Source organism: Heloderma suspectum, chromosome 3, assembly GCF_057233095.1.
Source record: "Heloderma suspectum isolate Gila_16-S chromosome 3, 16-S_ref, whole genome shotgun sequence".
Lineage (NCBI taxonomy): Eukaryota > Metazoa > Chordata > Lepidosauria > Squamata > Helodermatidae > Heloderma > Heloderma suspectum.
The window spans coordinates 65,144,149-65,432,506 of NC_139460.1; the positions used below are offsets into that span (position 1 = coordinate 65,144,149).

Below are 288,358 nucleotides of genomic sequence, written 5' to 3' on the forward strand. Positions count from 1 at the left end.
TTAAATCTATTCTTCACCTCCACGGCATATTCATGAGGAATATTAGTGAGCTCATATCTAACTGATCTGTGGGGCTTCCCTATTCTCTTTAGTCTGATTCTAAATTGTGCAATAAGAAGTTCGTGATCTGAACTACAATCAGCTCCAGGTCTTGTTTCTACCAACTGCATAGATGTCCACCACCTTTGGCTACAAAGGATGTAGTCAATCTGATTTCGGTGTCGACCGTCTGGTGAAGTCCATGTATAAAGTCGTTTCTTAGGTTGTTGTAAGGGAGTGTTTGTTATGCACAGTGAGTTGTCTCAGCAAAATTCTATCAGCCTATGTCCTGCTTCATTTTGTTCTCCCAGAACATGCCTGCCTGTAATTCCAGGTGTCGTTTGACTACCCACCTTAGCATTCCAGTCTCCTATAATGAAAATAACATCTTTTTTTGGCGTACTATCCAGTAGGTGCTGCAGATCCTCATAGAATTGATCTACTTCTGCTTTTTCAGCATCTGTGGTTGGGGTGTATATTTGGATAACTGTGATGTTAAATGGCTTACCCTGAATTCAAAATTGAGATCATTCTGTCATTTTTTGGATTGTATCCAAGCATTGCTTTAGCCACTTTATTATTAATTATGAAGGCTACTCCATTTCTTCTGTGGTCCTCTTGTCCACAGTAGTAGCTCTAGTAGATCTAGAGCTGTTAATTAGGTCTACACCCTAAGTGACCCTTGCTGTTGCACCTAATGACTGCTTTAAAATGACAAAAGCTAATTAATCCTTAGCTTGCACTTTGCAGGGGTGGGGGGATGCCTCCTGCCATCGCTATTCCAACACTTACTTCTGAGTAAATACCTAGGGCAGTTTACATAATTTATGTAGCACTAGCATAAGCGACTTCTGTTCTAGCACAGAGCCAATAGTATAAGCTGGCACTATGGGTTTTCTGGGGAAACCCATTGCACTACCTTACGCTATTGGCATAGTACTAGAGGTCACATGCTAGTGCTACCTACAATGTGTAAGTGTAGCAGCAGTTCTGGATACTGCTCTTCTGAATAAACATGCTTAGAACTGCACTGTCACTTCCTTTTTTTTGTTTTATAGCTGTTGCACACCTGCTTTATCAGGTGCCCTCACCAGATTATCATTCTTCAGGGTCTCAGCCTACATCCATTCACCATCCCTAAATGCAAATCAAATCAAAGGAGTTACACCAGGGTCAGTTCAGGGAAGTAAATCCAAATTATTATTGCAGACAGTCTTTCTGACTCCTTGTAGCTATGAACTTATATATTACACTTTTACAGCAGCAATCAATACTATAGTTTGGAATATCATTTTCATTATGCAGCTCTCTTTTTAGCTGCTAATAAACTTTCTCTGCAATTTACCTTCGGCGCTAAAACATCTCAAAGGTAGTGAACCATAGTGTCTGTTTTACTTGAATCACGACTTGAAAAAAATAAGTTATTCTAAAATTTTCCATGCCAAAGAATTTTCTCCTTCTGCAGTTTCCTCACCATAGTTGTATCACCTGATAGATAGATTAAAATGTTGTACACATCACTGAATTACTAATGTACATGCATCTCACAATGATCTTGGCTTCAGCAGTGATAACACTGAGTTCAGTTTCAAGGATTATGCACACTATGCTATTTTCTTCAAGCAAAAACAACATGGATTGCCAGTTATCCCTTATTTGTTGGCAGAGAAATTGTGGAAATCATTTCACTGAATTTCTCCAGTGGGAGGAGAAATTCTCCAACAGTTTCAACAAGGTAGGACTCACCAATAGCAATGGCTGCAGCAGCTCCCCCCGCCCCAATCTTTTTATGTTGTTGTTTTGCACTGTCATTGCAAGTGGCAATAGCAGCAAATGTGTTGGCAGCCCAGCCACCATTTTGCATCCTCCGCAATGCTTCTTGCCCGGCATTGTTCTGGGGTATTGTGTGTCTGTGTGTGGGGGTGGGGGGAGGTGGCCACCACAAAAAAATGGTCAAGAATGTTCTGCAAAGTGGCCTTCTATTTCTAGTGGGGTAAGAAAATGAAAGAAACCTTGGAACTTTTCTCAGAAGAAATGACCTCTGAGAAATTTTGGCTCGGCTCTAGCTGTTGTTCTTCAGGATTCAACTCCTTCCCAGGGTCTCCCAAGCATTACATTTATGAGGGATGATTGTGGATACAGCTTTTCTCTAGGGCAGATTTTTGAATTTTCTTCTCAGAAAAGAGGACACAGAAACAAGACTGGAATGTAACAGAACTTCATTTTATTTCTAAACTCTCAGAAATAAAAACCATGTTTTCCCTTCCACTCCCTTCCCCCTTGCTTCTCCCTCTCACTGTCCCTGTCCTGTCCACCCACGCTACATGGGCCCTCTAGGGACAAACCTTTTCACGACTCAAAACAAGGAAGTGCCTAGAACTGATAGGATGTAACACACAGGCGCTTATAATACCTCTACTTCCCTGCAAGCCCTGTAGCAGATATGTGTGTGTGTGGGGTGGGTGGGTGGCAGCAATGTTGTGTCCAGCTCCAGGGAAAAGGTGGAACTAGTGCTGTGCTAAAATCTGTCCTCCAATTTCACCAACATTTTCTTTCTCCCATGAAAGCAACATCCATTTTTCTGCCTCATTCTCCAGGCACTTTACAATTTCTTTTGGTTGTGTTCTTGAGCTTACCTTATTTCAAAGTGCCAAAGAGTTCTGTGTCAATTCCCCCCCCCCTTCTATTATGCATCTCTTCATCATTTTGCAGCCTCCCTGGTCACCTACGCTTCCTGAACTAGAAAGCCCCATGGGGGAGAAGTTATCTCATGGTGTCTTCTCTGGGCTTTAATCGAAGTGTGGGAAGTCAGAGAGGCTGCCGGCTGCCAGGGGATGATTGTGCAATGACCCTCACTCCCACTCCTCAGCCACCTCATAACTAAGGTAAGCACAACTCCACCCCATGAAAATTTCACCAAATTTGCCTTCTCTTCTGAATATTTTTTCAAAAGCAACTTATTTTCTATCAAATTGAACAAGAACTGTAGAAGACATTTTCAGCACAACACACCCACACACACACCCACACCTATTTCATACAGCTTTGGATCCTTAATCAACAAGCAATAAAATCAGTCACTCACAGTAAGTTTAAAAAGTAATTGAAGTGGGCCACAAAAAATGATGAAAAATGTACAATTTAATATTCCTGTTCTGCATTCTGAACTCAACATAACTAGCATTTTTACTTAATACAATAATGATTGTGTTATTTTTTTTTAAACTTTATGGTCTAGACCAGGGGTGGGCAGAAGATAGATCACCAGAGATTTTGGACTCGATGGCCTTGTAGGCCCCTTCCAACCCTACTATTCTATGATTCTATGATTTTGTACTTTAACTCCCATAAACTCCTGCCAGCATGGCTAAAGGTCAGGAATATTTATTTATTTACAATATTTATATACTGCTCCACATCAAAGATTTTGGAGCAGTGAACAACAAGATAAAATAATAAAATCCCATGATTAAAACACTTAAAACGTTTTAAAAGTACAGATTCTGAACTTAATAAACTGCAGCTGGTCACTCAGGGAAGGCCTCTTGAAATAACAATGTCTTCAGGAGGTGCTAAAAGCAACACAACGTTGGCACCTGCCTGACCTCCAAAGGCAGGGAATTCCACAGGAAGGGGGCCACCACGCTTAAGGCTCTTTTCCTAGTGGACTCCAACTGCGCCATAGGTCCATGTGGAACCACCAGGAGCAAGCCCTCTGATGATCTCAGTGACTGGGTAGGTTGATAAAGAAGAAGGTGCTCCCTCAGGTATCCTGGTTCCAAGGTGTTTAGCGCTTTGTACACTAGCACTAATACCTAAAATCTGGCCTGGTAGCAAATAGGCAGCCAGTGCAGTTCCCCCTGCAAAGGAATTACATGCTGAAAAGGGGCAGCTCCTGACAACAGCTGAACTGCTGCATTCTGTTATGTCCAGCTTTCAGACCAGCCTCAAGGGCAGCCCCACATACAGTGCATTGCAGTAATCCAGTCTTGAGCTATCCTTGTCCAGGAGAGGCCGTAGCTGGCGAACTAGCCGAAGCTGGTAAAAGGCATTCTGAGCCTCAGTGGCCACTTGGGCTTCCAGTGACAGTGATGGATCTAGGAGTATCCCCAAACTATGGACCTGATCTTTCAGAGGGAGTGCAACCCCAGCCAGAACAGGCAATGAGCCAATCTCCCAGACTCAGGAACCCCTCACCCACAGGGCTTCCGTCTTGCCAGGTTTCATTTTCAGTTTATTGGCCCTCATTCAACCCATTACTGAGTTCAGACACTGGTCCAGGACTTGCACAGCCTCTCCTGATTTGGATGACACAGGGAGATACAGCTGTGTGTCATCAGCATACTGATGGCACTTGGCTCCAAATCCCCTAATGATCGCTCCTAGTGGCTTCATATAGATGTTAAACAACATTGGGGACAAGATGGCTCAATTGCCAAGGGGTTGAGGAATAGTCACCCAATGTTAGTCTCTGAAATCGGCCCCGTAGGTAAGACTGGAACCACTGTAACACAGTGCCTCCGATACCCATCTCATGGAGTCGATCCAGGAGGATACCATGGTCGATGGTATCAAAAGCTGATGAGAGGTCAAGCAGAATTAACAGAGTTACACTCCCCCTGTCTCTCTCTCAATAAAGGTCATCCATCAGGGCGAACAAGGCTGATTCAGTCCCATAACCAGATGGAAACCCAGACTGGAATGGGTCTAGATAGTATCCTCCAAGAGTGCCTGCCGTTGCTCTGCCACGACCCTCTCAAGTACCTTCCCTAAGAAAGGGGCATTTGTGACTGGGTGGTAGTTGTCTAATACCATTGGGTCCAGAGTGGTCTCTGGAGCGGTTGCACTACTACCTCCTTAAGGACAGCAGGGACCACTCTTTCCCACAGGGAAGCATTTATCATTCCCTGAACCCACTCAGTCATACCTCCTTGCCTAGCTTTTATTAGCCAGGAGGGGCAGGGATTGAGAGGGCGCATGCTTGGCCGCATTGCTGCAAGCACTGTGAGCACATCATCAGGCCACAGGAACTGCAACTGATCCCACAACATCAGGCAGATGGCATCAGACACCTCAACTGGAACTGTAATAACAACAGTGTCAAATTTGCTGTGAAGACAAGTGATTTTGTCCTCAAAGTGCGATGCAAAAAGGTCACAGCAGGTCCTTGACAGGGACAGGGCCCCATTTGCTGGGGAGGGTGTTAACAACCCCCAGACCACCTAGAAGAGTTCTGCTGGACAGCTACTTGAGGACGCAGCGGAGGCTGCAAAATAAGCCTTCTTTGCTGCCCACACAGCCATACAATAGGCACAATTATGTGCTCTAGAGCGTTCTTGGTCATCTTCGCTTTGATTCTTATGCCATTTGTGCTCTAGGTGACATCCAGACTGTTTCATTTGACCGCAGCTCCCCAGTATACCAAGGAGCAGAGCGGGCTCTACAGTGCTGGTGAGGGCACTCAGGTACAATCAAGTCGATGTTCCACAGTGAGGCTAGGGCCTTGGCTGGATCATCAGCAATCCATTGGATTCCATCAGTCTCCTGGGGCGGACCAACCAAATGGGTTCCTCACCCCTGTAGGGGGGAAGTGACATTGTGAGTACAAATATCACCAGGAAATGGTCTGACCATGACAGTGGGGTGACATGGACCCCTGCCCCAATCTTCAGAATGTTGGGAGTTGAAGTCCAAAACATCTGTAAATCTACCTTCTGCCCACCCCTGCTTTAGACATGTAATTTACACATTTCTCCAAGGAACTACTATGAAACATTTGGTCACGTTTCATACATGGATTTATGACATGCGCAAGCCCAAATTAAAAACAAAACAGCAACATAAATAGGAAGACCATTCTTAAATATTCATAATCTCTGTATACTAATTCCATTCCACTGGTAACAGTTGCACAAACATTTACAAGACTAACAGCATGATCCTAAAAATGTTTTCTCACAAGTAAGTTGTACAATGTTCAGGGAATCTTACTCCCAAGTACATAAGTGTGCATAGGATTGTAGCTGCAACACAATGGGACTTATGTCTGAGGAAACACACATAGATCGCATTGTAAATAGTACTGAGAGTATTCAGTTCACTTACAAAGTGCTACTTAGTTGTGTACATGTGACTACAAACTTGCTTCTTACATGACAAAACCCTAAAAAACCCCTTTCAATGCCGAGGGTAGAAGAGTAGGCAAAAAAGAGCAAGTTAGTGTGGCAAGAGTCAGGTGAGTGATGGCCCAGACTGATAAGGATGTCAGTCCTGCAGTACTCTCTGAATGCCAAACTAGACATGCTGTTAAATCTTTTTCTTTACTAAATAGCAGCCACGGGGCAAGGATGATCTAGATCAGGATAACGGTGAGGGGAGAAGAAGGTGTTAACTCTAGCCATACACCCAATCCAGATCAGGCACTCCTGTGGCTGCTGTTTGCCTCAGGAGAGAACCTGCCAGTTTCCTTCCCAAAGCAAGCATTATTATTATTAAAGTTTATTTATATACTGCTCTTTCATCTGAAGGCCCCCAAAGCAGTTCCTGGGGAGGGGAATCAAGAGTGGGAACATGTTGGGGTGAAAGTGATGCTCATCCCCATGCTTCAGTCCTGATCCAGGATCACCCTTACTGCCATTCCCACCTGATGGCTGCTATTTAGAGCTTTTTTACATGAGACATTTATTCTGTGGTCATTATTTGCTACTCATGGTTGTTTATGGGTTCTTTAGACAATGTCATGACCCTCCAGTTTTGCTTCTGTTTTTATACAGCACTTTTGGCAGGGTTTTTTAGAGCAGGAAAATGTGGTATTACTTAAAGAAAGCAAAAGAAAACACTATTTCCATGTCTGTATTTGTGCTATTCCACTATACCACAGTGCCACCTAGAGGTTATGTAGCAGAAAACGAGGAAAGAAAACACTCCTTGTGTAGTGCTTGGATCTCAATTCTGTGACAAAACCGAAAGTAGATACACTGGATTAACAGCCTCATGTAGAAAAGCTCATATTAAAGAAAAAACAAGCACGCAAGGGTCAAATGTGATCAATGTCATGTCTAGTTTAGAAGACACAACTTCCTAAGAATCTACAAGTTCTAAACTATATTGGCACATATTTACAGACAGCTCCTATAGCGGTTTAGGAACATCTGGCCTACATATTTGGTCCCATCTCACCTGCCAAGGCCTCCACTGACACCTTTCCTCTTCCCAAAGGCCTCCCCCTCCAAGAAATGTATGTGGCTGAACTGGGTTTGCCAGGGATGTGGGGTGGGGAAGATAAGAGTGGGAGTGACCCCCTGCTCATTGCTGCCACCTGGCCCTCGACATCCTTTCCCAGGGTGAATGTGTCCCCTGGGACCAAAGAGGTTCACTACGCTAGTGATATAGTGTCGTTGCTAAGAGCACAAGGCACTGTGAGCTGCCACGTTGTTGGTTCCAATCTCATCTCAGCCATGAATTTGCTAGCTCGGCCAGTCACGATGTCAGTTCAACCCATTTCTTCCATCTGCATTGTGGGTATGATTACTATGCTGCCTTATCTTACAGTGTTGATGTATCTAAGATCATGTAAGCACTGCAAACACCTGAAAATGATACAGAAATGCAAGGATCATTATGAGAAGCAGAAGTACTATAGAAAGATGCACGTCTCCTTCACAGAAGATCTGTGTCAGGGGTGTTAAACCTCAGCCCTGGCCTGCCTGGGGTCCCAAACTGACCTTCCAAGGTTTCCCAGATGACCACGCTCCCTTCCCCCCATCAAAGAGATGGTTCCCACTTCCCCCAACTGCCTATCAATGAGAAGTTTTAAGTAAACAAAACCTCTTTATCAACTTCTTGTTCTAAGCCCTTTCAACATGTCTGCATGGAGATGGCTTTCACGCATACAGAGTCTTCACTATGGGGGTTCCAGGTTGTGTGGAAGCCTTCATGCATATAGCTGCATGTGTGAAACTCCTCTCTCTATAGATAAGTGATGGGCAACTTTGGGAGGTCTGGGGGCCATTTTTTGCCTTCCCCAGACCTCCCCATGGGGCTCACCCCTCATAAGTGCTAAAAACAGGTGAAGAAGAAAAAAATCTGAAACCAAATGGTGTCCAGAGCTGCTATGGAGACACCAGAGGGAGGGAATACTCAGCCCATGCAATGTTGGGCCACGAGCTACTTGGTATGGTCCCACTTATGAGTTGGGGGCCATCTACATGAGCCTTTTATTCTGGGGCAAGTGCAAATCGAGGTCCTTTTGATTAGACAACACAGTTGCCACTTTGCAGCCATCCATGGTTTTCTCCTGGAAAATGCAGATCTCCAAGGAGGCATTTTGCTGTGATGTTTTTGGTTTGCTGCGGGTTTCTGGCGGTTGCAAGCCATCTGTCCCTCCCCCAAACTGACTTCACATTTTGTGGTGGGCGTGTTATAGGCGTGTGTAGTGATTGTGTCACTCTGTGATGCCCCTTTACTCCCCCCATCCCTTCGCAGCTGCACAGTTACAGAGGCACAGAGAGGCTCTTTCATCTATTTAATCACACTTTCGCACAGTTTTGTAGCTTTGTATCTTCGCAGTGGTTGCCTTTGGACTCAGTGCTCAAGGGCCGGGCGGGGGGTCTTGGGGGAGGATCAACATCACTCCAGCCACCATTTTGGAGCAATGGGTAGGCACTTACTGCTCACGCTTGTGAGTGCAAATCATCGTGAGAGTCTCAGGCTGGGGAACTGACAAACGGAGTGGAAATGAAGGAGTACAGAACACCCACTTTTGACCTAACAAGGGACGGAGAGACACAACAGAACCCCTAAAATACAAAACAGCCACTCAAGTGTCGGACCCCCATGCTCATGGGACTGCACAGCTGTGCATTAAAATATAATGGCAAAAAAAGGGCATGGCAAAGTCTGTTAGGGAAGCCCGCAGCAAATCGCGAGTGTATCCCAGCAGAAGCTAATTCGAAGCTGAAATGCTGCGCAGTTGCGATGGGGTGGGGAGGTGAAAGCAGTGCCATGTAGACAGGGCCTTGGACTTCCTCTTAAATATAATGCCTGAATGGGGCTGTTGTACAAATGCTGTCCCCACCCTTCCCCCTCAGGGCCCATGGTGGTTTTGACTGGAATCACCATTGCTTTTCTAGAATATGTGTGGAAGTGCCCCCAATTTTTATTTTCCAAATGGACACAAAATCAAGCCACTAAAAACAAACACATTTTACACATACTAATTTCTCTCCCTGTCCCCCGCCTCGGGACAATATTATACATAAGGTCTTTTCTAATCCCGCCAGATTGACAACCCACATAGCAAATGTATTAGACGAAAATCCAAGTAGGGTGGAAGCAGCATCTGAAAATTGGGCTGTTCCTTTTGAGTGCTTGTGGCTGAAGACAGATAACAATTCTCGGTTTTAGTCATCCCCACGGTGAAATATACGTTATTAAACACAGCTGTGTTACATTGGCTTTATTGAGCTCTTGGCCACTCACTTTGCTTTCACAATGGAAGAGTACCCCCTTTCAGGATGTAACAAATGTACACTGCTTTAAAAATATCTCCGGAACAATGAGTCAGAACAGTTAAAATAAGATCCCCCAGTAGAAGGTTAAAGCACATCAGTTGTAGAGATCATTCCCTCAGCTCTATAAAGAAAGCAGTGTTTAGTTAACAGAGACACAGAAGACTTCTTGACATTACTTGTTGCTCTTCTGTTATATCGCACACGCACATAAAGCTGCCGTATACTGAGTCAAGCCACTGGTCCACCTACTCTGAGTAGCAATATTTCTCCAGGGTTTCAGGTTTGTTCAGTTACTTTCATTTGCTTAAAGTGACAGATCGTCTCCAAGGTCGAATACCTTTCAGATATCACAAGAAGTAAGTCCAAACAAGACAAGTTTAACAAGCAAAGGAAGAAGTACTTTATGAGTTTGTCAGACCATAATAGCAAGTTACTGCAGTTGACTGTACAGAATTGCTTCTAATTTTTGCAGCTGCAAACAATTCTAGGTGATGCCAGATGGGGCATTTATCCTGCAATCTCCCTGCCTCAAACCCAGAATTTTATGGGGTGTCCAGGCATTGTTGTTTTCCCACTGCTTCTTCTGTCTGTTTTTCTTACCAGAAAAAAAAATCTGTTGAGGAAAATATGGAATAGATGCACACTGCATCTGAAATATGGAATAGATGCCCACTGTTTGATTTGTAGTGCTAGGAGATAGAGGTGTCACATATTGGTGACACTACAGCCCAAACCTCCAGATGACTTCCTCCAGAGGTTTCATGTAGATGTTAAATAACATGGGGTCAAGATAGAGCCTTGCAGGCCAAAGACCATGGGGCAGAGAGGATTTCTCCCAGCACCCACTTCTGAAATTGAACGGCCAGGTAGGATTGGAACCACTGTAACACTTTATCCCCCAAACCCAACCCAGCCAGCCAGTCCAGAAGGTTACCATGACCGATGGTATCAAAAGCAACTGAGATCCAGAAGAATTAGCAGGGTTGTACTTCCCTTGTCCGTTCCCCATCATAAGTCATTCACCAGGACAACTAAGGCTGTTTCTGTCCCCAAACCATGCCTGAACCTGGATTGAGAGCCAGTGTGGTGTAGTGGCTAGAGTGTTGGACTGGTTCTAGGAGGAGGAGACCCTGGTTCTATCCCCACTCAGCCATGAAGTTCACTGGGTGACTTTGGGCCAGTCACTGACTCAGGCAAACCTACCGGATGCTCAGCTATTCCATTCCATGTCCACTCCCCACAGTTTTGTGTTTCCTCCCCTGCATCACACTGAGTCCCCATTGGGTTGTTGGGGGGTGGGGTTATTCCCAAAAAAGTTTTTTTTTAAGCCCCCCCCCGATCTTTTGCATTTCTGAAAACCTAAAGGTTTCTCCACGCCTGCTAATGCCTTGTGTGTGTGTGTGTGTGTGTGTGTTGCCGTTTTGACTACATAAGCAGTGGGCATTCATCACAGATGGAATGAATAGGCATGGGAGGTTGCGGTGGCTTTGGATTTTTCTTTCTTTCAACCTTCCCCCTTTTTTATGCACCCCTCACTGCTTTTCGCTCCTAACTATTCTCGTTTTTGTGTGCACACATGTATGTTTTCCTTGTTTTTACAATGTGTGTATTTATTACTTCAACTGGGTATAAGGGTGTGCAGCTGCAATAGATGAATTCCAAATCTTGAGGCAAAGCGGCCTGCTTCAGAGAGATTCGGTCTTTTTCCACAGTGAGGAGACTCTTTTCCAAAGTGGTCTGAACCAAAGGGGGCTTGCCCCAAAGCTTCAGACCCACTTTGGAAGATGGGTTGTTTATTTTTTAGTTTCATTGTGTAAGCCCAATTGTATACATTTTTTGAACCTCCCGTAGGCAAGCTCTCCATAAAAGGAAAATGCTAGGCAGAAGGGAGGGGGAAGGCAGAGAAGGGTAGATTTGTGACTGACAGCTCTAGCTTCCAACCGGGGCATGACTTTACCAGGGTTCTCATTTTTATTTCCAATCACAGCATTTTTGGGAGGCATGAGAACAAAGCTGATAAGGCAGGATTTGCAATTGTGGGAACTCTGGAAGCGTGTTGAGCTCAACACGCTTACAAAGCCCACTTCACACCTTTGTGCTCAACATGCGAAGGTTTAACTGAGTACTGGGCACTGGGGACACTGAGGGTGGGACTTAATCCCTCTCCACACTTTGGCCCTATATGCGAGCAAGAGAACTCCTGCATAGGGCTAGCGTGTTAGTGATAGGGTTCAATTTTTTTTAGGACAGATCTCTGTTTCCCCACCCATCAGTGATTGCAGTATAGCATTTTTTATGTGCTGCATGAGCATTTTTCTTTCATTTGCAATCACAATGTGCTTGCTTTTGAAATATTGGTGTTTTGATAGTCTTTGGACTTACATGGCAGGTGCCAGGGGAAGAAAAGCTGACATGTTTGCCTGTTTGACTTGCAGGGTCAGCAGTGAAGAGAATTTGCACGCAGAAAGCCCACAAGCAAGACATGAGGGCAATAGCTATGCTCCTGCTGTTGTTCTCCAGCAATTGGTATTCAGAGGCATGCTGCCTCTGATCTAGGAGATATTATAGTACCCATTGGTTCTAGACATGGTAGTTTGTTCTCCATTAATTTGTCTAATCCCCTTTTAAAACCATCTAAGGGAGCAATCCTATCCAATGCAGGGTGGACGGAGCGTGGAGGGGGTCTTCTCCTCTGCACTCCGGCCGCCCTGCACTCATGGCTAGACAGCCGATTACAGCTGTCTAGCTGCAAGACTTCAGAGTGGGGTGAGTGGGGAGGCTGGAAGACTCACAGGAAGTGTTGTACTGGCACATCTGCACTCCTTGGCCCTGGGAACACCCCTTTTGTCCCGCTCTGCACTGGTGTTCTGAGTGCGGAGCCTGGGGAGGATCTGCGCCGCCTACGAGGGGGAGGGGAGGCGGTTTTGCAGGAACTGACCTCGGAGCACAGGCTCCGAGGTCACTTCCTGGAAAAGGAACAATCCTATGGCCATCAGTCGCTCTCTAGCAGCCATAGGATTGTGCCCTAAGTCATGTTACTGTTTTTGAGGAGGAAGGAGTTGTCCCCTTTTGTTTTTTAAATGAGGGAACTGCAAAAAAAAATGTTGCCATGGATTCCTTAGAGAAGCTCTTTTGAGCTGCAAAGTCAGTAATGCTATGCATACTTAACTAGGAGTAAGTCTAAATGAACTCAGTGGGTCTTAAGGAAACATACTCGGACTTGCGTTGTACCACCTTTTCTAACAATGCCCAGACAGATTTCTCTCCCGCTACAGAAGAGAGCAAGCTCTGCCAGCACACCTGTTTAGTCCCAGGATCAGTAGTGCAGTTAGATAATTTTTTATTCTTACGTTTCCTTAATGGTTTTATGGGAGGGGCCCTCTTTCACTTACCTCAAAATGTGATGAGCCAGCCTTTTGTGTTTGGGGGCTCTCTTGCTCTCTCTGCTGAGTGGAGCACCGGATTTCCGCCCCAAAGAGCTTTTGTGTGGATTAAACAACACTGCTGGTCGATTGAAAAGGGGATGGAATGGGTTTATGTATGAACATCTGCAAAATTGACATGGACTAGCAACATACTGATCTGTCCATGCCTAATATATTCCTGCACACACACACACACACACACACACACTTAAGAAGTTACTGACAAATCCCTATGACAAACATCCACAGACTAGAGTCACCTAGTATCACGTAAGACACTGAAAAGTGCATTTGAGCCTCCCTTCCAGTAAATCTGTGATTATAGTTAATATGGGACAGAATGCAATTGTACATGGTTGCCAAAGTAGGTGTCACTGACAGTCATGTTATATAAACTGGCAACACAAAAAAGTATTTTAGCCAGCTGAGTGTAACTACCTGTAGATTTCTGTCGTCTTCCTTCATGTTTTGAAAGTACAGCACAGCTGATCAGCCACTAGGGGGAACTGCTAGCCCAGGAACGAAACCAGACCGCTACCGCTTTCTTTCAGCAAACTTAAGAACTGTAGAGATGGGCCAACATTTGAAATGTGTTTAGCATGACTCTGTGTTAACACTGCCAAAGGTGATTACTTTTACTTCAGCTGGCAGTTATCCATGAATAACTGGCCAGAGTCTTTGTTTTGTTAGCAGTGATCCCAGGAACAATGGATGTGTGGAACGTACACAGTGACACAAGCCTGCTATAATTAAATCCGAAATATGCCTTGGAAGCTGCCGTATGAATACCATGCATAATCTTAATATTTGGGGGAGCATTATTTAGTGTACTTGAACACATGTACATAAACATATGATTGCCATTTGTTCAAACCTGTGGTTTAAGGTACTGTAGAAATGCTTATGTTCCTGCGTCTACAGAATAATACAGTGAGGGCGCAATCCCATGCATGCTGGCTGGGGAATGCTGGGACGTGTAGGCCTTTTTTCTGTCTAAACATGCATAGGACTGTGCCGTAAAAGTCTTTGAGACTGAAGTTTAAAATGCAAAACAAAAACAGTGTCCGCTTGCTTGAGGCATTTTTTTCATACCCAGAGCAAACTTTGGCCATATGATAGCTCATGACTGGATTACTGTAAAGTGCTCTACGAGGAGCTACCTTTGGGCTTGGTCTGGAAGCTGTGGCTGGTGCAGAATGCAGCAGCAAGGCTGCTCACCAGGGCCTCCTCCTGAAAGCGAGCTACATCCTTGCGAAAAGAACTGCACTGGCTGCCAATAAGGCACCGGGCCAAGTTCAAGGTGTTGTTGTTAACACATAAAGTCCTAAACAGCTTGGAACCAATTACCTTAGGGACCGTCTCACTCCTCATGACCCTGCCCGATCTCTGTGATCATTAGAGGGAGCCCTTTTGAGGTTTGCTTCTTGAGCACTTGTAGCAGAGCATTTAGTATTGCAGCAGCACCCACCCCCTGGAACGCTTTGCCAACTGACATTAGACAGGCCCCCACAGTTCTGATGTTCAGATGTCTTCTAAAAACTCTTCTCTTTACGGAGGCTTTCCCTGAAGTGTGACCCAGCCAGCTATGATTTGTAGCACACAGTAGCATTTGTTGTTTCATTGCTGATTAATTGTATTGTGTTGCTTTCGGTTTTATATTTATGGTTGCTTTATGTCATTGCATTTTATGTTCACCGCTTTGAGACTTGTGGAAAGCAGTATATAAATCTGAATAATAAATAAATCATAATGAATGTGTTGTGAATCTTCCTGGCCTTTGTGGAAATCTTTATTTCCCTCTGCGTTGGAGAAGGGAAACTGGATGGACATTCCAAAGCAGTTGGGGAAGGGATGGAAAGGGCCACTGAATCACACAGAAATACATCCTAGCAGCTGGGATGACCCCTAGGTTCCTGGCATTGGAGGGCGAAAGTCTGAAGCCGGAGTCTGCTCTACTCATGTGGGCTCTGCACGCAAATTAGGACCCTGATGGTGCAGGATTCTAAATCACACAGGGAGCCTACACAAGAAGATCAGACTTGCCACTGCAGATGTTCACCCTCCAATAAATAGAAGGTGAAAGAGCCAAGTGACAAGCACATAACAGAGGGGGCAGGGCCAACCAGCATGGTCCCACACTCCCTTCCAGCCCCGGCACAAGCTCTCCCACCACTGTGTCGTGCCCCCAACCCCTCCCCCTTGCTGTCACCACATTGCATCCCTCTCCACCTCACCACCACTGCATTGTACCCCCTTCCCCTAGCCGCTGCATCATCACCCTTATTGTTGTCGCATTGCATGAGGCAGAGGGCAGCTAATCTCCTGGGACACCCCCCACCCAATGCCTAACTGGGCATAGTCTGAAGGCACATGAGGCAGCCACCTTGCTGAAGCTAAGCAGGTTTGGGTCTGGTCAGTGCTTGGAGGGGAGACCACCTGGGAACCACATGTAGCTGCCTAGAGTTCCATGATGGAAGAAAGGTGGGATAGAAATGTAATAAATAAATAACTCTGTGGAAGGGCCCGTTCAAAGCCAGGTATTTCAGCTCTCTGAAGCATGGCTCTCCAGAGAACCCAGCCACCTGCCCCCTGGCTCACACTGAGAGGATTCTCAGTGTGAGCTGTAGAGGGCCTGCTCTGGAAAGCCTGGTTGACCACACTCTCCTGCAGCAGCAAATGCCACAGTGGCAGAGCAGCTTGTGGGGATCTCTAGAGCACCCATTGGAGGTGCTGGTGGTAGCGAGCCCTCCTGGTGGGGGGCGGGGAAGAGTGGTGCAATTCACCATTCCTCCTCCTCTACCGCCTGAGGTGTGGGCTTCATCTCACCTCATGGAAGGGCCGGCTCTGCTTCCTTCACACAATCCAGAACAGGACTTTTGTGCACTTTTTATCCAGCAATAAGGGAGTTTTCAGCCTTCAGTTCTCCTCATTGTGATAAAAAATGTGAGGAACTGAGACTCAGTATTTGGAAGAAGGGACATCATCTGCTTCCTAGGGCAGTATGGACAGAAGAAGCCACCTGAGGTAGTTGAGATGTCTGTTGGAGTTACTGTAGTCAGAGGCTCTGGGCCTCAGTTGTGTTACATTCCAAAATAAATAGCTTGGGTTCCCTTCATAAGAAGCTAGTGTCTGTCCTTTGGTGGAGGCTACAGAATACCTCCCCCTTCATGGATCACTCCCTTGTTGTGGCAAAGGGGCTTGCGTAACTCAGTGAAGCCATAAGCTATGCCGTGCAGGGCCACCCAAGACGGACAGGTCATGGCAGAGAGTTCTGACAAAATGTGGTCCACTGGAGAAGGAAATGGCAACCCACTCCAGTATTCTTGCCAAGAAAACCCCATGGAACGTATCACAAGGCTAAAAGAGATGACACCGGAAGATGAGCCCCTCAGGTCGGAAGGTGTCCAATATACTAAAGGGGAAGAGCAGAGGGCATTTCCAAGTAGCACCAGAAAGAGTGAAGTGGCTGGGCCAAAGCTGAAAGGACACTCTGCTGTGGATGTGTCTGGTGGTGAAAAGAAACTCTGATGCTGTAAAGAACAATATTGTTTAGGAACCTGGAATGTAAGATCAATGAATCAAGGTAAGCTGGAGGTGGTCAAACATGAGATGGCAAGATTGAACATCGACATCTTGGGAATCAGCGAACTAAAATGGACAAGCATGGGCAAATTTAATTCAGGTGACCATCATATCTACTACTGGGGCAAGAATCCCTTAGAAGAAATGGAGTAGCACTCATAGTCAACAAAAGGGTGGGAAAAGCAGTACTGGGGTACAATCTTAAAAACGATAGAATGATCTCAGTACGAATCCAAGGCAAACCATTCAACATCACAGTAATTCAAGTCTATGCCCCAACCACTGATGCCGAAGAAGCTGAGGCTGATCGGTTCTATGAAGGCCTACAACACCTTCTAGAACTAACACCAAAAAAAGATGTCCATCATAGGGGATTGGAATGCTAAAGTAGGAAGTCAAGAAATCACTGGGATAACAGGCAAGCATGGCCTTGGGGTACAAAATGAAGCAGGACAAAGGCTAATAGAGTTTTGCCAAGAGCACACGCTGATCATAGCAAACACTCTTTTCCAACAGCACAAGAGGCGACTCTACACATGGACATCACCAGATGGTCAATATCGAAATCAGATTGATTATGTCCTTTGCAGCCAAAGATGGAGAAGCTCTATACAGTCAGTAAAAACAAGACCTGGAGCTGACTGTGGCTCCGATCATGAGCTACTTCTTGCAAAATTTCAGCTTAAATTGAAGAACATAGGGAAAACCACTAAACCATTCAGGTATGACCTAAACCATATCCCTTATGAATATACAGTGGAGGTGAGGAATAGATTTCAGGGATTAGACCTGATAGACAGAGTGCCTGAGGAACTATGGATGGAGGTCCGTAACATTGTTCAGGAGGCAGCAACTCAATCCATCCCAAAGAAAAAGAAATGCAAGAAAGCAAAGTGGCTGTCTGATGAGGCTTTACAAGTAGCTGAGGAAAGAAGGGAAGCGAAAAGCAAGGGAGAAAGGGGAAGATATATCCTACTGAATGCAGAGTTCCAGAGAATAGCAAGGAGAGACAAGAAGGCCTTCTTAAATGAACGGTGCAAAGAAATCGAGGAAAACAACAGAATGGGAAAGACTAGAGATCTCTTCAAGGAAATCGGAGATATCAAGGGAATGTTTTGTGTAAAGACGGGCATGATAAAGGACAAAGAAGGTAGGGACCTAACAGAAGCAGATGAGATTAAGAATTATGATTTGCATAAACTAATTTATAAGTACAGGTGCAAATTTAGAAATAATTGTTATAATTTTAATAAAAAATACAGTACAGAGCTTTTAATAGAAGTACAGAGAGCTTCAGCTATGAAGCAGTATAGAAATGTAATACATACATACATACATACATACGTCTCATCTTCCTCAGGGGCAAGCAGCAACTTGCAACCTTGGATCTCTCATTTACTGAATGCATTTTGGCACTTCTGAGAACAGTTTCTCCCCTGCGCAGTTGTTCCATCTTAATTTCCCAGAATGCCCCTGACATGGCATTACTCCCAGGCATTATGGGAAATTAAAGTGATGACTCACATTTTGATGCTGATCAGAGCAATGCTGCTATCTAATGCTGCTGCTAGATAAACCAGCCAGGGGAGCCCACTGACATGAGGGCGGGGGGGGGCAGAGGTCACTTTGCTGAGTGCCCCCTCACAATTTGAGCCAGCCCTGATACTGTACCAGCTATCTTTACAGCAGGGATGAGTAATCTGTGCCTCTTCAAATTAGAGTGGCTACATGCATCACCAGAAAGAGGACAAAAGAGGATTTGCATAAAATGTGCATATACTAATTTATAAGTATAGATGCAAATATTGAGATGTACAAGCTGGGTTTAGAAAAGGCAGAGGAACTAGAGACCAAATTGCCAATATCCGCTGGATAATGGAGAAAGCCAGGGAGTTTCAGAAAAACATCTATTTCTGTTTTATTGACTATGCTAAAGCCTTTGACTGTGTGGATCATCACAAATTGTGGCAAGTTCTTGGTGGGATGGGGGATACCAAATCATCTTTTCTGCCTCCTGAGGAATCTGTATAACGACCAAGTAGCAACGGTAAGAACAGACCACGGAACAACGGACTGGTTTAAGATTGGGAAAGGAGTATGGCAGGGTTGTATACTCTCACCCTACCTATTCAACCCGTACGCAGAACACATCATGCGATGTGCTGGGCTTGATGAAGCCAAGGCTGGAGTTAAAATCACTGGAAGAAACATTAACAGTCTCAGATATGCAGATGATACCACTTTGATGGCTGAAAGGGAGGAGGAGCTGAGGAACCTCATGACGAAGGTGAAAGAAGAACTTGCAAAAGCTGGGTTGCAGTTAAACCTCAAAGAAACCAAGATTATGGCAACCAGCTTGATTGATAACTGGCAAATAGAGGGAGAAAACGTGGAGTCAGTGGCAGACTTTGTCTTTCTAGGTGCAAAGATTACTGCAGATGCTGACTGCAGCCAGGAAATCAGAAGACATTTACTTCTTGGGAGGACAGCAATGACAAATCTGGATAAAATAGTGAAGAGCAGAGACATCACACTGACAACAAAGGTCCGCATAGTGAAAGCAATGGTATTCCCCGTAGTAACCTATGGCTGTGAGAGTTGGACCATAAGGAAGGCTGAGCGAAGGAAGATAGATGCTTTTGAACTGTGGTGCTGAAAATTGAACTGAGGAAAATTCTGAGAGTGCCTTGGACTGCAAGAAGATCAAACCAGTCCATACTCCAGGAAATCAAGCCAGATTGCTCACTTGAGGGAATGATATTAAAGGCAAAACTGAAGTACTTTGGCCACATCATGAGAAGACAGGATACCCTGGAGAAGATGCTGATGCTAGGGAAAGTGGAAGGCAAAAGGAAGAGGGGCCGACCAAGGGCAAGATGGATGGATGATATTCTAGAGGTGACAGACTCGACCTTGGGGGAGCTGGGGGTGGCGACGGCTGACAGGAAGCTCTGGCGTGGGCTGTTCCATGAAGTCACGAAGAGTTGGAAGTGACTGACCGAATAAACAACTAAACAAATTATAATGCTAATAGAAATACAGTACATCTCACCATAGTGTGGAAGACTGTGGCCAAAGGATGTGTGTGCTTCCCTGTTCAGCCTGTTGACCAGGTGCTAACTTGTCATGGGCAATAGTCCTTATGGTTCATTATCTTTAAACTGGAATTGGACAGCACAGCCCTTCAAATAGAAGACTCTCCTTTATAAAAGAGGACACCTGGCCACATGATATTGGACAATTAGATTGGACACAATGGCTGGGTCCTGCACCCTTTTCTTTTCAGCCCTGTGATCACTCCCCCGCCTATCGGTCTTCTTTCGACTGATGATACAGAATAAATCACGCCTGTTTCTATTTTAACCAGTTCTCCTGCTTCATCTATTGTGCTTATCTTGCTGTGGGTGGAAACAGTAAAAGCAGGGAGCTAAGTAAATGGAAGGGATGGCTCAGGGAAGTGTTACTCTATTTATATTCAGTGAAGTGCAAAAAAGGGCTTTGCATTTTATCCCTTTCATATGCATTATGATTTTTGAGTGGATTTCAACACCTTTATCTCCACTCAAGAAAAAGAAAAGCAGAAAAGAAAGTGAATGTGACTTGAAAGCAGTTTTGTCGGAAGGCAAACAGATATAACTTAGGATGAGACAAGGGGAACTCTAACATGTTGTTGTTTTGTATTGTTGCTAGCCAGAGTATCACATAATGTTCTATCTAAGATGTCTGCCTAGAGTACAGGAAACATTTGCATAGATGCATAAGTGTAGTGGGGGAATAACAGCCATGCTAAATGAAGTGGGGCAGTGGATACACATGAAAGCTCGGGAATATTGTAAGAGTTACTTCTGAACCTGGCCTATGGGACTATGGGGCTCAGAGAAATAGTAGCCCAGTCTTTCTTAGGAACACAGCACTCACGGGATAAGAAGACAGGTCCTCTTATGGATGGGTTTTGGGTGAGCAGCAAGGTGGGAAAGTTAGTGTATGATACCAAATGATTCAGGGTGGTAAAAACAAAAAGGGATTGTGAAAAGCTCTAAAAGGATATCTCCAAACTGAATGAATTGGGCAACAATGTGGCAATTGTGTTTCTATGTAAGTAAGTATGTAGTGATACTTACTTTATGCTTACTTACATACTTTATACTTACTTACATAAATGAAGGGGTGGGGAGATCTTATACACAGATGGAATCTGACCTGATGGTGACTGACAATGAAAGAGATCTTGAGACTGTGGTGGATAGGTCAATGGAACGTGACTCTTGGAACGTGACTCTTGGATGAAACTGATTTTTGTGATCCATTTCAACTGGGGGCGCGTTTCCATGCTATCGGCTTCACTTTGTTTGCAACTCTGTTGCGATGTTTCCCCGGTCGCATCTTCTCCTTTTCCTGTTTCCACAGTCCTTAAAGACCCGGCTTATCATTGCGGTAGCATGGGGCTCTGTGCCATTTCCACTGAGCTCTAACTGAATTATTTTCTTGATGGCTGGGTGGTGTCTGGGTGGCGTCTGGGTTGATTACCTCATCAGTGTTCCCGCCTCCTCCTCTTGCCAATTCCCACTCCCTCACGCCCTTGTGCTCCGCTTCAGATAGTGGCTGCCTCTCCCCCCACCCACTGTTGCTGCTCTTCCCCCTTATTCTGGCTTCCCAACGACCCTGCAAGGTGGGCTAGGAGAAGAGATAGTGGCTGGCTTTCTCCCCACCCGGTGCTGTTGTTGTTCTCCCCCCTTATTCTGGCTTCCCAAGGACCCTGCAAGGTGGGCTAGAAGAAGATTGGCTTCCCAATCAAAGGCAGTTTTAATACCCATTGAAATCCTAACTGTCCAGCCTTTCTTCTGTGTGGCTGAGAAGGGAGACCCCAAGTAAATGCATTGAAGAGGATGCACTCTCATGCATGCCTACTCAGAAGCAAGCCACACAGATTTCGATGGCACTTACTCCCAGGAAAGGAAAGCCGTACAGCCAATGAGTTTACTCAGAAGCCACACAGATTTCAATGGCACTTACTCCCAGGAAAGGAAAGCTGTACAGCCAATGAGTTTACTCAGAAGCCACACCCCCTGGCACATGCCCACACAAAGTGTGGGCCACACTTTTGAGCCACACTTGGCTCAAAAATACTACAAGCGAGAAGGATCTTAGAATTGTTGTAGATCACAAGCTGAATATCAGCCAACAATGTGATGTGGCTGCAAGAAAGGCAAATGCTCTTTTGGGCTGCATTAATAGAAGTATAGCTTCCAAATCCCTGGAAGTACTAGTTCCCCTCTACTCGGCACTGGTTAGGCCTCATCTGGAGTACTGTGTCCAGTTCTGGGCACCACACTTTAAGAAGGATGCAAACTGGAGAGGGTTCAGAGGAGGGCAACAAAGATGATCAGGGGACTGGAAACAAAGCCCTCTGAAGAGAGACTGAAAGAACTGGGCATGTTTAGCCTTGAGAAGAGAAGACTGAGGGGAGATATGAGGGTGCTCTTCAAGTACCTGAAAGGTTGTCAGTGAGAGGAAGGCCAGGATCTCTTCTCGATCATGACAGAGTGCAGGACACAGAATACTGGGCTCAAGTTACAGGAAACCAGATTCTGGCTGAACATCAGGAAAAACTTCCTGACTGTTAGAGCAATACGACAATGGAACCAATGAGATGGTGGGCTCTCCCACACTGGAGGCATTCAAGATGAGGCTGAACAGCCATCTGTCAGGGATGCTCTGACTTGGGTTCCTGCATCGAACAGGGGGTTGGACTCGACAATCTTCTAGGCCCCTTCCAACCCTACTATTCTATGATTCTAAGTGGGACAAAGTGCTAAAGGGGAAATAAACAGGGAGGAAATGGCGAACAGAGCCAGTGGATGATATACTAGTTGTGCATCTCTTCATCTCTGCCTCCCTCGCCCCCCTACTTCTGCTCCACTCCATCCCTTTTGTTTTTTTCTCTTTAAAGTGAGTTTTAAAGCACACTTTAACGAAGGAGCGAAAAAGCTGTGTGCAGCATCTCCTCCCCTTTTAAACCTTTTCTTCCCCTAAAGCAGGGATGCGACTTAACAACTCTCCGTGAAGCCGTCTTTGCCGCTGTCCTGATTTCCCTGCCACCACCTTGACTGGGAACTTCATAGGGATACCCAGGGTGGGCGGACGCTACACGTCTATGCCAGGGGTTCTATGAGTGCATCTCTTCATCTCTGACTGCTCCCTACAGTATCATCTCCTCCTCTTCTTCACATGCAGCTGCTTCCGGTGAGGACAGGGGCAGGTGAGTGACACACCCACAAGGGCTGGGCTACACGCCCCAGGGCAGGACTATGACACCGAACCCAGTGTGGTTGTGGAAACAGCTCAGTAATGGAGCCGTAGTAAGCAGGAAAAGTTTAAGTTGGACTACAGCCAGACTCAGAAGAAGCATTTTTTTCTGTGATAAAATGTGGGGCTAAGGCTGAATGGCCACAACATCATGGAAGCACAGAGACCTCACTGCGCAGCCAGGTTGGAGTAAATCGCTGGACGCTGGTGGAAACACAGCCCAGGTTTCAGGGCTGGTTTGGGAATGGAAACTGCCGTAGGATGCAATCTTATGCATATTTAGATAGAAAAAGGCCTACAGTTCCACGCTGGCTGGGGTAGGATGGCAGTTGTAGGCCTTTTTTCTATCTAAACATGTATAGGATTGTGCCCTTAATCACCTTTATTCACTGGCAGCAATGAGCATATTGTACCTCAAGATTGGCATGTATTGGAAACATTGAAGAAAAAAAGAAAATGTTTTGTCTCTTGTAGGCATGAACACATTTCCAGAGAATTTGGAATGACGAGGGAAGCTGGAAAATTTCAGGATGATCCTGAGTTTAAATGGGCAGCACCCTTCCAATGCACATATTCCAACGGTGATAGATTTATCAGTAGTTTTGCTATTGGATGTAGGCTGAGAGGACTACTGATGAAATTACTTAATTTGTACTGTCCAGCACAGTTTAAAAAACACAGAACAGTACTTTGCTTGGAACATGGAATACTGCTTTGAAGACTTTGAGCATCCCTTAAAAGCAAAATTAGATATTGTCATTATTCTGCCACAGTCAGGAATACTCAAGTCAGTTTGCCACTCAATTTAGTGTGACCATTAAACTTTAAAAAATCCACTGGATGGAACCCCAAATGGCTTCATGAAAATGTCCTTGCTTCTTTATATGTTGGTTTCAACCTCTGTGTGCCTCTTTTAATGTTCCAAAACATAACCGTCTTTCTCATCTCTCTAATGTGAGAGTCAACTGTTAAGGGAAGCTCAAGTATGATAGGAAAACAAATACATAAAGTGCAATCATGGCAAGGTAGTCGGTTTTCAGCACGAAGCTAGCTCGTTCTGGAAAAATTCTAATTCTTCTATACTATCTAGTGCATTAAGTTATCAGATTTACTCTTCTAGGCAGAGGCAAATGTTAACAGAATCTTTTTAAAATATCCAACATCTGGTGTGTGTGTGTGTGTTTTGTAGAATTCTCATTATTTTATGTTTCCTTTCAAATTCCTCCCTAGCCATCTTCTGGCTTGCTCTTAGACTTTAATAGTCTTAACATTGCACATTGACTATATTGGAAGGAAACTGCATTTGAGTTTTAAAAAAACGAAAAACAAAAAGTCAACAGTGATAATTGAAGGTCAGATGCTTTTTGCTCTGGCATCTTTGGAGAACATGCAGCCTTTTACTGAACATTTGCACCTTAGAAACAATGTTGTCATCCAACAATAGTTCCAAGTTGAAGCTGTTTTGCTGTTATGTATTTCTAAAACCTTTATAATGCAATGAACAATAATTGTATCTAAAATGGTGACTGCTGTGGAATCCACTTCTAAGTGCAAATTATGTAGAACCCACAAGTTCTGAGATGGTTCCCACTGCAAAGCCAGTCTATCAGCAAGTCTGACTCAAAGTGTTGAAATTTTCATTTTAATTGGCCTGGTTTAAAAGGGGATAAGCCAAGTTGGAAAACAAGCTGTTGTGTTGGCATGGAGGTTGTATGGCCCTGCAACTATATTATACCCAGCAGGACTTACCAGTCTGCTTGTCTGCCATGCGTAGACGATTTGCTAGATCGAGAGTGTTTGACAAATGTTCTGTGTTATTCTTATGAGACTTTCCCATCCCTCTCCCCAGTGCAGGAAGAACTCCAGCAATCCCCAGACACATCCAGTGCTTGTTGTGTTTTGACTTAGTTTGTATAACTTAATGACTATACTTAGTATGTATATAGCATTTTTTTAGTGTTTAAAGAGCTTCATATACATGATTGCAATAGACCTTACAACAACTCTGTAAAGTAGGTCAGTTTTTTCATTCCCATATTCCAGATGGGGGCTGTGTTGAGAGAGAGAGAAGGATGGGCACACACACACACACACAGGTTTGCTTAAGGCAACCTATTGAATTCATTTCAGAAATGAGAATTAGGGCTTCTCCACATGGGACTGTTATCCTGCAATTGAGATTGGTTACTCATGGAAGTTTGCAGGTCCTTTACATGATGTTGTCAACCTCCAGAGCCTCTCCCATAGTTTCTGACCATTTCTGCAGCTTAATTTGAAATGGAAATAATGAGCTAATAAAAAGAATTGGTTTGAATTTGTCTGTGTAAAGAGTAAGTGGTGCTATAACAACAGTACCATCTAGTGGCTGTATACTGAAACATCTGGTTTTCACAGATAAAGGGGGAAAAGGGGGGGGGAAGGGAAGCACATTTAAAGGGTTTATCTTAATCCCGCAAAGAAGCAGAAGCCCAGGTAAAATTGTGGGATAAAAAACTTCTGTGTGGAGAAGTCCTTAAACCAGGGACTTCCTGGTTCACAGCTCAGTCTTTTAACCACTGCCCAACACTAATTAATGAAATAGTGACAGTCCCAGGGTTTTCTATATGCCTTCTGCAACATAAACATTATCTCCATAAGTTTGAGCCTACTCTGGCAGGTTTTTTGGTAACTGAATTTTCCTGGTTTTTGAAAAGGAAATTTGTCCCCAAGGCTTTTTTATTTGCTGCTCTTGGTGCTCTATGGACTGAAAAGTGGGGCACAAAATATTAAGTAATAATAAGTTTGGGGGCAGAATTCTTTCATTGAAAGCCAGAGCATTTGACCGTTTCCTGATCTTTGCGCCCAGAATACCATGCAGATTTTAAAATATCCCTTCTTATTTCCAAAGGGCACCCAAGGCAGCCTTGGGCTTGCATGCTTCTCCCTCCCTTCTTCTCCCCTTTTGCAACTTCAAGTAAGATATTGGAATGTTTCAGTCATAATCAAACTATAGTTCCCCACAAACATTACTTTCAATGTCAGTCTAGCAGAAGAGGTACAGGACTCTGATTCAGATTGCAACACTAATGTGAGAAGCAGGGAGGCTTTTAAGATCTGGACCAGGTCCCCTGTACCTACTCTAGAGTAAAAATGAAATAATAAAGGGCATCTCTACACCAGCCTAAAATCCTGTATTTAAAATGGGGCTTTCTGCTTCAGTTTTAAATGCAGACTCACAATGACCCCCTTTTTCACGTGCTTCTTTTTCCCCAACTCCCTTCCCTCTCCTTCTCCCCGTATGTGAGTCTTCCATTATCTGTCATTGATCTCGGTCCTCTTCTTGCTGCTTTCACTCTTTTCACAAAGGAAACTGAAGTGGAACACAACGGGGTAATTTGATAGTTCATTATCTGTGATCTATTTAAAAATGGAACAAAGGGCATTTAGTGCAGGAGATGCCTTGGAGGATCACGGCATCATGTAAAGAGCCCACAAACTTCCATGAAGAAGCAACCTCAATTGCAGGATAAAAGCTCAGTGTGACAGCTGCTGGACATAGCTCAAAGACATAGCTGCTGGACATAGATTTAAAGTAATGTGTGTTTAGGCCCTCAGCCACATTTCTGTGCTTGGTGCTGAGAAATTTGAGGGACGCTAACATTCTTACCTTTCCCGAAAACATAGAATTCCCATAAAAATAATTTGGAAGTGTGTTTAACATTTGTCCCAGCCCCCACAAAGATCCTATTTTTCACCCCCCCTCTTATTTTTCCTAAATCAACACGTTTCTTGGCTGGGGATTAAGGCTGCAATCCCATTCCCACTAAACTGGGAGTGAAATAGAAATTCTGAAAAGATATGTACAGCAATGTACCATTAATCTACGATTCCCCCCTCCCTAAATTACAGCATGAGACTTTTAAACCTGTGTGGCTGATAATTCAGTAACACATATTTGCTAAAATAGAATTCATTTAAAGATAATTTGGGGGCAAAGGAGAAAGTGAAACAAAAATCAAATCAGAATGAAAATCACAGGGAGGATGATTAGACTCTCTCTCTCTCTCTCTCTCTCTCACACACACACACACACACACACACACACACACACGGAGAGAGGGAGAGATATCTAAGCATTTACTTTAAAATATCTCAGTCTACTTTTCTGTCTTTTGCTTGCTCAGTACATACTCACTAAATTTCACAACAGGGCATTTCCCTGGCAGATAAAATAAAATTAACGTAATGATAATTTGGGGGGAAAGGAGAGAGTGAAACAAAACTCAAACCAGAAATAAAATAACTTGCAATAGATAGAACTATACAGGCAGGAAGACACAAACATATTCAGACACAATAAAAGATCAACACCAGCATTTATTTAATGCATTTACTTCTTTTTAAATGCCTCAGTGTACTTTTTTTAACAGACCTTATGTCCTTCGCTTGCTCAAAACATATCCACCAAATTTCCTTGCAGGGAATTTTCCCAGCAGATACCCCTTACAAATAAGGCAGCCCCCCCCCCTTTTTAATGGCAGTGGTCATTTTGATTCCCCAAACTCCAGAAAACATGGCATGATGGGGAAAACAAAATGACCGCTGTAATGAAAACAAGGCCTACAAAGGCTGCAGTTTTTCACCCTTCCCCTTCAGTGTATTAAATCAACAGCCGATGTAAGCTGGCTTGAGAGAGTCTTTTGCATATGCACAGACTTATGTTGAGTCCCATTGACTCTCATTACTTGTTCAAAAGCTTATTTTAAAATAAAAAATAAAAATAGAAATTTAAAAAAATGTATCCCACCTAGCTCAATATAGAGGAATAGCAAACCATCAGTGTTCTAGAATTTAAAAAATTGGGTTCTTCAGTAATAGTGGGCGAAAAGGACACCAGTATAAATTTTCAAAGTCACTTTTGTCAGAGGGAGGTGTTTTGGTTTTTTTTTTTTTGCTTTTTCTCTTTATACTGCTCTTTCTCCCTCAATATTTCACCAATCATCTGGAAATTGTCCAGGTACGAACAACCAACACTTCTTTCAGGCACCTGTACATTTCAGAATGATTGGTCGAACAGTTCCAATGTTACGATGGTTAGAACAACCTGCTCACCAATCACCATTTAATATGGTGGAACCTTTTTTTTCCTGAAAGGCCTTTACAGATCGCTATAATTTTTTTTCCTGGTAAAAAAACAAACTAGTGGGAAAACACAGAAGGGTCATAAATGGAAAACTTCTTTCATTCCGTGTTTGAGGCAAAGCGATTGCACAATAAAAGCCTTATGTGGAAGTACCCTGAATGCTTAGCATAAAAATGGAAATGTAGGAAGCACTTGTTGGACAAAGTTCTGTCATAAAATATACTTTGTTAAAGAGTGCGCAGGGCTTTGTGAGGCTAAGGATAATTATAAGATACTCTGTGTGGAAGAAAGGGTAAAACAAAGAATAGCAGAAAATTAGCTATTTAAAATGGCTTCTTTTCACTGACAATGATTGATGTGCTCTTTGCAGCTTTTTCATACTGATGTTAAAAGGTGAACAAAAGCCTTTTAGTACTCTGAATATAAGGTGTTCTCTTTAAAAGGTAAAAAGAAGTACAATTGATTGTTAGGCCATGAATAACTAATGAAAGGGATCTTCAAAAAAGACAAGTTGGTAATATCAACATTGTCTAGGTATTCTAGAGTGAAGAAAACTTAAATTGGTATATATATATGAAAAATGAGAAAGTTCAGGACATTTTTCTGTTGTTCACATGTGTATGAATGGACTTTCAGGTCAAAGATCAGAGTTTCTGTAAAGATCAGTTTCAGTATCATACAGTATTTAATCCAGTAATGTTGTAGGAATAAAGGCTACAGCTTTTGGTTATGGAGTAATAAATATCACAGATAACATGTCCAAACTAGAAAGTATAATCATCAGTGATGGAGAACCCACCTGACCATCTCTCCTGCAAAGTTCTGTCATAGAGTATTTTTCCCCACTGAGAAAATGTGTTCCTATTGGTAGCCTAAATTAGCCTTTCACCTGTTTCCAGTCACTGGGTCTTGGGAATAAATCTGACATTTCATTCCATAGGAGTGTTTTTGGCAGGTTTCCCATTTGAGATAAAAGAGTGTTGATGTGATGACCAAATGTAGCTGAAGACTGCAATGGCATTTCCCCAACATGCCTACCCAGACCCAATTAGTCATGTTAGGCCCACAGCACCATTTAGGACTGAATGGCACCTGTGTGGGGAGGTGATGTTTACTTCATCTTCACAATTGGAACTTCCCTATGAATGGAAAAATTGTGAAACGGATGCTTAGAACTGACCTCGCAGCATACTCACTTGGCAGCTATGTAGACTCAGTATGTAGAGGGATATCTTATCTATCATATGGTTGGACCCCCTACCATTTATTTATTTATTTATTTATTAAATTTATTAATCGCCCATCTGACTGGTCACCCAGCCACTCTGGGCGATGTACAACCCACCATAAACAATTTAAAACAATAAAATTTTACCATAATTTTTTTTTTTAAAAAAATACCCTAACCCACCCCAAATGCCTGCCTGAACAACCACGTTTTTAATGCACGACGGAAGCTCATTAAAGAGGGGGCATGACGGAGTTCCCTAGGGAGGGAGTTCCACAGAGTGGGGGCCACCACAGAGAAGGCCCTCTCCCTCGTCCCTACCAGTCTAGCTGTCCTGGCTGATGGGACAGAGAGAAGGCCATCCGAGGCTGATCTTGTTAAGCGGCCTGTCTGGTGTTGCTGGAGGCGCTCCTTAAGATAGGCTGGGCCGGAACCATATAGGGTTTTAAAGGTCAAAACCAACACCTTGAATTTGGCCCGGAAAACAACTGGTAACCAGTGCAACTCCTTCAGCACTGGAGTGATGTGATCTCGCCGGCGGCTGCCTTTAATCAGGCGAGCCGCCGCGTTCTGTACCAGCTGCAGTTTCCGAACCGTCTTCAAGGGTAACCCCACGTAGAGCGCATTACAGTAGTCTAAACGAGAGGAGACCAGGGCATGTACTACCGATGGGAGCAGATGGTCGGGAAGGTAGGGGCGCAGCCGCCGTATCAGATGGAGTTGATACAGCGCTGTCCGGCTCACAGCTGACACCTGAGCCTCCATGGACAGCTGGGAGTCCAAAATGACCCCCAGGCTGCAGACCTGGTCTTTCAAGGGTAGCTGTACCCCATTCAACACCAGGTCAACATCCCCCAGCTTCCTCTTGTCTCCCACCAAAAGTACCTCGGTCTTGTCAGGGTTGAGCTTCAGCTTATTCCTCCCCATCCAGCCACTCACCATCTCCAGACATTTGGACAGGGATTCTACGGCCAACCTTGGTGAAGATTTGAATGAGAGATAGAGCTGCGTGTCATCCGCATATTGATGACACTGCACCCCAAACCTCCTGATGATAGCCCCCAGTGGCTTCACATAGATGTTAAATAGCATCGGGGAGAGGATGGAACCCTGTGGCACCCCACAAGTAAGTGGCCACGGGTCCGAAACCTCCTCTCCCAGTGCTACCCTCTGGTACCTGCCAGAGAGGAAGGACTGGAACCACCGCAATACAGTGTTTCCAATGCCCAACCCCTCCAGGCTGTCCAGGAGGATACCGTGGTCAACGGTATCAAAAGCCGCTGAGAGGTCGAGGAGAACAAGGAAGGAGCATTCACCCCTATCCAGAGCCCTCCTCATATCATCCACCAAGGCGACCAAGGCCGTTTCTGTCCCATGCCCAGGCCTGAAGCCCGACCGAAATGGGTCTAGATAATCAGTTTCTTCCAAGTGTGCCTTCAACTGCACCGCCACCACCCGCTCAATCACCTTGCCCCAAAATGGCAGATTTGAGACTGGGCGAAAGTTGTTCAGAACTTGAGGATCCAAGGAGGGCTTCTTTAAGAGCGGTCTTATCACTGCCTCCTTGAGAGCTGATGGCATCACTCCCTCCTCAAGGGAGGCGTTCACCACCGCCTTGATCCCCTCACCCAGTCTCTCTCTGCAGCTCATAATGAGCCAAGATGGGCAAGGATCAAGTAAGCAGGTGGTTGGCCTTACAGATGAAAGCACCTTGTCCACTTCATCAGGAGGAAGAAGCTGGAACCGATCCCACAAAACCGGTTTGCCACAGGCCGCCTCTTGCTCACTAACTGTATCCACAGTGTGCAGAGTAACACACCTAATCTGATCAATTTTATCTGCAAAGTGCCGATTTCACATGCTTGAGCATGCTCTTTGTTCCCCTGCCTTTGGATCCTATTGGACATAGAGGACTTGCATGCCCCCTTTTGGCTGAAACATGAACCCATTCTCTGTAGTTGAAGTTTTCTAGTCTGATGGGCCTACATTTTGCAGTTACCCACCATTGTGTTCCAGTCCCAGCCAGTCCTTTGGTTTTTTGCAAATGGTCATCCTGGCATTTCATGACAAACTAAACTTCTTGGACCCAGTTAGAGAATCCCATGTGGTATAGGATAATCAGCATAAAAAAAAAGAAGAAAGCCTGATGTACGAGTGATGTTAAATGAAAAAGCTACCTACCAGTTACCACTGTATGTCGGATCAGAATGCACCTTGGTATGTTTAATTCCCAAGAGGGAACCAGCCTAAAGGATGAAAGGATCCCACCTCTGACTCCTAGCTACCTCAGTAACTTAACTAATATTTGCCAAGTATACATGTAAGCAGTGCAAAACGTAATGGGTGCTTTCTTTTCTCTTTTTTTTATTATTATGTACATTTTGATCCATTTTCGGAACCTGAGCCACTCCAGGTAGGCATGATGATAGCTTCAATAACTTATTTCCAAACAGTAATGCTTTTCCCCACCCCCGAGCCCCATCTTTGTTCTGCTCCACGAGGTTCTACAAATAATGGCAATATAATACTTTTGCACTCAGCAACCACTATGAAAATGGACCATATTAATCAATTGTCAGCACTATGACTCACGAGTTAAGAAGCTCCTGGCTCCAAGTCCTACATCAGAACATCCAATTTGGACAAAGTGATTTAAGGGTAGTGCGGAACAGTGTAAGAAGTCCTTCAATTGACACATTACATCGAGGTCCTTTTCTGTGCCTTTTGTCCTTTTAGAAAGGCAGTTCCATAGCACTATCTGGAGTAAGGAATATGTGAAGTGTCAGCCAATTTGTGCCCCTTACTTGCACCTTAATATGTTGGAACACAGTGGCTGTTGAATCTGAAGAAACAGCTACTGTAGTTCTAGCAAAGTGTTCCGAGTTAACTTTGCACAGGATAAATGCTTACATGCAACAATATTGCAGTGCATTCTCCAAAATGTTTGGAACATAGCTTTGCTCTGGGTAGTCAAAATCAAAAATTATACCCAACCAGTAAATAAGCTTCATGAGAAAGGGAGTGGATAGATAGATGGTCATGATAGACCGCCAGTGCACCTGATTATGTTACTCTTCAGCACTATCTTAGTCGAGCCTCAGTGTGCAAGTCACATATTTTTTCAGACGTCAGAATCTAATGATTTATACACAAAGCAGGCCTCAAACTCAGGAGTTGTTTTTGCAGAATCTGATTCTATTATGCTGCCTGTCCCAGTGGCAATTATTTTTCAAAATCCAAATGAAGCTATTTAGGGAGTGTAATTTAACATGTTTTCTTTGGCTGCAGTATTTGATTTCTTTGCATATTCTGGGACAAAGAAGCACCATGCAGTCTGCAGTAATGTCAAACTGACATGGTGTGGCACATCGCACCAGACTTTCCCAATCCACTGTCTTCCAGATGTGTTGGTACACAAATCCCATCATTCCCAGCCAACATGGCCACTGCGTCAGAGCACTGTTTAGCAACTGGTGTGCTAAACAGTGCCTTTTGTAGGCCTTTCTTGAACAGGTCAAAATTCCAGTGGCTCCAGTATCCAGTGATATGAAGCTATAGTATGATGGTACTATAGGATAGGGCAGCCAAAGAAAGGCCATGTTCTTATGAGCGGTGTCTTAACATGTAAAAGCTAGAGCTGCATGCTTAATGACCCAGGTTGTAGTGTGTCATGAAAGGGCAGGGCGAGATACATTTTCCAGCTCTTCCAGTATTTTGTAAGCTAGGGCCACCATCCTAAAGGAAGGCTGTGGCCTGTCTAGGAACTGCTGAAAGGGAGAAGTGAAGTTGCGTGTCCCAGACTGCAGTGGACTCAATGACCAGGGATGAAGTGGCATTGGGACTGGGGAACTAGTCTAGGAACTACCAAAGAAAAATGGTGCAAGGAAGAGAGTCGGAGCTGAGCAGGGCCACCCTGTGTTAGTCCTACTGGTTGCCGTATGCAAAGAAAATGCTGTAAATTTAGGAACGTTTGGGGAAAAAACTGGACTGATTTTCTAAAAGCAACAGTGTAATTCAAAGTGCAGGTCTTCCCCTGAAGTTCCCTCTTTCATTCTTTCATCTTGGCACATGCCCACCCACCCATGCACTCTACTTGCCTTCCCCAACCAGGCTGTATTGGACTATAACTCCCATCTTCCCAATCAGCATGGCCACAGCTAGGAATGATGGGGGTTATAGTCCAACACATCTGGAGACCATTACGTTAGGGGAGGCTACCCTATACAGTGGGGGGTAGTTTAAATAAAGTTGTTGCTCTTCAAAACCGCAAAATTTGTGCCTTATCTCTTTTCTCTGGGGATATGGGTGCACTGGGGCTGAGTGAGTGCCTGCAGAACTGCACTTTCTGTTCATGGCAAATAAATAAATAATTAATAATGATGATGATGATGTCTGACAACACATTAAATTTGTTAAAAAATAATATAAATAAACAAACAAACAAATCACCTTGAGCAGGAAGCTATCATGGGCTGAGGCGGGAAAAAGTGGTCTCCTCAAGCAGGATAGTCAACATGTACTTTGACTCTTTCTAGAGCATTTTCAAATGCCCTTTGCTTCCAGATTACTAAAACTGGCCCCATGAAATCTAACATGTCTCATGGGTAGAAAGCAGATGGTTCTATCATAAAACATTCTTGTAGTTTTTTAAAGTGGTTTTTAGACAGTTAATACTGTGAGCCTGACCATCTCAAGGCACAATCCTCCTCCTCCTTCTTGAGTTGGTGAAGCAAGGCCAAAGAAAGAAAGAAAGAAAGAAAGAAAGAAAGAAAGAAAGAAAGAAAGACACAATCCCATGCATGTTTAGACAGAAAAAGGGCCTACAACTCTGGCTGGGGCATGCCGTGAATTGTAGGCCTTTTCTCTGTCTAATCATGCACAGGATTGTATCCTCATATGCATATATGAGGCAATGCTGTCTCCAGGGTGCTGCAGTGAGCTTTCAGTTAGAATTGCAATAGTTGTACACAATTGGCCGTAGAACCCTTTTTCCAATGAGGCTCTGCCAAAACCTAGTCTTATATATGCTTTTTAGAGGCCGCTCAATACCTTTTGTTTCCAACGGAATTATTAATTATTTTACCAGGTTATACAACAGTATTTACTGTATTTTTGTCTTGTGGACTATGGTTAGTATATTTTGTTAAGTGTTTTGAGATTTACTTGGTGACCTAATCCTACACTTGTTTACTTTGAAGAAAGTCCCATGGTTTCCATTGTGCCATTATTTCATTTCTGCCTTTCTGTTTAATTTTGCCTAACAATTTTGGAGCGTTGACACTGGGCCATTGTTTTATCTGCTGTTTTCTTTGTTTCTGGAATTGCCGATCACCGCAGGATGACAGCCTCAGTTAAGAAGAAAAGAGTGTAAGTGTTTTAAATAATAACTGAGTACTGTGTCATATGTCCAAACTTCAGTCAACTTGACAAGCTGAGTAGTGATTTGACTGCTTCAGTATAGACAGAAAGCACACCAAATCCCCAAGAAACACCATCTCACCATTTGTGCTGAGTCATGATAATTGCTTCGGGGAGAGTAGAGAACACGTGAAGTGGCCATTTCCCTGAAGTTACCACTGACTGAAGCCATTGTGGTAAGAGGAGCAGTTGCTATGGCTCTCAGCAGTACCGTGGCATCCCAGCATGAACAAATTGTGTTACACATTGGGTTCACATAGTTACATCATCTCCATCTGAGCTAGCCCAGGCTGAGAAATAGTCGTTTTAGACAACTTTGCACTCCATTAATGAGAGCAGTTTTACTTTGGTCCAGTGCTGGCATGTATAGAAGTGGTATGGCTGAACCCTTAATTAAAAGGTCTGTTTCCCACTTAAATTGTATGTTTTATAAGCTAAACCCTTAAAAAAATTAAATGAGGAATGACTATGTTCTGTAGAAGATCTTGTTTTAAATCTCTATAGCAGTCCTTAAATTAATGAGTAATTCTATGATGCTGCATTGGGAAGGGCTTTTGCATCCTCTTAGTTTTAAGAGATGTCCTAGAAAATAGATGCCTGCCTGTCCTTGGGGAGTCTCCTGCACTCCTAGTTGTGTGCTCCAGCACCCAGTCATGAATTCACAAATCTACTTTCTGGATCAACCCAGAGTATGCCATAGGCTTATCGAGGTGCTTAAAAATTAAGCACTTTTACTCATCTGAGTAGGCATAGATCCTTTCTGTGCATGTCATTTCTCCTCTTTCCAATAAATATAATGACTAAAGATTACGTCTTAGCATGTGGACAACATTCACTGTGAGATGCTAATGATACAAAACAGAGATAGTCAATATGTAGATGCCATTCTTAAAAACACAGCAAGTGTTTTTTCTTCTTAAAAGTAAATATGTAAATATTCGAGATGTGCTCCAGAAAAATGTTTGGTGGAGCTGGATCTTTGTGTGTGTGTCCAGATTTCCACCCAACGTCTGCCTCCAGAACTTAAAAATTCCAGATTATTCTAGCATTTCCAGGAAAGGTAGAGGCAGTAATATTACAGGCTGTGCTTATACCCCCAGCACTGTTGTGGTGCTATGTTATGACACCAGATCAGTGCTAAAGGTGCACATGAAGCCTACAATATCCCTGAAACTTTCTGGACTGTCACTGGAACCTTCTGGGTTCTGGTGAATTCTCCAGTAGAGTGTAACATGGTTCCACCATGGGCAGAACTATGAATCCATTACCAAATTCTTTCTCAAAGCCATTTTTTAAATCAACCAAACTGTACATCACCCCACGCCTCAAAGAGAGCTCCTGCACTGGACAAGTTTCTGGAATGCTTTCTTGAAATCTTCATTAAAGATTGTGTAAATCAGTGGGTTAACCAGTGAATTAATATATCCCAACCATGTCAGAAAATTAGACATTTCTTCTGAAATCTGACATCTTTCACAGGTATTAACGACCACCTCCTTCACAAAGAAGGGGAGCCAGCAGATCACAAAGGCACCCAAAATCAAACCAAGGGTAGTTGCTGCCTTGCGCTCTCGTGTGGTTGAAATTCTTTGTCTCCTCCATCCCTTTTCATTCTTGGACTCAGAGTCGGGGCTTCGCAGAGAGAGATGGATTCTGTCCAAATCTCCTGAAGGGTTAGATGTTTTATCTTTTGTGCATGATGCTGATGAAGCTAGCCGGCAACTTTTTTCGCCTGCTTCCAAGAGACCCTGGCCATTGACCTCCTCTTTGAGAACCCGGCTCACGCTCCTTCTGTGAAAAGTCTTGGCTGCCTTGTATATTTTGTAGTAAAGGATCAGGATTAATGCCAGGGGGATGTAAAACGCTCCAAATGTGGTGTAAATGGTAAAAACGATGTGGTCGTGCTTAATGATGCATTCGTCATCCCTGCTGGCTGCCTGGTGCCGCCAAAACAATGGCGGCATGGAGATGAAGATGGAAATGATCCACACAATGGCAATCATGATGCCTGCATGTTTAGGTGTTCGCTTCCTGGCATACTCCACAGCATCTGTGATTGCTCGGTAGCGATCCAAAGCGATAGCCGAGAGATGCAAGATGGAACAGGTACAGCAGGTGATGTCAACACTGAGCCAAATGTCACACATCACCTGACCCATGATCCAGGTCTCTTTGACAATGTAGACAATGCTGAAGGGCATGACTAGGATGGCAACCAGGAAATCAGTGACGGCCAAGGAGCAAATTAAATAGTTGGCAGGATGGTGAAGCTTCCGTGTCACAATTATTGCCGTCATGACCAGAGAGTTAATGACAGTGGTCATAACTGCTAGCACAGAAAGGGTAAGAGAAACCAGAATCTTGGATGTTACTTTTTTACGTTGTTCTTCCGATGTATCATTTTGTACCAGTGTATAATTTTGTTCAGTAAAGTTTAGGAAATCCATGATTCCCTTCAAGGCAGTCTTTATCTAACGTAGACACCTGCAGGAAAATAAACACAGTTTAGGGGAAAAAATCCATACATCTCCCAGGAATCTCACAATACACAACAGATTTTTTAAAAAGTTTTTTCATATCATATCTTCTTCCCCATACTGTATCTTTCTGTGCATCTCACAGAAAATATTTTTGTCAGCAAACTGCTGACAGTACTGATCCTCTGTCTCCTGGATTTAAGTCAATTTAGCTCTAGTTCAATGCATTTAGAATTACATTATCCCTTAAGGTGAAACACATGTGATGTTAAGTATGCAATTGCATTTAATGTGTCTGTTCTATTTTCTTCTACATGTAATGTTAAGTATGCAATTGCATTTAAGGCGCCTGTTCTATTTTCTTCTAAATAATAGCCATGGTGGTGGGCATCAGGACTGGGACTGTGGCACATAGGGATTGGGCTTTAACCCTTCCCACCTGCCACTATCCTGATAAATCTCTCTCTCCCCTGCCACACCCAAAGCTGCTGTTAGCCACAGGAGGGAAGTTTCTATTGTCACCAGTGAAAGTTTTCCTCCCACAGCAGCTGGGGGTGAGAGGTGGGATGGTGTGTGCATGGATTTTCTTCTGGACTGCAGCTACCCCACATCATGGTCTTGATGCTCTTTGGGGTCCCCGGCCACTGTTGTTTAAAATGAAATCCACATTAAATCCAATCACAAATTTACCATCATATCTTGTTTGGCTCTCGCTCCTGTCCTCTTACCTTGGGATTCTGATTTCCCATCTATTCCCCTCTTTTGATACCACTAACCGATCTTGTCTGATGACACTGTGGGCCTGTGCTTTACATCTGCTGATTTTGTAGCTACTCTGGTTGTCCTTGGCTCAAGCTGTTCTGGTGGCACAGAAGGTATAGTTAGCCTTGGACAAGGGTACAGTGTACTTAGGGCAGGGGTAGGGAACCTTTTTCAGCCCAAGGGTTGGATTGCCACCTAGGAAACCTCCTGGCAAAGGCACGTGCCAGCAGTGGCCATATCCAGAACGCAAAGTGGGCATAGTCCCCCATTCTCTCACACAACATTCACGCATACACACACACCATTCACTCCCCCATCACATGCATACATGCAACACAACATCTACTCCCCCACACACATGCAACACACGATCCCCCCTACACACACACACACACATCACATGCATCCATGTGCACCATTCATACCATCCACCCCCCTACACACACATCATCACACGCACACATGCAACACACCATCCACCCCCCTACACACACATGCAACACACCATCCACCCCCTACACACACACCATCACACGCACACATGCAACACACCATCCACCCCCTACACACACACCATCACACGCACACATGCAACACACCATCCACCCCCTACACACACACCAACACATGCAACACACCATCCACCCCCTACACACACACCATCACACGCACACATGCAACACACCATCCACCCCCTACACACACACCATCACACGCACACATGCAATACACTATCCACCCGCCACACACCATCACACTTGCACATGTGCACCATTCAATGCCCTATACGCACACACACCATTCAACCCCCTACACACACAAACTTGCACACACACCATTCCCATACATACACATGCACTCTTCCCATGGATCAGCTGAGGAGGAGGGCATTAAACCTCTCCATCCAATGGGGATGAAAATGGATCCCCCTCCCCTCCTCAGCTGATCCTCACCAGTCACCTAAGGAGTGGAGAGGGTCTAATCTTTGCCACACCATGGAGGGGATGGCTATTGTGCTAAGGGAGGGGACATATCCTGCTGGGGTGCTTTGGTCCAGATGAAGGAACCTTGTGTGCTGTGCTAGGCCTGCAGATTGGAGGCTCCTCTCCTGACTAAGAGGGAATGGGAATGCGAAAGGTGAGGTCCAGAAGCACCCATGTGCGATGAAGCCTTCTCTGGTATGTCGGTACACCATGGATTTTCAAATAAAACATTGCAGGTGCTATTCAGCACTCTACAGGTACTTATTGTAGGATGATATATTTTGAGCAGGCCCTCCACCCACCTTCCCACCCTGGTGTTTGTTGGGCTGAAGCATCCTCTTAACTTTATACGACAGTAAAGGATTCAGAAAGAGATATGGAAGGTGCTTTGCAGCAGGCTTGGGGCTTCCTCAAGAATTTAAGAAGTTGTCTGGAATACCCAATGCCAAATCACTGTCGAAGTCCTTATGCAAACTGCTATATTTGCAAGCAGGTAGGGTCCCTATGGTTTCTGCAAATTCACATTTGTGCAATAGTGACCAAAAATATAAACAAGTGAAGACAGGAAGACAATCAGAACCCACTCCCAACCATCTCTAGGTACCTCAAAACAGATCAGCATATGTGGACAGAGGATGCCTTTCTGGTTGTGATAACTGACCTTGAGTTAACCTGCACTCTTTTGCAGGTAAATATTCTAAGAACAGAAGTAATGTCCTGCTGATCATACCAAAAGCTTATCTAGTGCAGCATACCGTTTCATACAGTGGCCAACCAGTTGCTTCCGAGAAGCTCACAAGCAGTGGACAAAGTCAACAGTCCTTCTCTGCTGTTCCTGCCCCAGCCCTCCAGCAATTGATTTTCAGTGGCATAGTGTGTCTGAACATTAGGGTGGCCTGTTACACATTGCCAAAAAAGACGACACAGGGTTGCGGAAAAATTGCATATGACAATTTATGACAATAGATGCCAATTTAGAAATAATGGCTATAATTTAAATAGAAATACAATAGATCCCACCATAGTGGTGAAGAGTGTGACCTGGTGACCTGTGTGCCTGCTCAGTTTGCTGACTAAGTGTTTATGGACAACTACAAGGTCCTTCTTCTGCCTTCTGATGGTTCATTATCTTTAAACCTGATTTGGACTGGATAACCCTTCAAATAGAGGATGGTCCTCTGACAGACCTTCAAATAGAGGACTGTCCTCTATAAAGTAGGACTTCTGGCCACCCTACGGTTAACATGGACATTCTATTTAGCTGCTGGTAGCTATTAAAACTGTCTAATTCCCCTTTAAAACTATCTAAGCCAGTGGCCCTCATCAGAGCAGAGGAAAGTAATGAATATTGGATAGTGTTGGATTATAAAGCCAAGTGGCGAGAACGATATACAGGATGTGATCTCTCTAGCTTGCCCTTCCAAAAGGATAAGGTTGGAAAGTATCATTATCTTCTGATGATGGATGCCTATGTCCATCTCTGCTAGCTGAAGAGGGATCTGTCAGAAATCTCAGTCTCTTGAAGCACAACATGCTAGATTTTCTTCTTACCAGTAATGTGGAGAGCTTGTCTAGTTATTTCTGATCTCAGATAGACTATGTGAAGGTCAATGAGCCAGGCAGAGTTCAAGGCAGTCATTGCTTCTTTCTCTTTCAAGTAGTAATTGGTCACTGAGCCAATAAAGAGAAAACCCAGGTCACTCAATAAACATTTGCTTTCTTGTGTTCTGTACTTCCAGCTTTCCAGAAGCAGGTGGCTTTTCAATTTTTTTGTTTGCACACTACCCTTTGAAAAATGACTCCAAAGTAAAGGTATGGATGCTGGCACTTTTTCTGATTGCATTAGAGTGGATAAAAATAAATAAATAAGTAGAGTCTCTATTTTAGTTAGGGGGAAAAGATAACCAGAAAATAATTAAGTGAATAATAGCAATAGCTGTTGCATTCCTGACTGTTTTCACTAGTTCATTATTGGCTCTTAGAAATACATTTAGGTAGGTGTGTATTCTACCTGTCACAGTAAATGTTAATGCACAGGAGATCGTTCACAAAGAACAGCTATTTGACATGTGAAATGTGCTCATTAATTAGTTCAGCTAAACATTAGGCTGCTGCCACTTAAGCAATGCCTCATTCAGCTTGTTTTACAAAAATGTGACACATTTTTTAATTTAAAAAAGGATCATCTGAACTTGTATCTGCTGCTACTGAAGTACTGAAGAATGAATTAAGATAAATTCGTGGTGGATTGGTTTGTCAATAGCAATTAGCAATGATGGCTAAATTGGACTTCTGCATTCAGTGCCATAACTCTGAAAGCAGATGCTGAAGATAAACACAACGGGAGATGCTAAAGATATATAATGACCTGCTTGTAAACTTCCCAGGAATCTAGTTTGCCACTTGTCAGAAACAAAATGGTGGACTAGATGGACCTTCATTTTGTTCTGATGTGGGAGAAAAATACCTCCATAATTAGAAGAGCACTCTGTAAATTGATCTCCTTTACATCTGTATCTCTGTGAGCTCATTCTTGTTTAAGACCAAACCATATCTGTAGGCATATGGTGAGGGATGCTTGTACTGAGCCAGGAAAATGGATCTGTCTACATCTGAGATTTTATTTATTTATTTATTATATTTCTATACTGCTCAATAGCTGAAGGTCTCTGGGCAGTTCACAAGAGTTCTAGAAAACGTCCCACGCCAGTATCCAACGCCCTTGCTGATTCTTCTGCGCCTCACCAATTCTGTTGCACACATGGCTCCCATAATGGTGATTTAGTGCTTCTAGGGGCAACCCAGAATAAATGGAAATGCTCATTTCTGGAAGGAGACAGGTCAGTGGGGCTTGCATAAGGGAGCTCTGCTGACCAGCCTCTTTCCCAAATAAGTGTTTCTGCTAATTTTGGGGCTTCTTCTAGGACTTGCTAAATCTCCCTAGCGTAAGTGTTGGGTTCTGCTTTCAGAATGGAATCGGCAAGACCCACTGCTTGCGGAATTGGGGAGGTGGAAGGGAATCAGCAGGGTGGAAGGAATTGGTGGAGGCATAAGTGCCTCATTGGATACTGCCCTTAGATTATGTTCTCTCTTTTCTTAGAAGATAAAGGAGTCTGCTCACCAAGTGTAGGGACCAGGATTCTATTGTCTTCAGTGGGAATTCTTAAGAGGGAGCCAAGTCCCTGTGAGAAGGGTATCTGGAGGTGGCTGAAATCCACAGACAAATAACTCCCTTTAGAATTTCTCTTTAGGTTCTCCTGACCTGGTTGCTAGAGATCCCAGAGTCCCTGTTTTGGTCCAGTGATGGAATTCACCTGCAGGTGATGTACTCAGAAAACCATGCCACAAGACAAAGTGTGACACTCCAAGACAAAGGCATGTACAATATAATCTTTCTGAAAGGAACAATCCTTTCACACCAGGTCAAGTTCTAAGAGAATGAGGGTTTTGAATTGCTACTGCAAGGAGCTTCAGCAGCTACTCAGGTTGTTCCACTACAAAGGCAATCAGCTGAAGGTGTGGCCCTGTTGGAACAAGGGGTGCTTCCAGATGGATTGCTCCAAGCACTAGTAATAAAAAGACATCGTGCAGTTCTTTTGCCTTTGGGCTTTTCTACACAAGGCATTTGTCATATGCTCATCATTCCCTACTCAAGGTTATTTATGAGTTCTTTAGATGACATTGTGACTCTCCAGTTTCACTTCTGTATCTAACCAGCACTTTTGGCAAGTTTTTTAGAGCAGGAAAAATGCGGCATTTAATTGTGAAAGCAAAAGAAAGTGCAATTTCCTCTTGTGTATTTGTGCTATTCCACTATACTACAGTCCCACCTAGAGGTTATGTAGCAGAAAAGCAGGAAAGGAAGTGCTCCTCATGTAGTGCTTGAATCTTAATTCTGCAATGAAACTGAAAGTAGACAGAGCTGATTAAAGCTGATTAGCAGCCTCGTCTCTAAAAGCTCTTTCTCTCTTTAGTGGATTTTCTATAGTAAGAATAAAAGCCAGAAGAAGTGAAGGAAAACACAGGAGGGTTATAAATGGAAGTTCCACGGTTCCCCTTATGACCTGGACCCCTTCAGCAACTCCCTAAGGATCTCTGCCTCCTTAAGAGTCCCACCTTCCTTCTTTTAAACTTCCCCTTCCCAGTAATGTGGGGTTTAGGCTGTAGACATGGGGTGACTGATACTCTAGACGCAGGGTTTAACCACAACAGTTTACTAATAAATGTAAAACTAGCAAATCACAACTAAAGGTATTTACACAACCAAGCTGAGTGATACAAAAGGAATTAGAAGAAAATAAAATTTGCAAAACGCAAGTTCCTTTACCCTAGTTGTCCTGAGACTTTTCGAGGCTGCTTCTTTTTGCTCACTCTTCAGACTGCTCTCACTTCTACAGATTCACTTCTACAGACTTCGACAGACTCTGGCTGTCTCTGCTCTTACTGGCTCTCTCACTGTCTCTGTACCCTCCTCCCTCAAAACCAGAAGTACTGCTTCAAACCTGAAGAAATGAAACTTAAGTGGAGAAATGAAACTGACACTTTTAACTGGAGAAATGAAGCTACTTCTTTCAGGGTTACCCCCTCCCAACAGAAAACTCCAGGCCTCTAAGACTGACCTTATTTCCCATTACCTCTGTAGGCCTCAAATAGATATCATCATCTGGGCATCCCTTCCTGCTGCCAAAAATTCCATGAATGAGGCAGGGTGATTGCACAATAAAAGTATTGTCTGGAAGCACCACAGATCTCTGAGATAGTTATTCAAGAGTGACTTTCCTCCTGTGATTGTGTATGGAAACTTGACTTTACCAGTTTAGCCCCTTGGCATTCTTCTGCTGCCCTGAAATGCTGAGTTATGTGGACTTCATTCCTGGTTAACCCTTAGTGTGCCTGCAATGCCCTCTTGCCCTGGTGTGTGAGCCCAGTTTCCCTACGATGATTTCTGTGTTTCTTGGCACCATGGTTTTTGTTGTTGTTGTCAAAATACAATTAGCTTAGCACAGGTGTAAGTAAGAACCATTCTTCCCACATATCCCAAGCAAGGAACATAACATAGAAGTATCTGCATATTAGATACTTGGGTTGGGATAAGTGTGTGTGTGTGTGTGTGTGTGAGGTGGTGGTGGTGGTCCTGCAATGAGAACATAGTAGTACAGGGCCAACCCTACCATTAGGCAGAATGAAGCAGTCACCTCAGGCGTCATATGCTGGGAAACAGCCGCAAGTTGTTGGAGGACAGTCCTGTGTGCCATGTGACCTGTTCTGCATCCCCTAAGTTGGTCTGCTGCCTTCCGGTGCACTGGAGGATCATCAGTGCTGAAGACAGATTAATCTGCTAGTCCATTTGGTTTTTGTAGGTGGAATGGGAGGGAACAATGTCTTGTTCTTTGCCACAAGCAGTAAATTGTATTGGGACGGCCCTGCAATACTAATCTCTATAGCAATATTTTGAAGATTTATGGCACCCTTCCGCAGGCTGGTGAATTCCTGATGTGTTGGACTAAAACTCCCCTTGGCCAGGCTGGTTTATCAATATCCAAGGGGAAACTGGTAATTTTTTCCCGGGGATCCTGCTGGATTGCCTATATAAAGAATGAGTTCTTCTTTTTAAGATGTGGTCACCAAAAACCCTACCAATAATTCATTTAGGAATAACTTGAAAGTAGTGGCACTTCATATGAAAGCCTTCCAATGGCTCTTTCTTCTTCTATAAACTCAGTTCCTGTACAGACTGGAGCTGTGCTGAAGTGTCTTGGTTTTGTGTCAGCTAAAGGGCAACCTCATCTGTAGATAAGCACAAAGAAACTAATTTAGATCACACAACTAAGCTGCAGTGCACTGGAATATTTACCCTTCCAGCTTTGTAGAACTGTGTCAAGAATGGCCTTCTGGGCATAAGCACCAAGAATAACTATAAAGCTGCTTGCATTTATCAACGAAACATAAGTCAATCTACTAAGAATAAGAGGGGAGGGGGGAAAAGAAAAGCTCTGAGCCCACGGCCTGCCTTGGCCGGCCAGGAAAAGTGCTGTGATAATAATAATTGTACTTGGCTTGGTTGAAACTGTGAGTGGAATCCACATCTCATTTCAGTTCATCTCATTTCAGTTAATAGTTCTGGATAACTCCCAAACTGGTAAACAAGTCTAAGGAGTCCAGTGGCAATTCTCTGTCAATGTTCAGAAGCACAGCCACTGTCTAATGTGGCTGCAGTCATGCTGTTCTCATGCAAAGGGGAGGATGTGGGGACTCCTGTTAAGCTGGGTGTGAAGCCATGTGGCATGTCATGGTACAACGATTTGAGCCCCTCTCCTACTCTTCCCATGGGGTGTGCATTGTCCCATACATGGGGTGCTTCCAGATGAGGCTTTTATGTTGCCATTGGCCTGGCTCACCAATGGAATGTTATCAGGGGTTCCAGATGACGTTGCCTCCCTTACGTAATAGTCGTGTTTTCCTGTTGCTTCTCTGTGATTTTGCTTACCGAAAAAATCTGTTAACGAGGAAAGCTGGAATAGCTGCACAGTGCCTTTTGACTGGTGGAGCTAGGAGCTGTCCATCTGGAAGTGTCCTCAGCGTGTATACATATGCTATGACTGTCAGGAGCAGGAATATACTCTGTGAATATACCTCAAGGAGTATGAAGGCCATGAAGCTGGGCTCCCTGCGAGCTGCCTGAGATGAAGGGAATAGGCTGGGTGACCTATTCCTTCTTCCTACCTGTCCCCGTCTGGCATGTGCCACTCAGCACCTGCCCCCACCATCCTGCTCTCCCCACTCCCCTCTGCCTTTGCTTGCCCCCATATGGAGCCTTGTCACTCTAGTTCCTGTATATGAAGAGGACGGTTACATTCTCAGGGCAAAGGACACCAACCATGGCCATAGTTACCATCACAAAGACGGACAAAAACAGCTTATCAAACAAAGGATCCTTCTGATCAAACCTTTTCCTGAAGCTCCATACATCAAGGAACATATCAGGATCCGGTATGGTGTGATCCTGGTTCCAGTCTTAATGCAATGGTCTGCTTTGAGCTTCATATGTATCCCGCTGGGCTCTTTTGCAGAAGGGTTGCAATTGCTTCTTACTGGCCATTCTGTAATAAAATGGAGTAAAAAATCTCAATGTGCATCTTGGAGTATTTTGAATCTTCTCATGTTTTTTTCAGTTCTTACTGGACATATTGATGTATACATATTATTTTCTCTCATATTGCAGGGGTGGGCAAGGTGTGGCCCTCCAGATGTTTTGGTGTACAACTTCCATAAACCACTCACCATTGGCTATGTTGGCTAGGCCTGATGGGAGTTTTAGACCAAGGATGGGCAGAAAGTAGATCTCCAGATGTTCTGGACTACAACTGCTAGACTTCCTGACCATTGACCATGCTGGCAGGAGTTTGGGGAGTTGAAGTCCGAAACATCTGGAGATCTATCTTCTGCCCAACCTTGTTGTAGACCAAAACATCTGGAGGGCTACAAGTTGTTGTTGTTATTTAAATTTATGTGTAGCTTCCCACAGCCTCTTAGTCACACACACACACACACACACACATCCAGAAATAACATAACAGACCCCGCCAAATCAATATAAATCATAATCTGCATAGTAATACAAATAAAAATAAACACCATAGAAGCATAATCTAAAAAACAATACAATATAAAAAGTCTTCATCCACAATACAGAAAATCTCCCCTGACTCCCTCTCACAGCCCAGAACACCTCAAAAGCCCACAACAACTGGGCCCTAGGTAATGTCCTAATGCCTGGAAAAATAAGTAAGTCTTCCCCTTAGATTCCTGCATTGAGCAGGGGATTGGACTTGATAGCCTTATAGGCCCCTTCCAACCCTACTATTCTATGATTCTATGACCTGGTGCCAAAGAGATGATAGTGTTGGTGTCAGGGGAACTTTCTTGGAGAATGTGTTCAATAAATGCAGGGTGACACAGAGAAGGCCCATTCCCTGAGCTTCTTTCACAGGAGTCACACAGAGAAGGGCCTCAGAGCCACAAGTAGCCCATCCTTGGCCTATAGGAATGTTTCTAGTAAGCAATGTTGAATGACGTGTGTGTAAGCAAATACAGTTTTTTATTTTAAAACTAATTTTATTACATTTGTATCCCACCTTTCCTCCAAGGAACTCGAGACGGTATTGATGATTCTTCCCTCCCCCACACTGTATCCTCACAACACCCCTATAAGGTAGATTGGTCTTAGCTGCTTGCAAATTAATGAAGAAGTCTACCAGTGTACAAAAATGCAAGTTAAAATGGATTAACAGGAACACCCTGCCAACCTGTATGGATTCCATTATTGTCTGTACATAGTGAGATTCAGTGTATGCATAGAATAGACAGCAATGGATTTGCTCTTGTGTTCTGTGTGCAGCAGAATCTTATAGGGAGCTGTGGTACATGTACAAGCTGTTCCATAAGGACAACATTCCTTTAGTGCTCAAAAGAAGAGAATTAGCGTTCAAGATTGTGTGTGCACGGTAAATCTAGGTCTAAGATCTCCTCAGCTTTTTTTTTTTTATTTTTTAGTGTTTTACAAATGTGCTAGAAGAAGCGTATTTCTGTCTGAACTTTAAAAAATAAGGCAGTTCAAGACATTCAAGTGGCAGAAAATTGGACTCCTTTGCTTCTTAACAGTAATATAGCAAATGACATTTATAAAATGCAGTCTCTATGAATCCCTGTATTTTTCCACTTCAGAATGAGCCAACTGCATTTTCAAAGCCTCAGATGAAAGACATTTTATTTGAGCTGTTTTCTTTCCAGGATAGTTTTACTGAAATAAAGCTGCTCTCAGTCAGTGTTTCACTGAATCAGAAGTAAATGACAGTGTGCAGGTGTTTGCCTGCAGATTATAATTCTGTATGGTGTAAAACACTGAAGTCTTCATGTTTGTACTTGTAGTTTTGAGACAATGCCAAAAATTAATGTCTCAAGTCAATCCCTTCCACCTTTTCTTGTTTGTGCATTATGAAGCACTCATCACAGCAATCTTCTAAAGTAATAGAACAAAAGTATTGAAAGCAATTACATATAACGATGCATTTTTCATAATAGTTCTGTACCTTTTGCTTATCTCTAATTTTGTTTTGAATATGAACCTGAGCACACTCCGGGAGAGTGCGCAGGACAGGAAGGCCTGGCGTGCTATGGTCCATGGGGTCACGAAGAGTCGGACACGACTGAACGACTGAACAACGAACAACAAATTTTGTTTTAGAATGGCCCAATATATTTCTTTTGGCTTATTCTTTTTATAGGATATATTATGCTTTCTTCTTAACAGCATTTAAAATATAATTTTATCAATACATACAAACCATTGATCAGCAAGAACAGCTTTCCCTATTTAAGTTAAAAGAACATTTCAGCACATATTTGTTCACTCTTCTAAATGTATTTCTTCAGTCTCCAAATTTTCTTATTGCAGTGTATCTATGTCTGAAATTATTCTATCCATTCCAGATAAGTTAGGATTGGGTACTAGGATTTAGGATAAAGAAAAGGATCAAGCAGATTTGTGTACAAAGACAACTTATTTGCCCATGTCAACTGTATGTCTACTAAGTATGTAAATATTGTTGGAATGGGGCTGGAGGGATTTATGTAAGATTTATGTATGAAAGTGCCACATGCCTTCTGGGGGACTGGATAATTCATTCAGTATACTAAGACCCACATATATATGACTTGCAAAAGATATCCTGCAAACGTCATACCAGGCTAGCGGACTTACATAAGCCCTATTCAGGTGTTATGAAGCTGAATAGGGCAAATGCATGAAAAGGTGTGCTCCAGCACTCCTGCTCTCCCTCGTTGCTTTTGTTGCCCTCAACTTGTGGAGGCTGACTGCCTGAAGAGGAGAGCCTCATGTATCCATGGAGGTTCTCCCTATGAGCCACAGCACAGATTTTCCAACGTTATGGCTTGCGTGAAGAGCTTCCACAGATAGAGGAGGCTCTCCTTTTCAGGCAGTCGCCCTCCATGAGGTGAGGGCAACAAATGCTATGAGGGAGTGGGGCAGGGCTGGATTGCTCCTTCTCCTTAGTCCTTTGCCCTACTGAACTTCAGAATGCTTGAATAGGGCTACTGTATCTGTAGAAAGGTAAATGCTGCATATGTATGTGTGGAGGTGTTACCTGTTCTGCTGTTCCACCATCTGTGTATAGAGATTGTTTGACAAAAGCATAATTTTAGCTGGTTCTTCCAAAGCCTGATTCAGTAACCAATGAAGATTTTTCTTTTGAGCCCAATTACTTCCTGAAGGTATACATAATACAATATTATAGGAAAGAGAGAGTATATCACTAAAATTATTTTCTGTTGTTCTGTCTGGGGTAAAACCAATGTATATTGTAGCGGGAGAGTTGCATTGCAGTGGGAGTTCCTAGGTGTGTTCATTAGAAAGGCTGCAAAGAGCACCCCTAAGAATGTTTGTTTTATCTCAGATTGAACAACTGAAAAAGGCTAAAATGAACAAACAACAGGGCATGCTTCTTTGAGCAGGGCTGGCCAAAGACATTTTGCTGCTTGAGGTGAAGGACAATATGGCGCCCCTGCCATATTCCATGTGCAGAAGCTGACTGAGCTGGCATTTTACTCTCACTTCAACTCTGGCAATGGGATAGTGTTCTCCACCAAAGGCTAGTTTAGGGGTCCCAAGACAGGTTGTGCCTCATACACTGCTCTCTCCTCCAATCAGCCAGGAAGCTGCTACTGCTGCCCCTCAACAATTGCCACCTGTAGCGGTCATCTCTTTCTGCCTAATGGCCCTGTCTCTGTGTAAGAGGATTCTGGGATTATTACCTGGATACATGCAGCTGTGAAGAGGTGGGAATTGGGGAGAGAAAGTGCCTATTCCTTTGGGGCCAGTGAGGTACAGTGGAGGGGGGGAACCTGACTGGGTTTAGACATAGGAGAGGAGATGCAAATTCAGACTTACAGGACAGCTTTGGAAAAGGCAATACCACTCAACCTACTCTATTTCACAGGGTTGTTATGAGGGCATAGTAGGACAGGGAAGGAATGGGAGTGATTATCAGGATGCAATCTAAGGGAATACACACCAAGAAGGAGAAGGACAAGAATCCAAAAGCAGCAGCTACCTATGTTTTGAATATGCAAGTGTCAGATGCCAATGTGTTACCAGACAACCCAATATTCTGCTACTTTTGACATGGAAAAGAAGGCTTCATTCCTGCTTGAGACAGGACATGAGAGATCTGCCATCTTAAAAGCCAAGCCTGTCATTCAAAGCGGAACGGTGTACATGATACAAAGCCATCACCCCTCTGGCATGACCATTGTTTCCCAAAGTTAATCCCTTGACCTCTTCCCCTCCTTAGATATCACTTTCAGAATTACAATTAGGTTCGAGATGCTAGCCCAGATGGGTCAGCCTATTATTATTATTATTATCATCATCATCTTATTATTATTATTATTATTATTATTATTATTATTATTCCTTCCTGCTTAAGCTGGGAGGAAGGAAAGATTGTCAGTCTAGTTTATTCCTAAACTAGTACACATCTTAGATGAGTCAGCAGAGACATTATTTTTGCCATTATTTGCCATCACTTTTTTCCATTTGCAAGGAGCCTAAGGCAGCTCACATGGTCCTCCTCCTCTCCATTTTATCCTCAAAACAACCCTGTGAGGTAGTTTAGGCTGAGAGTCAGTGACTGGCTCAAAGTTACCCAGTGAACTTCCTGGCCAAGTGGGGGCTAGAACCCAGATCTCCTGAGTCCTAGCCCAACATTCTAGCCACTATACCACACTGGCTGTCTAGGTTTTTTTCTTTCACAGGCTCTTCAGCATGCAGTGTTCAGGATTGTGGCCCACGTTTTTAAACCAAAATATTCTTCTGAGCCCCCTTCAAAGATCACTGCCTTGTTGTGGCGAAGGGGCTTGCGTAATTCAGTGAAACCATAAGCTATGCTGTGCAGGGCCACCCAAGACGGACAGGTCATGGCGGAGAATTCTGACAAAATGTGGTCCACTGGAGAAGGAAATGGCAACCCTCTCCAGTATTCTTGCCAAGAAAACCCCATGGAACGTATCACAAGGCTAAAAGAGATGACGCCGGAAGATGAGCCCCTCAGGTCAGAAGGTGTCCAATATACTACTGGGGAAGAGCAGAGGGAATGTCCAAGTAGTGCCAGAAAGAGTGAAGTGGCTGGGCCAAAGCCGAAAGGACACTTCATCATAAGGGATTGGAATGCTAAAGTAGGAAGTCAAGAAATCACCGGGATAACAGGCAAGCATGGCCTTGGTGTACAGAATGAAGCAGGCCAAAGGCTAATAGAGTTTTGCCAAGAGAACACGCTGATCATAGCAAACACTCTTTTCCAACAGCACAAGAGGCGACTCTACACACACACATCACCAGATGGTCAATATATCGAAATCAGCTTGATTATGTCCTTTGCAGCCAAAGATGGAGAAGCTCTATACAGTCAGTAAAAACAAGACCTGGCGCTGACTGTGGCTCAGATCATGAGCTACTTCTTGCAAAATTTTGGCTTAAATTGCAGAACGTAGGGAAAACCACTAAACCATTCAGGTATGACCTAAATCATATCCCTTATGAATATACAGTGGAGGTGAGGAATAGATTTCAGGGATCAGACCTGATAGACAGAGTGCCTGAGGAACTATGGATGGAGGTCCGTAACATTGTTCAGGAGGCAGCAACTCAATCCATCCCAAAGAAAAAGAAATGCAAGAAAGCCAAGTGGCTGTCTGAGGAGGCTTTACAAGTAGCTGAGGAAACAAGGGAAGTAAAAAGCAAGGGAGAAAGGGGAAGATATATCCAACTGAATGCAGAGTTCCAGAGAATAGTAAGGCCTTCTTAACTGAACAATGCAAAGAAATCGAGGAAAACAACAGAATGGGAAAGACTAGAGAACTTTTAAGAAAATCGGAGATATCAAGGGAACGTTTTGTGCAAAGACGGGCATGATAAAGGACCAAGAAGGCAGGGACCTAACAGAAGCAAATGAGATTAAGAAGAGGTGGCAAGAATACACAGAAGAACTATACAGGAAAGATCTTAATGTTCCTGATAGCCATGATAGTGCGGTCACTGAACTTGAGCCAGACATCCCAGAGTGTGAAGTCAAGTGGGCCTTAGGAAGCATTAGTAACAACAAAGCTAGCGGAGATGACAGTATTCCAGCTGAGCTATTTAAAATCCTAAAAGATGATGCTGTTAAAGTGCTGCACTCAATATGCCAACAAATTTGGAACACTCAACAGTGGCCACAAGAATGGAAAAGGTCAGTTTATATTCCAATTCCAAAGAAGGGCAATGCCAAAGAGTGTTCAAACTACTGTACAATTGCACTCATTTCACATGCCAGCGAGGTTATGCTCAAAATCCTACAAGCTAGGCTTCAGTACCATGTGAACCGAGAACTACTAGAAATACAAGCTGTGTTTCGAAAAGGCAGAGGAACTAGAGATCAAATCGCCAACATTTGCTGGATCATGGAGAAAGCAAGAGAATTCCAGAAAAACATTTATTTCTGCTTCATTGACTACGCTAAAGCCTTTGATTGTGTGGATCACAACAAACTGTGGCAAATTCTGAAAGAGATGGGAGAACCAGACCACCTTACCTGTCTCCTGAGAAACCTGTACAAGGGACAAGAAGCAACAGTAAGAACCGGACATGGAACAGCTGATTGGTTCAAAATTGGGAAAGGAGTACGACAAGGCTGTATATTGTCGCCCTGCTTATTTAATTTATATGCAGAGTACATCATGAGGAACGCCGGGTTGGATGAATCACAGGTCGGAATTAAGATTGCCAGGAGAATTATCAACAACCTCAGATACGCAGACGATACCACCCTAATGGCAGAAAGCGAAGAGGATCTAAAGAGCCTCTTGTTCAGGGTGGAAGTGGAGAGTGCAAAAGCTGGTTTGAAATTCAACATTAAAAAAACTAAGATCATGGCATCTGGCCCCATCACTTCCTGGCATATAGAAGGGGAAGAAATGGAAGCAGTGACAGATTTTATTTTCTTGGGCTCCAAGATCACCGCAGACGGTGACTGTAGCCATGAAATTAAAAGACACTTGCTCCTTTGGAGGAAAGCTATGGCAAACCTAGACAGCATAGTAAGAAGCAGAGACATCACCTTGCCGAAAAAGATTCGTATAATCAAAGCTATAGTTTTCCCAGTAGCAATGTAGGGCTGTGAGAGCTGGACCATAAGGAAGGCTGAGCGCCGAAGAATTGATGCTTTCGAACTGTGGTGCTGGAGAAGACTCTTACGAGTCCCCTGGACTGCAAGGAGGTCAAATCAGTCAATCCTAAAGGAAATCAACCCTGACTGCTCATTGGAAGGACAGACACTGAAGCTGAAGCTCAAATATTTTGGCCACCAAATGCGAAGAGAAAACTCCCTGGAAAAGACCCTGATGCTGGGAAAGACTGAAGGCAAAAGGAGAAGGGGACGGCAGAGGATGAGATGGCTAGATAGCATCACCGATGCAATGAATATGAATTTGAGCACACTCCGGGAGAGAGCAGAGGACAGGAAGGCCTGGCGTGCTATGGTCCATGGGGTCACGAAGAGTCAGAGACGACTTAACGACCAAACAACAACAACAACAACAACGTTCTTTTGAGCATCATTTTATGCTTTGCGCAGTCAGAACTAAGGCCAGTCTTTTTCTCTTCTTTCTAGAATTGGGGGTGGAGGGGGGCATTATACACCATTTCATAAGGATGTAAGAAGAGCCCAGCTAGATTGGACCAAGGACCTATTCAGGCTAGCATCCTGATTCCCACAGTGGCCAACCAAATGCCTATTGGAAACCCACAAGCAAGACATGAGGCCCAAAGCTCTCTCCTGCCACTGTTCTTCCCCAACAACTGGTCATTCAGACACATTCTGTCAAGCCGTTTTGTTTACATGACATTGTTCCATACAAAGTTTTCTTAAAACATTCAAGGAAGTACAAGAGTGCTAAAAATAATTCTTTAATACAGACTGAAGGGAGAGCCTGCATGTTATCTTTAGAGAAATCTTGACAAAATATCACTCTTGGATATGCTAGTTCTCCAGTTTCAGACACATTGATTGCTAAATACAGCATTTCTTCCTACAGCACTTTGCCACCGAATTATTATTCCTGATATGAAAATAACTGACTGTCACAAAAGCATCTTTCTCTTGCATAATAACTTTTGACACTTTTATGAGACTTGACATAAGGCCTACACAAGGGTGAATGGCTTTAAAATTTAAGCAGATTATTCAGATTTAGTAAAGAAGGACTAGTTTTAATTACTGTTTCAGTTCAAGCCAATCCACTTGCCTAAGACAATTAATTCACTTCTTAATGGGGCCAAGACCTGAAAAACAAAATATAAATTCAGTATATTATTAAACATGATGCATATTTCTTGAATCACAGTAGAACTTTATACAACTATTGACAATCTTATTCACAGCAACTCTAGAGGATTTTCTGAATTGTCAACTGTTGTGCAACAAATTATGCAAATTTCCAAGTGTCTGACCTTCATCTGTAAGAGGTAAGTCAAGGTACAATATTAACAATTGACTGGATGGTGTCTATGCTTTTAAAAAATTCTCTCTGCAGAATGTAATTAAAAAAGAACTCCTGCATGTGGAATTTCCAGTGTAAAAGGATGATAGCATCATAAATTTGATTGCTTTCTTGTAAGAGTTCAAAAAATGAATGTCATTTTCCAATCACAAACTACATTTTGAAAAATCCGAACATTGCTTTTCTACTGCCACTTAAATTTAAGTATTAAATGAATGTATTTGCAAAGGTAAATTCCAGAACCTTGTTCAAAGGTTGTTTGCCCATGCATTTCTGCCCAAAAGGAGAGATGCCCATTATATTCTGTCTCTTTAAGGAGCAAGTCCAGAAGCCTTCAGGGCAAGTAGGCTATGAGCTCCTTCACACCGGGCTTTGACCTTGCTGTTGAGATGGCTCAATCACAGAAGTCTGCAGGCTCTTTACATGATGCTGTGAACCTCCAAGGCGTCTCCTGAACTAAATGCCAGACTTTCCTCGTTAGGAAAAACACAGTAATGGTGGCAAAGCATGGGAGAGGCCCTGGAGGAGGGTGACGTCATGCAAACGACCCACAAACTACTGTGAATGAGCAATCACAAGCGCACAATAAAAGCCTCATATAGAAAGGCTCTGAGAGCTGTACTGTAATACATTATTACTATTTGCCATTATGTATAAGTATGACTCATAAACCCTTCAGTCAGGATTATGGACTCACTATGGACTGAATTTAAAAAATCCCTCCTGCCCTTTGCTATACACTTTCTACCTTCCCCACCATGTTTAATTTGACTTTTGCGGTGTTTTAGAAGGATGGTTTACAGCTTCTGAGCTGTAATGTGTGATCCACACATTCTTTCTCAATGTCACAGTAGTCAGTTTTGTTCAGGGGGAAAGGGAGGAAAGAGAATTCCATCATTCTCTCCTGAACCCAGGTCAGTGGGCATTCTTGAGGAAAGTAACAATGGGGTGATCCAGACCTAGACATACTTGGCATACACCCATTGAAATCAATGGGACTTCAGTTAGTCATGACTAAGTTAGGTTCCATGGATTTCAGCGGGTCTAAGCATGACTAGATCTGGATACAACACATTTATCAATTGTGTTTACCAAAACAACTTGAACAATAGCAGCACTCTTGATACAAATTATTTAAATTCCTTGCCAACTTTAGGGAATCTTGACTGAATCAACTGTTCAGGGACAGCTACCACAGTTTGCCTGGTGTCCTTGGAAACACTGCACATAAAGGCATAATAAATAACCACAGGCAAGGTGATAGGATGACACCACCTCCTCCTCCCTATCTCTGCCTATTAAGAGGAATAATTGAGCCCTCAAGGTCCAGTTAATGATTCACTTCATTATAAGACACAGTTTGAAAAGATAAAATTAATGTGCTTGTTATTCCATGTGAAGATCAGATGTGTTGTCTGTATTACTAAACCACCATCCTTTCCAGAAACGTGTATTTTGCTATCCTTTGGTGTCAAATGTGCTATTACAATTAGCTAACATGCCGAGTCCAGAAATTGCCCATCATCTTCAGAAATATTTACTGCCTGATATTTCAGATGGATTGTGGTCTGAAGTGCTGAAGAGAAACACTGAAACCATCCAACTTGTTTATTCCAGTCATTTTTCTCCTGCTGAATCCGATAATGAATTTCTTTCATCATGAGGCACAGTGAGACAGATAATTTGACTTTATCTCCTGAGTCTGCTAAATCACATGTGTCACTTGACAAAAGATGACAGCTATAAGTTTTACTTTGATAGTCATGGTGAACAATTCATTTCAATAAAAGTTTGAGATGAAATATATGTTGTGCAATACCCTGCACAGTGAATATACTTTATTTTTTTTTTCTTTCCTAGTCCAAGGTTCAAGATAGCTAGTTATAATTTTAAGATATAGACTATGTTAACTGCAATAAACTAGAAAAATCACACCCTGTTGATCCTATTAGATGTTAGAGCAGTTTTTCACATTGCAGATTGCATTGTATTGATAATGTTGACATCCCAACTGCTCTTGAGCAGTCCTGCTTGTTTCTGTAGGTCTCAGAAGGATTGTGATTAATGATTGGTCTCTTTGGGGATGGACAAATTTGTCAATTTTGGTTTCTCTCAGTTTCTCATTTTTCCCCATCTTAAGTTTGTTCCATCCTGTTTCTGCATCAGCTTGCAACTTTAAATAAACTGAAGTGAACACGAAAATTTATGTGCATTTTTTGTGTTATTTCCCCTAAAATACTCAATTTTGTATGCCCATTTGCCTAAGAAATCTATTTTTGTATGCAATTTTGCCTAATATACACATTTTTTGCAAGCGGATTTCCTTAATATAATGCTGTTTTGTGCAGTTTCTCCCCTTAATAGTAGAATGAAATTTTCCCCTGTCCCTATTCTGTACTTACAAATTTCTCTGAGGAGTTTTGCAAGGTTCCATCATGATTTGCAAGGCTCCCCCCCCACACAAGACTGAAAGTAATAATTTTATCTATTTTTTGTGAACTGCCCAGAGAGCTTTGGGTGGTATAGAAATGAAATAAATAAAATTTTAAAAATCTATTTATTTAAAATGTTTCTAGTCAGCCTTTCAGGGTAAGACCAAGTAAGCAAGTAACATCCAACTTGGTTATTTCTTTTTATTGGTTCAAAGCAGGGGCATTGTTAGGAGAGGGCTCACCTGGGCACAGGCCCCAGATCTTTTTTGAGCTGGGCCCAGGATCTTTTGAGCTGTCCTAATTGCTATTTTTTAAAACATTTTCCCATTGACTTGCATTGGAAAACAAAAATGGCCATAATGTTTTGAGTTTGCATGATAAATATATGAAATTTGGAGGCTTGGTAGCCCCCATGCAGCTGAGTGAATATGCCAAATTTCAGGCAGTTAGGTCCAGTGACTTTTGTGCTAATCACAGGTAAAATTTGCTATTTTCAAGAAAATGTGTCAAAGCAAAGAGCTTTTTTTTTTTTTTTGGTGCTTCCACATACGTGCATGGAATTTGGAGACCTAGCAGCCCCTATAGAGATGACTGAGCCTGCCAAAGTTCAGACAGGTCCAGTGGCTTTTGCACTAGCCATGCATAAAGTTTCCTTTTCTCAAAGTCTAAAACAAAAAGTAAAAACTGTCAAGCCACCCAGGGGATTAGAGATCCTAATCAGAAGGTGTTTAACGTGACCATTAGGAGGTCACTATCCCTAATCTCTGGTGTAGGGTTTTTTTTGAGGTGCAAAAAACCTCTCTCCCCCTATTTTTCTGCTCTTACATAAATGTAATGCAATGAAATTTTGAAAAGGGAGAAGGAAGGGGAGAATGAGCTCCATGTGAAATACTGGTATTTCACACAGCATCTGATTTTACTGCCCCAGACTGGAACCTTTGGCTTCTGCAGAAGCTTAGTAGCTTCAGTACAGCAAAGGATCCAATCAGCCTCCACAAGCTTCTTTCTCCCCCTCCACTTTAATTTCTCCTAAATAGCTGTAGGACTCAAATAATCCCAAAGGGAGGTTTAGGACTATGTGGCATCATAAGCGAGAAACTGCTGGGGCTTTTAAATAGGTTCTACAGTTTTAAAAAAGCTAAAAAAAGCCCTCAGCCACCTCACCTCATAAAGTTCATTTAAGTACGTGCAATCCTTTCAAACCCTCCACAGCCTCCTAAATTCCTCTGAAGTACTACCTCTCTGAAAGGCGCAACTTGGCTTAGGGAATTCTCTCTGCTCCCCACCTCTGCGCACATTTCCAATCACCGTTCTTCTTTTCTTCTTCCCTCCCCTATCCTGTTCTTTCTTTCTCTCTGTTCTTTATTCCACTCAGAGCATATCTTGGGGAATTCTTAAAGAGGTTTCTCTTTGGCGGGCAAGAGAAGTTCTGAACTGTATTTGACTTTATCCAAACAGACAAGAGGGTTGGTTTCTGTCCTTCTCCTCTCTCGAGCCTTTGAGAAGAGTGGGTTCACGTGGTCACAGAGAAACAAAGCTGGGGCTCTTTTGTTTGTCAGTTGCCATCATCAGGGCTGCAGCTCAGTGGCAGAGCACATGCTGGCAGGCAGAAGGTCCCAGGTTCAATCCCCGGCATCTCCACGTGGGGCTACGAAAGGATCCTGCCTGAAACTCTGGAGAGCTGCTGCTGCCAGTCAGTGTCAACAATTCTGTGCTAGATGGACCCAGGGTCTGACTCAGTATAAGGCAGCTTCCTCTGTTCCTATGAACAGAAAGCTTTAATTGAAAAAAATAGGAGTTTGGGGTTTGTTTTTTAAGTGGAGGGGAGATAAATATTGCTAATTTATGCAATCCTATGTGTGCCTACTGAGAAGTCCCATTAGGTTTAATGAGGCTTACCCTCAGGAAAGCGTGCATAGGATTCCAGCACAAGTTACTTTTGCAGGGAGGTTTGATGTTCTACATGTTTACTCAGAAATAATTTATTTATTTATTTATTTATTTATTTAAAATAAGTCCTGAGTTGTGAGCATGGCACTGCAGGCTTAATACAGTGCCTCCCCAATTCCGTCTAATGAATTGACTACCCTTTCAGCTCAGTCTTATGCATGTTTTGTCATTTGTGGGTTTGGGTTTTTTTTGCATGAACTCTAGCTTCAGTGGTGAGGGAAAGGCACTTAGTATGTGCTCAGAGTTTCTCCATCACTTAGCTCTAGTTTTGAAAACAGACTCTTTGGCTGAATCCTGGTGAAGTCTTGGGGTCTTGGCACAAAAGAAGCTATGGGGAGGAAGATACAATGAGAGCTTGTGCATAACAAGGAGGAGGTAGAGAGGAGTTGCACAAAACAAGACATCTGTTTTTATGAAGAGTTGCTGGAGGATGGTAGGATGAGAAGGGATGGAGAATGGAGGGGAATAGAATTGGTAGGGGGAGAATGTAAGTGCTCAGTGGTGAAAGAAAAACATGCTGCACACGCTCAGAGGCACTCTGTATTTAAGAACATAAGAAGAACCGTGCTGCATCAGACCAAGGTCCATCTAGTCCAGCATTCTGTTCACACAGTAGCCAACCAGATGCCCATAGGAAACTCACAAGCAGGACATGAGTGCAATAGCACCTTCCCACCCATGTTCCCCTGCTGCGAACACTGGTGAAATGTAAATAAATTCTAGTAATTCTAAATTTGCATGCATGTATATTCTTCAGAAACTTTGCAGGTTACTTGCCTGGGGGACACCTCTAATGACCTGTGCATTTTCATACAAATTTACCCAAAAACTGTTGGGGAAGGGGTGAATAGAAGGGAAAGCAAATCACTCCCTCTCCCAAATTGGAGAACTCCCCTTCCACCTGAACTGCTGCACCTATCCTTCTAAAACTTTGCTGGTTTCTTATTTAGGGACAACTGTAGGCTGTCTGTAATTTTCAGAACAATGGTCCACAAGGAACATAGGGAGATAAGTATGTCCTCTTTTGGAGACCTCAAAATGTCAAGGCAACCCTTGCACAAAACCCCTTGTGGCTAGCATTCTGAAATTTGGCAGACATGATCTCCAGTGATGAGGCAATGAATCCTGAAATTTTTATCCAATTCTTCCAAGGAATTAAAATGTTATTGGCAGTTCCCTTTAAAAGAAAATAAAAATATAAACCCTGCACCTATTTTTCTGACATTGGGCAGGTGTAATCCCCTTCTAGGGGGCTACTATGCCTGAAATTACAATCCAGTTCTGACCAAGAGAAAAAAGTTAGTTTTTTTCTAATTTCCCATGGTAGTCAACAGGAAGCATAAAGACTCATTTTTCCAAACCTTGACTCAGATTTGGTGCTGAGCTGAAGTGGACTGAATACAAACTGTCCTGAGCAGAAGCGGGATGTTTTCCAAAATGCTGAATTGGGATCTGAGTTGAAGTGGGGGGGGGGGGTCAGTGCACACTTCTTATGTATGTATGCATGTAATCTATGCACATACATAAGCACACCACATGCACACCACACATATATATTATAGTTCTGCCTAGAGATTATATATATTATATGCAAATTTGTGTTATGGGCCTGTGCCCTGGATCTTTTAAGAACCTAGCAATGCCCCTGGTTCAAAGCCTTGTTCTCTCAATATTTAATTGGAGTGTTGGATGCAAGCAAGCCCATCAGAATGAAGTCCTGAATACTGACCGTGATGTGGATTTTCCAGGAAATGTTGAATTGGATTTTTTTTCAGAAACAGATGGCCACTTTTATTAGGACCTGGACCTTGCAAGATACCTTCATAGCAACATAGGAACACAGGAAGCTGCCTTATACTGAGTCAGACCATTGGCCCATCTAGCCCAGTATTGTCGACACTGACTGGCAGTGGCTGTCCAGGGTTTCAGGCAGGATTCTTTCCTTGCCTTACCTGGAGAAGCCAGGGATTGAACCTGTGACCTTCTGCATGCCAGGCATGTGCTCCATCACACCGAGCTATGGCCCCTTCCACCTTTAAAAATCTCCTCTGTCCTTAGCTAGCAGCTGACAAAAAACAGAAGGAAGGACTATACTGAACCCCCTCACTTAGGTCAAAAAATTGAGTAAGCTAGAGTGTAGGGTTTATCAGATGAAGCAGATAATTCCTTTATAAATCAATTTTATGTATTTCACAGGCCACTGAAGACTTTAAAAACAATTCCCGCTACGCCATAAACCAAAGCCCTGACCTGCTTGCAGTATGTAATGAGAGCTTAAGGTGGCGGTGGCTTTCCTTGTCAACCATTAGGCACCTTGATCACCGCTATTTAATGTGGAATACATTTAGGACTCAGAATAACATGTGGGGGAGGTGTAGCATAGTGACAGTCTGATGATGACGCATTAATTACTAGGAAGAACACAGTGACCACTGAATGCATCAGGGAAAGTGGGAAACGGTATTGAAAGAAGCACAGTAAATTTCAAGGTTCGAAGACAAAGCCATTAAGATGAAAAATATAACGGTCAGTGGCTACACTCCTGATGCCTTGCTGTTGGGACTACTGCTGCATACCCTACAGTGTTGCCATGACATGCTGCAACAGCATGGGCATGACACACAGTGGTGTTTTGTCCAAAGTGGCAAGCAACATAGCTCCGACCACTCACCGTGATTGCACAGCCTTCTGGAATGGAAGGTTTACAAGGCTGACCCCAGGCATTTTGCCCCCTGTGATGGAACAACAAATGGTGGCTCCCCCCAGGGCTGGCGCTGCACTTCTGGGTGCCCTTGAGCATGGTGCCACCCCCTCACACTACTGCTGCCTGCCCCTTCCCATCTACCCGCTCACCGCCTCCACTTGCCTCTCCCAGCTCACTTTCCCCTGCTCACCTCTCTTGCCTCCCTCCTGCTTGCCCCCATCTTCCCCTTCGCTTGCCTCTCCCCTCTCTGCTCATCAGAGCCAGGCATTTGGATCTGGCTGGCTCTCTGAAGAGCTGTGCCAGCCACTTTCTCCTGCTGACGTGGCTCTCCAGAGGATGGGTGGCAGTGAGAGGAGGCTCTTAGGGAGATGGGCCCTTCTGCACCCAGGGGCCCTTGGCAGCTGCTTGGCCTTGCCAACCCCTGGCACTGGGCCTCCCCCCCCCCCAGTCAAAGTGCATAATATCCAAGAACAATGAATTTATGTTGGCATCTTAGGCAGAAGATCCCACAAATTCTTGCTGCAGTCCTGCTATCTTGCCAAAGAGTAGGCTATTCCCCTTCACAGGCTGGGAAGAGTCAAGCAGTTTGGGACTGTTGCAAAGTTCAATATCAATGTGTATTAAGACCTAGTTATTGCTCATGGTTTAACTTTTTAAGAGAAGGGGTTTAAGCAGGGGATGTTCAGACACTGCAGCCTTGCACTGGCATTGATCACTGCCTTCCTTATTTTTTGTTTGAATCATTTGTTTATTGTCTCTTAATTTTATTTTTTGGTAAGCCATCTTGGAGGCCTGTTATCAGACAGTGAGCTGCAACCCTGATCAGCTCAGGGCTGCATCTCACAGGTTGGGTTCACACAATACAACAACCCACACTCAAGTTTGAGTAGGGGTTGAGTGTGGGTTGTTGTTGAACCATGGGTTCTTGATGAACCCTGGGTTGTTGTGTTGTATGCACCCAGCTGTGATAGCAAACCATGGTTTGTTAACCATGAACAACCCACAAAGAGAATCCATGCTTTGTTGTTGGGTTGTGAACTGTGGGTTGCTTGTGGTTAAGAAACCATGGTTTATTAGTGTGGCTGGGTTCACACAACACAACAACCCATGGTTCAACAACAACCCACACTCAACCCTTACTCAGCCTTGAGTGTGGGTTGTTGTGTTGCGTGAACCCAGACAGCCTACATGCATTCAGCAAGCTTCCACCATTCAGACCTTCCCAAACATGTGGACACAATGAGAGTCAGGCTGGGAAGGGATGTGACAGCTGGGCAGAACTACTATACAGTCCTGCTATCTCTCCATGCAATGTTACTCTTATGGTGAGATAAAATCCTGAGTAGGGCTTATGAGTAACTGAGAATGTTCAGAGGATGTCACATTTTGTCAAGACAGAAGCTGCATTTTACCATCCTAAAATGAGATCCGGTGATCAAAAGGTTAAATATCAACCTTTGCTACTATAAATCTTCAGGGCTAGTGTTTTTTCCATCTGCCATATGGATGTGAAAGCTGGAAGTCAACCAAGATAGAGAAGAGAATGTAATGCTTTGGAAGGCAAACGTCCCAGAAAAGAGCTAAGGATTAAATGAGATGAGTTCAAAGCAGATGCCAAGATTCACCAGAGACTTTCCTGACCCCTTTATTCTCAAAGTCATCCAGAAAAGATGGAAATAACAGGCAACATGTTTTGAGAATGAAGCAAAAGCATCTGTGATAACATGCATGCCATTGGCCAGCTGAAAGAAAAGAATGGATGGATTGGCTGAATGTTGCTTCTGCCTTGGGCAATGTTTGACAATTCAGGAAAAATAAAGGAAGAGGGTAGAGATATAGGTAAATAATACTATAACAGATAATATAGAAATGGAATTTTTCTAGGTGGTACATAAGTTTTCATTTATTTCTACAGTTAGCCTGTACAAAAGTAAGGGGGCTTGGATCCAAAGCTGCTCTTGGTGAGCGGAAGGTACTTTTGCTTCTGCAAGAGGTGGTTCCTGATTTTTTCTAATTCCCATTTCTTGCTGCACTTTCCTACACCACATCCCACACTATTCTGTAGGGCTCCCCAGGAGCAGGTTTTTGAAGGGTGTGTGTGTGTGGGCGGGCGCTGCTGCAGCAGGTAGGTCTGATTCCTTAGTAGTCCATTCACGGTAATTGTGATCTTAGTCAAGGTCATAATCCCATACAGTTAAGCCTGTTTAAGATGATTTCAATGGGATTTCAGTGGGCTTATGACCCATGTTGTGAGACAAAATTATTAGATTTTTTAAAGCAATAGAAACAACTTTAAAAGAGCCATGACAAAGGAAGAGAGAACCATCCCAGCTGCAATACTTTATATATTAGAGATAAGCTCTTTATGAATCTGAGATTTGTCAAAAATAATTTTACATGTGCAGAATAACACGCATTGCTAAGGCAATTTTTTTTAAACAATATGCAGAGCAGCAAAGTTCCTTTTTAGCAGCAATTAGCAAAGCAGCAAATCCTTCCCATGACTAAAATGGATGAAAGACAAGCCTAGAAGGAAGGGGGGGGGGAAGCAACCATGCTTCAGTACAATGCCCCAAATAGCCAGATGATTTAGAGCACAATCAATAGGAAGAACTTAGAATGCTCATGTTTAGTTATGACTTTATTCCCTCGCATTCCAGCCTAAATGGAAAGCAACATTATACCTCTCCAATTCATAAAACCCAACAGACGAAGCTTCAAATCTCATACATTTGATTTTTCTGTGTACATACCAGAGCATTTGGAATGGACCAATAAATTGAAACCCATCAAATTACTTATTTCCATGCAGAACGTTTGTATCACACTGCAAATAAATAAAATAAAGACAGGCTAAACTGGGTTTTCCAGAGGACATGAGATTGGGAACAAAAGAAGACACCCACTACCACCCAGTTTCCTCCATGTTACATTTCCTCCTTTTCATGATGCAATTGTTGCCTTCACATTCATTCAGTGGTTTTATTAGATTCTGTTCTAAGGGCTTCATCACACAGAGCTTTTATCCTGCGATTGAGATTGCTCCTTCACGGAGGTTTGCGGGCTCTTTACATGACACGGTGAGCCTGCCGTGATCCTCCTGCACTAAATGCCCTTTGTTCCATTTTTTTTAATAGATCGCAGATAATGAGCTCTCAAATTACCCTGTTGTGTTCCGCTTCAGTTTCCTTCGTGAAAAGTGTTAAAGCCGGAAGAAGAGGAGCGAGATCAATGACAGATAATGGAAGAGTCAGATATGGGGAGAAGGGGTGTGTGTTAAAGGAAGCATGTGTAAAGGCAGTCAGTTGTGATCCTGCATTTAAAAGGGAAGCGGAAAGCCTGGTTTTAAATGCAGGATTTTAGGCTGGTGCAGAAATGCCCTAAGTTTCCCTCAAACAGTTATTTTGCTCTCCAACAAGGATCAAGGAACAACTTGAATGTATCCTGGAGGAAATACACCTAACATTGTTCAAACTGCTCCCACTCTCAGGGAGCATCACCGGCAGTTTACTCAATGTGCTTCATTCAGAGGCAGCTGCCTGCCCCTTGCCCCTGCCCCCCAGTGCTCACTGCTGTGCTGAGGCCCACCCTGCCCCTGCCCCATCACCCTGCCCCAGGCCAGGCAGCTTGGAATTACCATTTTAGCTTCCCACAATGTCCCAGCATGGTGCTACACTGGGGCTGGGGCATGATCAGAAATTAACATGGCAGCCACCACTGATTCAAAGCACTGCTGCTGCCCATGACCACCACCACCAGAAGGGGACAGTGAAGGTTTGAGGCCTACAGAGGCCTGGTTTTTTGTTTTGTTTTGTTGGGAGGGGGTATCCCTGCGCGGAGTAGTTTCATTTCCCTGGTTAGGTTTCATTTTCCTGAGTTAAGTTTAATTTCTTCAGGTTTGAAATGGTACTTTCAGTTTTGGAGGATAAAAAAGGAGAGAGAAACAGAGGAGAGAGACAGGAAGACCACAGCTGGAAGGGAGAGCAGGAAGAAGCAGCCTGGAGAAGTCTAAATGCAACTAGGGTAGAGGAATTTGCATTTTTGCAACCTTTATTTTCTCTTAATACCTTTTGTATCATTCAGCTTTACTCTGTAAATACCTTTACTTGTAATTTGCTTGCTTTAATTTACCAGTAAACTGTAAACCCCACGTTATTGGGAAGGGGAAAAGTAAAAGAAGGAAGGCGGGACTCTTAAAGAGGCAAGATACCCTTAAGGAGTTGCTCAGGGGGTCCAGGTCATAAGGGAAACGCTGAAAGGGACCCTCCAGAGGATCCACTCAATCATGGAGCTGACTTTGGGGTTCATGTGCATCCATCCTTTGATTTTTAATAAGGTATTTGGTCCCTCTAATTGGGACACCACTTGGACTAGCTATTCACAGCTCTGCCAGGCCAGAGAAAAGCTGTGATGCTTATTTCCTGCTCAGAGTTTGACCCTTTGTTTTTGAGGGCTTCCCAGTTTCATGCCGCTTGGTGGAGATGTCCGTTTTGTCTATGGACTAAATAATATCAGAATACCTCCTGTCAGAACTCTGGCTGCTTTGTCCCAGCACCCCCATTTTTGGAGGAGGCAGTTGTAAGATTAAATGAACATTTTTTCTTCAGCTTCTGGTTACTCTTCATTTCATTCACTCCGCTCGAGGGTACAGGTGACAATGCTTGCAAATACTAGTGTTGCAACCCCCTGGAGTCTTACTATATCCCTCAAGGATTCCACTCTCCCCTGAACTTTGTCTCTTTTTGGAGAATTTGTGGAGTGTTTGCCACTGATGACAATGGTCAGGCCATGCTTCTTACTTGCACATGAACAGAATCACAGAGTTGGAATGAACTCAATGGATTGCCTAGTTCAGTAGTTTTCAAACTTTCTACCTTCAAAGAAAGAACCCTTTGCACCTTGAGTTGTATGCTGAGGAATATCTAGAACACGCTTCAGCATGCTGGCACTTTGCAGAGGATTCTATGCATGTTCTAGTGCACATGCTCAGTTTGTGAGGGTCACTGGCCAAGCCTGCTAGATCTTGCTGTTGCCCAGTTGAACTGAGAGTGTGCCCTAGAACACACCAACGTTCTGCAGCCGTGCAATTCAAAGAAGATCACTAGTGGATAGTAAATTGCTTTTCAGGCAATTTGTCATCAGTTGTGGTTCTTCTCATTGAGGTACTCCTTGAGAAGATCCCAAGGAATTCCAGGATTCCCTAGTAAACAAATTGAAAGTAAACACTGAAAGTAAACACTGATACACTTCAACCCCCTACCCAGAGACAGAATAGCTTATCTGTAAAGCAACTGCAACAGATATGTATGCAATATTTTCTTAAGAACCTCAATGGAAGAAGATTCTAAAACATTAACAGAAGCGGATGTCACTGCTGAACTGCCAATATAGTTAGGAAGTTTTTCCTAATGTTTAACCTAAATTCAGTTTCTTCCAGCTCAAAGCAATGGCTTGTTGCTCTTACCCCACTTGACTGAACAAACATACATTTCCCCATTTCTTTTTGAGAGCCTTCCAAGTATATGAAAACTACCAGCATTTTCCCCTCCTAAATTTCTTTTCTCTGGGCTAAAGATAATGTGATTCTTCATTCTGTCCTTACAAGGATTTGCCATCTTTGTAACTTTCCTCTGATTCCTTTCCAGCTTATCGTCCTACTTGGAACTGAGGTGTCCAGAACTGAGTGTGACACTTCAGATCAAATGTCATTATTTCCTTCCCAGCGCTCTGAGTCATTGTACTGTAGTGAGAACCATTTCTTCTATAGTTTAATGCAGCCCTCCCACCCCTCCACCCAGACACCTATAATATCACTCTCTTTAATGGGGGGGGGGGGAAACTACGGAGGATGGTGAACCACTCTCTCTCTCTCTCTCTCTTTTTTTTTTAAGTGGCATCATAGGATTATTTTCCATCTTGTCCTTAATGCACACTAATGCATAATTTGCGGTTTTATATAGCTGCAAATTGAACAATTGCAAAATATGCTCATTATTAAGTTTTAATGGCAGATTAAGTTTTAATGGATCCAAATAGAAGACAAGGTCTAAATCTTTCCATGGCAGTTCCCCCCCGCCCCTTGGGGATATTTTAAATCATATGCCCTGCGTGCCAGTTAATGGACCACCTTAATTTTTACAATAAGAGACATTTAGTGGAGGTTTGCATAGGTGACTGTGGATCCTGCCATAGGATATCATATAAGGTGGAGGATAGAGCTTTGTGTTGTAACTACCATTCTACAATAGCTGACCTTGAATAGCATAGTTGGAAGAAGCTGAGATTCTCATATGGCCAGTTTTGAACCAATCCTGGTGCTATAAGCAGCTTCCAGTATTGGCATTAACATTCCAAATGTGAAATCAAGCTGTGACTCTCGGTAGTTATTGAGCCTTTCTACATGAGGCTTTTATTGTGTGCTCATGATTGCTCACTCATGGTAGTTTGTGGGTCCTTTACAGGATGTCGTCATCCTCCAGGGCCTTTCCTGCCCTTTGCAACCATTTCCCTGGCTCTTTTTAGAATGGGGAAAGTGTGGTATTATTTAGAAATGGCAGAATGAGACTCTCGCATATTTGCACAATTCCACTATACCACAGTGCCATCTAGTGGTTGTATAATGAAACATATAGAAAGAAAACCCTTGGAAGAAAACGTGTAAAGCAGCCACAAAGAATCCAGATGCTGAAGCCTTGGTAAAGGTAAAAGCCTCATGTAGAAAAGCCCACTATGGGACCCCTGGATCCTACTGGCTTCACTCTAGCTGCTCATACACCATTTCACAGGACAAGCCTTAAACCATTCAGTCTTGCTGTTTTCAGTTCAAATTAGCCTTAGTCATATTCCGTTAAACTAGTGATTATCAGTGGATTGTGGAATTATGTTTTGACCCTGAAAACCCAAGTCCCCATCTCACCTCAGTTGTTGACTTCATGGGCAATCACACACAAGTCACTGCACCCATCTGTTCCTGATTTATAAAACTAAAATAATAATAGATTACCTCATAGGCAAGTGTTAAGGATAAATACTGTAGAGAATTCTGGACACTTAAAAATCCTAACATGTATCTAATGCAGAATGATTTTCCTGAACTGCATGACATAGAGCAATTTAGAAAATAATAATCTGTCACTATATTTTTACATTGCAGAGCAAGTTGGTGATTCATACACAGTGTATAGATTTAGTCCTTGAGTTAGTAGTAACTTTGGTATTAGAAACTGATAATGGATTATAGCCAGTCCTATGTAAAGTTCTTGACTGCCAATGGGTTGTATACAATATTAGTCCTGCTTAGAACAGACCTATTAACAGACGGGAAGGAGCCTGGGGAAGGAGGACCAGCCAGCAGCTGCACCGGGTGATCCTGAGCCTGAGCCTGCTTCTGCCCCCGCCCACAGGTACTTAAGGCGGGGCTGCCAGAGGCAGCGCCTCGGCGTCGCGCCAAGTGCGACGCTAAGTGCGCACTTAGCGTCGCACTTGGAGTCGCAAGATCTACCCACCTGCCTCTCCAGAGACACCAGCAGCCACAACACCAGCAGCAAATAGCAGCAGCAGCAGCAGAGGGCAGCAGCTTTAAAGACCAGGGGAAGGGGCAAACGTGGACTATCTGCTCCTTCTTAGCTGCTGTTCTCTTTTATCTCTTTTATATTCTTTTAAACTGTTGTATATTTTATATCTTAATATTTTAATATGTGCCTGGGAGGACTATTGGACAACTCAGGGGGTGGGGGAGGTGCCACCATAACTGTGGTCACGGGCAGGGGGAGGTATGGCGTTGGGGGATTAACAGGCCAGCTGAGGAGAAGAGGGGCTAGACACCTTACAGCTGTCCCCTCTTCTGGTTCTTCCCCCAACCTGATGGTTCCTGGCAGCCTTACCAGTCTGCCCTCGGGTCTGGTGGTGCTGCTGCTGAATGCCAGGTCGGCCCAAAATAAGACCTCCCTCATCCATGATTTGATTGTGGATGAGGGGGCTGACCTGGCATGTATTACTGAGACCTGGGTGGGGGAACTGGGAGGGGTCACAATCTCCCAGCTGTGCCCTCCTGGGTACTCAGTGCAGCACCAACACCGACTTGAGGGTCGGGGAGGGGGGGTTGCCGTGGTCTATAGGAATTCAATCTCCCTCTCCAGGCTTCCTGCTCATTCGAGTGCAGATCTTGAGTGTTTGTACCTTGTGTTGGGTACCCGGGACAGATTAGGGATTCTGTTGGTGTACCGCCCACCCCGCTGCCCATCGGACTCCCTGCCTGAGCTGACGGAGGTGGTCTCGGACTTGGTGTTGAGGACCCCCAGGATGATGGTCCTGGGGGATCTCAACTTCCATGCCGAGGCCACTGTATCCGGGGCGGCTCAGGACTTCATGGCCGCCATGACAACCATGGGGCTGTCCCAACATGTCATCGGCCCAACGCATATAAAAGGACACACGCTTGATCTGGTTTTCTCGACTGGGCAGGAGGATGGTGATCTGAAAGTAGAGGAATTAACATCTGTCCCTTTGTCATGGTCAGATCACTTCCTGCTGAGGTTTAGACTTCTGGCGGCCTTTCCCCTCTGCAAGGGTGGGGGACCTATTAAAATGGTCCGCCCCCTGAGATTAATGGATTCCGATGGATTCCAGAGGGCTCTGGGGGATTTTCCTGCTGGTATGGCTGGTGCTCCTGTCGAAGCCCAGGTCGCTCTGTGGAATGCAGAGATGACTCGGGCGGTTGACACGATCGCACCCAAGCGCCCTCTCCCTCTGAGCAGAGCCCGGCCAGCTCCTTGGTATACACCTGAGCTGAGGGCAATGAAGCAAGAGGGGAGACGGCTAGAACGCAGGTGGAGGAAAACTTGTGCTGAGTCTGACCGAACACAGGTAAGAGCCCACTATCGAGCCTACTCTGTGGCGGTGAGGGTGGCAAAGAGGCAGTTCTTTTCCACCAGCATTGCATCTTCTCAGTGTCGTCCGGTGGAGCTTTTCCGAGTGGTTCGCGGCCTGTTACATTCTGGGCCAGGGAGAGAGACGGCAGAACCCTCGGTAGCACGCTGTGACGAGTTTGCGCAGCACTTTGAGGATAAAGTCGCTCAGATTTGTCATGAATTGGACACCACGATTAATGCAGTTCCATTGGTAGAGGCGTTCAGAGCACCGTCTGGTCCAGTTTTATTGGATGAGTTTCAGTTACTGAGGCCTGAGGATGCGGACAAGGTGCTTGGCCAAGTCCGATCGACCACTTGTGTGCTTGACCCTTGCCCTTCATGGCTTATTAAATCAAACAAGGAGGGGTTGTCCGGCTGGGTCCAGGAGGTTGTAAATTCCTCCTTGAGAGAGGGAGTGGTGCCTGCTGCTTTAAAAGAGGCAGTAATTAGACCACTCCTGAAAAAGCCTAACCTGGACCCAGAGGATGTTAACAATTATAGGCCAGTGGCCAACATCCCCTTCCTGGGCAAGGTGCTTGAGCGGGTGGTTGTAGGACAGCTCCAGGCACTCTTGAATGAAACGGATTATCTAGATCCATTTCAATCGGGCTTCAGGCCTGGTTTTGGAACGGAAACTGCCTTGGTCGCCCTGTGGGATGACCTCTGCCGGGAGAGGGACAGGGGGAGTGCGACCCTGTTGATTCTCCTGGACCTCTCAGCGGCTTTCGATACCATCGACCATGGTATCCTTCTGGATAGGTTGTCTGGGTTGGGAGTTGGAGGCACTGCACTACAGTGGTTCCGCTCCTACTTGGATGGCCGATTCCAGAAGGTGGTGCTGGGGGATTATTGCTCTGTGCCATGGCAATTGTGCCATGGGGTTCCACAGGGCTCTATTCTATCCCCCATGCTGTTTAACATCTACATGAAACCGCTGGGGGAGGTTATCCGGAAGTGTGGGCTGAGGTGCCATCAATATGCGGATGACACCCAGCTCTACCTCTCTTTCTCATCAAAACCAGGTGAGGCAGTGGCTGTTCTGAACCAGTGCCTGGGCACGGTAATGGACTGGATGAGGGCTAATAAACTGAAACTCAATCCAGACAAGACGGAGGTACTGTTAGTGGGTGGTTCGTCTGCCCGGCTAGGTGATATTCAACCTGTTCTGGAGGGGGTTGCACTCCCCCTAAAGGATCAGGTTCGTAGTTTGGGGGTGCTCTTGGATCCAGAACTGTCACTTGAGGCACAGGTGAACTCAGTGGCACGGAGCACTTTTTATCAGCTTAGGCTGGTATACCAACTACGCCCTTATCTGGACAGCGATAGCCTTGCTACAGTTATCCATGCTCTGATAACTTCTCGTCTGGATTACTGCAATGCGTTATACGTGGGGCTGCCTTTGAAAACGGTCCGGAAACTTCAGCTGGTCCAAATTAGGGCAGCAAGATTGTTAACAGGGACTGGCCTGCGAGCTCATATTACGCCAGTACTTTTCCAGCTGCACTGGCTGCCAGTCCATTTCCGGGCCCGATTCAAAGTGCTGGTGTTAACATTCAAAGCCCTTAACGGCTTGGGGCCAGGTTACCTGAAGGATCGCCTCCTCCCATATGTGCCTGCCCGGACCTTAAGATCATCATCAGCGGCCCTTCTCCGTGAGCCCCTGCCGAAGGAAGTAAGGCGGGTGGCTACTAGGAGGAGGGCTTTTTCTGTTGTGGCACCCCGGCTCTGGAATGAGCTCCCTAGTGAGGTTCGCCTGGCGCCTACATTGTACTCCTTTCGGCGCCAGGTAAAGACCTTTTTATTTTCCCAGGCATTTTAGCTTTCTAAATTTTTATCTTTGCTGTTTTAAATCTGTATTTTAAACTCCTGTACTGCTGCTAGGTTTTATTGTGGTTGTATTGTTATATTGTGGTTTTAATGTTCTATTTATTTTAAATTGTTTTATTGTGTGTTGTTTGGTTTTAGTTTTTGTGAACCGCCCAGAGAGCTTCGGCTATTGGGCGGTATAGAAATGAAATGAATAATAAATAAATAAATAAATAAATAAATATTAAAATGAATGGGACTTAAGTTAGAGGAATATTGGATACAACCCCTTGTTTGTTGAAAAGAATGTACTTTAGTATGGCTTTTATGGGACAAACGTTTGCAGTGTAAATTACTAGGGCTGTGCAGGGGCACCCTTGGAGGCTGCTTCAGGGCTTCTGAGGTGGGCCCAATTCACTTCAGGCTAATTCAGGGCCCCTCCAGAGCCGAAGCAGGATTTGGATGGATGAATCCCACTTCACTGCCCCTCTGATGCCCCCGCCATGCTGTGCGAGCCCCCAGCTCTTTACCCAGGCCCTCAGATGCATGCTTCTTGTTCCAGGGAGTTGGAGTTGTTGCTACCACTGCTGCTGCCAGTTCCTGGGCCCTCAGGATGTTCACTGGCAGCCATCTTGTTGTTCCAGTGAGTCACCATTTTTAAAATGGTGACTCCCTGTATTTCCGGAAATAGATCCTGTGCACATGGCAGCCATCAAGTACGCTACATTAATGTTGTATGCTTGACAGCCACCATTTGCTCAGGATCTATTTCTGGAAATTCAGGGAGTCATCATTTTAAAAATGGCGACTCCCTGGAACAACAAGATGGCTGCTGGTGTGCATCTTGAGGGCCCAGGTAAGGAGCTGAGGGCTGGGCGGTGGCACGGCTGGGCTTCCAGATTACTCCAAAGCACTTCAGAGTGACCTGACACACTTTGTGCTGTTTCGTGCCCCCTCCACCTCATCTCGGAAGTGCCCCGAAGCACCCCACTTTGGCTTGGAGTTCGGGCTTCAGGCCAAAGTGGTGCACAGCCCTGTAAATTACTCATTTATCAAAGTTATTTGGATATTACACACATTTAGATAAAGCATACTAGTTTAAAACACAATTGAAACAATTAGCCTAACATTCCTGAAGTAGTTCAGACATAATTAAATGAAACTAAGCATATTTAATTCTCTCCCGCACTTCATCTAGCAACTTTAGGTGACTTTTTCCTCAGGTAATGTTAGACTGGCGTGTCCCAGATAGCATCAGCCACTTTATGTGCTTCATTGAAATACAAAAACTTCGGGCAAATTCAGAAAGCATCTTAATTTCTATCAGGCACATTCATTTTATCCTCTCTATATGCTGCTGACTTATAGCATGTCGTACGTTGTCTATTGTATACATAAATGTAATTTAATGCTAATTTGACTTTTTATTTATTGTGATTGTTTTTAGTTTGCTTTTAGACTTGACTTTAATGTTTCCTTTCTGTTGTAGGGTGGCCGTGTGTCCTCTATTTGAAGGGCTGTCCAGCCCAAGTCTGGTTTAAAGATAGACCGTAAAAAGGCAAAGCAGGGGCTTTGATCTCAAGGCAATAATTTAAGCCTGTGATTATCTGTCCAGTTGAAATCACCAAAAACTCTTAAAAAGACTTAATTTGGGGCAAATTAAGCCTTTAGTTACTACATCTATAATAACAAGAGAAAGTGTGTGTGTGTGTGTGTGTGTGTGTCTCTGTCAGTGCACATAGTGAAACTTAGACTCCTGAAACTTAGCATGCATACTATGGGGACTATATAGGTGTGCATCTCAAGGTTATTTTGTATTAATTAATTTTTATTAATGTAAATGTGCCCATGTGGTTGAAGCCTGCAGCGGCAACTTCAGCCACTAGGGGCAGACATCCCTAACTAGCACATAGCTATGCAGTTCATACAGAGATTAGCAGGCCAAGGGGCGGAGTTATATGCCTACCCCCTTCCTCTGCTGTGGGGCAGCTCCCTTCAGGGGAATGGGGTGTATAGACTTCTCCCTCAGGGGGCTATAGGGGTGCACCATGGCAGTGGCCACCCCTAGGGACAGGGCAGTCCAATGTGACCAACGACAGCTGTGTAAGGGCTATCTTAACATGTGTTAAACTGGGTCTGTTCACTCATTAACATGGAGACCAGTAATGCATCAGTTTCTTGATTGACTTTGTAATGGCGTTCTTTATTTTGCTTGATATTTTACTTAAGGGACCTGATCCAGCTAAAGTTAGCTACCTTGGGGGCCTTATGGTAGAAGGGCATAATAAGAATGCCTCAAAGAAAGTGTGGTAAACCCCACTGAAGCCAATGGAAGAAATTAGTCATTAGTAACTATTAGTCCCATAGCTTTCAGTGGAAATTAGTTTATTGAGATTGGGGCCAAAGTATATTTAACTGGTATTTTTTCCTATGTGTTCAAAGGACTCCATATATATTATATTAGTAATCCTTACAACAACTTTGTAAAGACAGCCAGTGTGGTGTAGTGGTTAGAGTGTTGGACTGGGACTTGGGAGACCTGGGTTCTAGTCTCCACTCGGTCACGAAGCTCACTGGGAGACTTTGGGCCAGTCACTGACTCTCATCCTAACCTACCTTACAGTGTTATTGTGAGGATAAAATGGAGAGGAGGAGGACGATGTAAGCCACCTTGGGTTCCTTGCAAGAGGAAAAAGGCAGGATATAAATGTAATAATTGTATTGTTATGCCCAAACTACAGATGAAGGCTCAGTCTGGGAGACAGTGGTTTGCTGAAGTCACCAATGAGTCATGTCTGAGCCAGGGGCTTCCCAAGCCAAAGTCAATTCTTTTAACCACTAAACAATACAGGGCCATACATACCAGACTCTAATGGGCTGTCAGGATAGTGCTGCCAATCGGACCCCATTGTGCCCACTGCCTGTCTGCATGCCTGCCTGAGTCATCTGCCTACTAGCCAAAGGCCACTGCTCTCCAGCTGAAATCAGCCTGAGACATCCTGATGATATTTGCCCTGGACCCTCCAATGAGCACTTGATAGCTAGGGTTGGGTAGCTGCCGTTTTAATTCTCAAAAAGGACAACAAGAAACCAAAAGGGGAAGGTATTGAGGGTAACAAATAAGCAAAGGAAAACTGTTCTCAGAACAGCCAAAATTTATTCAAGCCCAACATGTTTTGGAAACAAAATCTCCTTCCTCAGGGGCAATCAGCAACCTGCAAGAATGAACTCCTTGGCACTCTCATGTACTGAATGCATTTTGGCACTTCTGAAAACAGTTTCTCCCCTGCTCATTTGTTCCATTTCAGTTTCCCAGAATGCCCCTGACATGGCATTGCTCCAGGGCATTATGGGAAATTAAAGTGATGACTCACATTCTGATGCTGATCTAGCAGCTGTCTAATGCTGCTGCTAGATAAATCTGCCAGGGGAGCCCACTGACATGGGGGGGGGGGAACCAGAGGTCACTTTGCTGAGTGTCCCCTCAAACTTTGAGCCAGCCCTGATACTATACCAGCTGTCTTTACAGCAGGGATGACTGATGAGTAATCTGTGCCCCTCCAGTTTAGAACGCCCATATATGCTTCACCAGAAAGAGGATATACATCGCCAAAAAGAGGACAGAAGAGGATTTGCATAAAATCTGCATATACTAATTTATATTTATAGATGCAAATTTAGAAATATGTATAATTTAAATAGATCTCACCCTAGTGGGGAGGATTATGATGAAGTGATCTGTGTGTCTACCTGGTCTGTTGTCCAATAACAGTTGATGGGCCACTTTAAGTCCCTGCTCCCCTTTCTTATGGTTCTTTATCTTTAAACCAGACTTGGAGCTTTTCTACATGAGGCTTTTAACCCACCACTTTACTGAGGCTCCTGTTTCCGAATTCTTTGTGGGATTAAGATCAGCTCCTTTACTTGTCCATTCCCCCCCCCCCTGTTTTTTTTTCTTTCTCTGCCTTTCTATATGTTTCATTACATAACCACTTGGTGGTGATGAGGTATTGCAGAATTGCAGAAATACAGGGAGGGTTTCATGCCGCCATCAGGATATGCCAAATTTTCCTTATTAGAAACAAAAAAATGCTATAATGTTTGCAAGCATGGGAGAAGCCCTGAAGGATGACAACATTGTGCAAAGGACCCACAAAGTACCATGAGTGAGGAATCACAAGCTCACAATAAATGCCTTGTGTTGAAAGGCTTTGGACTGGACAGCCCTTCAAATAGAGGGCACCCTCAAATAGAGAAGTGTCCTCTCTAAAGTATGAGACGTGGCCACCTTACCCCAGATGTTGCTGGACTGCAACTCCCATCATGCCTCACCATTGGCTATGCTTGTTGGGTCCAATTAGAGCTGCAGTCCAACAACCTCTGGAGGGCTACACATTGTGCAGCCCTGCTTTAAAGAATTAGAATCCATGTAAAGAATAACACATTTCTCAACAGAGTAATATCTATGTTTCTACATCCACTTACCTGGGAGTAAGCCCTTTTGAAATCAATGGCACTTACTTCCAAGTAGGCATGTACAGGTTTGCTCTATCAATTATTAAAGGATCAGCATATATTCAGTTAAAAATAAGCCAGTGTAATCATACAAAAAGCACCAAGTTATAAATAAAATTTAGGCCATAGAATAAGCAGCCAGTAACCCTATTATAAATATTTAATTATCTGGCATTACTTTGTGTTGGCTATGCTAATGCACACACTTCGAAGCAGCAGTAATACAATTTATTACACTAATTTGCCCCCACATAATATTAACATGTTGGCAGTGTATTGTTCTAAAGCATCCTTGAAGTTTTTAAACAATGCTAAAGTGACCCCATCATGGGGACAAAGAAAAGTTTTGTCAGGGAGAGCTAGAGCCTCACACAAACTATGGGCCCATCTACATGGAGACGGCTTTTGAGGTGATTCCATTTAAATCTGGATTTTCATGGAATCAGGTTAGCTTCTCCAGGGCAAACAGTAGCCAGTAAAGCGGTGTATACATTAAAAAAAACCCCACTTGCATGGGGCAAAAGGCACCTGAAACTACATTAGTTTGGGGTTGGGTGGGCAGACTCCCACGAGTAGAACTGAACGTCATCAGCTGTGTAGGTGCAGCGCAGAGAATAAGCGGAGGCTTGCTCCCTGCCCCTTTACTCCCTTGTATGCTCAATGAAGTGTAATGGAGGAGTTACTTCCGAGTAGACATTCACGAAGATGTTCAAGCAGCCCACCCTCTCTTGGAAGAAGAAGGGTCCTTTGGGGGCAATGGGCCGTTGATATTGCTGCTCTCCTTCATAGCTATGCTTGTTCAGGTCCACCATTTAATGACACCACTTCCCCTTCCAGCAGTTAGTGCTGCTCCAACCTCAGCCTGCATTGAAGGCAGTTCAGGTCATACAGACACTGAAACTGCGCTGAAGCTGCTCAGTGGGAAAATCAGCCACAAAACTAGTTTGCAATAACACGTTTTTTAAAGCATGAAAAAGTGGGCTTAGCACAGAGAGGGGCGACTCGAGTGTCTGCCACTATCGTCTTGGGGGTGCAGTAGAATCAGAGTAAATGCTCCATGTAGATACGGCCTATGCTGTTTACTTCTGCAAGGAATAGAACATGAATTGTGAAGGTGTGATGTTCTAGAATCTAGACTGAGAACTTCCTATCTATTGATTTTGTAGTGCCAACCTAGTCACAAATTCATAATAGTTTGGATTTGCCACGCTCCTTGTTTTACAGCTGGAGGAAAATCCTGCTCAGAATTCTATGTTGGTTCTTAAGCTGGATCAAGAGAGAGTCAGGGTCCAAGCAGATATTATTTTATATGCATGTCTAGCAGCTACATCTTTTTTTAATCTATTTTTTACTCTAGAGTAGGCGCAGGGCCCTACTCTATGGAATTCACTTCCACAAGATGTAGCGATGGCCACCAATTTGGATGGCTTTAAAAGTGGGATAGGCAGATTTCTGGAGGAGAAGGCTAGCAGTGGCTACTAGTCCTGATGACTATATGCTACCTCCAGTAGGGATATCACGAGTACAGTTCGGGGTTCGGGAATTCGTCGAGTGACCCCTGCCCGTGACCCCCGAACTGTGCCCGCCGAGATGCTGTCCTTGTTCACCCACCGCTTGTGCCCGCTCGTGCTCCCCAGTACCCACCACGAACCTGTTTGGTGAGTGCCGCCATTTTCGCGCAGATAATGAGCTATCAAATTACCCCGTTGTGTTCCGCTTCAGTTTCCTTCGTGAAAAGTGTTAAAGTGGGAAGAAGAGGAGTGAGATCAATGACAGATAATGGAAGAGTCAGATATGGGGAGAAGGGGTGTGTGTGAAAGGAAGCACGTGTAAAGGGAGTCAGTTGTGATCCTGCATTTAAAAGGGAAGCAGAAAGCCTGGTTTTAAATGCAGGATTTTAGGCTGGTGTAGAAATGCCCTAAGTTTCCCTCAAACAGTTATTCTGCTCTCCAACAAGGAACAAGGAACAACTTGAATGTATCCTGGAGGAAATACACCTAACATTGTTCAAACTGCTCCCACTCTCAGGGAGCATCACCGGCAGTTTATTCAATGTGCGACCTTCAGAGGCAGCTGCCTGCCCCTTGCCCCTGCCCCCCATATCAGAGCTGAAAAAGCTAAATAAGCGCAATATTAGAGGTATAATCCCTCTAATATTGCGCTTATTTAGCTTTCCCAGCTCCAAACTGTGCATATTTGAATATGCACATTTTCTTAACTTTCTGTTTTACGCAGAAATCAAAGGCGTGAAAAATGTGGTGCCCACTGAACAGGTTCGTGGTGAGCACTGGGGAATTCACCAAACTCGTGAGTGGCTCGAGTGCAGGTTTGGGGGGATGCGAGCAGGGGCACTGCTTCGGCGAGTCCTGGAGAACCCGAACTAGGGCGAGTTCTTACATCCCTAACCTCTAGAACCAGAGGCAGTGAGCCTATGTACACCAGTTGCTGGGGAACATGGGCGGGAGGGTGCTGTTGCATTCATGTCCTGCTAATGGGTTTTCCATTCACAGCTGGTAAGCCACTGTGTGAACGCTGGACTAGATGGACCCTTGGTCTGAGCTAGCATGGCTCTTCTTACGTTCTTATTCCTGCCACTCTGGACTGGGAGCCTAGCGTGGGAGTGGGGCAGGGGGCTTTTAAGATGTGGATTGGGGCCTCTACACCTACTGTAGAGTAAAAATGAAAAGACATCACCTAGATGCACATTTGAAATAATGCCCGTTTTAGCCTATAGTCTGTCAGCTGAAGAAAAAGGAAGAACGACTGAGGAAACAAGAGTGATTAGTTAGTCAATTTAATGTCCTGGATTGTGCACCTGAAATAATCCATGGTCCAATGTTCCCAATTTTTCATTCTCCCCCTCCCCCCAACTCATTGTTCCTGAACCTAGAGTTTATGAATGAATGAATACTCGCTTGTTCAAAGGAAAATATCTTACAGGGAGATGGGGGGAAAGGAGATACCCCAGTACTGGCCACTGCACATTTGCATTTACTTGCAAATAAAGCCTGTCATTTTTATTGGTGTTTTTCCTCAGTAAATATGTTTAGGGTTGGAGTTCATGCCTTCATGATTTTGGCAAGTCCACCCCCCACCCTCAATATACACAAACACAGATAGATCTCTTTTTAAAAAGCTAAACAGAAGCTGGCCGACATTTCTACGAGTAGTATCTACTGCATTCATATGGTAACATAGCAAATGTTAAGAAAGTTGGATAATGGACCCTGTTTCTTTGGAACAGTTTGACTTCTGTTCTGCCAGTTGCAGTCAGAACCTTGGTTCTATAGAAGCCAGCTGGAAACTGAATCCTGCTGGCAAGCCAATTCATGGCAGTAGTGAGCACCGCATTACCACAGTGAGGGAAGAATGAGCATTACAAATGATTTTTTTTTTAAAAGTCAGCACCTTGAAAGGCACTTTGCAACACCGCAGCACTTGAACTACTGGTTATATAGTACGTTTGATAAACGTCTCTCAGCGTCTCTGGCTTCTTGATGATGAAACCGTGTTTGTACTGTAATGTTTTTACTACATTGCTCCAAGATGGGTCAATGTAGTAAAATAACTGTTAAGTCCTGTTTTCGGTACACATCTTTGAAAGGTTAAGGACACAAGGATGTCATAATTGGATTTACACTGAAACAGGGTCCCAGTTGTTTTCACAAGAAGTCATACATCTGAAATGGAAAAATTCAAAAGCCCTTAGGGAAACTGGCAACAGCATTTGCAATGCACCCTTGTATTAAGAAGCTCCTTAAAATTTACTTCCAGCTAACCCAGGTTAAGTAGCAAGATTTCAGATGCTTCCCTGGCCACCTCCATTTCCCTCTTTGTCTAACTCTATTAGATGAGTCAGTGTCACTGTAAAGTATGTAGACCAAATTCCCTGTAGCCAATCCTCCTTAACTGGCCCCTCTGCTTATTTCCATTTATATGTAACTTCTATTCTTGCTCTTAACAAACCAGTTACTGATTAGTTCTTGGTGGTCCTTACCTACATAACAAAATAAATTTCACAAAGGAAAAGTATAAAACCCCACAATTCCTTTACAAAATCTAGATCATCAGCAAATACAACTCAGGTGAATGCAGGTATCTGTCTGGTGGTATTCTGGTACTCATGGCTTACTTTGTATTTGCATGCACTGAGTGCACCTTTCCAGTGTGCCTGTATTTGACCTGAGTCATACGGTTGCAATTTTACCAGGGAAATAGACAAAACAACAGGGAGGTGAGGGGATTGACAGTTTTAGAAGTGCAAGCAGCATGCCCTCTCACAGTTTCCTTTTTTGCCAGTCAGGCCTACCACTAACACATTTAGCCACATTAATTGTTTTCCAAAACCTTGCATACGAATTTAGAAAGAAAAACATGTCATGCCTCTGTGTAACATCATATGAGGAGCCAGCAAATCTACACTTCTTTCTTATCAAGGCAAAAGTATCCAATTATTTCCTTTTCAAGTTAAAATAATTAAATCATACCACAAATAGGAGGCTAGAAAATTCAATTTTATATTAACCATTAGGATTCCACTTCCAGATTCACTAAACTGATACACTGTGTGTGTAGTGCAGCAGGGTTTTTGTTGTTTAATGTAAAGTGATTTTTTAAAACTCTTATCTATGTAGGGGCTTTATCCATTGCTTTAATCCTAATTCCAGACAGCTATGGTGACTATGATTAACCTTCCTGATTACCCCCCGCCCCCGGTCAGCTCTTATTAATTTTGATAGGTGTCAGTCACTTCCAAAACAGTTCGGTTATTTGAAAGCATTTTTTTAAAAATGTGGTTGAGTCTCACCACTAGGCAAATCACAGTGACATTTATTCTAGCTCATAATTTTTAATGTAAAATGTATATGATGGCTTCCTGTAATCACTTTATACCACATCTGCATGTTTACAAAAGCAAAGGGTGGAACAAGACTTTGTTCATCTTCAGGGAGTTATGAATACAGAATATTCAATGGAATAATATTCTAAGAGTATGGCATCTATAAAAATATATATTAACATTCCTATTTCTCAAAATTCTATATAAAGGGTATAGAATGTGGGTGTATGGTCCCAAATGGTCATCCTACAGCAAAACTGTTCCTAAATAAAAAGGAAATTGGGCATGGGTGAACATGACTGGGTCGATCTATGTGTAAGACATGGAGCTGGATATGTGATATTTCTATTTCCATCTATGTTTGTGGTACACTGAGGTGAAGCAGGGGCTTGCCCATCATCAATCTAATAAACACATGGCATCGTCATACCAGCTCAACATCTTCCCGTATGTCTTCAGTGCAAACAAGAAAGGTCAGATGGGAATGGAGAAGAGTGGAGACAGCTCTTGGAAGGTCCTGGCCATAGGGTGACCTCTAGGCTCCCTTGCACTCCCAAACACGATGTAGTTAGAATGCGTCTGATTTAACAATGGCTGGATTTTAGATGTCCAGCAGATGCCCTCCCAATCCATTCTGAATTGGAAATGGGTAGAACCAGGAAAAGTGTTCCCCTAATCCTTAATTCCACATGATTGAAACACTCGTTGCACTTGAAGAAAAGATTCTGGCAACTTTAAAGAAATGAACACATTTCAAAATTTGATAAACTGCCCTGGGCACAATCACAAGATGGCTGCCATGGGAGGCATGGCATGGGATATGTGAATCAGCAAAACTTGAGCTCGCCAAGTTCTCCAAATCCCATCTTGAAGCTCATTCTGACTCAAGTCTGTATCAGATTGCATTTGTTTCTTTTCTCAGGAAAATCCATGAGAATTTTCATGTGTGTTTTCCCAAATGTATGCATCAATTGTGTGCATCTTTGAAATGTACACATTCTTCTCCCATTGATTAAAGCCTATTTCTGTGCAGTTTTCAAAAGTGCACATTTTTTCATGCACATTTTTCAAATGCAAGCATGCTGTTGAACGCAAGTCTGGGCGAATCACATTACACGCTCGGAAACGCATGGCCTTGGACCGCAGATTGTGGTCCAAGTCCATATTCGGTCTGGAAGGTGTGAACTGGGCAAACTGATAAAAAACACACTGGAATGAATTTCTCATACAGCCCTATGCATGGCTGAGGACAAGTAACCTGCCTAAAAGACAGAGGTGGCATCTGAGCCCAAACACATGAAACAACTGCTTTGAACCCACAGTTTTCAGCACCAACAGAAACCTATTTCATAGCAACCCAGCTTCTGGTAAGAAAGGGTGTTAACTTAATAAAAGTGGGAGAGATAGGGCACTTTAGTGAGCACCAAGAAAGGTGTCTGGGTTCACATTGGTGCCCATGGACACCATGTTGCCCAACCCCCTGGCTTAGTCCCTTAAACAATTTTTATAAAACCATTCAAAAAGTTGCATTGCCCCTATTGCTAATTGTGGCAACAGGGGAGGGTGGTCTGCACTAACGTATACGTCAGTAGGACATCATAAAACATAAGGTTACGCAGGTGTTGCAAAATTACCTCAGTGCCACAGGCAGATACACTGGGACAACTCTATAGGTTCATGATGGTGTAAATTCCTCTAACATTTATGAGAACACCCTTGCTGAACTCCAAATGCTTTTTCTTAACGGAACTGCAGACTGAGCTATATGCTAGTATGTGGCTGTCATAATACCATCTGTACATGATGAACATGAGTGTAATTACTTACATGATAATAATGATATTTGTAAACAGGGTGTATCCCCTCCCGCACATACATTGCTATTCAAAACACTTCGTAATAAGACAGCAGGAAGTATCAGAACATGTCTAAAGATAGGTGATTTCAAACTGCTCATATTCTCACAAGACCATGTATAGGAGAAATAAAAAATATTAATATTTGAAGTTGAATTATTTTCAACATTGTACATATGGTGTTAAAAATACCGGTAGTACATAGAGACAAAACATATGATGCCTGAATGTTTAATTCTGTATTAAGTCCAATTGAGATAAAATACTTTTACATGACCCTCCCCAAACCTTTTCTGTGTGGTCTTACTGAGAAAAGTGTTGCTTTCGTTCAGGAGTATCTACTTATTTAAATATAATTATAGAGAAGAAAATATTATTTTTATTTATTTATTTATTTTTAAATTGACAAGACTTAAGGACTTAAAAAAAGACAGACTGCAATATATTTGCAGGCAAATAAATTACAGTTATAAGAGCCTTACATTCCAAATTGTCAACTCAACTAAAAGAAATATTTTAAAAATAGTTTTATGGTAAACAATATTTGATGTAGTGAACCAAAGACTGTTATTTCAGGTAATCAAAATGTTAACCAGTTTAAGGGTGCAAGCCTATGTGGATAGTCAGCAGCCTCTGAACCTGGAGGCTGCTGAGTATCCAATGCAGGTCGGGAGGACAGCAGTGATGTTCTCCTCTGGGCTCCAGCCATTCTGCATTTCTGCTAGATGGGCTATTTCGCCTGTCTGGCACAGGCACTTTGGAGGGGGAGAGAAGGAGGCTGGGGCAGCCATAGGAAACGGCATATTGCAATCCCCCAGTCTCCTCCCCTCCCCACCCCTGCGAATGCCCCCTTTCCCCATCTGCATGCTTCATTTTCTGAGCACGGAGAGGTAGCCAGTGTGGTTCTCTCTGTGCAGCTGGGAAGGGGAGGAGGAGGGGAGTGTGGTTTCCTGGCTCTGAGGTTGGAACCCTGTCTCTGACCTCGGAGCCAGGTAACTGAACAATCCTATGGTCCCCCAGATGCCGTCTAGGGGCCATAGGATTGCTCTCCCTGTCAACAGTGTATGGTATTTAGGCTGCAATCATATATCCACTTACCTGGGAGTAACATTTGAGTAGGTACGTATACGACTGCTCTGTACATGTCTCTTAGCCTGCAATCCTATGGCCCCAGGGAGGGTGTCCCAGGAGCCATAGGATATATCGGAGACAGAGGTCCAGTCTTGGATCCCCCTTCCACCCCTCACGGAACATTCTGCTTCACTTACCTCCCCCATGTTAGAGCTCTTATATCAGGAGTGGTAAAAAGGGGGCCTACCGGGGTCATAGCACAGCAATTTGGGCAATACTTGGGATTCACAAGAATTAAAGCCGACCAAATCTCCAATCACATCACCAAGATGGGGAGGGGAAATTCATGCCAGCCATGGAACTGATATAATTTATCTCCCATTGCTTGCAATATGGGGGGGGGGAGATTGAGTCAAACATTCCCACCCCCAAGAACAAGAGTGAAGGGAGGACAACAACACTCCTCCCTTCCTTCTACCAGATGCAGTTCATCTAGCCAGATGAACTGCATCCTAGAGTAAAAAAGGAACTGGCAGAAGAACTCTCAGAGCCACTGTCTATTATCTTTGCAAAATCATGGAGGATGGGTGAAGTGCCAGATGACTGGAGGAAGGCTAATGTCCATATCTTCAAAAAGTGTAAAAAGGAGGACCCTGGCAACTACAGACCAGTCAGTTTCTGGAGCAGAAGATAAAGCAATCCATCTGTAAGCACCTTGAAAATAATGCAGTGATGACACGAAGCCAACATGAATTTGTCAAGAAAAAATCCTGCCAGACGAATCTGATCTCATTTTTTGATCAAGTAACCTCCCTTATGGACCATGGGAATGCTGTAGAAGTACTATACCTCGACTTCAGCAAAGCTTTTGACAAAGTGCCCTATGATATCCTGATGAGCAAACTAGCTCAAAGTAAGCTAGATGAAACAACGATCCGGTGCATCCACAGTTGGCTACAGAATCGGACTCAAGGAGTGCTTATCAATGGGATCTTCTCAACCTGGGGGATGTAATGAGCGGGGTACCGCAGGGCTCAGTCCTGGGCCCAGTGCTCTTCCACATTTTTATTAATGACTTGGAGGAGGACATGAAGGGAATGCTGATCAAATTTGCAGATGACACAAAATTGGGCGGGATAGCTAATATCCTGGAAGACAGAAACAGAATTCAAAGTGATCTTGATAGAATGGAGCGCTGGGCAGAAAACAACAGAATGACATTGAATAGGGATAAATGCCAAGTTGTGCACCGAGGAAAAAGAAACCAAATGCACAATGACAAGATGGGGGATATGTAGCTCAACAACACTACAGGCGAGAAGGCTCTTGGAATTGTTGTCGATCACAAGCTGAATATGAGCCAACAATGTGATGTGGCTGCAAAAAAGGCCAATGCCATTCTCGGCTGCATTAATAGAAGCATCGCTTCTAAATCCCGGGAAGTACTAGTTCCCCTCTACTCAGCACTGGTTAGGCCTCATCTGGAGTACTGTGTCCAGTTCTGGGCACCACATTTTAAGAAGGATGCAGACAAACTGGAGAGGGTCAGAGGAGGGCATCAAAGATGATCAGGGGACTGGAAACAAAGCCCTATGAAGAGAGACTGAAAGAACTGGGCATGTTTAGCCTTGAGAAGAGAAGACTGAGGGGAGATACAATAGTGCTCTTCAAGTACTTGAAAGGTTGTCACCAAGAGGAAGGCCAGGATCTCTTCTTGATCATGCCAGAGTGCAGGACACGGAATAATGGGCTCAAGTTACAGGAAGCCAGATTCTGGCTGAACATCAGGAAAAACTTCCTGACTGTTAGATAGGGGTGTATGGATTATTCACCCCGTTCTGGGTGGGCCATCTGCTGGGGGGTAGGTGATCCGTCCCTTCCCCCCTGGAATCCTCCCTGGCCAGCTCCCCTCCGTGGTGAGCCCATTATTCCGTGGTGAGCCCACGTAGCCGCCGGCCGGGCCCGCCCACAGCTGAACTTCTGCATCCCTGCGTTAGCCGTGATAGGCTATGTATATATTTATGTAGCCTATCACAGCAAAGAGCAGGGACACAAATGACGCTCGCTATGAAATTTGCGTCCTTGCTCTTTTCGTGATAGGCTACGGAAATATATATGTAGCCTATCATTACTAATGCAGGGACGCAAATGGTGGCTGCAGACTGGGGCAGCGGATGGAGCGGATGGCCGACAAAAGGTAGGGTCCATCCCAGGGAAATTTCGCGGGGTGGCGGGGAGGATTGCTCCATTCCGCCACGGACTCCAGGGGGGTAGATTCTAAAGAATCCGGCCTCATTGGAGTCTGTGGTGGAATTCTCTAACATCCCTACTGTTAGAGCAATACGACAATGGAACCAATTACCTAGGGAGGTGGTGGGCTCTCCCACACTGGAGGAATTCAAGATGAAGCTAGACAGCCATCTGTCAGAGATGCTCTGATGTGGATTCCTGCATTGAGCAGGGGGTTGGACTTGATGGCCCTGTAGGCCCCTTCCAACCCTACTATTCTATGCTTCTGCCCTGCCAGCATGAGCCAAGCAAGGCTTAGGATATGTTGGAGGCTCCAACTTCAGACCACTCCAAATCTAAAAGTAGGGTTTCCCTGTGCCCTATTAAAAAGTTCTTAACTTGAAATATTTGGCTTGGGGATGGGCGGTGGGAAATGGATAACTTGCTCCCTTCTCCTAAATCATTCCAAAGATAGCTACTAATATCACTTGACCCTACAGTCTTCATTATATCAAATACAAGCAACTTTTCTTTGTATTTTAGATTCTCATGGCATTTCCCCAGATTTCCTAAACGCAATGTCAGTCCGCCATTGCATCATGGCATAGTAGTCCTCACTCAGCACCCAGGCTACAGTTTGGGAAACCACTTCTGTACATGGTAAAAAACTCGGGGCTTAAAGCCTACTAAGATAGCCATGTGTCCTATATTTAAAGGGCTGTCAGAGGACCATCCGCTATTTGAAGGGCTCTCCTGTCCAATGCTGGTTTAAAGATAAAGAATCCTAAGAGCTGTTGCCCATCAACGGCTAGCACCTGGGCAGCAGGCAGGCACACAGGTCACCTGGTCACAGTCTTCTATGCTATGGTGAGATGTACTGCATTTCTGTTTAAATTATAATTATTCTGCATCAATACATAAAAATTGTCATACACACATTTTATGCAAATTGGTGTCCTCTTTTGTCCTCTTTTTTGCTGATGCATTTTCCCTTTTTTTGTGATTCATAAGTGGCCACCCTAAAGCCTACAGCTCAGATCCAAAGAGCTATATAGGCAAGTTCAAAGGCTTAAATTTGTAAGTGGGGTTTTGATTGTTTCTTTCAACAGCAGATCCCCATGTTTTAACACAAGCTGCTTTGGAAACTCCCTTCTGTTTCAAAAGGAGTCTTTCATGCGACATCGGGACTGCTGTTTGAGAAACAGAACCCTAAAGTCCCCTTGAAAGCACAGAACTATTTGTACAGTTCCTTGGATTTTGGCCTAATTCTATACAACAATTACTTAAATCAATGCAGCATTTTTGAGTGGCTATGGATACTGGCAGAAAATGCTCTGTACTCAATGTTTCCTATCACCGTACTACCAACGTAATATTGTATCTGAAGAATATGCAATTTCAGTCAACCGTAGTCAGATGTTTGGATGAAGTAACATGCTGAACTTCACACAGAAAACTGTGGATAGCCATCCAAAACACAGACGTCTGTTCTATGTCTTCAAGACCTATTTTCCCTTCCTTCTCTGAGGGAAAACATTTGCACTTACTGAAACTCACAATATTGAAATCAGAGTTTTATTGACAGTAGGGTTGTAAGAGGTGTGAGTGCAAAAGGTGATTCAGATCCTGCATTGAATAACTGGATGTTTGCTATTCATTATTCATACTTTGCCTCTAAATGCTGACAACTTTACAGGAGGCAAAGCAAAAGGTTTCTGACCTGAGCAATGTAGGGTACTTTTGCTGAGCCCCTTATGACCTAGCAATGCTTTGATTTGTTTTTTTACTAGAGTTGTTCCTGATTGTTCATTTACAATATTTATTGCCTCCCAATTAAATTATTTTAAAAACAACAATTAGACTGCTGCTTCCAAGAAAGCTATCATTTCTTTGATTACCAATCTCATAATGTTGATGCAAATTATATATATATATCTATATATATCTATATATATCTATCTATATATCTATATATATATATCGAGAGAGAGAGAGATTCCCACATTTCTCTTGTGGGAGAAATGAGCCTGGAAGTGAAGAATAATAAGCCAAACATCAGAAACAAATTAAACAATGCAAGCATTGTAGATGTATGCATGTTATTTTTAAGGGTGGTGGTGGTGGTGGTGGTGGGGAATGTTATTAACCCTTTATGCATTACATTTGTGAATTATCAAAAGGCTCAGAGAATGACCTGTAGATCTAAGATAGAATGTTGTGAACAGGATGTTACTGAACACTCTGTAGAAAAAAGCTCCAGTACTTGGGTATGACTAGAAAAAGCAAATAGAATACCTATTTTCCTGAAGTACTCTACTAGTTAACACAGTGATTTTAGGTGACTGAGAGTGCAATCCTATGCAGGTTTAGACAGAAAAACTCCTACAACTCCCAGCATGCCCCATCTGTAGACAGACTTTTTTCTGTCTACACCTGCATAGGATTGCATCCTTAGGGTGCCGGATTAAGAAAAAAAGATCTGATAAAGTGGATTTTATATGCCAAAGTGGGTAGCTTATATTTAAGACACTGTGTTTTTGCTTTTTATTCTGGTCAATAACATATTTGTTTATTTAGGCTGCAATCATATACACACTTACCTGGAAGTAACTCCTACTGAACTCATTGGGGCTTGCTTATGATTAGACACATATAGGCATTTACTTACTACCCTTCCCATGCTCAGTGTGGCTTGGGAATAATCATATATATTAAGAGTTTGGATCCCTATGTAGCCGAAATGGCACATCCGCATGCTGTCAGAACCTGACTTCCTGATACTGAGGCTCAAGTCCCACTAAAACCTTTATTGCAGTAATTCTATTAATTCGTGTTAAGCCTTTACAGTCTTAATAAAGACCAACAGGTAACAGATTACAACATAGTTCCTTGACAAGGATCAATTTATGGGTGTCTTAACAAAAGACTCAAACAGCCTTGGGTTCAGCATTCAGAATTAGAGCTGTCTGCAAATGGCCTCTCAAAATTCTCCACCCTCTTTGTGGACAGAGAAACTGGGGGGACAATTTCACTGAATTTCTCTAGAGGGAGGAGAAATTCTCCAACCATTTCTCACAGGTAGGGCTCACTATTGCCAAGGGTTGTAGCACAGCTTCTTTCATTTTTCTTCCCAAAGGTTTTTGCAAGTGGGAACAGCATCAACTGTGTTGGCAGCCTGGCCCCCATTTTGTATCCTCCACAGTACCCCATACATACCATCATTCCAAGGCATGGGGTGGGGTGGGGGGAGGGAATGTAGGCATCACAAAAAAGTGGTGAAGAAATTTTGGAGAAAATTCTTCAAATCTGCCTTTTATTTCTAGGGGGTAAAGAAAGAAAAATCTCAGGCCTTTTCTGAGGAAAACGTTCTCTGATAAATTTTGTCTCAGCTGTAGTTGTCATTCTTCAAGGTTCAGCACCTTCCCCATGGTCTTCCAGATGTTAAATTTCTGAGGGGTGATTTTGGATACATCCTGTCTCCAATGCAGCTGCTGATAATGCCACTTCACCCCTGCAAGCTCTGTAGCGGGGGTGGGGAGGGGCAGTGTTGTCTTCGGCTCCAGGGAAGAGGCTAAGCTAATACTGTGCCAAAATCTGACCTCCAATTTCCTGAAAGTTTTTTTCTCCCATGAAAGAGGCTTCTATTTTCTGCCTCATTCTCAGGGTGCGATTTAATTTATTTTGAATTTATGTTTGTGCGGTTTTCTTTTTATTACCATTGCTCTGCAGCCTCCCAGACTGCCTGCACTTCCTGATCTGAAAAAGCCCTATGGGAGAAATTACCTCATACCCTGGGTGGGAAGTGTGGGAAGCCAAGGAGGCTACAGGCTGCCAGAGAGATGATTGTACAATGAAAGACAGGACATTTCTCAGCCACCTCATTTGTAAAGTAAGCACAAGAACCCTGAAACCAACCCATGAGAATTTCTCTGAAATTTTCTTCTCCTCTGAATTTCTTTTTGAAAGCAATTTCTTTTCTATCATATTGAATGAGGATGGTCAAAAAATATGTGGGAGAAATTTTTGGCACAGCACTATACAGAATAGGTCCAAACAAGTTTATAGTTCTATCCAAGAAGCAAGACAAGGAAGCATTCCAAGTAAGAAAGATGTTACTTCCAGCAAACTTTAATGTCTGTTGCTCTCATTTAAGTACAGAGGAGTGGCTGCTAAAGATCGCTATTGGATATTCAATCTTGGCAGGGAAACCTAGCTCACAAACGCATGCTCCACTTCACTGGACACCTCTGTTCCACCCTCTTTAGCTGACAACGCATGTTAGGGCACACCTCAGAAGACCCCTCTCCTGCAGAGCCCTCCCCCTGCTGCCCCATTCCCATGGAAGATGTCTCTGGTCAAGAAGGGGCCTCCATCAAGGTCAGGTTTCCCAGCTGTGGAAGATAGGCTGTATCAGCCTCCTGAGTGCACCCCCTCCTGGCTCTAAATCAGGTGGGAAGCCTATCCCCCAGAGTGGGACAAGGTCTGACATACACAGTAGGAATGTATCAGCAGCTGGGGGACCCCAAGGTTTTCAGAAGTACAAAAAATGCTAAGGGGGAACTTCCCTCCCCAAATAGCCCAATGATGACTGAGCATAATGTTCACTGATAGTTGAAATGGAAAAAACAACAGAAAACCACACTGCGGGTGGGGGGATGTAACAAGAGTATCCAGGAAATGGGCATGGCGAGAACACTGAACAGGAGTGCTCCACATTGATGGCAACATTTTTCAGGACCCACTTGTAATAAAACATCATGCACTTCAGATCATGTATTGTTGAATAATTGTTGGGTTTCTATTTTTTAGTTGCCTTGGGGCACGGTTGGCCCAAAAAGTGGGATATGATAGAAAAAATGATAACACAAATCAAGAAATGGGTGATTGCATTCAGCTCCTGTTCAAATGTATTTAGAAGTCTGTCTCAATGGAACTGCATAGAACTGCAGCTTTAATAAATGCTTATTGCACCAAAATGGACATGGAACAACATGAACAGAGCCAGACTGCCAAATCTACCAGGATTTGACTCATTGCCCTTTCAGGTTACATATTGGTATCGCTGATAATAAGCCATTTCATGTTGCAAAAACAGGAGGCAAAAGAGACAGAATTCTCCTCCCCAAGTACTACCCTCCAGCAAACCACTATTCTCCCTGGCCTAGCTTAGCTTGGCAGTGAATATTTCCAGGTCAGGCCTAAATGCAATCCAGGTTGGCTTGTTCTTCCTGGTTTGGTTCCTGCTCCCTCTGTTGCATTTATCCCCACCCTATTAGTTTCCTTGTCTCCTCACTAAATCCTGCTTCCAGCTTCCTCAGATAACTTGTCTTTGCCCATGGCCAGTTAAGAACTTAAGAAGAGCCATGCTGAATCAGACGAAGGCCTATCGAGTCCAGCATTCTTTGCACGGTGGCCAACTAGCTGCCTATGGGAAACCCAGAAGCAGGGTATGAGTGCAATCGCACCCTCCCACTCTGCAACTGGCATCCAGAAGCATGCTGCCTCTGATACTGGAGGTAATAGCTAGCCAGTATGACTAGTAGCCAGTAATAGCCTTACCCTACATGAATCTGTCTAATCTCCCCTATAAAGCCATCTTAAGTTGGTGGCCATCACTACATCTTGTGGAAGCGAATTCCCTAGTTTAACTATACACTGTGTGAAGATGTACTTCCCTTTATCTGCCCTGAAACTCCCATCATCCAGCTTCATTGGATGACTCCAGGTTCTAGCAAAAGCCCCAAATAGTGTAAACTTTCCTTATATGGGAGTTTCTTCAGCCCTTTGATCATTTGCGTTACCCTTTTCTGCACTTTTTCCAATATCTTTTTTGAGATGTGGGGACCAGAATTCCACACAGTATCCCAAGTGTGGCCACACCATAGATGTGTTTCTATAAGGGAATTATGATATTGGCAGTTTTATTTTTGATTTCTTTCCAAACATGGAATTTGCCTCTTTTACAGCAATCACACACTAAGAGCATAAGAAGAGCCATGCTGGATCAGACCAAGGGTCCATCTTGTCCAGCATTCTGTTCACATAGTGGTCAATCATCTGCCTGTGTGAAACCCTTAAAGTAGGTCATGAGTGCAATAGCATCCTCCCGGTTGTGTTCCCCAGCTACTGGTATACATAGCATGCTGTCTATGACACTGGAGGTAGCATATAACCATCAGGACAAGTAGCCTCATGCTCCATGAATCTAACCCTCTTTTAAAGCCATCCAAGTTGGTGGCCATCACAACTTGTGGTAGTGAATTCCATAGTTTTACTATGTGCTGTGTGAAGAAGTACTCCCTTTTATCTGTCCTGAACCTCTCACAAATTGGCTTCATGGGATGACCCTGGGTTCTAGTATTATGAGAGAGAGAAAACAATGTCTCCCTATCCACTTTCTCCACAACATGTGTAATTTTGCACACCTCTATCCTGTCTTCTCTTACCATTTTTCTAAGCTCAACAGTGCCAGACATTGTAACCTTTCCTTACAGGGGAGTTACTCCAGCCCCTTGATCATTTTTGTTGCTCTTTTCTGCACTGGATTGATGTCTTCATTGAGCTATCCAGCAGAACCCCCAGGTCCCCTTTCTGGTCACTCACTGCCAGTTCAGACCCCATCAATATTTATGGGAAATTAAGATTTCTTGCCCCAATGTATATCATTTTACACTTGCTTACATTGTAACACATTTGCTATTTTAGTGCTCATTCCCCCCAGTTTTGAAAGATCCTTTTGGAGGTCTCCACTATCCCTTTTTGTTCTAACACCCTAAATAATTTGGTGTCATCAGCAAACTTGGTAACCCCGTTGCTCATCTCTGAAAGTTGTAGGGGTGTTCAAAACCCCATTACCTGAACTCCAGGGGGGTCCACAAGGGGGGGGGAGAAGATCCGTCCCTCCCCCCCCGGAATCCTTGTTGGCTGGCTCCACTCCGTGGCAAGTCTGCGGAGCCGCTGGCCGGCTCTGAAGTGCCAGCGATACGTCCGCCATTGCCGTATTGCTGGTGGGCCAGATTGACTGCAACCCGAAATGGTGTCTGGGATGCCATTTGCGTCCACACTTTTAATTAACACAATAGGCTATGCAAATATCTGCGTAGCCTATCACGTAAAAGCAGGGACGGTCAGCACAAGGGACATGCAAGGTTCTTTGCTTTGCTTTATTTCTGCATCCATTTACCATCAATCAGTAAACTCTTAAACTGATCCATTTGTGACATAGGGCCAATCTACACTGTGCCCGCCATTGCAATTAATTAGGTGTCCTGTTGGGTTAAACGCTCTCACATTAAAATGTGATTATCCACACTCACCTATTTTCCCTGTTGTGGTGCTTCATCGAATGCGCAAGCTTGGTTCACACTTGAGCACTGTGCTGTTTTCCTGCTCTTAAAGATGAAGGCTCTCATTGGAGGGTCAGAAACCCTTCCTGTTTCTGCTCATTCCACACCCACCACGCTCATAGCTCTTGACGGCCCCATGTCGTCTTCTGGCTACTGATTGCATAGTTTCCTCAGCACTCAATGTTTCCTCAGCAACAAGCAAAGGGCTGGATGTGCGCACGCTTGTCTGATCTCAGAAGCTAAGCAGGGTCGGCCCTGGTCAGTAGTTGGATGGGCGACTGCCTGGGAATCAGGCTTCCTGCATTGAGCAGGGGGTTGTTCTATCCCTTCAAATGAGACTAAGTTTTACCCCCTTCTATCCCCCGCTTTGTTTTTTTTAAAAATTAAGGCGTTCTCTTCGAAGAACTGTGGCTTCTCCATGATTTTTTTTTTCTAATTCAGGCATGATCTTCGAAGATTCGAAAATTCGAAGAGTTGAAGCTTCAAATCTTCAAATTTTCGAATCTTCGAAGTTCATGCCTGAATTAGAAAAAAAAATCGCAGAATAGAACAACCCCCTGCTCAATGCAGGAAGCCTGATTCCCAGGCGGTCGCCCATCCAACTACTGACCGGGGCTGACCCTGCTTAGTTCTGAGATCAGACAAGCACGTGCACATTCAGCCCTTTGCTTGTTGCTGAGGAAACATTGAGTGTTGAGGAAGCTATGCGATCAGTAGCCGGAAGACGACATGGGGCCATTGAGAGCTGTGACTGGACAGGACGGAAATACAAACACCACCGTATATGGACAGGCAGGGGAGGGGACTATGACCAGATACGGTAGCGAAGGCAGAAAATCAGCACATTAAGGGGAAATACCGGGATATCAGGGTATTGAAAGAGGGTGCACAGAAGCAGGAAATTCTGGTTCCAATTCGAGGCGGGTACTGCGTAGTGTGAAAGACGGGTGGTGAAACCTCATTGGAAGCTAAAAAACCCATAACTGTAGATCAGCCCTTTGTCTCACTTTGGCTTCTCTTGAATCTATTTTGGTAAGGATCCCCCAGATTAATACAGATGTGAGTGAACACTTGTGAACATCTGTTAACTTAGATAAATGCACAGAAATGTATTTCCTTTGGTGATAATGGCAATAATGTAGAAGTTCAAAGTCACAAATTAGTTACTAGTCAGAATTCTGAAAATAAACAATAAAGCAAGAATATTCTGAGCACAATCCTAGAATTTTACAATTTGAGGCAGTTACTTTGCAAGGTAAGATTTCAGCTCTGTCTTAGCCTAGCTTGTTGAATTTATAAATGAGAATACAAGTTAAGTCCTTGGGATTGAGAACAAGTCCTGTAACATATATTCAGTTTAAGATTTAAAGTAAAGAATAAGAAAGTCTCAGAGAAATCAGTCCCAATTTCTGTTTCCTGGATCGAATGTGACTGAGAGAGTCTCTTTAACACAGTAAGGACTCTAGCTGTACAAATATTTTCTTACAACAATCCATGCCAGATAAGATGAAATTTCTATTGGGTCTCTGTTTCCTATTGTTAAGGAAAGTGTAAGTAAATTTTACTTCCTGGCATATGGAAGGGGAAGAAATGGAAGCAGTGACAGATTTTATTTTCTTGGGCTCCAAGATCACTGCAGATGGTGATTGTAGCCATGAAATTAAAAGACGCTTGCTCCTTGGGAGGAAAGCTATGGCAAACCTAGACAGCATAGTAAGAAGCAGAGACATCACCTTGCCAACAAAGGTCCATCTAATCAAAGCTATGGTTTTCCCAGTAGTAACGTATGGCTGTGAGAGCTGGACTATAAGGAAGGCTGAGTGCCGAAGAATTGATGCTTTCGAACTGTGGTGCTGGAGAAGACTCTTACGAGTCCCCTGGACTGCAAGGAGGTCAAATCAGTCAATCCTAAAGGAAATCAACCCTGAGTGCTCATTGGAAGGACAGATACTGAAGCTGAAGCTCAAATATTTTGGCCACCTAATGCGAAGAGAAAACTCTCTGGAAAAGACCCTGATGCTGGGAAAGACTGAAGGCAAAAGGAGAAGGGGACGACAGAGGATGAGATGGCTAGATAGCATCACTGATGCAATAAATATGGACTTGAGCACGCTCTGGGAGAGAGCGCAAGACAGGAAGGCCTGGCGTGCTATGGTCTATGGGGTCACGAAGAGTCGGACACGACTGAATGACTGAACAACAACAACAAGTAAATTTTATTTGATGTTTAGTGAGAAAAGTGGAAGTGGGTAAGAAAAGAAAGTTGCATCAAAGAGATATTCCTTCCATTCCTCATGCTCTTAATAAAAGTTTTGAGATGCCTAAGAGCTTTTCTTCATGAGGCATTTATGGTGTACTCCTCACTCCCCACTCATGTTTTTTTACAGGTTCTTTAGATGATGTTGTGACCTCCACTTTTGCTTGTGTTTTTAAAGAGCACGTTCGTGTGTGTGTGTGTGTGTGTGTGTGTTAGACTGGGGAAAATACAGTATTATTTCTGAAAGAGAAACAAAACACATTTCCCCACTTGTGTAATTACATTATTTTGCTATACCACAACACCACCTAGAGGTTATGTAGTGGAAAAGCAGGAAAGGAAAAACTATTTGTATAGAGCTTGGATCTCAGTTCTGCTATGAAACCCAAAATAGATACAACGAATTAACACCCTTGTGTAGAAAAGGTCTACTTCATATTCACCTATGATGTGTACAGGTTTAGAGGTATCTATTTTTCTCTTCTAAATTTGTTTTTTCCTGCTCTTCAAACATTTAAGGCTAGTAAAATGCACTGGCCCATATGGTACAAAGCTCCAAGTCAACTTGTATATTTTTGGGGAGGAGCCACTACTTGGTGACAGAGCACATGCTTTGCATGTGGAAGGTCCCTGGTTCAGCCCCTGGCATTTTAAAGGACCAGGTAGCAGGTGAGAAGAAGGACCTCCCCCTGCCACTCTGGAGTGCCACTGCCACTCAGAGCAGACAATACTGGACTCACTGGACAAATTGTCTGAGCTGGCATAAGGCAGCTTCCTAGTTGTGTACACACCACTTATCACTACAGATGTCGGAGAAATCTGGAATGGAACCAAATGAGTTTGGATTTATATGAATCCAGTCCATGGATTCTGCAGCAGACTGGCTTTTCCAGAGTCACATGAATTCTGTGGACTTGTGGACCATTTTTTTTTTTTTTAAAATCTGGAATTTAAGCCAAATTTAGTCATAGAAAAATACATCAAATAAAAAAAAAAACTGGCTGAAAATGCACATTTTCCCCATAGGCTAAAGCATGAAAATGCAGACTGGGGGGTGGGATTTGTGCATTTTGGAGGGATTTGCACATTTGTGCAAATCAAATGTGTGCAAATTTGGGAAATTGGAAAAAATCCAATTCCATCAATGAGTGGATGATGGAATGAAAGGCACCCGACAAGCCGCAAAACGCGGACAGAACAGATTTTACAAAATCCATACATCCCTCCTTCTCAGTCATATAGTAAAATTCTGTTGATTTTGAAATGTGCCTAAGCATCTAGTAAAATTTTCTTCTACAAAAAAGAGATAGCGCAAATTATGAGGAAAGCGACTAAGAACAGCCAGTATCATAATTGTTGTTGTTGTTGTTTATTCGGTCAGTCGCTTCCGACTCTTCGTGACTTCATGGACCAGCCCACGCCAGAGCTTCCTGTCGGCCGTCGCCACCCCCAGCTCCCCCAAGGTTGAGTCCGTCACCTCCAGAATATCATCCATCCACCTTGCCCTTGGTTGGCCCCTCTTCCTTTTGCCTTCCACTTTCCCTAGCATCAGCATCTTTTCCAGGGTATCCTGTCTTCTCATGATGTGGCCAAAGTACTTCAGTTTTGCCTTTAATATCCTTCCCTCAAGTGAGCAGTCTGGCTTTATTTCCTGGAGTATGGACTGGTTTGATCTTCTTGCAGCCCAAGGCACTCTCAGAATTTTCCTCCAGCACCACAGTTCAAAAGCATCTATCTTCCTTCGCTCAGCCTTCCTTATGGTCTAGCTCTCGCAGCCATAGGTTACTACGGGGAATACCATTGCTTTCACTATGCGGACCTTTGTTGTCAGTGTAATGTCTCTGCTCTTCACTATTTTATCCAGATTTGTTATTGCTGTCCTCCCAAGAAGTAAATGTCTTCTGATTTCCTGGCTGCAGTCAGCGTCTCCAGTAATCTTTGCGCCTAGAAAGACAAAGTCTGCCACTGCCTCCACATTTTCTTCCTCTATTTGCCAGTTATGAATCAAGCTGGTTGCCATAATCTTGGTTTCTTTGAGGTTTAACTGCAACCCAGCATTTGCACTTTCTTCTTTCACCTTCGTCATGAGGTTCCTCAGCTCCTCCTCTCTTTCAGCCATCAAAGTGGTATCATCTGCATATCTGAGATTGTTAATGTTTCTTCCAGCGATTTTAACTCCAGCCTTGGCTTCATCAAGCCCAGCACGTCGCATGATGTGTTCTACGTAGGGATGGTGGAGAATTTCTCCCCGAATCTTTGGGAGGCCGAGTGCCGCCGCATTCGGCCCCCCGAAGTTGGTTGGGAAATTCTCCGCTGGCCCCCTTCCCCCCCCCAGGACGGGACTTACCTTCGGCGAATGTCCCTCTTGGCGGCGGGTCCCGGCGGCGTTTCGGTGGCGTTTCATCACGGGCGGGGGCGGCGGCCGGTCTCCTGACCAGCTGCCGCCGCCGCCATTGCAAAAAAAAAAACTAAAGTAAAAAAAACCCAAAAACACCCGTGATAGGCTACGTAACGATTTACGTAGCCTATCATGGCTGACTTTGGAAATCTAGCCGTGATAGGCTACGTAAATCGTCACGCAGCCTATCACGGGGTCTTTTTTTCTTTTTACTTTTTGTTTCACGGCCGGGGAGACGGGGCGCTTCTCCCAGGCCTGAATTTCGGCCAGGTGAGGCGGGGCGCCTCCCCCCCCGGCCTGAATTTCGGCCGGGTGAGGCGGGACGCCTCCCCCCCCTCGCCTGAACTTCGGGGGGGGGAAGCGAAGCACCTCCCCCCCCACCGCGAAGCCAAGCTGCGAAAAGGTAAGTGACTTTCATACATCCCTAGTTCTGTGTACAGGTTGAATATGCATCATCTTGCAAGATTTTAAACAGTTCAGCTGGGATACCGTCATCTCCTGCTGCCTTGTTATTAGCAATGCTTCTTAAGGCCCATTCAACCTCACTCTTCAGGATGTCTGGCTCTAGCTCACTGACCACACCGTCAAATCTATCCCCGATATTATTATCCTTTCTATACAGATCTTCCGTATATTCTTGCCACCTTTTCTTGATCTCTTCTGCTTCTGTTAGGTCCTTGCCATCTTTGTTTTTGATCATACCCATTTTTGCCTGGAATTTACCTCCGATGTTTCTAATTTTCTGGAAGAGGTCTCTTGTCCTTCCTATTCTATTATCTTCTTCCGCTTCCGCGCATTGCTTGTTTAACAATAATTCCTGATCTCTTCTGGCTAACCTCTGGAATTCTGCATTTAATTGGGCATATCTCCCCCTATCACTGTTGCCTTTTGCTTTCCTTCTTTCTTGTCTCAGCAGACAGCCATCTTGCCTTCTTGGTTTTCTTTTTCTTTGGGATGTTTTTTGTTGCCGCCTCCTGAACAATGTTGCGAACTTCTGTCCATAGTTCTTCTGGGACTAAGATATTTAGATATCTACTAAATCTAGTCCCTTAAATCTATTCTTCACTTCCACTGCATATTCATGAGGAATATTAGTGAGCTCATATCTAGTTGATCTGTGGGTCTTCCCTATTCTCTTTAGTCTGATTCTAAATTGTGCAATAAGAAGTTCGTGATCTGAACTACAATCAGCTCCAGGTCTTGTTTTTACCAACTGCATAGATGTCTGCCACCTTTGGCTACAAAGGATGTAGTCAGTCTGATTTCGGTGTCGACTGTCTGGTGAAGTCCATGTATAAAGTAATCTCTTAGGTTGTTGGAAGAGAGTGTTTGTTATGCACAGTGAGTTGCCTTGGCAAAATTCTATCAGCCTATGTCCTGCTTCATTTTGTTCTCCCAGACCATGCTTGCCTGTAATTCCAGGTGTCTGTAAAAAATGGCCACACATTTGGAATACTCTGCACAATTCAGGCTTGCCGATTTTGAAAAGGATTTCATACTGTGCCTAACGGTGCAGAAGGAATAGCAACCAAAGTTATTAAGCTGTGGAGCATCTTCCCTAATAGGAACGGCTTTTTCCTATTTTAGAGCTTTTTCAGTGTAGAAAAAAATAAAGGAGACTAAAGTTGGGCATAAACATGATGACAGAGGTTTATAAAATCATTCATGGTGTGGAGGAAGGGGACAGGGAGACAGCTGTCTCCCTCTCTTATAGTAAAGGTAAAGGTAAAAGTGTCCCCAACCAGTCGTGTCTGACTCTAGGGTGCGGTGCTCATCCCCGTTTCTAAGCCGAAGAGCCAGCGCTGTCCGAAGACGCTTCCGTGATCATGTGGCCGGCATGACTGAACACCAAGGTGCATGGAATGCTGTTACCTTTCCCACCGAGGTGGTACCTATTTATCTACTTGCAATTTCTTGCTTTCGAGCTGCTAGGTTGGCAGAAGCTGGGACTGAAGACGGGAGCTCACTCCGTCACGCAGCACTCGGGTCTCGAACTGCTGTCCTGCTGACCTTCCAGTCTGCAGTTCAGCATCTTAACCACTAAGCCACCGCGGCCCTATCTCTTATAGTACTAGAACCCAAAGTCAAGTAATTAAGCTGAGCCCTGGAAAATTCAGGAGAGACAAAAGAATGCACTGTGCATAATTAACCTATGGAAATCGCTCCAACAAGATGCCATGATGGCCACTGACTTAGATGGCTTTAAAAGGGGAGGAGGCAAATCCACAGAGGATGGTGGCTATTAGCCCTGATAACTAAATGGAACCTCCGTTTGCAGACAGTGTACATCAGAATTAGGGATGGCGGAGAATTCCGCCACGGATTCCAGTGAGGCCAGATTCTTTAGAACCTAATAAAACAACAACAACAGCTAATCTCAAAAAACAACAACAACGCAGCGTACGCAAATGGCGGCGGCTACGGCGGCCACCATTTGCCTTCCCTATTTTTTGCCGATTTAAATATTTACGTAAGATAAAACGGCAAAGAAAAAGGGGAACACAAATAGTGTAGTGGATGCTATTTGCGTTCCCCCTTTCCCCCACGTTTTATCTTACTTAAATATTTATGTAAGATGAATCGGCGAAAAATAGGGAATGCAAATGGTGGCCGCCATAGCCACTGCCATTTGCATACGCTGTGTTGTTGTTGTGTTCTTTTTGGAGGTTAGCCATGATAGGCTACGTAAATTCTTATGTAGCCTATCATGGCTGTCTGGCTGGATGCAAATGGCGGCTGCTACGGCGGCCGCCATTTGCGTCCGTATCAGGCCGTCCACGACCAGAAATCTGGCTGCAGACGGCCTTGGCTGGCTGCTTTGCGGCCTGGCCGTGGAGCGGAGCCGGCCATCGAGGATTCCGGGGGGGAGGAGCAGATTGCCTCCCCCCCCGTTGAGGATTCTGGGGAGAGGGACGGAGCACCTCCCCCCCACTGCGAAAGATTCCGCAAAAAGGTAAGTGACTTTCGTACATCCCTAATCAGAATAAAAGATGTTGGGGACAAATAATGGTGTCTTCGTACCCTATTTCTGGGCTTCTCAAAAGCTTCTCGCTGGCCACCGTTGGATGCTGGGTTAGGTGCACATTGGTCTGATCCTGTAAGGCTCTTAGGATTCATGCATCATGTTTATGCTAGCCTACAAAAAATAGTCAGTACTCATTTAGCTGAGATAAATTATGTGCGATGTAAAAGAAAATGATTTTCTAAAATAGTGTGATTTAACAGCCACATGAATTAACAGTCCACTTGTTCACATCAACAGATGTTGCATATGAAAATACTCTGGCTTCTAAATAAATCTTTAGATTCACACAAGTAGTTCTGTCCCCCCCACTTTCCCCTTCAGACTGAATTTTTTTGTGTTGTATCATATGATTACTTGAATTTGGGGAGCAGCTTTACAGATAATGGGGAAAGTTGTGGCACTCACAAAGTAAGGTTGAGCTCAGAAGACCCAGTGGACAGCTGGAAGTTCTCCACATGCATGGGTGCAATCTTCTCTCTGAAGCAAATGGAATTATGTGTCACAACATGATGTCTGTGTTATCACCCAACCATGTTTTGTGAATGGCAACTATTAAGATAATCATCACTGTCTGTACTTTTTGCATTTCAATTCCTTCTGACAATGCAGTTTAGATCTCCCCACCCCCGCCCCTCCACCCCACCACTGCATGTCTATATAAATCTGCCAATTTGAGGTTAACACTTCATGCACCTAATGAAGTGAACAATGTCCACAAAAGCTTAAATCAGAATAAATGTGTTAATCCTTACGGTGCCACAAGACTCTTTGTTGTTTTTGCTGCAACAAATGAATCATAGAATAGTAGGGTTGGAAGGGGACAACAAGGCCATCGAGTCCATGAACATGACTACCCCTCTGGAAAATGCTTATTCTGTATGCTGAAATGTGCAGGTTGTGTAAAAGTAAGCTAAATATGCCTATTGTAATTCTGAGGAAACCAAATACTAAAAGGAAAGCTGCAAAATAAGATTCCTCTCTGTTTTTGATTTGGATACAGTCAGGGATTACATTTGTGATGTGGATTCATGAACTGATTGTTGTACATTCCTAGCCCCCTGACACCCTCTTTGCCTGAGATCAAATATCTTGCCCTTCAAGTTTATGTTGTATTAAAACAAAGATTGTTCTAAAGATAGTTTAATAGCATTTATTATTGGAAATGCAAGCCTGTCACATTATTTATAGTTCTGTAATATGCCAGCTAAGTTAATTCATGTAAGGTTTATGAAGGCTTATGAAAAGAGGTCTGATGTTAAAACAGAACTACATCTTGCATGAAATCATTTTATTAGATGTAGTAGGAGTAACCTGGTAGATGGGAAAGACTTCCAAACATTGAAGAAGTCCCACACCAAAGGCTCCTGAACAAACCTCACAATCATGGGATGAGAAGATAGACTTCTTATAGACTGGTAACTGAATCAAGAACATGGAGCAGAGGGCAGGAATTAAATGGTTAGTTAAGGGAATTAAGCAGAGCCGAAAATTTGTGTTGAGAATGGAGCAACTCACTAATGATCTGGAATCAGGGATGAGCAGGGGAATACAGGTGACACCAAACTACTGAGGGTGGTGAAAAGCCAAGTGGACTGCAGTGAGCTCTGAAACTTTCTCTCCAAAATGGGTAAACGGGAAATAAAACTGCAAAGGAGATCCAACTGAACAGCCCTTCAGAGGACACCTTCAAACAGAGGACTGACAGCCCTTAAAATAGAGGACAGTCCTCTGTAAAGTAGGAGGACACATGGCCACCCTATGATAGTTTTAAAAATTATGCCTCATTTGGAGAAAATGGATAGAGAAAATGTTTATCTCACTCTTATACCAGCAGAACTTGGATGCACCCAATGAAATTGAATGACAGTAGATTCAGGACAAATGTTTTCACACAATGCAGCAGTGAATTCTGTAAGTTAATAATACAACATGTGGACATGACCATTGGCTTGAGCGGCTTTGCAAGGGGATTAGACCAATTCATGCAGGGCTAGTTTATCAAGAGCTGTTAGTCACTCCAGCTCTGCCCTCACCTTCTCATCTCCCTTTACATTTTGGGAAGGCAGCCTTCTGCATCCATGGAGGCTATCTCTAAAATTTTAGAACCTTGCAAAATCAGGATTGTAAAATCTTTGGGAGAGCCTCCACGGATAGAGGATGCTCTCCTCTGCAGCCTGTCACCTTCCACATGTAGAGGGCAATGAAAACAGAGGGGGGTGGAGCTAGCATGCTCATCCTCACTCCATCACCTTACATGTAGAACTTAAACATGACGGGAATGACTGAATCGGGCTTAAAGCATTATTAATATTAATAATTAAACTGAAAAAGCTAATTGAGAAAAGAAGCCTACCACACCTAACAACATAGATCTGGACTTTTTACCACTCTAAAAAGAGTCGTGTGGTAAACCTTTTGACGATATTATATCAGGTTGCAGATTGTGAGGGAGAAGGGGTTGTTCCTTTGAATACTCCCCCATAGGGAAAAACTCACTTTATATAGAAAACTAGAGTGTCAGGGACCATTGTGGTAAATTTTGAACAGCAGGTGCTCATTATGACAGCCCTTATAGCCACACCTCCAAGGACAGTCCAAAAATTCAGGCTGCTGTGTTGATCTGTATCAACAAACTGGTTCTAGTGGTTTTATTTCCACCATAAGCTGGTATTTTGTAAAGCTATCCATCTTAGAGAGCAATCCTATGGACACTATTCAGTGGCTAGATGGCCATAGGATATCTGGTTTTCCGGGAACTGACCTCAGAGCCTATGCTCTGAGGTCAGTTTGAACCGACCTTCCCCCACTTCCGTGCTGCCTTGCAGGCAGCGTGGAAAAGCCCCATGCTCCGTGCTCGCAAGAGGAGTGCGGAGTGGCCAAAATGGGGCGTTCCCAGGGGGCGTTCCGGGCGGAAGTGCCTGTACGACACATCCAGTGTGTTGTACGGCAGCCTCCTCCCCCACTCTGCCCTCCCACGGAGAAACAGCTGCAATTGGCTGTCTAGCTGAAAACGCAGGGCAGAAGAAACACGGAGGGAACGATCCCCTCCGTGCCTCTCCTTCCCTGCATTGGATAGGCGGTCGCCTCCGAGTTCAGAGGCAGCCGCCTATCTGCATAGGATTGTGCCCTTAATTGCCCATTCAAGATCAGGCTACCACAAAATACTTTGCATTAAAACAGGGAACAATGTATTGCTGTGGGAAAATTCATTTTCCCCAAACTACTGTGTGGACTGCAGCTAAGCTCAGAGGGTTGGCAGATGACATCAGAGCTGTGTCCACTACACCACTGGTCCAGGAGAAGGCAAGGCCAATTTTTTCTCTCCCCCCGATGCAGCATTTCAATCATAGCTATATCTTAACCTGCTTGTTTAATTGTGCTTTGTTAACTTTGCAAGTCATCACTGGAATAACAACAGCATTATGAATATTTTAAATCGTATTTTATGCAATGTGAAGTCAGCTTTAAAAGGTCAATTACCTAACAATGCTCTCTCCTACATTAATCCATCCATCCATCCATCCATCCATCCCACTTCCTCTTCCCGAATGCTTTACCTTTATCATAGAATCATAGAATAGTAGGGTTGGAAGGCCATTGAGTCCAACCCCACAAAATATCCTTTTTATTTATTTATTAAACATATTTATATACCACCCTTCAATATGCAACCACAGAGTGGTGTTCATAATTAATTAAAACAACAATTAAAACAAACACAAGCCACAATTAAAAAAAAGAGCCACAATGAAAACAGAAGATCTACCAAGCAGAGTATTATAAACAAGGGTGTGTGTGTGTGTTTCCACCAGCAATTTATTCCAAGCCGGCTGTGTGTTGGGGTCATTAGGGATACATAGCGTTGTGGCCATCCAGCAGCCACCCCAGAGCTTATCAGGGAAAAACAGGATTTCCTGAGACTGCTTAAAGTTCGAGTCTTTCCCTTAAGTCGGGTTCTCAGCAGTATAGTTGCTGTGTGCCCCAGCCCCTGCATTGACCTCGGCTTTGCTAGCCCTGCCCAGGAGTGTGTCATGTTCTTTCGTCCTCTCTCTTCTCAATCAATACACTCTAAGATACTAGGCTCCAGGCTCACTACTTTATTAGCTAACGACCAGGTTCTTTACAAATGCAAATCCTAGGAGACTCTCAGGCTACAAAGGAAACAGCTGCTGCACACAATTATGAATACCAATAGAAGAGATGAAGTGGAAGTTAGAGAAGTTGCCGACAGGTTGCCAATAGGACAAGAACTTCCCAGCTGGATTAGCTTAGCGGGGATGCCCCTCCCTTACATCTGTGCCCTCCTACATAAGCTATCATGCATAGCCAACCTGGTGGAGCGTCTGAGCTCCGCCTCTAACTTTTCCTGCTTCGCTCTGAGACAGACCCTAGCATCCCTCAAGTCATGTTTCTCACTCTCCTCCTCCCCCGAGACCTGAGTTCTTATGGAGGAGGAAAGCAGGGGGGGCCTTCAGGTTGAGCCATCTGTGTGTCAAGGTCTTGAGAAGAATGCCTTTCCATATCTGAGCCCACTAGGGAGGGAGTCTCCCACGGTTCCGGCTGTTCCCATTCTGAGTCTGAGCTGCTAACTATCTCCACATGCTCGGATTTATTCCTGACAGAGTGTGCCTTTCACTGTGACCCCAATCAAGGGGTGTTTCCTCCCACTGTGCTGTATTATTATTATTATTATTATTATTATTATTATTATTATTATTAACATTTCTATACCACCCAATAGCTGGAGCTTTATTGGTGGTTTACAAAGATTAAAAACATTAAAAATACAATATACAGAGATTAAAAACCATTTACATAAAAAACACATGAGCAGACAATATACACAAAAGAAATATATATCTAAAACAACTTCAAACAAACAATCTCAAAAACAAACACCCATAATCATAAGACATTCCAGGATCAATTAAACACTTAGCGTATACTGCCGAATGCCTGGGAGAAGAGAAAGGTCTTAACTTGATGCTGAAAAAATAACAATGTTGGGGCCAGGTGGGCCTTATCGGGGAGATCATTCCATAATTTGGGGCCCACCACTGAAAAGGCCCTCTCCTTTGTCGTTGTCTTCTGAGCTTCCCTCAGTGGAGGCAACTGGAGGAGGGCCTTAGATGTTGAGCATAGTATACAGGTAAGTTCGTGTCAGGACAGGAGCTCCGTCAGGTATTGAGGTCCCAAGCTATGTAAGGCATTATAGGTTAAAACCAGCACCTTGAATTGGGCTCGGAAATATACAGGCAGCCAGTGCAAGTGGGCCAGAGTCGGTCTTATATGTTCGGACCTTCTGGTCCCCATTAGCAATTTGGCCGCTGCATTTTGCACGAGCTGCAGTTTCCAAACCGTCTTCAAAGGCAGCCCCACATAGAGTGAATTGCAGTAATCTAACTTGGAGATTACCAGAGCATAGACAACTGAAGCCAGGTTATCCCTGTCCAGATAGGGGCGTAGCTGGGCCACTGAGGCCACCTGAGCCTCAAGTGACAAAGATGGCTCAAGGAGAAACCCCAAGCTATGAACCTGCTCCTTCAGGGGGAGTGCAACACCATCCAGAACAGGTTGAGCACCCTCCATCCAGTTAGAAGAACCACCCACCAACAGCATCTCTGTCTTGTCTGGATTGAGTTCCAGTTTATTAGCCCTCATCCAATCCATTGTCCATTGAATGAGGCTTGCCCTCTGAATGCCCACAGAAATTGAAGCCCCTCAACTGACATGGCACATGTTAAAGCCCAATTCTGTAAGTGCGATTAAGCATGACCTTGAGGCTCGGATTCATTGCCTTAGGAAGTAACAACTTCACAGCTTCTTTATAGAGATCCTGTGGGTTACAGTGGGAGCTGCTTTCTGTCTTTGTGTTTACTGCTGTCTTTCCCACAACAAACCCATTACTGTCTCCTCAGAAGTAACTCCCATTGTGGTCAATGAGGTCCTACAGGTTAAAATGGGGGCTGGTTTCTGTCTGTGTGTTCTCCTCCCCCACTTTCCCAGCAGAAGCATATGTGTGTCTACTTGGAAGTAACTCCCATTGTGCTCAATGAGGCTTACTCCTGAAATACAGGTGCATCTGGACTTTCAAGGGAAAGTAGCCTCTCTTATTGGTTGAGCAGCCCCTGCCAGTCAGATGACATTCATTCCAACCCCACCAGGAAGTATGTTCTGTGAAATGATTTTTACTGGCCCAGAGAATCTGCTCGTGGAACCCTGCTCACAGAAAAGCCGATTCCTTAATTTTTTTTAACTAAAACCAGTGCTCTTCCATTAGCTTCTCCTTCCCGTTGTCGTGGAAACACGGTCAAGCAAATTCCTGGCTAAACAGGTATATTTTTAACTGGTGCCAAAACACCATCAAGACTGGCACCTGTTGCACTTCAGGGGGGAGAGAATTCCAAAGCTGGGCACCCTCTCCCTAGTTCCTATCTGATGTGGTTGCAATCAGATGTGTGCCATCACATGGAGCAACCAGGAGGTCCTGATCTGTAGATCTCAATGAATGGGCAGGCTGATATAGCAGAATGCCTTCCCTCAGGTAACTTAGTCCCAAGTGTTTTGAAGTTGATGGATTGCACCCCACAAAACCAAACAGACTCTGCTTTATAAACAAACTTCCAAGTTTTATTTAAGCAAAGACCCCTCTACAGAGCTCTCTCAGGCTGTGCCCTCTCTCTCCTCAGGGCAGAAGCAGTGGGTGTTGCCCTGAACTCCTCCCAGGAAGCAAACCCCATCCATCCAGGCCAAACCCAACATATTGTTACATCAAGTTGTTTGGGGCCTTATATGTCAACAACATCACCTTGAACTTGCCCCAGTAATCCTCCTGTCTCCCCTTGAGTTGTTAAAAAAGCACAATACAGTCAGAAGCTTTGCTGGAGTCTTAGCTTGCTATCTCTGAGTCTGTGGTTTGGATAAATGTAACAACCACGGGGAGCCCATGCAATCATATATATCTCAGCACAGTGCACTGTTATTTAGCTGATGCTGAAATGATACGGCTTTAATCCTATCTGAACATGTCCCTCACTAAAGGGAGTAACCCCTCATGAATTCCTTAAAAGCTTCCTATCAGCAGTTACAAAATGAGATCACAGAATGAGCCATATTCATCAGGGAAGATCATTCCAGGCAGCAAGGCTGCAGCTGCACACGCACGCACCTTGTTTCCTTGCAAAATCGCTACTCTTTTTGCTGCCACTGTGGCAATTTTGGCAATGGCAATTTCAGTGGTGGCAGAAGTGGGGTGTGGCCCTGGCTGGGTTCTGGGAGGGGGCAATTCAGCCCCACAACCCCCAGAAGTTACCCACTCCTGGTTTAGATGATTGAACTGTGTCACTATCTCTTAGCCTAATCTGCTTTACAGGATTTTTTGCTGGCCTGAGCATCTGAAAGGTAATATGGGATGCAAATATAACGATGATGACGACGACAACAACAACATTTTTTTTTTAAAATCCCAAAGATACTGAAAATATTATAAAATGGCTGAAGTATGAAATTAATTACTCCATTCTCACTCCAGCCAGAACTATAAGGGGTTGCAAGTCCTAAACTAAGGCCACTTGTAGTTGGTGGTGGTGATGGTGGGAAACCTAATTTGTGAATTCTAAAACCTAATTTGTGAATTCTAAATCAGAATTCTTTTATGGCTTATTGACTCTCGTCTTGCAGAGCGTTTACTTCATATGCACAACATAAAGGTCAGCCCAAGACACCCCTGGTCTTATTTGTAATTATATTAGCTAAGTACCGTAAGTGAAAACAACATCAGAACCAAGGATCAATTATGTGGCAAGTCTCCTACAGTTCAAGCCAGGAAAAGAGGTGTGATAACATCAGATCGCACAGTAGCCCACACATGTAACAGCATGATTCCTAAGCATATTTACTTGGTAGCAAGTCCCACAGGTGTCAGGGCCCTAGTTTATTAAAAAACAAACAAAAACAAACCTCATCCCTTTCTATTACACAGCATTTGCAAAACACAGTGTCCTTTCTATATTTCACAGCTACTGTTTAATGATGACACTAAACACTTTGAAGCCATAGCTGGCTGAACTGTAAAAGAAAAGAAGCCAGCTGGCCAAGAGCTTGTTAGGATATGCATGAAAGGTAGTGTCACCAGGGACCACATTTCTAGTATGTCCATCATTTAAAAGTTCAGAATTCAGAATGTATCACCAGATTATAATGTTCAGAACATTCTACAGTTTCAGAAAAGTAGACTGGATAGAAACATGTGTGGACAAGGAACCCAGGAACTGACTGCAATATTAATTTAAGCTATCTAAACCAGCACCCTCTATTACAGAACAATCCTATATACTACTCAGAAGTAAGCCCCATTGAGTGCAGTGGGGTATCCTCCCAGGTAAGTGGGCATAGGACTGCAGCCTTAGAAATGTACAAGCATTAGATGCTTTAAAGGAAGTGGTGCGGTTTAGAATTTGCCTTCCCCCCCCCAAGTTTTACTGTAAGAGTAATTTTTACAGTAGTTCTTACATTATGTATTGCACAGTTTTTCCCCTACTACACCTCCTTAATATAGATACCTATGTAAAATATCCTGTCATTGCTAAACTTTTAACCATAGAAACATTATTTAATAATAATACTACCATGCATGTTTTTCTTCCTTTCAGTATCTTATGATCACATAGCATTGCTTGGTCACAATGAAGTGTGACTGAGGGACAGGCTGGGGCAATGCAAAGCAGAGGAGCAGACCTGGACCGAGTCTCCATGACAATGGAAGAAGAAGCGAATGGAGGAGTACCAGATTTTTTTAAAAAAGGAATCAGGTTTGCTGCACTTTGGTCCATGCAGGACTCCATGAGCGAGTGCTCCGCACCAGTAAAATCGCTTCACAGAACATACTTCCTGGTGGGGGTGGGGGTTGGAGTGAATGTCATCTGACTGGCAGGGGCTGCTCAACCAATAAGAAAGGCTTCCCCCCTCCCCCCCTTTCTCCTGAAACTTCAGATGCACCTGAAATTCAGGAGCAAGCCTCATTGAGTACATTGGGAGTTACTTCTGAGTAGACACACATATGCATTTGCTGGGAAAGGCGGGGGGAGACACAGGGATGGGAAACCAGCCCCCTTTCGAACCGCAGGAACTCTGTAATGAAGGTGTGAAGTATTTACTTCCTAAGGCAACAAAGCAAACAATGAAGAAGTGGAGCCTTGAGATTGCTACGGGTGTACCAAACCCCACTTACCTGGCTCCGCCGGGTTCTGCTGGGGGGGGGGAAGCGCTCCATCCCTCCCCCCAGAATCCTCGCCGGGGGGGAGGCTATCCGGTCCTCCCCCCCGGAATCCTCGAAAGCCGGCTGTGCTCCGTGGCGGCTCCATGGAGCAGCCGGCCAGGCCCAGGCCAGGGCCATCCGCAGCCGGATTTCTGGCAGCGGAGGGCTCTGGGTAAGGGGAAAAAAAAACGAAACATGTACGCAAATGGTGGCGGCTATGGCCGCCGCCATTTGCGTTCCTTATTTTTCTTCGTCTTAGTCTACGTAAATATTTACGTAGACTAAGACGAAGAAAAATAAGGAACGCAAATGGCGGCTGTATGCCTTTTTTTTTTTTACCCAGATGTTTTAGGCTACATAAAAACTTATGTAGCCTATCACATCTGGGTAAAACAAAACAAAATGCGTACGCAAATGGCGGCGGCTACAGCCGCCATTTGCGTTCCTTATTTTTCTTCATCTTTTTTTTTTTTTTTACAGAGATGTGATAGGCTACAGAAAAACCTATGTAGCCTATCACGTCTCTGTAAAAAAAAAGAAAAAAGACAAGATTGCATATGGTAGCGGTGGCAGCCGGTTGGAAGACCAGCCGCTGTAGTCGCCGCTGCCGGAGCCGCCGCCGCCCGGAACATCCGCCCTAGGTAAGTCTCGTCCCGGGGGGGGGATCCGCAGGGGGGCAGGGGGTGGCAGGCCGTTCTGCCACAGATTTCGGGAAGCCGAATGCACTGGCATTCGGCCTCACTGAGATCCGTGGCGGAATTCTCTGACATCCCTAATTTAAAGCAATGTTTGTTTCAGCCCTTAGAAACAATGACTTTTCTTACTGAAGACCTTTAAAGAAGCATGATACACAGTTATATCAGCAGGCATCGTCAGCGTATCTGCACGTTGGAAGGGCAGCAGCCTTTGCACATTCTTCAAAATCTAGCTCCAGCCTCCAGCAGAGGGAGCGTGGCTTGGAAGACTAACCTGAATTACAATTTAAGACATCAAAAAGAGAGCGACAGCCCAATCCTGTGATTGTTGGCTTGGAAATCAGTCCCATTGAGTTCAATGGGATTTACTCCTGACACTGTGCATAGCACTGCAGCCTGAGATACCACCAGATATATAGTAGCTGCATGCAGGCCACTGAAGCCTAACAAGATGTCAACAGAAGCTGAGGCTTATTCTGAGTCTGACCCAGTTAATGGTTGTCTCCCTGGATGCTAATACTTTTAGCAACAGAAAGAAAAGTCATTATGTTTGAGATCTGTTTCCACTGAGCCCACTGAGCTCCTGTGTGGAATTTGAGCTCAGACTGTGCTTTCTCATCATTAATGAGAAAAGTTCCTGCCTAATTCACATGGATGCTGTGAAACAAGACACTTGTAAAAGTATACTGAAATCCTCAAACAGAACGCACCAAATATATGCAAATGATTTTTGTTATTTACATTTCCCAAATCTGAATTAATAAGCAATTGTTATCAGGCATCAGCAGTTTTTTTTAAAATGAGAAATGTAGTCTATTGTTGTCTCAATAGCTATAAATGAAATAACTGGGGATGATCCAGTCAAGGTTCATCACTTTTGAGATCCACTGTGTCAATGGGAGAGAGTTAAGCACAAACTTTAAAATATCCCATTGAAATGAATGGGATGTAAAAGTACTTAACTTTGGCTAAATTGTGCCTGTTTATTTATTTTTTATTATTGACTCTTCACTTGCCCTCAGTAGTAAACAAACAAAACTAAGGGTCTAACTATACTACATTTAGACATGTGCAATGAAAATCCAGTGGCTGGCATTTTTGTTGCAAAGCAGCTTTGGAGGGGGCAGTTACTTTCGTTTGGACTCAATGGAAAAACAGCGGGATTGGGAAGGAGACCTAAATGTTTCCTTGCAGAGGTTCAGATAGATATGTTTATCCCTTCAAATTAGAGCGGCCACTATTGCATCACCCCCCAAAAGGGAAAAGTATCACCCAAAGAAGAGACCAAAAGAGGACATAAATTTGCATAACATTTCTATATACTAATTTAGAAATAATGACTATATTTCAAATAACAATAAAAAAAGGTAAAGGTGTCCCCAACCAGTTGTGTCCGACTCTAGGGTGCGGTACTCATCCCCGTTTCTAAGCCGAAGAGCCAGCGCTGTCCGAAGATGCTTCCGTGGTCGTGTGGCCGGCATGACTGAACACCGAGGTGCACGGAATGCTGTTACCTTTCCTGCCGAGGCGGTACCTATTTATCGACTTGCAATTTCTTGCTTTCGAACTGCTAGGTTGGCAGGAGCTGGGACTGAAGATGGGAGCTCACTCCGTCACGCGGCACTTGGGTCTCGAACTGCTGTCCTGCCGACCTTCCGGTCTGCAGTTCAGCATCTTAACCACTAAGCCACCGCCGCCCCTTTACAAATTTTTACAAATAACAATACAATACATCTTATCCTAGTGGAAACGACGGTGACCTGTGTGCCTATGCTGCTGGGACCCATCCAACTCTGGTCCTGGAGAAACCTCTTCAGAGGAAGAGGCTTGGGACTCTAACTGAAGAGTGGGAGGAACCTGCCAAAGGCAACCTGAAGAGCACCATCTCAGGATGCCTCATCTGGGCCCCTCAACAGCAAGGGTGGCAGTGGACCCTGTGGGAAGCTCACAGTCACGTGTTTGGCTACCAGGGAACTCTATCCCTAGAGGTCTCCTCAGAAGGAAGGAGAAGATCTAGCTGAAAGTGATGACCCAGCTGAGGACCAGGAAGAGGAGAGCCTAGCAATGAGTATACAAGGCTCTCAGTCTCCTCAGGACCTTTACTGGGTTAACAGTGAGGCCACGTTTGGATGGACATCACTTTAAGCCATGGTGGCTTAAAGGGGCTTATCTCCAGCTCCTTGTTTATGGACAGCTGTACAGTCTGCTGTCCAGCTGCAACTGTTGATGGGCTACCTCAAAGCCCCTGCTCTCCCTTCTTATGGCTATTTCTCTTTAAACTAGAGTTGGGCTGGACAGAGGAACTGTCCTTTGTAAAGTAGAACTCATGGCCACTCTTGTTTCAACTGTGCCTCTGAACTTGATGGGAAATATGGTGGCAAGGTGTTGGTGCTTGCAGTTATCCTTAAAACCAAGTTTGTAAACTCTGGATTGAGCTAAACATGTTTAGTACTAAAATTGGCACAAATGTGAAGCTTAGTTTTAAAATAGGATGGCAGGGAAGTATTTGGAAGGGAAGTAAAGGAGAGCCTGCAGCATGCTCCTGATCTTCTAACCATAGTTGGGAACATTATGTCTGCACCAAGCCAATAAATTGATTACATTCAAACACATAAAACAAAAAGGTCTATAACATTAAATGTTTGTTTGGTAATACAATTATATGGAGAAGCCTCAAGAGTGGTCTGATGTTGTTTGTAGATTCATGAATTAAGAAGCAGCTCTTTAGCAAATTTAATATATTAGGGCTAATTGGTATTTACAGGATTATACATGAACGGATAATGAGAGAGGTTCATTATCTGTTCCAATAAAGCTAAGCTAATTTTAGCTGTCAGAGGCTATTGTCAAAGAAGTATAAAATCAAGAGCTATTTCTCCAGTGAAATTACATGGGACATTTAATTCCTTTCAGCAATGTTAACTGTACTCAGAATAACAGAGATAATTCTGAAGCAAATAGTAAAGGTGCTTCCAGACAAAGCTTTTGTTGTACGATCACACTGTGTCATTCATGGGATGGGGGGGGGGGTCGTCCAGACATTGTCGTCTTCAATTTGTAGCCCTCCCATGTTTTCCCATCGATTCTTCAACTTTTCTTACCAGAAACATTCTGTTAAGGAAGAACAGAATAGCTGCACAATACCTTTTGACTGTTAGTGGCAGAAGCCTTCGAGCTGGAAGCATTCTAGTGCTGGTAGGCCCCAGACTTCTCAGGTGGCTTTGATTTTTCTTCTTTTAAAATGGTACTAAAACAACAAACAAATTTATTTCCATTTTAGGGTAATACATATGTAATCTTCTAGTGTCTGTGCCGTATTATCTCAAAGAAATTAGGCTGGATCCAGACTTAGTCAATGACTTAAGTTAGTCCTGACTAATTTAAGTTCCATTGATTTCAGTGAACCTTAGTATGACTAAGTTTGGATCCAACTCATTATGTCCAAAGCAAATTCAGCATCCTTTAAAAATATTCTCAGCTTTAATATTGACTTTTTTCAAGCTTTGAAGTGAATAGAAACGTTTCCAAAACAAATCTATCTTATTCATGTAGCACTACCAAGGGAACTCAGAATGCAGGAACTCCCCTGAAAATTACAGAGTTTTCATCACTGCAACAGAATAATGCTTTAAATATTAATGTTTTTCTGTTACATAAACTCTGCTGTGTTTCAACAGGAATTGTCTAGCCCCAGATGGTTCTGGATAAATGCAGTCATAAAATTAGGTGACATTTATGAATTACAGCATCCATTACTTTTCCGACTACTTGAAGATTAGATTCTTTGTAGTGGAGCATTTAATATTTCAAATAAAAATAACACCAATGTAAACTACACCTTCATCATGAAGAGAGGGAAATTCTGGTGTGTGTTATGAAACGTGTTCAGACAAAACTCCTGAAGTTAGTAGAAGCTTTTTCAGACGTACAGAGTAATAACTTGAAATCCCATTGGCAATATTCAACAACACCATGGAAAAAACATATCCTGCAACATTGCACTCGTGTGCACTCGTGTGTGGGGCTTAGGATGGCCATGTGCCCTACTTTACAGAGGACAGTCCTCTTATTTGAAGGATTGTCAGAGGACAGTCCTCTATTCAAAGGCATCCTCTATTTGAAGGGCTGTCCAGTCCAATTTAAAGATAAAGGACTATAAGAAGACACAGCATGGGACCTGAAGTTGCCCATGCACAGTTAGTACCTGGAGAGCAGACTGAGTGAGGCACACAAGTCACCTGGTCAGTCTTCCCCACTATGGTGAGATCTATTTTATTTCTCTTTAAATTATAGTAATTATTTCTAAATTTGCATCTATAAGACTAAATTAGCATATGAAATTTTATGTAAACCTGAGTCCTCTTTTCGCCTTTCTTGCTGAAGCATTGAATGCCAGCTGCCTTGAGTACCATTTTTTGGTAGAAAGGTTAGGTACAAATCAAAGAAATATATATATAAGCATTTCCTGTATTCTGGTGAAGTGCAAGTGGCCACCCTAGGGCCAGTGTCGAGCAGCTCCACATAGGGATGTAAGAACTCACTCTAGTTTGGTTCTCTGTGCACTCGCCAAAGCAGCGTCCCTGCTCGCTTCCCCCCCGAACCTGTGCTCGAGCCACCCACGAGTTCGATGAATACTACAGCACTCACTGCGAACCTATACAGTGAGTGCCGCCATTTTCGCACCTTCGCTTTCTAAGAAAAACAGGAAAAAATGCGCATATTCAAATATGTGCAGTTTGGAGCTGGGAAAGCTAAATAAGCGCAATATTAGAGGGATTATACCTCTAATATTGCACTTATTTAGCTTTCCCAGCTCCAAACTGTGCATATTTAAATATGGGCATTTTTTAAACTTCCTGTTTTTCCTAGAAAGCAAAGGTGTGAAAATGGTGGCGCCCACCGAACGGGTTTGCAGTGAGTACTTTGGAGCATGAGCGGGCACGAGCGGGGGGCGAACAAGGACAGCGTCACGGCGGGCACAGTTCAGGGGTTGCGGGCGGGGGTTGCTCGATGAATTCCCGAACCCCGAACTGCACTCGCGACATCCCTAGCTCTACACCATGGCCTAGTCAACTATGGTCGACAATCCAAACTCGAGTATACAATGGGAACTTTTAAATGTACATGCAATGTGACCAAAGCACTGACACCACATGGCAAGGCAAGAACATATGACACACATATATTCACTATGTTTCACTTCTATCATTTAGAAGACACTGGTTCCATTTTATAACAGGAACACCAACACACAGCACTAAATGACTAGCTTAACGATCACTCAGTGAATCCATTGGAATATTTTTAAGCAGAAATCCAGAGCTGTTATAAATTTCCCCACATTTGCCACCTCATTTGTAAGTGGAGAACATGGGCAGGGGATGGGGCAGTTTGCTGCTTTGTAAGAGGGTGCAATGAAAATTCTTATTTTTATTTTGCTGCCACTGTTCGCAACAACAGCAGAGCTCCTTTCTTGATAGCCCAGCTCACAGAATGGCCTGGGTGCGGCATTGTTCCAGCCCATCATGTGATAAAATGGTGGCTGGCTTCTGGGAGAGGAAAGAAAGAAGCTGCTGTTGATAATGGTGACCCCCCTGAACTTATTAGGGAATTCATGGTATCTCCCGAAATGGCCCTTTTCTTCAGGAGCTTGAATTTCACTTGCTCAGCCAAATTGTAATTAATAATACACCCACCCACCATGTTAACACCAATATTTTGGTTATCACATTTAGTAATTCACAGAATATTTATTCTAAGATGGGAAACTGCAGCTAAAATTATTTACTTTGAATCATATGTCTTAAATACATATTAATTTGACTGTAAATGTATGCAGATACATAAATGATTTTGCCTTAATTCTCAATGATGTTTTTATAAATTATGTCACTTGAGAGAACCAAGGATGTTAATATTCTAGGAAGTGCAATACTGAGAAATTGACAGGAGACAAGAGAAAAACCAACCAGCCAAGTGATTAACAGTGCAATCCTATGCACATCTACTCAGAAGTAAGTCCTATGGAGTTTATTGGGACTTACTCATAGGTGAGTGTTTATAGGATTGCAGCCTTAGACTACATCAGCATGAGAATTATCAACACTGTGGGTTAGTACCATAACAATAGGAAACAAGAATAAAAAAAAGAAGAGGATACCATCATCATTGTGGATGATGACTGGAAGGGTGCACAGTATTCCAACTACAGCCTCACCAGAGTTTCACGTAATGGCTTTAGAACAGTCTTCTCCAACACCCTCGAGATGTGCAGTGCTACAGCTCCCATAATCCACAACCAGCATGGCCAATGGCTGTTTCATTTCTGGTCCCTTTCTTAAGCTATTCTTACAAGGATATCCCCCTCTTCGACACCACACTGAAAAACGGAGAGTGCGTTCAGATGGAGGGCTCTGAGTGCTAGCACTCAGAAACCATTATGCGGGCATTCCATCTTTCCCCCTTTAATCTTTCTTTTCTGGTTAGAAAAAAAGGAAAATGTAGTGGGAAAACAAATGGAAGACTACAATGTTTGGGCCTCTTGTAAAATTCTGTAAATTAGGCAGGGGTGGGGTGCGGTGGGCTCCCTCTAAACCTGGATGAGCCTTCCTTGAAAATGAAGGTGAGAAACCAGCTCCAGAAAATACAAGCACAAAACCATGCGATTTCAATGAGCTCTGAGTAATATGATTAGGACCATGCTGAGCATCTGATCTCCAGTTAAAACTAGTGCTGTGCCGAAAATTTCTCCCACATTTTTTTTGACCATTCTGATTTAATTTGATAGAAGAGAAATTGCTTTCGAAAAGAAATTCAATACTGAAGAAATTTGAGAGAAATTCTCAAGGGTTGGGCTTCCCTTACTTAGGAGGTGACTAAGGAATGAGCACAAGTGTAGGGGTGTATGGATTCCCCACCATCTATTCTGGTGGGGAATCAACGGGGGGGGGAGGCAATCCGTTCCTCCCCCCTGAAATCCTCCAGAGCGATTCTGCCCCTCTTGGATTCCGGGGTGGGGGGAACTGGCTTGGGGGTGCTTACCTTCCCTCCTGCCAGCCAGAGCCATTCGCCTCCTCCCTGTCCCTGCCGATTGCCATGTCTTAAAAAAAAAAAGGCGATCCGGAGGATGTGCCCATATATACAAATAGAGTCATGAATCTTGCATGTAAGTCTCTGTGTCCATAGGCTTACACACAAGATTCACTGCTCTATTTTGCATATACGTCTATGGGCACATCCTGCTGATCGCATGTGCCCACAGACTTATATGCAAAATAGAGCAGTGAATCTTGCATATAAGCCTATGGACACATAGACTTATACGCAAGATTCATGACTCTATTTGCATATAAGTCTATGGGCACATCCTCCCGATCACTTTTTTTTTTTTAAGACATGGCAATCGGCAGGGACAGGGAGGAGGTGAATGGCTCTGGCTGGCAAGAAGCAGCCGAGTGCCATTCCGCCTCCAGTCCTCCTGGAGCAGAGGTAAGTGGTACTGATCCGCTGTGGATTCCTGAGGCTGGATTCCAAAGAATCCGGCCTCATTTGAATCTGCAGTGGATTTCTCTGACATCCCTACACAAGCATCCTGTCTTTCACTGTATGATCATCTCTATGGCCACCGGTAGCCTCCTCAGCTCCCTAGACTTCAATTGAAGCCCAGTGGAAGGCATCATGAGCTAATTCCTCCCTTGGGGGGAGGAATTTTCAGATCAGGAAGTGCAGCCAGCCTGGGAGGCCAGCTGTGATCAGGTAAACTCAAAAACACCACCAAAAGAAATTCAGCTTAAATTATAGACTGTCCTGAGAATGAGAGGGAACAATGGAAGCCCCTTTCATGGGGAAAAAAAACTCTCTGGAAATTGGAGAACAGATTTTGGCAAAGCACAACTCCACCTCATCCCTGGAACTTGACACAACACTGCTCCTCCCCCACACCTGCATTATGGTGGATGCAAAATGGGGGCCAGCCTGCCAACACAGTTACAGCACAGAAAACCGCAAAATCCTTACCAAAAACAAAAGAAGCTGTGCTACAAGTCTGCCAATGGGGAGCCTTGCCTGTGAGAAACTGTTGCGAATTTCTCCTTCCCCTGGAGAAATTCGGTGAAATTATCTCCCAAATTTCCCTGCCCACAAATAAGGTGGAGAATTTTGAGAGGCCATCTGTGCACAACTCTAGTTAAAACCTAATGCGAGAGGGAAAAAAGTAGGGCAGTGCACCACTTCAGCCCGAAGCCTGAGTTGAAGCGGGCTGCTTCAGGTCACTTTGAGCCTCTTCCAAGGTGAAGAGGAGGGGGCATGAAGTGACCCAGAGAGGGTCAGGGGCTCCCCGAAATGCTCGGTGCGCTTTGGAGCTTCGGAACCCCTGGCCCAGCCACGCTGGTGCCTCCAGGTCCTTACCTGAGCCACCCAACTCTGCTGCCACCACCTCCACTGCAGCCTCCTCCATTGCTGCTGCCTCCACCACCACCTCCATTGCTGCTGCCTCCACCACCAACACCACTGTCAGAAGTTCCTAGAAGTTGCCATTTAAAAATGGTGATTCCCTGCAATAAGAGCCGGTGCACGTCCAGGCCTCAGGAGCTGGTGGTGGCGATGATGGTGGTGGCAGAGGAGGAGGAGAAGGCAGCGCCCACGGTGAGAAGAAAGCAGCAGTGGAGGCAGCGGCAGCGGAGGGCGGCGGCAGAGGAGGCAGCAGTGGAGGAGGAGGAGGCGGCGATGGAGGAGGAGGTGGTGGCAAGGTAAGGAGCTGGGGGTGTTGGAGGGGACCTGAAGTGGGGTTTGGCCATCCGAATCCTGCTTCGGGTTCAGGGCCGAGTCGGGTCGGGGCCCCCCCCCGAATCAGCCCGAGCCTAATTGCGCCACCTCTGAAGCCACAAAGTGGCTTCCGAGTCTTATCGAGGGGTCCCTGCACAGCCCTAGAAAAAAGCTCTACAGTAATAAGACATATCCAGGCAACCATTGTTTTATTAAGAAATCAACATTGAACTATGGGTCTCTCCCAAGACTATGGAAATGTGTATTGTATGACATCCCATCCCAAGACTATTGAAGAAAAAACACTTTATACCCATAAGTATTTATTTTATTTAGCACATTTGCACCCTGTCTACTCTCTAAGGATCTCAGGATATGGGCTTCTCTCATTTTATCTTCACAACAACCCTGTGAGATAACTTAGGAGAAATGGTAGTGCAGCCTTGTTAAATAAACCCACATCAGTTACTAGCCTCCAAAAATCTTTACTAGCCTGCTATGGCTGGCAGAGGAGGGGTGGAGAGCTCCATTCCTCTTGCAGCAGCCTGCCACATTTCTATGCTGGGCATGCTTGTGGGGGCTTCCTTCCTCCGACAGCCCACTGGGTTCCTATCTTGGCACAAGAGAGGGATGGAGTGCTTTATCCCTCCTCCACCAGTCTGATCACTCACCTCCATAGAATTCTATTTGTTTGCCTACATGCCATTCCTGGTCATCTATAGATTCCAGGCTATTGCTTAAATACAAAGCCATGTTAGTGAATTGTCCAAGGCCATCAATGAACAATGAATTTCAGTGAGTTGCCAAAGGTTGTCTGTGAACAATGGTAGTATGGGATTTCCTCATATATAAGCCTAAGACACTAATTACTAGAGCACACGGGTGGGACATAAAGGTACAGCCACCCTGTCCTTCTCAGCAGAGCTTGTCCAGGAGTCAGATAGATGAAACACTTCTCACTCTAGCTTATCAAAAACCACTGTTTGCAAGTCACATTAAGTTAACTGTTCCATTTTATTCTGCACTAGTCAGACCTCATCTGGAGTATTGTGTCAAGTTCTGGGCACCACATTATAATAAGAGGAACATAAGAAGAGCCCTGCTATTTAGTCCAGCATTCTGTTCCTACAGTGGCCAACAAGATGTCTATGGGAAGCCCACAGGCAGGACATAGGGGCAATAGCTCCATCCTGCTCATGTTCCCCAGCATGCTGCCTCTGATACTGGAGGTAATATATTGACATCATGATCAGTAGCCATTAATAGCCTTATCTTCCATGTAGGGATGTAGAAAAATTGGAATGGGTTCAGAGGAGGGCAATGAAGATGGCTAGAGGTATGGAAAACAAGTCCTATGAGGGAAAGTAGAAAGAACTGGGTATATTTAGCCTTTAGGAGAGATGACTGAGAGGAGAAATTATAGTACTCTTCAAAACCTGGAAGGGCTGTCACATACAAGAGGGCAAAGACTTGTTTTCTGCTGCCCCAGAGAGCAGGACTGGATCTAATGGACTTACGTTACAGGAGGGTAGAGACAGCTTAACAGTAAAGAGAGTGTGACAATAGAACCAAATGTTGGTGTGTGTGTCTCCCTCACTAAAGGTAAGGGCCTACTTTTCTTCATGAACTACTTTACTCCTGGTGATGGAAGATCAAGAACAGGCCATTGAGTCAGCCAATCACTTCAACAGATTACATGCTGTGCTTGATCACATTTGTATGTGTCTACTTAGTAAATATAACTGTTTGTTTCATTTTTGTTGACACATATATAGTATTTCTTTTACCCAAGGCACACATTATTTCTCGATCTTTTATTACTTTAGAGCAGGACATGATTGTTCTCTGACTTCTCTCACAACAGGGGAGGGAGAATATGGTATTTTCAGATATATCATGGTCTGTTCCAACTTCTGTATTGCTTGCCTGGAACTGTAGCTTTTGGATTCAGTCCAGAGAGACCCTTCAGGCATATAAAAGTGCTTATGTGGGTATACCAAGGCATTCCTCTTTTTCTTCTTTTTCTTAAGTGAAGACACACAGACACACATAAGTCCTTCATCACAAACTGCTTTTAAAAGTTCTCCCAAATTTCAGAAGTGGGTCACAATATGGCTTGGGGCAGGACTTCACTCTTTACAGGAAGACAAAACCCCTGCTATGCTGATGGATCTAGAGATGCTCTTCTCTGCACCACTGCCTCTGAGATAAAGGAACTCTGGTAGGATCGATGCAAGATCATAGGGATGTAGGGTAGGCATGGCTGAATCTGTCCATTTCAGTTTCTCCCAGTGTCTCATTTTTCCAATCTTAAATTCGGTCCATCTTGAACTTTGAGAATTTCGCATCTTAAACTGGTTCATCCTGAACTTTGAGATTTTTTTTTTTTAAATTCATATATACTATTCCATGCCATTATACCATTATAATTCCAAACCATTATACCATTACATAAAGTCATGAGATATATACTAATAAACATTTACTTTGGGATTCTCTCATATTGGTTATAATTCTTGCAGATATTCAGTGCAAAAAGAAAACATGGGAGAAGACCTGGTTGTCTGATTTTGACCAAGAGTGTGCCAGAGCTGACAGAAGAGCCTTCAAACATAAGGCCCAGGGGCTTCTTTTCAGGTCCTTTGGATTTCCTAATGTGTCCCTGACTTTTGCATCATTATGCAAAAAACTGAAGCATCTTCAGGACTAAAAAGTGATGCTCTTAGCAGGACAATGGACTGGCCTACCAAAGCAGTTAGCCAGCATTTGCAGCCAAGGCGAAACGGTATGGAATAGGTCTTTGGTCAGCGGAGGATACTTGGGCTATCAGGAGTTGTTTTGACCTGTGGGAGGATTGGGAAGCAAAATTCTCCATTGAACACATTTCTCAGTCATTCAAAAAACACTTTAGCAACAAAACATCTGTTATAATGTTAATGTATTTTCATTAGTGATGTTAACCTTTGAAATAATGGTTGTGGGTACAATCAAGCCCAAATTAATCACTTTGAAGTCAATTGGATTTCAATTAAGATTCTTAAGGATTTGTTTTGTCCAGGTGGTTTCTGACTGCCAATCACATGAGGATGCCTTCGAAAATGGTCCAGAAACTTCAGCTGGTCCAAAACACTGCAGTGAGACTGTTAATGGGGTCTGGCCAATGTGATCATATTATGCCAGCATATTTCCATCTGCACTGGCTGCCAGTCCATTTCTGGGCCCTGTTCAAAGTACTGGTATTAACATTCAGAGCCCTAAACGGCTTGGGTCCAGGTCATCTGAAGGATCATCTCCTCCCATATTTCCTGCCTGGACCCTAAGATCAGCTTCAGTGGTTGTTCTCCAGGAGCCTCTGCCAAAGGAAATGAGGCAGGTGGCTACCGAGAAGAGGGTCTTTTCTGCTGTGGCACCCCAGTTGTGGAATGAGCTTCCCAGAGAGGCTTGCCTGTGCCTATGTGCTCTTTCTAGCACCAGCCAGGTGAAGACTTCTTTATTTTCTCAGGCATTTTAGTCTTTTAGCTCTGTTGCTTTAAATCTGTTACTGTATTTTAAATCTCTGCATTGCTGCTAGGTTTTATTTTGGTTTGTGCTTTTATACTGTAGTTTGAAGTGTTTACATTTTATATTGTATTGTTTTAATTGTCGTGAACCACCCAGAGAGCTTCAGCTAGTGGGTGGTATAGAAATGTAATAAATAAAATAACATAAAATATAACTGCCCTTTTACAAAATAGGTATGTATTGAAAGGGTGGCAGAAAGTCCTTGGCAGAGCTGTGTCAATGGCTCGTTCAGTGTTGGTGTGTGTGTGTGTAACAAATGATCAAGCCAGGCATAGGGGGACCAGTTGTATCTTTGCATTATTACTGGGCTATGATTTTTGCATATATCAAAACCATTAGTAAATTTAATTTGGCTTAAATCAGAGACATTTGATAGCATACTTTTATGGTTATAGAATAATTTTTACAGCCCGTGACACATCTAATCTTTCGAGTCCAGTTTTAAAAAAATAAATTGACGTACTTTGGCCAGAAATCTCCAGAAAATATCAAGCTGTGCTTACCCAATGGGATCTACTTGTTTATCTATCTGATAAATAATTTGTTCAATATTCAGTAGGTTCACTTTAAATATAAATTTAAGAATTATCAGTTAAACTGTTTAAGTTTGGCTTATCGCCCTTAACATATGTATATGGCTTGTTCAATGCAATTCTATTTTTATCTTAAAGACATGAGCCATTTTTCAATACTTATAATTTAATAAGAGGAACATTGAGTGCTTTTTATTAGTACTCTTCGTAGTTTGATGCCATTAGTAATTATAATATTCAAGTTGTGTGCCATATTAAACAGTTTGTCATTTAGAAATCAGTAATACAACTGTAAAAAAGAGAGGTAATCAGGTCTATGATTTTTCATTTTATTTTTTGCCAATGCTTTAATCATCTATCTTTTAGTGTCTACTTACCTCCTTTCTCAAAAGTGCCTCATGAAAAGTTCAAAACAAATAGTGTTTATTCCTACTGTTGAGGCCGTGTTCAGGGACTGGGAGGGCTTTGGATCCTATGGATCCAAGGCCACCCCCGCTATCCCCCCAGTCCTTTAGGGCGGTGGTGCAGATCCTCCTTCTGTTGGGAATATTGCAACCTTGTCCACAAACTACAGGAAGGGGGCAGTGTTGCAGTTAGTTCATGGGAATTTAGACGTAGCTAGCCTTGGATCTCTATAGCATACAGCGTGTTCCTGTGATTGGTTTCCTGTTCCTCTCCTTTCACCCCCCCACCCCCCCCCAGCCATCCTCCTTTGCTGCGAGTACGTGGCTTGCTCTCTTGCTCCTGCCAGTATTATAGAACACAAAGAAATGGACTGAACAACCCGCTTTGAAACCCTACACTGTGCCTGCCTTTGTATGTGCAAGAATATTTGTGAGTAAACTGTTTTTCTTATTCACTAAAGAAAGGTATGGTCTCTTTTTTAGCCTTTTGTGTGTATGTGGGACTGGTAAACGCTCATTCCATTCTGCCTTTTGTTTTTTCTGCTAGCTGCCTGTTTAACAGGAGGCAGCAATATCAAATAATGCCATCATTTTCAGCCCGAGAGCCAAATTCCATTTCTGAGAAGCTCTTGGGGGCCACATTCCCAAGATTCCCATTCCCACTTTGGTAGGCAGGTCCGAAGGCAAAAGGGGCAGAGCTAAAGGCAAAAGGAATGGGGTCAAAATACTGGCATATTTTATCTTAAAGCTCATACTGCCAGTAACTAAGCCTCAGCACAGACATTTCAACCTTTGATCATTGGGGAAAAAAATACACAAAATCTGGGAAACCACCGATCAGTGTTAGGAGGAAGGAGATAGGGCCATCAAAAGGGGGTGTGGCCTCCTGGGGAATCCCGGAGACCCAGATCTCAGCCCCAGGCCTGAGGTTCGACACTCTGCTTTATGGAATACAAGTTCCTGCCATTATTCTCTTCTGCTTCCTCCCTTAAACCCAGCTGTCTGGGAGGACTATTATGGGAAGATGGTACAGACAACCTGCGTGGGTTCTTCCCGGAAAACATTCTCTTAAACACCCCTAGAGGACCTGGTCAGGCTGGAGAGAAGCAACAGCAAAAATGGTGGTTGTTGTGTGTGCCTGTACCTGAGCTGGTGTCGTGCAGCGAGGGTTCGGGGAGGATGAGATAGGTAAGGAGCAATGCTATGCATGTTTAGACAGAAAAAAGTGGTGTGGACCTTTGCATATTTGTATATACATGACAGTCTGGACCAGAATTAATAGATAACACCTCCCCCCCCCCAACACACATACCTTGGTGTATAGAGCCATCCACATATTGGGTGGTCTACATTACATTTTTAATTTATTGTTCATGTCTATGGGCCAGACTACACGTTACATGGGAAGTCTGTGATCAGATCTGCTGACATTCTTATTTTTTTACTTAGAAGGATCACTGTGGCTCTAAATTCGATCATGATATTTAACACTTTCACTCCATACCATTTTCCTGATCTAACTCCCCCTCCCTCCACATTGCTGCTTCTATTTGCACAGAGGTGGGGGGAGAACAGGCACATGCAAAAGTGATGTTGCAAATAACGAATTCTGTTATGTACTTTTACAATAGCTTTTCACTGTTTTAAGCTGTTAGGGTGATATGGCTGACTGCCAAAGAAATAATAAATGCAATGTAGAACATCAAGCCCTAACCAGGGGAAAAAATTAAACAAAATAGCAGCAGATATGGGAAACAAATGAGATGAAAAAAAGTAATCCTTCTCATGAATTAAGAGGTTTTCTCATTAATTAAAGGTGTAATCCTATGCAAACGTTCCTGGGAATAAGCTCCATTGACCACAGTGGGACTTATTTCAGAGTAAACATGCAGAGGATTACTTTGCAAGAGGGTTTTCTTCCTCATTTATAGCCCACCTGAAAACATTCCTTTTGCCCTGTAAATTAAAATGGGTGAATATTCGGAGTAATAGGAACAATAACAGTCCTATTAAAACCCATAGCAAGGTTTTAAAAGTTGACATTCACTCAAGCCTGCTTTGTGATAATCTACGTCAAAAGAGTTTTGGGACTTGGGAAGGTATTCTGAAGATGGATTGGTTAAACATCTTATTGCTTTCAGGGTTTTCCATCTACAAAGTGCCTTTATAAAGAATAATTAATTCTAAATAGTAGTCCTGAGAGATAAATTATTTTCATTACCCCAGACGAGGAATGGAAGAACAGAATTTAAGGAATTTGCCCCAGGCCATGTAGGGATGTTGTTGTCATATCTAAGTTTACAGCTCTCTAGTTTGATTCCCCGACTTGCCAACAGTTCAGTGACTAATCTTTCCTTCAGCCCTTTGGGGGGGTTTGCTTTCCTTAATCAGTATATGTACTTCCCTGCCCTCCAGTATCATCTTCCCCATCTGTTTTGGTTGATTGCAAATTAGGCTTAGCAGCAGCACACAGTTATATTTCAAATCTCCTCTTTCTCTGATGGTAGATAATTTATCAGGTTTTACCCATAAGCCAAAGTTTTGTTAAGTGTAGCACTCTAAGTATGTGGGCATCACCCTGCAAATATTTCGGACTACCAGTAGTAATATATTGCTTATTCACACAACCCACATGTTTTTTTGTTGTAGAACTGAAGGCTGCTGAGGTGCATAGGAGTTAACTCTTCTCCTGGGCCAGATCTATATGGAAACGGAATGAGAAGTGCTTTTCTGTTATATCCAGATTTTTATGAAATTGCTTTGGTCCATCAGCAGCACATGAAGCAAGAAAAGTGAAGTATACAGTACCTATACTTTCATGGGTCACACAGCACTTGAACCCCTCATATTTTGGGGTTGGGTGGGCGGAGTACAACTGAACATCAGCAACCAGTAGATGCTGCTCAGCGAATGAGAGTGGCTTGTCCCCACCCCTATCCATGCTCCCATGCTCAGGGGAAGTTTACTAGAAGACTGAATTAACCCCCGTAGTTTAAATTAAGCACTGAATTAAGCCCTCTCCCCACTCATCCACCATTGGGATATTGTGAAACATTAAAGAATAAAACTGCGCTCATATGAATGGGTTTTATTCTGTGAATCCGTAAAGCTGCTACTGTGGTATTCTGATTGATTGGAACAGCAAAACTGCACTTTTATGAATGGGAAAAAGAGGCTGCATTCTGTGAAAGAGCAAAGCTGCTAGGGCAGTATTCAGACCGATTGGAATAGCAAAACTGCAGTTTTTGCTACATGATCTCAATGGCTATGCTTGTGAATGGGAAGTAGTGCTAAGTGGGAAGAAGCCTGTGCCCAAAAGTGCTACTGTGAATGTAGAGAAGCTACTTCGCTATTCTGAATGATTGAAATGGCACTACTGTGCTTTTATGAATGGGAAAGACAGGCCAGTTACTGTGAATGTAAATAAGCTGCTTTTCTATTCTGAATGATTGAAACAGCACTACTCTGCTACTGTGAATGGGGAAAAGAGGCTATTCTGAATGTCTGAAACTGCCAGGAGGCATCACTGCCCTTCCTAGCTTTGTAAGAGTGGAGCTTTGAAGCAACGGCCTTGCCCACCCTCCTTATGCTTTTGAGGATCTCTCAACAGTGAAGGGAGGAAACTGCCAAGAGGCAGGGAGGTGAGAGAAGAGGGAAAGAGGAGAGTGTGTGGCATTCCCTCGGCCCCCACCCCCAGCTGACTCCAGGGAATTATTAGCCGCCTGCTGGGGACAAGGGTGGGCAGGCGGGAGAAGACAAGTCTTCCAATCCCCACCCTCTGCTCAGTAGTCTAACTGCTGGAAACAAAGACAGGCAGGAGGTCTAAATGTTCCTAGACGAGGCCTGGCTGTGTTCCTCCAAAGCAGCCGTCACCATGGCCGCGACAGAGCAATGGGCAACTGAAGAGAGGCGGAGGCAGCAGGAGTCTTCTGCGCACAGTTGCTGATCCGGAAACTTAAATTTTCCTGAACCCTCTCTGCTCCTGTACTCAGCAAAGTGCAGTTGAAGGCAATGAGTTACTAAAGAGTAGCCATAGCCTCATGTCCACCCTTTCAAGATGCGAATGGGGAAAACCCTGTGCCCCCAAACTCCCCAGCATTTATTTATTTATTAAAAATATGTATATACTGCCTTTCCACAAATGCCACCAAGACAGTGTACAGCAGTTCAAATAAAGACAATGTTTAAATATATAAATCATATAATAGTAAATATACAAGATATATAAATAATATATAATATATACAAACAAAAAAGCAATAAAACCATATTAAAACATTAAAACAACAGTACTTGCACAAGGTTCCACTCCAGGAGTGTGGAGTAACATAGGTCCAAACGTTCTGTATCTTAGGGCAGAACTAGATGTAGGCCCCAAGCATGGGGTTGGGTGGGATGAGGTTGGGGAAAAGGATACACTTTACTGGATCTTGGAGATCCAGCTCCGCTCCCCAGCCAAGGCTGCAACCACATTACTCCAGAGCAAGCAACATTCTGAACAGCGAGTTCAGGCCTTTCTTTTGAATAGTGGGAGTGTGCTTGTGTACTTAAACTGGGACTTGTAGTTTGAGAGGCTGAAAGATTTGTGCTTTCCTATGTGACATGCTTTGTCAAGAACCACCAGTCCCAGAGTTCCTTGTGCATAGGCAGGAGGGAGAGGGATAAAGCATGATAACAAACGGAGACATTGATCCCAGGATCAGTGGCAGCCAGTACTGCTGATTTATAGGCCCCAGATTACATGTAAATGTCTTGTACAAGTACACACACACTCCATACTGCCATGTCTGGCTATAAATACAAATCAGGCAGCCAAAAACATAAGAAACTTAAGAAGGGTGAAATAAAAGAAGCAAAAGGACGCCAATCAATCCTTCAGTTTTTCCAAACAGAGAAGGCTTTTCTGCAGCCAGGCTCAGTCCACATATTAACAAGGACCAACCAAAGTCAGCAAGCAACTTCTTTGTCAGGCTGTTATTTTGTTATTTTAAACCAAAATAGCAAAAGTGTGTGCGTAATGAAAATGTGGAAGACCATTGTCATTTTGAGGAGTTATGGTGCGCCACAATTGTCCAATTTTGTGCCTGGACTTCCGGTTGGGCTTGGGCCCTCTGTGTTATGTCTCTTCTTCTTGCTATTTTCCCAGCCCCAGCTATCTGCCTGGGAAGCAGCTAGTGTTTACCTTTGGCTAAAGCTCAAGGTCTGCCACATCTTGGTACAGTTATCTGGGCTGGCTGCTTGCCAATTGCTAGGACTAGTTTTCTCAGTTTGTAGGAATCTATAAACATTCTTGAAGCTATTGGAGTAGAGCCAGTTAGGTGTGAGCGTAATACTATATAGGTCTTTGAGACATTTTAAAGAGAGAATCTCGACACAGGCCGACTGCAGAGGTGCTGCGTAAACACAGCCCATTCTCCGAGTTGCACTTATTGCTGTCCTTAAGACAGGGTTCCCAGCAACTCTAGAGGTGTCAGCATTATGATCTAGTTTTTCACTTTTGTCTTGCTGCCATTACTATTCTGCATTCTTTTGCTTTATTAGCTTGTTTCTGCTTAATAAACTCTTAGCCATTACCCATCAGTGTGTCCCCCCTTCATGGATCACTGCCTTGTTGTGGCGAAGGGGCTTGCGTAACTCAGTGAAGCCATAAGCTATGCCATGCAGGGCCACCCAAGACGGACAGGTCATGGTAGAGAGTTCTGACAAAATGTGGTCCACTGGAGAGGGAAATGGCAACCCACTCCAGTATTCTTGCCAAGAAAACCCCATGGAACGTATCACAAGGCTAAAAGTGATGACGCTGGAAGATGAGCCCCTCAGGTCGGAAGGTGTCCAATATACTACTGGGGAAGAGCAGAGGGAATGTCCAAGTAGCACCAGAAAGAGTGAAGCAGCTGGGCCAAAGCCAAAAGGACACTCAGCTGTGGATGTGTCTGGTGGTGAAAAGGAAGTCCGATGCTGTAAAGAACAATATTGTTTAGGAACCTGGAATGTAAGATCAATGAAATTAAAAGATGCTTGCTCAGCTGCCCCTCACTCTGGCACAGACAACAATGGTGGTGAGAAGTGTAGTGTTAGTGTTGTTGTGACTATAGGTGATTGAGTGTGGCTGTGATCTGTTGTTCTCCTTTTGATTATTTAGGGCAGCCTGCAAACAGATCCAGGCGAGCTCCATTTTGTGCTTCTCTGTTCTCCTAGAAGTTTCAATAAAGCAAGCGGCAGAAAAAGCCCACTCCTAACTCCTGTGTCTTTCTAGCCAAAGAAGATAGAAAGGTCACAAGAAGAAGAAGGAGCAGTAGATGCTACTGCCTACTTGTTTATGGCCTCTGCCAGTCAAGCAAGCAAGTGGGAGCAATGATGAGGAAGAGGATAAGGAGCGATAGCAGCTGGTGATAATGGCAGTGAGAAGATAGACTTACTGAGGGAGGGCCCCCATTAAGGGTCGCTTGCCAACGGGCCCTCTAAAACCTGCAGCCGGCACTGCCCCCACCCCCATACTGAACATATAACATGACATCAATACAGTGAGTTTCCCTGCCTCTGCAAGAGGCAGCAGGCAGTGAAGTGGAGGGGAGGTAGGGAAGCCTGCATCATGACGACTGCACATCATGATGACTAGATTTTACACGGCAGAAAGGAGAAGCAGAAACAAATCTAGAACCAGAAAACCCAGGGACAATGTCCATGAAATACAATAGGGAGTAAAGATAGAAGAGAATAGAGAAAAGGGCCTTACAGACATTTCCTTATAGCACCCCTCAACTATCGGAAAGAGTGTGCTTCAAGAAACAAGCCCAGGAATCTTTTACACGTAGATTTCTGGCATGAATAATCACTTCAGATATTGGTTTTAGGACAAAGTTAGAAGGATAAAACTATGAAACAAATGAAGCTTTTTTCAATTTTTCCAGTTAACAGGATCTAGATTGGGGAAACCTGCGGCCCTGCAGACGATGTTGGACTCCAATTCTCATCATGTCTCACCATTGCTCATGCTGGCTGGGACTGATGGGAGTTAGAGTCTAACAACAAGTTCCCCACCCCTGATCTAGAGGTATATATGGTCTTTGTGGTTTAAGCCAAGGCTGGGGAATCATCATTAGTCAGTACACAAACAATGCATAGTACATCTTCCTAAGTCAGGGATAGGCAACCTTTTTGGGCCATTGGCACAGTTTGCAATTTGAGAAACTGTCCTGGGCACCATCACAAAATGGCTGCCATGGGAGGTGTGGCCAAGGACAAGAAACCTGCCCCAAAGACTGAGTACAAGTCAGAGGAGTGGTCTGATCCCCAACACACCAAACAACTCCTTTGAACCCACAATTTTCAGCATCAACAGAGACCTATTTCACAGCAAGCCTAGCTGCTGATAAGGAAGTGTGTATGTGTGTGTGTGTGTGTGTGTGTGTGTGTTTAAATTGGAAGGTGTAGGGCACCTTGGTGGGAGCCAAGAAAGCTTTGTGAGGCCTATTGTTGCCTATGGGCACCACGTTGCCTAGCCCTGTTCTAAATGATGAATTAATGTCCTTTTGCTTCCCTTCAACTGAACTGAGACTACAGTAACCTTGGCAATTTGCAGAGCTGAGCTTCACATGAATTAATATATCACTGAAGTATTGCATATTTGCATATGAGTTCTTTGGACTAGAAAGAACCATTCCACATGCAGTCAAACTTTGGATGGTTTTCTTCTTAGAACATTGGCTCACAGTAGACTAGCTATCTGCAAATGCGAGATACCACTTGCAGTAAACATGCAAATCAAAAATGAGAAGAGCATTTCTAGAAAAGGGCTTTTAAATTAATCTTAATTCACTGTTTGTGACAAGTATGCCTAAAACATATCAAGCAACATAACAAAGGAAAATTAAATAGTTTGTCCCCAATTTTCTCACCCCCCCCATAGTGAATGATTTCCGATACATTACTAAGAATAACAGTGTAATTAATGGAAAGATAATTAATTTTCATGATGCTATATATGATCACACTGAAATACCTTTTGTTGTAGATATTTCCATGTGGATAACATCAGGGCTAGCCCAACTGCAGAAACAACCCAAGTGACTGGTTGGCAAAGATTTCAGGGGTACCAATGAAACTGTACAAGATCTCAGAGATGTGCAGCTAGGAGAATCCCTTTCATTGCCACAGAGGATACTAAGAAATGCGAGTCTTGGGTCGCATGTGACTACCTACAATCCAAGATATGTGGCCCACTGACCACTGTGAAACAAAGGATCCTAGACATGTGCCTCTTACACTATGCAGTGCGGCCATTTGGAATAAGGCAGGCCTTAGATCATACATTGCAACATAGAACTTTACAGCTGGCTTATTTGCCAAATATTATTCATTGGCATTTTGAGAGTAGTGTAGTAGCTAGTCTGAGCTGTGAACCTTATACAATATGGGGTCATAATATTGATATACTTCACAGGGTGATTGTAGAGCAGCCTTCCCCAACCCTAGTGCTCCATGGATGTATTGGATTGCAGCTGGCATAATTCCCAGCCAGCGTAGCCATGCTAGCTAGGGATGATGGGAGTTGTAGTCCAACTCATCCCTAGGGCACTAAGTTGGGGAAGGCTGTTGCAGAATGTAATGTGGTAATATGTGTGAAGTGCTTTGAAGATTTTACAGAAAAATAAAAGCAACAACAATAATAATAGTAATAGTAGTAGTTTTCCCTTGTGGAAGGGTTATTTCACATAACTCATTTTGGGACTCATTTTCAAAACAGCTTGACTTGTTATGTCAATCCAGTTGCAAATGGCACATGGCGTGCATGGCAAACTGTCACGGTTTGCCATACACCACGATGAGCTGTGCATTAAAAGTCAACTCTTTTAGAAGGCAAGCCCAAAGTGGGACCCAATGACTCATCCCTGAAGCTCTGAGTGTTTTATTCCTGTCTGCTAAAATTAGAGCTAGAATTACAATGCCATTGCATTTTTTTTAGCGTACCCATAAATTTGCGTCAGCCATGTCAGTCAATATAATTAATGCAAAGCCATTACCAAAAGGAAGAAGCCATGGCCATTCCTCACCATCCTACCCCAGATGACTAGCATGTTTGAAATTTAATCCAGTCCCTGTGATGGTGTGAACAAATGAGGCATAAATAAATAGAAATGATCATTTAAACAAAGGTCATTACAAATCTGCGACAACATGAAAAGGAAACCAGCAGCCCCAAGTTTCCCACCTGGTATTAATTTGCAGTCTACAAGAAGGCAGCTTTCTCAAATCAAGTGGCTTTTCAATAGTAATAAGGACTTCTCTTCTTCCTAGCTTTTAGTTCAAGGTTCAGTGTTTCTAAGCAACTGCACAACTCTTAGAATAATGTGAAATGGCTTTTGGATGGTGGAAAACAGAATGTTCACGGATGTGGTTGGCTGTCGAAAGAATCGTGCATCATGTCCTCTGAGTTCCTGTTCTCCCACTCCTTGAAGCAGAGTGGCCAATGGCAGCCAGAACATGTTCACTCTCATGAGAAGAGGCTTAAAACAGCATTTCACCTACTTTGTCCCTGGAAGGATTGTGTTTAAAAGACCTCATGCACATGCTCGTGTATACAAGGAATTATTGCCCCAAAGTGCAGTACAAAAAAGGTATTCCAAAAGGTGGGATGGTATTTCAAACCTTTTTAAGCATCTCAACTCATTTTCATCAGTAAAAAAGACCACCATGGTGGTTAGTGATGTGGTTTGCTAGTGAGAACCTTTTGCAGCTACTGGACAGCAATTGATCAGGGAGGGGAATTTCTGCCATTACTGGCAGGAGGTAGTTGAAGGTGCTGGTGGAGGCAAGGGGTGCGCTAGGTAGCATTACATAAGCAGACATCACTTCTATGGATTTACATGCTTGCATACTTATCCTTCTTGTTACATATTTTATCCTACCCTTCCTTCAAGAAGCTCAGGATGATGTACAGGGTTTCCCCTTTACAACAACTCTATGAGGTAGTTTAGTTTGAGAGGTAGTAACTAGCCCAAGATCACCCAGTGAGTGTTGTAACTGAGCGAGGATTTGAGTTTGGAATATGAAACCTGGTGCCCTCTAGATGTTTTGGACAGCAACTCCCATAAGCCTCAGCCAGAATGGCCTATTGTCAGGGATAATGGGAGTTATAGCCTCAAACATCCGGAGGGCACCAGGTTGTCTATCACTGCTCTAACCACTAGATGACACTGGCAATTCTGATGCCATGGGCTGTGGTTATACATGGTTAAGAGCACAAGGAGCCTTACTGGAGCAGACCAAGGGCCCATCTAGTCCAGCATTCTGTTCATACAGTGAGTAACCAGCTGCCTGTGGGAAGTCCATAGGTAAGACATGAGTGCAACAGCACCCTCCCACTCATGTTCCCCAGCAACTGGTGTATGTAGGCATACTGCCTCTGATACTGGAAGTAGTATATAGCCAGCATGACTAGTAGCCATTGATAGCTTTATCCTCCACGAATTAGTGGAATCCCCCTTTAAAGACATCCAAACTGGTGGCTATCACTTCAGCAGGGTCTGAAAGGCCCTAGTGCTCATTATATAGCATCAAGGTATAAAGGAATTCCAAGGAAGAGCCATAAGAGACTACTTTTTATAGCTTGCCCAGCTTTGGTTGAAGGAAATGAACTGAAAGACCCTGAGAGCCAATTCTCACATTATCCTCTTAATGAGAGGCTATCTGTGCTAGATATTGGGGAATTACCAACTACTTGGTAGATCCAAGCTAAGAAAATTGTTATCTGAGCCATCCATGGCTCAACACATTTCAAGGATGCCCTGATTTGAGGGTTTGTGATCTCAGGCCTGCGAAAAGCAAAGTAATACAAATCAATTTCTGTTTTTTGCACCGCAAGGAGAGCTCAGAGGTTCAGGAAAATATGGGACTTAATGATACTACAAGACAAAAAGTCTGTAAAAAAAGGTTGTGGGGTAGGAAAGGCATGCATGCCTAAAGCCACAGAACAACAAGCTGGAAATAATTTTGTAGGTGATGTGGAGCAGTAGATGCTACGGTCTGGATGCTCACTGGCTCTCTCTGGCATGCAAGCAAACAGGTGGTAGCAATGATGACGAAGATGAGCAGGAGCAGGTGACAATACTGGTGAGAAGGTAGACTGAGGGAGAGGGCCCATTGAAGACATCTTGACCAAAGGCCCTCCAAAACCTAGAGCTGGCATTGACTTTTCCACTTTGAAGCTCACTCTCAAGCTGACTACTTTGTAAGAACTACATTGTTAGGCTGGGGGGGAAATCCACTTTTCTGGGAGGAAACCTTATCTGTCCCCTCATAAGACACCTTGAGTTTAACTAAGGTTTAACTAAGCATATGTTTCAGGTGCTATCATGAGGACACATTTCAGGGAGGGCAGGAAGAAACCAGTCAACTCCTGCCCCACTGTGTTTCAGACCACATGTGAACATGTATATCATGAGCACCTATATCTCCGGTATTTATGAAATATAAAAAGTAAACACAACAAATGCTCTTAAATACTCTATGTTATTGCAGTTTAGTCTTGAATATAGATTAGAAAAAAGGCAAGTAAGGGGGGCCATGACAGAGGTGTATTAAATTATGGATGGTACTGAGAAAGTGGATACTAGAACCTGGGGTCATCCAATAAAGCTCAACGTAGGAAGAAGGAAGTACTTCTTCACCCAGTGCATAGTTATGCTATGGAATTCACTAACAAAAGATGTAGTGATGACCACCAACTTGTCTGGCTTTCAAAGGGGATTTTACTAATTTATGGAGGATAAGCTTATTAGTGGCTACTAGTCCTGATGGCTACATATGGCCTCTAGTATCAAAGACAGTATACTGTAGAATACCAATTGTTAGCGAACATGATAGGGCAGGTGCTATTGCACCTGAGTTCTGCTTGTGAGCTCCACATAGGCATATAGTCGGCCAATGTGGGGAAACAATGCTGGAGTAGATAGCTCTTTGGTTTGATCCAGCACAACTCTTCCTATGTCACACTGAACCCTGAAATGGCACCCCAGGCTATCATAACGGTATCAGAGCTTTATCTGTCTCCTCTTTTTGTAAAGGGTCTTTAATTTATGTTCTTTCATATTATATGAAGCTGCCTTATAGTGAGTCAGACCATTGGTGTATCTAGCCCAGTATTATCTGTGCCACCCTTCCCAAATCTGACGTTCCTCAGATGTGTTGGACTACAATGGCCATGCTGTTGGGGGTTATGGGAGTTGTTGTCCAACCCCTCTGGAAGGAAGCATGTTGGGGTAGGCTGGTCTACACTGACTGTCAGCAGCCCTTTAGGATTCCCACTAGAGGCCTTTCCCATTCTACTACCTGGCCATTTAATGGAGATACCAGGGATTGAGTATGGGACTTTCTGTACACAAAACATGTGCTCCATCAACAAGCTTGTAACCCATCCATAGCATCTGAGATTAAGGAAGGTTTTTCTTTTTTTTAGTGACATCAAGGACATCAGAATTGTTTTTAGATTGTTGTGAAATAAATAGACCACTTTCCTTTCATTCGATTAGATAACTTATTGTTCAGTCAGCAGTCTAAGAGAGGGTTACAACAGATGCCTTTTTTAATATTCAAACCACTCATCCAGCTACTGTAGGTTTGTAATTTACTGGGACTTTGCAAGTGAAGAGCAAGAAAGCAGAATGCGTTGTAATTTATATGAAGAATGGGTACAATGGCAGTGCATCTCCCATAAATAAATATCTATGTTCACTTTTATAATAACCCAACCAAAAGAAACTTGAAGGCCTTGTGGAATAGCCACTGGAGTTCTACACCCTCACAAGCTTTAAAAAGATTTATTCTTTTCATTTACCTCAAGGAATTTAAAGTAAGCAATACCTATATTGGTTAGAAGCAAAATATTGGCTTTTGAGCAAATGTCAACACTTGAGAAGAATTCCCAGAAGAATGCCTGAATGAAAATATTGATTCAGACAAATATTTCAGTCATCACAAGCAAACCAAAATCATGACTTAAGTCATGATCTGTATGTGTCCCCACCACATCAGTATTTCACGATCAGGATCAAAACATTACCACCACCACCCAGACATGAAGTAGTTTAAATTATCTTTACCGGACAAGTCCAGTGAATAAAAGCCACCCTGGGGGTGGGGGGAGATCAAACTGTCTGCAGGACTGTTCCTGCCTGGATTTCAGTTATTTTAAATTTCTTTTTAAGGAACTTTACTTGAACTATTGGGTAAACGTTTCATGAAGTGCAGAAGGGCAGACTGCTGTTCCAGTTAAAATTAAGACCAACATTCAAAGTTTTAAAGAGAATGCAAAATTTTTAAAAGAGCCTTTTCGTGTAGAAGGCTCTTTAACAATCTGGCATTCTCATTAAATCTTTGAATGTTGATCTTATACTTAATCATAATAAATGCAACAGTCCACTGTAACATCTCAAGGTTCTGGTAAAAAAAACAAAGTTGATCCTGTGAGCCTGAAGTCGCCCACCCCTGGTATAGTGGGGTGTTGTTGTTTTTAGTGCAGGAACACATTGTGACAGTGGCCCTGTTCACACGTAATGCTAAGCCATGGTGGTTAGGGAATTTGGGCTAAGCACTGTGGCTTTGTGTGATGTGTGGTGGGAAAAAAACTGCTAACAGTGGCTCCAGAACCACCCCAGCTAACCACTCCCCTGCAGCAGGGTTAAGGGGTCCTGGGGTGGCTTACCGTTACATGTGGTGGGCTCTCTGGTGGTTAAAATGGGCTTCTGGTGGTTCCTAGGTTGTGACTATAGAGACAATGGCCTAGAGCATCCTGCACTCCCAGAGATGCTCTAGCTGGAGTGGACTGTCTCTATGGTCGCTGCTGCACAGCAATGGATGGAGCAGCCAACACAGCGGGAAGGTGGTTACAATAAGTATGGAGAGGGGTTGGTACGGAAACCACATGGCGCCGTGTCATTCCCAATTGTGTGTCGGGCGCGCACATTGCGGTTTCGCTAACACCGTAGTTACCCTAACCACCCTACCCCATACATGTCTGACCAGGGCCAGAGTGTATACCTCAACACACCCACACGCCAACGAGTAGCAGTACATAGCACAATACCCAATTTATTAGCATCAGCATAACTGTAATCTTATGCGTAGATACCTGGGCATAAGATCCATTGAACTCAGCCACACTTACTTCTGACTGCACAGTGTCAACTTTTAAAACGCACTGCGCTTTAATAAAAGTTGCTTGCCATTAGAAATGCAATCTAACTTACAAGGGAGTTTTACCATTTTACATTTCTGGAGTGAAGAAGGAATTCCATCAAAGAAAAGGAAAGAGATATCCAACCTTTGCTCATTTTTCTCCTTGTCTGATTTCCTATATCAGTCTGCCAGAAACAAGAGTAAAATTTAAAATTTTATCACCTCATTCACTTGCCAGAGCAGGGAGAGTCCATCAATTATCTGGCGCTCCGGGCAGTGGTGCAGCGAGGGCTAGTCCTTGGGGCCAAAATCCAGGGCCCTGCAGCCCTGGGGACCTGCAAATGACCACCGAGAGAGCAGAAGCAAACTCCATTATATTCCTGTAGATGGTGCTATTACTTAACTGAACTTAAAATGCAAAAAACTGCACATGTTCAGAGTATTTTTTTCCCTCAAGAGCGTTGTTGTTCTTGCTGCAGAGCAAGGTTTGTCTGACGACACTGAGACAGAATACAACTGCAAGCTTTAAACAGGACATTTCCTTAATATTAACTGGCATCTTCTTACAACTAAGGGTGCAATCCTAGCACTTTTAGACAGAAAAACTTTTTTTTCTGTCTAAACATGCATAGGACTGTGCTTTAAAGCAGGCAAAGTAAAGTAAGTGAAACCAAAACCCAACTCCCAACACACATTAAGCATTTCGTGGCTTTTCAGTCAGTAAACTTTTTCTCCATACAGTGGGTTTGAACTAATGGCTGTTGCTTATTCCAAGAGTTGTAACATATCAGGAATGTAGAGGCAGATTTAAAGCATGGAATGGCGGCTGGAGTGGGGGAAGAGGCATTTTAGTTGTGTTATGAATATTGTAACCACATCTGCAAGTTACAGGAAGGGGGCAGTGTTGCAGTTAGCTAGTTAACGCATGGGAATTTTGGGCTGAACAATCTTTGTCTGAAACTACATTGTAGCTGCATATTATATGCAAGAAACTGTGAGTAAACCATTTTATGTTTTCTTCACTATAGAAGGGTGTGGTCTCCTTTTTTTTAGCCTTTGTGTGCATGTGGGGCTGGTAAATGCTCTTTCTATTCTGCCTTTTGTTTTTCTCTGCTAACTGCCTTTTTAAGAGGAGACAGCAATACCAAATAATCTCATCAAGTTGTGTACTTCACAACTGAATATACATGGCCATCTAAAGGGGGCCTCCACCAGACCATTAAGTCGGGTTCTTAAATTATCCACCAGCAACACTGGATCCGGCAGATGCTCCTGCTCTGAAAAAAGTCCTGGATCTGCCTTCCCCATGTTTTCCTCCCACTCTACCACTGCTCATAGCAGACGATGATTTGTGTGCAAAATGTCAGGAGCGCCCTGGCGGCCTCTTTCAGTCTACTCCAATAGCCAACTCAAGAGACAGACAAAAGGATTCTTTTCAAGGCTTTAATCCTTTTACAACTTAATGACTCTTTCAGAGGCTAATCACCAGTGGCTAAGCAATGAACAGCAGAGTAGCCTATGCTCTAGGTTAGGCAGTTGGTCCCCGTTTGAAGGAGAATCACTTGCAGACCCTGAATTTATGGGCCAGGGAGAGATCCTCCCTCTTTCCCTTGGGTCCTCAGGACGCAACTGTTGCTTGTGCGCCAAACGGGCGCTATGCCTCCTTTCCGCACCCTCCAGCTGTCGTTGCTCCCTGAGTCTGCGTCGAGTGTCTAGCAAGCCCCCCTCCAGCGCTCTTTCACTGCCAAGGCCACTATCTATCCCAGGAATGCTGGCAGGAGGAATCTCTGCCAGCTGCTGTGCCTGTGAGGGATGAGTGAGCTCCTCTCCTACAGATTGCTGTTCCTCCTCAGAATCAGAACTGCTCTGGGGTTCTATGGGCTCAGTTTCCACCCTGACACATAAATAGAGAAAATAGTACCTTGGTCACTTTCCCCACTTCAATGTTTCTGCAGTTATATTTTCAAAGAACAACACAAAGCCCTTCTTAGCTGTCAGTGGGTTGTATGACTTCACACAGGGCCAAGTGCTCTTAGGACCTGTGGGCAGAAATAACTGCTGAGATGCCTCACCCTTTCTATGAAAAGCATTATAGAGCCAGACGTTACAAGTGTTATTAAATAAATAGTGTGATGTCCATCAAGGCCAAGGACAATATGCCTGGAGAGATACACTGAATAATTGGCTTTTTGTCCCTTGATTTTGTTAGTTTGATAGATCTCCCCACTTTCAGGGACATATAAATATTGTTTGTCTGTTCTTGGGTGCTTTATTCCTCACAGAAAGCTATTAGAGCCTAGCCCTGTCTCATTTACTAAGGCTACAGTTCAGCACGGATGTATGTAAGTGCACATCAGCCAACTGAAATCAATGGGCTTAAGCCCAATTAATGCTGTGTTGGATTGTGGCCTAAATGTCTAAATGTGGAGAAGATCACCAGAGACTGTGTTCTCTCTGGAGACATAAAGTATTCATGTGCCAGTATGAATCAGTAAACTATTTTGTTAAAATGCATCGCCATACATGTTCAGAATTCCTAAAAGTGAAACAAGTGCATCTATTTTGTTTGTCAATTCGCAATACTTTTACTTGGAATCAAGTACATTACAATCAATGGTACCACCTTCCAAGGTAGAAGAGTTACCCGATCTTCCATTATGGTTGCCAATTGCTTCTAGTCTTAATTTAAAGTGCTGGTTTTGGTCTTTAAAGTCCTAAATCATCCAGCCCTTGGGTAGCTTTGCCTACATGATCTGCCCACCTATTAAGATCTTTGGAGCCATTCTGGAAGGTTATGTGGGTGGGTTCCTGGAGTGAGGGACTTTCACTGGTGGCTCCTAATTTATGAAATACTCTCTGTAGGCATGGTTGCCTGGCACCCTTTTCTTACCCTCTTTCGCATGCCAGATGAAATCCAGTGGCTGGGTTCAGACCACATGCTAACCCATTGTGGGTCGCGTTCGGGAGCCACCCACGATGGGTTAGGATGTCGCGTGTCTGTGTGGGCTGTTTTTCCCATCCACAATTGTTACCTACGCTCTGCAGAGTGGGAACAGGGCCCTGGGGTGCCTTATGTGGCCTGTCTCGGGCTCTCTGTTGATAAATCCAGGCGACCAAAGAGATGGCTGCCTAAAGCATCTGGAAGTTCTGGCGATGCTGTAGCCCGCACAGCCGATCACCTAGCCACACAGGCATGGCCAGTGTACCTCTGCTCCCACCATGGTAGCTGCTGGGATGTGCAGCTGTTGCGGTGGCAGGATGCTGCTGGGTCCATGGGTAGGGGAGAGGTAAGGCATCCCTGCTGCTCGCTGTTGTTTGGTGATTGTGTGGCAGGAGGGCTTGTCATGGTTTCCCTGCCCTCCCTGCAGCACGGTTCTGCTGCCCACCCTCTCCCTGTGATTGTGTGAATGAGCTCAGTTTTGCTGGGTCTTTAATGGCTTTTTATTATGTTTGCCATCTTTTAACTGCTTCCTCTTCGGTTTCCCTTTAGCTGAAAGCTTATTGTGACTTTTTATTCACTGTTTTTTAATTTGTGCATGTTTTTTTTTTTAATATTTTCTTTTCTTTTAAATTTTAGCCACCTTGAGGTGGTTGTGAAAGGCAGGGTAACAATGCCTCAAATAAATCCATGAAGGTTGATGGCCAAAAGAGAGCTGACATACATATCTTAATTAGGCTTGGACAGACTCACCCATGCCCGGCTTTGTTGAGCACTTGCCAAGCCGCTGCCGCAGCCCACCTTTGCTTGCAGCGCTGTGTGAGCTTCGTTGCAGTCCGGCAAGCACCTGACGAAGCCATGGGGCTGCCCGTCCTCCCTAGCGAGCTGCTGTTGTGCACAACAATGGTGGCTCGGACGCTTCTGGGTAGGCCGTGGCGTTGAATAATTGGCGGCCATAAAGGCCCCTTTTATGCAACGTTAGAGGTGTGAATACTCCACTCACACCTACAATGTTGCATAAATGGGCCCTTAACAGACACCAAGTATGCAATGTGACCTATCCGGAAGCATCCAAGCTGCCATTGTTGTGCACAGTGGTGGCTCGCTAGGGAGGATGAGCTGCTGCTGGGTGCTCACCGAGCTGCGAGGTGCTCACTGAGGGGGTATGTGAGCATCCTGTGGTTCAGCGTGCAGGGTCCAGGAGGGAAGGCGAGGGGGAGTCTGTTGGACTCTCACAACATCCCTAATTTTAATATTTTCTACCAGGGTGTCTGTGAATTATCATGTAGATTTAGAGCTTTTCAACATGAGGCTGTCAATCAGCTGTTAATTGACTTTATCTACTTTCAGTTTCGTTGCAGAATTGAGATCCAAGCACTACATGAAGAGTGTTTCCTTCCTGCTTTTCCATCACATAACCTCCAGGTCGCCCTGTGGTATAGCAGAATAGCACAAATACTAAAGAGAGAAAAAAGTGGTACCTTTCACTTTTACAATTAAATGCCACATTTCCCCTGTTCTAAAAAAACCTGTGCTCATTATACACAGACGTGAAACTGGAGGGTCACAACATTGTCTAAAGAACCCATAAACAACTGCGAGTACAGAATGATGAGCACACAATAAATGCCTTATGTAGAAAAGCCCTTAGAAGGTAGAAACAACAGATACCTATGTAGCATTTCCACAGAGCATGCAGCTGGCATGTTGCAAAGACAGATGTCAAACAAATTCCAGCAAGCACCATCTGTGATCTGTCCTTGTACACAGCAGTAGTACTTTTCCCCTACTGTGGATGTACCACCAAGGCTGATTCATACATTGCACAGTAATGGCATTGGAGCCACTTACTCATGGCTTCTTCTCATACTGTCCTGGTAATGTATGATGCTGGGTAGGGCAAGTTATGTAATTGCCCTTTCTCCCAGTTCATTAATGTTCCTATGGGAAGGAACCAATACCACTGTTCTCTTCCACATTGCTCTGGCATCCAGGTGTTACTGGAGCACCCTGACAAGGTAACTTCCATGTCATTACAGTATCATATGAACCAGTGCTAAATTAACTTTGGATCATGATTACGACAGCACTTTCATATGGGCATAACACAAGGGTAGGCCAGCTAGTGCCCTGAAGGTACTTTGGACTACAACTCCTCATAAGGCTCAGCCAGCATGGCCAATGACCAGGGATTATTGTAGTTGTAGTCCAAAACATCTGCAGGTCACTAGGTCACCCACCCCTGGCAAAATACATAGCATGCACTAACATTATAACTGAAGAGGCAGTTCTTATGATCATGGGCAACACCATGTTACAGATGAAAAGATGTGATTATCCCACTCTAAATCTTTGGCCAATGGAGTATTTTTTGCTGCATTTTGTCTCTGCTCCCCTTGTTGTTGTTTTTTTCTGGACTGGAGATGACATTGCAAATCTTTTGCTAATCCAAAGGAAAATGTCCATGTCAGTACAGTTTCTTTTATGCCTTCAGACTTATGATTTTTTGCAATTCATTATCAGCTGCCAGCCAACTGCTCTTCACAATTATCCTGGCTATGCAGAAACATAGAAAACAACAAAACTGTCTATTCAAGTGCTGACGTTTGTGAAATTTGGAGATGTGTGTGAAATTCAATTAATAAATTATGTTCAGCTCTCAGAAGATGAGCGATTATGCCTAAATAAATTATTAACCTTTTAATCAGCCAAGCATTAGTGCCTCTGAAATATTGTGCAGTTACCAGTTACCCAAGATATCCAAGAGAAGATGAGACACAGCCATGTGCAACCTCAACTGTCTCAATTTGGACAGCACCACTTGTGCCACAAGATGTCCTCCACATGAGACTGCAGGGGTGGGCCAAATCGCCTGCATAAGCTGGCTATTTGCCCGGAGGCTGCACTTGCCTTGCTTGAATGATATCAGTGCATAAACATGCACATTTCAGTGACTGCAACCAGCAAGATCATTTTAATGGGTGTCAGCCTTGAACCAAGGTCCTTAGCAGTGGGATTCAACCACTGTACTGTCTATGTCATTGTGGTACCACAGGAAGGAGCAACTGGCCTGTCCTTTGCTGTATCAGTACTACCACTACGCACCGATTGGTATTGCAATAGGCGACTCAAGTTCCTTTTCAGGATATGAAGTGCCTGATGCTGGCCTGGTTCCTTGGCCAGAGCAATTACCTCTCCCTGCATACCGGTTTGACTGACTACCTCCCTCATGCTTGCCTCTAGACCACACAACCAGCAGTCCTGAAAGGAAGGGTCACCAACAGGAAGGCTGGTCCTAGCATTAGGAAGAGTAAGGTGACTGTCTCAGGCAGCAAATACTGGGGGACAGTAGCGGTAGCCCCAGGCTGTTCCCTTCTGTTGAAGGAGAGCTGTGTATGCCATGCAGCCTGTCCTGGACCCCTTAAAGTAGCCTGTTGCCTCAGGTGTGGCAGAGGAAGCTATCCTATTAGCAGTGTTAAGGTAAGTTTCAACTGCCAGTGCAGTTAGCTTCTACATGTGGAATTGTAGGGAGGGGAATCCATCTTGTCTTTCAGCTCAGGTAGTAAGATGTCTTGGCTGGCCCTGACAAACAGAATAGCAGCCATGGTAGACCTAAGAAGATTAGCTAGGTCTGTATACTGGCAGCAAAGAGATGCTTCTTTCCCATTGCTGTGTGTGTAATGTTACTGGGGGTCCATTCAAGGTCAGTGGGGCTTGCCACAAAAGGAGAAGGTTTCATCATGATGCCAAATGGATGCTTCTTGAGTCATGCTGCCATGATGACACCTGTGAGGTGAACTGTCCTCATTGCCTTCTCCACCTCCAGCTTCACCAAGCTGGGACTGGGGACCTTCTCCCCTCACAGAGGCCATTAGAACCAACCACCCTGTGAGCAGGAGAGGGAGAAGCAGCAGAAAACTGTCATTGGCACCACCACTTCTTTAAATAGTCTACTGTTTTAGTGACACATTATTGTTTTTATTAACATTATGTAAACCACTCTGGGAGCCTTGTTAGCTGAAGAGTGGGATAAAAATGCATAAAATAAATAAAGGAGCCTGAGCTGAGTCCCTCAGTTGCTACTGCACCCCTCTATAGGTAGCTTATACTAGAGGTGGGCAGAAGGTAGATCTCTAGGTGTTGTGGACTTCAACTCTTAGACGCTTCTGCTAGGATGGCCAATGGTCAGGAATGCTGGGAGTTGAAGTCCAAAACATCTAGAGATCTACCTTCTGCCCACCCCTGGCTTAAACAACCAGATGAAGGTTAAGGGTATTTTCCCCCTAAAGATGGCTCCTACAGCACTCTAAAGGAACCTGGAATATCATTTGCTTGGTAAAATATCTACGCAGATACTTAAAGGTGATTTAGTTGCTAAGACTGTCAGTCTGGCACTTTCATTTGCCACTTAAATGTACACACTTTCCACAAAAAAGAAAAACATTAAGCTTTCTGTTCAGTACTCTACTGAGGAGCTGACAAAAGCAGAGTCTTTAAAATACTGTTTATTCTATGTAATAACCTTGAAGGACGTTTCTTGGAAAAAGTACTGGAAATGCATTTAAAAAACCACATAAACTATACGAGAGATATAAAGAAAAAACAAGGGAATGTTGGAGCACATTGAAAGTCAAGAACACTCTATATGTGGGAATGCATATGGGGAACGGAAGGAGCCCACGCCGATCAAGAGACTGAATCTGCATTTCTGTACATTGTAAGGTGCTGCAGATGTGCTATTTGCACCTTGAGCCAATCGTAAACAAGAATTACATTCTTATTCAATGTGAATGCAGGTTCTTACAAGGCCAACTTTTCTTCATAGAAGTCACGTGTGCATAGGAACTGGGGTTGCTAATCCCCCACACTGTCCGATCCTCCACACTGTGTTCTGCTGTGGTGAACACAAAGTCATGAACACAAGACCAGCTTGTGCCATCAGACCTTTGATCCATCTAGCCCAATGCATTCTTCTCAAACTGGCAGCAGCCCTGCAAAGTCTCCGATGGAGGTCACTTGCAGCCTTCCTACCTGGAACCCCTTTCAATACATGTGCTCTGACACTGAGCTAGGGACCCTCCCCAAATTCTATATAGTGTAATATATGAAGAGGTCCTAAGCCTTATGGAAGACTCAACAGCTGCAATGGTGAGAAACTGGTGCCGTAATGGTGCTGCAGTTTATTATCAACAATTTATTGTGGTGGGCAACATTCTTCATGCCTGCATGCTAAGATGTGCCAGTGAGTAATTTTTCACAAATAAGAAACAACTGTTTTGCAACTACATCATTGTAAGGTCTGTTTTGGACAGCAAGTGTGGTGTTGCAGATGCTGGCCAACCACTTATTTGTTAAGTAGAATGCTGCTAGGAATGTATGAGAATTTTGGTTTTGCTCACAAAACATGTGAGCATGCCCTGTACGAAGCATCGAGTGTGAGCATGTGTCCGCCAAGAATATTTGCAAATTGTCAAACACATGCTCACGTTTGTCTCATTCCCGATTCCCAGTTCAAGTTGTGCAAATTTCCTCATTTGAGCAAATTTCCTCAGTAGACTGAATCAGCCTTGTTTTAGTTCATGGAGGAAATCTGCGAAAATTTTGGGAGATTTGTGCAAATCTCCCATTCGAGTGCTGCTCGATCTGTGTGAGTTTTCTGTTCACACAGAGTGAGCAGCACTTGCCAATGCGAATGGGAATCTGGCACGAGACAATTGACAAGACAATGTTTGGAGACTCCTGGTGATCTAGAACACTGCTTGTTCACCCCTCCCTTAGTGCTGCGTACGTTATAGTCCAGGATAGACAGATGGTGTTCCATCAGTGGGAGCTAATGGTTAGGACTGGAGATTGTCAGCTATCCAGGTACTATCTCCCTGTGCTTTTCAGTCAGATGTCCATCGGAGTTAGGAGAAGGTGATACCCTCTCCACCTGAAGGATTACCCAACTTGCATGCTGTTTGGCCCTGCAGATGTTGTTGGACTATAACTTTCACCATCCATAGCCATTGACCATGCTGGCTGGGGCTGATGGGAGTTGGAGTCCAACAACATCTGGAGGGCAGCAGATTCCCCATCGCTGCTCTAAGCGATCATCTACATGCTAGGAGTTCCTGTGTGTCTCCAGTTATACTTTGCTTGTAGATTGGTAAATAAAGCAAATATTAGAAAGACACCTTAAGGCTATAGTCCTAAATGCACCTATTAGGGAGTGAACACAGTGAGACTTATTCCTAAGTAAACATGTATAGGATTGTGTGCTGTGAGTTTCCAGTGCTCTCTCATCCCAAAGGAAACGATACCCAGTAGCGCTGCCTATGTGACTCTCTAATCAGAGAAGCAGGAAAGCGCATAACACTACTGACCATCAGCAAGATCAGTCTTTTAATGTTGGTTGCTTGCTTTAGCACCTTTTAAGCTCCTAAGTTCTTACCTTTCTCCCTTTATCCTAACTCCTGGGTTTTTTAATGCCATTGTCTTCTGTTTTATTTTCATTGCCTTTAACTTTGGAGGCATTTATTTTTAACTCCTGCTATAGTCTGCATTTCGCCTCCCCCTCTTCTTTTTAACACTAAGCTCCTTTCTTTCCTTCCTGTGTTCAGTTAGTGGGCTTCCCATATTGTCAGGTCTCTATCACCATCTCAACAGTAATGGGCTGGAGTAGAAGCTCCTCTTTTGCAGAGTCTGTTGCCTAGCAATCTACTTCACAGGTTCTGTTAGATACAGTGAAGTCTGAGCAAACCTTGCAAGGCAAGTCTACAAAAGAAAAAGGAACCGGGATAAAAATGATTGTTGTAACCCAAACAGAGCTCTTTGGAAGACTTTGAATAATGCCTCCTTATATGCTACTTCCATGGCCACGTTGCTGTGTTTTCTTATACAACTCTCTTTGTTACCCCACTCAAATCATGTTATAATTGACAGATTTTTGTCAAGTGCACAGAGTTATTTGCTATAGAATTCTTTCTGGTTCAATGAAAAATGTGAAGAAGCACTGGTGATGTGGCACATTCACATGAAGGTGTGGAGAATGAGCGCAAACTGACACCATCAACATGCATAGTCTCAAAGTGTTGCAGGAGAATTTGCACAATGTCGATTGGATAGAATGTACATTGGCCAGAATGGGTCACACATCATCATCACCATCATCAACAACTGGGTAACTAATAATATTCATTGGGTAATTTATGAAATATCTTCTATCACTGTATATTCTCCAACGTCTATTGATGATTATCCATATTGAGTGGAAAATGTGCAATGTGAATGCACAGAATTCTCACCATCCACAAAAATAGTCAAGATGTTTCCCCTGTATTGCAAATGGGATTAATTATACATTTGTGGACAACATGGAACACTGTGATACTTCAAAGGATACTTTCCATGGAGAAGAGCAGAAGTGACCCAATATCGCCATCTGAAACTGCTCCCACCTCCACCTTTAATCAGCCTGTAAGGCCCCAGGCCTGAACCAAACTATTAGTAGTTTTAGAAGGGCTTAGATTCATAATGCTCTCTGACTTTGGTTCAGTTGGCAGGCTGTTTTCCCTAACAGGCCTCGTGATTTACCAGGATGAGTCAAAGAGTGATAGGGCAGCCTCAAGCACATTCCATACTAATGAGTGTGGATTGTCTTATCAGGATGTGCCTGGGAAGCAAAGCTTGTTTGCTTTAAAGCAAACAGGTGTCTGTAGTCAGAAGGCTCTGACTGTTTCCCTTCTGAACAAGCACTGCTAGTCTATGATGGGAAAGTGGTAGATGAATGCTAATTAACCCTTGCTGTTGTCATGCTGCCTCACTGCTGACATGTATGGTATAAAACCCATTTCACCCCACGGCTCTTGGTTCAGAGAAGCTGTTTTATCCAACCATGGGTATGCCTGTGCACTGATTGTACTCAATAAAGTATCTCCTTGTAAGTAAACCTGGATCTGGTTTATCACTATCTTGGCACCTCTAAAGAAAGAGTTTGAAGCCTACTGCAAGGGCAACACACAGCCAAAAAGGGTTTCACGATCCACCATATTAAAGGCTACCAAGCGGTCTAGTAGACTGCCATAGTTACACTTTTTCTGTCTATCTTGAGATGAATATCGCCCATCATGGCCATGAAAGCAGTTTCCATTCAAAAGCCCAGTCTTAACCTAGGCTCATATGGGTCTAGATAATTCAGTACCACCTGGAGTACTTCTGTCAATGCCCACCTTGCCCAAACATGTACATCTGAAAATGGGCCAATAGTTACCCAAAGCAGCTGGGGGTCTAACAATGCTTTTTAAAGCAGTGGCTGAATAATGGTCTGTTTGAGCATCAGGGCATATTCCTTTCTGCCAAACATGCATTGCTAATCCTCTACAGGAGTAGGTCCAGCTTCTCATGATCTTAACAAGTCAAGATGGGCAAAAGTCAAGAGAGTAGGTGCCTTCTCCCAAGGATCCCATCAGCATCTTCAGGAGAAAACAGCAGGAATTGATCCAATGTACCAGAACAAGCAGCATCTTTGGGCATCTCCATTAGATTTACTGGAACAGCAAAGCATATACCTATATCTACACACACACACACACACACACACACTTAAATTGAAGCAAATTCACATTAGGGTACAGAGTCTATTGTGGAGTCCTCCTATTCATTTGTAGGTATATCATTTAAGAGAATGACACACATGTCTATGTCTTAACAAATGTGGGATAGTTGCCAAAAGAAAAAGTAATGTTAATAGGTACATGTTAATATTTTATTTATTTTTATTATTATTATTTAAAAGCTAATAATCATTACAATCTGTTAAGGGCAGCCAAATTTTTCTCACAAGAAATGAGTGTGATTTTTGAGATTGTCATCATCCCATATTTAACATGTCTGGGTCCCAAATAATCCTAGAATCTCATCTGAGCATCTACGAGGTTGGATTTTATGAGATCCAAGAGATACCCCAGACATTCAACTGATATGAATATTTAGGGCTTGTATGTAAAGATCCATGTGATTGTTCCTTAAAAGGAGATGAGTGCCATTTTCATGTTCATTTTAGTTCTTAGACATGTCTTCAGGAAAAATTTACAGCCTTCCCCCAGGAGCTTGTTTTACATGTGAAACTGACAGGATACTGATATTCCCCTCACTCAGCCTTCTTTAACTTGGTGCCCTCCAGATTTATTGGGTGACAAGTTCCATCTGTCTGGGGATGATGGGAGTTGTAGGCCCACACATCTGGAGGGTGCCAGGTTGGCAAAGTCTGATCTAAGTATTCAGAACACCCAAGATAAAACGTTGCATTTGAAAGTTCCTTGAAAATACCCATGGGAAGGGTCATTTTTCCTTTTTCTTAATGCTGCTCTCTGTGTGCAATAAGCGATCTCAACCTCTCTCTCAGAACAGGTGTACCTCTCCTTGCCCTTCATAGTGGCAAGGGCTCACCTCATCACATGAAAATCATGCCTACATTCTCAGAGCAGCAGTGCGTGGAGTTGTGAGAGCAGCTGCTATATAATGATGAAATCTTCCCACTCGCAGAATATGCCATAGACTGTCCATATGACAAATGTCTGCTAGTCATGATTCCACCACACTGTTTCTCTTTGTAGGGCTTCATTAAAAAAAAAAAACATGAAGAAAAACAGACCTGTTTCACAGCAAAATGGGCATCTGAATCCTACATTTAAATAACTAGTAAAATAAGCCAAAGTCCTAAAAGAAGATGTTTAAAAGAAGATAAATTATGAGATTACTCCATTTTATGCTCCATTTTACGAAGTCCATTTTTCAGTTAGGAATGGGGCAATTCTGCTGACTTACTTGCATCTGCATCCTAGCTGTTACTTTAAACTCACATCTTAGTCCATTCCTATTCATGTTCCACTGAGATCAAAGGAGGTTTGCAGCCTCAGAGCTAGAACTAATGTTTCCCTGCTCAGTAGCAGCACAGCACTGGACTGGTAAAGGAGGATGGCTCATCCTCTTGCTAAGGGTGGTAGCAGCTAGTTTGTGTTGTGTGGATGCTTGCTGACTTAAAGCTGCTCTGTGTTGCCGGAAGAGCCATGCTGCTGGCTTTTCAGGGGGAGGAGTGGAGAAAGGAAGTGGGGCAAGTCTTGTCCACTCTAGAACTCACAAAAAGGTGCAGTAAAGCCATGGGGCTTTGTGAAACAAGTGGGACAGAGCCAGACAGCTCTTGCCTCTCAAACAATGCTGCTGAAGTAAGCAGAGATAAGCAGAGATAAGCAAAGGGCAAACTCCCCTCAGCTTGATTTGGAATGGGCTCAACTAGGGATGGAGGAATTATTCAAACAGGGATGACCTCATTCAACCCATCAGCTTGAATACTTGTGGCTCATTTCAAGTCGGGTCCAGGCTCCATTGGATTCAGAAGGGCCTCCCTTTCTGCCCCACCCTAACCCTGCTTGCCAGTTCCTCCCCTCTCTCCTTTGCCATCAAACAAAAGGCTAAGGGCTCCTTCACACAGGTTTTTATTCGGTGCGGTTGTTGTTCTTCATTCATGGTATTTCCCGTGTGCAATACATGATGTTGTTGTCCTGCAGCAGCTGTTCCACACCTTCCTCATGTTTTCCCTGTGATAATTATCCATGTAGGAAATGCGGTATTGTTTGCAGCTGTGGAATGGATCCGCCATCACCTGCCCATGTACTGCCAACATCTCACTACAGCATGCTTTGTGTAGGCAGGTGTTGAGCGGTGCAGTGTTGATGTCACCCAGTGATGATGATCGGGTGGGCGTGTCACCCTCCCATGTCTCCCTTAACCTCCAGCCCCTCTGCCATTCTGCTCCTAGGAACAACACTGGGAACCTCGAAAGTGCAGTGTATTGGCATTTCACTAGTACAGAGTGGCATGGACTGCTGCTGCTCCGAATATTCACAATGTTGCAACCCCTTTCCGCTCAATCCCTTCTCCCAGTGTGTACTCAAACAAGAGTTACTGCTTGCTTTTACAAGGGCGATACTGACCTGCACATGGGGGGGTGGAGCACTTAGTAAATGCAGCCTATCATCTAGGGATGGTGGAGAATTCCACCACGGACTCCAATGAGGCTGGATTCTAAAGAGTCCGTGGCCGAACGGAACACTTACCTCCGCTTCCCCATGGAATCCTCTTTGGCTGGATCCTCCAGCTCCGGATTGCCAGACGGCCGCCATGCCATATCGCTGGCTGAAGGGACTGACTGCGGACGCAAATGACGGCTGCATTTACGGCTGTATTTCCCCGCATTTACCATTTACGGCTGCATTTACTTTAAACTAAGGCCTTTACAGCCGCAAATGGCATCCTGGACGCCATTTGCATCCGCAGTCAAGTCCCCTTCAGCCAGTGATACAGCATGGTGGCCGTATTGCTGGCACTTTGGAGCTGGCCGGTGGCTCTGTGGAATTGCCGCAGGGCGGAGCCGGCCGAAGAGGATTCCGGGGGGAGGAACGGATCACCTCCCCCCTGCGGGTGGATTCCCCATGGACCGGAAGGATAGAGAATCCACCCATCCCTACTATCAGCGTTTCATTAGTACAGGATACCAGCGTTTCACTAGTACAGCATGGCAGTGACTGACTTGTGCACATAGGTGCGGGGAGATCAGACTTCTGAAGTTGTGAAGTACTGTGGGTTGTGTATAGAAGCTGCCAAGGTAGGGATCGGAGGCAGCAGAAGTGAAAAGGGGAGGCAAGGAAGTTGACATGGAAAAGTTCATGCTGAGAGGGGGGAGGGGCTACCCCAGAGGGGGTGGAGAGAGGGCCTACAACACTGCTGATATCTGATAACATCCCACCAGGCTCCATCCACCAGTGTAAATGGCAGGTAGCATTATGCAGTAAAAGAAAAACTGGATGTGTAGAGAACTGATTTAAATCCCGCAAAGAATGTGGAAGCAAAAGCCCTGGTAAATTGTGGGATAAAAAGCCTGCTGTGGTGAAGCTCTAAATGAAAACAAGCACCTTAAATTTGCTTACAACATTGAGGGGGGGGGTAACCAGATGTGACCAGTGGAAGATCTGCACTAGAACCCTTTTTGTGTGTGAGGCACTACTGTGCCAGTATTTTTTCAAAACACAATGATTGCTCTGGGAGCACATGCTAATGAATACAGCACAGTATCCACCATGTTTCTAATGTAATTGATTGTCATGCTGCTCTAATTGTGGGACAAGTAGGAGAATTTTGGAAGGTCATGTGTGTTCTATCGTTTGTAACCTCCAAGCATGACACATGTCTCAGTATAGTGCTGCAATTGCATGGGAAATGGGAGGCCATGCTGCCATTTGTTTCCTTTCTCTTTCTCTCTCATTTGTTGAGTCCACTGACTGTATGTGTACCTTTGATAGTGCATAGCAATGGATACTTTAAAAAAAGAGTGGTAATTCACAGCAGCACAGCTCTGTAAAGTGTGGTGAAAAATAGCCGCACAAAAAACAGAGGAGAAAGAAAAAGACAACAGGTGCAGGAAGAAGATGGGAAGGTCATGGTGCCATTTTTGGCATTCGTTTCTATTTTTACCTGCCCACAAATCCCATAAAAATCACTGGAAGGAAAGAGTAGAGAATGAAAGGAGGAAGAGGAGAAAGATATGGGCATGGGGGGGGGGAGAAGGTAGGAAAAATGTTGCAAAACAGGTTCTACAACTTTAAAGCCACTCCTACCTGTAAGAGTTGTAATAGTGCTTGGTTGGAGCAATCTGTCTTTATAGCACACGAAATCTGAAAGCACTGGGTGGCGGGGGTGGAGGTAAACTAATAAAAGTAGTTTAGGAAACAGTTCTCTAGCTGAGCAGAACTCTGTCCTGCCTGACTACTTGGTCACTGAAACTAGAGAAATGGTGTTTCTGAGCATGTTTAGAAATATCATTTCCTGCCAAGATCATGGGAATTCTCATTTCAGAAAACTGAAGATGAATATGAAGTATGAAAACTGACTTTCTTTGGGGAGGGTGGGTTATAAGGATTCTTTGGCTAATCCATGTTAAATGGTTTGGATACTCAAAAAGTGCTATATAAAATGCTAAGGATGCAGTGCAGCCAAGGTGAAGAACAATTATGTCTCATTGATTGATTTAATGTGAGAATCTGGCTTGTGCCAACTGAATTTAAAAGTGCTAAAGGGCCTAAAAGAAGTTATTAATTAGGTACATAATTAATTATCTAAAGTTACCAAAGGTCACTTTACACTTAAGTTGTTATACTTCATATTTTCCTGACATTTAGATATGGATTGATATCTTTTCCCACTTTATTAGTTGTATGCTTTTCTTCCACAGTTGATAATACATGTGAGTGTCAAACTCAGAAGTGGAAGCGTAGGAGGATGCCAGAGAGAAAGAAATGTCTGCAGTACTTGTATGACAGGGAGCCAAAGATAACATTTAAACATATGCCTTTAATCTCAAAGATTAAAAATCAGCAGCTGTGTGGAAAAGAGAGAATATTTTTGGGTGTGTATTTATTATCCATCATGTTGTTTGAAGAAGATTTTGTTATGTTGTTGTTACTTACCAAAAACCCATGGGTAGAATTTTCCACAATAAATGTGTCAGAATTTGATAGAATCTCCCCCCTCCTCCATGTTATTGGAGGCAGAAATAGCATGTATCTAAAAGTCTGTTTCAAATATTAGCATTTTCTCAAATAATGACTCTCTGCTTCATTAATGTTCTGAGTGACTTCAGTATATATGCTGAGGCTGGCTTCTCCTTCACATGCAGCTTTTATCCTGCTATTGAGATTGCTCACTCACAGAAGTTTGTGGGTCCTTTTCATGATGTTGTTAACCTCCAGGGTACATCCAGAGGTATTTCCTGCTTAATTCATCTCAAAATGATCTGGAACTAATTAACCATTTTTTAAACTCGGAATGTTATGTGATTAAAACAGCCACTATATGGTGCTGTTTCATTGTCTTCTATGGAAACTTGAAAATTAAAAGCTTCCCCTCTTAGCAATCATGTGGTCGCTGTCTGGGAGACCACAATAAATGCAGAAAGGTTCCAGAACGGGAGGACTGCGGGGTTTTTCTTTAGTGTAAAGGTCTACTCAGACTCCTTGGGCAACATGGTAACCATTAGGGAAGCCACTTACACATCACCAAAATGAGGAAATGAATCACCCAGAGAGAGGAGAAAAGAGGGCACAGGTTTGCATAAAATTTGCATTTATATGTGTAGATGCAAATTTAGAAATAATTACTATAGTTTAAATAGAAATACTGTACATCTCACCATAGTGAGCAAGACTGCTCAGTCCGCTGTCCAGGGGCTAACAGAGCCAGTGTAGTGTAGTGGTGAGAGTGACAGACTGGGAGCCAGGAGATCCGGGTTCTAGTCCCCACTTGGCCATGGAAGCTCACTGGGTGACTTTGGGCCAGTCACAGACTCTCAGCCCAACCTACCTCACAGGGTTGTTGTTGTGAGGATACAACGGTGAGGAGGAGGATAATGTAAGCCGCCTTGAGTTCCTTGCGAGAGGGAGAAAGGTGGGGTATAAATGCAATAAATAAATAAATGGGCAACTTCAAAGCCCCTGTTCTCCCTTTATCTTTAAATTGGACTTCAACTGGACAGCCTTTCAAATAGATGAAGATGACAGCTGGTTAGGCACTATGTGAACAGAATGCTGGACTAGATGGACCCTTGGTCTGATCCAGCATGGCTCTTCTTATGTTCTTATGTCTTTGAATAGAGGACTCTCTGATAGCCCTTCAAATCGAGGACTGTCCTCTGTAAAGTAGGACACATGGCCACCCTAGTAACTATGGGTGTATTGCAGGACATGTGGTGAACGTAACATTTTGTGTTAAGGCAGAATAAAAAACATCTCACTTTTGCATCCTGCAAATGTGGGAGGGGCATTGTTGTGATTTTTCTCATGGGGACAGGAGAAATTTTCAACATTTTTGGAGGGTGGGGGCATTGCCTTAAAAGAAAACCCTTCTTTCTTAAACTAACTTGATCTGCTTCTGGAATTGTAACAGTTGGCAGCCAGCAGGGCAACATTTCCCCCCACAATGCCTCTGGAATTATGCTATGTCCCCATCCTAACATTTCGAGTTCCTCTCTCCCCTGCCCAACTTTTGAGTTTTTCTTCCAACCTCTTCCTTCCCCGCACATTTCTTTTTGGAGAAAAATCTGAAAAAAAAAATCTACGGAGCCCTATTTTGCACTGACATGAGCCCTCTTCATGCATTACTGAGGTAGAGAACCCTCCTGTGCAGGACAAGAAACAGTGCTCTGCCACTGGTCCTGCACCTGACATTGTGTGGCCACCCCCAGTGATCCAGCATTCAGTGAAAATGTCTGAAGAACAAAGTCTACATGGAGGGCTGGCCCTAGTATTAGGCAAAGTGAGGCAATCACCTCAGGGAGTACAGTTGGGGTGTCATGAAAGGCCAGCAAATTGTCAGTTATTTTATTAATTTTATTGCATTTCTTTTTACTCCCAGGGAGAGCTGCTTGTAGGCTTTTCTACCTCAGGAGCCAAAATAACTTGGCTAGCCTTGGGTAGTAGTGCACCTAGACATGGGCAGGGGTGGTGGTGTGTCACTTGCTGTTCCACCTCAGGCCCAGTGTTGGGGGTGGGACCAGTGGCCCTGCTCCTCCTATATGTGAGTGCTCTCCATATGAATAATGGGCACGGGCAATTCAGTTAGTGGGGTGTCTAAAAATACTGCTGTCAAGGTCAATTCATTACCTTCTGAAAGCACAGATCCCTGCACTGGTTTAGAAGTCCACTTAGGCCACCAACTCCGGTGAGGTATCTTGCTACCATCTGCATCTCAAGTACATCATTTTTGCCCAACTGTTATTTCCTTCAGAACCTCAAGGCTAGATTATAATACATTTTACCTGGAGTTAACCATGTTGACAGTTCAGACATTTCACCTGGAGGTGTCTCCATGAGTGATTTACTCCAAGCTGGCTGCGTTTGGAGGTCATTAGGGATATATGACATTGTGGGTATCCAGCAGCCACCCCAGAGCTTATCATGGAAAAAATGGATTTCCTAAGGCTGCATAAAGTCCGATACTTTTCCTTAAGTCGCATTCTCTGCGATGTGTGCCCCAACCCCTGCATTTACCTTGGGTATGCTAGGCCTGCCCAGAGGTGTGACTTTCACTGTGACCCCAGTCAAGGGGTGTTTCCTGCCCCTGTGTTTCCCAGTACAAACCAATTAGTGTCTACTCAGAAGTAAATCCCATTGTAGTCAGTGAGGCTTGTCCCCTAAATGCGCACACCAGCATTTACAGAGATCCCCCCTCAATTGAAATAGCAGATTTTAAAGCACTAATTCCCTAAAGGCTATAAAGTGCTTTCCCGAAGCTGCGATTCTCTGTTGTTTGATTTATTGCCATTCGGAAGTACCTACTTCCACTTTCAGTCACTAGATCCTGTTCAGCATCGGGTTAGAAAGGGGGCTAGTTTCCCATCCCTTCATTTCCCCTTTGTCTTTCCTAGCACAAACATATGTGTGTCTACTCAGAAGTAACTCCCATTGTAGTCAATGAGGCTTGTCCCCGAAATGTGTACTAGAGAGACAGAGAAGGAGAGTGATTTATGTAGCGACACAGGAGGAAACCTCTGGGATTTTATCGAAGGTGAAATGGGGAGAGAGCCTGGAGCGGGGGAGCCTCACTTACTGGTTGAACAATCCCTGCCCATCAGATGACGTTCACTCCAACTCCCACACCCTACCTGGAAGTATATTCCGTGAAGCAATTTTTACTGGTGCAATACACTTGCTCGTGGAGCCCTGCATGAAGCAAAGCTGGCTCCTTGAAAAATCTGGGTAAGCCGTGATTGGCTTCTCCTTCCATCTCCTTCTGTTATTGTGGAGAAACCTCCCAGGTAATGAATTCAGAATGCTGCTGAGGTGGTTCACTAAAAGCGCATTATGCCAGTGCTTCAGGCTGTGCATTGGCTCCATATTATCTATCTTCCAAGTGGGGTACTAAACAAATATAAACAGCAAGATGCCACCATTTTGATTTACAGAGCCCAATGCTGTTTACAACACTGGGTGCTGTAAACATCAATTTAGTTCTATAAATCAAGCCTGGGATTAATAATTTCACTTCATGTAAAAATAATTGTCCTCTTGTATAACACAATGTGAACTTTCGTTATGCAGGTTTTAAGCAATCTAAATCAAAAGGGCAGCCCGGGCTGGTGTTCATGTTTGAGCAGAGTTATGTCTCCTCTTGGACGTTCCAAGAAGGCTATAATTTCTGATACTCTAGACATTCAGTGACTACCAAACAGAACATAAAGGCAAAATCCTCAGAGATGGATTTGAGAATGGATTCTTATTCTGTCAAAAGCATGTCACCTCAGTGAACTTACAAGTAGGTTCATCACTAATGCCAGTGAAATTACTTGTGTACTTTCTTTGCCCTAAAGAAGTGCTACACACCAGGCCTGATGTGATTCAATTGTAAAGCAGGCCCTAATTAAGATATGATAAAAGTCAAATAATACCTCACTTCATTGTGTTGCTGTCACACCTCAAATGCCAGTGAGGACTGAGATACAAAATGAAAATGCTTTGCTAACAAACCACAATGCTACAAGGCAAAGAGCAGTTTTCTCCAGTCTGGTGCCCTCTGTATGTATTAGAGTACGATTCTTATTACCACCAGCCAGCATGGCCATCAGGTATGTTGGATGGGGATAATGGGAGTTGTAGTCTAACATAACCGGTGGGCACCAGATTGGAGAGAGCTGGTAGAGAGTCTTGTCAAATACACAACAGGAGATTATCGACTACAACTCAAATAGAAGATTTATATTGTATAACAGAAGAGTGCAAATGATGTGTTGAGAATAACTGGAGACAACAAGTGAACTGCCACCTTTTCATTCTTATGCTTTCCGGACAGACAGAAATGCAGTAGGTGAAACCATACCCAGAAGGGGAAACCTGGGAAGGGGAAAGCTGTACCCATTCCTTCCTTCTTTGTCATACGGGTTTCAAAGCCACAGAGGCTATATGCAAACTACAAAGTTAGCCCCAATCCTCTGTTATGCTCTCTCTAAATTGATGCAGTTTATTGATGGATAAACTCCCAGTCTCCCACATACTCAAGCTCACCATGCAATTCGCTTGATTTTTCCCAAATTTTCTGTGAGAATGTTTTGAAAATGCTCAGCATTTTTTTTTCCAAGGCAGCACAGAAAGACCAAGCCAGTTGGGTGAACTTATTTAATTACTTACAGAATTTAACTGGACAAGGGAGTGGGGTGCAGCAGGAAGGGCTTGTGTGAAAGGACCATTTTAGCAGCATCGGATGTCCCTTTAAGGCAGAACTGGAATGCATATGGCATGCCAATGCCCAGACTCTCCAGGCGGTTACTGCTTTGAGCCTTGCCACCAGGGAGACAGGGAAATGGAATTCCCAGTGCATTCAGGATCAATCTTTTAAACAGAGGCACTGGGAACTCCAATTTCCACACAGCAATGTACTCTGTGGAAGAGTGTCCAGGGCTTAAAGATGAGGCTTCTACCATAGCTAAAGCTTGCCACAACCAGTCTTCTACTTTGCAAGGGTATGTTTTGAGAAAGTTGGAGACTGGTGATAGGGAAATATCTGATGAGTTTTGGTGCTGTGGTGAACCCAGGCCCCAAATTTGGGAGGGCTCACTTGCTAAAGGCCTGTTGTTTTTGGTGGAAATAACTTTGAATTCTGTGTTTTAAAATGGTTTATTTAATTAATTTAAACTGCTTCTATACTGTTAGACATCCCAAGATTTCCAAGTGTTTTACATAAAAACACATACAAGACAATATAAAACCAATATTAAAACAATATTAAACAATAAATACCTTAAAAACATTACAACAAAAGCAGTAAAACAGAGCTGTATCAAGACTGATTACAAGTCAGGGAAAGCCTGAGTGAACAAATGTGTTTTCAAGAGGAGTTTGAAACTCACCCCAGTTTTGGCCTCTCAAACCACAGGTGGGAGAGTTGTTCAAGGGGTGTGTGTGCCACTACTGAGAATACCCGCCTACTTACCATTGCCTGGTGACACTCTGTTGGTCATGGCACTACCAATAAGGCCTCCCCAGAAGGTCTCAGGGGTCGATTTGGTGTACAGGTGGTCAGCTAGTTATCCTGGCCCTGAGTTGTTTATGGGTTTGAATGTCAACAACAGAACCTTGAACATGGTTTGGTAGCTAATAGGCAGCCAGTGCTGTTCTTTAAACACAGTTGTAATGTGAATACAGCTACGTGCTCCACTGAGTGTCCGAGCTGCTGCATTCTGCACTACCTGCACCTTCTAAGCCAGGTACAAGGGCAGCCCTGCATAGCACCATCACTGCCATTCGGTTAAAAACCATGGCGCTTTCAAACCACGACTCATCTGTTTCCTTGACTGATCTGATAAAAGTCAGCTGATGCTCCATCCCCAGGATCCAGTCAGTCTCATCAGGCTGGAAGCAAGTGGCAAGGTCCAGGACAAAGGTAAGCAGCAAGCAAAGTTCAGGTGCCTCCAAGTGTCTGTTACTATCCACTGGGCCATGGGAGCCTCTAACAAGGGAGGTGAGGTAGCCTCTTCCTGGCAGCATGCTAGTGCATTGTGTGTGGGTAGAAGGGGCATATGGACTAGATCATTAGTGGAAAGAGAGGGGCGGGGGGATCCAAGGAATTCTCCCCAGATGAGCTGCACTCCTGCTGCCTGTGGAGCTCCAGCCAATATGATTGCCACCTCCATTCAATGGTGTCTGCTTTTTATAGTAGTAATGCTTTTTTTAATCATATGTTTTGGCAATGCCCAGTAGTTGATTCTGCTCAGGAGGATGTCATTATACAGATAAATTTTGTATTGGAACACTCTTCAGTATGTATTGATGTACATGCCCTTTTATATCTACCTGCTTCCTGGAAGTTAACTCATGGTCAGTGCAAATGGATTCTCTGCGCCCTTCTGACAGCTAAAAGATTGATATTACAACACTGGAAGGATGAATGCTCACTTCCTATAATACAACAGACTGAAGACCTTACAACGCTTTCAACATTTGAATGGGTGGTGTATAGACGCCACCTGGAAATGGATACTTATTTGAATATTTGGCTGCTTTTGTTGAAGTTTATGTACACTTATTAGAAACCTGTACTTTCTTACATACATACACATTTCATATGTATGCATTGAAACTGATGTATTCAAATCTATGTAGCCATATTTTTCTTTCTTTTTTTAATTGAAATTTTATAATAAAAAAGTTAAAATAGTAGTAGTGTTCTTGCAATAATACATGCTAGTCCAAGGGCTCCCAGTATGTATATTAATAAAATAGTTATAAAATAATATAACAATTAAAAATAAGAATTCAGTCTAAGCATGTAAATAAATTCTTTAACAACCCAGTTCTTCCTATATTGTGTGGGCCACTCTTCTCATAGTGTAATAACCTCTAAGTGATGACAAGAATGGAAGCTTGACAGAAATGGGAAAAAAGGGCATTGAAAAAAAGTGCAGCAAGTAAGGTATGTAATAATGTCATATAATCAGTCAAAGGTGTCAGCAGCCTCATCTTGTATACCGACTGTAGAAAGTGATACACACATAAGAGGCAAGTTGCTGCTGAAGTATCAAATATATGAAGGTTGAGGTATGGGAGCAGAAGTGCAGATTTCTGTGCCAAACCTCAAAACCTCAAAAAAGGGCCTCAAAACTAGGTATGGGGAAACCTGTCAGTTTTGCTTTCTCCTGCACTCAAATGTCTAAAACCTCAAGTTTTAGGTCATACTATCTCCTGAATATGAAGAACTTTCTGAGTTTTGGTAAATTCTTATAAAACAGACAAACTGAAATGGTCTGTGCAGATGAAACCCATCTGCACAGGCCAAATTTGATTGCTGAAGCTATTCCCACAATGAGGAGGATCACTGTGTACCGGCTTGCCATATAGCTCTTAAAGATGAGGAGCCTGAGAGAGAAAAGAGGTGGCCACCCTAATTAGGCACTAACATGGTTTAATATATAGGGAGTCAAACCCAGACTTTTAACAGCAAAGCACTCAAAGCCCTGGGCCTGGACAGACAAATCTTTCTGTTTCTGTTTCTCCCACATCTGATTTTTCAAAAAATAAAACAAAAATCTCAAGTTCTTTTTGTCCCGAATATGGCAAATATTGTGAATTTGGGTAAATTCTTATCAGAACCAAAACCAAACAAAATCCTCTCCCATCTCCACTCAGAAAACTGGGTTCACAAAAGACCCATTGCCATTTGAAGTCAAAGTTGATTTGCAGACTGAGAAGAAAAAAGTGTGTCAGCAAAGAAGTAGCAACTGTGCAGAGGAAAGACTCACCGTTGATGTTGAGAGGAGCAGTGTTAAACTGACATAGTTCATATGTTGGTGGTATTTCTGATTTAGCTGCAGCAAAAGCAACAAATCATCTTGACTGTCATACACCGCTGCAAAAATAGCCCTGGGTCCAACTCTGCAGGTTGGACCTTGCAGGTTGCTTGCAAGACCCAAGAAGATCAGCGCTTTTGTCTAGCAGCGTTATTTCACAGAAAGCTATGGTGAGTGTCTCTGTATTCTGTGGCTGCATTTGTTTGTCATGGTAAACCATGGGTGGGGAAAAAATCAGTCCAAGGGCCAAACTCCAAAATGGGAAAGGTCTCAGGAGCTGCATTCCATCTGTGCGTGAGGCCAAAGGCAGAGTGGGCAAGGCCAAAATGTGAGTCTCACCTCTTTAAAGCCTACTCAGAAGCTAGAAGAATTGGCACCAAAAACAAACATTACTTTAAATCCTTATCTAGCAGCTACATCTCGTTTTCATTTTTACTCTAGAGTAGGCGTGGAGGGCCTGATTTAGACTGGGATCCTAGTGTGTGTCTGTGTGGGCTGCTCTAGAGTAAAAATGAAAAGAGACATAGCTGCTACATACAGATTTGAAGTAATGTCTGATTTTGCCCTAAGCCTCTGCCTGTCTACTCAGAAGTAAGCAAGATTGGATCACTCAGCAGCACTTTCAAATAGCATCCCAAATACCAAGCTTCTGCATGTCTACTCTAATAAAAGGAAGGGCATATAAGTGTAAAGCAGCATTAACTAACGTGTTGTTTGATGGGAACATCAAATTGCTCTTAACAAGAAATAGAGGTTTATAAAAGATTTTCTATTTCAAATGAGTAATGCTGCCCTTAATGTTAAGCAGGTGATGATGACACAATGATACTATTCAGAGTTGTTGAGATTGCTGGTCATGGTCATCATAGGGCATTGTGGCGAGGACACAGACACACTTGTATTGGTTAGTAATAGATTTTATTTATTTATTTATTTAGTTATTATATTTATATCCCGCCTTTTTTCCTCCTTAAAGAACCCAAGGCAGCATACATAATCCTCCTCTTCCTCTTCATTTTATCCTCACAACAGCCACCCTGTGAGGTAGGTTGGGCAGAGAATCTGTGACTGGCCCAAATTTGGTACCCAGTGAGCTTTCACGGCCAAGTGGGGACTGGAACCCGGATCTCCCGACTCCCAGGCCAACGTTCTAGCTACTGCACCACACTGGCTCCCACAGAGATGCAGATCTCAAGCAACAAACTTTCCTGTTGAAGCCTGGAAAAAAATAACATGCCAGACCACCTCTATAGTTCAATAAAGAACTACAAAACAAAAAAGCAGTGATATCTCTCCTACATTGTTTCTCTGTACATGCCCCTACAACGCATGATGCAAAATCAGCCATTTTCAGTCAAGGATAGAAGGAAGCATTTAAGGGCGCACTGCTATTCAAATAGGCCTCTGAACTTAGAGGAGACTGCCTATCCAATGCAGGGCAGGAGAAGCACGGAGGGGATCGTTCCCACCACGCTCCTTCCGCCGTGCATTTTTGGCTAGACAGCCAATTGCGGCTGTCTAGCCGCGGGAGGGCAGAGCGGGAGAGAAGGCTGCTGTATGACACATTGGATGTGTCGTACAGGCATTTCTGCCCTCCCCGCCCCGCCCCAGAATGCCCTCCGGAATGCCCCTTTCGGGCCGCTCTGTGCTCCTCTTGCGAGCGTAGAGCACGGGGCTTTTCCGTGCTGCCTGCAAGGCAGCGCAGAAGTGGGGGGAGGGTCGGTTCCTGGAAAACCAGATATCCTATGGCCGTCTAGCTGCCATCTAGTGGTCATAGGATTGCTTCCTCCATCTGTTATTTATTGTTGCCTTAGATTTTATTTATAAACAACTTCAATTTTTTTACTGATAAAGGCAGGTTATTAAAAATAAAATAAATGAACAAACAGTACCAATACAAAGAGACAACTACATTGAACAAAGCTATATTGAAATTTTGTGGGATTTTATATGATGTTAAAACCACGTTATCTGACATATATGCAAATTTTCAGCTTTATAACAATTATTTGTGCCTTTCTCCTCAAATATGATTATTGTTCTGTATTCTAACTAAAACAGGGTGCAGTGTTCCAGGTCAGAACAACTAAAACATTAACAACCCCTGCTGGTTTTCCTGTATCATTTCCTTTCTTAAGATACAGTGATATAGAAAAATAATTATTTGTCATGATTATCTGTGCAATACAGTAGAAACTCTCCAAACTAACTGTGACTGGCTGCTACATTAAAATGATCAATGAGTTTCCAATAAGAACTCACCGTGTAAAATGTCTTGGTTTATTTCTGGAAATAGCTTTAATAAAGGAAGCTGAGCTCTAGTCGTGCTCTTTATTGGTAACCGATTCACACAGCAGATACATAAACCTGCAGAGACCTCTTTTGGCCAAAGTGTCCCTGAACTGAACCATCAACTAATGAACCATAAACGGCAAGAAATTATCAGTACTTTTTCTACAGGAAGTTAATGGTGTTAACTGGAAATGAACCGAGGCAGATAAAATCATTTTTCTCAGGATTCAGTATTCTTGTGTGTGTGACATTCGTAAAAGGGGGGGTCTTTTTTTTAAGTATTTAAAAAGCAGGGCATTATTTGTTTATTGTAATAAACAATGAAACTTATAATTTAAAACATTTGTTTATCTCTTTTTGGTGATTGCACAATTTCATCTGGTTGGATTTGGTCAGAAAATCTCCAAATGCAGGGTGATGGTTATATAATTCAAGTACTCTTGATCTATCTATTGAAATGGGTTTTAATCTCCCCGGGAGCTGAGTAACATAAAAATAAACAAACAAACAAACAAATAAATAACAATAAATCACAACTCTGTTACTACTGAAGTGGAGCAATACTTTATTCCAAGCTCATACAAGTTAGATAAAATGCCACAAGAGAGTTAGGAGTCTAAAATGATTCTAACCAAGCAGTAGGGATGTCAGAGGATTCCGCCATGGATTACAGTGAGGCATTTTATGGCCGGAATCCATGGCAGAATGGCCTCCCACCCCCCGCCTCCCCGCGAAATCCCCCCGCGACAGAACTGGGGCGGATGCAAATGCGGCGGCAGCGGCGGCAGTGGCGGCGGCTCCGGCAGCGGCGGCTGGTCTCCCTGCCGGCTGCGGCTGAGCTGCTGTGGCCGCCATTTGCGTTCTTGCAGCTGTGATAGGCTACGTAAGTATTTACGTAGGCTATCACGACAAAGAGCAGGGACACAAATGGCATAGTGGCCACCATTTGCATCCCTGCTCTTTGCCGTGATATGCTCATGCTTCAGTGCGAACCACCGCGAGAGTCTCAGGCTGGGGAACTAACAAATTGATGGTGTGGAAATGAAGGAGCACAAAACACCCATTTTTTACCTAAAACAGAGTCAGAAAGACACAGCAGAGCTGCTGAAATATAAAACAGCCACTGAAGTGTTGCACCCCCACACTCATGGGACTGCACAGTTGCGCATTTCAGTATAGTAGCAAAAAAAAAAGGGCACGGTGAGTCTGTTATGGACGTGCACAGTACATTGCGAGTGTATCGCAGGGCATGGTGATTCGAAGCCGCATTGCTGCGCAGTTGCGACGGGGTGGGGGGTCAAAGCGCTGCCATATAGATGGGGTCCTGGGTTCACCCTTTCAGAAGGTCCCTTTTCATCTCTTTCTCTCTGTTATGGCATAGCATGCTGATTGTGTCTGGTACCCTTCTTCCTTCTCTTTCTCTTTTTTTAAATTAATCATTTGAATTTTATAATTACAGAATAGCAGAAACAAAAAATCAAACAGTACAGACTGAGTCAGAAATAATCACCCCCTAAACAAAAGCTAAATATAGATGCAGATTTGGATAGACCAAGAAACCAAAGGTCGTGATGCCAGGGCAACAACATTTTTCAGTTGCTAACAAAACAATTACTAGGTTTGGAGGTTGTATGCAGTAGCCAGGAGGATTCAAAGGACCACATGTATACTGTGGACCTAAGGTGCTTCTTTAGGCACACAAAGGGATTGCTGATTTTCCCTTCTTGGTGCCACATCAAACACCACTCTGGAGGGCCCACTGATATTCAGGAGCAGCTTTTTAGGTGGTAACATGAGCCTGAAAAGGGTCACAAAAGCGCTGGCGCAAATGTGGAGCACCATACACAGTTCTTTGGATCCTGGCCACTGTTTTCAAATAAATGAAGTTGTTAGGTCGGAGTAGATGCTGGCATTTCCCATCAAGTCTAATTAAGTATAGGAAGGTACACAAAAATGGAGAGAATTTATGCAGGATTTTGACAAGTGCCTAAGAAATGCTGGCCAATATACAACTGATTTTGGGAAACAGCACCTGTTTTATCTAAAATGTACCCCCAAACTGAGTCCTTGTTTGCAATATGTTTTGCCATAGCTCAGTGCTGCTTTGAATTCATGTAACACACACTTCCTCCTTCATGGATCACTGCCTTGTTGTGGTGAAGGGGCTTGCGTAACTCAGTGAAGCCATAAGCTATGCCATGCAGGGCCACCCAAGACGGACAGGTCATGGTGGAGAGTTCTAATAAAATGTGGTCCACTAGAGAAGGAAATGGCAACCCACTCCGGTATTCCTGCCAAGAAAACCCCATGGAACGTATCACAAGGCTAAAAGATATGATGCCGGAAGATGAGCCCCTCAGGTCGGAAGGTGTCCAATATACTACTGGGGAAGAGCAGAAGGAATTTCCAAGTAGTGCCAGAAAGAGTGAAGCGGCTGGGCCAAAACTGAAAGGGCACTCAGCTGTGGATGTGTCTGGTGGTGAAAAGAAAATCCAATGCTGTAAAGAACAATAATGTTTAGAAACCTGGAATGTAAGATCAATGAATCAAGGTAAGCTGGAGGTGGTCAAACATGAGATGGCAAGATTGAACATTGACATCTTGGGAATCAGTGAACTAAAATGGACAAGCATGGGCAAATTTAATTCAGGTGACCATCATATCTACTACTGTGGGCAAGAATCCCTTAGAAGAAATGGAGTAGCACTCATAGTCAATAAAAGGGTGGGAAAAGCAGTACTGGGGTACAATCTCAAAAACGATAGAATGATCTCAGTACAAATCCAAGGCAAACCATTCAACATCACAGTAATTCAAGTCTATGCCGCAACCACTGAGGCTGAAGAAGCGGAGGTTGATCGATTCTATGAAGACCTACAACACCTTCTAGAACACCAAAAAAAGATGTCCTCTTTCATCATAGGGGATTGGAATGCTAAAGTAGGAAGTCAAGAAATCACCGGGATAATGGGCAAGCATGGCCTTGGTGTACAAAATGAAACAGGACAAAGGCTAATAGAGTTTTGCCAAGAGAACACGCTGATCATAGCAAACACTCTTTTCCAACAGCACAAGAGGCGACTCTACACATGGACATCACCAGATGGTCAATATTGAAATCAGATGATTATGTCCTTTACAGCCAAAGATGGAGAAGCGCCATACAGTCAGTAAAAACAAGACCTGGCGCTGACTGTGGCTCAGATCATGAGCTTCTTGTTGCAAAATTTTGGCTTAAATTGAAGAACATAGGGAAAACCACTAAAGCATTCAGGTATGACCTAAATCATATACCTTACAAATACACAGTGGAGGTGATGAATAGATTTAAGAGATTAGACCTGATAGACAGAGTGCCTGAGGAACTATGGACGGAGGTCCGTAACATTGTTCAGGAGGCAGCAACTCAATCCATCCCAAAGAAAAAGAAATGCAAGAAAGCCAAGTGGCTGTCTGATGAGGCTTTACAAGTAGCTGAGGAAAGAAGGGAAGCGAAAAGCAAGGGAGAAAGGGGAAGATATATCCAACTGAATGCAGATTTCCAGAGAATAGCAAGGAGAGACAAGAAGGCCTTCTTAAATGAACAATACAAAGAAATCGAGGAAAACAATAGAATGGGAAAGACTAGAGATCTTTTCAAGAAAATTGGAGATCTCAAGGGAACGTTTTGTGCAAAGATGGGCATGATAAAGGAGAAAGAAGGCAGGGACCTAACAGAAGCAGATGAGATTAAGAAGAGGTGGAAAGAATACACAGAAGAACTATACAGGAAAGATCTGAATGTCCCTGATAGCCATGATAGTGCGGTCACTGAACTTGAGCCAGACATCCTAGAGAGTGAAGTCAAGTGGGCCTTAGGAAGCATTAGTAACAACAAAGCTAGCGGAGATGACAGTATTCCAGCTATTTAAAATCCTAAAAGATGATGCTGTTAAAGTGCTGCGCTCAATATGCCAACAAATTTGGAACACTCAACAGTGGCCACAAGACTGGAAAAGGTCAGTTTACATTCCAATTCCAAAGAAAGGCGATGCCAAAGAGTGTTCAAACTACTGTACAGTTGCGCTCATTTCACATGCCAGCAAGGTTATGCTCAAAATCCTACAAGCTAGGCTTCAGCAGTATGTGAACCGAGAACTACCAGAAGTACAAGCTGGGTTTTGAAGAGGCAGAGGAACTAGAGATCAAATTGCCAACATTTGCAGGATCATGGAGAAAGCAAGAGAATTCCAGAAAAATGTCTACTTCTGCTTCATTGACTACGCTAAAGCCTTTGATTGTGTGGATCACAACAAACTGTGGCAAATTCTTAAAGAGATGGGAGTACCAGACCACCTCACCTGTCTCCTGAGAAACCTGTACGAGGGTCAAGAAGCAACAGCCAGAACCGGAGATGGAACAACCGATTGGTTCAAAATTGGGAAAGGAGTACAACAAGGCTGTATATTGTCATGCTGCTTATTTAACTTATATGCAGAGTATATCATGAGAAACACCGGGTTGGATGACTCACAGGTTGGAATTAAGATTGCCGGGAGAACTATCAACAACCTCAGATACGCAGACGATACCACCCTAATGGCAGAAAGTGAAGAGGATCTAAAGAGCCTCTTGTTGAGGGTGAAAGAGGAGAGTGCAAAAGCTGGTTTGAAATTCAACATTAAAAAAACGAAGATCATGGCATCTGGCCCCATCACTTCCTGGCATATAGAAGGGGAAGAAATGGAAGCAGTGACAGATTTTACTTTCTTGGGCTCCAAGATCACTGCGGACAGTGACTGTAGCCATGAAATTAAAAGATGTTTGCTCCTTGGGAGGAAAGCAATGGCAAACCTAGACAGCACAGTAAGAAGCAGAGACATCACCTTGGCGTCAAAGGTTCATATAATCAAAGCTATGGTTTTCCCAGTGGCAACGTATGGCTGTGAGAGCTGGACTATAAGGAAGGCTGAGCGCCGAAGAATGGATGCCTTCGAACTGTGGTGCTGGAGAAGACTCTTACGAGTCCCCTGGACTGCAAGGAGGTCAAATCAGTCCATCCTAAAGGAAATCAACCCTGAGTGCTCATTGGAAGGACAGATACAGACTGAAGCTGAAGCTCAAATATTTTGGCCATCTAATGCGAAGAGAAAACTCCCTGGAAAAGACCTTGATGCTGGGAAAGATTGAAGGCAAAAGGAGAAGGGGACGGCAGAGGATGAGATGGCTAGATAGCATCACGGATGCAATGAATATGAACTTGAGCACACTCAGGGAGAGAACGGAGGACAGGAAGGCCTGGCGTGCTATGGTCCATGGGGTCACGAAGAGTCGGACAGGACTGAACAACAACAACAATGCACACTTCACAGAAAAGTGTCTGATGATGCTGTGTATACAGAGATTCCCCATCAGCCTGAAAACCACAGATTTCCTCATATCAACTTAGTCTACAACAAAAAAACATGTGTGCAAAGAGCCTGAGTTGGATCTCATGACAGCCATATGTGAGCAGAGCCTGTTGTCTTATTTATTTATTTCATTTCTATACCGCCCAATAGCCGAAGCTCTCTGGGCGGTTCACAAAAACTAAAACCACACAACACACAATAAAACAATTTAAAATATATAGAACATTAAAACCACAATATAACAATACAACCACAATAAAACCTAGCAGCAGTACAGGAGTTTAAAATACAGATTTAAAACAGCAAAGATAAAAATTTAGAAAGCTAAAATGCCTGGGAAAATAAAAAGGTCTTCACCTGGCGCCGAAAGGAGTACAATGTAGGCGCCAGGCGAACCTCACTAGGGAGCTCATTCCAGAGCCGGGGTGCCACAACAGAAAAAGCCCTCCTCCTAGTAGCCACCCGCCTCACTTCCTTTGGCAGGGGCTCACGGAGAAGGGCCGCTGATGATGATCTTAAGGTCCGGGCAGGCACATATGGGAGGAGGCGATCCTTCAGGTAACCTGGCCCCAAGCCGTTAAGGGCTTTGAATGTTAACACCAGCACTTTGAGTCTTTGCTGCTTCCCCCTCTCTTCCTTCTTTGCTCACTTCCTATGACAGCCTTCCCCAACCTGGTGCCCTCCAGATGTTTTGGACTACAACTCCCAGCATTCCTGTCTATTGGCCATGCTGCTGGGATTTGAAGTCCAAAACATGTGGAACAACCAGGTTGGGGAAGGCTGTGCCAGAATTTAAAAAATGGAAGTTTGCAGAAACAGGGCAGCCCATCCCCATTCACACCCTAGGGCCAGCCCTATCATTAGGCAGAGTGTTGCTTCAGGCAGCAGATGCTGGGAAGTGGCAGCAAGGAGTTGACATACAAAGCTGTGAGCCATGCAGCCTGCCCTGTGCCCCCTAAGCTAGCCTGCTGGAGGATGCTGTCCCATTGCCAGTGTTGAAGAAAGATTCACCTACTAGTCCAGTCAGCTTTTGTATATGGAATGGGAGGGAGTACTATCTTGTCCTTTGCCTCAGGCAGTAAAATGGCTTGGGCTGACCCTGCCACCCCCACTCCCCAATAGTGGGGCCAGATGGACAAACTATACCTGCTGAAATTCACTCTTCTACACAACTATTAAAAGGTCCAGTAGCCCTTTCCTCTTTTTTTCTGTACACCGTACCACACACAGAGTTTTGTTGTAAAACCCTACATGATGTAAGGTGATAGTTTCCATAATTAGAAATATAGAAGACACCATTATTTGAAAGCCACCACAACCATGATTTGTTAATGCCTAATTGTGTAATCTTCATAAATGAACTTCTTTAAAAGGAAGAGAATCTAGGGTGATAACAAAACAAGCGACCCCAGAACATCTCAGGCAAGCTACTACTACTCTCTTCTATGCAACTCTTAAAAGTGCAGAAAGCCTCCCAGGATTTACACTGCGAAATCCTGTGATCTTTGGCAACCTGGTCACAGCTGTGACACCACCAAAGTTCTCTTCCATTGACTTCCATCCCAGAACCCTAAATGCCTCCTCTCCCTATATGTGATGTTGATCAAGCCTCACTTTCTCCTTAGTTTCTTCAGTTCTATACCTCCAGGTTCTTGCCTGTTATCTTACTCCTTTTAGCCATCCCGACTCTCCAACAATCTCAGTCCTTATCTCCCAGTGACCATCCATCTCCCCCACTTTCCCCTCAATTTGTTGTATTTCATTCCATTAACTATTCTGTTCATGTCTTTCAGCCAGTTTGCTTTTGGGCCCTCTGCCTTTTTGTTTTCCTGTCTGCAGTCAATAAACAATACAGTTCTCCACCTGTTCCCAGGAACACTTTGTGTTAGATATGTTCCTAGAACCTACATGCAATATTCCTAGAACTGCCCCTTTCCCTGCTGATCCTAGACTGAGAATTCTATTTCTGTCAGCTTCTTTGTCCAAGACATTGGAATATTAATAATAATAACAATAGCTGCGCCCTGCAGAAATGCTTGACTCTGTCTATGAAAAAACAAACAAATCTAGCAGGTTCTGCAGAAGAAAGCCCGTTGTCCTAGGCCAACAGATGACAGCTATGATTACTGCATCCCCAAATAGCAAAGGCAACTGGAAATTCAGTGATTTGTTGATCTCCCTCTGACTCATCTGCTTACTAATCCTTTGTCTTCTCTGACTGTGGCAACAAAGAGCTACGCTGTCTCCCTACAGCTGTTTTCCCCAGAGATGGCAGTAAGCAAGAACTGGGAGGGAAAGTACTTCCCAGAAGAGCAAAGGGAGCCATGTTGACCATAAGAAAAATGCCAAAATCCATATTCGTGTAATGAGCTTTATTAGGCCAACCAAAAGGAGACCAAAAATGTGTGCAGGTTTTTGAGATCTCCAGATCTCTTCATTAGTCAAGATATTACAAAAAAGCAGGGGTGGGGGGCGGAAGAGGGAAGGAAAAAACAAGTTGAGTTGACGTTGGAGTCATGGTGTCCACATGAACACAGTCTTGTTGCAATAGAAGGGGGCAGGAAGAGTCTGCAGACATTCAGTGAGGCTCTTGCAGGTGATATGCAGGGGTTTGGCAGTGCTGCTGCTATGTTGTGCTGTGTTCTCACCTTCTGGGTAAGAAAATGGATGGTAACATTAGTCCTTAGAAGTTATCAGGGCTGCACGAGACTCCATTAGGCCATTGGGATAATGCTGCTGACCCCCCTGTCTGCCAGCCACCACCACCACCACTGCAGACCCTCATCTGCCCACCAGCCCACCTACCTGCTGCAAACCCTCTCCGTCCCGCCCATCTGAGATCCTTATCCACCCACCTGAGACTCTCACCTGCCCAATCACCTAAATCAGAATCCATCAGATTCAGAATCTATCAGATCTCCCTAAACCTTTGCAAAGAACTCTAACCACCAGTGCATACTGATAATATCATCAGCATATAGAGGGCTTAGAAGACTCTATATACATAATATTGACGCTTCAACAATAGCCCTATGCAGGTGTTCAGCTGCCTCAAGTGAGGGCTAAAAGTGGAGAGGAAACCTGTGTACACATGCAATTCCTATCCCCAGCACTTTCGCCCTCTCACTCACTGAGTGCAGGGAGGCCTGGAGGGGGTTCTACTTGCACTTGCTTGAACACAAGTAGAAGGCTCCACATGACTGGGAACCCTGACCAAGTGAATGCAAGCAGAAGCCCTCTCAGATCTCCCCCCTCAACATGGAACAGTTTTGGATCAATCAGGTGGGGATGTTAGGGCAGGGCTTGCATGTGTGTTCATGCTCCCATCCCACTTTTAGCCTTCATGTGACCAGACTGAATGCTTGCATAGGGCTAATAACTCCATAATGTTAGGACAAAGAATCGAACATTGATGAGAGGTGGTGTACTGGTAAATTTTGAAATGCAGGTGCTCATCAGCTTAGCTAGGAGACAGCTGTTTCCTATCTCCTAGCTGAGCAGAACAGAGCAAAGGAAGCTGTTCCAGCTGGTCTGGGGGCTATACAAGCAAGCAAGCAAGCTCCCGGAGAGAGAGAGAGAGAGAGAGAGAGAGAGAGAGGGAGCGGGAGCGATCAGAGTGAGCGAACAGGAAGAGCATACAGGAGTTCAGCAGGGGAGGTCAAAGGGGGAGACCCCTAACAATTTTTTAAAAATTATTTTTCTTGTAACACACACCACTGGGACTCTATTGTTAACCTCCAGTGAATAGAGGACAAACCCCAGGCTATCCAGTACAATCAAAGCTAGAAACATAAAGGGACTAGAGAGTATGGAAGGAAAGGACTCTCCAGTGGTGGTGGTGACCTGCAAGGTCTGTGCAATGTTTGTTTTCTTGCTTGAGATCAACATGGCCTACATGTGCTACAAGTGCAAGTTGATAACACTGTTGGAGGAAAAAGTAAGACGACTGGAGCAGCGAGTGTTGACCTTCCAGGTAGGGATGTACGAAACTCACTTACCTTTGCTCCGACCCTCCTCGCGGAATCCTCGACGGGGGGGGGGAGGTGATACAGTCCTCCCTCCAGAATCCTCGACCGTCGGCTCCGCTCCACAGCCAGGCCGCAGAGCAGCTGGCTAGGGCCGTCCACAGCCGGCTTTCTGGCTGTGGACGGCCTGGTGCAAACGCAAATGGCGGCCGCCGTAGTGGCCGCCATTTGCATCCAGCTAGACAGCTGTGATAGGCTACGTAAGAATTTACGTAGCCTATCACGGCTAACGTAAAAACAAAACACAACACACAGCGTACGCAAACGGCGGCGGCTATGGCGGCTGCCATTTGCGTGGCCTATTTTCCGCCAACTTATCTTACATCAATATTTACGTAAGATAAAACAGCAAGAAAAAAAGGGAACGCAAATAGCGTAGTGGACACTATTTGCGTTCCTTTATTTTTCACCGTTCTGGCCTACGTAAATATTTATGTAGCCGCTGCCATTTGCGTACACTGCGTGGTGTTTTTTTTTTTTACGTTAGCCGTGATAGGCTACGTAAATTCCTACGTACCCTATCACGGTGCAAGAACGGCAATGGCAGCCGCAGCAGCCCTGCCGCGGCTGGCCAGGAGACCAGCCGCCGGAGCCGCCGCCAAATCTGCCACCGCCGCCGCCGAATCCGCTCCAGGTAAGTACCGTCCCAGGAGGATTCCGCGGGCGGGGGGCAGGAGGCCGTTCTGCCACGGATTCCGGGGGATCCGGATTCTTTAGAATCCGGCCTCACTGGAATCCGTGGTGGAATTCTCTGCCATCCCTTCCTCCAGGGAATATGAGAAGACAAAGAGTTCTTAGACAGAACAGTGGAACTATAGCAGCAAAGCGAAGTACTGAAGCTAGAAGAGGAACAGCAAGCTGAGGCAGAAGAGGAAAATGCTGAGGCGAGGAAAAATGAAGTAGAGGATACTCCTTGGAAAAGGGTGACAGTTAGGAGTAGAAGAACTAGAAGCCACTCTGCACCAGTGGAAGCAGTGGAACTATGAAACCGTTTTCAGGTACTCGAGGAAGAGACTGGAGGGCAGCCTGCAGAGGAAGAAATACAGGGGACCCCACATGAGAGTGAGCAAGAGGCTGAAGGCCAGTCAAGCAGAGGCAATGAAACCAAGGCCTACAACAACAAGAAGAGAAGAGTAGTAGTTGTGGGAGACTCCTTGCTGTGTGGGATTGAAACCCAAGGATGATGCGAAGCCCCATGGACTTGCCAAGTATGCTGTCTCCCAGGAGGATGGATTAGAGACGTGACTGAAGGGTAGGAGTATACGGATTCCCCACCGTCTGTTCCAGTGGGGAATCCGCCCACGGGGGAGGCGATCCGTTCCCCCCCCAGAATCCTCTGGAGCGGCTCCGCTCTGCGAGGATTCTGCAGAGCCACCCGGCTTGAGGGCCACTTGCCTGCTGGACCCGTCCCGTTCTCCTCTGTGCCAATCACCATTTTTTTTTTAAAAAAATGGCAATCAGCAGGATGTGCCCATAAACTTATACGCAAAATAGAGCCGTGAATCTTGTGTATAAGTCTATGAACGCATAGACTTATATGCAAGATTCACAGCTCTAGTTTGCGTATAAGTCTAATGACACATCCTGCTGATCGCCATTTTTTTTAAAAAAATGGCGATCGGCGCGGAGGAGAACAGGACGGGTCCAGGAGCAAGCAGCTGGAGCTGTTCTGCGCGGAATCCTCCTGGAACAGAGGTAAGTGGGGCCGATCCACCGTGGATTCCTGAGGCCGAATTCCAAAGAATCTGGCCTCATTTGAATCCGCCGCGGATTTCTCTAACTTCCCTACTGAAGGGTTGCCTAAATGCATAAAGCCCACTGACAGGTATCTAGGGATGGCAGAGAATTCTGCCACAGATCTCAGGGAGGCCGGATGCCAGGGCATTCGGCCCCCCAAAATCTGTGGCGGAACGGCCTGCCCCCCCGGGGATCCCCCGGGGATGAGACTTACCTGGGGCGGATCTTCCAGGCGGCGGCCACCATTTGTGTATGGCTTTTTTTTAAAAAAAAAATTAAGACGTCAAAAATTTAATTTAATTTAAATTAAGACATCAAAAATAATTTAACAATAATTTAAATTAAGATGTCAAAAATAAGGAATGCAAATGGCGGCAACCGTAGCTGCCGCCATTTGCGTATGCGGGTTTCCCCCCCCCCGAGCCCTCCACTGCTGGAAATCCGGCTGCGGACGGCTCTGGCCTGGCTGGGCCTGGCTGGTTGCTCCACAGAGCCACCGCGGAGCACAGCTGGCCAAGGAGGATTCTGGGGGGGGAGGGATGGAGCGCCTCCCCCCCATCCAGGATTCCGGGGGGAGGGATGGAGTGCCTCCCCCCTGTCCAGGGTTCCGGGGGGAGGGACGGAGCACCTCCCCCCCCATCAGCATAATCCACGAACACGTAAGTGATTTTCGTACATCCCTGCAGGTATCCCTTTCTTCTCATCCATTTAGGAACAAATGATACCTCCAAGCAGAGCTACGAAGAAATCATGTCAGACTTTGAAGGTCTGGGAAGGAAACTCAAGAACTTTGGGGCCCAGATAGTTTTCTCATCCATCCTTCCAGTAGTTAGAAGAGGGATAGAAAGGGAAAGATAAATAGTCCAGGTGAATGACTGACTACGAAGGTGGTGCCGACGTGAGAGATTTGGATTCTGGCACCATGGGCTATACTTCCTGGTAGGGATGGCACAGTTGCCAGATTTAGTCCGGGAGTCCGATGGACCTGCTCCTGCCTGCAACCCCGAGCCCTGCTCGTCGAGCCCCTGCCCCTGCTTGCCCCATGTCTGTGCTTGGCGAATGGCCTGCACTCACCCCGGCAGCCTTGTTGAGCTTCGCGGTTGCCATTTGAGGAGAAATAAAATGGCGATTGCAAAAATACGCGAATTTGCGCTCATGCAAATGTGTGCATTTTTGCAAATGTGCATATTTGCTTATGCGAAAATGCATAGTTTACGAAAATGCACATTTTCGTACACGCACTAATGTGTGCTTTCACAAAAATGCACATTTCACAATGAGAATATGCACATTTGCAAAATGCACATTTTTACGAATACAAAAACATGCTCATTTTTGCAATCACCATTTTTTTTTTTTTTAGAAATGGCAACTGTGGAGGTCCATGAGGCCACTGGGGTGACTGCAGGCTGCTCACTGACAGTGGGAGGGGCTCGAGCGCAGTCCAGGGACCGGCGAGCAGGGGCAGGGGCTGGGCAGGAATCCGGAGCACCTGGATGGGGGTGAGTTTGCACATCCCTACTTCCTGGAAGATGGACTGTTGGCAAGGGATGGGTTGCACCTCACAAGGGCCAGGAAGAATGTGTTCGGCCACAGCATGAAGAACTTCATTGGGAGGGCTTTAAACTGAATCCTATGGGGGAGGGAGATGTAACGTTCAGAGTAACAATAGATGAAGGCTAATGCACCACAATGGAGAGAACAGCGCTAATAGCGCCCAATAATAGTCTTCAGAAACATGTGAAACTTTAAAGCCAGGCTATAAAGCACATGGTCTTCAATGTCTATATACGAATTCCCAGAGGATGGGAAACAAACAGAATGAATTTGAACTCTCAATACAGGAGGGAAATTACGACTTGATAGGTATAACTGAGAGTTGGTGGGATGACTCCCATGACTGGAATACAGCAATTGACTGATATAACTTGTCCAAAAGGAACAGAAGGAACAGAAAAGGAGGTAGAGTTGCACTATATGTTAAAAATACATATACTTGCACAGAAATACAGGAGGATGAGCTTGGTAGCCCCATCGAGAGCATCTGGGTTGATATAAATGGAGCAAAGAATAAAAGGAACCTGGTGGTCAGAGTCTACTACCAGCCACCCAATCAAGAAGAAGACAAGGATGAAACTTTTGAAAAGCAAATTGCCAATGTTTCAAGGAAGCAAGATGTAGTAGTAATGGGGAACTTCAATTTCCCCAATATTTGTTGGGAGAAAAATTCTGCAAAACATGGCCTCTCCAGGAAATTCCTGACTTGTGTTGCTGATAACTTCCTCCTACAGAAAGTGGAGGAAGGACCCAGAGGAACGGCTATCCTTTACTTGATCCTAACCAACAGAGATGACTTAGTGCATAAAGTAGCAGTTACAGGAACTCTGGGGGAAAGTGGCCATGTTATACTTGAGTTCTTTGTTCTAAAGGAAGCAAAAGCCGAGCGTAGCCAAACGCGTACCCTGGATTTTAGGAAAGCCAATTTTAATAAACTCAGAACAATGATAAGTAAGGTCCCATGGCAAGCAACTCTAATGAGAAAAGGAGTCCAAGATGGGTGGGAGTTTTTCAAAAGGAAATTCTCAAGGCACAATTACAAACAATTCCAACAAGTTAAAATGGTGGAAGACAATAGAAGAAGCCAATGTGGCTTCATAAAAAGCTTAGAGATGACCTGAAAACAAAAAAGAACACATATTGGAAGTGGAAGGAAAGCCAAGCAACAAAGGAAGAGTACAGGCAGGTAGCACAGTCTTGCAGGGATGGTGTCAGGAAGGCTAAAACTGAGAACGAGTTGAGGTTAGCGAGGGATGCTAAAAGCAACAAAAAGGCTTTCTTCAGCTACATGCATAGTAGAAGACAGAGGAAAGAAATGGTGGTTCAGCTATTAAATAAGGATGGCAAAATGATAACAGATGACAAAGAAAAGGCAGAAGTGCTCAGTTCCTACTTTGGCTCAGTCTTCTCTCAAAAGAGGGTCTATGACCCCCCTGGCAATGGCAAAGTACAGGCTGAAGGACCAGGATTGCAGCTTGAGATCGATAGTCATATGGTCAAGGAAACCTAATTACTTTGAATGAGTTCAAATCTCCAGGGCCAGATGAACTGCATCCTAGAGTAATAAAGGAACTGGCAGAAGAACTCTCAGAACCACTGTCTATTGTCTTTGAGAAATCATGGAGGACGGGTGAAGTGCCAGATGATTGGAGGAGGGCTAATGTTGTCCCTATCTTCAAAAAGGGCAAAAAGGAGGAACCTGGGAACTAGAGTCCAGTCAGTCTGACATCAGGCTCTGGGAGAATTCTGGAGCAGATTATAAAGCAATCAGTCTGTAAGCACCTAGAAAACAATGCAGTGATAACTCGAAGCCAACACAGATTTGTCAAGAACAAATCCTAACAGATGAATCTGATCTCATTTTTTGATCAAGTAACTTCCCTTGTGGACTGAGGGGGACGCTGTCAACATAATATACCTCGACTTCAGCAAAGCTTTCAACAGAGTGCCCCATGATATCCTGATGAGCAAACTACCTCAAAGTGGGCTAGATAGATGAAACAACTATCGGGTGGATCCACAGTTGGCTACAGAATCGGATTCAAAGAGTGCTTATCTTTTCAAATTGGGGAGAGGTAACGAGCGGGGTACCGCGGGGCTCAGTCCTGGACCCAGTGCTCTTCAACATTTTTATTAATGACTTGGAGGAGGAGGTGCAGGGAATGCTTATCAGATCTGCAGATGACACAGAATTGGGCGGGATTGCTAATACCTTGGAAGACAGAAACAAAATTCAGTGATCTCAATAGGATGGAGCACTGGGCAGAAAACAACAGAATGAAATTTAATAGGGATAAATGCCAAGTTGTGCACCTAGGAAAAAGAAACCAAATGTACAGTTCCAAGATGGGGGATACTTGGCTCAACAATACTACAAGTGAGAAGGCTGAGATGATTAGGGGATTGGAAGCAAATCCCTATGAGGAGAGACTGAAATAAATGGGCATGTTTAGCCCATGTTGAGAAGAGAAGACTGAAGGGACATATGATAGCGCTCTTCAAGTACTTGAAAAGTTGTCACAGAGGGGAAGGACAGGATCTCTTCTTGATCATCCTAGAGTGCAGGACATGGAATAATGGGCTCAAGTTACAGGAAGTGAGATTCTGGCTGAACATCAGGAAAAACTTCCTGACTGTAGGGATGTCAGAGAATTCCGCGACAGATCTCAGTGAGGCCGAATGCCAGTGCATTCACCCCCCCGAAATCCATTGTGGAATGAAGCCCCCATCCCCCCAACCCACAAAAGGCACGTGGGATGAAGTCCCCGCTGCCCCCACCCCATGAAAGGCGCATGAAACGGAGCACTTACCTGCTCCCGTCCGCGCTGCTTTGAGAATGGCAGCCGTCCTGCAGCCGCCATTCGCTTCCTCCTCTTCATAGCCATGACAGGCTACGTAAATACGTAGCCTATCACGGCTAACGCAGGGACGCCATTTGCGTCCCTGCAGAGGCCATGATAGGCTACGTAAGTATTTACATAGCCTATCATGGCAGGGGGGCGGGGAAACCCCAGCATACGCAAATGGCGGTGGCTACCACCATTTGCGTATGCTGGGTTTTTTCCCCCCTGCCGTGATAGGCTACGTAAATATTTACATAGCCTATCATGGCTCAATACAGGGATGCAAATGGCGATGGCTACGACAGCCGCCATTTGCATCCCTGTAGGGTTGCCCAGTGGCCGGATGTCTGGCTGCGGGCGGCCGGAGCTGGCCGATGGCTCCACAGCTTTGCCGTGGAGCGGAGCCAGCTGGGCAGGATTCCATGGGAAGGGATGGAGCGCCCTCCCATCGAGTATTCCGGCGGGAAGGATGGAGCGCCTCTCCCCCATCACGGATGCCCCTCTGCGGAGCCAGGTAAGGGATTCATACATCCCTACCTGACTGTCAGTGCAATATGACAATGGAACGAATTACCTACAGAGGTAGTGGGCTCTCCCACACTGGAGACATTCAAGATGAAGCTGGACAGCCATCTGTCAGGGATGCTTTGACTTTGATTCCTGCATTGAACAGAGGGTTGGACTCAATGGTCTTATAGGCCCCTTCCAGCCCTACTGTTCTATGATTCTATGATTATGACAGTCCCCATAGCCATGTCCCTGGGGAGAGGCAAAAATAATAGGCAGCTTTTTTAATCCATATCAACAAACCAATCTTAGCAGTTTTTGTCTCTATGAGGAGCAGGTCTTTTATAAAACTATTGGGTCTTAATTGCCCATTCAAGACCAAGCCACCCCCAAATACGTTGCATTACAACAGGAATAGCTGACAACAAAAAAATTGTTGCTGGGAAAATTCACCCCTCCCCCTCCAGCTACTTTGAGGATTGCAGCTCAGCTCAGAGGGAAAAGGAAATTCTGCCGGAGTGGCAGTTCACATCAGCATCCCTGCTAATAAAAAAGTGCCGGTGCTATGTCCCTGAGAGCCCTGGTTCCACTAAACTACTGTTGATAAGTGACATGCAAACACGAAATTTCGTGTTTGCATGTCACTTATCAACAGTAGTTTAGTGGAACCAGGGCTCTCAGGGACACAGCACTGGCACTTTTTTATTAGCAGGGATGCTAATTCTGGCTATATTAAGAGAAACACCCACAACTTGCCATGTCAGAACATGAGTCCTTCCTCAGCAACAGGCCTAAGCTTCTTTCATGATTATCATCATTATGTCATCACAATTTGATATAGGTGTGGCTAAGTATGGTCCCATCCATTTTCCAACAACCATTTGTGCATTTTTAAAGATTTGGGCTGGGTTGCCTATGCAGGATTGTGTGAATCATAAATTGGTAGATGAAATTGGAGGTTGCAGATGGTCAGTATTCACTTGTACATGGTGAACACTTTTACAGATATTGTTTTCCTAGTTAGCAAATTTTATTTATTATACGCAAATTTTGTTTTTTCCTTGCTCTAATTGTGTTGTTAAGGGGACTCCAGTGCCTTAGCAATCTTTAAACATAAAGATTCAAATCTCTATTATTGAATGCAATTCCCATTTCATATCGTACACAATGAAATTGGAGAGTCGTCATTGTTGACAAACGAATGTGTAATGACTGTCATCACCCATTATCTACAGTGGCACCTCATAACCTATTCTAGATTTTATTTAAATATCTGCTGGAAAGCAAAAATATTGTAGAATTCTATTAAAAATATGCATTTTTAAGGAGACAACGTTTCCATTGGGTTTCAAATTCAAGCCTATGGATTCCAGTCCTCAGTGGAAACCACTTTAGGGTTATTCCCATTCAAGAGGCTTGTGGACTGAGGTCTTTTTCACCTTCTCCACAGACACAACGCTATGCATGTTTACTTGGAAGTACATCCCACTGGGTTCAGTGGGAATCCTAAGCAATGTGCTTAGGATTGCAGCCTTAGTCTTAAAATTTCAATATGTGTTTCATTGTCCAAAGAGTTTCCCTGTAGTGATATCTCAAGCCTACATGCTCACTTTTAATTATGAACATAAGAACAGGATCAGACCAAGGGTCTATCTACAGTAGACCAGCATTCTGTTTACATGGTGGCCAACCACCTGTTTACAGGAAACCCACAAGCAGGACGTGAGTGCAACAGCACTCTCCTGCCCATGTTCCCCAGCAACTGGTGTACATAGGCACACTGCCTTTGATACTGGAGGTAGCACATAGCCATCAGGACTAGTAGCCATTGTTAGCCTTCTCCTCCAGGAATGTATCTAACCCCGTTTTAAAGCCATCCAGATTGGTGACCATCACTATATCTTGAGGTAGCGACTTCCATAGTTTAACTAGGTACTGTGTGAAGAAGTACTTCCTTTTATCTGTCCTGAATCTGCCACCAATCAGCTTCATGGGATGACCTTGGGTTTTAATGAGAGGGAGAAAAATGTCTCCCTATCCACATTCTCCACACCATGCATAATTTTGTACACCTCTGTTATGTCTCGCCTTACTGATGAGGGGTCTCTAATTGGTCTCACAAGCAGCACTGTTGTTCATAACCCCCCCTAAGTATACAGTGATTGATTCTGAAATATTAACATTTTCCTAATGTTTAAAATAAAAGAATGTCTAGTACTCCCCCTCTCCCATCATTGTTTTTTTTTAATGGAGGAGATGAATATAATATACTCTTTTCTCATTTGAACAATATCAATGTATTCTTGTGATTCAGTTCCAAAATGATAGAATTAATTGTGTGTGTGTGTATAATTTCAAGAAGGCTCTAAAAATAAGAGAGATTCACTCTTATCAGATAAAAAAATATATTCAAGGGGACAATTCCCACTTTTCAGGTGTTCTGACTCTAGAACTATCATTGCTCATATTCTTGTAGATAATGAGGCACAAAAGTCTCTTATCAGCTCCTTGCAGAATTTTGGTATTAGCCACGGAGCTGGAATAACATATGAATGCAGCCATTCTTTTACATGACCTTTGATCATTCACGGAAATTGAATCTTCAACTAAGACGATGGCTCAAGGTGATAGCTTGAGAGGATACTGTATGAGAGCATGCTACTTTGGACGAACAAGCTATGGGCACAATCCAGCCAAAATGAGCAACTGTACAGTTCCAATTATTTTCATGGTGGAGATAAACATATGCTTAATACTCTGCCATTGAAATAAAATGGGCTTAGAAACGCTTAACGTTGGATTGCACCCTATGTGAATGAATACTGATATTTTGTATTTCTGTGGCACTTCCTTGGTAAGGGCTTTGGCTATTAGGCAGTATAGAACTGTAATAAATACATAAATAAATGAAATTGTTTCATTTCACTGGTTTTATGTACCTTTCCTTTCCCTGTATCTGTTTCAGCCTCTGAATCTCAATTCCTTATCAGCACGATCCCATGCATGCTTACTAAGAGGTAAGAACTGCTGAATGAAGGGGAGCTAACTCCAAGGTAAGCATCCATAGGATCACAGCTTTAATCCAGGACTGTATGGATTAAAGAAACCTCTTTCAGCCTGAGGGCTAAATTAATTTCAGAGCAGCTCTTGGTGGTGGGGAGCACATTCCAGTGGTGGGTGGAGCTGAAGGCAAAGGGGGAAGGACCAAAAACAAAAGGGGTGGGGCCAACATACGAAAATACCAGCATAGTATTACGAGAAAAAAATACCAGCAACTCTCTTACTGCCAATAATAAAGCCTTAGGAGAAGCGTTTCAACCTTTTGCAATGGGAAAACACAGCACAAACCCCAGGAAATGACAAAATGATTTGTGGTGGGGAAAGGGTGTGTGGCCATCTGAGGAGCCTTGGAGGGCTGGATTGGGACCCCAGGAAGGCCAGCTTTGGTCCTTGAGTTGTAGGTTCCCCATGTCTGGACTACAGGATGCAACCTAATATTTTGGATCTCGCTTCAAAATATGAGCCAAACTACGCATTACATTATTTGTGCTTTCAAAAAAGCATTCTTAAATGGACCATGTTTATTCTGAAGAATAGCAGCTCTGGGGAACCTAATCCAGAACATGCTTCCAATCTGGATGGGACCCCACAACAGTTTCCTGCTGAAAACCGTCCCCTCTGTAATGGCTGCTATTTTTCCCTGAAGGTACTGACTGCAGTTAACAGCACCTTTGGTGTGTGGGATGGGGGAGAGCAGTGGGCTGGGAGGTGGTTTTCACTTTCAGCAGGGATGTGGTGAACCCTCATAAGAATTTGGAGCACATTCTGGATTGGGGTCCTGATCAGGATTGGGAGCATCAGTGGTGGCGCAAGATGTCCTACTACCTGAGGTGGGAGGATGCATGCTGTCGTCGCCCTCCACCCCCTCCCAGAAAGAAGGATTGGGTGATTAGCCTCTCCGAAGAGGTGCCCAGGCCTGAATGCCATGATTTGAGGGGGTCTTCCTCAAAGTGAGGCATTGTGAAATGTGGCCCTGGCGACTGCCTGTACTGCCTCTCCCAAACCGAGAGATATTGGGGTGGGTAGCCCTACCAGAGTGCCTGCCCACCTGATCTCTCACATTGGGAGAGAGCTGAGGGCTGGCGTGGGGCGTGTGTGTGTGCTCCTCCAAGGAGCTTTGCTTGTTTGCCATTCTTCATTGTGGCATTTGCCACAGCAGGGGAGCAGGGCTGGTACGGTGGGGTCTGCCTGCCCACCACCTGAGCAGGGGATTCACCCTGCCTCATGAGAGGACTGGCCCTGAGGAGCATGTTCTGGATTAGGGCCCTGTGGCTATTTCTTCTTCAAAATTAAAAGTGGCCAGTTTAAGCATGTTTTTTTTTTTTAATGTTTATAATGTCATATATAGTTTGGTCCTAAGCTGCATAGCAGAATTAGTAATAATTTAGCTCCTGTGTTATGTTCTGCATGGATTTTTAACTACGAGAAATTTAACTGGGAGCCTCTGTCAAGCTTTCGTGCTTTTAACATGCTGACTCATTAGCTATATTCTGTTTTCAAAAGGATCAGTGGTATAAGCATGCATTTTCCTTTGTTGCAATTCAATTTTACCTTCTTATGTTAAGTGATAAATTTGACTCAAGCTGCTGAATTTCACCAAGACACCCCATTCTTTCACCATTATACACTGCAGTATTCAGCTGAATTGCACACCTTGAAATGAGCCCTCCCCCAAAATATTCAAATAGGATTTGAACAGATAATCTTACAAGCCTCTATTTTGACAATAGTACCAGCCATTTTTGAAAAAAAGAAACGAAAAAGATATTCAGTAAAAAGTATATTGCAGCGAGAACTTTAGAGTCCTACATTAAGAGAAAAGAGAGTTTTTTTCTGACTTCGCTATAACTCCTGGTTTGCCTAGTGTTACAAGCAGGCACAGAGATCACAGAATACTTAGGGGCTGCTTAGATCAGCCTCCCCCAACCTGGGATGCTCCAAGTGTGTTGAGCTACTACTCTGGGGAAGATGAGAGTTGTAGTCCAGCACATCTGGAGGGCTCCAGACTGGGGAAGCCTGGCTTAGATGCACCAACACCAGATGGAGCAGCACTAGGACATTTCACCAGAACAGCAGTAATTAGCCTTGCAACACACCCAGGGCTGAGACATATTAGCCTTGCAACACACCCAGGGCTGAGACATATTAGCCTTGCAACACACCCAGGGCTGAGACATATTAGCCTTGCAACATACCCAGGGCTGAGACGTATTAACCTTGCAACACACCCAGGGCTGAGACGTATTAGCCTTGCAACACACCCAGGGCTGAGACGTATTAGCCTTACAACACACCCAGGGCTGAGACGTATTAGCCTTGCAACACACCCAGGGCTGAGACGTATTAGCCTTGCAACACACCCAGGGCTGAGACGTATTAGCCTTGCAACACACCCAGGGCTGAGACGTATTAGCCTTGCAACACACCCAGGGCTGAGACGTATTAGCCTTGCAACACACCCAGGGCTGAGACGTATTAGCCTTGCAACACACCCAGGGCTGAGACATATGGGCACAGGGGCGTGGGGGGAGACCTGGAACACTATACCAGGGCTCAGGGTACTCAGAGGTTCCAGTCTGGGATGCAAACCCATTTTCATGAGGAGGAAAGTGAAACTAAATGGCATACATTTGCATAGGCTAATTATATGGGTAGGCAAATTTAAAAATTAATTACAATAGTTTAAACCAAAATACAATACACCTCACTGTAGTGGGGAAGACTATGCTCAGTTTATGGTGATGTTTATGCTCAGTTTGCTGTCCAGTTGCTAACTGTGGATGGGCAGCTTCAAACCCTCCGCTGCTCTACCATCTTAAGGTCCTTTATCTTACATCGGACTTGGACTGGACAGTCCTTCAAACAGAGGACTCACCTCTGAGAGCCCTTCAAATGGTGGATTGTCCTCTGTAAAGTAGGACATCTAGTCACTTTACCAGGCCCACCTCCCAAACAGCAAAAGAGCGCAAGTTTCTTGTACAAGAAACTCTTAAGATTTGTTGTTTGAGAGCTACAGAGAAGCGTTCCACCTTGTAGACTCCATGCATCATGTGCACAACAGGGGCTGCAGTGCTGGGCCCAGCCCTGATATCTCATGGCTTCATTGGCCCTGATATCTCATGGCTTCATTGGCCCCGATATCTCATGGCTTCATTGGCCCCAACCTCTGCTGTGTTCAGTGTGACCAGTGGCAGGCCAAGACATTTTGCTGCCTGAACATTCCACACCTCCACTGCTACAGGCAACATTTTAAGAAGTCTTAGACACCAGGTTCTGCCTTCATCAATCTCTCCTCCTGGTGCTGCTTGAAGCAGATCTCTTTACCCTGCTGCATGGCAGGGATGGCCCCAAACAGGACTTACTCCCTAGTAATGGTGTTGAGGATTGCAACCTTCACTTAAGTAAAAAAAAAAAAAAAAGTCACACAGCATTTTGGTCACCTTCTGGTCCAATGTATAGATTTAGCCGTTCAATAAATATTGTTTGGTTTTTGTGGGAGCTTGATCACTGTTCATGGGTCTCAAGCAGCAGTGACCAGAGTCAATGTTCAAATTCCTTTTCAGTCATAAACCTGAGCTAATCTAAACAGACACACAAACGTGTGTAACAGTAGGCAGCTATCCCCTGACAACCCCTTTTAAACTAGAAAAGTCACTGTGTGTGTGTGTGTGTGTGTGTGTGAGAGAGAGAGAGAGAGAGAGAGAGAGAGAGAGACAGAGGCAGAAGCAGAGGCAGAGACAGAGACAGAGAGAACTAACTAAATAAGTAGCAGTCGGAGGGAATGCATAACTTTCTCCACCTGCTGTTTCCATTCTACAGATCACTAACAATCTGGCCCCCCCTCACAAGGTTCAAAAGGCAAAAATATGTTTGAAATACTGGGGAGGGGGGGGATTCACAATGGAAGAGTTCTTCTGGAGCAGGGAAAAGGTTAATCCCATCTCTTTCCACAGTTGCCCTCTCCTGATGCAGTTTCCAGTTAGCAGTGCGGTGGTGTGTAATAAGTAGCCTGGCCCTCACTGAGTGATCTTGGGCAAGTCACTATATTCCTTGGTCTACCCTACCTTATAGGATTGTTGTGAAGATAAAATGCTGCTCTGAGTTCCTTGCAGGAAGGACAGGATATTAAAATATAATCCAGTTCTGATGCCAGAAATGAGGAAGGCTTAGAGAAAAAGGCCTGGAGCAACAGTTAATCAGAAGGTATGATGATGGTGGTTCAGGCTTCCGAACTAGTGCTCCCCATTTGATATTAAAATTAGACTTTCTCTGCCCCGCGCACACATCTTCTTCTTTGTACATGAATGGGGTTGTCATGACTACTTTGACCATAATACTTACGTTCTGGATATATGCCTTTGTTTCTTACACACGTGTGCGCATGCATGCACATGCATGCACATGCACAGTGGATGTTCACAATTTGATTAACATTGGCATTCATATACGAATGCTGGAAATTCTAGATGAATGGGAAAGTAGACATGTTTAAGTGACTGTCAACATTCACCTATGTATCTTTGAGGTTCTGGACATTTACATCTGATGAGATGGATAGTGTCCACAAAAGTTTATGCCACAATAAATTTGTTAGTCTTTAAGGTGTCACAAGACTCCTTATTGTTTTTTTATTTAAATATTGTCAGTTCTACATTTTTGTGTGAATATGCACCAAATTTCAGACTTTCTCCAATTTCAAAAGATTTTATAGTCCCTAAGGGAAGTTTAAACCAAAGGTTCTGCTACAAAATATAGGACCATCTGTTTCCTCTTGGGGAGGTTGAGAAAATTAAATTTGCATTATCAGATACAAGTCTTTTCTGTACGTGATATCACATATTATTAATCCAGTTCACTGTGAGTCACACATGCTAGATATTGGCAATATTTCCGAAGTTGTGTGTTAGAAGGGAAGTCTTAAAGGGTTTCGCTAGGTCACTTTGAACCAAACCCAAAGACACATGCACAGCTTTTAAATAAAAAAACAAAAGGTATTGAAACACTGCATTAAAAATTATCCAAAATAAACATCGGAAAGAAACAACCATTTTCAAATAATTTCTTGAAAGCTCTGGGCAAAATAGAATTGCCTAAACTACCTTTCTCCCTGAACAATGCAAACCAAACAACCCACAGAAAAGCAAATTATATCTGCAGTGGTTCAAGGACAATCTTTTTCTTTTTCTTTTCCTTTTAAAAGTCCATTGTCTTTTAAAACATGTAGGCAGGTTGTCAGATGGTTAAGTTTGCCTTTCCTCCACATAATTCATTTTCCTTTTAATATGATGGCAGTTTATTAAGGAATTCAAACAGAGCGAGCCAGCACAAAAGGAAGTCTCCATTCATTGTATGTAAACGTAAAGCCAAGCTGAGAGTAGGTCTTATCACAGTTGCTGCCCTGTGCAACATAGAAGCTATGCTCTCTCTGCACAGAAGGTATTCTGAGCTTCCTAACCTCAGTGAAAGCAAAGTACATGCTGCAAAACACAGATAGCTGGAGGAGTTGCAAGCACAAGGTCTTTAGAAGGAGCCAAAAGATTTAAAACAACAACAACACCTAGATCCAGAGAACTGACAGTTTCCAAACACAAGCAGAACCTGTCAAAGTTTTTCTCTCCAAATGGCGGGGGGGGGGGGGGGAGTTAATGGGATGAAAACAACAGCAAGCTTTTGCAACCAAAGCAACAGTTTCAAGGCATGGCACACCTTGAATTAGTGCGTACCAATTGGCTTTGTCATCAGGGATGTTTGAATAAATGCCTCTAGCAGGCAGAGGTCGTGCTAGCACTAAAGCTCTCAGCATACTTGCTTAGGAGTAAGTCTCCTTGATCTCAGTGGGACTTGTGTCCAAGTACATCTGCATTATAACTGGGTTATAAAATAAACAGAGACCAACACTGCAGCTATGGCAGAGTAGACTGAAGAAGGCCCCGGAGGAATGAATGTCAGAAAGGCAAGACAGTGGTAAATTCCTGGCTATAGTTTCCACATGCCATTCCATCTGCTTCCCATAAAGCTCGATCGTGCTCCCATAGTCAGCATGAAGTTTCTCACTATTGATTCAGATGAGTATTCCCTCCTCAAGATGCAGTAGAAGACACTGGACCCTTAATATTGATGTAGAACAGAGAGTTTCTGCAGGTAGAGCTTATGATGCCGCGCCGTGCGAGAAGCACGATCAGAGCTTCACGTAAGACAATTTCCTCTTCGGTGCACCTGTTACAGGTGCAGGAGCCTTGTCCTCTATTGCATCTGGATACCCTACACCTTGTGACCCGGGAGCCATCCCACCAGGCATGTCATGCTCACGACCAGCGACGTGGGCCCTCACTGCCTGTAGGTGCTCTGGGGCAGCCCCGTGCTGTCGCACTAGAGTGGGCAGACAGCAGGTGGCTTTCCTGTGGGCCAGGGCTAAGCAGACACATGCACAGGGAGAGGCTGGAAAGCGTCCCGCTGAGTAGCACGCACGTCTCACCTGCAGGCTAGGTCCGCTCATCCCATGCCAAGAAAAGGCTCCTCACGTCGGCATCTCCAGTCTGCACCAGGCTTGGGAATCCCTACGGGCAGGGGGATGATAGTCCAGGCTGCGAGGAGGAGGGCCAGCTCTGTAACCAGCAACTGAAGTGAAGTGTAGCAGCAAAAGCAGCTGAGACGGCTCTGGCTCAGCATCTGCAGCCGCGCTGGCTGCTGCTTCTATTGTTTAAGAGCAGAGGAGAGCTGAAACCGGCTCTGTCACTGCCACCTGCTGGACATTCAGATCACTGCTAGGTCAAATCCTGCCAGTTCCCAATCCCAAGTCATTCACGATTCCTTAGAAAGCCCACAAAGGTGACTTCCTCCTGGCCTCCCTGTATGCAATGCCCTGCTCACCCTGCACCATGTGCGTACAGAGGTGCCTAGCTCCAGATAACCCTTCATGCATCTGATGAAGTGTTCTATGGTCCATGAAAGTTTAGGCTTGTGCCACATAAAGCGTTGCTGTTATTGCAAACATCTCTCCCCCCCTCCCCCTTTGCAAAAGGCTTTTCAAAGTAAAGCATGGAATGCACTGCAGGAAAGTTCATAACTAACAAGAGCTGGCTGATCAATGTTAATGATTCAGCACAGAGGTAGGCAACCTGATACCCTCCGGAGGGTTTGGACTACAGTTCCCATAACCCCAGTCAGCCTGGCAATTAGTTGGGGATTATGGGAAGTGTGGTCCAAAACGTATCGAAGGCAACAGGTTGCCTATCCCAATTTAGTACCGTCCTACAACCCATGATCTGTAATCTCAACCACATCTCAAAGGCCAGTGTTATGCATAGTCAATGTCTTGAATACTGTTACTTCAGCCACCTGTGCAAGTAATCCAAAGAATTGCCACATTTTAGACAATATTCAAAACCCACCTGCCACTTTTTCCCTTTTAACTTTGCTTCTGTTATTCCTCCTTAAAACTGGCCTCAATTATATCCTTTGCTTCTGATATCCTAAGACGCAAAACCAAGTATACACTCACATGAGTATTGTTTGTGCAATGCCATCCATTTTATTCCCTAAAATTCCCTGGGAGCCAGAACCCAAAAACATACCAAATAAATACTCAAACGCTTCCGTTCCGATCAACGCCATCCCTCATTTACTGAGTTGCTCTTTCTGCATCACCTATTTCTAAATTACCAATAACCTGGATATTGAATCAGACAAAATTACTAAATGCTCAGGATGTACACCCCATAGCTGCTATAAAGCCAATTCCTCTACTACAATTCACAAGCAACCTGTTATTCTTCACCATGTGTTACCTGAAAAACAACAGCAGCAGCAGCACTTCAGATACAGAGAGCTGCAGCCATCTTTCCAGTTCCAGGAGCCTTAGATCCATTTGTATAGTTAGATTTGCAACTTCATTAGGAAGAGAGTTATTTAAGCATCATGATTCACATCTCCTCACCAGCTTATCTCACTCTTTACCCTCCTCTCCAAGTCTATCACAGGTAGAGATGCTTCCCATTTGTACAATGTTTTGTTATACAAGTATAGAAAACATCATCTTCAAACTCACTGGCAATTCTCTGTAACTACTTGGTGTGGTTACAGATACTACCTTTGAAACCACATCTGAGGAAGCCCTAAGGCTACAATCCTATGCACACTTACCTGGAGTGTGGCTTACTTCTGAATAAACATGTATAGGATTTGCACTGTAAGGCTGCAATCCTATACATTCTTATCTTGGAGTAAGCTTGATTGAAAACAGTAGAACTGAGTAAACATGCATAGGATTGTTCTGCATCCCGCTCCCCCCACCCCCTATGATTTAGGAGCACATAAATAAGCGTGGCAATATAGCCTTATACTATAATATTTTCTTCTGACCAGGCCTTACCTTCAGCTACTTCTTTAAAAGTTAATCCTAGACTTACACCTGTCCACAATGTAGAAAACTTGTAATTCAGTTTAACTTGCTATCAATACATCAGCATACGAAATTCCATATTTAACCATAATAAGAACCTGAATTTTCCAAGCCTGTTTTGCTTGTATACTCCCATATGCTGATCTATACATTGGAGCAGTGTACGAACTGGTTCCACCATCTTTTCCCATGACTCAAAAATATGTTCCCACATTAAACAGATTCTCTGTATTGGTATATTGCCAAACCTATATACCTGGGATGCCAAGGCTTCATTCTAAATACCCGATTAAGCTGAACCATATGGGAAACTGTTACCTTTTAAAGGAAGACTGAAACACTGAAGTGAGAGACTTCCTACTAGCTAATCATTTTAACACTTGCTGCCTTATCTCTCTCTAGCCACACTTCCAAATACCAGATATCAGATATTCCAAAGGGACCCCAGCGAAATACTCTTTTCCTTACCAAAAAAATGAAGCAACTGAAACCACCATAATTTGGTGGTTTCATAAACTGAAACCAGTCCGGGTGGGAATTTGCCCTTGGGCGATCCATCCCTCCCCCCGGAATCTGTCTGGGCCAGCTCCATTCCGTGACAATCCTGTGGAGCCGGCCACCAGGTCCGCATCGCTGGCGATACGGCTGACCACCATTGCCGTGCTGTATAGCTGGGCTAACTCCGGACGCAAATGGCATCCGCTACTCCATTTGCAGCCATAAAGCTGTTAGGTTAACCTAAATGCAGCCATTTACGGCTGTATTTAGATTAATCTAACAGCTTTACGGCTGCAAATGGCATCAAGTATGCCATTTGCGTCTCTGTTTTTTCACGCGATAGGCTATGCAAATATCTACATAAATATAATTTGTGTAGCCTATCGTGTGAAAAAACAAGGACGCAAATGGCATAGTGGATGCCACTTGCAGCCATAAAACTGTTAGATTAACCTAAATGCAACCGTAGTTGGCTGCATTTATGTTAACCTAATAGTTTTATGGCCGCAAATGGCGTAATGGATGCCATTTGTGTCTGGAGTTAGCCCAGCAATATGGCATGGCAATGGCAGCTGGCTGTATCACCAGCGATGCAACCTGGCGGCCAGCTCCACAAGATCACTGCATGGAGGAGCCGGCCCAGACGGATTCCGGAGGGAGGCGGAGGTGAGTGCCCCGTTCTGCCATGGATTCCGGAGGCTGGATTCTTTGGAATCCGGCCTCATTGGGGTCCATGGCAGAATTCTCCACCATCCCTACCCTGTTATACTGGAAGAGCAATCATTTGATAATGCTAGGAGCCTCGAAGTAGCCTGACACTATTCTCTCCTAAAACCCTCCATTGGGTTACTGCTCTTCCATGTGAGCTGACTGGTTCCAGGAAAGGTATCTCTGGACTGTTCTGATGAATTTATTATTATTTATTAAATTTATTAATCGCCCATCTGGCTGGTCACTCAGCTACTCTGGGCAATGTACAAAGTATATAATAAAACAGTTTAAAACAATAAAATTCTATAATAAAAACATTTTCTAAAATGCCCTAACCCACCCCAAATGCCTGCCTGAACAACCACGTTTTTAAAGCACGGTGGAAGCTCATTAAAGAGGGGGCATGGTGGAGTTCCCTAGGGAGGGAGTTCCACAGAGTGGGGGCCACTACAGAAAAGGCCCTTTCCCTCATCTCCACCAGTCTAGCTGTCCTGGCTGATGGCACAGAGAAAAGGCCATCCAAGGTTAGGGGTGGACGAAACTCACTTACCTGTCCTTGAAGTTTTTCGCGGTGGGGGGGAGGTGCTTCGCTGCTCTCCCCGCGAAGTTCAGGCCGGGGGGGGAGGCTTCCCGCCTTGCCCGGCCGAAATTCAGGCCGGGGGGAGGCTTCCCGCCTCGCCCGGCTGAAATTCAGGCCGGGGAGGAGGCGACTCGCCTCGCCCGGCCGCGAACTCAAAAGTTTTTTTTTTTTTAAACGCCCCTGTGATAGGCTACGTGACGATTAACGTAGCCTATCACAGCTAGATTTGCAAAGTCAGCCATGATAGGCTACGTTAATCGTCACGTAGCCTATCACGGGGGCGTTTTTGTTTTTTTTTCTTTGATTGGAATGGCGGCGGCAGCAGCCGGTCGAAAGACTGGCTGCCGCTCCTGCCCCGGACGAACACCCGCCGAACCGCCAGCCGGACCCGCTGCCGGGAGGGACATTCGGCAAAGGTAAGTCCCGTCCCGGGGGTGTGTGTGCGGGGGTGGGGGGTGTGCGGAGAATTTCTCCCCGAAACTTGTTCGGGGGGCCGAACACGTTGGTGCTCGGCCCCCCGAAGTTTCGGGGAGAAATTCTCCGCCATCACTATCCAAGGTTGATTTTGTTAAGCGGCCTGTCTGATGTTTCTGGAGACGCTCCTTAAGATAGGCTGAGCTGGAACCATATAGGGTTTTAAAGGTCAAAACCAACACCTTGAATTTGGCCCGGAAAACAACTGGTAACCAGTGCAACTCCTTCAGCACTGGAATGTTGTGATCTTGTGGGCGGCTGCCTTTAATCAGGCGAGCCGCCACATTCTGTACCAGCTGCAGCTTCCAAACCGTCTTCAAGGGTAACCCCACGTAGAGTGCATTACAGTAGTCTAAACGAGAGGAGACCAGGGCATGTACTACCGACGGAGCAGATGGTCGGGAAGGAAGGGGTGCAGTTGCCGTATCAGATGGAGTAGATACAGCGCTGTCCGGCTCACAGCTGACACCTGAGCCTCCATGGACAGCTGGGAATCCAAAATGACCCCAGGCCGCGGATCTGGTCTTTCAAGGGTAGCCGTACCCCATTCAACACCAGGTCAACATCCCCCAGCCTCCTCTTGTCTCCCACCAAAAGTACCTCGGTCTTGTCAGGGTTCAGCTTATTCCTCCCCATTCAGCCACTCACCGTCTCCAGACATTTGGACAGGGATTTTACGCCCAACCTTGGTGAAGATTTGAACGAGAGGTAGAGCTGCGTGTCATCCACATATTGATGACACCACACCTCAAACCTCCTGATGATAGCCCCCAGCGGCTTCACATAAATGTTAAATAGCATCAGGGAGAGGATGGAACTCCATCCACAAGTGAGTGGCCACGGGTCTGAAACCTCCTCTCCCAGTGCTACCCTCTGGCACCTGCCGGAGAGGAAGGACTGGAACCAGCGCAATACGGTGTCTCCAATGCCCAACCCCTAGGCGAAAGTTGTTCAGAACTTGGGGATCCAAGGAGAGCTTCTTTAAGAGTGGTCTTATCACTGCCTCCTTGAGGGCTGATGGCATCACTCCCTCCTCAAGGGAGGCGTTCACCACCGCCCTGATCCCCTCACCCAGTCTCTCTCTGCAGCCCATAATGAGCCAAGATGGGCAAGGATCACGTAAACAGGTGGTCAGCCTTACAGATGAAAGCACCTTGTCTAGTTCATGAGAAGGAAGAAACTGGAATCGATCTCACAAAACTGGTTCACCACAGGCCACCTCTCGCTCACTAACTGTATCCACAGCGCACGGAATAACACTCCTAATCTGATCAATTTTATCTGCAAAGTGCCTTGCCAAGGCCTCACAGGAGGCCTTAGAATGCTCCAGTGGTTCCAGAGCCACTGGACCGACCAGGCTCTGGACCACTTGGAACAGTCTCCTGGGGCAGCACTCTGCAGATGCGATAGAGGCAGCATAATATTCCTTTTTTGCTGCCTTCACCACCACGTGATAGGCTGAAGATACAGCTCTAGCCTGTGTCTGATTGCCTTTGGAGCCAGACTTCCTTCACCAGCGCTCTAGCCATCTCACCTCCTGTTTCAGAGCTCGTAACTGCGGATTGAACCATGGTGCAATCCGAGCCCTGTTCAGGGGGAGAGGGCATTTCGGAGCCCCCTGATCTAATGCCCCAGTGATTGGGGCATTCCACCCATCCACCAGGGTCTTGACTGAGTGGCCGTTGGCATGCTCCAGAGAATCCCTGAGAGTGGAGTTGGCATGCTCCATTCGGATCCATAAGACGCATGGGGTGGACCATTTTAATGGGTCCTCCATCTCTGCGGAGGGGTTGTGGAGCTGAGAAGTCTAATGTCACCAGATAGTGATCTGACCATGGCAAGGGGGTGGTGGATATACCCCGATCACTCCCTGCTTCTCCAGAAGCAAACAGAAGGTCTAGTGCATGACTGGCTACATGGGTGGGCCCAGTTAGAATATGGTGCAGCTCCCAGGAAGCCATGGTCTCCATGAAGTCCCAAGTAAGGATGTACAAATCCGTTACCTTGCTCTGCTGAGGGCCATCCGCAGTGGGGGGGAGGCGCTCTGTCCCTCCCCCCGGAATCCTGCTCATCCGGCTGTGCTCTGGGCGGCCCTGCAGGGACGCAAATGGCAGCTGTTGTAGCCGCCGCCATTTGCGTCCCTGTATTGAGCCACGATAGGCTACGTAAATATTTACGTAGCCTATCATGGCTGGGGGAAAAAAACCCCAGTGTACGCAAATGGCGGCAGCTACCGCCATTTGCGTATGCTGGTTTCCCCCCCCCTGCCATGATAGGCTACGTAAATACTTATGTAGCCTATCACGGCCTCCGCAGGGATGCAAATGGCGTCCCTGTGTTAGCCATGATAGGCTACGTAAGTATTTACGTAGCCTATCATGGCTTGAAGAGGAGGAAGTGAATGGCAGCCGCAGGACGGCCGCCATTTGCAAAGCAGCGCGGATGGGAGCAGGTAAGTGCTCCGTTTCGCATGCCTTTTGTGGGGTGGGGGCAGTGGGGACTTTGTCCCGCGCGCCTTTCGTGGGTTGGGGGAGGCAGGGGCTTCATTCCATGATGGATTTCGGGGGGCCGAATGCACTGGCATTCGGCCTCACTGAGATCCGTCGTGGAATTCTCTGACATCCCTAGTCCCAAGGTGCTCCTGTGAGGATGGCCTCTGAATGTACGTTGAAGTCCCCCAACACCAATAAGTTAGGGGACTGTACACACACATCAGAGACCACCTCAAGCATCTCGACCAGGGAGTCAGTCGTGCAGCGGGGTGGACGGTACACGAGCAGAATCCCCAGACTGCCCTTCGGGCCCAACCTCCAGTACATGCACTCAGCAACCTTGGTCTCCTGGGGAGGGGGTCTGGTGAAGACCAAGGACTCTCGGTAGATAACAGCCACCCCCCCTCCCCGATCCCCAGCCCTTGGCTGCTGTGCATATGAAAATCCAGCTGGATACATGGCTGCCAGAGTTGGAGCAGCGGCCTCAGCCAGCCAGGTCTCCGTAATACATGCCAGGTCTGCACCCTCATCCAGGATCATGTTGTGGATGTGGGATGTTTTCTGGGTAGCAGACCTGGCATTGCAGAGCAGCAAATGAAGGCCTGAAGATGGAGTCACGCCTCCCACAGTCATCCTTTGGCTCTGGACAGGCCCGGAATAGTGGACAGATATTACACATCTCCCCCTTCTTCCCCTTACCTGGCATGACCTGCCCCTAGCGCTCCACCAGTGCCTGCCGACCAGCCTCGGTATGTTCTGGCCCCCAACACTCCCCCCACTGCCTCCATCAGGTGGACACATGCCCCCTCACTCCCACCTATCAGGCAGGCTACCCCTCTCTAAAAACACAACAGAATCCCCCAGAAATTAAAAAAAAACAATTAAAAAATCCCCTTTAAAAATACTGCCAGGAAGGAGTCCATGGTAGGGATGTACGAAAGTCACTTACCATTTCGCGGATCTGCTTCGTGGTGGTGGGAATCTTCGATTGGGGAGGAGGTGCTCCGTTCCTCCCCCCTGGAATCTTCGACCGGCCGGCTGTGCTCCGCGGCAGCTCTGCGGAGCAGCCAGCCAGGCCCAGGCCAGAGCCGTCCGCAGCCGGATTTCCGGCCGTGGAGGGCTCTGGGTAAACAAACAAACAGTGTACGCAAATGGCAGCGGCTATGGCTGCCGCCATTTGCGTTCCTTATTTTTGGCCGTCTTAGTCTACGTAAATATTTACATAGACTATGACTGCAAAAATAAAGGGGAACGCAAATAGCGCCCACTACGCTATTTGCGTTCCCCTTTATTTTTGTCGTAATAGTCTACGTCAATATTTACGTAGACTAAGATGGCCAAAAATAAGGAACGCAATTGGCGGTGGCCATAGCTGCTGCCGTTTGCATATGCGGTTTTTTTTTTAGCCTGCTGTGATAGGCTATGTAAATACTTACGTAGCCTATCATGGCCTCCGCAGTGACGCAAAAGGCGTCCCTGCGTTAGCCGTGATAGGCAACATATGTATTTATGTAGCCTATCACGGCATGAAAGAGGAAGCGAATGGTGGCCGCAGGGCAGCCGCCATTCGCAAGTCGATGCTGATGGGAGCAGGTAAGTGCTCCGTTTCGCGCTATTTTCATGGGGTGGGGGCTTCGTGCCGCCTGACTTTCGTGGGTTGGGGGAGGCGGGGGCTTCATTCCGCAATGGATTTTGGGGGCCCGAATGCACTTGCATTCAGCCTCACTGAGTTCCGTCGTGGAATTCTCTGACATCCCTAAGTGATAGTGGTGGTGGCAGCAGCACAGCAGCAGCAGGCACACCTCTTCCCCGGTGGTGGCATCTTCTCCTGCAGGTCCTGGCAGGAGAAGAAAGGTAACTACTGTCAAGAATGAATCTGAGCATGTGGAGATATCTAGCAGCTCAGATTCAGAATGGGAACAGCCAGAACAAGGGGAGGCTCCCTCCCTAGTGAGCTCAGATATGGCAAGGCCTTCTTCCCAAGACTTTGGTGCACAGATGGCTCAGCCTGAAGGCCCCCCCTTTCGTCCTCCATGAGAACCCAGGTTTCAGGGGAGGAGGAGAGTGAGGGGTGTGACTTAGGAATTCTAGGGTCCATCACAGAGTGAAGCGGGAAAAGTTAGAGGCAGAGGCAGACACTCCACCAGGTTGGCTATGCATGAAAGCCTAGGTAGGAGGGAGCTGCCGTGAGGGAGGGGCATCCCTCCTAAGCTAGTCTGCCCCAAACCTTCTTGTTCAAACTGCTGGCAACTTCTCTAACTTCCACTTTGGCTCCTCTATTGATATTCGTAACTGTGTGGAGTAGCTGTTTCCTTTGTATCCTGAGAGTTTCCTAGAATTTGCATTTGTAAGAAACCTGGTTGTTAACTAATAAAGTAGTGAGTCTGAAGCCTGGTTTCCTGGAGTTTGTTGATTGCAAAGGGGGAGGACGAAGGAGTGTGACAACTACAACGTCAGTGACACAGAGAGAGCAAGGTTGGCATGTACCAAGTCAGGAGCCAAGAAGCTTGATTCTGACAACTGGGAAGCAGCCCATCTAAAGCTTTCTCCACTTCTTACTTGCAATGGTTCCAACTTCCACCCCAGGGTCAGGCATTGCACAGTAAGGATAGCAGGGTCAGACATGTTCTTCATCCTGTGCAGCTCTTCCATATGCTCTGTGTTGCTAAATCTGTTCCCCTATGGATTACACGTGAAATTCCATCTCTCAAGTCCTGCTGACGCATACGTTCTCATGTAATGACTGGTGGGGGAGAATCACACTTACCATCAAGTTGCATGAGGGGGTGGTTGGGGAACAGTTTTCTGCAAATTGCATTGTGCTGTCTCCCAGATGGCATGGTGATGGGCAGGCTAAACAATCACCTTCTTGTGTTGAGATGGTTGTTCCTCTGTTTGCTGGAAGCTTTCTTCCTGTGTGGATATAGTTACCGTCTGCATACTGCAAATATTAACCCCCCCCCCCTTAAAAACAAGCCCCAGTCTTCTTCCAAATAAATTTAGCATTGTCTTCACCCCAAGCTGTACTTTCTTGCATCATTTACAGAGAATTTTTTATGGAGAGAGAGGGGGAGAGAGAGGGAGAGGGGGAGAGAGCGAGCGAGCCCACACTGAGTCATCTCCATTAGACACTGAGCCGTTTCTCCCAGGTTTCAAGAAGTATGTATTTGTTTAACCAAATCTGCTCCACTTTGCTGATTGGATTCATTTCCTGTGTGGTGAAAGCTTGAGGAACTTTACATTCCTATTTTATTGGGACCAAATCCATTTTTTAAAAAGAGATCCTGATTCCTTTATTTGTTAAAATACCCTCTACCACAACCTGGGGAAGATGTGTTGGATTACAACACTCATCATACTCAGCCAACATGCACAGTGGGTGTTCTGGCCAGAGATGATGGAAACTGTAGTTCAGCACATCTGGAAGGCCCCAGGTTGGGGACGTCTGCCATAACAAATGCCCAGTCTCAATTTGGTAGCGGTCTAGATTTTTTTAATTGCCTCACATTAAGTCTGTTTGCTGCAAATATGTGCTTAATCAAGGTGTTTCGTGCAGTCATTCTCAATATTTTTTTTTTTAGGAGATGCATACAGAACAAAGATTCTTTGTTCTGTATGCATATCCTGGAAAAATATATACTAATGCCTAGAGTATGGGAAACAAACAGAACGAAGTTGATCTCTTAATACAAGAGGGAAATTATGACTTGATAGGTATAACTGAGACTTGGTGGGATGACTCTCAAGACTGGAATACAGCAACTGAAGGATATAACTTGTTCAAAAAGAACAGGAGGAACAGAAAGGGAGGTGGGGTTGCACTGTATGTGAAAAATACATATCTCTCTGCACAGGAATACAGGAGGATGAGCTTGGTAGCCCCATCGAGAGCATCTGGATCAAAATAAATGGAGCAAAGAATAAAAGGAACCTGGTGGTCGGAGTCTACTACTGGCCACTCAATCAAGGAGAAGATGAGGATAAAACTTTTGAAAAGCAAATAGCCAATGCTTCAAGGAAGCATGATTTACTAGTAATGGGGGACTTCAATTTCCCCGATATTTGTTGGGAGAAAAATTCTGCAAAACATGGCCCTTCCAGGAAATTCCTGTGTGTTGGATAACTTCCTTCTACAGAAAGTAGAGGAGGGAACTAGAGGATTGGCTATCCTTGACTTGATCCTAACCAACAGAGATGAATTAGTGGATAAAGTAGCAGTTACAGGAACTCTGGGGGAAAGCGACCATGTTGCACTTGAGTTCCTGGTTCTAAGGGAAGCAAAAGCCGAGTGTAGTCAAACGCGTACCCTGGATTTTAGGAAAGCTGATTTTAATAAACTCAGAACAATGATAAGTAAGGTCAGGTCCCATGGCAAGCGACTCTAATGAGAAAAGGAGTCCAAAATGGGTGGGAGCTTTTAAAAAAGGAAATTCCAAAGGTACAATTACAAACAATTCCAACAAGAACAAAGGTGGAAGACAACAGAAGAAGCCAATGTGGCTTCACAAAAAGCTTAGAGATGACCTGAAAACAAAAAAGGACCCATATAGGAAGTGGAAGGAAGGCCAAGCAACAAAGGCAGAGTACAGGCAGGTAGCACAGAATTGCAGGGATGGTGTCAGGAAGGCTAAAGCTGAGAACGAGCTGAGGGATGCTATAAGCAACAAAAAAGCTTTCTTCAGCTATGTGCACAGTAAAAGACAGAGGAAAGAAATGGTGGTTCAGCTATTAAATAAGGATGGCAAAATGATAATAGATGACAAAGAAAAGGTAGAGGTGCTCAATTCTTACTTTGGCTCAGTCTTCTCCCAAAAGAGGGTCTATGACTCCCCTGGCAAAGGTGAAGTACAGGCTGAAGGGGCAGGATTGCAGCTTGAGATTGATAGGCATATGGTCAAGGGGCACCTAATTAGTTTGAATGACTTCAAATCTCCAGGGCCAGACGAACTGCATCCTAGAGTAATAAAGGAACTGGCAGAAGAACTCTCAGAACCGCTGTCTATTCTCTTTGAGAAATCCTGGAGAACGGGTGAAGTGCCAGATGACTGGAGGAGGGCTAATATTGTCCTTATCTTCAAAAAGGGTAAAAGGGGGGAACCTGGGAACTACAGACCAGTCAGTCTGACATCAATCTAGGGACGTACGAATCCCTTACCTGGCTCCGCACCGGGCCATCCGCGGTGGGGGGGGAGGCGCTCCGTCACTCCCCCCGGAATCCTCCCCGGCTGGCTCCGCTCCACAGCGGTTCCGCAGAGTTGCCAGCCAGGGCTGGCCTCAGCCGGAGTTCCAGCTGCGGCCGGGCTGCTGCAGCCGCAAATGGCAGCTGTCGTAGTGGCCGCCATTTGCGTCCCTGCTGTTTGCCATGATAGGCTACGTAAATACTACGTAAATACTCACGGCTGCAAGAACCAAATGGCGGCCGCAGCAGCCCATCCGTGGCCGGCCGGGAGACCAGCTGGAGCCGCCGCCGGCGGAGCTGCCGCTGCTGCCGTATCCGCCCCAGGTAAGTTCCGTTCCGGGGGGATTCTGTGGGGTGGTGGGGGGTGGGAGGCCATTCCGCCACGGATTCCAGGGGGCCAGATTCTAAAGAATCCGGCCTCACTGGAATCCATGACGGAATTCTCTCACATCCCTACATCAATCCCTGGGAAAATTCTGGAGCAGATGATAAAGCAATCCATCTGTAAGCACCTTGAAAACAATGCAGTGATTACTTGAAGCCAACAAGGATGGGTCAAGGACAAATCCTGCCAGACGAATCTGATCTCATTTTTTGATCAAGTAACCTCCCTTGTGGACTGTGGGAACGCTGTAGACATAATATACCTCAACTTCAGCAAAGCTTTCGACAAAGTGCCCCATGATATCCTGATGAGCAAACTAGCTCAAAGTGGGCTAGATGAAACAACGATCCGGTGGATCCACAGTTGGCTGCAGAATCAGACTCAAAGAGTGCTTATCAATGGGATCTTCTCAAACTGGGGAGAGGTAACGAGCGGAGTCCCGCAGGGCTCAGTCCTGGGCCCAGTGCTCTTCCACATTTTTATTAATGACTTGGAGGAGGAGGTGCAGGGAATGCTTATCAGATCTGCAGATGACACAAAATTGGGCGGGATAGCTAATACTTTGGAAGACAGAAACAAAATTCAAAGTGATCTTGATAGGCTGGAGCGCTGGGCAGAAAACAACAGAATGACATTTAATCGGGATAAATGCCAAGTTGTGCACCTAGGAAAAAGAAACCAAATGCACAGTTATAAGATGGGGGATACATGGCTCAACAACACTACAAACGAGAAGGCTTGTAGTTGAATATGAGCCAACAATGTGATGTGGCTGCAAAAAAGGCCAATGCTATTTTGGGCTGCATTAATAGAAGCATAGCTTCCAAATCCCGGGAAGTACTAGTTCCCCTCTACTCAGCACTGGTTAGGCCTCATCTGGAGTACCGTGTCCAGTTCTGGGCACCACATTTTAAGAAGGATGCAGACAAACTGGAGAGGGTTCAGAGGAGGGCAACAAAGATGACCAGCAGACTGGAAACAAAGCCCTATGAAGAGAGACTGAAAGAACTGGGCATGTTTAGGCTTGAGAAGAGAAGACTGAGGGGAGATATGATAGCACTCTTCAAGTACCTAAAAGGTTGTCACCAAGAGGAAGGCCAGGATCTCTTCTTGATCATCCCAGAGTACAGGACACGGAATCATGGGCTCAAGTTACCGGAAGCCAGATTCCGGCTGAACATCAGGAAAAACTTCCTGACTGTTAGAGCAATGCAATAATGGAACCAATGACCTAGGGAGGTGGTGGGCTCTCCCACACTGGAGGCATTCAAGACGAGGCTGGACAGCCATCTGTCAGGGATGCTTTGACCTGGATTCCTGCACTGAGCAGGGGGTTGGACTCGATGGCCTTGTAGGCCCCTTCCAACCCTATAATTCTATGATTCTTTTTCACTGAACATTTTGCCAGTTGCAAGTAACATTGCATTCCCTTCATGTTCTCCTCAGACTTCCACAGTACACTGCTCCAATTTTCAGTTCTTTTCTGCTTCCATAGGACCTTGAGTATCTAACCTCGCCAGGGCCAGCCCAAGACATTTTGCTGCTTGAGCAGAGGAACAAATGCCACCCACCCCAAGTCAAGGTGCACAGTACCCACGCCCAGCCAAGTTAGTTTTGCATCTAAGGCAGAAAATCTCACAGGCAACTCTCCCTGGCCTAAAAGTAGAATAATAATACATTAAATAACTAACAAGTTTCTGGCCTTTCATGACAGTCAGAATCTGCTGCCTGAGGTGTCTGCCTCACTTTGCCTAATAACCCTACTATTAGGCAGAGGGAGGTGTCCACCTTAGGCATGAAAGGGTGGCAAATTGTTAGTTATGTAATACCTTTTTATTGTATTTTTACTGCCATGGAGGCGGAGAGGTGCTTGTGGGATTTTCTGCCTCAAGTGCCAGAATAACTGGGCTGGCCTTGAGTACTATGCACCTTGACGCTGGAGGTGGGGAAGAGGGCACCATTTACTGCTCCACCTGAGGCAGCAAAATGCCTTGGGCCATATCTGCATATTGGTAGGGCTGGCTTAGCTTCAGCACTTCACTGTTCAGCACTTCACTAAAGCTTCACTTTAGACACAGCGATGTCTAAAGGTGCAATCCTCTGAGGATAGTGGGCTGCCTCGAAACGTGGCCAACGGACGTGGCCAACTATCAAATGCAGGGTGGGCAGAGCATGGAGGGGATCTTCTCTGTGCTCCAGCCGCCCCGCATTTGCAGCTAGACAGTTGGTTTTGACTGTCTAACTGGAGTGCCTCAGAGCAGGGGGTGGGGGTAGGGTGAGGAAGCCGGACGGTGCATAGGAAGTATCGTACTGGTGCTTCTGTGGTCCCCTCCCCTCCCCACCCCACCCCCAGGAATGCCCCCTTTTCAGCCACTCTGCACTGCTGTTCTGAGCATGGAGCTGGGGATGACCAGTGCCTCCTATGAAGCAGCAGGAGAAGGGGTGGGGAGTTGGATTTATGGGAACCGAGCTTGGAGTGCTGGCTCTGAACTCAGTTCCCAGAAACTGAAAAGTCCTATGGCCATCTAGATGCTGTTAGCAGCTGTAGGATTGCACCCTAAAACTTGCAGGCTTATCTGCAGAAGTTGCACCAACTAAAGATAGCATTTTTCTTTCTAATGTTGAAGGACAGGATAAGAGATAAAATGAAATCCTTCATCAGGTATGGCAGCTTATGTGGGGATTTCAACCATCACTATTTGAGTATTTACAAATTAATCCCCTTTTAATAGAATCAATGAGAACATCACAACCATTGAGAGAGCCAACACATTTTGAGGATATTTTAGTTAATAATATGAAGAAAGCACTCTTTCCAATATATTATTTTTTTGCTATATATCAGAAAGGACAATCCAGAATATGTGAAGAAATGGGCAACTAATTTACAACTGGAGATTGCCAGGGAAGAATTGAGTTATTTATGGGTGAAACTTAACAAGTATTCCTCACTTCAGGAAAACTAAGATGATATCTCAGTGGTAATTTGATCAAAAATGATTAAAAACTGATCTGTGATGGAAATGTGGAAGAGAAAGGGGGGAATTTTGTCCATTGCTGGTGGTCCTGTACTTATGCTAGGGAATTTTGGAACCAATATTGAAAGTGATTAATGTTATTATGGAAGAAAGATTGAGTTTAGACCCCAAAATATTACTGTTAACAATACAAAAAGGAATGGTATCTGAAGGTAAAGAAGGGATGTTGATTTTTATGATCGTGACAGCAAGATTAATATACACTAGATAATGGAGGGCTTTTTGAATGCCCAAACTAAGAGAATGTTATGTTCACTTACGGGTCACAGCTGTGCTAAATAAACTAACATTATGGGTGAGACAAGGGGGAATGTAATGCGAATCTCTTTGAATATGAGTGGATTTTTTTTTGTATGGCACTAGGATGCAAGAGAAAATACAGTAGCTGGAAATCCATTCCCACTTTTGTAGGAGTTTTATTGGATTATAGTTCTATATTGTGTGTTGATTAAAGGTGTTGTGGGGTGACTGAGGATGACAAGGATGATTAGAGCACTGCTGTTTATGGGGAAGAGTCATAGCTGAGTGGTAGAGCACATGGTTTGTATGCAGAAGGGCCTAGGTTCAGTTCCTAGCCTTCTCCAGGTAGTGCTGGGAAAGACCCCTGTCTGAAATCTTGGCAAGTCAATTAGCATAGACAATACTGAGCTAGCTGGACCAATGGTCTCATTCGGTATAAGGCAACTCCCTATGTTCATGCAGCTGCTGAATGGCCAGCAACAACTAGCAGCTGCCAGTCCATTTCCAGGCCCTATTCAAAGTGCTGGTACTAATATTCAAAGCCCCAAACTGCTTGGGGCCAGGCTACCTGAAGGATCATCTCCTCCCATATACATCTGCCTGGACCCTAAGATCAGCTTCAGCAGTCCTTCTCCAAGAGCCCCCACCAAAGGAAGAGAGGTGGGTGGCTACTAGGAAGAGGACCTTTCCTGCTGTGGCACTCCAGTTGTGGAATGAGCTTCCTAGAGAGATTCACCTGGTGCCTATGCTGTGCTCATTTGCCCACCAGGTGAAGACCTTTTTAGCCTTCCAGGCATTTTAGTTTTTTTAGTTTGTTTTTATCTGGTATTGTATTTTAAATTTCTGCACTGCTGCTAGCTTCTGTTAGTTATTTTTATTTTACGTTGTAGTGTTAAACTTTTAAACTTTTATATTGTATTTTGTCATCTGTATTTTACTGTTTGGTATTTTATGGTTTTAATTGTTGCGAACTGCCCAGAGAGCTTCGGCTATTGGGTGGTATAGAAATGTACTAAATAAATAAATAAATAGAAGAGAGGAGGAAGCAGGGCCATTCCACCAACCCTGCTGGAGGCCTACCTCATGACAGCTCCTCCTCCCTCAACTGTCATCACCAGCAGCCATTCCACCAGCCCTGCTGAAAGACGTAATCCCCCCCCTTCCATTTTCCTTGTGTGTTGTGTTGTTTTAGGTTGTAAGATTGCAGGCAGGGACTGTTTTGTTTAATGGATTATATGTAAGCTGCTCTGGGAGACTTTTTGGCTGAGGAGTAGGATACAAATACTATAAATAAATAAATAAATAAATAAATAAATAAATGAGTACAGGCCAAAGATCTCATCGGCCTGTGGCAGGTGCTGCTCGTCATTCAGCAGCTGCACATCTGCACAGCATTTCTCCAGTTGTTCCCTGTCTCTGCCTCCTGTAAGGTCATGGCACCCCCCCCCCCCTTAGTCACCAGTCTGTGGTGGTGGCCTCTTGCTACTAGGGATGTATAGACTGTATAAAATCCGTTCTCTCTGTGTGTTTCATGGATTGTGAGACTCCTTTTATTCCATCATCCATTCACAGACAGATTTGAATTATTTTTTTTCATCATTTGGGAAATACGCAAATAATTACATAAGAGGTTTCGTAACAATTTACATAATTTCCCTCAGTATGTAACATTTAGCGTATTGTCCCCCATTCCATTCAACTTTTCCTCAGCAGAAACGTCCGTATTTTTCTACGAATAAATATGTGTCAATTTCGGGAAAGTAAAAAAAACATCCGAAAGACCATGGGCTCCACGCAGCCTGAGGGGATCGCTCTGCAGAGGATTGGACAGGTCAGATTCTTAGAAATCCGAGCTGTGTTTGGTCCATCTCAAGGATTTCTCCAGCATCCCTACTTGCTACACCTGCCTCACTACCTCACTAACTGTCAGTGGAATTCAGGAAATGTTATATCGAGGATATTCCAAGGTATGCTGCCATCTAGGTACTGGGTAGCCCCTGCTTGGCTTAGCCTGAAGCTGGAACTGCAGCAGGGACCTTTAGACCATTGTCTGAACCTAACACTTTAGTGCATGGGTGGGGAACCACAGGCCCAGGGGGCTCATCCACCCCCCTGGAGTTCCCCAGGTGGCCCCACCTCTTTTTCTGGCCCCACCCCTTTCCTTCAACCCTGATTTGTTTGGTGGTTTCCTGGCTTTTGTAGGTCCCCCCCCCATTCTAAAAGGTTGAGTTGCCTCTCCTGAGGTTCAGTTACTGGCAGTAAGGCCTTTACACTGAAACATGCTAGTATGTTTTGCATTGTTGCCCTGCCCCGTTATCTTTGGCCCCAGCCACCACTGGAATGTGGTCCTGAGAGCCTCATCAAAATGGAGCTTAGCCCTCTGTATAAACAAGGTTCCGCACCCTTGGTTTAATGTCTGCTGTGATGGTTTCACTGTGAGAGGACAGGACTCATAGTCTCATTTTATACTTTGATTGAAAGCTTCTTTCATCAGGAATCATCTGGGGGTTTTCCGTCTGTACTTAGCACAACTGATTACAGCTTCTGGGAGCATCTCGATACCAGCCTAAAATCCCGCATTTAAAAGGGGGCTTTCTGCTTCCGTTTTAAGTGCAGGATCACAACAGACTCCCTTTATACATGCTTCATTTCCCCCCTCCCCTTTCCCCCTCCTTCTCCCCATTATCTGAGCCTTACATATGTTTCATTGATCTCGCTCCTCTTCTTGCGGCTTTTCCTTTTGCATGGAGGGAACTTACGCGGAACACAAGCAGGGTAATTTGATAGCTCATTATCTGTTATCTATTTAAAAATGGAATACAGGTAATTTAGTGCAGGAGACGCCCTGGAGGTTGATGACATCATCTAAAGGGCCTGCAAACTTTCATGAGGGAGCAATCTCAATAGCAGGATAAAAGCTCTGTGTGAAGAAAGCCTGGGTCTTAACCTAATATGTTGGACCGCAACAATGAAGTGATCCTTTGTTTCAGATGCATTAGCCAGCAATTATGCATATACTTTCCTCTTGGAAACCTCTTGTAGGTTTTTGTCCTAGATTTTTCTTTGTGTGTGTGTTTTTAACTGAAAATTACAAGGTCAGAGAGTAGGAGTATTTGTTGTATCATTTTCCAGCAGCTGTAGCACCACATCATTTCAGTCACTGCAAAGATTAGGGAAGTGGTGTGCAGGGAAGGACTGTGTGTTCCTGAAGAAGAATGGAATTAAAATCAATTCCAGAGGTACATTAACATAGAGATGTATGAGAATGTCATTTCTGTTTGCAAATCATGCGAACGTGTCCCATTCACAACCCCAAATGTGACTGTGAACAGGATCACTTTTTTTGTTTTGTGGAATGTATGCAAATTCACAACTGGATTTGAAAAATGAGCACTTTTAAAAAATGCGCACATTGAAATGTATATAATGCATTTTTATGCATTAGTCAATGGGGGGAAGTGTGCACTTTTGAAAAATGCACATAGAAATGCACACTTTCCCTATTTGAATGAGCCTAAAAATAGGTCAAAAACACAAATGGGAGTGAGCCAAAATGAGCTTCAAAGTGAATTTTGGAGAAATTCAGCAAGCTCGAAACTTGCTGGTTCTCCCATCCCTACATTCAAGTCCTTTGAAGAGATAGTAGTCATTCCTCTTTTTTAAAAAAAAAAGTGTGGGGGAAAGAGAAGGGTGATGAAGAAAGAAGCTCCCAGGGGAGATCAAGTTGTTGCTCCTTTAGGTACAACACAACATTCAACATATCATCATTTATGGCAGCCATCCCCAACCTGGCAACTGTTGTACTACAACAGAGATGTGTTGTACTACAACCCCCATCATCTCCAGCCAGCAAGAACCATGAACACGAAGCCCAGAACACGAAGCCAGATCCTAGGCAGTTACACATCCCTCATTTCATGGAGTTTGGTGGGCTTACTTGTGCCTGCTATTGCAACAGAAATTGCAGTTCTAGGCTGTAATTCTATGCACATGCACCTAGGAGTCATCTTCACAAAGCACCAGGGGACTCAGCTCAGAGAAAACAGGAACGTGATTGCATTGTTTTTAGTTGCTGAATATCAGATTCCTCTGGCCCCCTTTCAACAGAAGAGTCTTGAAGTATGTCGTAGGCAGAAGAGTTGTTAGAACTTAGTACTTATTCTAGAAAACTGAATTCATATTAATGTCTTAAATCAGGGGTGGGCAACACATGTCCCATGGGCTGCTTGTGGCCCCAATAGCCCCTTTGGTGCAGTCCCTGCAGCCTCACCACCACAGAGTAGACATTTGCAGCAGTGGCAAACAAAACATGCTGATTTGCTGATGAAAATTGATGACAAACAGGTACAGAATGTGATGACTGCCAAATTGTTCTTATTTTCAAGCAACATTTGACAACTGTAGCATTCCATTGTGGTTGCTGCTGAAAATCAGCAGCAAATCAGTATTGCTTTTTTTTTTTGGCCACCACCAAATTCTGCAGGGCAGCTGCAGTGGCACCAAGAGTGGGGCCTGCAGGGGAGTCCAGGGGAGCAAAAATGCCCCCCAGATTTCTTGTATTTGCCCAGCCCTGCCTTAAATGGATAGACTCATACAGAGCTGAAAGGGAACAGGAGTCTTACAGATTCAATTCCTGAGCTTCAAGGCAGGATAATCCACACAGCGTTACACTGCAGATTAAATACAGTAATCCAGACCGCACTGCGCAACAAGCAGGGAGCAAGAGCAAATGAGGGGCACTACACTAGAGGCACTACAAATCAGATAGCATAGTATTCTTTACCACTTTGGAGTTTAGAAGGCACCATACTTGAAATGCAGCTTCCCTATAGGCTGTGTTCAGTGTCAGCATATGAGGACAACTAGCTTGATTGTTTCCTACATGGGTTTCTACAACACGTTTTCCTGGACAGTTAAAATGAACTATGACAATATTTAAAAGGTTATCGCATTTTTTGTTAATTATTTTGTTATTATAGCAGCCTATTCTCTATGGAGAAGAGACAATTAAGAAGCAATATGGTAGCCATCTTCATATATTTGAAGGGCTGCCACTTAGATGATGGAGCAAATTTGTTTTCTGTTGCTCCAAATGGTAGGATCTGAATCCACAAGTTCTAATTACAAAAAAAGGGATTAACGTTAGGAAGAACTTCCTAATGCTACAGACTGTTTGACAGTGGAACAGATTGCCCCATAAAGTTATGGACTCTCCTTCATTGGAAATTTCCAAGCAGAGGCTGGATGACCATTTATCATGGATACCATAGCGGTGGATTTCCTTCATCAGCATGGGAGATGATGAAGAGATGATCATCTTCCCAGTGGAAGTTGGTGGCTCTGATGTCAGTGTGAATCTGCTCTGGGTTTCAGTCAGAACCATCCAGAACTCTAAAAAAGCTGTCCAAGGTGCTACTTCTGATTGAAATCCAGACCAGATTCACAGCCCACTCACATTGGAGCCACCAGCCTCCACTGGGTCCAACCCATGCTGATGAAGGAAATACACTACTACGGTATCCATGATAAATGGCTGTCCAGCCTCAACAGGTTAGACTCTTTCAGCTCTTATGATTCTAGTAACAAAAAGATAGAATTAGAGGTATGTGTGTGGGTTGTTTTTATGTTTCAATTCAAGTCCTTCCAGATTTCCTTAATTATAACTATTGAATGAAACTTCTAAAGAGCCAGCCACTATTAACTGATGTTTAATGAAGTGGCTAAGCAAATTATGCTTCAGACCAGCTCAGTACCCTATGTATCTTAGCAGAGGAACAAAGACAAGCTTTCAGAGAAAGTCTTGCAGTGGGAGTAATTTATTTAAGGATTAATATGAATAAACGAAAATGACTAGACAAATGTATGAATATCATGGCAACCAGTAAACTATTCATGTATGAACCTCAAAATCCAAATCAGCCTGTCATTTAGAGAGAAATACAAGGACTGAAGGCCTTTTTATTTCCCCCTGTTTTCTATACCCTTCCTCTGAGCATCCAGTATGCGACCCCACCACAGAAAATGCATTGGACCAGATGGGTAGTATTCAGCCACGTCGCAGCGCTAGCGCTAATGACATTCCGCTGGCGTAAACCACTGCTTGTGCAATGGAACTAGTGCTTGCTAGCACAATAGGGAAAGCAGCAATTTGCTGCTAAAATTCAGTAGTGCAGTGGAAAAAAAGGGGGCAACCCACCGAATTTTGGCGGCACATTGACACCTTTCCCCAGTGCACAATCAAGCATTAGTGACATTGCACAAATGTTGGTTTATACTAGCACAGTGTCATTAGTGCTAGTGCTGGCACACTGATGGATACTACCCTATGTGTTGTCTCTTTTGCCCATCATTCATCATTTACCTCTAAGAACAGGTTTTAGAAGTCGCAGGTTAAGCAAGATATGTGTAATTTATTTCACCCAACTTCATGCAATTTTGGGAGCTGCTTGGTGGAGCTGGAAAGCTTGAGGGCATTTGCCATACTACTGGAAGGAAATGGAACGCAAAAGAAAGTCCAGTCCTAAACAAGTCTGCTTGAGTTCAGTTGAGTTTATTTCCATGTAAGTGGGTATAGGATTGCAGCCTGAATTTTATTCTTTAAGAGAGTAAGGAGCAAAATCACACTTCTTATGAAGCAATGGAAGACCAAATACATCCTCCGTAGGATGAATGTTTATGCTTTTCTTCAGATTCTCAACGCCTTGCCTTCCTTACATCTTTGCTATTAATATTAGCTTTGTTAGTTATCGCATATGTATTCCACCTTTCTTCTGAGATGCTCAGAGGCATGTATGTCAGTCCTATCCTATTTATCCTCACAACAAACCTTGGAAGGCTCACTTTTCCTGAGTGTCAGTGCCAGTCTGAGGTGCAGTCTTGTCTGCACTGCAAATCTATAGAATTGGTTTTAAGAGGGCACATTTTTGTGCTGCAATTTACTACACAGCAAAAATGTAGATGTCTAGAAAGCTCACAAATCTCATCTGTTGTCTGTTAATGGGGTGGGCACTCTTCCCCTCTTCTTAGTTTACCACCCCTGATTCAGTTTGCATTATTTTATTTTTTCTCACTTCTCCTTTACATGATTGCACATCACAGATTTACTAAGTGAACAATGATAGCCTTAGGAAATAACATGCCCCTTTTAAACTGAGTTGTATCACAGTATCCAATTATGTAGCTACTGAATTTTTTTTGAGACCTAGGAGGCTGATGAAAACCAAACTGCATCACTACATTCTTACTACATCTGGTTGCTCCAAACTATTCCAATCTATGCCACTGTACCTTCTCTCCCTGTCTTTCTCTGGTTTATGGCATTTTACCCTGCTCTTCAGCCAAACAAGCTTACAACGAAAAATAATAAGTTAGTCCCTCTCCTCAGGCTTACAATCTAGAAGACATGACACAAAATAAAAAGGGATTGTGAAGGAGGAGGAGAAAAAAAAATCAAACTCAGGCACTAGTTCTTGAAGTTACAAAGTCCATGTAACGTAATACATATAGTGCTGGGATTTGGATATATTTGTATAGGTATAGGTATTTGCAATGGAAACTGGTGGCTCTGATGTCAGTGGGGTGGTGAATCCACTCCAGGTTTCAGTCAGAACTCTAAAGGAGCTATCCAAGTTGCTTGGTTAGGTCCTTTGGAGTTCTGACTGAAACCCATAGCGGAATTACCACCCCACTGACATCGGAGCCATCACCCTGAGTATTTGTACAGAAGCACTGAATGGAACACAATGACTTATCTTTAGATTGTAAGCGTAAGGGCCAGGACAGTCTTCTGACTGATCTTTGTAAGCCACTCTGGGGGCCTTTTTGGCTGAGAGCAGAGTAACAACGTTTTGAAGCTAGATATATATTTGGAACCATTACAAGCAATTTGAACTGGCAATGAACCAGACAAAGGCTTTTGACCATCCACTGCATTGTGGGACAGTTCATTATGAGTTGCTCTTTTTAATATTGTTTGTTGTGGTTTTTATTAATCCATTGTCGTCATACTTATAAGCCACCTTGAAAGGATTTTTATTATTCCCAAAGGCAGGATATAAATAATTGTAACAATAATAAACGCCATGCAGTTTCCCAGATATCTCCACAAGAAGAGTGGAAATGGGAGGGACATTTTTTAAAAAGGCAAAATGGGGAATGTATCAGAAAATCTGCCCACACCATCCTTCCTGGCCAGTATGAGCCGGCCAGGGCTTAGGTAGTGGTGGTTCCTCTCTCATGGCCTCTCCTTCACCTACCCCCATAGGATTGTTCTGCCCAGACATTTGGTATCCCATTCTTCAGTGACAGCCACTGTGGTGTAGTAGATAACAGTGTAGGGCTAGAACTGCAGAGACCCAAATTCAAATTGTCACACAGCTGTGAATCTCACTGGGTGTCCCTGGGCCAGTCACACTTTCTCTCTCTCAGCCTACCTACCTCATAGGGTTGTTGTAAGGATAAAATGGAGGGGGGAAGGGCCATGTACACCACCTTGAATACATTGAATAAAGGGAGGAATAAAATTTAAATAAGATAAATAAATACAAGGATTCAGAGAGCGGCTCACAATAGGGATTACAAACAAAAGTTGGTTTTGCAGTTCTTTGGATCCAAGTCATTGATAACAGTGCCATGATGGCAAATGCTGAAATGCACCCACTACATCATCAAGCAAAGAAAGCTGGCTATAGGCAGTAAATACCATTTCCCCCACATCAATCACGTTATGACTGATGGTTAAGTAAGAAATAAAAAATGGATTTCTCTTTCCACAAGAAACAGAAACACAGGGCTGGAGCACACTGCAAAAGCTGCTGCTGCCGGCAAATTTGTGCCTATATAGCAAACTTTCAGAGCCAAGAAGCACTTGGGCCCAGGGGAACTTGGAAAATTGACTAAAGGACCATGGCATAATTAACTGAATGCAGACTTGGTCAAAAAATGTCCATAATAACATATTCCCCTCTTTTGCAAGAGGATCAACTACTGAGAGAAAGAGAGAGGGAGGGGGTACTTCATGTCTAAGCATAAAGGGTTGGTTGGCTGGGATTTTGTGTATGTTGGGAAGCTCTGCCAAGGTGCCAGCATGGACTCCTAGCTTCCAGAATATCTTCCTGTAGCCCTTGCTTCTTAATCTAAAATGTCTGGGAACAGACTGAGCTTGCTTAGTGGTGGAAGAGAGGCACTTACATTTCTTAGCATTGTCTATGTTCTCTGAGTCTATACTCAGTCCCGTTTCATAAAATAGATTCTGTTTCTTCTGCTGAAGCCTCTGTTGATAAAAATAAGAATTCAATTAATGCAGAAGCTCTGAGTTCACACATGGTTCAACAGGAGCAAACGGGAGCATTGTCTACACAACCATCAACATGAACAACCTAAGGGTTAAAAAGAACTGAGAACAAGCCACATCCTTGTCACATACAAGCCCACCCCTCTCTATTAGAAACCACTCCAAAGGAAAGCCTCCCTGAAGGTAACCACTAGCAGAGGGAGCGTAATGTTTGATTTGTTTTTAGTTGTTTAAAGAAGTAGGGAGTACTTCTAGATGGAGGGCATCAAACACTACCAATTCAAAGGCGTTATGCAGCTATTCCATTTCCTTAATATATTATTTTTAGTAACAAAAGATGGAAGAAGTGACGGTAAAACACAGGACGGCTATAAATGGAAGGTGACATCATCCGGATGCCCTCCCCCCTATAAAATTATGTGAATGAGGCAGCGCAATTGCACAAGAAAAGCCTTCTTTGGAAGCACCCTGTGACATAACTCTCCTTCAGGTCCATCGGCCTCTGCTTTGGGACAGCTGTCCTCACTGTCCGACAAGCTTCAGCCCCTAAATTTACCAGGTAAAAGAGACACCCAATATGCCTAATTGGTTCCCTTTACCCAACCAGGAGAAATACCCAGGATATATGAACACTATTGGCCATGCAGAAAGATGAACAAAATGTGGGATTTTATAATGTGAAAACAAAGTTTATTTAATGCTATTTAATACAAGAGATGTTATATGTTATAATTAATCACTCAGTTCTCAGTCTTACCCTGCCTACTCTACCCCTTCTAACTCCTATTCCCACAACCCCACTATCTAGATGTAGCTCAATCAAACCCTAAGGCCTTACCTCCCCTATCTCCAAACCCTATCTAACCAACTAATTGTCTGCTCCTGCCTTTTATAAACTCAGTCTCCACACACACACACACACACGCCCCTCTCACCTGTCACTCACTCACCACCACACAATTATCCCTAACTTACCTGAGTTCTATTTAACATAGCAAACACATATAAACAATAATATAATAAAGAGCCAGGGCCTGCAGGAGAAGCCACCACCACCACCACTGGGGAAGAGGCATGCTTGCTGCTGCTGGGCCTGCTGCTGCCGCCGCTGGGCCTGCTGCCGCCGCCGCTGCCACCACCACCAGGCCTTCCTTGTGGACTTCTGCTTGGCAGACCGCCAGTCCCTGCAGGACCAGGCCCCCAGGTACCGAGCCAGCTGTGCTGCTCCACCTGCCCCTCCCTGGAGGGGCTACATAAGCTGGCTGGCTGAGGTGGCCTGGGAGAGCCAGGGCCTGCAGGAGAAGCCACCACCACCACCACCACCACCGGGGAAGAGGCGTGCTTGCCGCCGCTGGGCCTGCTGCCGCCGTCGCCGCTACCACCGCCACCAGGCCTTCCCTGTGGACTCCTGCCTGGCATTTTTAAGGGGATTTTAATTGTTTTGTTTGTTTGTTTTATTTTGTTGGGGGGGATTTTGTTGTGTTTTTAGGGGTGGGTAGCCTGCCTGATAGGCGGGGGCGAGGGGGCATGTGTCCACCTGATGGAGGCAGTGGGGGGAGTGTTGGGGGCCAGAACATACCGAGGCTGGGCGGCAGGCGCTGGCGGAGCGCTAGGGGCAGGCCATGCCAGGTAAGGGGAACAAGGGAGAGATGTGTAGTATCTGTCCCCTGCTCCGGGCCTGTCCAGAGCCAAAGGATGGCTGGGGGAGGCGTGACCCCATCTTCTGGCCTTCGTTTGCTGCTCTGCAATGCCAGGTCTGTTACCCAGAAAACCTCCCTCATCCATGACATGATCCTGGATGAGGGTGCAGACCTGGCATGTATTACGGAGACCTGGCTGGCCGAGGCTGCTGCTCCAACCCTTGCAGCCATGTGTCCAGCCGGATTTTCGTATGCACAGCAGCCGAGGGCTGGGGATCGGGGAGGGGGAGTGGCTGTTATCTACCGAGAGTCCTTGGTCTTCACCAGACCCCCTCTCCGGGAGACCAAGGTTTTTGAGTGCATGTACTGGAGGTTGGGCCCGAAGGGCAGTCTGGGGATTCTGCTCGTGTACCGTCCACCCCGCTGCACGACTGACTCACTGGCCGAGGTGCTTGAGGTGGTCTCTGATGTGTGTGTACAGTCCCCTAACTTACTGGTGTTGGGGGACTTCAACGTACATTCGGAGGCCATTCTCACAGGAGCACCTCGGGACTTCATGGAGACCATGGCCTCCTGGGAGCTGCACCATATTCTAACTGGGCCCACCCATGTAGCCGGTCATGCACTAGACCTTGTGTTTGTTTCTGGAGAAGTGGGGAGTGATCTGGAAGTCGGGGGTATATCCACCACCCCCTTGTCATGGTCAGATCACTATCTGGTGATGTTGGACTTCTCGGTTCCACAACCCCTCCGCAGGGGTGGAGGACCCATTAAAATGGTCCGCCCCAGGCGTCTTATGGATCCAAATGGATTCCTGAACGCGCTTGGGGATTCTCTGGGGCATGCCAACGGCCACTCGGTCAAGACCCTGGTGGGTGGCTGGAATGCCGCAATTACTGGGGCATTAGATCGGGTGGCTCCAAAACGCCCTCTCCCCCTGAACAGAGCTCGGACTGCACCATGGTTCAATCCGCGGTTACGAGCTCTGAAACAGGAGGTGAGACGGCTAGAGCGCCGGTGGCGGAAGTCTCGCTCCAAAGACGATCAGACATGGGCTAGAGCTATATCTTCAGCCTATCACGTGGCGGTGAAGGCAGCAAAAAAGGAATATTATGCTGCCTCCATTGCGTCTGCAGAGTGCTGCCCCAGGAGGCTGTTCCAAGTGGTCCGGAGCCTGGTCGGTCCTGTGGCTCTGGAACCACTGGAGCATTCTAAGGCCTCCTGTGAGGCTTTGGCAAGGCACTTTGCAGATAAAATTGATCAGATTAGGTGTGTTACTCTGCACACTGTGGATACAGTTAGTGAGCAAGAGGCAGCCTGTGGCAAACCGGTTTTGTGGGATCGGTTCCAGCTTCTTCCTCCTGATGAAGTGGACAAGGTGCTTTCATCTGTAAGGCCGACCACCTGCTTACTTGATCCTTGCCCATCTTGGCTCATTATGAGCTGCAGAGAGAGACTGGGTGAGGGGATCAAGGCAGTGGTGAACGCTTCCCTTGAGGAGGGAGTGATGCCATCAGCCCTCAAGGAGGCAGTGATAAGACCGCTCTTAAAGAAGCCCTCCTTGGATCCTCAAGTTCTGAACAACTTTCGCCCAGTCTCAAATCTGCCATTTTTGGGCAAGGTGATTGAGCGGGTGGTGGCGGTGCAGTTGAAGGCACACTTGGAAGAAACTGATTATCTAGACCCATTTCAGTCAGGCTTCAGGCCTGGGCATGGGACAGAAACGGCCTTGGTCGCCTTGGTGGATGATATGAGGAGGGCTCTGGATAGGGGTGAATGCTCCTTCCTTGTTCTCCTCGACCTCTCAGCGGCTTTTGATACCGTTGACCACGGTATCCTCCTGGACCGCCTGGAGGGGTTGGGCATTGGAGACACTGTATTGCGGTGGTTCCGGTCCTTCCTTTCCGGCAGGTACCAGAGGGTAGCACTGGGAGAGGAGGTTTCGGACCCGTGGCCACTTACTTGTGGGGTGCCACAGGGTTCCATCCTCTCCCCGATGCTATTTAACATCTATGTGAAGCCACTGGGGGCTATCGTCAGGAGGTTTGGGGTGCAGTGTCATCAATATGCGGATGACACGCAGCTCTACCTCTCATTCAAATCTTCACCAAGGTTGGCCGTAGAATCCCTGTCCAAATGTCTGGAGACGGTGAGTGGCTGGATGGGGAGGAATAAGCTGAAGCTCAACCCTGACAAGACCGAGGTACTTTTGGTGGGAGACAAGAGGAGGCTGGGGGATGTTGACCTGGTGTTGAATGGGGTACAGCTACCCTTGAAAGACCAGGTCCGCAGCCTGGGGGTCATTTTGGACTCCCAGCTGTCCATGGAGGCTCAGGTGTCAGCTGTGAGCCGGACAGCGCTGTATCAACTCCATCTGATACGGCGGCTGCGCCCCTTCCTTCCCGACCATCTGCTCCCATCGGTAGTACATGCCCTGGTCTCCTCTCGTTTGGACTACTGTAATGCGCTCTACGTGGGGTTACCCTTGAAGACGGTTCAGAAACTGCAGCTGGTACAGAACGCGGCGGCTCGCCTGATTAAAGGCAGCCACCGGCGAGATCACATCACTCCAGTGCTGAAGGAGTTGCACTGGTTACCAGTTGTTTTCCGGGCCAAATTCAAGGTGTTGGTTTTGACCTTTAAAACCCTAGATGGTTCCGGCCCAGCCTATCTTAAGGAGCGCCTCCAGCAACACCAGACAGGCCACTTAACAAGATCAGCCTCGGATGGCCTTCTCTCTGTCCCATCAGCCAGGACAGCTAGACTGGTGGGGACGAGGGAGAGGGCCTTCTCTGTGGTGGCCCCCACTTTGTGGAACTCCCTCCCTAGGGAACTCCGTCATGCCCCCTCCTTAATGAGCTTCCGTCGTGCATTAAAAACGTGGTTGTTCAGGCAGGCATTTGGGGTGGGCTAGGGTATTTAAAAAAAAATTTTTTTATGGTAAAATTTTATTGTTTTATGGTGGGTTGTACATCGCCCAGAGTGGCTGGGTGACCAGTCAGATGGGCGATTAATAAATTTAATAAATAAAATAAATAAATATAGCCTCCACAGGGCAAGCACTGTGATTTTGTCACCCCCCCTAGGATTCTCTAAAATATGTCACTATGATTAATGGCAGCTATTTATGAATAAGGTGACAGTGTAATGACTGAATGATGATTTTTACATTTATATCTTATGTGCTCAGTACATAAACTATTGCAGCAACTTACAGAACTATAACAAACAAAAACAAATTTAAATCAGTGAATTGGACTGGGGCTTGACTTCTGCTCAGGCCAAACGGTGGTCCAGGGAAGCTGTTTGGAGCAGCTTCTCAAGGATTCCTCATCGAGAATGGAGGATAAGTTTCATTTATACAGCTTTGCCACAGAGTACGGGTATGTTCTAGGGTGTGCTCAGTTTATGTGGGACTACAGAGATGCCTAGTGGGGCCGCCCAGCACCCCGCATGAAGTTGGTATGTACCTGACGGCAGGGGCAGGCAGAAGAAAGAACAGGGTCTATTGATAAATCTCTATTGGTCTATTGGTGATTTGCAGTAGATCAGCAATGATGTGGACTGCCAGTTGTTTAACAATAGCAACAACCAAAAGACTCCTCCACCCTCACTGCCTCAATCTGGCTGTTGGCATGAAGAAAACTTGGGAAAACTCAGGCGTGGATTCTTTTGTGTGTGTGTGTGCTGGTGCTCTTCTGCATGTGCTGTGTTCCTTAATTCTAAGGGAATTCTTCCCCTCCTGAGTCACTATTGTGGATCTGGCTGCAGTTGGTAGACCTCAGATTCCTAGCAAAAAACCAAGTAGACACTGAAAACCTGAAGTCTGCCTACTCTTGCTCTACAGAATGCCCCAGAATGCCTTGCAATGTGGGGTCTTCGGTAGACACTCTGAGGTCGAAAGGATTTTCTGGGGAAAGAAAGTTTGAAAACCAAAGCCCTCAACCAGGGGGGCAACTTTGGAGGGTTGGGGGCAGGGTTGCATTGCCCCCCAAATCCTCTGGGAGCTGTACCTTGTGGTACCCTGACCCTACTCTAAGTAGGACTAATATTGGCTACAAGTCTTAACATCTGATTTCTAACAGCATTTATCTAAACCTATTATTCCAAACATATATACAATTTCCAATCTGTAAACAAGTGAACTGCATCTGTATTTCCTTCTTTATGATTGCTGTAATTTTATTCATCTGCATCACATTCCACATTTATTTTTTGTAAGCACTCTTTTAAGGAAGAGGGTCTTTAGAGTCCATGTTCTTAACAATCAATATCTTAGTCACTAAAATCATAATACTTACCGTACTGTCACTTATTTTTCTTAAAAGGACTAAATGTATCATTTACCCGAGTCAATTTAGTGGAAAGAACAAACTTATTTTCAGGTATTTCCCAAAATAGTTGTTCAGCCTCTTTCCAAAATTGTCTTATCCTATTGCAAAGCCAGTAAAAAAAATATACCTTGCCTGCAAAAGAAGATGTTGTACTTTTGTCCAGTCCTGCCATGGCTGGGTTCAGTGGAACTTAGGCTTTCTTCACATGGAGCTTTTATCCTGCGATTGAGATTGCTCCTTCACAGAAGTTTGTGGGCTCTTTACATGATGCTGTGAACCTCCAAGGCGTCTCCTGCACTAAATGCCCTTTGTTCCATTTTTAAATAGATCGCAGATAATGAACTATCAGATTACCCCATTGTGTTCTGCTTGAGTTCCCTCCGTGAAAAGAGGAAAAGCAGCAAGAAGAGGAGTGAGATCAATGAAAGATAATGGAAGATAATGGGGAAAAGGAGGGGGAAAGGGTAGGGGGGAAAGGAAGTGGGTGAAAAAGGATGTTGTGATCCTGCATTTAAAGTGGAAGTAGAAAGCCCCATTTTAAATACAGGATTTTAGGATGGTGTAGAGATGCCCTTAGTCTCTCATAAGTATAATTAGTTTTTAGGACCAAACTACTTTATACACCAATGCCTACAATCCCTGCAATAGTCTTTTAAAGTTCTAGAATTTAAAACATGTTGGAATCTCTCTGTCTCTCTGGTTATTCTGGTTCCTATTTTTGCAACTTCCTGGAGACTTCCATCTCACTGATTGCTGCAAGAAGAGGCTACTACCAGACTCCTTGCAATACAGTACTGTAATTCTCCCTGGAGCAAGAACTATTTATTCAGTGCAGAGTTAGGCCAAACTGGACACTAGAAGGCTTTCTGTGGTACAAGCACATAAAGGGTGATGAGTGCCTTCCCTCCTGGAAAGCAATTCTGAGATGAAAAATGATCAGAGGAGAGAGGACTCGATGGTCTTGTAGGCCCCTTCCAACCCTACTATTCTATGATTCTATGATAGGATTAGGCAGCCGTTCCCCTCCTGCCCTTCCTCTGCTAGACACACAGCTTAGTCAGGCTGCCTTTGGTTAAAAATATGGAAGAAAGCATCATGGTGTTAGAAAAAGGAGACTCCATAACCATTGGCGTCTCAAGTTACGTAAGAGCCCGAGTGGCGGGAAAATATAGGCGGAGCAAAAAGGGAATCATACTGACGCACTCATGACTAACGGCTTGGTAAGCTGATAGTGACTGTTTATTGGATATTAACTTAGTGAGCCGATATACTAACTGTTTCATTGGTTACTGGTGAGAACAATAGAAGCGATATGATATAAAAGGCTTTTGCACACGTGTCTCGGGGTCCAGACTGCTCTGCACCCGTTTTGCAAAACGTTCAATAAAATAGTGTTGGATCCACTGCTGCCTGCCTGGCATTCTTTTCTTCTAAACCGAAAGCAAGGACTTTTTATCTAACAATTTGGTGCCGTGACTCGGATCCTGCTTCGGGGCGCGTCCCCTTCGCGCTGAGCCGAGGGGCCGCGGAGGAGAAGTGGCCACAGGCGGTTGTTTTATACTGCCTTCTCCTCACGACGGTGGCGGCAGAAGTGCCTGGGGACCAACGCCAGAGGAAGAGGGAGACGTGATCACTCCTTTTAGGCACCGGCAGTGGATCAATAAAGCAGCTGGACGCAGCTGCGGGCGGGACAGAAGAGGCTTTTGGGGTAAGTGAAACAGCTTACATCAGGGGATAAACGCGGGACGGTGGTGTGTTTGTGATTGTGTGAGACGCCTACGGCGAAGCGAGTGAGGAGCCCCGATCTGCATTTCCTTACCCCGGAGACGGGCTAGGTCAGAGGAGGGCGAAGCGCAAGAATTGCTGACTGAAATTCCCACCGTCATGGGCGGGTCCCAATCTAAGTCTGCGAAGAAGTCCCATACGCCCTTGGAGTGTTGTTTGCGCAATTGGTCACATTTTAAGCAGGATTATGGAACTAAGATGACAAAGGATCGTCTTGTCTTTTTTCGCACCCGGGAATGGCCAATATTAGAACCCAAATGGCCACCCGAGGGGTCTTTTGACCCAACCTTGGTATCTGATGTGCGAACAATAGTAGCACAGAGGGGAAGTTGGGACCAGTTCCCTTATATTGATTCGTGGGCAACTTGTGTGCCCCTTGGCGGCAGGCCTGCTCCGTGGGTTGTTAAATGCATGTCCCTTGCCCTTCCCATGGTGGTCAAAAGGAAACCACCAAAAGAAGGACCACCCAGGGTCGTGGCCATGGCACCAGAGGACCTACTGCTTCCTCCTCCCTACGGGACAGCCGTCGCAGGGCGCTCGTTGCAACCACCACCCTCTCCTGAGGGGCCCGCCCAGCGGTTAGATGCCCCCGAGAAGGACCCCTCTCATGAAATAGTACCGGAGGACTCCACCCCTCTAGTTGAACGCCAGGACACTCTCCAAGATCGTCTATATTCCCTAGAGGAAAAATTGGAGGTCCTACAGAGAGAGGCAAAAGGGGGACCTAACTACAACCTGCGAAAGGACCCCCAACCACCGGTGAAGTTCACCTTCCCCATCAGAGAAGTCCCCGACCCTACCGCCCAACATCCTCAAGGGACGATGTTTGTTTATGTCCCATTCACAACATCTGATTTGTATAATTGGAAACAATTTAACCCCTCCTTTGAAGAGGATCCCGGGCCACTCCTGTCTCTGATGGAGAATGTGAGGCTTACTCACAACCCCACATGGGACGATACACAAATGCTACTGAACACCTGTTTTCTCAGCCAAAAGCCAACCACCCTTGCGGGGGCACGAGCCAAGTATAGGGAGGAAAATCCCCAGGCAACTGAGGAGGAGACGGTGGAGGTTCTGCCCACAGGGCGACCCAATTGGGGGGTGGCCACAGCGGCACATAGACGCTTACATGCTGACTATTTTTGACTCATTTTAGCAGGCATGAAGCAAGCCGCGAGAAGGGCCCCCAATTTGCAAAAAGTCCTGACTCTAAAGCAAGACAAAAACGAACCTCCTGCTGTGTTCCTCCAAAGGCTGAGGGAAGCCTTCGCTAAATATACTGACATTGACTTGAATGATCCAAATAATTTAAGGATCCTCACGACTCAGTTCGTGGGAAATAGCTGCCAGGACATCAGAAAGAAGTTGCAAAAAGTTGAAGGAGGGTTGGCAGCTGACTTAGGAGTTTTAGTTGAAGTAGCTCAAAAGGTTTATGAGAGGCGAGAAGAAGAAGAAGGAAAAGAAAAAGACAAGAGGCAGGCCAAGCTCCTTGCTGCGGTTCTTAAACCTGACAAGGAGGGAGCTAGGAAGGGGAGGAAAGGGGGAAGGAAAGGATCTCCCCTGGGGAAAGATCAATGTGCCTTTTGTAAGAAAATGGGGCACTGGAAGCGTGACTGTGAGGCTTTGAAGCAGAAAGAGAGAGGGGAAAATACGGGAGAAGCGCAGAGAGTTCTGTATGAACAGGAAAGAGATTAGGACAGACCGGGGCCCGGCCCCCTCTTAGCCGTCTCTGAGGCAAGACGGGACCCCATGGTCAAAATAAAGGTTGGGGGCCACTCCTACAAAGCCCTTGTGGACACAGGGGCCGCCCTGTCCGTCCTCCCCCTCAGTGAGCCCCCAACGGGAGGTGGGGGGTTCACCACCATAATGGGGGTCGAGGGAAGGGCAACTCAAGTGCCCCTCTCTCGTCCCCTGTTCACCAAGGTTGGGAAAACACACCTAGAACATGCATTTGTCTGTACCCCCTCCTGTCCGGTGGCATTGCTAGGGAGGGACTTATTGACTAAACTCCAAATTGAGATTGCTTTTACTCCTGACGGAAGGATGGAGATACGGCTCCCTAAACAGCAGAGTAGTAACTACCAAATGGCCCTTTTGAAGGTTGCAGAAGAATCCATCCCAGAGGCCACCGAGGACTGGAGCTTAATAGAAAACAGAGTCAACCCTCTAGCTTGGGCCGGGATTGGAGGGGCCTCTCGTGCCAAGTCGGCAGCACCATACAAAATTCCCCTCAAGGAGGGAGCAAGGCCTGTTCATGTGAAACAGTATCCCCTTTCCCGCCAAGGAAAGGAGGGCCTACAACCAGTAATAACAAAGCTCCGAGAAGAAGGCCGGCTCATTGAGATAATGTCCCCCTATAACACGCCCATCATCGCTGTGCCAAAAAGGGGAGGGGGGGCAAGGGCTACCGCTTAGTGCAAGACCTCCGGCTCATTAATCAGCAGATCGAGGCCCCCCATCCTGTGGTCCCCAACCCACACACCCTCCTTGTAGGAATTCCGGAAGAGCACGCCTGGTTCACTGTCATAGACCTAAAAGACGCCTTTTTCAGCATCCCCCTCCACCCTGATTCAAGGCCTTTGTTCGCCTTTGAATGGGAAAGCCCGGGGGGGGGGTCAAAAGTTCAATTAGCATGGACAGTCATCCCTCAGGGGCTGAATCTCTCACCGGTGGTCTTTGGCCAGCAGCTCCAAAAGGATCTCGAACCCTGGGTCCAGCAGCACTCAGAGGTGCATCTCCTCCAGTACTGTGACGACCTCCTGATTTCAGCCAAGGCCAAGAATGCGTGTCTGAGTGGGACGGTTTCCCTCCTCAACTATCTAGCAGGGGGGGGGTATAAAGTGTCAAAAGAAAAAGTACAGTTGGCCCAACCAACTGTAAAATTCCTAGGCTACCACATAACTAAGGGGACTCGGAGCCTAGGGCAAGAAAGAGTTGAAGTCATCCGTGACACTCCTGTCCCTAAGTCCCCCCGCGAATTGAGGGCCTACCTGGGGTTGACCGGATTCTGCCGACTATGGATAGCAAACTATGGGGAGACAGCGCGGCCGCTGTATGAGGCGCTGCAGAAAGATAGACTGGATAAATGGAAATGGACTAAGGAAATGAATAAGTCTTTTCTCAGTCTTAAAGCTGCTCTTGTGTCACCACCTGCTCTAGCCATACCAAATCCCAGCCGGCCATTTAGACTTTATGTGCATGAAAATAAGGGCATAGCTTCGGGAGTGCTTTGCCAGCGAAAAGGGCCCTCTTGGAGACCAGTGGGATATTACTCCAAGGTCCTAGATGTCATAGCGCGAGGATGGCCAAGTTGCCTGAGGGCAGTAGCGGCAACGGCTCTGGTTTGCGCTGAAGCGGAGAAATTGACAATGGGAGGACCCATTGAAATTTGGGTGCCGCATGGAGTGCCACAAATTTTGGGATCAGGAGGAGGAAGCAAATTTCTCAACCCAGCCCGGCATTCCCGATATGAAATAGGTTTACTAACAAATGAAAACCTCACTTTTAAGGCTTGCTCCAGCTTTAATATCGCCACACTGCTGCCAACATTACTGGGCACAAACGGATCAGGACTCCCAGATCATGACTGCCTTGAAGTATTAGACCTGGACACCAAAGGCCGACCGGACCTTGAGGATGAACCAATAGAGGGAGCCAGAGATCTGTTTGTAGATGGATCTAGCTATATGCTGGATGGAAGGCGCTACACAGGCGCGGCTGTCGTTACTCTAGAGGAGAGTGTGCGTGAGGAAAGGCTGCCTCCTCATTTCTCCGCCCAATCCGCTGAACTGGTAGCCCTGACAAGAGCCCTGCAAGCCAGCAAGGGAAAGCGAGTAAATATTTATACCGATAGCAAAAATGCCTTCGCCGTTGTGCATGCTCATGGGCAACTGTGGAAAGAGAGGGGATTCCTTACAGCAAACGGATCTCCAGTGGCTAATGGCGGCCTAATAGTGGATCTTCTGGATGCCCTCCAGCTACCCTCACAAGTAGCTGTTGTCCACGTCCGAGCCCATGGGAAAGAAAAAGAGGAAAAATGGAGACAGGGAAATCAGAAGGCAGATGAGGCCGCAAAAAGAGCAGCCAGAGAGGGAATCCAAGGAACATTCCTCATTCTACCCAAAAGAAAAGAGCGCCCCACATACTCCCCTGCTGAGTTACGAATGGCACAAGAACACGGAATAAGTCCCTGTGATGACGGATGGATCCAGATGACAGATGGAAGACTGCTTCTTCCACAGACCCTGCAGAGGGTTGTTCTAGAGCAAGTTCACCGTTCTCTTGGACACCCTGGAGCATCAGCCATGATCGACTATTGCAAGAGGCTGTTTGTCTCCCCTGGCTTAACTGTATGCGCCCACCGACTAGCCGCAACCTGTGAAGTTTGCCAGAAAACCAACCCTCCCAGGGCACCCCCTCCTCCAAAAGGAGGGCGACCATGGGCCTACTATCCTTTCCAGAGGGCGCAGATTGATTTTGCTGAGATGCCACCATGTAGGGGTTACAGGTATTTGCTTGTAATAGTATGTCAAATGACAGGGTGGGTAGAGGCGTTTCCATGTAGGAACTGCCAAGCTAAAACTGTTGTTGCTAAATTGTTACAGGAGGTGGTGCCCCGGTTCTCCCTGCCCGAAGTTATAGAGTCCGATCAGGGCTCACATTTCACCTCAGTTATTACACGGGGGCTGGCACAAGCTCTGGGAATAGAGTGGCATTTACATTGCCCCTGGAGGCCCCAGGCAAGTGGACAGGTTGAAAGAATCAATCGGAGCCTCAAGGAGACTTTAACCAAACTCCAACGAGGGGTGAAGCTCACTTGGGTTGAGGCTCTGCCAATAGCTTTAACGAAGCTTCGAAGGATGCCAAGAAAGGACATAAAATTGTCCCCCTTTGAACTGATGTTTGGGTTCCCGCCTCGGGTACACTGCGGAAGGAGGGAGGAAGTCAAGTGGGAGGTGGGTGATCAGATGCTAAGGGATCAGTTGACTTCTCTACAGTCTGTTCTTTCACAGCTACGAGCTTATTCCGTTCCGTTTCAGAGACTGCCGTTAGATGCACCTATCCATCTCTTCCAGACGGGAGACGAGGTGTTGCTGAAAAAGTGGAATAAAGAAGCTTTAAAGGAAGGGTGGGAGGGGCCTTATTTGGTGGGACCAACCAGCCACTCGTGTGTAAAGCTTGTGGGTTAGTTCAGTTGGCAGTCCCCTTTTCAATTGCATACCATCCAGCAGAGAAGACTGGCCAACCCCGGCAGAAACGATCAGTAACCCCTTTTGATGATCAAATATATATTGACTCCATAGGAGTACCAAGGGGAGTGCCAGATGAGTTCAAAGGAAGAAATCAAATTTCTGCAGGATTTGAATCTACCCTGTTTTGGTGGGTGACCATTAACAAAAATGTAGATTGGATCAATTACGTTTATTATAATCAGCAGAGGTTTATAAACTATACTCGAGATGCTGTAAAAGGATTGGCTGAGCAGCTAGATGCCACCAGCCAAATGGCTTGGGAAAATCGGCGTGTTCTTGATATGATGTTAGCAGAAAAAGGAGGGGTTTGTGTCATGCTAGGTGGACGGTGTTGCACCTTCATCCCTAACAACACTGCCCCAGATGGCACGGTAACAAGGGCTTTGCAGGGTCTCACCGCCTTGTCTGAAGAATTAGCCGAGAATTCAGGGATTAACAACCCCGTGACTGACTGGTTGGAGAGATGGTTTGGAAAATGGAAACACCTAGCAGCCTCAATCCTTATTTCGCTTGTAGTGATGATAGGAGTTTTAGTGTTATTTGGTTGTTGCATTATCCCCTGCGCTAGAGGCTTATCCCAGCGGTTAATTGAAACCGCTCTGTCAAAACAGATGCTCTTGCTTTATTGTGCTGATAAAGAAACTCCGTTTTAAATGCTTTAAGACGTGAATAAAGACTTAAAGGAGGGAATTGTTAGAAAAAGGAGACTCCATAACCATTGGCGTCTCAAGTTACGTAAGAGCCCGAGTGGCGGGAAAATATAGGCGGAGCAAAAAGGGAATCATACTGACGCACTCATGACTAACGGCTTGGTAAGCTGATAGTGACTGTTTATTGGATATTAACTTAGTGAGCCGATATACTAACTGTTTCATTGGTTACTGGTGAGAACAATAGAAGCGATATGATATAAAAGGCTTTTGCACACGTGTCTCGGGGTCCAGACTGCTCTGCACCCGTTTTGCAAAACGTTCAATAAAATAGTGTTGGATCCACTGCTGCCTGCCTGGCATTCTTTTCTTCTAAACCGAAAGCAAGGACTTTTTATCTAACAATGGGGCTCCTTGTAATATCTACTTTGGCCCTGAGTCACAGCCAAGCCAATTGAGAATTGCCCTGAAGTGTGGAAAACATAGATAGCCATTGATGGTAGCAATATAAGCATAATGGATTCTACCCACTCACAGAACTAGATGCTGTATCTGTAGAACAAAGTAAAAAAATGAATGAATGCTTATGTTTAAAGCTCCTTTCCAAGTGAAGGTGGAATCAGATTTATTTTTTAAACAGAGATCTCCATCAACAGCTTTAAAATTTTTAATTCTAGATTCAAAATGCATTTCTAGTGCCTACCCTTCACACCCTATTTTTGTGAACAACTGAAGAACAATTTTAATTGTAGCAGCATGTGAGTATATTTAGAATTATTCATTTATATTAGTAATTTATTTAGATACATAGCAGAGTCTCTCAAATATCAGAGAATAGGGGGAAAATACACATTAAAAAGAAAATGAAAATCTACTTAAAACCAGCTGCCCCTTTTTAATGGGAGTCCCCCCCCCCCGCTATCACAAACAAAACGGCCTTAAATGCAATAAAGCCATCAATTTAAGCCACCTTGAGCACTACTTGGTAGAAAGGTGGGATCTACATTTAACAAACAAACAAAGTGGCTACTTGAAATGCAACAGTCTTGTGTGGCAAGCTGCTTTTACAAAACATCGCCCCTTCCCCACTTGGTTGCCACAGTTTCTGCTGTGCCAGTGCACCCTCTCTTTTCCCCAAAGATTCCATCTGAGTGGTGAAATTGCCAGAAATGCATGGGGAGCAGCCTGATTTACTGAAATCTCTTGGTACGTGGAGCTGATTCTACCCAATTATGTCTGGGCCTAAACTAGGTGTGACGTTAATTGCATGACCGTGCTGAAGGTAAGCTGGTCTGGGTCTGGTGAGTGCCTGGATGGGAGACTGCCTGTGGGAACTCCATGTACCCCACCTTGATTTCCACTGATGGAAGAAAGGTGGAATATAAATGTACAAAATCAATACATAATAAATAAAAGGAACATAAATAAAAGCTGTGGGCTCCCTGAGCAGCACTGGGATGATGGAGGGTTGGGAAGGGGAGTTTAATTCCCTCCCCCTGCTGTGGTTCTGATGAAAATCCACCCCCTAGCTCTGTTTCCACCAATAGAGGCTTCCTTCATGATTCCAAGAGCAGCTGGGGGTGGCAGTTTCCAATGGGACTGTGGCTGCAGGAGAAAGGGTTAAATTCCCCCTCCCCTATAGTCCCAATGCTGCTCAGGCTGCCCCACATCTGCTCCTTACAAAACAAAAGACATGCATGCTAATTGCATTCAGTCCATTCAATTTATGTCACATCTAATTTGTCCCATTGCAACTAGCTACTCAGCAGGTTGCATATGTGAGCCCATACAATGTCTCCAAAAATGCTTATGATTGGATTTGTGCATTAGCATGGTAGAGAGGGAATTCTATAATTGTGAAAAAGCCATAAAACATTCCCCCTCTCTATCCCCAACACACAAATGCCCTCTCTTGGCTAGGGATGTCCATCATTTGCAAATCTGGCCCTTTTTTGGCCCGACAGATTCCTGCTGCTTGCCTGGCTTGGCTTGCATTCGCATGCCATGCTATGGGGTTTTCCAGAAATTCGGGAACTTTTTTCAGGTTTTTTTCCCCCTTGCAGCTGCAGTTTCCACAATTTGTGCAAATTCCAGCCACACTGTGCTTAATTTGTACAAGTTGTGGCCATAATTTGCACAAATCATGGAAACTGTGGCTATAATTTGTGCGAATCAAGCAAATTATGGCTGGGATTTGTGCAAATTAGACAATTGTAGATGTGATTTGCGCAAGTTTCTATTTACGTGGGGGGGGGGACGACCCAGAAAATCTGCAAGCTGGCCCGACTCAATGCAGATTGAGTCAGGCCAGCTCATGGGAAACCAAACTGAAGTTTGGGGGGCTGAGCTGATGAAAGCTTGGCGATCTCCATCGCGTGGACAGATTCCTCCAACATCCCTAGTTTTGGTAGGCACACAGATTATACTGTTAGCAAGTTGCTGAAGATGAGCCTGTAAGATACTGGAGGTCTTCAGCCAGAAACTCTGGGAGCCAGACATTGGTGCATTACTGTCTGTACAACTGTGGCTGCTTGCCAGCCAACGGAACTGCTTATGAATTCACTGTGGGTCATGTGATATAAGACAACCAATGGTGTTATACCTGGCTTGATAAAGACTCTGTCTTTGGAATGGATCCTCTGTCTGAGCAACTTGTTGCTAGGGTGAAGAATATGTCGCTCTCTGATAGTTGCTAACTACCTTGACTGCTTACTTTAGACTGCCAGCCTGGACAGAGCCATGGGATTTTAGGTATGACTTCAGGCTTAAGACAAGGTGAGGAGTGGACTGTAAGGGAGGATATGGTTTCTTCTGGCCCAAGCCATGTGAAGTTTTCCTATTTTCTCTTGTAATAAAAGCTTGATTGGAGATGCTTATTCCCTAGCTAAAGGGAAACATTCTGGTAATCAACTTCTCGAGAAATAATTACATTTGTTGTTCAGCTACTGATGCACAGCTTAGACAATTTCTTGCTAGATTTCAGTATTAAGCAGCACTTTTTGTGAAGATTATTTTTACACATCGGGTCTCTTCTATAATTGTTTTCTGTTTTGCAAGCAGAATTTATGCATCAGTGGACCACATCAACATATCACAGCCCTTAACCTCACAGAGATGGGAAAACCCCAGTTATGGTACCAAACCAGAGAAAAAGGATGGAGTTCAAAGGAATGGAGATGTAACATGTTCATTAGCACAACAGTAAATAGTGGGTGAGGTGCGCCCTTACAGTGCATGCCAGTACACAGTCCACTGAGTTTTATAAGGCCTTGTAAATAGAATCTATTTAAGGCTGTAGCTCATGGAAGCAACGTTTTTCAGTGCCTCTTTCATTGCTTTGACACTTGTGTTCTCGGTACATTTGCAGTTATTATTGGTAGCTAGAGGCCAGAACATGTTGAGTTCACTTAAATTCATTTTCACCAAAAGGGCACTTTCACATTTTTACCATTTACAGTGTTGCAACCTATGTCAGGTTGGAACCTGATCATATAGCTTCTGTGTCAGGCTTGATTTGCTCAGCTTAAATCTCTTTACCTTTAGGGTTTTCTTTCCACCTTGTTAACTTGTTTTGTTCTCCAGAGTACCTTCACCTCAGTTTTAAAGAAGGATGTTCCCTATGGAAAGTCTTACCACAGTAAGGTAGTTGTGCCCCATCCAACAATCCAGTGTGGGAGCTCTGATGCCCCACCAGGGAGATATCACTCATTCACTTTTAATGCAGGGAGCTGATCCTTGTACGTCTTCCTTTGTGCAGATAAGCTTTCTCCACTGGAATGAAAGGCAAAGGTATATGCTACCCCATGCATATACAGGGTAGGATCCACATTAATGCTGCAATCCTGTATACACTTACCTGGAAGTAAGCTCCATTGAATTTAAGGGGAGTTACTTCTGAGTAGGCATGTGCAGAATCACACTGGAAGTGAGCTGAAGTTGGACCCCATTTAAATCAACAGGACAAGTTAGTCTTGACTTAGTTCTCGTGGAAATCAATGGGACTTAAGTGAAACTAAGTCTGGATCCAACTCACGATCTCTTTGGGTTCATCAGAAGGCCCAGGGAACTCTGACCCACACAATGTTTTCAGACCCACAGTATACATCATGATAAAAGGGACCGCGGTGGCTTAGTGGTTAAGACGCTGAACTGCAGACTGGAAGGTCGGCAGGTCAGCAGTTCGAGACCCGAGTGCTGCGTGACGGAGTGAGCTCCCGTCTTCAGTCCCAGCTTCTGCCAGCCTAGCAATTCGAAAGCAAGAAATTGCAAGTAGATAAATAGGTACCGCCTCGGCGGGAAAGGTAACAGCGTTCTGTGCACCTCGGTGTTCAGTCATGCTGGCCACATGACCACGGAAGCGTCTTCGGACAGCACTGGCTCTTTGGCTTAGAAACGGGGATGAGCACCGCACCCTAGAGTTGGACACGACTGGTTGGGGACACCTTTACCTTTTATACATCATGATCACCTGTCACTGAAGTGACCTTCCTGTCCATTGATCTGAGATGCTGTCAAGTACTATCCCTAGGTAGAGGGCCACTCATAAAAGTGCTTGAGCCTAGGGAGCCATGGTTTTTTTAGCCAGTCTGGACAGACCTGCCAAGGGCTGGTCACGCGCTGCCACCCACTACCCACTCAGCTGAGCCCAGAATAACTTCTGGCAATCAATTGTAGCTACTTGAGAAGCTGCAGTTGCAGATGACTGCCAAGAGCAAACTCAGCTCAGCACATGGTGGGTGGCTTTGTACAGCATGCACAGAACCAGTTCTGTTCATCCTGTGACAGGTTAGCATGGGCTGAATCTCTCTCTCTCTCTCTCTCTCAAGTGCCCCACTGGTCATTTATAAAGCTACTGTAGCATCAGTATAATATGTCAAAGCAGCCAGTTGACTTTGCTGTGTGCCATTAAATCATATTTCAGATCTAATTAAAACCCTGTCTCCCAAGAATTCTATTTTGCTTTTAATTGCCAGTTATATGATGCCTCATTTTCTGAGAGAATAAGTAAACAGTATCATTTGTGGACTTTAGATCACTTGATGGTGTATCGGATGCCTGAGAGAAGCCCCTTCAGAGCCATTGTGCAGCATCACCCTGTGATGGTCTAACTTCAGAGATTGGTCTCATTTCAGTCCCGGCGTCTGCTGCTGTGATGACTGATGAACCATATTTTTTTTTAATTCTATTTGCTCGATACCCCCTACAGTATCAGAATAATCATTCCTGTCTGAATGGACTACTTGCTGTTTGGTCTTTTAAGGCATGCTTAAGCCCTCTTGGCATGCCCAGTGATGTCTGCTAAAACATTTTTGGAGCAGAGTCCCTGATTCCAAGGCAGAGTTTGCTAGCTGACAATCAAAGTGCAAGACTAGATGTAAAAGTGAGGAAGGGCAAAAGGCTATTGCTATGTTTTCTGAGGGCCTGGCTGACAGTAGAATGCTGGTTCCCAGGGCTAAGGCTGTTGATACTGTGCTCAAGGCTGATAGATAAGGCCATTTGGCATGATCTCAAGGCCAGCTGAGAGTGGGGAAAGCTATCTGTGTTGGGCTGGTTGCTTGCTAATGATTTGGGGTTGTTTTCCAGTCTACAAGGATTAAGAATGTATGAAGTCATGGGACCATGTCCAGAATGGGAGGGGTCACAGGGACAGTATATGGTTCCCTGGGACCCTCCCAATTCAGAACTTACTTCACCAGGGGCCAGGCTGGACAGGTGACGGGCCAGGCCATTGGAGCTGTTCATCACTTCTTTTATCTAATCTGCTGATTTTAAGATATGAGTATGGTGTTCCCAGTGACTGAAGGAATATATGTTTTATGCCTTGAATGTATTGTCTTGCTTTTTCTTGCTTTATTAGCCTATTTTAGCTCAATAAACTTCTTTCCTTCACCCACTGGTATGTTCATTGCCTCTGAATATCCAAAAAGAACCATTGCCTATTGACAAAGCAATTGTGAAACAAGGTGAAAACAGAGAACATTATCCAGATTTGGCACATTTAAACAGAATTAATGAGACAGAAAGATAGCAGACTGAACACTGTGTACCAAGATCCAAACTGGTGTTGTTCTGTATTAAGACTGGCAGCGAAGAAGACATTCCTTTCCAGCAGTCCAGTAGTTCTTTGACCCTACTCACTGTTCCTGTGTAAGTTAGTACACTAGTTACATGTCTTGCCTCAGAAAGAAAGCTAAAGCCAGCTTTCCCTATCTGGTGCCCTCTAGATGTTTTAGACTACAATTCCTGTCAGCCCCAGCCAGCAGGCCAATGTTCAGGGATGATGGAAGTTGCAGTCCAGAATATCTGGAGAGCACCAGGTTGGGGAAGGCTGGCTAAAGCAATAGCCCCATAACACATCTTTCTTGTTTCTTGGTTGAATTGCATTTGGATCTGGTTGAATACTCCACCTGGAGTTCAGAAGGGGTTTCAGTCACCCATCTATGGCTGAGAGTATATGCACATTTACTTGGGGGTAAGCCCCATTGGGTTTAATGGGACTTGCCTCTGAGTAGCCTTTATAAGGACAAACCAAAATATCACAAAAGAGTGTGAGCTTTTGAGTTTGAGAAATCTTGGAGAAGAATATCAGCAAAATACTTTCCAACTCTTGAACACCATGAACTGAATATTCAGCATTATCAAAATGTTGATTACCATATAGCTTGAATATTAATTTGATCAATTACTGCTGCGAATTTCAGGAGAATGGGGTACATTTGTAAATAATACACTGATATTCACTGCTGCTGATCACTGTACTAAAAATGTCACACTTGAACTTACATAACAGATAAAGGAGGCTGAGGCAACTCAGAAAATCTTGTGCACTCTCTGATTTTGGCTGCTTAAAGGCCAGTTTTCAATCCTGTTGGCAAGAGTGTCGATTCTGATGATTGGCTACAAACCTCACCAGTTCTTGTTACCTATCTTGCTTTACCAGCTAAATCAGAAATAACATATTCTGAAAGATTTTGAATCTCTGCTATCTTGTTTCTGCTGCTTTCCTCAGGGGACAGACAATTTTGACAGTTGACTAGTTGCCTCTCACCTGTTCTTAACATAGTCAGAAAATGCTAATCTTACTCAGAGGGATATGAGCAGGTGACAGGTAAAGAAACCTGCACGGGATCCAAATAAGCTGTCAAGATTTTCTGCCTCCTACCAAGTGCAGGAGAGCATGTGGGCAGGCCAGCATCCATTCCTCTTCCGGGTGCAGAAGTATCAGCCACAGAACAAACCACAGCAGGGTGTTCAGGTTAGAGGATGAGAGTTCTGATCTGGTATGACGACAACTGACATCTGCTTTTGAAATTTGATTTGAAGGCAGAGATTAGAATTTCCACAAGTTCCCTGGCAACTTGTTGAACAATGGCACATCTTGCCCACAAACATGGGAGCATCTCATTCCTTGAAGGGTTTCAGAGGAAGCTTAATAAGTATCTGTTAAGAATGCTGACAATATTTGAGGGGTCCTGCCACTGGCAAGAGACTAGCTGTTTCAGTGTGACAGGAATTCAAGGATTTCCTTCCTTCCTTTATTTGTTTATTACATTTCTATACCACCCAATAGCCAAAGCTCACTGGGCAGTTCCTAAAAATTAAATCCCCCAAGTACAGCATGATAAAACATAATATTTATGTTTAATAAACTTTAGCATGGTCTGACTGGGATTGACACAGTGTCACTCATGCACACTGTAGGAAATAAAGGCCTCTTTCACCCAGTCCTTTCCAAAACATTCTAAGCCCTGGTCAACACCAAGCAGCACAACAGCTGGCAGAGTGAACTCTGCCATTCCACACTGCAAGTGAGTATCACGTTTCTGATGCTTTCCTACATTATTATTTTTATACCCTGTCTGCAAGCAGAAAATGTGCACAGCAGGAAAAAGGCTGGGCAGCTAGCACATCCAGCATGTTTCTTCTGGATGTCCTAGCTTTTTAAACTGCAGAGACTTTGTTCCATGGGGAAGAAGTCAATGATGGAATTCCCAAGTGTAGTCTGAAGTTCAGAAATTCTACCACCTCCATTTATGACCTCATTCTCTTGCATGTATAGACTGGCCTTAAACTACCTCCATAAGAGAAAAAGGCTTCTATTTGACGTGGGATCATGTGGCAACCCTTCCCCTGGCTCTCTTCCCCTCTTCATCCCTTGCACCATCTCTGAAAGAGGAATGTGCCATATAACTAATTTTGTAGAGGTGTTTTTTATTACTTTCTGAGCTGTGGTTTTAGAATGTTCTAGATCATCATTATAGAGGGTTGTCAACTGGGCTTTTTGTCATTTACAAGACAGACATGCATTACCAAAGACCAAAGATGGATCTACTAAAAACATAAGCATCAACTAAGACTCTAGCAGCATAGTTTCTGTTAAAAATTAGTAAAGAAAACAGGAACATTTCTTTAATTCAGAAACACAACAAAGCCTCTCCCCCACTTACCATTACAAGCTTTATAAATATTTCCAGGTACACTTTCACTGTGTTGCAGATGTTTTATGTGTCCCAATGGTCTCATAAACATATTCGATGATTACCCCCTGTAGTGTGAACATCTCTTATGACATTAAAATCAGTTTTCATATCAGCCTCATATCAGCCTCTCATTTGCAATGGAAGAGTTCATAGTTCCAGAATGTATTCATTAAAACTACAATGGAGAGTACATCCAGCCAAGTGTCAAAAAGCAGTCAACAGAAACATAAAGAATAATTATGTCAAGACATTCTGTGGTGAGCTACTGTGCATTCACTGTACCGCATCTCTTATGATGGGCAGTGTGTGTGTGTGTGTGTGTGTGTGTGTGTATGTGTATGCACACGCATGGCAGGGAGCCTTGAGGGTTGCAGTGAGTTGTTGTGCTCCATGCAGCATGCTCCTATGGCAACACTATCTTTGAGAACACTGCTTCTTTTCCCCTAACCCCGGGAACAGCAGCTGATCTCTTATACAGGATACATTAGTTTGGTGCACTTGAGCACATTACTAGGGTGAGGGCTAAATTTGTCCCCTGCTACTGATCACCCCAACATCTGGGGCAAAGAACTACTCCTTTGCTGAATTTTCATGATGCCCAGTGCAAGAGAAGCCATTTTTTTAGGCCCTGAAGGAGCTGTTTTGCAGGAGCTAAAAGACCAACTATCCCTTGCAAAAATAACTTTTTGACACCCTACTTGTGTTTGTGAAGCCTAGTTAGGATGCTTAGTCATATTTTTGGCACTGATATCCCCAGTGAAGTGTTTCACTTCATTACTACAATTCCCACAGTGCTCTGGGCTTTTCAGTGTCACATTGTGTTATCACAGTAGGGCTCTACACAGGTGTGCTTTATTTAAAGGGGTGCAAACAAACGTTGCCTTTTTAACCTTGGAGATCTCTTGAGCACACATAAACTTGCAAGGGTCTTGGTCAAAGAAACTAGAAGCTGAACTGGAACTCACTGAGATAATCTAATGGGAGAGCCTCACTAGACTGTGGGAGGTAATATAACATAGGGAAGTTTTGGACTTCACTGTCCTCCTCCAACTAGTTTCAGTTCTTTGCTAGGAAAAACACAAGAGTTGATTACAATAGGAAAGTCAAACAAGCAAAAGTCAAGCACAATTTTAGTGGGCAAACTGGATTTTCCATGGCGGTGCAGTGGTACATTTTAAAGTGCAGGAGCTCATTCTGACACTGAATCTGTCTCTCTCTCACACAGAGACACCAAAAAGCAGCAGTACACGTCATAATACCCAATGTATTAGCATCAGCATGGTGGCAATCCTATGGATAGTTACCTGGGAGCAAGTTCCATTGAACTCAGTGATGTGTACTTCTGACTGCATACGTTTGACTATACTGAGCTTTACAGATCTTCAGCCAGCTGAAGCACAACCATTGGCTTTGAATTAGAAATGCAGACCATTTTCAAAAGAAGAGCTGCCATTTGAACTGCTAGCATGAGGTAGGAATCCCATCCAAGAAAATGACAGACGTATCCAGCCTCTGTTTAATTATTTTCCTTCATCTCTGATTTCCTATATGATAATCTGTCGCAAACAACAGTACAGCTTGGAAGCCTCATTATCACCTCACATGTTGCCACTGCCATCATCGTTCCTGCTCCGAAAAAAAGACCTGGGACTGCGCTCCCATGTGCTCTCCCTCCACTGACTACACCACTGATTTATACAGAGATTGATGACTGGAAGTAATGAAGTATCCAAATATTACATACAGGCATTTTTTTTAAGAGCAAATGGCAGAATACATTTTGCTCAGAACCTTTATTTATTTATCTGAAGTAGTTTTATGCTGCTTCCCAGCCAAAAAGCCTCCCCGAACAGCTTACATATGATCAATTAAACAAGACAGTCCCTGTCAATCTAAAAAGCCACAACATCCAAGGAAAAATGAATGGGGAGGGAAGAGGGCAAAATTAAGTCTTTCAGCAAGGCTGGTGGAATGGCCCCACCTTCCCCTCTCAGCTCAGCCTGCTGGAATGGCTGGTGGTGGTGACAGTGCTGTCACAGAAGAATAGCTGCATGACTTAGCCATGCTGTGAAGGAAAACAAACATTTTGCACCATGTTTTCAATCAAAAAGACCCCCAAAAGATGTTTCAGTCAGCTGGTAGCTCAGAGCATATCTATCTATATCTATCTATCTATCTATCTATCTATCTATCTATCTATCTATCTAATCTTAAACAGCCATTCTGCTTGGATGGAAGAATCCCTGGGGAACTTTCTGTGAGCTGCTCCACTCAGCCTCTAAGTCTAGGGGTTGTGTGTGCGCTTGCACATTTCCTGAGAAAGGAATTAAAGCAGAAGACAAATAAAAATTAGCTTGTGAAAGGGCATTATTAAGAAAGACATATTGTGTTTCCCTTAGATGTTCTCTCAATAAAAGCAACATGCTGTTCTTGGCTGTCTCTTGAACTTTGCTGGCAAAGGGGAGATGGATTAAATATAATGCTGTCTTAATTGGGATATGCTGCTTTAGACGGGTCTGCGTGTCTCTTGTAATTTCCAACATTACAAAACCTTTCAGAAGTAAAATGTAACTTATGGTGTTTTATATCTTTTTAAAAGAGCAGCAGCAGCCCATGAGGCAGTGATGTTGGCTACCATTGGCCAAGGAGGAGGGCCTGCATGATTAACACACACTGATGGTTGGCAACTGTTGAACAGGGGTTCACCCTCATCTGCACAGCACAAATGATGCTGTGCTGTGCTCCTGCACAAAGCCCTTACGAGGGACTATCTCCCGTGTCACTCCCATGCTGTGGAATGCACTCCCTCAAGAAATACAATTGCCCTCCCCTGCAGCCCATACTCTCTTGGCTTTTAGAAAGGGTATCAAGACACATCTTTTAAACTTAGCCTTTTAAAGTATGTCATTCCTTTAATGTTTTACTGTTTTAGGGCACAATCCAACAAGATAGATTCCCACTAGAGAGAGGGCTCCTCCTTTCATCCTAAGCCCTGCCAACAAGTGATGAGAGCCAGTGTGGTCTAGTGGTTAGCATGTTGGGCTGAGACTCAGGACATCCAGGTTCTAGTCCCCACTTGGCCATGAAGCTCGCTGGATGACTTTGGGCCAGTCACTGACTCTCAGGCTAGCCTACCTCACAGGGCTGTAGTGAGCATAAAAAATGGAGAGGAGGAGAACTATGTAACCCACCTTGGGTTCCTCGTAAGAGGAAAAAAGGTGGAATATAAATGTAATAAATAAATAAGTAAATAAAATAAAATAAAATAAAACCCAAGCAGGGTGGAAAGAATGACAGAGGCATTTTTGCTTCCTGTTTCTCATGTAGCCCTCTGAGCCCATCTAGCTTGCTCACCTTTTCCTGGGGGCAGAAACAGGAACTGAGAGGCTTGTGTGGATCCACAGTGGATCCACAACCTCTCCTCTCCCACCCCACCCACTGGTACAACCCTGTCTGTAAGGGAGAGGCTTCCATCTGTAAGCACCTTGAAAACAATGCAGTGATTACTCGAGGCCAACATGGATTTGTCAAGAACAAATCCTGCCAGATGAATCTGATCACATTTTTTGATCAGGTAACCTCCCTTGTGGACTGTAGGAATGCTGTAGACATAATATACCTCAACTTCAGCAAAGCTTTCGACAATGTGCCCCATGATATCCTGATGAGCAAACTAGCTCAAAGTGGGCTAGATGAAACAACGATCCGGTGGATCCACAGTTGGCTACAGAATCGGACTCAAAGAGTGCTTATCAATGGGATCTTTTCAAACTGGGGAGAGGTAACGAGCGGGGTACCGCAGGGCTCAGTCCTGGGCCCAGTGCTCTTCCACATTTGTATTAATGACTTGGAGGAGGAGGTGCAGGGAATGCTGATCAAATTTGCAGATGACACAAAATTGGGTGGGATAGCTAATACTTTGGAAGACAGAAACAAAATTCAAAGTGATCTTGATAGACTGGAGCGCTGGGCAGAAAACAACAGAATGACATTTAATCGGGATAAATGCCAAGTTCTGCACCTAGGAAAAAAGAAATCAAATGCACAGGTACAAGATGGGGGATACATGGCTCAACAACACTACAAGCGAGAAGGATCTTGGAATTGTTGTCCATCACAAGCTGAATATGAGCCAACAATGTGATGTGGCTGCAAAAAAGGCCAATACTATGGGCTGCATTAATAGAAGCATAGCTTCCAAATCCTGGGAAGTACTAGTTCCCCTCTACTCAGCACTGGTTAGGCCTCATCTGGAGTACTGTGTACTTTTGAGTACTTCTGGGCACGACACTTTAAGAAGGATGCAGACAAGCTGGAGAGGGTTTAGAGGAGGGCAACAAAGATGATCAGCAGACTGGAAACAAAGCCCTCTGAAGAGACACTGACAGAACTGGGCATGTTTAGCCTTGAGAAGAGAAGACTGAGGGGAGATATGATAGCGCTCTTCAAGTAGTTGAAAGGTTGTCACCGAGAGGAAGACCAGGATCTCTTCTCGATCATCCCAGAATGCGGGACACGGAATCATGGGCTCAAGTTACCGGAAGCCAGATTCCGGCTGAACATCAGGAAAAACTTCCTGACTGTTAGAGCAATATGACAATGGAACAAATTACCTAGGAAGGTAGTGGGCTGTCCCATACTGGAGGCATTCAAGAAGATGAGGCTGGCTGGACAGCCATCTGTCAGGGATGCTTTGACCTGGATTCCTGCACTGAGCAGGGGGTTGGACTCAATGGCTTTGTAGGCCCCTTCCAACCCTACTACTCTATGATTCTATGATTCTCCCTCCTCCCTCTGCCCGCTCCCCCCCCCTTCCAAGGTCACAACACCAACCTCAGGAGAGGAAGCCACTGCGCCCGCTGGGACGGGTGGGAGTGGAAAATCCAAGTGGGAGTTTCCCCCTTCTAGGCTGTAGCTCTGTCTACAGCCTTGGAGCAGGAAATCCCCAGTATCCTATGGCCCTTCAAGCAGTGTCCTCCAGGGCCCATGGGATTGCTCCCTACATGCTCTTATTTTTATTGTTTTAAATGTGCTATGTGCAGCCTCAAAGGCTTTTGAGCAAATAAGGCAGTATATAAATGTCAATAATAAATAAATGTCCAGAGTGAACTGTGCAGGGTGGTATCACTGGCTTAGCACACAGCAATGGGTGGCAACTGATGAATGGGGGTTGGCCCTCATCCACACAGTACAAGTGATGCTATGCTGTGCTCCTGCACAAACAAATTCGTATGGTCCTCTAGTTTTGTATGGTCCTTTGTGCAATGCCATAGTGCAATGGCAGAGCAATATCTGCATGCACACCTGGCTGCAATCCCTGGCATCTCCAGATAAACCGACCCCAGATAGCTGGGCTTTAACAGACTTATGCCTGAGATCTTGGAGAGCCACTGCTATCTAGAGTGGACAGTACCAAACTTGATTGATCAGTGGTTTGATGTGGTATAAGCAGCTTCATATATTCTTCTATATGAACCTGTCCATAATTTATAATAACGATTATTAGAGGCCCTGTCATATGTTCCAACACCTAGAGAGGCTAGGTTTGTGAGACAAGGCCCTTTGGGTAGCAGCACCCCAACTGTGGAACTCCCTCTGGAGGGAGGTGAGATTGGCTCCTTTATTTTACTTCAGAAGGGCAGTAAAGACTTTTTTGGTTCCACCAGGCTGTGTGAGTTTGTGTAATATTTTGTGTCACTCTTCCATTTTTATTTTACTGCTGCTCTCAAATGTTATTGTATGGTATACTTTTTGCTCCTGCACCTCTTGGTTTTACGAAAAGTAATACTTTGTTATTTTTTATTGTACATTGCCACAGATGCGGGGTAGGTGGAGGGTGAGACTGAGAAATGTATTACAAAATAAATAAATATGTGTCAGTGCCTATACTATGGTGACCTCAGGACTTAACATGCTACATTAAATGTGTAGCATGTGGCTGATCCTAACTTCTTTTTTTACTTTAGTGTAAATGTGATAGGTCCTAATCTGGATCAGGATGACTGCACATGGGTAGGATGGTTAAACCTTTCCACCCAGCAGTTCACACACACACTCTGGCATGGGGGATAAAGAAACCAAATAACCCCTCCACTGGCAGGTTAAAAGGTTAATCCCTTTGATTTGATATCCCAATCTGGTCAGAATCGGCTAATTCTTTTGTAATGTAAATTTAGAATTATTACAGTGGTGGAACCACCCTCTAAACCAATGTATGACTGGCGGCTACATAGACCACTTGAATCAAGGATGGACTCTCTTTCATAAATGGTCCAGACAAAAATCCTTCTCAGTTAAGGGGCCAGCTTTTTCTGATCACCAGTTCCTGCAAACAGCTGACGCATCATCTCAGTATTTTTCTTCTTGGAACCATCCCAAATTAGGAGTCCAAAGATACCCTTACTCTCTGTTAGATCATCCTTCCTGCAAGGAACTCTACACATGTTCTGAAAAATAACAATCTTGTAGGAAGGTAAAATGTAGCTAGCTAAGTTACATTGACGTTACTTATCTTTAGGGGATTTTTTTCCACACAAAGTCTTTTTGGGTGATTTCTGCTTTCTTTCTTTTTTCTCCCTTCTCTTCCCCTCCAGATAAAATTATTTATACTTCAACATTTGGCTTCATTTGGTTAATAAGGTGTTCCTCTGGAATTTATCATTATAATCCTCCCTTGTGCTAGGACTCCATTGTGTCTAAGAACAATTCACATGCTTCTGTAAGATTTGGTATCCTTTGGACTTTTGGAAGTAAAACATAAATGGTTCTTTAAATTTAGTAGCACGATTCGCTTATCGTTAATATGTTCCTTCCTATGTGCTTGTCTCTGACGTAGCACTTGAAACAGAAGGTAAATGTGTTTTTGCATAAAATCTATACATAACCAGTGCATTGTTATTACCTGGGGCTTCAGCATTGCATTTAATCTTCATGTAATAAAGAGTGCAGCATCTGGCTTGCTTTGGGTCAGCCCTGGGGGGCGGGGGGGGGATAGAAAAACAATATAGAACATGGTTTTCAATGGGGGGGGGAGTGGTCTCACAGTAATTAAGACAGACTTGGACCTGAATGGCATTTGATGAAGCATCTCTGAATTTGAATTTAAACCGGTCATAAATAATTCAAACCTAGGCCAAATTCACAAGAACCCTGGAATTTCTCTAGCCTCACAGGCACAGCACACATTTAGCCTGTGGACAATAAGCACCAATTGTAGATGACATTTTTTTCATCTCCGCTTTAATCTCTCAGTTATTTGGGAGAGTTAAGGAGATTAGCCCAATGAAACCTGTCTTAAACAATATCTGAATGGGATGGAAGAAAAATTGACTTTTTAATGCTGGTAGAGTTCCTGTAATGGCAGGGCAGAGTTTAAATATTAGAGTTAATAGCTTAAATGGTGGGATGGTGTCTAGAAATGGGCTAGAGAATGATATGTGAAACAGATTCACTGCTGAAGTTAGATAGGATAGGCCCTGATCACTTCCTGGATGGGAGATCAGTTGTGAACCAAAGGTAAATCACTCTTTTTAGGTGCCAAGAAGTGTATAAATAAATAAATAGTACTGATTAATGGAATGGACCAATATGTTTAGTTCTCTGTAAACATGTGATAACCTGTGTCTTCTGTGCTTTGGATATTTAGGGCACAATCCTATGCATGACAGACTAAACATGCATACGATTGCTCCTTTAGTTAATCTCTTGGGGACTGTGCAACTGTGATTGGTGCTGTACTGAGAAGTAAATGCTACGTTTTCCTCTACATAGCTTATTTATTTATTTATTTATTTCTATACCGCCCAATAGCCGAAGCTCTCTGGGCGGTTCACAAAATAGCTGCAAGACAGAGGTATTTTATCATCTGTAAGAAGGAATCTACGTATAGTGTATATTACTATACTATAGTAAAATATTTAGGCCAACATAATAATACATACTCAGGGGAGGGAGAAATCCTATGGTTGCTAGATAGTGTCTAGACAGCCATAGGATTTTTCGGTTTCTGGGAACTGAGCTTAGAGCCAGGGCTCCAAGCTCGGTTCTCAGAAACCTCCCTCCCCTCTCCCTCCCCCGTCGCCTTGTAGACAGTGTGGTTCGTCCCCATCTTGTAAGTGTAGCATGGAGAGGGCAAAAAGGGGGCATTCCCAGGGGTGGGGAGGGGAAAATACTGTAGAAGTGTCATTACAATGCTTCCTATGTGCTGTCCGGCCTCCCTCACTCCCGTTCAGACGCACTTCAGCTAGACAGCCAAAATCAGCTGTCTAGCCATAAATGCAGGGTGGCCAGAGCATGGAGAAGATCCCTTCTGTGCTTTGCCTGCCCATAGTTGGCCACCTCCGAGTTCAGAGGCAGCCAACTATCCCCATAGGATTGTGCCCTAAGTGATATAAAAACATGTACACCCTGATCCAATGGAGGAAATACATGCATAGAGGCAGTTTCTATTAATTTATTTATTCATTTAAAATATTTTCATACCACCTGTCATATAAAACATATTCTGGTCATGTACAAGATTAAAATTATAATATAAAAAGATAAATATACAAGATAACTAAAACATACTAAAACATAACCAGTGGCCATCAGAAAATAAATAAACAGAAAACCAAAATGACAGCCATGAGATATCATCAAAAACTGAGGTGAATTAAAAAGTCTTCTACATGCTCCTGAAATGCATCATAGTTGGTGCATATTTTATTTCAAGAGGTGGGGAAGGAATTTCAGAAAGTGGGTGCCACCACAAAAAAGGCCCTCTTCCTAGTTTTCGCCTGATAGACTTTTGCAGGATACAGCACAACCATAAAGGCCTCTGATTATGATTGCAGTGCTATATGGGAGAAGGCATTCTCTCAGGTATCCCAGTCCCATGTTATCTATGAACGTATAGGTTAATAACAAAACCTTAAACTTGGCAAATAGCAAACTGCAATTCTTTCAACAATGGTGTTATATGGCAGTGGCTAGATGCATAACAAAATAATCTCACCATTGCATTCTGCACTAGCTGGAGCTTCCGAACCATGATTAAGGACAGCCTGACATGGCGTATGATGCAGAAGGGGGCAGTCACCCCGTTGAACAGTGTCCCATGTGTGGTTTGAGAAGCGGAAACTGTGGTGAGTTTCAAATGCCTTTTGAAAATGCATTTGTTCACTCAGGCTTTCCCTGAGTTGTAATCAGTCTCGACACTGCTCTGTTTTACTGCTTCTGTTGTAATGTTTTTAAGATATTTGTTTTACACTGTTTTTATATTGTATCATTTAATTAAAAAAAAAAACTGCTTGGAAATCCTGGGATGTTAACCAGTACAGAAGTAGCTTAAATAAATACAATAAATGCCAGGAACTAGTACTGTCTCCACAAGGCCAGAAAGGTCATTCAGGAGTGATCATGTCAATGGTCTCATCTTGTCGTTCCAAAATAAAACCATAGTCTTGACAGGAACACCAGCATTATTCACCAGGAAATCCCACAGAACATCCAGGAATCAAATGAGTGTAGACCATCTTAAGTGGTCCCCAACCCCTGCAGGGGGAATCTGGTACCAAATCTCACCAAATCTGATTATGATAATAGGGTCATTCAGACCCCTCCTATCTTCAGACCATCTCTCTTACATCCAGGGGCAAAAACTGGGCTGCGCCGGTATGTCCTGCCTTATGTGTGGCCCCAGTGACAAACTGGGGCATCACCATGAATTCTCAAGCCAATCCAACAGTCTCATCAGTGTGGATATTGAAGCCCCCAAGGACCATAGTTCTGGGGTCCAGCAACACCACCTCTGAGGCCAGCTCAGTCAGGTAGGCTTCAGTACAGCAGGCTGAGTGGTACACTAGCAGCATCCCCAATCTGTCTCTATGGCTGAACACTAAGTGCAGGCTCTCAAACCCTAATTGTGTGTGTGTGTGTGAGTGTGTGTGGGGGGTCCTGATGAGGATGACAGAATCTTTATGGACTATAGTGACTCTCCCCCCAACCCTCCAGCCTGGGATGGTGCTGCATCAAGTACCTGGGTGGTCCCAGCTCACCAACTCAGGTCTCAGTTGTGCACACCAGGTTGGCTCCCTCATTCATGATTAAATTGTGGATGAGTGAGGTCTTATGGAGGGCACAGTGGTAGAAGTATCAGAATCCTGAGAGATGGTGGAAGGGCCAGAAAGGGGGACATTCTGCAGACATCTATGGGGACATTCTGCAGACATCTAACCCCCCCTCTTCACCCATGACCCACTGTCACAAAGTGTGCCCCTCTGCCAAGGGGAATATGTCCTTCTGCCCTCTTTCCATCCCAAATGATCATGGGGACCATGTAAATGCAGAAATTATAGACTTTATTAATCCTTGTTACAGCACAAGATCAGTCAACTCAGTAGCTGCAGGATCAGGATCTCTCTGCAACTGTAGTAAGTAGTTCCAGGATGAGGCACAGAGTCTCTGGAGCAATAACAGTAAGTGGCTGCAAGGTCCTGGATAAAAGGTCACAGAGTAGGGTAGGTAGCTGCAGGACTGGGATGGATGCTCTTGGGATAATATGGGAAAGTATCCATCAGAGCAGGTTGAAGGTCTATAGTGCAGGTAGCTGTGGGCTTAGAGTGCATATAGAGCAGTAGCTGTAGGATCTGAGGGATGCCTTACACAATGATGTTTCATGTTGATGAGTAGTAACTGAGTCAGGATGATCTGTTACTAAGCTTACTGGGAAACTGAGCAAGTCTTTTCTTATCCACCTGTTCCTGTGGGCTGCTGACTGCACAGATAGGTTTCTCCTGTGTTTACTTACAGCCCCTCCTCTGCTTTAGGTTCCTGGCCTTCAGGGAAGCCCAGCCATTCTTCTCCCCTTCCTCCTATACCCTTCTTTACCTTCAAGTCTTTGTTCCTTCTAGTTGCTCTTTTCAGCCACTCTTCCTGAACCTCTTACTCCAGCTTCATCTTTCCTTGTCCCTTGAGCTTCCAACCTTCAGGCTTTTATCCTGTGCTAGGGATGTCGTGAGTGACTGGTTAGGGTGGGGGCTCAAGTGTGTTGGGTTCCTGCCAACTCAGCCTCCTGGATGCCAGTCTGTGGATCCTTGTGCTTGCCCACAGACTGCCCGGTGGCACACACTGCAGGTAGCCAGTCGGGGTCTGGCAAGTGGCACAGGGAGGGGTGACTTTGGCCCCACCTCATTCTCCTCCCTCACAGTCCTTGCTCCATTTAAAGAGCCCCTGCTCTGACTCCCTTTTCTTCTGTTTAATCAGCCTTAACTGTGGCTGGCTACTGTTGCTAGGCAATAAGGAATATCTAGGGGATTGTACAGTGACTGCTGAGACCCATCCTCCCAGCTCCCACCAATATCTTCCTTGGCCCATGATCTCTACTAGAGGGGTCCTCCCAACCTCCCCTTCCCACTAATCCACCAAGGCACATGATGATTCTTAACCACACACATGCTTCACTCAATCCACTCATGCAACCAAAAAATAAATAAAATCCACCTCACTTCCCACAATTACCCTTTCCTCCCACTTCCACTAAATGCCTCACATCCACTCACCTCATCTAACCAGCCACCTTCACCACCCCACTATTCATCTCCTACCCACCCACTTCATTCTGTCTATTGACACCAAGAGCTCACCAATAATCACCCAGGACCACTGTTAATAAAACACCAGCCAAGCCAACAAAAACACCACGGAGGTACAGTATTTTTCAAGGTTGAGTGGGTCATAGGGCCTGGCTGGAACCCCTCAGAGTACAGCCATACCTCCCCCCCACCCCTATTCTCAACTGGGTCCAACTACCCAGAACACAGCTAATCCCTCAGCCATATGTTTCTTTCACATTCCTGGCCCTCACCCAGGAATCTCTTGTAACTCCATCTCAACCCCACCTAGCAGACTTGCAAGTATATCCAGGGGTGTAGTGGTGGCAGGTCATGCTGGGGCTCCGCTCCTGCACTTTTATTGAAGCCAGCACCTAGCTGGGTCACAGTCTGCTAGGAGAGGAGGAGAGAGCAGAGGAAGGGAGTGTGGGCGGCTGTCGTCTGCCTCTCTTCTTCCATGCTGGCCAGACAAAGGGGGTGAGGGAGGGAGCCTGAGGGAGCTCTGCAGCCTCCTCTCGTCTCCTCCTCAGCTCTTGGCTTCTTTGCCCATCCCTGCTCCATGCCTGTGGGGAGACTGCTGCTGCTGGCCATGGCAGCAGCAGGAGCGGGGGGGGGGGCAGCCTTGCCTGGCAAGGGGTTAATTTACCTTCTCTTGCAGCCTGCCTTCTCTCACTCTGAGAGGGAGAGATGGAGGAGTTGCTCATTGCACCTGTGCCTGAGACCGCCGTCTAGGGGTGTGTGAAATACCCCGTTCCAGTTTGGGCATCCATGGGGTGGGGGGAGGCGATCCATCCCTCCCCCCAGAATCCTCCCTGGCTGGCTCTGCTCCGCGGCGAGTCTGCGGAGCCGCTGGCCGGGCCTGTCCACAGCTGGACTTCCTCTGCTGCCGGGCTGTGGACGCAGATGGCGTCTGGCGTAGCCAACACCATTTGCGTCCCTGCTCTTTTTGGTGATAGGCTACGTAAATATTTACGTAGCCTATCGCGGCAAAGAGCAGGGATGCAAATGGTGTCAGCTACACTGGACTTCATCTGCGTCCACAGTCCGGGGCAGGGGACGGATGGCAGCGGATGGACATGGACCAGCCAGCAGCAGGTAGGGTCCATCTGGGGAGAATTTTGGTGGGTGGAGGGGGGGAGTAGTCCGTTCCGCCAAGGACTCCGGGGGATGGGATTCTAAAGAATCTGGCCTCATTGGAGTCTGTGGCACCGCCATCCCTACCGCCATCGCCATCCGGTTTCGGGGAAGGATGGGAGCACATGGACCAAGCTAAGTTGCTTGCTGGAGATGCTGATCCTGATCATCAATCCCATGCCCCCCACAAGCCCAGCCAGTTGTAGAGCGATGGCAATCCAGCATGCATGGGCTTCTGCAGCAAAAGACACGACATGCCCTGCGCCCCAGAACACACTGGCCAACATCAGGCTCAGGCAGGTCAGCTCAGTCAGTTTGTTGGGTGGCTGGGTGGGGTGGCAGCAGCAGTGTGTGTGTGTAGGGGGGTTGGGGAGTGGGGAGGGCAGAGAGAACAAAGGGGAAGTCTATATGGGTGAAAAATGAAAATAAATTTAAAAAATTGAATTAAAATGCTAAGAAATACCTGGGAATAAACCCCGTTGAAATCTATATGCTTACTTCCGAGAAGACATGTACATGGATATCAGCTGCCACGCCTGCCTCTGCACAGCCTGCACAGCTCTGGACAGGGGCTGCAGAACTTCTCCATTGTGTCTCTCACCCTGCCTTTCTCAACCTTGTGCCCTCCAGATGTATTGGACTGCAAATCCTATCATCCCCCCCTAGGCTGACCATACGTACCGTTTTAAATGGGACAGTACCATTTTTTTCATATTTCCCAACCATCCCGTCGTTTTGATATAAATGTCAATTTTGTCCCGCTTTTAATTTTTTGTAAAAAACTGAACGCGTTTATCATAAGGCTCTATGCTAATCAATGCTTGCAGTAAAACTACTAGTGTGGCGAAAGAGGAAGCTCCATTTATGTTATCCAGCCAGGGCCAGGCTTCTTGAGCTAGCTACGATCAGATGCCGCCCCCTTGCTTGTCTGCAGTGGCAGGGAATTCAAGAGGCGGTCGCTAAGCCCCATTCAGTGTGTGGGAGCCAGGAGGGGGAGTCTTACTGTTATTTCTACCATCATTCTGCCCATAGAGATTCTTTCTGCCCTACATTCAGTTTGATTCGGACTTTTCAGACTCATATTTCGGTTCAACAGGCTGTTAACTATTTTTTTATTACAGCGGAACTCTCTGGTGGGACATTAGCATATACCGGCTTGAGATAGCAGTCGGGGTGTTCATTCCTCTTTTTTTTTCTTTTTGGTGTATGTTTATGATTTTTTTGCACTCTGGCCACTGCAGTCCTGCATTAGAGTGTTCAGTGTGGCATACCATACAGATTTGTTTACTGCTCATGTGATTATTTTATAAGTATTTTATATATGTATATTTATGAGTGTTCTTTTGTGTGTATGCAATAAATTAGTGTTATTCATTTGCGCCCCTTTCCATGTTCTTTTACAGTGAGTTTAGGTTGTTTTTCATGAATACGGAATATTACATAACGCTGTCCCAATTTTGTCATCCCAATATCCCGTTTTTGTCTCAAGGAAATATGGTCAGCCTCACCTCCCCCCCCACCGCCCACCGCCAGCATAGCCAATATGCTGCCTGGAGCTGATGGGAGCTGTCATCCAGCAAATCTGGAAGGTTCCAGACTGGGGAAGGCTGCAGCCTGCTGTGTTTCTTCTTGGCTGTTCCTGCAGAGGGTGAAGTCCTAAAGTGCACACTACCAGCAACTCTGATGGTCTTGAAATAAATTTGTAAAGTAAAGGAGCTTTTTTCTTGTTCTCCCTCTCCACACATATGTGCGTGCGTGTGCACACACACACACTCATTTCCGCCATATATTTGCTTTGCTCTTACTTGAGAGTAAGCCCCCATACTTGAGAGTAAGCCCCAATGGCCATGAGGCTTTATTCTATCCATATGATAGGGTTACTATTTTATCTGAGGTACAAAAAAAATACATCATCACTGTTGTCCATATCTGATGTATTAGTTATTTAATTGATCGATTGGATGTATAATCTACTTCATCCCAACAGCTCAGGGCTGGTAACAATATGCTAATCAATCTACTTTATCTTTCCCTGTTGCTGGTCACCAAAAGAAAGTTTGAATAAAACATGTCTTCACCTGCTTCCAGAAGATGCACAGACTTTGGTTTTTACAATATATGTGGTACCTTACAGAAAATCTTAAGCAAAAAGTCAGGTCTCTGCTCCTAGAAGCTTACAATCTAAATTTAAATTTAATTTGTAATCTAAAATTACATAGCTGTTTGAAACTTAATTTTTGATTATACAAGTTATTATTATCATTATTATGTTCTCCTTTTTCCTCACACCATTTACATATAATGTGCCTTTAGGAAGTCAGGGTGTGGAGATGTGAATGGCCTAGGCCCTTGTCCTCCTGTTGAAAATATGCTCCCATTGTTTTGTACCTTTTACTGAAAAACACACATAAAACTGATTTACATACTCTTAACTGAGGTTTGTTTATGGTGGGAGGCAGGGCCTCATTACTGCATCACCCTTCTTAAAACTCCTGTTGCTTAAACGTGTTCTTGGCAGTTCTCCAAACTATACCCCAGTACCAGCAGCCAGAGCCAGCTAGAGCACCATCCTATTCCACTCCCACAATCCCTGGGCAGGAAAGGTCTAAGGAGAACAGGGCCACAGCAATACACCAGCTCCCTCAGTAAGTGTGTTTAGGAATGGTGCCTTTTTGTGCTTTACAGTGCAGGGGCGGGGGGGCGGGGGGACAGGCCGGATAGATGTTATAGAAAAGTTTCTTTCACATCTTGATGAACATGAAAAAGAGGGAGGCAGATGGGTGGTGCAAATGAGAAGCAAGATGATGTCTTGTTCAACTTGTTGTTCAGTCGGTCAGTTGTGTCCAAGGATGAACTGCCCTGTCACTTTATTCTGTTCATAAAGGGTTTCTTCCCCTTGCAACAAGGGCAAAAGGGATGATTTGCTGTGTTCTGCCAACATACCCAGAGGCAGGCCTGCATTCCTTCAGTTTGGCAGCCCTGCCTGGTCTCACTTCTCTAGCATATGGCTGAAGTCTTGTTGTTGTTGTTCAGTCGTTCAGTCGTGTCCGACTCTTTGTGACCCCATGGACCATAGCACGCCAGGCCTTCCTGTCTTGCGCTCTCTCCCGGAGCGTGCTCAAGTCCATATTCATTGCATCAGTGATGCTATCTAGCCATCTCATCCTCTGCCATCCCTGTCTCCTTTTGCCTTCAGTCTTTCCCAGCATCAGGGTCTTTTCCAGAGAGTTTTCTCTTCGCATTAGGTGGACAAAATATTTGAGCTTCATCTTCAGTATCTGTCCTTCCAATGAGCACTCAGGGTTGATTTCCTTTAGGATTGACTGATTTGACCTCCTTGCAGTCCAGGGGACTCGTAAGAGTCTTCTCCAGCACCACAGTTCGAAAGCATCAATTCTTCGGTCACCGCTGCCTGGAAGATCCGCCCCAGGTAAGTCTCGTCCTAGGGGGGATCCGTGGTGGGGCAGGGGGTGTGTGTGTGGCAGGCCATTCCACCACAGATTTCAGGGAGCCGAATGCACTGCCATTCGGCTTCACCAAGATCCATGGCCGAATTCTCTGCCATCCCTACTTGTAAAGCCTCATCAGACAGCCACTTTGCTTTCTTGCATTTCTTTTTCTTTGGGATGGATTTAGTTGCTGCCTCCTGAACAATGTTACGGACGTCCATCCATAGTTCCTCAGGCACTCTGTCTATCAGGTCTAATCCCTGAAATCTATTCCTCACCTCCACTGTATATTCATAAGGGATATGATTTAGGTCATACCTGAATGGTGTAGTGGTTTTCCCTGTGTTCATTAATATTCATTGTGCCAGTTTTTAGGATTTATCACACAATCCTATGCATGTTTACTCAGAAGTCGGTCCCACTATGTTCAACTGCCAATTGGGCTTTCTCCCAGGGAAGTGTGCATAGGACTGCAGCCTTAGCTGCCTTCCCAAGATCTCTGTAAATTTAATTCCAAATAAACACCCATTGGATTGCACTGTTAATTCTTGACCATACATTTCTACAGTAAGCGGAATTGCCAAATGCAACCTGCTCTGTCAGCTACACTTTTTGGTACAAGGTTGACATGTACCTGGGCAAACAAACCCTGGCAGAGGGAAGGGGAACAGAAAAAAATCAGTTGGGGAGAGAGGAAAAAGGTGTGTGTGTGTGTGTGTGTGTGTGTTCAATCCAGCTGGGTATGTGGAGATTTTTTGTTGGGGGAGGATATAATGAAGGCGCTTAGGGAAGGATAATGGGTAACGTTGGGGCGCTAAGGGAGTGTGCAAGGGAGCTGTTTAATGAGAAGGGGTCTGTCCATGAGGACTGAGTTGAGAGGGTGAAGCTTCCATAGAGTATCACATTTTGAAAATCCAAAATGTTTGTGTTCGAATGAGTGGGTGAAAAAGATGTTAACACCCCTGCATTTTTTCTCAGATGTCCAGTTGAAATATCACTGCCTTACTCTCGGCTGCACTGTTTTTGGATCCCAGTTGAAGGCTGCATATCTTACAAGGCTATACAATTTTAGAAGGGGCCCTGCACTTCTGAATTTGCCACTATGCTACAGAGTATACCTGGACCCAGTCTCAAAATGGCAGTACCCTGAAGGCCTATATCACAGTCTGTCAATTTGCCCACCTCTCTCCAGCAAATGCAGGCCTCTCTGGGGCAGCAGGCAACAGATCTTCCCATGACCCCTCTGCTCCAGCCTGGTATGATCTTCCACCCACATAGCTTTGCCTAGAATCCTTGGGCTGGGGGGATTATGATTATGGCAGGTCTGTCTAAATTGCCCTGGTGCCAGAAGCAGCAATCAGCTTGCTGCCCAGTTGATGCTGATAAGTGGGTCAATTTGCCCAGCTCTCTCCAGCAAATTCGGAGCTCAACAACAGAGATTCCCTTCCTGCAGGGGTGTAGAACCTCAGGCCCACAGGCTAAATTTGGATCCCCTGAGGTCCCAGCCTGGCCATGCCCCCTTCCCTAAGCCTCACCTCCTTTTCCCCAACCACTGATCATTTGGTGGTTTCCTGGCATTTGTGCTGTTTGTTCCCCATTCTGAAATGTTGAAATGCCTCTCCTAAGGCTTAGCTAATGGCAATCAGAGCTTTAAGCTAAAATATGCTGGTATGTTTGGTATTTTGGCCTTGCCCCATTTGTCTTTGGCCCTTCCTTCCACAGAAATGTGGCACCCAAGAGCTACTCCAAAATGGATTTTGGCCCTCTGGTTGAAAGAGGTTCAACACCCCCACCTTACTGGATTGAGAATTATTTATGTACACTGCATTTTAATGAGCAGCTGTGTGGCAATAAACATTAGGATGTGAGACAATTTGCTCCTCACCTCCTAATGTGTGTACTTCAGGGCACGCATTACCAGGCAAATGCATATCCTTGCAAATTGCCTCTGTCTGTGTAAGCTGTTTTATATGCAACTGGATCTGGATCAGGGCCAGTCTGTAGATACAACAACTTCTCTACTTATAAGATACCAAAACTAGGTTACGGTAGCAGCGGGGTAGAAGCATTCATTGTCTTCCCATACTTATTTCCTAACTTCAGTAGGCTGTCTGGAACAAGTAGGACGAGTCCTCTGGCAGTTGTTCTAAGGTTAAATTGAGTACTTCAATCTTCAGTGCTGTTTTTCAAATATCTTCCACAAGCACCAGATTCATAATGATGTTTGTTTATTTTTTTAAGGTGAACAATAAAATAAAAAATTGCGCAAGTGTGAGACAATCTAATGTGTCTAAATGTCAGTGTTAATACACATGGTACAGTTATAAAGGGAGCGTGCATCATCCTCCAGGGTGATGATGACAAGTTGCATTGCCACACAATCTGGCCTGATAGAAAACCCTCATTCCTTAAGCTACTGATTGATTTTAACAGGGGGAAATTGCTCAATTGCCTTTAAACTGAATCCTTGAAGAGGGCTAAAATGAACCATTGTTACTAGTGCAGAGAACACAGTGCTGGTTCTCTGTTGCTGTTAAGAGATGGGAAGAAAGGGGAGAAGACAGAGTAACAAGTCACTTCTGGAACAGCAAGGGTATTATTTCTAAAGTTTATGAGTGAGGATGCAAATGGGACACCAACCTATCTTGGTTTCTGTGCAACTGTGCAGAAAATTGGGGGAAAGGAAAACCGGGGCAAATGTTGAGAAATACAACCAGGAAGGGTGTCAGGGTGTACAATGAGAGATCACTTTGTATTGATTGGTGTTTTTGGTTGCCTTGGCACACATTTTCACTGGAAGAGGCAAGCAGGGAAGGAACATTTGCTTTCAATTATTTGGTTTCTCTATAGTGGTTTATAGAACAGCAGCAGGAGCAATAACAAAGTGGATTTAAAGGTTCCATCAAAAACGTGCTAAAAGCAATAACATAAATATTTCACTTGAACATTACACCTTGTTGTTCACTTAGCTTATTAAAACAATAATATCTAGCCAACCAAACAGAATCCCTTTATCTAGGGGAGGCATGGCCAACTGTTGATGCTCAGGGGCCACTGGGTTTTCTCAGATGGTGATTTTATTTATTATAATTTTAAATTGCCCAACACGTTTTATTCAACAAAACAATGACTAAAAACAGCACATAATAAAACCAAGATAACATCAGTAGCAAAGAGTAAAAACACTAAAGCACAAAAATCAAAAGTAAACCCTATAGCAAAAGAAAAGGGCAGTGATCTCAAAGCAGTAAATAAGTTCTGTCTGAAGTGGAGAGCCTCCTCTATTCATGGAGGCTCCCCATGCAGGCCAGGATGCTTGCAAATCCATGGATATAGGGCACTCTGATCTTCAGACAGTTGTTCTCCCTGAGTTGTGGGTGACAAAAGCGAGGACGGAGAGGGTCGGGGCTGGAGCATGCCTCCCACACTTGCCCTATTCAAGAATGCCTTGAATAGGGGCTACTGCCTTACCTAGTTTTGATGAAGAGGAGAGATAGAGGTGGGTATCATCCACATATTGCTGATATCTGGCAGTATCAGTCCACATCCCCAGATAACTTCTCAAGAGGGTTTCATACCTGAGGTGTAGAACCTTTTCCAATCCAAGGGCCAAATTGCAAAATGGGAAAGTTCTCGGAGGGCATATTCCATCTTCCTGAGTCAATTTTGTTGGGACCAAATATGATTATTTACCATTTTATGCCTCCTCAGAAGTAAGTAGGACAGGGCTTCTGCCTGTCTACTCAGAACTAAGCAGGACTGAATCACTCAGCACTTTCAAGTAGCATGTCAGACACCACACCTTTGCATGTCTGCTTGCAAGCAGCTCTCTGCCTGCAAAATGCACACCTCAATTGCTGGGATGAAAGTAGGCATGGTTGGGCACCTGCCAAGGGCCCACACCCTAGCGACGGCCACTGGCAGGAACCACCTGGACTTGCTCCTCTTCACCATTGCAACCTGCTTGTTCACCTGCCTCTTGTTCTGGCCCAGACACCAGTGATGATGATAAGGTAGATTCACTGAGGGAATGGGGCCATTGAGGGAGGGGGGCATTGAGGGAGGGCTCACTGGGTCTCTGCCTGGTGAGCAAGCAAGTGGTAGCAATGATGAGAAAGAGAAGGAGGAACACATAGCTGGTGACAATGGTGGTGAATGGGGCCATTGAGGGAGGAGGCCATGGAGGGGTCCTGGCCCAAAGGCCATCAAAAACCTGGAGCCAGCACTGCTGAATTGTATGGAACAGCTCTCCTGCCTACAAAACACACAGCTCAAAATCTTTGCAACAGCTCAATTCTTTGCAGGCTCTTTGCAGGTTGACAGAAAGCTGCCAAGAAGTCCAAGAGAACCAACAGAGTCACATTCCCCCTGTCCCTCTCCTGGCACAGGTCATCCCACAGAGTGACCAAGGCAGTTTCCGTTCCAAATCCAGGCCTGAACCCAGATTGAAATAAATGTAGAAAATCAGTTTTCTCCAAGAGATCCTGGAGTTGATCACCAACCACTCACAAGAGCACTATGCACACGAAGGGGGTGTTACTGACTGGCCTATAGTTGTTCTCATCTTCAGGGTACAGATTGAGTTTCTTCAGGAGCGGCTTGACTATTACTGCCTCTTTTAAAAAGGGTGGTACCACTCCCTCTCTCAGCCAGTGTGGTGTAGTTGTTAGAATGTTGGACTAGGACTGGGAGATCCAGTTTCTAGACCTGCCCCTGCCAGGAAGCTCACTGGGTGACTTTGGGCCAGCCGCTGACTCTCAGCCTAACGTACCTCACAGGACTGTTGTGAGGATAAAATGGAGAGGAGGAGGATCATCTATGCTGCCTTGGGCTCCTTGGGGGAAATATGGGATATAAATGTAACAAACATATAAAGTACAGCCCCCAGCGTAATTTAGCTTACTAAATCACTGCCCGTCACTATGCCTTAGGAGAGGCATTTCAACCTTTTAGAATAGGGGAGAAACTGCACAAAAGCTATGAAACCACTGAATGATCGGTGGTTGGTAGAAAGGGGGTGGAGCCAGGGGAAAGGGACAAAGCATTCTGGTGGGACCCCAGGGGGCTGCATTTGTCCCCTGGGCCATAGTGTCCCCACTCCTGGTTTAAAGGAAACTACTAAATACCAGAATCACAGGTATCTGGAGAAGAGAGGGCTCACTTGAAATCAGTGTAAATAAGGCTTTTAAATGAGACTTTCTGCAATACCAATGGGCCTTGCACTTGTTTATTTTTGAAGCTATTTGATTCTGTGTTAATGTAATAAAAAATATCCCACCAAAACTTGATAAAAGTGAAGATATTAAGGATAGCCTTTAGCTTTGGATTGTCACTTCAGCTACCAAAAGGTACACTCTCCTGACTTGGGATAGCAGGTCTGTGGGGCTGTTGCTGAATTCCAGACACACCAGCAACAGAGGATTCTGGAATCTGCTCTTGCAGATTTGGGGAAGGAGGAAAAATTGTTCCACATGCACTGAAGCTCCATAGGCAAGTGCGAAAGCCTGGCCCGCCGAAAGAGATCAATGCTCAAACCATGTCAGTGTGTTTGTTGGGCTTGGGCTTAACAAGACCTGGTGTCTGACCTCTGTTAGCCTCATAGGGGAGTGGTGAATTTGCTTTTCTCTCCTAGACAGTATGGAGTAAATGCATTACTTAGTATGCAGTCTAATGGCTGGCTGGGGGTTGCTGGGAGTTGTAGGACTTTTTTCTGTCTAAACATTCATAGGATTGCACCCTTTGTCTTGGAAAAATAAGCTGATAAGGCCCCCTAGACTTCTTCAATTAAAATGTGACAGCAGGAAATTCTCCAGGAAGTGCTGAAATCAATATATTATGCAAGTTAAGGGGGGGAATTCCTATTTTTCCAATTAATCAACAGTTGTACCCTGGAGTTTTCCGGTGTGTGAGTGGCTGTACACAGAGTCAACAAAACACTGGCACAATTTCGTGAAGATTTAGGTTGCATGCTTAACCACATATGCTAGGGAGTAAGCCCTATTGAACACAGTGGGACCTCCGTCTAAGTTAGGGATGCTGGAGAAATTCAAGATGGAGTAAAATGAGCTCGGATTTCTAAGAATCCAACCTGCAGAGCAAACTCCTCAGGCTGCATGGAGTCATTGGACTTCACTTTTGGATGCTTTTTTTACTTTCCCGAAATTTATGCATAGAAAAATATGCAAGTTTCTGCTGAGGAAAAGTTGAATGGAATGGGGGATAATATGCTAAATGTAAATTAATTAATTAATTAATTAATTAATGTGATATGCTAATATGCTAAATTATGTAAATTGTTACGAAACCTCTTACGTAATTATTTGCACATTTTTCCGCATGAAGGAAAAAAATTCACATCCGTCTATGAGCAGACAAAGGAACAAAAGGCGCCTGACAATCCGCGAAACACAGATGGAGCAGATTTTTTACACAGTCTGTACATCCCTAATCTGAGTAAACATGTATTGAGTTTCCCTGTTAAAATAATTGAAATCATTGGGAGGCAATGGTTTGCCTCTGTTTCAGCGGGGGAGCATCTGAATCCCACACTGTAAAAGGGTTTTACTTCGATATCAATAGTAATTATTACACAGGATGTTTTTAAAAATGAATGATACAAATATGTTGAAAGCAAAATATGCACCATGAATAGATCTATACCTACCTGCTATGTATATACCTTGCTGTTTTGTTGGCATGAAAGAAGCAGGACTCCCTGTGCTTGGAGTCAAGTCTTGCTAACAAGAGGAGTGTAATGATGCTGTTTCTCATTTACAGGGGCCCCAGGCGGTTCTGAAGTCACTTTGGCAGGCCACAAAACAATTACTGTGGAATCCTTACTAGCCAGCTATTTGCTGCACTTGAGTGATTTTCACACTAGTGGCGCTGATTAGTTACAAAAGTCCTGGGAATAAATGTATGGATGATTTTAAGCAGTCACGCTTCCGTACCTCGGGTCTGTGGCTTGTCAGGCATATCCAGAATGTCATTCTCTCTGAATTCCTATGGTGCAGCAATGTCGTCAATTGAATTACCAGCAGGCAAGGTAATACTCTGAATAGTAAAGCTTACAGAATTTGAAGCTGGCATTAGACCCCAGAGACATAAACAAGATCATTTGACCATAAGTTTGCTTTTGCTTACACAATCAGGGTGGGAAGAGGGGGAAAAATCTGCACACTTCCCAGGGACCTTTAAGAGCTTGGATGGTGTTTCTAATCCATGTTAATTATTGTGAGGACATTTTGAATTAATAAATCCAGAATTAAAGAAAGAGATTGACCTAAGGTTATAAGAATGATGCTTTCAATAAGTACCGGAAAGTCAGATGAAATCCAATCTTTTACTAGACTTGGATTTCCCAGGCTTTTTCTGTATGGTATGCATGATAAGGAAATGAAAACTTTGATTATATTTTCTAGCAAAGAATTCTACTATAACACATTAAAATATACCACATTCCAGTGGAGGCTGATTTTGGTGGGGCTGTGAATCCATTCTGGGGATAGGGTTCAGCAGGTTGGATAGCTCCTTTAGAGTTCTTCCTGGTTCTGACTAAAACCCAGAATGGACTCTCAGCCCCACCAAAATTGGATGCTCCAACCTTGCACTGCCTCATTCTAATCCAGCCTTCCCCAACTTTGTGCCCTCCAGATGCTCTGGTCTACAACCACCATCAACCCAAGCCTGCAAGGCCAAAGGTCGGAAATTCTGGGGGCTGTAGTCAAAAACATCTGGAGGGCACCAGGTTGGAGAAGGCTGTTCTAATCTATCACTAGTAAAATCACCACTTAATGGTGGCCCAAGAGGGTCCTTATAAACATCCTGTGTTTTGCAAACAGGTATGAAGCACCTGGCAGGCTACAATAACCTGCTTAGTGGGTCACAATAATGTGCATAGGCCTGCCCTAAAGAATACTCAAGTGGCACCACTGTAATATTCCAACATCCTTGTTGCTTTCATGAATCCAGTACAGAAGGATGTGTTGTAAATCAGTAATTAAAATGCTTAATGAGCTACCATCATTATTGCCCTGCTGCACACACAACATGCTTTTCCCTGTGGTAGATAAGAAGGCATTTTTCTCCAACAAAGGGACAGACATATCTAAATAATCTAATTTTCTGCAATCATCTTATGTTGAGAGCATAATAAATAATACAGCTTTTCCAGTAACAGATTCATTTATTTCCCCAAATAGTAGTAATGAGCTAATGCAATATATCTAATTAATATGTGCTTTTATACAGGATCTTGCAAGCACTATTTTCTGTTGTATTGTCAACTTGTTCTGTGTTTTCTACTAACAACACATGGCTCGATATGTACATTTCTTTCTCTTGAGCTGTTTGTTCAGGACGTTAACACAATATTCTTCAAGTCATCATGTGAAATCAGCATAGATTTGTGGGGCTGTGAAACCTCTGAGCTGTGAAACTGGATCCAAATTTCCCAAGCCCAATCAGCATCCTAACGATGGGATGGATCTAAAGGTTTCCTTCCTCTGATGGAAAGGGTTTTCTGCCATTGGAGGAAGCAAATCTTTGGATCCAACTCAATATCATCTAGGCCTAAACTGTGCATATCTGCCCCATTTTCTAATACCCTAAATTTCTGATCCCCTAAATTATCTATTACTCCTACAAAACAATGACATTTTTAGGGATGTACGAAAGTCACTTACCTGGTCCCGCAGCTTGCTTCGCGGTGGGGGGGAGGCGCTTCGGTTCTCCCCCTGAAGTTCAGGCCGGGGGGGAGGCGCCCCCCCTTGCCCGGCCGTAATTCAGGCTGGGGAGAAGCGCCCTGTCTCCCCGGCCGCGAAATAAAAAAGAAAATGTAAAAAACAACAACACACACACCCGTGATAGGCTACGTAACGATTTACGTAGCCTATCACGGCTGACTTTGGAAATCTAGCCGTGATAGGCTACGTAAATTGTTATGTAGTCTATCATGTGTGTGTGTGTTTTTTACTTTATTTTGTAATGGCGGCGGTGGCAGCCGGTCAGAAGACCGGCCGCCGCCCCCGCCTCCGCCAAACCGCCGCCGAACCGCCGCCGGGACCCGCCGCCGAGAGGGACATTCCAGGGAGGTAAGTCCCATCCCGGGGGGGTGGCAGGGGGGTGGCGGAGAATTTCACCGCCAATTTCGGGGGGCTGAATGCGTTGGCATTCGGCCTCCCCGAGATTCGTGGAGAAATTCTCCGCCATCCCTACACTTGATGTACTAAGCATTGGCCCCTGAAATTGGCTGACAGCAGCCCTGTCACCAGTAAACCCCTTTAGAATCAGAAGTGTCATAGCTCAGTGGTAGAGCACACATTTTGCATGCAAAAGGTCCCACATTCAGTCACTGGCATTTAGGGATGTACGAAAGTCACTTACCTTTTTGTGGATTCTGTTCATGGTGGGGGGGAGGCGTTCTGTCCCTCCCCCCGGAATCCTTGACGGGGGGGCAATCCGGTCCTCCCGCCCGGAATCCTCAATGGCCGGCTGTGCTCCGCGGCGGCTCCGCGGAGCAGCCGGCCAGGCCCAGACCAAGGCCGTCCGCAGCCAGATTTCTGGCCGCGGAGGGCTCTGGGTAAAAAAAAAAAAATGCGTATGCAAATGGTGGTGGCTACGGCCACCGCCATTTGCATTCCTTATTTTTCGCTGTCTTAGTCTCTGTCAGTATTTACGTAAACTAAGACAAATAAAAGAAAGGGGAACGCAAATAGCGTAGTGGGCGCTATTTGCATTCCCCTTTCTTTTCTTCGTCTTAGTCTACGTAAATATTGATGTAGACTAAGATGGCAAAAAATAAGGAACACAAATGGCGGTGGCCATAGCCGCCGCCATTTGCATACGCGTTTTTTTTTTTTAAACCCAGACGTGATACGCTATGTAAGTCTTTACGTAGCCTATCACGTCTATGGGGGGGGGGAGGACACAGACTGCAAATAGCGGCGGCGGCAGCCAGTCGGAAGACCAGCCGCCACTGCCGAAGCCGCCGCTGCAGCTGCCGCCATCCGGAACATCCACCCCAGGTAAGTCTCATCCCGGGGGGGATCCGTGGGGGGCGGGGGGGTGGCAGGCCATTCCGCGATGGATTTCGGGGGGCTGAATGCACTGGCATTCGGCCTCACCAAGATTCGTCACGGAATTCTCTGACATCCCTACTGGCATTTCTAGGTAGGGCTGAGGAAGAATCCTGCCTTACACCCCAGAGAGCCACTGCCAGTCAGAGTAGACAATACTAAGCTAGATGGACCAGTGGTCTGGCTCAATATTAGGTCGCTTCCTATGTTCTGTAGAAAACAGCAAATGGTGGTGATTGCTGTGGGCATTAGCATTACTCAGCCAAGGAGAGGGGTGTTGTCTCTTTGCACAGATACCTGATTGGCACATTCCTTGACCAGCGTGGGGGTTGTGGCACTGAAGATACTCAAGGCAACATGTAGGGCCCTACATTCTTAACCCACTTTAAGTGTTACTTATGCCAAACATAAGACATGGGAATGCCTTTGCTCACCCTGATGTTACACATGAGGAGAATCACATTTAAGTGTTCCTCACCTTGCAGATGACCATGAAGATATCCAAAAGGGACCATGATATGCTCCAAAAAGATATCTCCAAAATATGTTGAATGGTCTACAAGATGAAAGTAAAAGTTAACTGTTACTTTCCAGGAAAGAGATTGAGTAGAAAACTTGTCAAGAAGAACCTCAGCTCAGTGTGCTGCAGCAGTGAAAAAGGCGGATTCACTATTAGGAATAATTAAATATGGGTTTGAAATGAAAACATCAACTTCTCAGAGCCACTATTTTCACATCTCACAAGTAACACAGTGTTATGGTATCGTCACAAATAGGATTCTCTACACCAGGGATGGGCAACTTTTGGTCCTCTAAATGTTTTATTTAAATGTAGGATGTTTTGACCTACAACTCCCATCAGCCCTAGTCAGCATAGCCAATGGTGAGAGATCATGGGAGTTGTAGGCCAAAACATCTGGAGGGCCACAAGTTGCCTGCCACTGCTCTAAACAGTTCTGGTTATCCCATCTCTAAAAGGGCATGATAGAATGGGAAAAGGTGTAGAAAGGGCATATGAAATATTTGGAGAACCTTTCCTAACAAAGGTATTTGGAAGCTTTTAGTATAGAAAAAAAGATGGGCACTTCCAAATGGAGAGCTCCTAATGCTAACAATCAGAAGGCATTATGCAGTCATTCCATCTTTTTTGTTTTGTTTTGTTAATGGATTTTCTGCAGTAAGAAAAAAACACAGATGTGAGAAAACATAGGGGGGTTACAAGTGAAAGGCAATGTTGTCTGGACTCCCTTCCCCCATAAAACACTGTAAATGTGGCGGGGCAATAGCCTGATAAAAGCCTCATCTGGAAGCACCTGATTGGGGTGGGTGTGGATAATAGAGTCTTACAACTGAATGGTATGATTGGAATGGACTGAGAGAATGTGTGTGTTCTCTCGCTCTCACTCTCTCTCTCTTGCTGAACAAATTTACGACAGATTAAAAGGAGCATAAGGTGCAATCCTATGCCTGCTTAGACAGAAAAATGTCCTACAGCTCCTAGCATGGTTGATGGGGAATGCTGGAGTTGTAGGACTTTTTTCTGTCTAAACAGGCATAGGATTACACCTTTAATTCTGCATAATTAGCAATAAAATGTGTAAATACAGACTACTAGTTTAGATGGCTTTTAGAAAGAATTTTACAAATGTGGCCATGATAGGCAAAAATAAATCCATGTTCAGAAGCAGTTATAAGGTAGTAGGAACCGGCAGTAGAGCTGTTGGCTTTATGCCTTGGTAGTTGTGGGTTTCCCCAAAGTATCTGTCTGGCCAGCGTTAGAAATAGATTGCAGTGATAGATGGACCATGCACCAGGGCTCTTCTTATATAAGAGTATAACAGAGCGGAACCAGTTGAGGGATGATAGTATTACTGCATTGTAATTCTTTCTCCTTTAGCCTTGGGAGGGAGCTCTGGGGGAGAAGATTTTCATCCGGATTGTGGCATGGGAGGAAGGGTTAGCAATGTCTTCACTATGCACCATAATCCTGAACCATGATCCCAAAGTTGTATTTTGAAAGTAAAAACAGCCACCTTAAATGCGTTTGTGCGTTTAACGTCAGTTTGGTCCCAAGAGTAAATGTTATTCTATGGAATGTGGTTAAGAGCTGTCCAGTGTGCTGAAAATGATACAGTCTTAATGAATCTTGATTGTTCACACACACTTGGCTTTTTTTTAGTAGATTCAAGTATCTTAAAAGTTTGTGGGCCCAGTGAAAACAAGTGGTCTAAGAATACCTCAAAGAATAGTTTTCCTCTCAGTATACTAGGCACACACTTATGGTAACAATAAACAGCAGATGTGTCCTTTACTCAAATAACTACATTAATTAGGCCTGTGTTGATTTTATCTGTGTCACCAGGAATTTTTAATTGATTTGTTGTTACCAACAAAACATCTACTCTAAGAATGTCTGCTAATTAAGGTCATCCTTCTAAGAGGATGGATGTTTTAATAGCCCACCAGAAAAAAAGAAAGAAAAGACAAGCCTATATTTCCTAGATTGATTATGTCCTTTGCAGCCAAAGATGGAGAAGCTCCATACAGTCAGTAAAAACAAGACCTGGAGCTGACTGTGGCTCAGATCATGAGCTGCTTCTTGCAAAATTTTGGCTTAAATTGAAGAACGTCGGGAAAACCACTAAAACGTTCAGGTATGACCTAAATCATATCCCTGATGAATATACAGTGGAGGTGAGGAATAGATTTCAGGGATTAGACCTGATAGACAGAGTGCCTGAGGAACTATGGATGGAGGTCTGTAACATTGTTCAGGAGGCAGCAACTCAATCCATCCCAAAGAAAAAGAAATGCAAGAAAGCAAAGTGGCTGTCTGATGAGGCTTTACAAGTAGCTCACGAAAGAAGGGAAGCGAAAAGCAAGGGAGAAAGGGGAAGATATACCCAACTGAATGCAGAGTTCAAGAGAATAGCAAGGAGAGACGAGAAGGCCTTCTTAAATGAACAATGCAAAGAAATTGAGGAAAACAACAGAATGGGAAAGACTAGAGATCTCTTCAAGAAAATTGGAGATCTCAAGGGAACGTTTTGTGCAAAGATGGGCATGATAAAGGACAAAGAAGGCAGGGACCTAACAGAAGCAGATGAGATTAAGAAGAGGTGGCAAGAATACACAGAAGAACTATACAGGAAAGATCTGAATGTCCCTGATAGCCATGATAGTGCGGTCACTGAACTTGAGCCGGACATCCTAGAGAGTGAAGTCAAGTGGGCCTTAGGAAGCATTAGTAACAACAAAGCTAGCGGAGATGACAGTATTCCAGCCGAGCTATTTAAAATCCTAAAAGATGATGCTGTTAAAGTGCTGCATTCAATATGACAACAAATCTGGAACACTCAACAGTGGCCACAAGAATGGAAAAGGTCAGTTTACATTCCAATTCCAAAGAAGGGCAATGCCAAAGAGTGTTCAAACTACCGCACAATTGCGCTCATTTCACATGCCAGCAAGGTGATGCTCAAAATTCTACAAGCTAGGCTTCAGCAGTATGCGAACCGAGAACTACCGGAAGTACAAGCTGGGTTTCGAAGAGGCAGAGGAACTAGAGATCAAATCGCCAACATTCGCTGCATCATGGAGAAAGCAAGAGAATTCCAGAAAAACGTCTATTTCTGCTTCATTGACTACGCTAAAGCCTTTGATTGTGTGGATCACAACAAACTGTGGCAAATTCTTAAAGTGATGGGAGTACCAGACCACCTTACCTGTCTCCTGAGAAACCTGTACGAGGGTCAAGAAGCAACAGTAAGAACCAGACATGGAACAACCGATTGGTTCAAAATTGGGAAAGGAGTACGACAAGGCTGCATATTGTCACCCTGCTTATTTAACTTATATGCAGAGTACATCATGAGAAATGCTGGGTTGGATGAATCAGAGGTTGGAATTAAGATTGCTGGGAGAATTATCAACAACCTCCGATATGCAGACGATACCACCCTAATGGCAGAAAGCGAAGAGGATCTCAAGAGCCTCTTGTTGAGGGTGAAAGAGGAGAGTGCACAAGCTGGTTTGAAACTCAACATTAAAAAAACTAAGATCATGGCATCTGGCCCCATCACTTCCTGGCATATAGAAGGGGAAGAAATGGAAGCAGTGACAGATTTTACTTTCTTGGGCTCCAAGATCACCGCAGACGGTGACTGTAGCCATGAAATTAAAAGACGCTTGCTCCTGGGGAGGAAAGCTATGGCCAACCTAGACAGCATAGTAAGAAGCAGAGACATCACCTTGCCGACAAAGGTCCGTCTAATCAAAGCTATGGTTTTCCCAGTAGTAATGTATGGCTGTGAGAGCTGGACTATAAGGAAGGCTGAGCGCCGAAGAATTGATGCTTTCGAACTGTGGTGCTGGAGAAGACTCTTACGAGTCCCCTGGACTGCAAGGAGGTCAAATCAGTCCATCCTAAAGGAAATCAACCCTGACTGCTCATTGGAAGGACAGATAATGAAGCTAAAGCTCCAATATTTTGGCCACCTAATGCGAAGAGAAAACTCCCTGGAAAAGACCCTGATGCTGGGAAAGACTGAAGGCAAAAGGAGAAGGGGACGGCAGAGGATGAGATGGCTAGATAGCATCACGGATGCAATTAATATGAACTTGAGCACGCTCCGGGAGAGAGCGCAGGACAGGAAGGCCTGGCGTGCTATGGTCCATGGGGTCACGAAGAGTCGGACACGACTGAACGACTGAACAACATATTTCCTAGATCATGTTCCTTCCAGGCCATTGAAAAGTTGATGAAAATGCCCTTTCTTCCGCATTTTGGAATGAAGAAGCACCTTCCCCATGCTATATTCCACCTTATGTTCTGAATCATGAAAAAGGTCCCTTCATTCACAAAATTATGTCACTTGTTCCCAGCCTCTGTTCCTCATTTCTCCCATTACCTGCTGTCCCAATTTTACTCATCCCTCACAATGTAAACGTGGACAATCTCTCTCTCTCTCTCTCTCCCCCACCCTCTCTCTCACCTCCCCCATCACTGCATTTCAGGCAACATTCAACTTCATGGTCTGAACACATAGCAGTGTTTCTCTGCAGCTGCTGGAGCATCCCCTGGTGGCTTCACAGGATTATTATGGATTTATTTGGGAAATATCCCTTAGGGGAAATAATGGATTCAAAATTTCATCCTCAGACATCAGGATTAAGTATTTTTGATAAGGTAACAAAGACCTTAATTGCTAAATTAAACTGTTGATTGCTCTGGGAGATCCTGGAGTGAAGCAATTGCTTGTCTAACCCATCTTGACTTCGATGGGCTTAATCATGTCTAAACCTGCATAGGATCAGGCTGTCCATATAATATGGAAAGACATAACAAGAAAGTCTTCTTGTTTTCATTGTAACACACATTTTAAGGAGTTTGTCACAGGGGGCATATAGCAGCTAGTCTCTGGTTCTAGGAGGCCTAATATCTTGTTGCCAAGGAATCTGGGACTTAAGTCAGCAAAGCACAACTCCCTGGTAATAGCAGCCCATACAGGGAGAATTATGCTGGGGGCAATGGAGGCTGGTGGCTCCAACTTCAGTGGGGCTGTGAATCCGCTCTGGGTTTCAGTCAGAACTCTAAAGGAGCTTTCCAAGGTGCTGAACCCAAGCCCCAAAATGGGTCAGTGCCTTGGATAGCTCCTTTAGAGTTCTGACTGGTTCTGACTGAAAACCAGAGCGGATTCACAGCTCCACTGAAATCAGAGCCACCAGCCTCCATTGGCTGTGGAAGGAGCCTTGACACTGCTAGGTAATACCTACACCAGCCTCCCTTTGGGAGAGCCACACTTGGGCTCAGACTCTAACGGTGGTGGATCCCTGCATTAAGCCAGACTTGCCTTAAGTAGGGATGTACGAAAGTGACTTACCTTTCGCGGATTATGTTGATGGTAGGGATGGCGGAGAATTTCTCCCCGAAACTTCGGGGGGCCGAGTGCCAACGTGTTCGGCCCCCCGAACAAGTTTCGGGGAGAAATCCTCCGAACCCCCCCGCCCCCCGCACCACCCCCCGGGACGGAACTTATCTTCGCCGAATGTCCCTCCTGGCGGCGGGTCCGGCTGGCGGTTCGGCGGGTGTTCGAGCGGGGCGGGAGCGGCAGCCGGTCTTTCGACCAGCTGCCGCTGCCGCCATTGCAATAAAAGAAAAAAAAAAGCCCCCTGATAGGCTACGTGACGATTCACGTAGCCTATCATGACTAGATTTGCAAAGTCAACTGTGATAGGCTACGTGAATCGTCACATAGCCTATCACGGGTGACTTTAAAAAAAAAAAGCGCGTACGGATAATGGCGGCCCCCATAGGGAGCTGCCATTCCCGTTCCTTATTTGGTTGCTGTAGTCTACGTAAAGATTTACGTAGACTACGGTGACTAAATAAGGAACGTGAATGGCGGCTCCCTATGGGGGCCGCCATTATCCGTACGCGCTTTTTTTTTTGAAGTCACCCGTGATAGGCTACGTGACGATTGACGTAGCCTATCACGGCTGACTTTGCAGATCTAGCCGTGATAGGCTACGTGAATCGTCACGTAGCCTATCAGGGGGCGTTTTTTTTTTTTAAACTCTCGTGTTCGCGGCTGGGCGAGGCGGGAAGCCTCCTCCCCGGCCTGAACTTCGCGGGGGGAGCAGCGAAGCGCCTCCCCCCCACCACGAACATCCTTCAACGACAGGTAAGGTACTTTTGTCTACCCCTAGTTGATGGTGGGGGGGGGAGGTGTTCCATCCCTCCCCCCGGAATCCTCGACGGGGGGGAGGTGATCCGTTCCTCCCCCCCAGAATCCTCGATGGCTGGCTGTGCTCCTCGGCAGCTCCGCGGAGCAGCTGGCCAGGCCCAGCCAGCCCAGAGCCATCCGCAGCCGGATTTCTGGCCACGGAGGGCTCTGAGGGGAGAAAACAAACCGCGTTGGCAAATGGCGGCGGCTATGGCCGCTGCCATTTGCATTCCTTATTTTTGGCCATCTGAATCTACTTAAATATTTATGTAGACGATGATGGCGAAAATAAAGGGAAACGCAAATAGCGTAGCGGGCGCTATTTGCGTCACTTTTTGATTCACCATTTTAGCCTACGTAAATCTTTACGTAGGCTAAAATGGCGAATCAAAAAGGGATGCAAATAGTGCCCGCTACGCTATTTGTGTTCCCCTTTATTTTCGCCATCATAGTCTACATAAATATTTACATAGACTAAGATGGCCAAAAATAAGGAACGCAAATGGCGGCGGCCGTAGCCGCCGCCATTTGCATACGCGTTTTTTTTTTAAACCCACCCAACCATGATAGGCTACGTAAAGATTTACGTAGCCTATCACATGATGTGTGGTTTTTTTTAAACCCAGCCATGATAGGCTACGTAAATCTTTATGTAGCCTATCACGTCTTTTTTTTTTTTTAACAAGACTGGAAATGGCGGCAGTGGCAGCTGGTTGGAAAACCAGCCGCTGCCGCCACCGCCGCTGGAGCCGCCGCCACCCAGAAGATCTGCCCCAGGTAAGTCTCATCCCGGGGGGGATCCACGGGGGGGGGGGTGGGGGGGCAGGCCATTCCACCACGGAGTTCGGGGGGCCGAATGCACTGGCATTCGGCCTCACCGAGATCCGTGGCAGAATTCTCTGCCATCCCCAGCCTTAAGGTTTTCTGATAGCTTGTGAGTAAGTGAAGGCATCTCCCATAGCTCTGAGATATCAGCAGGCCTCTATGACCCAGAAATCAGGACTCCATGGGCAGGGATGGACAAATCTATCGAGTTTGGTTTCTCTCCATTTCTCATTTTTCCAATCTTAAATTCAGTTTATCATGAACTTTGAACATTTTTCCAGTCTTTAGCTCAGTGTGTCCTGAACTTTGAGGATATATTTTTAAAAGTCCACATGAAAACTCATAAGCATTGTTGTGCACATTTCTCTTAATAGATCCTTTTTGTATGCATTTTGCCTAATATACACACTTTTTGTAAGCAATTTTCCTAATATAATGCATCTTAACATTATTTCCCCTAATATATGCATTTTGTACACTTTTGTTAGCAAACTCCATTGCAAAATTCAGAGATGTGCAACGTTTGAAGGATAACTTAGTTTCCCTTTGCATGGTGGTTCAAAAGTGCAAGATTAGGTAAGCTTGCATTCAAATGTGACCTGAATGAATTTCTCCCCAAATCATTTTTCATTGGGCAGTGCCTCAACACCTGGCAGAGACCAGAGCTTTGGCACCGTGTATGAAAAAGAGGATGTGGTGAATTCTCTCTCTTTGGAGGCCAAGGAAGAACATACTGAAGAAGATCTGAAGCTGCTGATGGAATCCCAGGAATATGAGGAATGCAGAGTGACAAATCCACCACATGCTTATGTACATTGATTTCAATTAGCTTAAGAATGTTATACTCCATTAGTCTGTAGCCAGGATCTCTTGGTAAAATACATAGTCATGTTTAAGGAGAAGAGGACAGCAAGGAATATAATGTTGTGTCTCATTCTGGGCTTCAAAAGAGGTCAAAACTGTTATTAATAATAAATGCTGGAAGTGGAAAATAAAAGATAGGAGCTGATCTTCCCAGATGTTATGGCAAGAAAATAAATGTTCATTTGTATGCCTTTAATTGCCCATCATTTTAAAATAAGGATATATTTTAAAAAATATATATATCAAAGTAAGGGGACTGATGCCAAAAGGATGCTTTCAGTCCAGATATCTTCCCATTCCTGTATCACCAGGGAGGGCATCCTAAATAAGCACAGGGAATAACCCATGACTAAGTCAATCATTTCAGTGGGGGCTGGAGGGGGAGTGCCTGATTTTTAAGAGGGGTGCAGACGAAGAGTGCTAAACCTGTTCCCTGTTTGTGGTTTACTGGCCTGAAGTCTGTCCAATAGTGCCAGTTTTCCCTCAGAAGGGCTCTGATACTGGAAGTAAGCCTGGCTGGGAGAAACATGTGTATACATATTGGTGGGAGGGGGGAAGGGGGCAGTCTGGGAGGAGGCAAATGGCAGCCAGAGGGAGGGTCCCACCACTACTGTGGCATCTCCCACCACTTTATACATTTTGCTTGCTTACTTGTTCACTTTTTACATTTATATCCTGCCTTCCTCCTCTCCATTTTTATCCTCACAACAACCCTGTGAGGCAGGTTAGGCTGAGAGTCAGTGACTGGCCCAAAGGCACCCAGAGAACTTCATGGTTAAGTGGGGACAAGAACCCAGATCTCCCAAGTCCCAGTCCGACACTCTAGTCACTACACCAGACTGGCTACATGATTTAGGCTGAGCCACATTGAATGAGATGCCATCAATATGGGCCCTTGGAGAACAAAACAGTTTGCAGTCCAGCTGATAGTTGCCAGTTTGAATGGGATTAAAACTTCAGCTAGAGCAGGGGTGGGCAACTTGTGGCCCTCCAGATAGTTTGGCCTACAACTCCCACCAGCCCTAGCCAGCCTAACCAAATAGTAAAAGATGATGTAAGCTGCAGGCCAAAACATGTGGAGGCTGGAAGGTGCTCACCCCTGCTGTAGAGGCATATTTGGGACATGAAGCAGTTAAGGAATAGGAAGCCCAGAGGCAAGATGACTGAAGGAAGGCTCCAGAGCGGGCAATGGACTGAAAAAAAGGACCCTGTAGGAAGCGTAAGTGGAGAATGGAGGCTTGAGTCAAAGAGCAGAGGAAAGAGCAAATAGGAGTAAGAGGCAGCCAATCAAAGAGGGAGCTCTGAGGAAACCTCACAGTGCTTAAGGTACTGGCCTCCCCCCCCCCCACACACACATGCAGGATCCAGGTTAATGCACTTCACAGCTTGCAAGAAATTAAGTCAACTGCAAACATAGTATTATGTGACTTTTTAAGTGATTTGATGTGTCAACTAAATAACAGTATTTGAGCACTGCTCTTTTGTATACAATCGTAAATATCCCCATGCAAATGAAATACTGATGTAATTGTATACATTCAATTGATCATCAAGATGTACACAGAAAACTTGGGCTCCTAGAATAAAGAACAGTTGCATTATTTATTTACAAAATGTATGGATTCTTGCATGATTTTTAAAAAGCCAAGCAAACATTGATATAGCTAATTAAGAAAGTCATGACACATCTAGTATGTGGCACAATAACTGAAGCTTCCAATGAGAGAAACTTAATTATTCTCAGAATTGTTTAATACAACAAACTCCAGCCCCTAATCCAGCAAGAGAGACCTGGGAATAGAAACAGCTTTGTCCCACATGTTTTCCTTATTGCACATGCCAAAGTGTGTGTGTTGGGAGCTCATGTCCAGAATTTGGATGTACCAGACACACAATTATTTTGTACTGCACAGGAACTACCTCATCCATAATCACCCCTGCTAGTTTTGGCAGAAGAGGAGGGCCATAGTTCAGTGGCAGAGCTCAAGGTTTGCATGCAGAAGGTCCCAGGTTCGATCCCTGGCATCTCCAGGTAGGGATGGGAAAACTCCTGCCTGAAACCCTGGGGAGCCACTGCCACCTGCCACTCAGTGCTAGCAATACCAGACTAGATGGACCAATGGTCTGGCTCAGTGTAAGGCAGCTTCCTATGTTCCTGTGACATTATCCTCTTTCAGACATTCACGGAACATGCATGGGGGTGGGGAGAACAGGATCACAGCAGATATACCTGCACTACACACAATGGGCAGAATCCAACAGGGGGCTGCTTATGCCCCCACTGATTTTCTTATACCCTGCCAATTCCATTGTGCAAGCTGCCCCACCGCTTGTACAAGGTCAATTTAGCACTTCCGGGGTAACCCAAAACAAGCTGAAACACTCATTTCTGGAAGGAGGCTGGTTGGCAGACCTCACATAAGGGAGCTCTGCAGACCTGCCTCCTTCCAGAAATAAGCATTTCTGCTCATTTCGGGGCTTCCTCTATGAAGGGCTAAATCTTCCTCATGTGAGTTATGGGTCCCACTTACACAATGGAATCAGTGGGACCGACAACTTATAGAAGAGAATTAGCAGGGTGGAGGGAATCAGTGGGTGCATAAGTGCCCGGTTGGTTTCTGCCCATTCATTTTGAAGTTCTGCAAAGGCCTAGGCATATAGATCTATACGCACATGTGATCTTATTCTCTCTCTCTCCCTGCTCCTGGCCATGTGATCAGAAATTGCTATTTGAGGTTCCTGATTGCATAGAGAGCTGTAGGCCTGCAAGGTCTATGCCAACTTCAAAACTGAATGTGTGTACGTTGGGATGGTGACTGTGTCTGTGATCATGCTCCACTTCCTGCTCCTACCTGTGTTCACTGAATGTCTTAAATGGACTAAGGTGAACGATCTCTTAGGAGATGGAAGAGATATGGTTTAGGACATCTCAACGGGAACCACAGCTTGTGGCTGGGGAATAAACATTTCTGGAGATGACCCAGGATCTGCTGCTGTATGGTGTCAAGATTGATCGATACTCAGACCTTAGTTCAAATGAGACTTTCTCTGAAGATGAGGGGGAGCAGGAGCCTGTGATGGGTTGTAGCACACAAATGGGGATCATGGGAACTTACTATCCCCTGAGGCACAGCCAGAAGACATCCATCTAAGGAGCTCAAGTACTGTGTACCCCACTGCCTTTAAGTGGGATTCCAGCTCTAAATCCCCACCCCATCATCTCCAGGACCTCAAGATGACTACTGGTCCATGCTGAAGCTCAGGCCAGGTTATGCAGTGCCCAGGTAGCAGCCCAAGACTGCCCATCAGTCAAGCCCTCTCAGGAGGAAAAGCTGAGCCCCCCGTGTGTCCTCTGCTGCTTCAGGAAGAGACAGGGCCACTAGGCCCTGTCTAACAGCTATCATGTCTGGATACTCATTACTGGTGTGACAACTTCATTAGTGTCATGTCCCACCACCTTCCTGCCAGGGCAGCCATGGAACCTGAAGAGACCTCGGAAGAGGAGGGGAATCCTGTCTCTGGTCCTAGATGGTTGCAAAAGTCACGGGAAATCAAAGGATGCTGATAGCCTTTCCAAGACTACTGATGGAAGTAATGCCCCATTCAAGGAGGGTGTGGTATTGAAGGAACCTAAGTATATGGACTGGTCCCATTTCCCTGCTTCAGGCCCACCAGGTTCACCCCCAGGACCCCATGAACAAAGGGAGCAGTGGGTCCAGACAGAAGCTCAGAGCCAGCAATGCAGTGCCTGTCTGGCAGCACATCAAGTATCTTTGAACCCTACTTGTGAGGAGGATGCATGCTCTGGATCCTACTGACAAGCCAGGAAGGTGTGGGCTATCAGCATTCCCTATGAAGTGGCTCAGTTAGAGCCTAGTCCTTGCTGAAGCAAGACCTTCCTCACTGTGCTCTCTGCTGGACAGCTCTTCTCCTAGTCCGATCTTCCTGGTCCTTGAACCATATAACTGCTCCTGATGTGGTTGGGAGCTGACTTTCATAGCAGGAATGGCAGTAACAGGACAGGCAGATCCAGCTTCCGGAATCCTGCCTCACTCGAATGGGTGGTTATCAGGTGCCTTCTTGGAACATGTAAAGAGGAATATAGGGAGCTGTCTTATACTGAGTCACACTGTTGGTCTGTCTTGCCAGATAGTGCCTACACTGACTGGCAGTTGCGGTCTAGTTATCCAGACAGTGGTCTTCCCAGTCCTATAAGGAGATGCTGGGGATGGAAACTGAGACCTTCTGCATGCAATGTATGTGCATTATTATGGAACTATCCTCCTTCCTCAAGAGTTGTGTAACACAGTGTGGGATATCCCCAGGCTGTGCTACATCCAACTAGGGATGTGCAAACTCACCCCTGTCTGGGTTCTCTGGACTCTTGCCCAGCCCCTGCCCCTGCCCCATGCCAGTCCCCAGACCATTCTCAAGCCCCTCCCATGCTCAGCAAGAAGCCTGCACTCACCCCAGTGGCCTCATCAAGTTCCGCGGTCGCCATTTCTAAAAGAAAAAAGAAAAAAGGCAATTGCAAAAATGTGCATGTTTTTGTATGCACACAAATGCACATTTTGCAAATGTGCATATTCTCATGTGTGAAATGTGCATTTTGCAAAGGCACACAGCCATTCGCTGAGTGTGGGCAGGGGGCAAGCAGGGGCAGGGACTTGGCAAGCAGGGCTCGGGGGTGCGGACAGGAGCAAGTTCATCAGATTCCTGGACTGCATCAGGCGCCCATGCCATCCCTACATGCAACCCCCATCTCTGGAGGTGTGTGGACCGTGTGCCAATGTCACCACTCAGCACGCCAGGGGCTTCTGAGTAGGTGAAACAAGGGAGAAGCACGGCCTGAGGAACGTCACTGACCCTTCAGCCTGCTTGGAAGTCTCAGAGTATGTGCACAAACAGCAGGTCTCCCCATGCATTCCCCAAGTTGAATCTGTTCCAGATCCTGCAAGCAGATTATTCTAGAATTTGAGTGGAGCAGAACAGATTCATCTTGTGCATTACTAAACTTATTTTTTGAGAGAATATAATGTTTTTGCTCACTTCCCCTTTCAGCCCTAGATTGATCTGGATCCATTCATCTCCAGATTTTCTGGACTAGTTGCTTTGTGCGACCTAGATTAAGACATCCCTTGACATATTATGCATTAACAGCTAGAAAGTTGAAGACAATACAGGAGACAACTTTAGTGAACTTCAGGATTTCTGTTAAAAAAGACATCATAATCTTGCTATATTACAGCAGGCTTATTTCTATCCATGGGAATCTACTGCAGAACGTTACTTTCGCTGATCACAAAGAAGAACAAAATAAAGGAATAAAGGGAAATTAGCACTACCTTTTTCAGCTGCTGGCACAGTGGCACCCAATTAAATTAGTGCATCAAGTTCCAAGGCTCTGAAATATCCCATCTCTATTAAATTTCTAATAACTTGATTTATTACTGTACTGCAAAGAGATTAAAACATCCTTACATTCTGTTCTCTTCTCACTTATTAGATCAAGATTTCCATAACTGGAAGAAATGTTTTCTATTTGAAGTCTTTCCTTTCAAAGTAAAAAACAGACAAACATGTAATCTGAAAATGGAGTGGCTTCTAATCGTGCTGTGTCATTCTCAACTGCAACAGCAGCTGGCCAGACCTCTGATGCATCTTATTTAAATTTTCCAGTGGCCAAACCAGCTGCCTTGAGTTTGCCTGGAGCTTGCTTCAAAAATCAGTCAGGCTTTTGAACACTCCAGAACCACTGTAAGGTTTTTTGGCCACTCCACAGGAAAGGGCCCTCCGCCATCTGCTTCACCGTCCCTCTCTCCCCAAAGAAAAGAAAGAAAAGGGCGAGAAGGTGCTGGAGGGCTCCAACAAAGACAAAGAGGCCTGTTGAGGCTCTCCCCCCCCCCTTCAGGAAAGTGATACTGGCAGCATCTTTTGCTCCCTCTCTTCACTGGAGCCCTCCCCTGGCCCCAAGATAATTAATTTTAGAGCAGTGCACAAAATTCTATCAAAACTCTCCATCATACTTGTGGGCACAGTAGTGTGTGTGTGTGTGTGTGTGTGTGGTAGTGGGTGGTGGGAGCATTTCACCACATTTCTCTGGGGGAGAGGGGGAAGGAGAATTTCTCCAACAGTTTCTCAGGAGGTGGAGCTCACTAGCACAGCTTCTTTCTTTTTCTAAGGGGCTGTTGTTGTTACTGCCACTGTTGCTGCAGCAGAACTGTGTTGGCAGCCTGTGTCTGTTTGGGGTGTAGTGTCTGTGAGGGAATGGCTGTTGCCACAAAGAAAAATTGTAGATAATTTTTGGAGGGAATTCTGTGAAGTGGTCTTCTTTTTCTAGGAGGGTAAGGAAAGAAATCTAGATATTTGTTCAGAAAAATGGCTTCAGGGAGATTATGGCTCTACTCTAGTTTTTTTTCCCCCCCATTGGTGAAGGGGATGGGCCAGCAGCCAGTGAAGGTATAAGTAGAATCAGGGTATGGGACCTGTTCACAGTGTGCTGTGGTTACATAATTTATGTAACTTTATAATTTCTCACCCAACCCCTATGTCACACTTGTCTTTATGTAAGGCTGAATCTACACATAGCAGTTATACTGTTATCATAACTATTGGTGCCCATTGGTGTCATGTGTACCAATAGTTATGATAATGGTATAATAACGGTATAACTGCTATGTGTAGATTCAGCCTAACTGATCAAAGCCTACACGACACCCTTACTTCTACAGTGGGGGTTATGTAACTCTCATCTCTCAGGTCAGAATCCCTTGTTATTTAAATCTTTTTTAGATATTAATTGTGGCCACAGCTCATTACACACCATTCTCTTCTTTTACAACTGAACGGTGAGCCGTTTATTGGTTCAGGCTGTTATGGCAATCAAGTGAGGTGATATTTATCATCTTTTCATTTCTTGTACTGAAGCTGGATTCTTCCCCTGTGTCTTTCAGTGAGTTTTTAAAGCCTATTATCTAAAAAAGCCCCATGGCTGGACTAATCCTCAGGTCTGATAGTGAGGCAAAGCTTTGTACAAATCCTCAAAGTTTCCTCAGTTCATTGAATCACCTGAGTCAGAGCCTTAATTTTGCCATAGCCACTTCCTCAAAACACCAGAATTTTCTCGCCAGCATTATTGAAGAAATGCACTTAGTATATGTTTTTATCCATTTGATTTCAAGCAGCTCAGACATACACCTTGAGTGCTAGAAGCATACCCATTTTTCCAAATGTGAAATAAAAGGTCCCTCCCCCCGCCACAAGTGAAGAAGATATTTCATTTGAAGATTGAAACATTGGAACAGGCAAGCACATCGTTACTTTGTGACGGGCCCATCTGTGTCTGGCCTTGATGCTTGACTTAATGGGGGATCGTATCGGGAGACTGAAAAGTACAAGGTGGTGACTAGTATGGCGAATGCCAAAGTGAATCTGTGACAAACCACAGCCATGGGTACCATGGCTATCCATCCTGGCTTCCCGATGCAAAATTTTAACAGGGGGAGGTTTTGACTGGGCAAAACCGTCATCATCAATCTAGAAAAAGATGTACCTGGAGAAGATCAGGGCTGCCCCATTCATCACCTCAACTGGCAGTTGATTGGGGTGGGAAATGCATTGCCTGGGGACCATTTTGAAGTGGATGCTACTGTGGACTCTTGAGTTCCAGGACTTGGGGGCACAGTTTGGAAGAATGGTGCCATTACTGCCAGTCATGGCCTGGAATAATCAACCAATCATTTATGCTAGCTCAATCTGGTCTAAAAAACCTTTTATGGAAGAGCACCCAAACTGTGATATCTCACACATGGGGGCAATGGCATTTACATAACCACCACCACAGATCTTCATCAAGATCAAGCCGCAGCCTACTATGGTAGGCACTTCTACAGCTGTCATTGACAAGGATGCCAGCGTGCAACACTTCACCATCAATGACTACCTTCAGAAGAGGCACACAGGATGATCTCCTACTCTATGACCTGGGAAGTCATCCCTGATGATCACAACACCTACAGTCCAGAGCTGTTCTACAGCCCAGATACTACTGCAGTGTTTCACCCCTACTCGGGACAGGGGATTCAAGGAAGGGTCTATGGCCGCAGGGCAGAATTACAAGCTTGTTCATGGAATGCTTATGCTTTGCTTTTGCTTTCTGTACACCAATTACCCTTAATAAAATTGAGTTGCATCTGATTCCTTTGTTTGCCATTTTTAATCAATTAAAAATCATTTTTAATTTTAATTGCCCACACACCTCATACTTTGATTACACCCCACTACAACTCCACCCGCTTTTCATGAAAATGACTCTGAGGGGAGGATGTTGATATTTGAGCACTCTAATAAGAATGATAACTTTCAAATCCTACTTTGTAATGCTGCTGCTGAAGTCAAGTTAAAATATACTTACAAGTAAAATATACTTTGATGCTGGGGGGTGGGGGATAGCAGGAAAAATGTGTGTTGCTTGTATCTGAGATACATTCAAAAAAATAGCTGTGTGATCTAAAGGAAGCCTATCAAGAGAGAAATGCTATTTTAAGATTCAAGCAAGTAGCTTAATACACCCACCTTGCCTAATGTACTAAGCTTGAGTCACCTAATAAGCATTTTAACATTGTCAGGACTTCAGTGCATATACACACAGGCAGCTTTTAAAATAGGGAGTGAAAGTGGCAAAGAGTGGTATGTGTGTTGTGAGGCATGGTTGCCAAGGCTGCAGGACACACAGTGGTTGGGTCTGGGCTCTGTCTGCCATTTTAATTACCCATAATGCTCCTTATGAAGCAATGCTTCAGGGGCAGGGCATTGCAGAAATCTATGAAGGGCACAGATTGTGAGGAAGATCAATTGTGTTGTTTTAATTAAAAAACACACAGCAACAGCATTTTTAAAACAATAGAGAAACAAATGAAATACCAATGCATTTTGGGTCATCTTGAATGGCTCTGGGAGAGCCATTGTATCACAGCCAGTCTCATTATCTGTAAAATGGGCATAATGACAGAATTATTGTGCAGGGAAAAAGTTAAGAAAAGATTACTGTTTTCTCTCTGGATCATAAAAGCAGGCCTGGCTAGAAATGAAATGAGAAAATAAATGAACAACAGGCCTGTTCTAGGAGCTTTCAGCACCAAGATCAGCAACTTATAAACCTGGGGGTGCCAAAGACATTTCTTTTATTGGCCACAATCCAGTACTCTGTCAGGCACACTTAAGCCAATTGATGGGCCATGGATTGTGGACCTCATTGGTGTGTTGGTTGGTTTGTTTGTTTCCCTGGCCAGGTTTTTGTCCCAGCTCTAATGGGAATAATTGTTATGTTCTAGCTGCACATAAAAAGCTGCTAGACAATCTGGTAAAATAAGCCACTCATCCATTGTAAAGCTATAGAATATAAATTTTGACATATCCCTAGTAGCAGATAGAACATCTGGACATAGATTGTCTAAAAATAATTGCTTTTATATGGGTTTTGATGTTTTGGCATAATTTAAAAATTTCACAGAAATCACCGAAAAGCAAAATTAGTGTTTTACGGGAATTACTTTGCCATTTGCAAACAATATATGACCCTACATAAAGTGGCCAAATTCAATACATAAACTGTCAAATACATGTCTATGCATAGTGATTTATTATCATAATAAAAATGAATGAATGGCAATGGGTCACAGCAATTAACTGGGATGTTACCAAATGTAGGCATTCAATACACACACAACCTTGACTTGTACTTTGATAAAGCCCACAGAAATGCAAATGCATTTAGGGATCCAAGGTTGGGGACCACTGATTTAGAGACTGAGGCTGCAATCCTATACCCACTTAACTGGGAGTAAGCTCCACTGAACTCAATGGGCCTTACTTCTGAATAGGCATGTAGAAACAGTAGAAACAATAGCCAGACTAATGAGGAAGGCTGAAAAGCTGAGGTAAGAAGTCCTACCTAATAAAGAGTACATGATCAGTATCTTTAATCAAAAATTGTAAGGATTAGTAATATGGCATTCTAATGAACAGATCATTTTATAATGATATATTAAATTTCCTCTGTGTTGATCTAAAAATCTATACAATTTTATAGAAACATTGTATTTGCTGCAAGCGACACCATTTGATTTGATGCACTGTTCAGTTGGTCTTGGTAACAGTGTAGATCCTAGTGAGGCTTTTAGCATTCTGCCATTCTATACATTTGCAAGTATATCTTTGCTTCATGATGCAAGCATTAGAACAACCTGGGTTGTAGCCCTGGGACATTGTGCTCTTTGTACTCTGAAGTGTTTGCATGCTGGCACACAACATTTTCAGGCTATACTGTATTACATTTGACTGGGTTTGTTTACTTCAGTATATCCAGCTAAAATCAAGTACTTCCAATTGCTTTCAGTGGAAGGGTAAGCTTGTGCTTAACTCTCTGCAACTGATATGTATGAAAGTATGCATGTATGTATTTTCAGCAAAGGAGATCATCACCTTGTCATGGTGCTGGAGCTTGAGCACCTCAATGACGTCATGAGCTAAACCGTGAAGGGACACCCAAGACGGGAAGGTCATGGCAGAGAGGTCAGACTAAATACGATCCCTGGGGAAGGAAATGGCAACCCACCCCAGTATTCTTGCCATGAAAACTAAATGGATCAGTACAACCAGAGATATGTCGGTATACCATCGGAAGATGGGACTCCCAGGTCGGAAGATGGTCAAAATGCTACTGGGGAGGAACAGAGGATAAGTTCAACTAGCCCCAGATGTGATTCAGCTAGCTCAAAGCTGAAAGGACGGCTAGCAGCTGATGGTGCTGGTGGTGAACAATGAATCCGATGTTCTAAAGATCAACACACCATAGGAACCTGGAATGTAAGATCTATGAGCCAGGGCAAATTGGAGGTGGTTATTGGGGAGATGTCAAGATTAAATATAGACATTTTGGGTGTCAGTGAATTGAAATGGACTGGAATGGGCCACTTCACATCAAATGACCACCAGATCTACTACTGTGGACAAGAGGACCACAGAAGAAATGGAGCAGCCTTCATAATTAATAATCAAGTGGCTAAAGCAGTGCTTGGATACAATCCAAAAAATGACAGAATGATCTCATTCTCAATTCAAATTCTGGGTAAGCCATTTAACATCACAGTGATCCAAATATACGCCCCAACCACAGATGCTGAAGAAGCAGAAGTAGATCAGTTCTATGAGGATCTGCAGCACCTACTGGATAGTACACCAAACAAAGATGTTATTTTCATTACAGGAGACTGGAATGCTAAGGTGGGCAGTCAAACGACACCTGGAATTACAGGCAAGCATGGTCTGTGAGAACAAAATGAAGCAGGACATAGGCTGATAGAATTTTGCCAAGACAACTCACTGTGCGTAACAAACACTCTCTTCCAACAACTAAGAGATGACTTTATACATGGACTTCATCAGACGGTCGACACCGAAATCAGATTGTAGCCAAAGGTGGCGGAAATCTATGCAGTTGGTAAAAACAAGACCTGGAGCTGATAGTAGTTCAGATCACGAACTTCTTATTGCACAATTTAGAATCAGACTAAAGAGAATAGGGAAGACCCACAGATCAGTTAGATATGAGTTCACTAATATTCCTCATGAATATGCAGTGGAGGTGAAGAATAGATTTAAGGGACTAGATTTAGTAGATAAGGTCCTGGAAGAACTATGGACACAAGTTCGCAACATTGTTCAGGAGGCGGCAACAAAAAACGTCCCAAAGAAAAAGAAAACCAAGAAGGCAAGATGGCTGTCTGTTGAGTCAAGAAAGAAGGAAAGCAAAAGGCAACAGTGATAGGGGGAGATATGCCCAACTAAATGCAAAATTCCAGAGGTTAGCCAGAAGAGATCAGGAATTATTTTTAAACAAGCAATGTGTGGAAGTGGAAGAAGATAATAGAATAGGAAGGACAAGAGACCTCTTCCAGAAAATTAGGAACATTGGAGGTAAATTCCAGGCAAAAATGGGTATGATCAAAAACAAAGATGGCAAGGACCTAACAGAAGCAGAAGAGATCAAGAAAAGGTGGCAAGAATATACAGAAGATCTGTATAGGAAGGATAATAGTATTGGGGATAGATTTGATGGTGTGATCAGTGAGCTAGAGCCGGACATCCTGAAGAGTGAGGTTGAATGGGCCTTAAGAAGCATTGCTAATAACAAGGCAGCAGGAGATGACGGTATCCCAGCTGAACTGTTTAAAATCTTGCAAGATGATGCTGTCAAGGTGGTGCATGCCATATGCCAGCAAATTTGGAAAACACAAGAATGGTCACCAGATTGGAAAAGATCAACTTATATCCCCATACCAAAAAAGGGAAGCACCAAAGAATGTTCAAACTATCGACCAGTGGCACTTATTTCACATGCCAGTAAGGTAATGCTCAAGATCTTGCAAGGTAGACTCCAGCAATTCATGGAACGAGAACTGCCAGATGTACAAGCTGGGTTTCAAAAAGGCAGAGGAACTAAAGACCAAATTGCCAATATCCGCTGGATAATGGAGAAAGCCAGGGAGTTTCAGAAAAACATCTATTTCTGTTTTATTGACTATTCTAAAGCCTTTGACTGTGTGGATCATAACAAATTGTGGCAAGTTCTTGGTGGTATGGGGATACCAAGTCATCTTGTCTGCCTCCTGAGGAATCTGTATAACAACCAAGTAGTAACGGTAAGAACAGACCATGGAACAACGGACTGCTTTAAGATTGGGAAAGGAGTACGGCAGGGTTGTATACTCTCACCCTACCTATTCAACCTGTATGCAGAACACATCATGCGATGTGCTGGGCTTGATGAAGCCAAGGCTGCAGTTAAAATCACTGGAATAAAACATTAACCATCTCAGATATGCAGATGATACCACTTTGATGGCTGAAAGAAAGAAGGAGCTGAGGAACCTTATGACAAAGGTGAAAGAAGAAAGTGCAAAAGCTGGGTTGCAGTTAAACCTCAAAAAAACCAAGATTATGGCAACCAGCTTAATTGATAACTGGCAGACAGAGGTAGAAAACATGGAGGCAGTGACAGACTTTGTCTTTCTAGGTGCAAAGATTACTGCAGACGCTGACTGCAGCCAGGAAATCAGAAGACGTTTACTTCTTGGGAGGAGAGCAATGACAAATCTTGATAAAATAGTGAAGAGCAGAGATATCACACTGACAACCAAGGTCCGCATAGTTAAAGCAATGGTATTCCCCGTAGGAACCTGTGGCTGCGAGAGCTGGACCATAAGGAAGGCTGAGCGAAGGAAGATGGATGCTTTTGAACTGTGGTGCTGGAGGAAAATTCTGAGAGTGCTTTGGGCTGCAAGAAGATCAAACCAGTCCATACTCCAGGAAATCAAGCCAGACTGCTCACTTGAGGGAATGATATTAAAGGCAAAACTGAAGTACTTTGGCCACATCATGAGAAGACAGGATACCCTGGAGAAGATGCTGATGCTAGGGAAAGTGGACGGCAAAAGGAAGAGGGGCCGACCAAGGGCAAGATGGATGGATGATATTCTGGAGGTGACGGACTCGACCTTGGGGGAGCTGGGGGTGGCAACGGCCAACAGGAAGCTCTGGTGTGGGCTGATCCATGAAGTCACGAAGAGTCGGAAGCGACTGACCGAATAAACAACAACGTGCATGCATAGCATTTTTACGCCACTTTTCAGTTGAAAAGACTCATAGAGCTGCTTACATATCCTCAGTAAGAGGAAGACAGTCGTTGCCTGCAGGCTTTCAGTCTAGAAGACATGACATAAAAATAAAAAAGGGCTGTGAGGGAAGAGGGGGGGAAAAATCAAACTCAGTCACCAAATCTTAATGTGGAATAGTAGTTTTTATGATGACCAGCTGGAAAGAGTTCAGGGAGAGGCAGAGTCTGATGGAGCTGGTTTTTCAGCAAGGTTGATGGAATGGGCCTGCTTTCTATCTCCTTCTGCTGCAGCTTGATCAGTCAATGAAATACCAATGGAAACTGAAAATACTTAAGTTTGACTATATTGTGCCCATTGTTTTGAAACACTTGTATATAAATGGTATAAAGCTGTATGGCAAACTGATTCCAAAGTGGGGTTCTGCTGAATGTTTGCTCCTTTTGTCTTTCAATGAGAAAGTGGTATTTCCAAAGGGGACTGAAGTGTATACTGAAAAAACTTCAGTTCTACCTCTTCTCATGCTCATTCATAGCCATTGTTTCCCCTCTCTGTTGCTGCTTTGTTGTGCACTGCCCCACCCCCCGCCAGCTTTCTCCTTGCATGAGTGATCTCAGCCAACTGGGGATCACACATAGTGAACATTATGATGATGTTATAATGCTACATAACCAGTCAGACCTGGCTATATCACTGAGGGGAAAATAAGCCCATTGAGACTGAAGGCAATGCTTGCTACATCCCATTGACTTTATCCTGAATACCTGAATACTTTCCCTCCTCTTTCAACAAAGTCCACAAAATGTAACAAAACTGACAGTGCTTTTCACTGTTCCCCCACCCCCACCCCCCTAATCTGTGAAAAAGCTCTTTTGGATCAAATCTGTTCTGAGAAGTTTACTATCATGGGCTTTGCAAATTGGAAATATAATATTTTAGCATTTTGTTGAATGATTTGTGATGTTTACCACTGCTGCTTTTGTTAGCCACTTTGGGCATTTTATGGAACACCTGGGTAGAAATGTGTTAAATAAAAAAGAATTACGTAAAACTGGGTCATAGGCCCAGCAACTCCTTGGGGCACTGACATTCGGCTGAAATATCTGGGCCTGCAAATAATCAGAAGCACACACTTTGAATGCCACATATACAGAAAACTGCAGTCCTGGCTACATGAATTCATGTGTGGAAACCATCTTAAGTTCCCAGCCATTTCCTAACTCGCAACAATCCCATTAGTGGTCAATCCAACTAAAAAATCCAAGTAAAACAATGGGGCACTAGCTAAGAAGTTTCAAAATGATATAATTCTTCCTTGCCACAGAGCAGTGATTTGTAAAATGGCAGATGCCATTTTCAAATAGATGTTTTCAAAACAGGAACTGATCTTACATCAACCAAGGTAAAAAAAAAAAAAAGACATGGGGATGTTGGGATGTATTTGAAAGGCAATGTTTGACTAAGTTGCCTTAATGTCATCACTGACAGCAGGGTTTTGTTCAGGCAAGCAAGCATCCACTGGCATCCTTGAAAGGGGCTGCTTTTTTGTTCACATACTTTTTATGCTGTCATTTTTCTTCCCCTCTGAGATAGCTTTAACAACTGATTTTGGCATGTGGAGTGTGGTTAAATCAGTGCTGCTGATAACATGGAATACAAATACAGAACCTTCGTTTTGCA

At 44.6% G+C, this 288,358-nt stretch overlaps 1 protein-coding gene and 1 long non-coding RNA gene across 2 annotated transcripts; one reads left to right on the forward strand and one right to left on the reverse strand.

Moving 5' to 3' along the window:
• Positions 1 to 31,586: 31,586 nt before the first annotated feature.
• Positions 31,587 to 191,577, reverse strand: HTR1F (5-hydroxytryptamine receptor 1F). Its single transcript, XM_084841697.1, has 4 exons — positions 191,383 to 191,577; positions 114,900 to 115,002; positions 45,802 to 45,954; positions 31,587 to 37,116 (listed from the first exon to the last, which is right to left on the reverse strand). The coding sequence occupies exon 4, from the start codon at positions 37,077 to 37,079 to the stop codon at positions 35,958 to 35,960; it is 1,122 nt and encodes a 373-aa protein (XP_084697823.1). The 5' UTR covers positions 37,080 to 37,116; positions 45,802 to 45,954; positions 114,900 to 115,002; positions 191,383 to 191,577; the 3' UTR covers positions 31,587 to 35,957.
• Positions 125,247 to 128,114, forward strand: LOC146349782 (uncharacterized). Its single transcript, XR_014788819.1, has 3 exons — positions 125,247 to 125,446; positions 126,015 to 126,204; positions 127,666 to 128,114. It is a non-coding gene; the product is annotated as an uncharacterized LOC146349782 (long non-coding RNA).
• Positions 191,578 to 288,358: the final 96,781 nt, after the last annotated feature.

What these genes read in the sequence shown, in the direction of transcription:
- HTR1F (XM_084841697.1), bottom strand. Translation starts at nt 37,079, where the DNA reads ATGGATTTCCTAAACTTTACTGAACAAAATTATACACTGGTACAAAAT.